Source organism: Stegodyphus dumicola, chromosome 8, assembly GCF_044657685.1.
Source record: "Stegodyphus dumicola isolate Sdum_Otavi_A_Nest chromosome 8, ASM4465768v1".
NCBI lineage: Eukaryota > Metazoa > Arthropoda > Arachnida > Araneae > Eresidae > Stegodyphus > Stegodyphus dumicola.
The window spans coordinates 87767165-88055522 of record NC_140775.1 but is presented as its reverse complement, the minus strand read 5'-3'; the positions used below and the strand labels follow the sequence as shown (position 1 = coordinate 88055522).

General features: G+C 32.5%; 3 protein-coding genes, 1 long non-coding RNA gene and 2 other non-coding genes across 12 annotated transcripts in view; 4 read left to right on the top strand and 2 right to left on the bottom strand.

Annotated features, from left to right (window-relative positions):
- Positions 1 to 86647, top strand: part of LOC118185769 (sialin-like) — a 112224-nt gene extending 25577 nt beyond the window's left edge. The window contains exons 2-10 of one of the 2 annotated variants that reach the window (XM_035355674.1): positions 14374 to 14567; positions 26979 to 27212; positions 50287 to 50470; positions 52624 to 52757; positions 63777 to 63926; positions 74267 to 74399; positions 83580 to 83735; positions 83871 to 83956; positions 86060 to 86647. In XM_035355674.1, the coding sequence (XP_035211565.1) occupies positions 14374 to 14567; positions 26979 to 27212; positions 50287 to 50470; positions 52624 to 52757; positions 63777 to 63926; positions 74267 to 74399; positions 83580 to 83735; positions 83871 to 83956; positions 86060 to 86236 (1448 nt within the window). In that variant the 3' untranslated portion in view covers positions 86237 to 86647. The remainder of the gene's footprint in view (positions 1 to 14373; positions 14568 to 26978; positions 27213 to 50286; positions 50471 to 52623; positions 52758 to 63776; positions 63927 to 74266; positions 74400 to 83579; positions 83736 to 83870; positions 83957 to 86059) is intronic. The other variant, XM_085822085.1, reaches the window with a different exon arrangement.
- Positions 86648 to 114538: 27891 nt separating this feature from the next.
- LOC118185770 (uncharacterized) lies at positions 114539 to 133155 on the bottom strand. Of its 2 annotated transcripts, none has more exons than XM_035355676.2 (3): positions 132821 to 133155; positions 119654 to 119771; positions 114539 to 116493 (listed from the first exon to the last, which is right to left on the bottom strand). In XM_035355676.2, exons 2-3 carry the CDS (start codon positions 119763 to 119765, stop codon positions 114953 to 114955), a joined length of 1653 nt encoding a protein of 550 aa, XP_035211567.1. In that variant the 5' UTR covers positions 119766 to 119771; positions 132821 to 133155; the 3' UTR covers positions 114539 to 114952. The 2 variants fall into 2 exon arrangements, with proteins under 2 accessions (XP_035211567.1, XP_085678210.1); XM_085822084.1 differs by lacking the exon at positions 132821 to 133155 and adding an exon at positions 132370 to 132487.
- An 18323-nt stretch (positions 133156 to 151478) lies between these two features.
- LOC118185771 (putative inorganic phosphate cotransporter) lies at positions 151479 to 242361 on the bottom strand. 5 transcript variants are annotated; one of them, XM_035355680.2, is made up of 10 exons: positions 242239 to 242361; positions 191915 to 192129; positions 187431 to 187661; positions 182215 to 182398; positions 177799 to 177923; positions 176692 to 176841; positions 170834 to 170966; positions 161770 to 161925; positions 155322 to 155407; positions 151479 to 153709 (listed from the first exon to the last, which is right to left on the bottom strand). In XM_035355680.2, exons 2-10 carry the CDS (start codon positions 192065 to 192067, stop codon positions 153452 to 153454), a joined length of 1476 nt encoding a protein of 491 aa, XP_035211571.1. In that variant the 5' UTR covers positions 192068 to 192129; positions 242239 to 242361; the 3' UTR covers positions 151479 to 153451. The 5 variants fall into 5 exon arrangements, with proteins under 5 accessions (XP_035211571.1, XP_035211570.1, XP_035211568.1 ...); XM_035355679.2 differs by lacking the exon at positions 242239 to 242361 and adding an exon at positions 239990 to 240119; XM_035355677.2 differs by lacking the exon at positions 242239 to 242361 and adding an exon at positions 211893 to 212318.
- A 153-nt stretch (positions 242362 to 242514) lies between these two features.
- LOC146995898 (uncharacterized) lies at positions 242515 to 257387 on the top strand. Its single transcript, XR_015042621.1, has 2 exons — positions 242515 to 242684; positions 257094 to 257387. It is a non-coding gene; the product is annotated as an uncharacterized LOC146995898 (long non-coding RNA).
- Positions 257388 to 268836: 11449 nt separating this feature from the next.
- On the top strand, positions 268837 to 268908 carry TRNAE-UUC (transfer RNA glutamic acid (anticodon UUC)). Its single transcript has one exon. It is a non-coding gene; the product is annotated as a tRNA-Glu (tRNA).
- Positions 268909 to 268911: 3 nt separating this feature from the next.
- Positions 268912 to 268983, top strand: TRNAQ-UUG (transfer RNA glutamine (anticodon UUG)). Its single transcript has one exon. It is a non-coding gene; the product is annotated as a tRNA-Gln (tRNA).
- Positions 268984 to 288358: the final 19375 nt, after the last annotated feature.

Here is a 288358-nt window from a genome sequence, read left to right as displayed (position 1 = left end):
CTAACCAAACTTTTGAGACCTTGACTGTTAAAGAGGAGTGCATATTAACTGATAAGTAGCCAAATTGAGAATTTGGATCTGAACCTATATTGATGTGAGGTTATAATACAGTCTTAGACAAAAAAAAAAAAAAAAAAAAAGACGCACCACAACGCACCGAGAAGCTATAACAATAATTAGACACAAATTGATATGCATACTGGTTTCGACGGAAAATGCAAAATTTTACATTTTGGCTGCCAATGAATGAATGGTTGTCGTAACAGCATATCTGATCTGTGCAACTGGCAGGATATTTAAGAGGAGAAATTACCATTCCAGGTCATAAATTCTTCACGAATTTCATTCCGTGTACCCTGGTAGACAGTAAGTATGTCTCGCATTCAGCTGTTCTAATGTCTGAATTTGAGAGAGGTTGTGTTGTTGGGCCCAAAGAAGCTGGTTGTCTTATCGGCGAATAGCTCGACATTTGAGCAGGAGCGATGCCACTATTAGATGATGTTGGCAGGAATGGGTGAACCATGGCCGCACACAGCGTCAAGAAGGAAGTGGTAGGCCTAGACAAACGACAGAACGTGAAGACGGAGCAATCGTCAGAGCGGCACTCACAGCCCCAGATGCATCATTAACATAGATTTTATGTGCAACTAGTGCTTCAGTGACTGCAAGGACCATTCATAGATGGCTCACAGAAAGGGGGTTGAGGTCAAGACGCTCCTTTCCCCGACTACCATTGACTCTGTACAACGTCAAGTCCGTTTGCAGTGGTGTCGGGCTCATTCGCACTGGAATGTCACTGACTGGAGTAGAATAGTCTTCAGCGATGAGTCCTGCTTTGAACGGAGCCCCGATGACAAGCGAAGGCGAGTCTGGAGACGCCGCAGACAGCGGTGTAATACCAACCTTTCTTCCAGCAGATACCAACCTGTCAACCAGGCCGACAACCAGGAGTGATGGTCTGGGGTGCCATTTCATTTCATAGTAGGACCCCTTTGGTTGTCATCTGTTGCAACCTTACAGCATAGTGGTACGGCGATGAAGTTCTAAGGCCTGTTGTGTTGCCCTTCATGTCACGCCACCCTGGGCTTACATTTCAGCAAGATAATGCCCGCCCCCATACTGCACATGTTTCTATTGCTTACCTTAACGCTTGCCGAACATTACCTTGGCCAGCAAGGTCGCCGGATCTCTTTCCTATTGAGCACTCTTGGAGCATTTTGGGCAGGGCCCTCCAACCAGCTCTGGATGTTGATGATCTAATGCACCAGTTGGACAGAATTTGGCACGATATCCCTCAGGAGGATAATTGCAAACTTTATCAATCGATGCAAAGCCGAATACCTGCTTGCATAAGGGCCAAAGGTGGACAAACGCGTTACTGACTTTTTCACTTTGTGAAGCTCTATCACTTCAATAAATCATCCAATTTTTCTCAAACTGCAATCATTTGTTTTTCTGTACATGTACACTGCTCAAAAGAAAAAAAAAAAAAAAAGGGGGACAGTGCTATATCTCCTGTTCTACTGGGCCGATTGACAAAATTCAAATTGCGTTTTTCATGTCTCGAAAGCGCGACTTAGGATATATATTAGATTTATATATAGCACTATTCTAACATAGGTATTTTGACACAAAATCGGACTTTTTCTGAAATAACATACCAATTTTTTTCCATATTTCAATTCTACGACTCAAATTATGCCAGAATACCAAGTTTTGTAAAAATCGCACGACTAGTTTTTAAAATACTAGCTTTCAAAATTTTAGCTCCTCAATGTTAATTGAATTTGGCAAATATTTATTAATATCTCTTTTTTTATTAAACTTTTTTGATTTTTTCTCTCACATTTCGAAATTTAGGTTCATTCCAAATAAAATTTATCCATTTTTTGTGTTTTATTTTTTAAATTTCTATTTTTAAATAATTTTTATAAATTTTTCGAAAAAAATTTTGAATTATAACCTATAAAATTTTTACCATCATCTTAAAGTAGGTGTATTTTTCAGCATATCTGCAAAAAATTAGACTTTTTTAATAAAAATTTTCTAAGATATACACAAAGTTACATATTTTCGAGTTTTGAAATTTGGCATCTTTTTTTTGAGCGATAATAGCGCCAAATGTGGTCTATGGATTTTTGTTACAGTGAATTGCCACAGCTATTTTTAACCTTAAATTTCAAGTAAGATTTTACGGAGAATTAATTATATGACATTTTTTCCCTCAATGAAGCGTAATAAATATTTATTAATACTGTATGAAAAGCTATTTTTTTTTAAATTATAGATTATATTATTCAAATTTTTAACTATTTTTTTAAAATTTCTCTCTATCTTCCTTTTTTTTAAAAAAAAGAGTAAATTTTTACCTTCGGCGTTTTATCGTCTGCTACTTTACTTTGTTTAAATCGAATTGTCTAAAACTGAGAATTTTCGTTTGATATTTATTTGAATTTTATGACATTAACTGCATAATTTATTTCTAAACAAACTGTTGCTTTTGAAGTGGCTGAAAGAGCGGCAGATACTATCATCCACATTTTTAAAGCACAGTATATTTTTATAGAAACATAATATTTAGAATAATCATTTTTATAAAAGTCAAATTATGATATAAACATACAGCCCTCTAGAGACTGAATTAATGGAAGTTCAATGGTTATGTAGGAATGATCTGCAGCTACTTAATGGCTGGATAAGTCAGCAGATTCTGTGGACTAGTAAGAATAATTCTATAAACGCCACCCAACATTCAGGATTCAATTAACAACGAGGATACGATGTTTATTAATGAATTTAAGAAATTTTAAAACATAAAAAACCAACTCATTTTTATCCTAAAATGTATTTTTGTGTGTAGCGTATTTTCATTATATCCTTAAAAGTCTAATTTAGAATGTAATTGTCAAGAACTGAATCCTAATCATCGGTAATATAATAATTATTACGGTTATTAATAAATCCTTCTTATAAAGTAATTGCAAATATTTCAAAAAACTTTCTGTCTGAATGCAAATATTTTTCTATGCAAAATTTTTAATTTTATATTAATCAAGATTGCACACGATATTATTTATTTGCACTTCAATTTTTACCGTCAGTTCCAGTAGAAGTTACAAATCAATATATTTAATTAAGGATTGGATTGGATTATTTGATTATGGCAAAGCACACGAGGGCTATCTGCCTAAAGGGAGGGATGCCTTCGTGGAGGACTTTCTAAGGTAAACTGGCTCGTATACACGTTATACATGGGGAAAACCACGAAAATGCTGATGCGGCCAGCCCGTTCGCGAGATTCGAACCTCGGTCCGAACTACCAAAGATCAGCGTCTTTACCGCTCGGCCGCTGGTGGGCTATTTAATTAAGGAATGACTATCTAAGTTTAGAAACAGCGTACCATAACAGCAATTCAATTATTGGTGCCGTATCTTTCATGTTACTCCCGATTGGCAAGCTACATGATTTTTAATGAGTATTCGGGTTTTGCTAGTAACTTCCCTTGGAAATCGCGCTTAAACTAGGTTAGTTGGTTATTTGAACATAGAAAGAACATGGGAGCTATTTGATTAAGATGCTCTCATAGAGAACCTTTGTAAAGAGAACCTAGAAAACTACGAAAACCAACCATGCAGCCTGGGTTAGACTTCGCAACAAACAATTAGTATTTAACAATCTTCAAATGCTAGGCATCTGGTGAGGCTCCAATTAAATCTCCAATTTAATATTTTATTTGTAAATATTTAAAATATTTTTGTATTCTAGACACAAAAAGCAGAATTTAAGTTTTGTTAACTTGTTAGTAAACTACCAAGCCATAATGCAAATGAATATTCAATTTCTTTTGCAATAATTGTATTCACTTAATATTCTTGGAATATGAGCTAAAGAAGGAACGTTCTCGGAAGATTAAAGAAGTGTTTAAATCCAGTGATATAAGGTTTGTTTTAGAAGCTCAGGATCAAAACGATTCTGCAATTGCTCTAATAGTTGACTTGTAAATGGCTGTGAATTAAGCAGATGACTTTTAATCTTACGTTTTCAGTCAGACAACGTATTCCAAATATTTTGTATTGCATGACAATGCATCTTTTCATTATTCAATAACCAATCGGAGAACTGCTTGTGCTCCGAAAATAAGTATGCGTACTCAATTGTCGTGCATGTTCTTCAAATTTGTCTTCTTATGATTTTTTCCTCCCCAAAACTAAAGGCCTCTCAAAGGAAAGTTTTTTGACATTGAAGAGACAAAAGGAGTATGACATCTACTTTTAGAGGCATGTCAAAAACAGATCTTTACAAGCCTTCTCTTCCATTACATGTTGTGCATTCAAACAAATAGTTGCATCAGCGTAAATTCTATAATCTATTTTTTGTTACACTCTTATTACTTTATTAACATACAGTGAATATATACTAAACCTTTTACTTCAGCTTCAGTAATTCGGAATTTTTGACGGAATTGTTGTCGGAACTAGGACTTAGAAGATAAGTCAAATTGAATATTTCGACAATTCAATAAATTCATGGTCGAAGTTTCAATATTTTATTTTCGGAGGGAGGGGAAATTTTTTCAGTTTTGGTCTAATATCCTAAGTATATTTGCTTTGATTCTTTATTTTTTCCATAAAAGCGAAAATCTTACGCATGGTATACATATAACGCATAGCTTAAAATTAAAATTTAATAATATACAGGGTGGTTATAATTAAAATTTTACTTTGAAACGGTCATAAAAGGAAAACTACTGGATCAAATGTTATCAAACTTTGTAACCGTGTAAAGGATGTCATGGGAATTTATTTTCTGCCAAAAAAAGTAAGTTGGAAACCTCACCACCAGGGGAAAATGGCGCTGTATGCAATATTGTTAAACAAATCACTCGCACAAGTGCGTACAATCTGGAAATCGTTTTCTTACAGATCGCTAATTAGTAATTTTTGAAGTCTGAATTCGGCACTAAAACATGAAGATACTGATTCAAAACGCTTTTAATCGATTTGGGCCAAAGAAATCTGTCATGTTATGTATCTAGTTTCATTGCATTCTCCTACTGCATTCGATTGCATAGCAGTCATTCCACACCGTTTAGTGTTGAATGGCAGCTAGTATTATAACTGAACCATTTTTCTCTGAAGAGCAGTCGACAGCTGGACCACTGTGATTGCAGCTCACTTAGAGTCAATGTTAAAATGTTCCGTGATACATGAACTGCAGTAACGTGGCATTTTAGATACTATGATTTTTATGCAGGGCTGGGCCCCACCTCACGTGTGTCGCGCAGTTACTTAAGCAACATTTTACGAATGAAAGTCTTATAAGGCCAACATTTCCCCTCTTCCCACCAGACCTCAACCTCTGTGACTCTTGGCTATGGGGTTATCACAAAAGCACTGTTTATGGTGATAATCTAAACAATTTGGCAGAAATGAAAAATGTGATACACTGACATGTCCGTAACATTCCTCCTGATATGCTAAGAGCTGCTGTCGAGAATGCAGTAACAGGATTTAACTTACTTTCGGAAAAAGCTGGACGCTACGTTGAACATGCTTTGTAACACGTTTCGGAAAATATTAAACATATTTTAAACAGATGTTTTCGTGTCTTATTTCATTTATCAATCTTGTATACAGCGCCAATTTCCCCCTGATGATGAGTTTTTGAACTCTTTTTTTATTTTCCGCGGAAAATAAATTCCCGTAACCTCCTTTACACGATTCCCAAGTTTGATAATATTTGGTACGGTAATTTTCCTTTTATGACCATTTCAAATTTGAACTTTAATTATAACCACCATGTAAATTAAACTTTAAAAATTTGACAGTTTGGTTCAAGTCCCAGCTTTAAATATATATATATATAAATATAATCTTTTATATTAATTCTCTTAAAAAGAATGTTTTAAGAAGCTAATTTTTCTCTCGCGTTATAGATTGTATAAAAAAACATGATCTTTAATATGATTTAGATTGTTTCAGCCGATATAAGAATCGGGTTACTCGGTGGTGAAGAATAAACACTGCTGGACTGTTTTATTTCTTTGTCATTTAGCAAAAAGTCTTTTAATTAAAATATTTATCCTTTGGACTTCGCTTTAAACTTTATTTATAGTTAAAATGACTAGAAAATGAAAAGCTGTCTTCAGCTGAAACGCAATTCATGTAATTGATATTTTTAAAAATTGACAAGAATGCAAAATTTATGGAAGTCTAGCAATCGAAAAGTCTTAATTTTCTTGTGTGTGCACTGAAAATAACTGTAGAAGGAAAGAAGAAAATTAGGGAGAAAAGCAAGCAAAAATTTGCAGGGAAATTTGGCTGTCAGACATACCAAGATGTTTCAAAAAGTTCGACGCTTTTGAATAAACTTTCAGGATATTTCAAAGAATTTAGGTGTTTAAAGAAAAAACATTTGGACGTGTACACCAGCAAATACCATCAATTGAGCTTGTGGTTAACAGAAAAGACAAAAACGATATCATTGCAGATTAAAGTGAAGAGCGACTGGTTTTAGACTATATGGTTGTATAAATTTAAATTACGTTATAGATTATATAACGTACCATAAATGGAGAATCCCATGATTTTCTCAGTTGAATTATTTGAATATTCAGGAGTTTATCCAGTATTGTATGTGAATGTCACCTAAAGGCGTTTTTTTTCCCTCCTGATGAAACAGCGGCCGAGTGGTAAAGTCGCTGAACACTGGTAGTTCGGTCCGAGGTTCAAATCCCGCGAACGGGCGTTTTCGTGGTTTTCCCCATGTGTAACGTGTATGCGAGCTAGTTTTCCTTAGAAAGTCCTCCACAAAGGCATCCCTCCCCTTAGGCAGAGAGCCCTAGTGTGCTTTGTCATAGTTAAATAAACCAAAACCTCTTGATAAAACCAGTCTTTTCTTTCATCTCATACCTTAAAAATGTTTAGCCTCTAAAGACTGATAAAGGCTCTGACCAAATATTGATGAAATGGATTGAATTGGATTATTAAGTTACGTCAAAGCAGGGTTATCTGCCTAAAAGGAAGAATGCCTTTGTGAAGAACTTTCAAAGGAAAACTAGTTGGCATACACGGTATACATGAGAAAATCCACGAAAACACCCATGCAACCAGCCCGTTTACCGGGATTCGAACCCCGGAGTGAACTACCAGTGTTCAGCGACTTTACCGCTCGGCCGTTTGTGGGCCTTCATGAAATGGAAGGCGATACCTTTATTTAAAATGATTGTCAGAAATATCAAGATATTTCGAAAAGTTGGATGCTTTTTAATATACTTGCGGAATGCCTAAAGAAAAAGAGCAAGAATAAAGTAGAATGCCTGAAGAAAAAGAGAAGAAAAAATAAATTTTTGGGTAAAATTTAGTATTTGTATTTTTTTTTAAATTTAAAACTTTTTAATCTTATGATATTTGATTCTTATGATTTCAAAAATAAAATATTTGACTAAAATATGAATAACATTTAAGAAACCAAATGTAGGATAAAATTGTGTAAAGCAATGGGCACAATGATAAAACTGTTTAAAGCAGTGAATGCAAGTCATCCTAAGTTAAAATGTCGGTTATACATCTCTCTTATTTATATATATCTCTTCTGAACGGAACATTAAAAGGCTTGTTAACTATGCTTTACTGTATTTGCTCTTTTAATATATGCAGTTTCCAAACGCATCGTAATCTGGGTTACAAAGTATTCCTCCGAAAGAAACGCAATTCAAATAAATAAAATCAAATTCTGGAAAATTTATTTAAAATGCTCAGTTCGAAGGAATAAATAGGAAATTTTAAAACAATTATCTGAAGAGACAATGCAACACTAACAATAAAAATAAAAGTATAAGAATTTAAAAATTAACCTAAAATAATAACTATGACAAAAATATATATAAAGAAAACTATTTGAAAAAAATAAATGCTGCACCTTTATTTACGCAGTTCAAATAGGTAAATAGAAATTTTTAAAACAGTTATTCGAAAAAAAACCATGCAACTTAAACAATTAAAATGAAATTCGAAAAAGAAAAAATTACTTAAAATAAGTTATAATTAAAAATACAATATAAAGAATATTATTTGGAAAAAAGGAACGATGGTGACTTTTTTTCCTCTCACGGGAAAGGAAACTAGGTTGCCATATATTAAGAAGTTCGCTAAGTGAACTATTCTTGGCGCAAACTGACAAAATAGTGCCAACATAAATTTGTGAATTTCTCCGTAAATTTTGCTTCAAATTTTACAAAATTTCATATTTAGGCGTAATTTGAGTCGTAGAATCGAAATATGTAAAAAAATTGGTATGTTATTTCAGAAAAAGTCCGATTTTGTGTCAAAGTACCTATGTTAGAATAGTGCTATATATAAATATAATATATATCCTAAGTCACGCTTTCGAGACATGAAGAACGCAGTTAGAATTTTGTCAATCGGCCCAGTAGATCGGGAGATATAGGACTGTCCCTTTTTTTTTTTTTTTTTTTTTGAGCAGTGTACATCATTTTTACTGATTTTCGTCCCATTCGGATAACTCCTTCTTGGTCCTTTTTTTTTTTTTTTTTTTTTTATATAATTTTTATCTAAGAGTGTATTTTAGTCATTTCAGAATAGTTTTAATATTCTTTCTCAGCAACAATAATAGTCTAAAAGGACTGCACATTTATTACATCAAAGCTTGTAAATTATCTCATAAAATAAACATACTTTTATTCCATAAGGATGTATTTTATACAAGATTACCATTTTTATGAAAGTGCAAATATGATAACAGTGTTTGAAATATCTTAATCATTGAAAATATGCTTTAGCCCACTGCTTGGTATGATAACATTTATATTTCATGACTGCAACCTTCAGATGCTTAGATTTGATACTTTTATTACCTAGATAAAATCCCACTATTAAAAAATGAGCTAACTTGTGTTCCATCCATTTGGATCTCTTAGTAAACTTGTATGTATAGTTAAACTTCAGACATGAAAACTGAAACTTTCAAGGGATTTAATGCAGGTAGAGCTACACCAGTGTACCTAGTCTATCAAAAAAGTATTTTTTCTGAACGTATCTCCTAGAAGCAGATCTGTAAGTGACTATACAAAAGTTCTAAGAAAATATGTAAATAAGTAAAACGTCCTGGGTCAAAGTATCCGCCAGAAATGCACCCTAAAAATAAGTACATGGTTTAGATCGTAGTACACATTTAAAAAAAGATTCTCATAAATACTGGTTACTTGCAAAGATTGCCTGTGTGGTATCCATGAGAGGTTTTTCTGCATATTACAATATTTTCCACATATACTCCTCTATATACAAAAATGAAAACTATACACCACTTTATACAAAAAACATTTTATCTAAGATCATAAATCAATCTATTTATACCAGCTTGTGGAGAACTCTTTATTATTATTTGTCCACTGGCCCAAGAGAGGGCGCTACCAGCTTTCTCCCTCTTCTCCACTAGGAGAAAATTCGGACTGGTTACTCTGTTCCTGGCTGCCATCGATGAAGCACGCACTCACCTCTCTTCCTCTTCGTGATGTCTTCATAGCTGCGATATGACTTTCATGATTTTTTACCCATGTTGACTTGCTACCTATAAAAATGCTTATCGTGTGAACTGTAATCAATGTGACTGTGTATCAGTGAATGTTTATTGAAATATATATCTTTTTCTAGTGTTAAATAAAAATGTTAAAAATCCTCGAGCCAAGCTATCATCGTTTTATTTGCAGCAACCCAAAAATGGCATCCATAGACGAAAGCTATAAATGGTGACCATGTTCTCACCTTTTTGCAAGGAAAGCCTACTAATAACTGTATATATATATATTAAAAGTACCTTGTGTTCCATCCATTTGGATCTCTTAGTAAACTTGTATGTATAGTTAAACTTCAGACATGAAAACTGAAACTTTCAAGGGATTTAATGCAGGTAGAGCTACACCAGTGTACCTAGTCCATCAAAAAAGTATTTTTTCTGAACGTATCTCCTAGAAGCAGATCTGTAAGTGACTATACAAAAGTTCTAAGAAAATATGTAAATAAGTAAAACGTCCTGGGTCAAAGTATCCGCCAGAAATGCACCCTAAAAATAAGTACATGGTTTAGATCGTAGTACACATTTAAAAAAAGATTCTCATAAATACTGGTTACTTGCAAAGATTGCCTGTGTGGTATCCATGAGAGGTTTTTCCGCATATTACAATATTTTCCACATATACTCCTCTATATACAAAAATGAAAACTATACACCACTTTATACAAAAAAACATTTTATCTAAGATCATAAATCAATCTATTTATACCAGCTTGTGGAGAACTCTTTATTATTATTTGTCCACTGGCCCAGGAGAGGGCGCTACCAGCTTTCTCCCTCTTCTCCACTAAGAGAAAATTCGGACTGGTTACTCTGTTCCTGGCTGCCGTCGATGAAGCACGCACTCACCTCTCTTCCTCTTCGTGATGTCTTCATAGCTGCGATATGACTTTCATGATTTTTTACCCATGTTGACTTGCTACCTATAAAAATGCTTATCGTGTGAACTGTAATCAATGTGACTGTGTATCAGTGAATGTTTATTGAAATATATATCTTTTTCTAGTGTTAAATAAAAATGTTAAAAATCCTCGAGCCAAGCTATCATCGTTTTATTTGCAGCAACCCAAAAATGGCATCCATAGACGAAAGCTATAAATGGTGACCATGTTCTCACCTTTTTGCAAGGAAAGCCTACTAATAATTGTATATATATATATTGAAAGTACCTTGGCATTTTGTATCATTTTTCATCAAGTTGCTGTAAAAAAATATGTAAACATTTATGTTTGTTATGTTTTCATTATCACTCATACAAGAAGTCTTCACCTCATGTACAGTTCAGTAAAAGCAAAATAAAATGCGTTTTTATAGGTAGCAAGTTCACGTAGGTAAAAAATCATGAAAGTCATATCATAGCTACGAAGACATCATGAAGTGGAAGAGAGGTGAGCGCATGCTTCACCGACGGCAGCCAGGAACAGAGTAACCAGTCCGAATTTTACCCTTAGTGGAGAAGAGGGAGAAAGCTGGTAACTCTCTTCGACCAGTGGACAAATATAACAATAAAGAGTTCTCCACAAGCTATATAAAATGTTTTATTTAAAATATAGCAATAAAAATTGTAAATTATAGTAAATTACATAAAATAAATAACAGAGTATGTAGAGATCATAAGTTGTATTAAAATGACAGAAAAAGTACAGAAAAATAGTAAATGATTTCTAAATTTCTTGGACAGTTTACATTGCATTTAACCATATAATCAGTTTTTTTTTAAATTTTTGAATATCTTAGTTATTTTACAATATAATTAACTATGAACTATCTTACGTATAGAAAGGTATCACTATATGCATTACAAGAACATATTGTCGATAAATAATATATTGATAGAGGATAAAAATCCGAATAAATCACATGCAGCATCTTAGTATGTTATGATGGGATAGTATGCTTTACTAAAAGAAAATACAAATATTGAAACACTTGTATAACATATGCAGATCTGTGGGAGCATTGTATAATGCACTAGAAAGAAAACTACAAGCTTGGGGGAATGAAGAACAAAGCTGAGATGTCGCATCTAATATATTTGGCGGTAGTTTTTGATATGTAAAAACAAAGGAAAAAGAGTTTTTTTTCTAACATTTTATTCATTGATACATTGATAAACTAATAACAAAAAATAAATTGGTGCTTATTGGTACTAGGAAATGTCTGATTATCTACCCAGCCTTAAAAAGAATTCGCCAGACACTGTGCTATATTGCCAAAATAGACAACCCATAATATCCACGAAATGTATTTGGCAGCCCAGGTATGAGTGCAAGTGAGCAGACAAGCAGCATTTTTTACCTTCAAAATCAATCACCGTTACTATTTTATTTTTATTTTTGCTGTTACAGTGAGTACATGTTTGTAAGGAATTCTAATGAGACTGTGGAGTTTGCTGGCTAATGCAAAGAAAAGTGTTGCATTTCTTCCGAAATATGGTGCATTGGACAACAGTTAGAGAATGCAAAAACTAACATTCCATGAAGATGTACTTCGTAAATGAGCAAAATTTGTACAATTCTATGCTTTTTTAAACAAAAATAGACCATTGTGTACATGGGAAGAACATCCTAATAAAAAAAAGGTACATGCTTTATCATGGATGTTTCTTGCATTTTTAATTTTGTTAATTGGTTGCTGTTTTACGTAATACTTAGGGTGCTGCCTTTTCTGGTAATGGATTTTGTCTTTTGCATCCTAGCAGAGCCTGCACCAGGTGGCAAAGTTTGTAAAATTTAGGGAGTAACTGGGCAGCAGATTCTAGGAATTGAAGTTATTGCACCGAGCAGTGAAAAGCCTAGCACAGGTACTGCATTCTAGCTTGTCAAAAAAGTAGTTGTAACAGCTGAGACTAAAAGGCATGACAAGTAAACATTACCATCCAAAAAGTTTAATAATGTACACAAAGCAGCACTTTCATCATCTGGTTGAATATGATAAAAACATTTTTTGCATTGTTTCAGGAAAAAATTTAGATTCCTTAAGTTTTAACAGCAGCTGATCCTGAGAAAAAATCTGATACCGTCTCCTAATAAACTTATTCAGATGATAAGGATCACAACAAATTTTAAAACTACTGCCCTTTTTAAGAACAATAGGTCTACCCAATCAATTGGCTTCGTAACCTTTTCTATGATTCTGTCTTGTTCCATTTGCAGCAGTTCTTCTTGAACTTTAGTTTTTAGTTCTGTGGGTATTTTGAACAGCAGCTATAACAGATACAGATTCCTGTTGTAGGATGATGTTATGTTTGTCAGGGAGATGGGGTATTTCTTCAAATAGATCGTTATGTTTTTAAAATTATGTGGTATATTGTTGAAAGATTAGCGTGAACACTATTTAAAGAATGTTCAATTGATTGATCAGTTTGTTGAATCAAATTTAAGTCAATATATGTTATTACGTTCAATACTCGCTGTTTACAAATATCAGTACTTCTCTGTAAATTGAGCTCTGATTCCCCATGTGACAAGGTGCATAGTCTCTTAAGCCTTGCATGATATGACCTTTTATGCTGCAATCAAAAGTGCACTCATATTTGCATTGATTGACCTGTAGTTTTATCTCCTTTACAAATGAATTAAAAGTTCTGTTCAGCTTTTTTAATTATACTATTAAACACAAAAGGCACGAGAATGATATTACGATGCAGTTTAGTGTTTGTCAAACTTTTCAAGAATATCTTTCACTGCCCTTGACTGTACTGCTGTAAGCACTGAAACTGTGAAAGTCAAAAAGTCTATATTTTGATTTGCCAACAATGGCCAGAAGTAATGCAACACATTTCTCCTCTTTGTGATGTTTCATAACCATTTCAAAAAGTAGATAACTTCAGTACCATTCTGGCCTTGCCTCTGCTGAGTCATTGCTGACAGTAAGTTAAAAAAAAAATGAGGTGTGTACTTTCAACAATAAACTTTGATTCAGTCTTAATACTTACTTACCAATTATGAAATGCCTCTAATGAAGAACATTCTAAATGTTCCTCATCTATTATTACAACATGATCACTTTCAAAATGCAAAATGATGTTTCACTTATTAAATTAGGAGTCACATAGTAAACATTTATGAGATCGGTGCAATGGTAATGAAGCTATTATACATTTCTGCTGTTTGCGAGCTTTTAAATGGAATAATTTGGCAAACTGATGCGTACAACTAGAACTTTTAAATTCACATTCTTTCCTGCGCTTTAATCATGTAATTTTGTGGCATTAGCATTTGCTACATGTCTTTTTCAGTTAAAAAATGTAGCGTATCTTTTTCTGCAATTCATACGACTCAACAGTTGATTATCCATGTCAGTAATATTTGGCCCTGGAAAAAGACCTTTTACTTGTTTCCAATTGTATCGGCTGATTTTCTGATTCGGTGTAACTCGTTCCTAAAAAGGACCATTTTATGATTTCAGAAGACACATCAGTATTTTCTGAATATATATTCAGAGTAATTACACAGGAACCCGATGTAAACAACGCTATCGACTCCTTTCTTCATATCCGAGAGAAGGAAAAGGGGTTATGAGCAAAAGTGAAGTTTGGGGTCTATAATTGGTCTATGCTTGTATTTGGCTTTGGCAGATGGGGGAGGGAATCGAAGAACATCTGAAAATATTCTGGTTATTTGAGCTTTCTCGTTAATTGAATGCCGAATAATGGAATTTTACTGTATATGTTTTCTAATTTTTTTTTCTTTATTTTTTATTGCAAGTTATGTGTTTTAAATAAAGAAATTGATCATCAAACAAATTTAATTTCTTCTCTCTCTCTCTCTTTTTTTTAGGATGTTCAGAATGTATTCCTGCAAGATATGTGTTGACAATATTAGGATTTCTTGGCTTTTGCAATGTATATGCATTGAGAGTAAACTTAAGTGTGGCATTAGTGGCCATGATAAATATGACAGCCTTAGAAGACAAAACTAAAACTGAAACTTATGAATGTGGGGGTAATTCTACAGACAATAAATATGATAAGGTATTTACTTCTTATTTACGTTCGGTAATAATTATGTGCATGTATAGGTTGTCAATTACCTCCTTTTTAATATTGTAAATTCAGAGGGGGGGAAGATTAGGAAACTTTTATGCCAAGATTTAAATGGATATAAGAGTTTAAAAATTTTTAATATTTCAAAATAATGGAAACTTTCTTTTAGTCTATAGAATAATTTGAATTAAGATTAGAAGAATGAATACTATTTAACACTTTGATGGTAAGATCCTAGTATACAGTACGGCTTCGATGCAATTTTGAAAATTGTCAAATTACTCATTTACTGCTTATCATAAATACCGTGTTTACTACTCATTATAATGTTGCCAAATCCTGTGTGTACTGTATACTAAGATTTATACATTATCTGTTTGTCAAATGTTCAAAATATGATTTTTAAGTAAATAGTGCTTTAAAGAACTTTAGTATATATGTGTATACAGGGTGTAATAGGACTGATAATCACCTCTTTAACACTCCGTCGAGCACATTTGATCTGCTAGGCACACACTGAGCCACTTTTGTTTGCCCTGCCTCCTTCAAAAGTCGTCACTCCTTCTCCTTCCAGTTAGCTTCCAATCTTCTAATACTATTGGCAGTTGTAAGGTCAGTCAGTCAATATATTCATATCCAGCTGACAGATGAAATGATCTAATAGGCTCATTGCACCCAATTGCGTTGCAATTTGTTATATAATAAAATATTTTGTGGTTATCTCAAAAATTGGTTATATTTTCAGGCTCTGACTTTTCAAGCACATAGCATCTGATAATTTCATGAATTGTAAAATATTTTAATAAATTAAAATATCGCTTATTACAAAGTTTGACAAACATATTTTCATAACAATATTATAAACATTTGTTTGATTCAGGCTTCAAAATGTTTAAAAAAAAAAAAAAAAAAAAAAAAAAATTGATTCGAGAATCCTCAAGACCTTGAAGAAATTCACTTTGTATTGGAGGCATCAGATGAAGACTATGAGGATGTGAAAGATGAAGATTTTGGTGTCAAAAGCTATATTGATTCAAAAGACGGTGTAGAGGAACGTGATGAGAGATTCAAAGACAGAACAAGAGAGAAGTAAAAAGACAAATTGTGGAAAATACTGACTTTTATTTGGTACAAAATTATACCACAACACTCGAGTAATTTTGGCTTTATTAGTGATGGTAATGTTTTGATGTCTTACATTGCAAGAAAAACCAAAAATGTCCTTCTTGTTTCATTATTGCTTGATGACCAAGCTATTGATCTTTCTACTGGGAAAAAGAGAAACCAGAAACAATCAGTTTCTACAATGAAGCGAAGTTAGGAGTAGATATTGTAGATTAAATGTGTGGTTCATATAATACGTCTCGGAATGTAAAGCGGTGGCCCATGGTAAGCTTTTTTTCAATGTTAAACATTGCCTAATCAGTTCTCAGATCACATGTATAGATAATGGGTACATAACTCTTAAAAGAAGGTTGTTCATAAAACAGCTGTCTAATGAAATTGCGTTTAGACAACTTGTTCAACAAAATCTGAAGTCTATGGGGATACCAGTATATTTACAACAACCTCAAAATTATGATGAGCCACTGATGCCTCCAAAAAGACACAAATGTGAAATATACTATTTGGAAACTCTTAAGAGAAGATTAACCTAATATGAGTGTAAAAAGTATCACACAGCAACCTGCCTCTCATATGCTGTTTTCATGTGTCCTCCATGCTATAAGAAAGGCATAGAAGGACTGATATCTTCTAGTGAATCAGATGAATGAGAGATTATACTTATGTTCTACAATTGGTGATCAAATGAAAAGGTATGAAACGACATAAATACGTAACAGTTAAATATTTGCATATTCCGCCATGGGAGAACATAGCGAGACATCTTGGGATGCGATTGGAGTCTCTGACTGGGTTTGGAGCATGCGCGGGCGCTGCATGCGCAGGAGAGAGCAGAGGCTCTTATCAAAAGAGGAGTCCAAATGATGCGGCAGTCCGTATGAGGACAGGATGTCGTTCGCATTGCAAAATTCAATGACTGAGGAGCAGGGAAGTGTTATCCGATTTCTGACAGCGGAAGGTGAGAAAGCGGCAGCTATTCATTGCCGGATGGTGACAGTTTACTGGGAGAAATGTGTCTCTGACCAGTCTGTCAGAAAATGGAGTGCCCGTTTTCGTGCAGGCCGTGAGAGTGTGGGTGATGACCCGAGACCAGACCAGGCCAGGCAAACAATGTCATCAAGAGCAATCTCATCTACAAGGTGGACGACCTAGTGAGAAGTGATCGGCGTGTTGGCGGTGAAGGTGGATGTCAGCTATGGAACCGTGTGGACAATTGTTCACGAGCGGTTGTGATATCGGAAGGTGTGTGCCGCTTGGGTTCCGAAGCAGCTCACCAAACAGCAAAAGGAACTGCGTATGGGGCTAGCACTGTAACATCTGTTTTCGTTATCAGGAAGACCCCGCTTTCATGGAGCGGATCGTCACAGATCATGAGAGCTGGTGCCATCACTACGAGCCAGAGACAAAGTGGGACAGCATGCAGTGGAAGCATGCGTCGTCACCTCCCCTAAGAAGTTCAAAGCCGTGCCGTCAGCCGTGCCGTTGCTCACTGTCTTTTTCAATGTTCAGAGTCCGCTACTTGTGGAATTCCTCGAGCACAGAAAAACCATTAACTCCGATGTGTACTGTGAGACACTCCGACGCCTATGCAGGTCTGTCAAGAACAAACGACTGGGCCTGTTCACGGAGGGTGTGGTTCTCTCCATGATAACGCATGTCCACACATCTCCAGAGTCACACACATGGAACTGACCAAGTTCAAGTGGGAGATATTGGACCATCCGCCCTACAGTCCGTACATGTCACCTTGCGATTTCCATGTGTTTGGTCCACTGAAGAAACACTTGAAGGGATGTGCTTCAACTCGGACGACGTACTCAAGGACGCTGTGAAGGACTGGGTCTCGTCACGGCCACAGGAATTCTGGGAACAAGGAATCCTGTGGCTTTTTCATCAGTGGGATCGTTGTGCTCAGTCCTATGGTGTATATTTTGAATGAAGTCTACATTTGTACCCGTGTGGTTTCGTATCTTTTTATTTGATCACCCCTTGTAGCTTTAATTAAATTTAAATCTATAATTAGTCTTGTGCAACAAATTTATAAAGGTTATTTTGCAAAATTTGTTTAATATAGTTTCCTTGTAAGACTATAAAACTGTTTCATTGTCCCTCAGTACTTTTATAACTTAAAGAAAAAAAGTTAAAAAAAAGTTAAAAAGTACTTTTATAACTTAAAGAAGTTTAATAATAATAAATATCATTTGATTTTTGTAAGAAAAAACTTTTTATGTATAAAAACATTTAGTAAATCAAGAAGTGCCTTGCAGGCTCAATGTGCCCAAACATATTCCAAAACATATTGCGCCCGACAGAGTGTTAAAGGGTGAGAGAAATGGCAAAAATAACAGTTTAATCAGGACTAGTGCTAGGTTTTTGGTACCTGTGTGCAAATAAAATAATTTATTTATTTATTTTCTTTATATATCACTTGAAGTGTAGATCAATAATTATGCTTTTATTTAAAAAAATGCTTGAGAAACAAATTATTAGTTAACTTTTTTGTGGGACTTGTTTTAAATACCTGATTCATTGCATGAGTAATTTTTATTTACTAGCCATAGATTTTCTGACCTTTATAGTGACATGTCGTCCTCCCCCCCAGAAAAATGAATTTTTGTTATTGAGTTTGGTTTTAAAAATTATCATTCTCTGGATGCATTTCAATAGTTCAGATCAAAAATATTTTAAGCTAAATTGATAACTTAAAAAAGGTTAAATTTTTAGTTAAATTACCAAGTGTTTTATGTTTTTAATCTTTTCTGTATGTATGATAAAAAGTTGTCTCTCAAAACACTTAAAGGTCAATAATGATTCACTAAAATCCTAAGTTCTTTGATAAAACACATTTATTACATTGTGAGCAGGTTGAACTCAATATGTGCATCATTAAATATTATAAAAAGGTGCTTTTTTTCCTTTATATCTCAAAAACAAAGCATAATTTACTCTTAAAAAATACTAGACTAGAACAGCAATCTTATTGTTGCAGAACCTAACTACAAAAATTATGCAGTTACAAATACAGTCAAAAGGAAATTCAGTACATATCATCCAAAGGGAAAAATAAAATGTAACAAAATAATAACTTGCTTTTGCAACTATTCAGAAGATACAGTTTTTTACATACACCCACCGAAGTTAACCAAAATACAGAAAGTTAACATATAAACATAGTTATTTAAACTTTAAAAGGTTTAAAACTATTCTAAGTGCAAGGTAACATTATTGCAATGTATAAATGCTTCACACTAATATACTAATACAATATATTGAAACGTGCATAATTACTAAGTATTGTACACAGGATACAAATTATTTCAGTACTACCAGTAATGTATTATTCACATAGAAAATTCTAAAATCTCACAATAAAATTAAAAAAAAAAAAAAAAAAAAAAATACTCAGTTCAAAGTGACAGTTTTGTAGGTGCTTTAATTATTCAGCCACTGCTGGTTGTCACAGGATTCTCTACTTTTCTTTTAGTCAATCAGGAAAGTCCTTATGTAATTCTTTGGCAGTAGTTTCTTGTTTCTCTTTTATTTCATTTTTCATTGTTTCTGGTGTGGTTCCTAGTGAGGAAAGTTCTAAAGGATATAATTTTTGAACAGCTCGGACCAATTCTTCACTTGGAGTCCTTACTATAGCATGACAAAGAATACCATCAACTCCTGTTAGTAAGTTAACCATTTGATCGAGTGGCCAAAGTAGTCCCCTTTTTATCTTCTCCAGTGAGAATTATGGCTCCTTTGTTTAGAGGAGTGAGGAGTATGATGGTACAATTTTTTGAGACAGATAATTACACGCTGCTTTTAATATAATAATTTAATTTGTATAATAGGCCATTTTGAACAATAATAAATAAAGCGTAACTGGACAAGCAACTATAACAAAAACAAATCGTTAATCATATCAATCTTCTTCGAATCTATATTAACAATAGAATAAACATTATTCTGTTTTTTGTTGCTATGAGTTACCAGACTGGCGGGGTTGAATTGTAGTAAGAAGGTTGCCACAAGGAGTAAGACTTTCTTCAGTAAGACTTCTCAGAAGATACTGTAGTTAAAGGCCTTTCATTTTAAATAAGCCTCAAAATTGCATAAAGCTGTAATCATTTCTTTGTAGCTTAAACTGGTTTTTCCTAGAGTTTTCTTTAAAATACTTTTCATCATTCCTACAAGTCTCTCCTACTAACTTTTCCACTGAGGAGCACTAGGTGGTATAAATTTCCAAGTTATGTGTTCTTCTCTTGCTTTGTGAAAAATTTTTCTCAAAATCAACCCTTTACTCGTTCCAAAACTGTGACAAAATTTATTCAAAAATCTTCAATTAATGTTTTTAATGCTTATGAAATTTTAAATAAATTCATATAATAAACACTATATTCTTCGTTAAATTTAACATTTTTTTTTAATGTAAAATTTTTTATTAACTTACTTTGTTTTACTTTACATTTGGCTTTCCTCTTACACTCAAGCTTGGCAGAAAAGCTTCAATACAGGCTTTAAGATTACATGTAAATTTTGGAGAGCGAAAAATCATGGATGGTTAAAAAACACACACTATTATCTGCAAATGGTGATGCATTTATTCAACATCAATAATATCTGTAATATTTTTTAAAAGTTTAATAATTTTTCTGGGTATGGTAAAGTTTGAAATATGGCATGCACAGTCCTACATTGCAGTCTTTACAATAACACTTCATTTCTCTCCAAATTGGTTTTCCATTGACTTTCTTCTTTGATGACCATACTTTACATTCTTTGAAAGGGTTTTCTTTTTTCCTGTAGGTGGTATAGGTTCCAAAAATGTCATTCAAATAAACAATTTGATGGCTCTTCACTCGATGGATGACCTCGTCTTGAAAAATTGGGAGATATTTGTCAATTATTTCATCAATTAAATCGTCTAAACTTTAAATGTGACTTTTTTCCCACCTACTTTTTTATAAACTTGAAAAGCATTAAAAACGGCTTGGTCTAAAAGGTGAAAGAATATTTTTTTATAATACTAACAGCTTCACTGCCAGCCTTCGTCTGGCTTTTAAATGTACCGGAAAAATGGCTGAAGGGAACACCAAACGTTAAATTTAAAAACTGCGTAGAATTTTACCCTGCAGAACAACTTCATAAAGAAAAGTTATTAGGTATAACAAAATTACAATGAAATAATCAATATCCCTTAATACAAATATTAATTATCCTAATAAATAAATTAACCAACTTCCCTTTGCAAAATCTTAAGAACTCAAATGGTATAAAGGAGGTTAAGAACTTTGTTTCCTAAAAAAATCACTCAAAACTTTTCAGTATCTTAACACCGGTGAAATGTGCAATAAATAACATAAAAGAATTTAAAAAAAAAAAAAAAATTCTGAAAAGCAAAGCATAATTAATGATATTTTATCTTATATTTGCAAGAGAAAAAATTACAATGGAATAAGCTATATCCCTTATTACAAATATTAATTATCCTAATAAAAAAATTAACCAACTTTCCGTTGAAGAAAAAAATCATGCAAAACTTTTCAATGCCTTACAAACAGTGAAATAAGCAAAAAATAACATGAAAGAAACTCAAAAAACATAAAATTCCGCGCAGAATTTTAATCAGCAGAACTTCTTTATATATATATATATATATATAAAACAATAAAAATGTATTATATATATATATATATATATATATATATATATATAATGACGATGAAATATGCCAATCTCTTAAAAAGAGTGACATAAGAAATACGATGAAAAATTGTTGCCAAACCCATATTTCTAAAAGAATGAAACTATTAAAAATAATGTGATTTCATCAAAAATCTATCAACAACAATAAGAAAGGAAAATTGTTGCCAAAATCACATTTTTAAAGATGTGAGATGTGTACTCGGAGGCTTCATTTAAAATTTTTTTTAAAAATACAAAATATTATCATTTTTCCAAAATTCTTTTCGTAAAAGCAGTCGCAAGGATAAAAGCTTAACGTGCCAAAAAATCAAAGAAAAATAAACTGTACATTTTTTAAAATGAACTTTTTTAGAAAAAATCCCGTTGAAAAGATGTTGAGCTCCCTTTGTTAAATAAATTCGTATTTAATCAATTTATTGAAACACGAAATTTATTTTAAGCTTGTAAAATAGCTAAGTGCCTATGTTTCATGACAATGTGAAAATGGAGTGTGTAGAGTAAAATCTCGCTTTCCTATAGCCATTATGTCTCAAAATGACGCGATTTCGTCACAAAACATAAAATAAAAAAAATTTCAAATTCGAATTTCGAAAAAATCGCTTCGAGGTGCACTGGCTCTTATCTAGATGCACCTATGTTCCAAATTTTGTAGCCGTGGGTCTATTAGCTTACGCGCAGCACGAACAAAAGACACACGCAGACAGACTCTTTCTTTTATTATATGTAGAGATTTTTTCACGCCGTTTCTCGCTACTTGATAGCTAGAAAGGTAATGATCTACAAGATCCACCCTCCCATTGTTTTGTTTCAGTCAGTTACTTACTTTGGTTTTGTTTTCAGTTTTTTACTTTGGGTCATTATTTCAAAGTTTCAGAATCATGAAAAGATGGTAACATTGGTATTTCCTTTTTGTCCTTCCAATTGAGAGCGAGGATTTTGCCACATCTAAATGACATAACTTCGTCAGTTTTTAATCTTTTTATTTTTCAATTCTAAAGTTAAATCTTTTTTGTTTTGTCTGTCAGTTCCAACCACATCTGTTTGATAAGTCAAAAGGATATGACATAATTTTGGTGAAGTGTAATAATTATATAAGGTGATACAGTAGCCTTGTTTCAGTAATGGCATCATCAGAGTCATAACAGCTTGTGAAGGTACCGAGAGAGATCAGAATTTAGGATGAAGCAAAGTACTTTTCCCGGTATATATAATAAATGACCATATATAACCAGAACTAGATTCACTTAGCATGTATGTTTTGATACCAGATTTTGCTTTTTTCAAGTGTATATATTGGCACCAGGATAAACGTCCTTTATATAACATCATCGTTTCATCTATGGTAATATCTCTTTCTGGAGTAATTGTTTTTTGATATAATTTATTCAGATGCTCACAGGTAGCCCGAATTTTGTAGAGTTTCAGGTTAGGATGATATTCTGGATCATAAGAATGATTGTTCACAAAGTATTTTTTTTTTTTATTTCGTAGGATCAGTTATATAACATAATCTTATGGGGGGGGGGAAGACTTTCTATTGATGTTTGCCAATACATGCTTTCTTCAGGGTTAACCTTTCAGTTTCCTTTACATTATCTAATTGCTCAGCATAACCGGCATAATTTGTTTCCATTGGCACCCTGGTAAAAGTAGCTCAGGATCGTCACTATTGTCACTATCTTCAGAATCCAATGCTTCAGAATGAAAAGCATCTGAAAAAAAGCTGCCTTCTGAATAACTTCCCGATTCTTGAAGACTTAAATCATCTCTTTCACAGGAACTACTCATTTTACAAACATTAAACTTGAAAAAGTATTCCCTTGATTTTTATTGCAAAAGCAGAGCCCGTGTGAAATACGGGCGCAACAAAATTTATTTGTATTGGTTGCTTGTATGAGAGATGGGCGAGACGAGTAAGGAATTAATGCAAAAGCACTAGTAGCTCCTTTGAAATTAGTCCCATTATCAACAAAGCAATGAAAAGCTATTAGAAATGTCTCTGTTGATGTGGACAGCATGATACAAGACACAAGTGAAAAGAGCAGTCGAAGCTTTTGAGTTATCTCTTAGAATTGTTGGGCCAGCAAAGTTTACTCTTGTTATCTGAAATGCAGCAGCATCTTTATCTGCTGGTAGTGGTGCAGTTGGAGGATTTATTACATTTTGCTTGCAAATAATGCAAGATCTTAAAGCATGTTTGATGGCTCTCCTTATGCAAAGAAACCAGTATTTCTTTCTTAAAGAACTTAAAGTGTGGGAGATACCAGCAGGTCCATTTCTCTGTGATCTAACATTAAACTTTTCACAAATGGATGTTCTCGTAGTAAAACTGCTGGCATTCTAAATTCTTTATAATCATCTCTTTTAACTACAGCAGATATTTCTAAGTACATTTGTAAGTGTAGTTCTATTATCAAGAAGTGTGTCTAAAGATTGTAATCATTTATCTTTTAACCCAATGAAGTTCTTGTTGTATTAGGTACATTATTGCTTTCTCTGCTTCACCAGTATCATATACACTGAGATTTTTTTTTTCTTTTTCTTTCTTTCTTTCTTTTTTTTTTTTTTTTTGGTTATGTCGACAGTTGTAGACGAATATCCTTATCCAACTCATAATATTTACTGCTTTTTTATAATCAGCAAGATGAGAATTTAGCAAAGTCTGACAGTCAACAAAGAGGATATGTTTTCTTCATTCATTGTCTGTTCGCTTCCACTCTACAAGCAATATCTTCAGTGACAGGCCACAATTCATCAGATAGGTAGAGCCACGAAAGACCCTCGTACCATTTCAAAGATACGAAATGTTGCGCAGAGCTCGGTTGCTATGCTCAGAAGATCTGCTGGATTCTTTGTACCAGGAACATATCTCCAGGTTTCTTTAGATGTCAAATCTAATACACTCAAAAGTCGTTAATTCGGACACCCGTAATCCGGACCTCAAAGCTAAAATCTTTCTGCGCATGCGCCGCATAGACGCATGCGCATAGGCGTTTTACTCGTGCGCGCAAGACATTTACGACTGCGCATATGCGTCTGCGCAAGTGCAGAATACGTTTTCGCGTTCTCATTTAATGTATAACGGATGGTATAAGCTAAAATTATCCAATTATCTATTTCAGTTAATGTTGATAATTGCGTTGCTCCTTAATCTTCAAATTGGATCCGGCTTATTATTTTTTGCAGACTGTAAGAGCAATTTTATAAAAGTAAGCTTGAACTTTCGATTATGTCAAATAGAATTTCCGATGCTGGAGCTCCCAAAGGATCTAGAAAACGAAAGTATGTTTCGATGTCCATCAAACAAAAAACGAATTGCTACAAGAAATGGATACAAGCATATCCTTTGTTTATCTAACCGTTCCGAAATCTGTTTATCAATTTCACGCTGCTCTGCGCGCGGGGGGGGGACGCCGCGGCGCGCAATGAACTGGAAGTTGATCTGTCAACACTATCGTTATCTTCAGGGCAGATGTTTTTATTTTATTGTGCTTATAATTCCTTACTAAATGTAGTATTTAATTTCGATGTACTCCGTCTTTGATATGATTTAAATCAAATTCCTCGTCATTATAAATATCACGAATACAAATCAAATAGTTTTCTGGTTGCAATTTTCTAATTTCGGCTATGCGTAAGGTATGCATCTGCGCGTTGAAAGAAATGTTTAATAAAGTAAACAAATAAATATTAGGCTTCTTTTTTGGTAAATTTTGATACCCTTTAGATCATAATTGCTCATTATTTTATAAATTACGGTTTCATATTTTTAATTTTATAATTTCTGCATGCCATCTTACCAGATTTAAACTGATGATCTATAATCCGGAAAAATCGATAATCCGGAATCGCCGAAGTCCCGACGAGTCCGGATTAGAGACTTTTGACTGTATTTCTTTTACTCTATTATGGATGAAAACACCCTATAAATCTTTTTGTATCCTAGTGAGCATAGTTATTAAATCGATTCAACAGTAAACTTTTTTAACTGGAAGATCTTTTAATATGCTTGACAAAAGTCATACAACGATAGTAGCACCAAGAAGCTCCGATTGTGCAGTGCTAGTTCTTTTTCCACAGAATGAAGCTCTTGCTCTAGTCTAAGTTGAATGTACACAGAATTTTCTTTTTCAACATGAAGAAAGGCTGCTGTCACATATGCAAAGATGATATCACAAAATACATGTCTTACATCACAAAATACATGTAAAGAATGCTTATCATTTACTTTCCTAAATTTGATCGATCTTGGGACTTCAACTGTAGGCAAAAAAGGCACATCTTTCATCTATTTTAAAAATTCTTTTCTTGTATCTGCGTCTACTTCCTGGTTCCAATTATGTTTACTTTCCATAAGCATTACAAAAGAAGTTAGGGAATTAAGGCTGTTAGGGAGCAAGCCCAAAAGGACTGAAGATTCTGCGAGCAGCAGCTTGAATAGTTCTTTTCGTTATTTTCTTAGTGCACAAATTCTTGAAACTGGATATATTCACTTAGGGTATCTCTCATTTTGTTCCATATTAATCCAAGAACATTTGTAGAGGTAAGAAAAAATTTTAAAGGATCTGTGTTTTCCAATCCTCTCAAATCAAAATCTCTTTCTGCCATTACTTCTAAAGCTACTTTTATAGAAGTTTGTAATTCAGGTTCATCTTTCACACTCGTAAGATAGTTGTAAATGTAGAAACTACTGAGAAGTTTCTGTACAATTTCTTTTGGATAAATGAACTTTCTTTCAATACATTGATTTAGAACTGTCTGTAAATGATGCTGAATAGCAGCTCCAAGCAGAAAAGGGTTACTTGAAATTCCAAATACAACTCAAGTGACGATAAATTTTCAATTCATTCTTGGTATTTATCCACCAAAATTCTCAAAAAATTTCAAATGATACAAATTGCAAAAGCAGATGGTGGTGAAGGATTTTCAAATATGAAAAAAGAATCAAAAGAAAAAGTCAAAGAATTGACAGTCGAGAGAAGATGAAGAGTTGTGTCAGTCATTATTCCAAGCAAAAATCATCAAGTTTCTTAAAAAATAATTGTATCATGTATTTATTAAGCAGTAATAAAAATTTATTCAATTGACATTTATTTACATTTTTCTTTTAATAACAATTATATTTAGGTTTATTTAAATTATACATACTTTCTTAATCTGAATTATACCATTATACCTAGCACAGTTTTTCCGTTTCTTCTTCCGTATAGTTAGTCATTAACACGTTATACATAGAGCAAAATCCTGTTCCGTAAAGCTAATTAACTTTATGGAACCGGATTTTGCTGTATATATTATGTGTTAAAGAGCTAACCCTCGTGTTCAGCAAGGATATACTGTATATTGTTTCAGATATCGGCTCTGTGTAGTTTATACACAGTACATTTACATTTACGTAATTGACTGATATTAATGAAAGTATTATATAATGTATGAGGATGTTTGGTTGATGTTTATGTATTGTTGAGACTTCATGATATATGTATTATAATGAGAGGTCATATTTTGTATGAACTCTGTATGAAATGAAAACAAAAACTACAACATTATTCTAAAAAATATTTATGATTATTTTTAAAGGATGGTGAATTCTTATGGTCAGAAGATACTCGAAGTAATATTTTAGGATCATTTTTCTATGGTTACCTTATAACCCAAATTCCTGGTGGTCGAATGGCCGAAGTATTTGGAGGCAAATGGCTTTTTGGTATAGGTGTTTTAAGCACCTCTGTTATGACATTGCTAACCCCTGTAGCAGCCAGGTGGGGAGTTATCCCTCTTATTATCCTCAGAGTATGTGAAGGCCTTGGTGAGGTAAATATAGTAATTTTTAAAAATAATTTTGTATCTGTATTTAAATATTAAAATAGAAATTTTGAATCAAATTAATTTATATCAACATTTTTATGTTGATATAAATTGAAGAAAAGGAAAATATGTATTTCAATGCAATATAGACACATAAACTCTTTTGATTTTTATAGACGCAGAGATTATGCACTTAAACGTACTTGTGTGAAAAAACTCCATGCATGTAAGAAAATTGCTCAATCATGATTAAACTTAAGCAAAGAAGAGAGAAAATGATTACGATTAGATAACTGTGAATGCATTTATTGAGAAAAATTAATTTAGAACTGTAATATATTAAAAGGCATAGTTATCTTTGGTAACAATGCATGAAAATATTTGATCTAGAATAGACTAATATAAACATGAATGGTGTTCTCTGTAAAATTGGTGCCAAATGTTCTGTGGAATTTGCTGCCAGGTTTTCCACATTGTGAGATAACTATAATTTACATTGACACAATTTTGTTATCGGGACTTAAAATTTTTTTGCCAAATTGTTGTTGACACCAGAGTTGCCAAAAATAATTTTAGTAACCCTAACACAAGGAAGGAAGCATAATAGTAAGTATTTATCTGAGAATATTATTTTAATTCAGATGAAAATTAATTTCATATATTACATTTTTTTTTATTTCAATCCCCCTCCCAGATAAAATAATTAAATAATAATAAAAATATAAACCCTTTAAACATAAATGAAGTTAAAAAGGAGGCATAAAATATTTTATTTCTTCCAACATCGCATGATTTTTTTTTTTTTTTTTTTTTTTTTTTTTTTTTTGTGTGTGTGTGTGTGTGTGTGTGTAAAAGTCTCCACATAAATTCAGCAAAATAGGGATTGAGGTGTTGTAGAGCAGTGTCACGATGGCATTTATTACACCATTTAGCACTGCCTCATAGCCACTCTTTTGTTTGTGTATATAATCCACTTTTGGGTCGCTCAAAATCATGTCTGTAGTTGTGTTCAAAACCTGCATCTCACAGTTCATCCAGCTTATGTGCTTGTTAATTCAGTGTAAGTAATGCTTCCTTCTGTGATATTTACCTTTATGGCAAATTCTTTGAGTGAAAAGGTTTTCATCATCTAGTTAAATAATCTTATCACATCTGCTGATTTTCAGTGTAACCTCATGTTTCACCATGATTGAGCAGTTTTCTTACATGCATAGAGTTAAATGGAAATTAAAACTGTGGCACACAACAAGTTAAAGTTGTAGCTCAATGAACAATTTAAAGCTGTGGTACACACCTCATGAATGTAGTTGTTTCAGTCTTCAGTTGTATTGTGGTTTATCAATTGCCGATCATGAGGGGTGGGGGGGGCAAGATGGTGCACAGCATATGTGCAGACAAATTTAAGGGTGGCAAAATGATTATCAAACATATTATATTTCTGTAAAAAAAGGGCAACCAATTTTATTTGCATGTGTTGGCCGATAGTCTAGGATCAGTACTGGGCTCATCTTCAGATGGAGTTTGCAAAATTAGATAAATGTCATATCTTGGTGCCTAAAATAGGTGAACATCATAGCTGTAAGAAAGGGGATTTTTGATCTTTTGAACCAATTGTGTATTTTTAATCCTATCTTCTCTAAACAGGATTCTCTCCTGTAGTATCATTTTGCTGTTGAGTTAATTATAAAATACAATTTCATCGCATGGTTACTCAAGCAAAATTTTTTATCACTTCTCGAGTGCAAAGAGTTAATACATTTAAAAATTATTCATTATTATTTAGTGTGTATTACGGTATGTTTTATGTGTCATTTACATCCCTTTCAGTCTAAATCAAATCCCATAGCGAATGAAGTTCCTGGATTAGGTTTTCATCTACATCTTTGTTATAAAACTTTACACAAAGTTTTTGAAGTATTTTTCTAATCCATGTTTTCCTAAGGTTTTTATATCGGTGATTAATTTGAAATCAAAAATAATATTTATTATACTTTTTATATCTATCTTCTATTCGTATAATAACAGTATCAGTGACAGTATTAAAAAAATAACACCTAAATGCCTCTACCAGCTTTTCTGTTACTTCATCTTCTGCTATTTCAGAATTACATTAACTTGATTTGTTTCATCAATAGACGAACATAAATTTAGTTGTTTTAGTCATTCTTTCCAAACAATGAAAGATTTAAAGTGACAAATAGAATGCTCATGATCTTGAATTACAGTTGACAGCTTTCTCTAGTTATTATAGCCTATATACAGTCAAAAGTCGTTAATTCGGACACCCATAATCCGGAATGATCTATAATCCGGACCTCAAAGCTACAAACTTTCGCGTTCACGCATGCGCACAGGCGTTTACGAGAGCGCATAAGACCCTTACAGCTGCGAATATGTTTGTGCGCATGCGCGTTTAATGTGTAATGGAGTTATACGCTAAGCTAAAGTTATCTAATTCAGTTAATGTTGCAGATTGCGTTGTTCCTTAATCTTCGAATTGGATCCGGCTTATTATTTTTTGCAGACTGTTAGAGCAATTTTATAAAAGTAAGCTTGAACTTTCGATTATGTCAAATAGAATTTCCGATATATATTTACTACAAAGCGAAAGTATGTTTTGAAATCCAAAATCTGTTTATCAATTTCACGCTGCTCTGCGGCAGAGGGGGGGGGGCAGAAACGTCATTATTAGATTATGATAGAAAGATTATGTCAAATAGAATTTCCAATATATATTTACTAATATGTAATTTGTATCTACAAAGCGAAAGTATGTTTTGAAATCCGAAATCTGTTTATTAATTTCAAGCTGCCGATTGGAAGTTGATCTGTCAGCACTATCCTTATCTTCAGAGCAGATGTTTTTATTTTATTTGTTTATAATTCCGTACTAAGTGTAGTATTTCATCTGGATATACTCCGTCTTTGATATGATTTAAATCAAGTTCCTTGTCATTATAATTCGCTTCCGATAGTGAAGAAAGTGACCCAGAGGTTATTGAAAACGAAAACATTTCGATTGACAAATTAGTCAGTATTCTCAACACAGCAATTATAGGACTTGAACAGCGGAACTTTGTAACTAAACAAGAAATTATGTCTGTTTAATAGAATTAAAGAGAAAGTATTATCACATGAAACGAAGCAACTTACATTGAAGGAAATGTTTAATAAAGTAAACGAATAAATATTAAGCTTTTTCTTTTTGTAAATTTTGATACTCTTTAGATCATAATTGTTCTTTATTTCATAAATTACGGTTTCATATTTTTAATTTTGTAATTTCTGCATGCCATCTTACCAGATTTAAACTGATGATCTATAATCCGGAAAAATCGATAATCCGGAATCGCCGAAGTCCCGACGAGTCCGGATTAACGACTTTTGACTGTATATCGTGTAGATTGTTCATTTCCTCTTCTTTTGGAAAATAGTGTACAGTGGAACCTGGAGATACGAGCACCTTTATATATGAGAAATTCGAGATATGAGGAAAGTATTAACAAAACATTTGTCTCTAAATACGAGCATTGACTCACGTAACGAGCAATAAGCTAGGCTGTTGGTATGCATGGTGCCATTTGCTTATCCTGCTCAACTTGTCGAATCCACTTGTCAGATCACTTGGTGTTCTTTGATCTACGTGTTTGTGCGCTTCTGAGTCAATTATTTATTACATTTAATGTGAAAATTATTTCACGATGCCTCCCAAGAAGATTGTTGCCTCATATAGTGCAGTAAAGAAAAATAAGGAAGTCATGGCCATTGAAATTAAGAAAGACATCATAGATAAACATAAACGTGGAGTAAGAGTGACGGAATTGGTGAAGACTTACGGCCTTTCGACATCGACTATCTCTACTATTCTGAAAAAGCAGGAAAAGAAATTAAGAAACTCGATGTAGCCAAAGGAGTTACCATTACTTCCAAGCATGGTCCAAAACTCTAGAAGATGTTGAGAAGCTCTTGTTGGTGTGGTTTAATGAGAAGCAGTTAAAAGGTCGATGTCAGAAGCTGTCATTTGTTGGAAACTTTCATAAAGGTAAGCTATGGTTATATTATTTACCAGTGTTATTTATTAGAAAAATTGATTTTTATGTTGATATTTTGGGAAGTGCGGAACGGATAAACTGGATTTCCATTATTTTCAATAGGGGAAGTTTTGTTTCTAGATATGAGAAATTCGCCATACTAGCTTAATGCTCGAACGAATTAAACTTGTATCTCGAGGTTCCACTGTACAACAAAAACAAAATACAGAGCCTTGTGTTTTTGAATAAATTAATTGCTGCGAAAAATAATACAGCTTAAATAGCAAATTATAAATAATTAAATAAAAATTACAGCTTAAATAGCTGCGAAGCCCGGTTTCACCATTTGTCATTTTTTTAAAATACACAAAACATTTTAAACTTATCAGTTACTATACTTGGCCATAATTCTGAGTACTTATACAGTCAAAAGTCGTTAATCCGAACTCGTCGGGACTTCGGCAATTCCGGATTATCGATTTTTCCGGATTATAAATCATCAGTTTAAATCTGGTAAGATGGCATGTAGAAATTAGAAAATTAAAAATATGAAACCATAATTTATGAAATAAAGAACAATTAAGATCTAAAGGGTATCAAAATTTACAAAAAGAAAAAACTTAATATTTATTTGTTTACTTTATTAAACATTTCTTTCAATGTAAGTTGTTTAAGTTTCTTCCTTTCATGTGATAATACTTTCTCTTTAATTCTATTAAACAGATTAATTTCTTGTTTAGTTACTAAGTTCTGCTGTTCAAGTCCTATAATTGCTGTGTCGAGAATACCGACTAATTTGTCAATCGAAATTTTTTCGTTATCAATAACCTCTGTGTTTGTTTTCTTCACTATCGGAAGCGAATTATATTGACGAGGAACTTGATTTAAATCATATCAAAGACGGAGTACATCGAGATGAAATACTACATTTAGTAAGGAATTATAAGCCAAATAAAATAAAAACATCTGCCCTGAAGATAAGGATAGTGCTGACAGATCAACTTCCAATTCATTGTGCGCCGCGGTGTTTCGCCCCCCCCCGGCCGCAGAGCAGCGCGAAATTGATAAACAGATTTCGGAATGGTTAGAGAAACGAAGGATATGCCTTTATCCATTTTTTGCAGCAATTCCACTTTTTGTTTAATGGACTTCAAAACATATTTTTGCTTTGTAGATCCTTTACATATTAGTAAATATAAACTGCTCAAAACAATTAAAGGATATTCTATGTTTTATATAAAATAAAGATATAAGCGAAATTTTTTTTGCCGAAAATGGAAGAAGAGAATCACAAATGCAAATTTTTCTGATTTTCAAACTGTGGAGTATGCTGATTTTGAGTTCGACGTCAAAAACGTTGCTTCAGCGGCAGCGAATGAAATTTTACTTTCAACTGAATAAAAGACAATGAAGACAAGGATGATCGGCATTCAGTGACTGCTTTGTTTCGATGAGTACGATGTCTCAGCAAAGTCATTTAACTGATTCAGAAGCTTGGAGAGTTGTTGGTAGGTTAGAAGGGGACCAAACTCAAGCCGAAGTAGCGCAAGCCGTTGGAGTGTCACAAAGTGTGATTTCCAGGATCTGGAACTGTTTTTTGGAAACTGGAAGTGCAGGCCGAAGACCAGAGCAAGGTTGTCGACGGGCAACAACGCCCAATGAAGATCATTATTTAGTGTTAACGGCTCGGAGACATCGAAATATGAATGCTACTCTTCTCCAACAACACCTTCGCTCGGCTACTGGCACCACAGTTTCAACTCAGACTGTCTGAAACCGGCTGCATGGTGTAAGTCTGTATGCTCGCCGACTGATGTTATGTGTTAGACTAACATCAAGGCATCGTCGCGACCGCAGGGAGTGGGCAACAGAGCATGTGAACTGGAGAAGAAATGAATGGAGCAATGTTCTTTTTTCTGACGAGTCCTGTTTTTCTGTTTATCCTGATAATAGGCATATTTTCATCTGGAGGGACTGTGGCAGTAGGAATAATCCTGCGTTCGTGCACAAAAGTGTCAGATTTGGAGTGTTGGTGTATGGTGGCATCTCCATTGACGGGCGCACAGACCTCTACATCATTCGAAATGGACCTCTGACTGGTCGCCGATATAGGGATGAGATCCTCAGACCTATTGTAGTCCCTTACGCTGCAGCAATCGGAGAGGACTTCATTTTAATGGACGATAACTGCAGGCCACACCGTGCTAACTTGGTGGAGGATTTCCTTTTCGAGGAAGGAATCGTACAAATGGAATGGCCAGCGTGTTCTCCAGACATGAATCCGATAGAGCACGTTTGGGACGCTCTAGGAAGACGAGTTGCTGGCCGCCAACCACCCTAACAAACTCTCCAAGAACTGGAAAGGGCTCTTTCTGATAGAGTGGGACAGAATACCCCAACTTGTGATTAATAGCCTCATTGACTCCATGCCTCAAAGGTGTTCAACGTTGCTGGCCGTCCATGGAAACCATACCCCCTACTGAAACTGATTTCCTTTGAAGAAAACACCTTTTCTTATTCTTTTTTTCTCATATGCACAAATTGTGTTTTTTTTCCTTTTGCACACAAATGCACAATAAAATGCATTTTTTTTTTTTTTCTGCCAAACATGTGTAATTTATTCTCATATAACCTACTACGTCTGTCGACCATGTATCAATCAGCTAAAACGTTTCCCAGCCACAATATCCACCTAAAACCGCATTATCCTTTAATTGTTTTGAGCAGTGTATATTGGAAATTCTATTTGACATAATCGAAAGTTCAAGCTTACTTTTATAAAATTGCTCTAACAGTCTGCAAAAAATAATAAGCCGGATCCAATTCGAAGATTAAGGAACAACGCAATCTGCAACATTAACTGAATTAGATAATTTTAGCTTAGCTTATACTGTCCGTTAAACATTAAACGCGCATGCATATTCGCAGCCGTAAAAGTCTTACGCGCACGTGTAAACGCCTATGCGCATGCGTCAACGCGACGCATGCGCAGAAAGTTTGTAGCTTTGAGGTCCGTATTATAGATCATTCTGGATTATGGGTGTCCGAATTAACGACGTTTGACTGTATTTACTTGATCATATTTGTTGTCATTTTTGTTGTTATTTTCTGATTCGATCATACTTGTGATCATATGGTTCTGCAACGGTTTCTACATTTCACAGTTTCTACATTTTCATTGTAAGGCCCTGTAGTTTGTGCGGAACTTTCTTCTGCAGTTGAAGCTTGAACTATTACTTCTGAAGTCAAAGCAATTTCATTGCCAGAATTACTTCATAGCCCCCCCCCGAAAAAAAAAAAAGATCTATTTATGACTTCTTGAAATTTAGCTTCTTTTTTCTTTCTTCTAATTTTCTTTTTTGACACCCAAAGGGATATTTCCTTGGCATGGATATATAACAATATTAAATACTATTTTATAGTATGAATTTTGAAAATGCTGTATGCAGTCAAATCTATTAGTTGAAGTAAAAAAATGTAAATATACTTACCTTTTTAGGTTAAAATAACACGCCAAATAATTATTATTAGAGAAGTCAAACAACAAGAATCAGCATAATATTTGTAAATATTGAAGGACTAATAATGATGGTTTAAGTACGGTTGGCACTTAAAAGTTTCCATTAAAGGTGAATTTGTATGGTCAAATTATCTTAAAATTTTGGAGCTGTTATGAATCTGGCAATTACTAAATATTAGCACTTAAAAACACTTAGAGAAAAACACATGGAATATGTATTATTTTCATTTCTTAATGCAAGCTATATGGTATTGAGGATTTTTTTCCTAAAAAGTCCAATTTAGGTAGGGATTCTTGGAAGTTCCCAAATCAAATAATAGAATTTAAACGCTTGTATCATCAAGAATTAGTTTGGAGATCATCAAAATTCAGAGATCTACAATAATAATATTTATGATACAATGTATTTTTCATCAAACTTACTGCAATAGGACTGTTGTCAAGTTTTCATGTAGAGTACATTATTTTACTTCATGATCATGTTGGGGCATCTTCAGTTGTGGGGCCCAGGTGCATAGCATCCGCCGCACCCCCCAGATGGCCAGCTCTGTAGTGTAGGAATGTTATTCATTGGAGAAATGCCATCAAACAGCCATTTCAGCTAGGTGATTTCTTTATCAGTGTTAATAGCTGCAACAAACTCTGCCTCTGTGGTACTTAATGATACATACTGCTGTCAATGACTTGCCCAGCTCTTTGCTCCTTTACTGTTAATTAGTTAAGGGGTCTGGTTCTGCCCACCTAGCTTTGAAGTGTCTTTATGAAATATGATTGGGTCATTCCCAGCTTTAACACAATGAAAAAAAGGGCACAAAACCCATGCACACCCTAAACCAGGACTTCCGTTGATAATCTATTCGAATTTATATGTTTCATTATTTTTCTAAAATTAATTTTGATTTGTCAATATCTCTTGAAACTAATTCAATGTTAAAATCTCTATTTTCTTCAAAATCATACCTGATGTTATTAAAAAGTCTATAGGTCTCCATAAAGTGTTTTGTATCACCTATCTCATTCCACTTGCTGCAGAGATAGAAATTATGTGATTTAAATCTCTTGGATGAAAAATTGCATGTACCCCATTAAAATTTCATTTAGATCAGTGTTATTGTAAATAAATCCTTTTTAAATTTTGACATATTGCTCATGTTCTGTATGAAAGGGTCAATGTTTCTAACATCTTTTGTGTGTAAAACATTTCATCACCTTCCTTCTTGACCCTTGCTGCTCAGTAGACTTTATTTTATTTTGAAATGTTGCTTCCTTAGCCACATAATCAGTCCTCTCATCTTCCAAGTCCATATGTGATTTCACAAAATTGAAGATAATATTATGTTTCTTGGTAAGCTTGTTGGTGTGGATAATTCAGAATGGACTGTAGCTCCTAATTAAACTAACTATAATTAACAAACTATAATATATCATTATCTTTACTCATTTGTGGAAGATACTCAGGCTTCCACAGTCATTCTCCTTTGCCACTGAAGCAATCTCTAAAAAGTAATAACATTCTTTTTGTAAACAGTAACGATAAGAGTGCCATCTGGCTTCAAAGGGCACTTCCCTGGATTGAAATTACAAAATTTCAAGAAATTATACAAACATTCTTAAAGCAAAATTAATATACTTATAAACAACATGATACTATTACTATAATTACTGCTATTACAATGCTAGAACAAAATAAAACTTTTCTTTTACATATACAAAAATATCAGTTCAGTTTTCTATTGGAAGCACGGCAATCTTTCTGTTCGCTCTTTTTAATTCTCCTGATTTTGTTTTGATTTTAACTGTTCTTACTTTATTGTCAGATCCATGATAGACTTTAATAACCCAATCTAAAATCCATTTGCAAACTGGCAGATAATCTTTCTTGACAAGTACCATAGTACCAACAGAAATATTGTCTTTCTCTACCATCCACTTGGTTCTCAGCTGCAGAGTTCCTAAATAGTAATTTGACCGTTTCTTCCAAATAATCTGAACTACTTTTGTTGTTCTCTGCCATCGGCTTAACCGATTTTTATTTGCGTCTATTACCATTGGCTCCGGAATCGCGTGTATCGATCTCCCTATTAAGAAATGACCTGGGGTTAAAACTACATAACAATCAGAATAATTGGAAATGGGTGTAAAAGGTCTCGAATTTAGTATTCCCTGTACCTGCACAATTTTAGTTTCAAATTCTTCATATGTAAAGCACAAATTTCCTATTGTTCTCTTTAAGTGATGCTTTACGGACTTAACAACAGCTTTCCATAGCCCTCCGAAATGAGGGCACTTGGGAGGAATAAAGTTCCAGTCTATTCCTTTCCACATGAAATATGAGGGCAAAGTTTTATCACAAAAATTAATTACATTGTAAAATGTCTTCAGCAGAGAATTAGCTCCTACAAAATTAGGGGCATTATCAGTGAATATTTTCGCACATTTGCCATTTCTGGCCATGCAACGCTGAAGAGTGGCAATTAAAGCACTAGACATCAAATCTGACAAAAGGTTGAGATGGATAGCTTGTGTTGTACAGCATATACATACACAAAAGTAAATTTTATTTAGCACAACCTTTCTCTGATGCTTGTAAGTTACATAAAAGGGACCACATAGATCCAAACCTGAAACACTAAATTGGGGGGGGGGATCTATTAACTCTCTCAGAAATTACCTGTAATCTGTGAAGACAAAATCTGTTTGCATTTAAAGCATGTCACACAAAGATACACTGTTTTTTTCGTGCCAAATCTCTACCACCTAATGGCCAAAATTTTAAACATACTGCATTCAATTATCCTTGCTAATATGCAGTAATCTTCTGTGCACACTAAAAAAATAAATCTTACTTAGAATTTCTTGGGAGGATTGCAGGATATTTCTGAGAAAATGGTAAAGAAGCTTTTTCAAGACGGCCACGAACATGAATTATTCCTTTAAGATCAACAGAGTAATGTAAATTTTTTGTTACCTGTCATGTCCTTTTTACAAAATAGAACCCTCTGCTCATGCTTAATAAGTGTTTCCTCAGCTATTCTTACCTTTTCTAGTTCAAGAGGGTCTACCTTTTTTAATCCATTCCTGCAATTACAAATAAATATAAAAATATAAGAAAGAACATTAATAATTTTATAATAGTTGTTACTAATACTCAAGAGTTCATCTAAAACATTAGAGTTCATGTCAATCAACATAGTTCTCTCAGAAATGTCATTAATGTCAATAGAACTTCTGCTTTTGTGCACAAAGGTTACCTTTCACTTGGTGTTAGGTGCTCAACCTCTGGAACTATTGGTTGTAAGTACTTGTAGGGAAGACAAGGCTTTGTCAAAAATTCTGCACAAGTCCACCACTTGAAATTGTTCACTGCAGAAGAGGCACTAACTCCACGCATTAGAAGATCGGCAGGATTATTCTTGGTTGACCAATAAAACCATGAATCTGGCTTAGTCAATTTCTGAATCTCGTCAACGTTATTTTGAACGAAGGACTTCCATCTTTTGCTGGATCCTTTAATCTAATACAGAGTGACTTCAGAATCATTCCAAGAAAAGATATTAGATGAACTTTTATGATCCAGAACTTTTTTAACTTCCGTTCCCAATCTTGCAGCAATCAGTGCACTCAGCAATTCCAGTCCAGGCAAGGAAACTTTTTTGACAGGTGAAACTCTGCTCTTGGAAGCCAGCAAATTCACATAAATTTTTTCTCGATTCTGTACTTTTAAATAAATGGCTGCACCATACAACTTTGGCTTACATCAGAAAAAACATAGATCTGTATATTTTCATCACATGAACCCAAAACAAATCTTGGAACACTAATGTTACTAAGTTCTGAAAGCTTGCTACACCATTGAGACCACTTGTCATTCAAATCAAAAGGAAGCTCAGCATCCCATGGTAGTTTACATAGCCATAACTTTTGTAGTAAAAGTTTTATTCTAACAATGAATGGTGTGATGGATCCAAGAGGATCATATATTTTTCCAGCTATTTTCAGGATGAAACATTTGGTACTTTTCTTTCTCCTCAAAATTTCAGTCAAACACAGAGTCTCTATACTCATTGTCCCATTGAATTCCTAATACTTTGAGTATCTTTACATTTGAGCTTAGTGGATGAATGTCAAAATTTTCTTCCCATTTTTTAACTAAATGATTATCATTCATCACCCATTTGCGTAGGTTCATCCGAGCTCCACACATAATTTGTTTGCTTTGCTTGAAGTTTTTAAAGCTTCTGATACATCATCTGCTCCTGTAACAAGATCATTAACATATATACATGTATCAAGAATTTGAAAGGTATCAGGATACACATTTCTGTACTTTTGGATATGCAGCTTTATAGTTGCCGTTAACAAAAAGGGACTGGAATTAACACTAAAGTGCACAAGCTTAAATCTATACACCTCTAGCTAATCCTTGGTATTCTACAAAGATGTATCAATATTCTTAACAACTAAAAATCTAACTGCATCTCGATCTTTCTCAGCTAACACGATCTGTGAAAATGCCTTTCCGATATCTCCTAAGATTGCAACTCTATTAAATCTAAAATATATCAGCAAGTAAAATATATTTTGATTCAAATTAATACCAGGCCACAAACAATCATTCGGGGACCAACTACCTATTTCATGTGGGCTCGCATCAAATACAGTATGCATTTTTGTCGTAATGCTTTCTTTTATATAAACTGCCTGATGTGGCATATAAAAAACTGGCTTCTTTACTGGTTTTGTAGAATCTAATACTTTTTCTATTATCCCTTGATTTAGGTACTCTTCCAAAGTTTCTCTATATTTTAAGTGTGATGCTTTATCATGCTGCATTTTCCTCATCAGGATCTTTATTCTTTTTTCTGCGACATTAAAATTGTCACCTAAATATTCCCAACATTTCTTCCAGGGTAGGCTAACAACATATAGACCACCTTTGAAACTAACAGTTCTATTGAATATCTCTAGTGCTCTATCTTTATCGTAAGCATTGGGATCATCTCTAATACCAATTGATTCCAAATCAAAAAAAACTTCTTCAACTGTGTCTCGACATTGTCATAAATTAACCCACAAATGTTTCTCATGTTGTAAATCTTCAGTGCTCCTGCTCATTAAATACTCAAAGTTTTGTAACACTAAATATGTATTTGGTACATAAATTTGCCCTGATCTTATCAAATTGAAAAATATTTCAGATCCAAGAAGTAGCTGAATTTTATCTGGTTTGTGAAAGTCTGGATCAACTAACGTAACTCCTTGTGGAATCGCAACATTGCAGACATCAGTTTGTCTAGAGGGGATCAAATGAGTAATTTTCGGAATTGCAAAAAAATATTTTCTACGACTGTACGTGTTTTCTCTATTTAAAATAACCGCACACATTTTTGATTTCACCATTGTTGAAATCCCAGATAAACATCCTACTGATATGTTTACATTTTCCTTTTCAAATGTAGCTTTTCAGCTAATTCCAATGAACAAAGATGGATCATACTTCCATTGTCAAGCAAAGTTCTGGCTGGAAGTATTTCTCCTTTATTTCTCTTAATATAAACAATCACTGTTGATAGTAGGACTCTATTAATAGCATTACAATTTTTATTTATATTAGCTGTTATAAAACACTCGTCATCCTTATTTCTGAATGGCTTCTCATGAAGGTTAAGTTTCATGGTTTTCGTAGACTGACTGGCATCTGACTTTTGATCCAATAAAGACGCGATTTTGCAACTGTTTTGATTTAGGGAATCAAAACTTTTTCTCACTCGTAACACAATAATGAATTGTGCTTTTTTCTGCATAGTTGACAAGAGGAATTGGAAGGGCAATTTCTCACTATATGATTTCCCAAACAGCAAAAACATAAGTTGTGCTTTTTGACATACTCTATCTTTTAAGTTGAATTTTTGAAATTTAGGACATTTAAATAATTTATGTTCCGCATTACACAGTTTACAAAGATATACATGTTTCTCGTTGACTCATGAAACTTGTGAAGAAACTTTTGGTTGACTTCGTTTAGGCATTACTGGAATTCTAGAAGTGTTTAATGTCCTCACATGATCCTTTAGAAATTCTAATAACTCTGCGATATTCGGTATTTTTTCTTTCTTTAAATTCCTTTCCCACCATAACTTAGTATTGTGATCAAGTTTCTGGCTGAGAATAAAGGCAAATGTAGTAGACGAAACCACATCTAACTTTTGTTCTAGAAATTCTAACAATCTCACAACATCACTTGTGACACCAAATGAGCATACACTTGTTCTCTAGGGTTTGAGTATCTTCCTTTAAGGAGAGACCATGCTAACTTATAATTATTACCTGTTATAGCTATCATTTTGGATTATTCTAAAGGCATCTCCTTTCAGTGCTGATTTCAAATACTGCAGTTTTACAGCATCTGATAAATTTGGGTTCTGATCAGTACTCACTTTAAAAATATCCTTAATGGAAAGCCAAGAATGCATTTCTCCTGAAAATGTAGGTAACGAAATCTTAGGTAAGCACACAACAGAATTTTCAGAAATTATTGTATTTTCCACTTTATTCTCTTTAACATCTTTCGACAATCTATTATTTATTTCAAATTCTATATCAGTAATACTACTAATGATTTCATCTTGCTCACTGAAGATTTTTTTGATATTTTCTTCACCATTTAAATCAATAATGGAATCAAATATATTATCAAACTCATTTTGCAAATTGTTAAATTTAATTTTTAACAATTCTGAATCACTAACACTTAAATCTGGCTCAGAAAGTTTCTTTTGCAACTTCGATAAGATAATTTTTTTAATTCTCATTTTAGTGAGAACATCTTTTAATTTCATATCCATTTTTGCTACACTTATCAATAATAACAAATTATCATACAAATTTAATTCAGAATTTACTAAATGCAACAGAGTTTCGTGAAAGAGTTTCAAGGGTTACTTACCCCTTTCTTTCAGCAACTGGCTATAGTCCACAAACACAAATTCTCCTGAAAGAAAATGGTAAAATCACTGTTTTACACCAGCTACTTAGCCGATGTCGCTCCGATTCTACAGGACCACTCAAGTGGTCCAGATAATTCAGAATGGACTGTAGCTGTTAATTAAACTAACTATAATTAGCAAACTATACTAAAATATCTTATTATCTTGATTTTACTCATTTGTGGAAGACACTCAGGCTTCACTCGTTCTTCTTCGCCACTGAAGCAATCTCTAAAAACTAATAAGATTCTTTTTGTAAACAGTAACGAAAGAAGAGAGCTTCAAAGGGATTTAACACCTGTAATGATTTTACTTGCTTTCCAAAATTAGTTAATTGGATTGTCTGGGTGGGAGAGTGCTTTCAGAACAGAAAGACTATTGGCATAAATATTTATATTATGACTAAGTTCTGTTTTCCTGGGGCTTGAGTGGCTACCAGGTGCATCGGCAAGTGGTGGATAGCCAGATGCCATGTGTTATCTGACAGGATAGCTTCGAATAATAAATAAGAAGGTGTGAACCCCTTCCTATAACCCTGGTCTATGCGATCCGACCCATGCCTAGGGTGAATGAACTGCGGTTATGGTGTCTTAACAGAGCTACTACAATGCCTGGCAACTTTTAGAGTATTCTACCATACCCAGCAACAGGCAATATTGGGTGGACCTTTTTTATCCTGCACTTTCTTTTCTAGTTTATATATGGCTGAAAATGACAATATAAGTAGAAATTCTGCTTTTGCAGGCAAAACCTATGAAGTAGACCTTTCTTCTTAAAACAAGGAAACCCAAAGGAAATCAATCGAAGGAGCAGAAATGAAGCCTTCATCGAGTGAGGTAGAAATGACCTCTACTCTAGTTTGTCAGTCAACATCTGGAGAAGAGCAGGAAGCTATTAAAAGCATGACTGCCTCTCTAGAAAATATCAAAATCAAAAAAGAGAATGTTCGGAGCACACACAAAAACTAAATAAATAAAGAAAGAAATAAAGGAATGTGCCTGAGAATAGAAAATTGCCAAAGGTACTTGGGTTGAAAACTCAAGTGGAAAGGTGAAAGAAGGCAATCTCAAAGGATGGAGCAGAATGCAGCCTCAAAGACTACCAAAAGAGACAGGCCTGAAAGTTATATCTTTAGGAAGGCTGTTACTATGGTCAAGGTGGCTGTACTCCTTGAGGGACATTCTGAAAAGCGTTTATTGAAGGATCAGGCTACTGATCTTTAACTTCTGATAATGTTGACTACTTTAGGTATTCTCAGTATTAAAGAGTTATACCTGAGCTGTATTAAGGGGCTGTTAGACTTTATTAACAAAGTGAAGGTGACCCAAATAAATGGAGCTAAGAAGCATTGGGTTTGGTGCATTTGGCATAAAATGCTATTTAGCGGAGGTGCACTGCAGGGGAAGAAAAGGAGAGGACAGTTCTATATCTCCCGTTCTACTGGGCCTATTGACGAAATTCAAATTGCGCTTTTCATGCCTCAAAAGCGCGACTTAGGATATGTATTAGATTTATATATAGCATTGTTCTAATATAGGTATTTTGACACAAAATCGGACTTCTTCTGAAATAAATTTTTTTCCGTATTTCAACTCTACGACTCTTAATTATGCCAAACTGCCAAGTTTTGTAAAAATTGCATGAGTTTAAAATATTAGCTCTAAAAATTTTAGCTCCTCAATGTTAATTCAATTTCATACGTATTTATTAATATCTCTTTTTTATTACACTTACTTGATTCTTTCTTTCGCAGTTCGAAATTTAGATTCGTTCCAAATGAAATTCACCCATTTTTTATGATTTATTTTTAAAATTTGTATTTTTTAATAATTCTTATAAATTTTCCGAAAAGAAATTTGAATGATAACCTAAAAAATTTTTAGCATCATCTTAAAGAAGATGTATTTCTAACCATACCTGCAAAAAATTGGAGCTTTTTATTCAAAATTTCTGAAGATATACTTAAATTTATATGCTTGCGTGTTTTGAAATTTGGCATATTTGTTGAAAGTGATAATAACATCTAATGTGGTGCACTTTGTTAAAATTATTTGAAAGTAGGAATGGTGTGACTGTTTTTACTCTCATACACAGTGTGAAAAGGAAAATTGGTTGTCATAAATTAAAACGTTCGCCAAATGAGTTATTCTTGGTGCAAACTGAAAATAATACGCCAAGATAATTTTTTGAATTTCTCTGTAAATTTCACACCAAATTTTACAAAATTTAATATTTAGGCATAATTTGAGTTGTAGAATCGAAATATGGAAAAAAAAATGGCATGTTATTTCAGAAAAAGTCCGATTTTGTGTTAGAATACCTATATTAGAACAATGCTATGTATAAATCTAATATATATCCTAAGTCGCGCTTTCGAGACATGAAAACCACTATTTGAATTTTGTCAATTGGCCCAGTAGAACGTGAGATAGAGAACTGCCTTCTCCCTTTTTTTTTAGCCATGTATGTGATACCTGACTTACTCAACCTAAAGAAGAAGAGAAGCTCTGTTTGGTCATTTCAGTGTATATAAGAAAACTGAATTGTACCTGTTCGATTTATATTTGTTGCAATCAATTTCAATGCTATAATGATATAATACCTAGACAAAGAATGTACTCTTCCCTCACTCCAGATCCATCTTTATAAATATCAAGCTGTCCATCTTTGGGAATATTTCTTTATCTATTGAAGTGCTTTAGGCTGGGTGTGTCACATTAATGTCATTTTTTTCAAAGACACAGTGGGTTACTATCTTTGTCTTCATATGTTTTAAAATCTATTCTTTTAATTCTTAATAAAATTTGTCTCAGTAAAATAGATAATATTCAGAGAGAGAGAGAGAGAGAGGGTCCACACCAGCCAGTATACTTGCAACTGTAATGGAAACAGAGCCAAGCCCTCTAAATAGAATCCTGTTTTGTTCATCTTACTATCACTTTCACTTGGCAGCCTCATCCATCCGTGTTGTACATGATAAAAGGATTCAAAACATGGTTGCAAATTGCTTTCTGGATGGCATTTTTAGTGGACAGTTATATTGCTACAAAGCATTTTCCTGTACTGATTCAAAATGCTTTCAGTTTTTGTGCATACATGTTTAAAATGAGGGATAAAATTCAAATATATTTTTCCATTGTGCTTAAATAAAATATACTCCTCTACTGTACTTATACTAAATTTCAATTGTTGGATCTATCTTTCTAATTGTTGGATCAGTAGCATAATCTACATCAGAGTATTAATCTAGATTTCTAGGCTGAAATCTATACATAAAGAGAATTTTAAAACTAGGTGTTACCCTTATGTACTTAAACAGACTTTTAACTATTGACCAATATCTTTGGTCAGCTTTACCGGAAAATTATGAGCAGAATGATGCAGCAAAACAATATCTTTCATAAATTGGCTCTTTTCTGAAGGTGCACATACAGGATTAGTACCACTTATTTGAAATTTCTGATATACTTTGTTAGCATAATTTTGCTGAATGTGGATATCTCCATTTTTTAACCTTTTCATTCGTAAGAAGACTTTTTAATTTTTTTTTATTCTGTTTCTTTGTGTTTTGCTTTAAATTCCTGGTACAGTTCCAATGAAAAATCATCTGTTGATTTTTGAAGTAGCAGCAAAAAGTCTATTATCAACAGGTAGTGGTAGTAGCAGTTTTTGCTATTTACTATCACTCTTAAAGAAGCAAGTGCCAGTCTTGCTCTCCTTCAGACCATGCTGCTCTAGAAATTCTTTGAATCTATTATTCCAATATGTGGGTAATTGCTTTAGTCCATAGAAGCATTTTATCAATCAATGTACTTTATCTGACTTGCAATCATAGCCTTTTGGGTGTTGTATGTAAATTTCTTCATATATTGTCCCATACAAGAATGCAAATTTAACACCAAATTGTATCCATCATCTAGTGCAGTGCTCCGCAACCTTCTTTCACCTGCGACGCACAAAAAATCTTTCTGGAATTTCGTGGCACACCAAAAGCTAATGTATATATGTATTGATTTATACACAAAATTTACAATAAATTTTTGTTTTTAATTTGAAAAATATACAATTATAAAACCATAACATATTTATTTATATGCAATCATAATAATTATCAATATGATACCTGCGCTTGCTTCAATGAACACAAAAGTTTTATATTCGGCTCAATATCTGACAACGCAACACAAAGTTCTTGGTCAAGATCTTTTAAGCATGACTGCGTATCATTTTTAATTAATAATAGAGTTGAAAAACTTTGCTCATATAAATATGTCGTAGAAAATGGAAGAAATGTTAAAATCGCTTTTTCGGAAATATGAGGATATTCTTTTTTTTAAAAAAATTAAAAAACAAAAATTCTTCAATTTGATTGGTTTATTTCAAATTAAAAAAAAACAGTTTTAGAGCTATTATTTTTAATTAAAATGGTCTGAAACCAATATATTTTGTTTAAATTTATGTTTAAAAAAAAGTTATATATTTTTGAGTTCCAAGTTATCAAGGAAGTGCCGAAAAAATTCAAATGCTGACACACTTACAATCACACACACAACCACACAACAGTGAAATATATAAAAACATTTAAAATAGACATTATTAAGGAAAAAATTGTCATTGTGTATTAAATACATGATAAAAAATTGCAAAATGTCAAATACATGTATTTGATTGCGGCACACCTATATCCTACTCATGGCACACCAGTGTGCCGTGGCACACACCGGTTGCGGAGCACTGATCTAGTGAAACACTTATACAGAATGGATTGTTTCAAAATGAGCAACCAGGCCATTAACCAGTCTCACAGTAATCAGTATATTCCTTTTGGGAAAAACCTTTTGTCACAAGACAAGCTTTGAATTTTATCAGTGCTTCCATTTGCTTGATGCATCACTTTATATACCCACTTCTTTGCAGTAGCTTTTCTTCCATCTGGTAATTTTGTCAGATGCCATATATCATTCTGTGATAAAGATTTTGATTCATCTTTCATAGCAGCGTGCTACTCATCCACATTCTGTGATTTCATTGCTTTGATAATAATTTACTGGTTCTGTGCGTTCCTCAATTTTAACATTTAACCAGACATATGGGTGGTTTTATTTCCCTTCTTATTCTATATTCTCTGTCGTTGCATCTGGATCAAACTGACTCACAGTGTTGTCTGTTGAATAAGATATTTCAGGGCATTGTTACTGAGAGATAATTATTGGCTTGATTTTTACAACTATTGCTGTTGAAACTAATTTCGGGGAAAACACAGCATCGCTGTTTCAATCATAACGATAATGTTCCAACATAAGTCAGTATGTATGCAACTGTATTAGCATTTCAGCTCATGGTAACTTGGGTAGATCTTTAGCACATGTTATTTTTCTTGCTAAATGTACAATTATTCTATTGATTTATTCAGCTAATCTGTTTTGTTGTGGTATATAGGGAGCACTATAATGAAATTCTACCCCTCCCCCCCTTTTTTTCTTCCTCAGAAGACCAGTTTGATACTCCACCATTATTAAGAACTGCTTTAATTTGCCTTTGTCATTGATTCTTGAAGAAAATACTAAATTTTTCAAATTTAGTTTCTTGAAGAAAATACTAAAATTTTCAAATTTAGTTACAACTTGCATACTTTTCTATATTTAGAATAATCATTTGAAAAACAAAATAGCAAGACTCACTCTGCATTCCTCCTCCATAGGTTCCCAAACATCAGTGTGTGTGAACTCATTGATATTTTTTGCTCATTGTTGATGGCTTTGGAATGGCATCCTGTGCTGTTTACCTAGCACACATGCTTGAAAAAATTCTTCATCAGATTTGAATTCCATTCTTTGAGAATGGAACAATCTTTTTACATGTTGCTAATTCAGATGCCCTAGCCTTTAATGGCAAATTTTAAGAGTGTTCAATTCATTTTATTGAGCTTCACAGCTGACACCATAATAGTATTATCCATTCTGTCTGTTCTTAGATAAAATTATTTTGCATAACAATTGAAATAAATTTCTGTTAAAAATTCTGACAGCAACAACATTATTTGGTGTGATAAATTCACATTTGTCCTTTAATATACTGCATTCTGAACCCCGTAATCTTAAGCTTGACTTGCAGAAAATAGGTTTCAGGAAGCATCTCAAGTGTTCTGCGTGATATTGTTCTTCCAGGTGTCGTACAGAAACATTTTTACAGCCGTACTGTTTTACTATAACTATATGCTTTCATTGTTGAATTGTTTCCAATTCAAACTTCTCTAGGTCATTCATGCTTTGCAAATGTTTTTAACCAGTCATTTGTTTGTTGCATATTATGTAGCTCTAGTATCCATGACCCTCATTACTTTCTGCAGTCAACATTCACTCATAAAAACTTCATGACTGTTAAAATTTCTGTCATACACATTAGTACTGTTTTTCTGAAGTTTGCTGTCCTTTTTCATGTATCTTCTTTTTCCACGCTTGAAATGTTTGTATTGCTTTTTCGTGTTTATCTACAATTCTCTCTGATCTTGATGCATTTTTTCCCCTGAATTAAAAACCTAACTTTTCTTAAGGCTTTGGTTACCAGCACAACCAGTTCATTTCTTCCAGAGTGGAAGGTTCTCAGCTCGGGATGGGGGTGAATGCGGTTAGTCTTTTATTTACTTGTTAAGCATTTAGCATTAGTTTATGAACATAAAAACTATTTTTATAGGTTCTGGAATTATCAATATTTTCCATTATTTTTCTTGTTAATTTATTAAGCACATTAAAAAAGAATCTAAATTTTGGTAAATGTATGCATGTTTTTTGAGTTATGGAAAGGGAAGGGGGAATGATAATCCACCAGTGGTGAAAAGAGTGTATGAGGTAAGAGAGGTGGAGAACCACTGCTGCAGAGAACTCAAATGATCTTCTCTGCTCTTCTGAAACTAAAAATTCAGTCAATGTATGCTGCTCTTCTGATTGTGCATATTAAACCACTTTTAGTGACTCAAAATCACTTGATAGTGTTTTTAAAAGTTTTCTCATAAGAATAAATTTATTGGGTTTCATAGATATATTATGCATTTGTGATAAAAGATGCTCTAATTTTGTATGTGCATGGCCTTTGATTCTGTAGGATCATGTGCAAAAAATGAGAACTGCAGTTGACATACATATTGGGCTTGCTTATTCTTCTTTTCAAAGCATCTCATGTAGTTTCAACACATTTCACTGGCTGTACTGCATATGGATACAAGATCACATATTCTTGTGTCTAGCATCTGAAAAAATATTCCATGCACCACTTTACTGCCTGTATCAAACTCAGTTAATTCACTATTGTATTGATTATGATTTTGCTGCTGAAGCATAATCAGGAACAGGGTCTGGTTTGATGGTGTTGTCAGAACACACCTTGAACACTCTTTTCTTTTTCCATAAATAAATCCTTGACCATCTACACCCACTTGACCAGTTTACAGAGCCAAGGAATTTATTTGTTGTGAACAGTTCCATAATTATTATTATTATTTTAATTCCTTGAAAAATGTCCTTTTGTAAGGAATTCTGTGACTTATTGTTAAATGTAGCATGTTAGGCTTATGCCAGTATCACCATCTGTAATTAAATATGGGACTGAGTATCATAATCTCTTAAGAAAATTCATTGCAGATATTATTAAGTAACAAGTTAAGAGGAAGGAAGGAAAGTAAGGAAAAGTATTTAATTTAAACTTAATGGACATAAGCAACACTTAATGATAAATCTTCAATAATGCAGTGTGTGAATGCATACTCATGATGTGATAACAACAACCAAACTGGTACCACAAGTAAAACAGCAAAAAAGTTGCATGAAATGATATAAATTCAGTTCACGAAAAATACATTAACTAAATGATAGAATTGAAGCTCATATTTTGAAGAACATTTTTTACTGTGAATTGCAGGAGAGATTTTTCTTAAGCTTGCATCAGCCTTAGGGACACGTAATACTATTGTGTTTAACTGCTTGTGTGCACTTGGCTTGGTTTTGTAAGCTTTAGTAGTGGGATGAGCTATCCACTGTTAATCATGTTAAGGAACATTTGCTTCTCTATTTTGCTGAAATCTGACTGGACTCTATCACAAGGAACAAAAAGTGATGCTTCTAAATCATCATGAACTTGAATGAAAAGTGAAATTCATAGGCCCCGGTGAAAACAAGTATTCACCACAAGCATTAAATTATATTGTGCATTTGGTGGGATTTACATGATATAATTCTTTATAAGTTTCTTTAGCTGTGCATCAGCATTAAACTGTCTTATTTGGTTACTGAGCTGTAGTTTTGAGAGAAAGGCCTTCATCGGTAAAATCAAGATGAACAATAGCGGCTAGCAATTTCAATGCTAAGGCATGTGAATGGTGCATATTTTATGCAGTAATAAGCTTTTGGTTATACTAAACATTATATGTTTTTAAATTGATCCAAACATTTTTAAAACGTTACTGTTATATAAATGTTAATTTCTTCACATATGGATTGTTCATGAGAATGTCTTGTAAAAGTTTTATTAAATTACGGCATCATTTTTAGGGAGTTACATTTCCTGCAATGCATTGTATGTTAGGGCGTTGGTTGCCAAAGTTAGAAAGAAGCATGTTATCTACGATTATCTACAGTGGGGCGCAGATAGGTACTGTAATTGCAATGCCTATTTCTGGACTACTCTGTGCCTCTGATTTCCTGGGAGGATGGCCATCAGTGTTTTATGTCTTTGGTCAGTGATCTTATATATATTTTTTATAGTGCTTTCTTGATTTATTTAGTTTAAGAAGTATTATTTACAATTTATATTTTATAAAAATGTATATAAAATGTAATAAGTGTTTTATGTGGTATTAGTATTTAAATATTTTTATGCATTGGCATGCTTTTAATTCTCAAAGAAAATTATTCTGTGGCTGAAATACTGTAAATACCAAATTATTCAGAGAATTTTTTTTTTAAATTTAAGAATAGTGTTTCTTTTATTAAGCTGTAGTAATTGTCATTAGACGATAAATATTCAACCATGAAATGTTATTATGTGTTTCAGATTTCACATTAACTAGTTTTTTCATGTTTAATTGAATATTGTTTTTAATTAATTAATCAATAATCCACTGATGAAGATAAATTTTCACAAGTATTAAATTGTATTTGCATCATTTCTCATGAAATTAGTTTTTTCTGTTTCATTTAGTATACTTAATATTATAAAAAGCATATGTAGTTATTTTATAGCAGCTGTTAATAACGACAGCATTACATTTGTCTCTAAGAAATAAAAATACTAAAGGCTTATTTCCATTTGAGGCTATTGATAGTAATGAGTCCTTAAAAAGTTCTTGAGACTTCTACATCCAATGAAGTTTGTTAATTCAGTGAGTAATTGCTGAAGGCTTCCATCTATGTTATTGTTTAAAAAGATGAAACACACAGTTACAAGTTATTATTCAGTGGGAAACATGAATAAACCATTAAACAAAATAAGCATATGCTTAGGGCATCAAGAAAAGAAGACATCATGGCAAGATGCTTAGTGCTTAGGAACTTGGGGAAAGGGAAGCAACATAAGAATTAACCATTGCAGGTTTTACTGTGGAATGAGTAGTGCAGCTAAATCAAGAAAGGGAGAAAGACAGCCATAAATAAGGTACACCAAAATCTCTTTAGTGCATATGGACTCTAAAAGATTTAACCTGAACTTGTTCAGTGAAATCTGGCATTTATCCTAACCATGATGTTAAGGCATTAAACACATAAAAGTTCATCATGGAGGAACCAAAGAATTAATTAGAAATTTGCCATTATTCTGGAATTTTGGTACTGACATATCGCAAATAGGCATTCAAGATATTTGTTATTTAAGAGTATCTTTAGGCTATGCATAGCACAACATTGGATGTGTTCATGTGTTAATTTTATTTTTATTAGTAATATTAATAAAACAAATTCATGTAAAAATTAAATTATTTAATGAAGTTTAAATTAGCTAAAAACAGTATCTGCATTTTAGATGCAATGAAAGTACTGTTAGAATCAGCAATGTGAGTTCTCAGTGTTTAAAGGAAAGTAAATTACAGTTATTTCCAGTGTTGATGGCAATATTCCATTTCCTTCCAGTTATCTAAAAATAACATTATGAAGATGATTTCTATTTTATTCCGCCTTATTTGGTCGTTAGTGTAGTGTCATGTTGTGAAGCATGCTAGTAGGAATACTAACAACTACATACCAGAATTGTTATTTCAAGTCCTGAAAGTGGTTGCCTAGGCAAGTTTGGAAAAGTCCTTTTAAATATCCATGAAGGAAATACTTGCACACAAATGCTGAAGGAAGTAGTTGCACACAAATGGGTGAGGGATCTAATGGATTTTGCAGTATTCCAGTCATCAGTATTGTATGGTTAAGAAAAGTATTCCATGGAGCATCATGGAAGTCTGTGCTTTATGTAGGACATGGTAAGTTACCACTCTCATGCTAGTGAACTAGCTCTAAGTAACTAAAGAGGGAGTCAAAGTGATGAGAATAGCATAATGAGAACACTGCAGATGTACTTATATCACTTAATAATGAGTGATAGATTTTCCTAGTAGAATAATGATAGCATCTCGCTCTATCTTTGGGTCATTATTGATGAATTGTTAGTTTGCTATATGCTTGTTTAAGTTTTAAAAAAATTATCTGAATTTTGAACTTATTGATCAATGTGTATAATTAAAATATTAAGAAATATTTTCCCTGAAATTTTCATGTTTATTAAGTAATGTACTGCATTTTTGAATTTTATAATTTATAAATGCACCACTGTCAAATACTCGCACTATAATTCATAATGCAAATATTTCAGAAAATATTGATGTGTGTGTATTTCCTTATTTGCCACAGGTTTTCTTGGCTGTCTTTGGTTTGTATTTTGGGCATGGCTTGTCCATGAAACTCCAGATGTACATCCTCGTATTACAAAAACAGAAATACTAATTATTCAAGCAGGGAAGACTGAGGATGATTTATGTCGTAAGGTAATAATTTAAATTTTATTGATATTCCTGAAGTATATTACTTGCACACTAGCTAATAGGAAAAACCTCAGCTTTATAATAACTATGTAATAGGGGGACTGGAAAGTAATGTCGCTTTCTTACATTAAATTCACATGAATAAATTTTTAACACGTTTTTATTTTTAATCAATAATGTAATCACCCTTGATATCAACAACCTTTTGCCATCTAGTGTGCGGATTTTCAATCTCCAGTCCGATATAAGTCAGTTGGTTTTTGAGTAAAAAATCTCAAGATGGCATTTGGGACATCATTCAAATTTCGAATTTTTTGGCATTAAGAAAATGTTCTAGGGATCGGAATAAATGGAAATCCGAGCGTACGATATTGGGCAAGTATGGTGGGTGATGCAGCACCTCCCATCCCAATTCATTCGTTTTTTCCAGTGTCCGTCTTGCACAGTACAGTCTTGCATTGTTGTGTTGCAGAATGATGCCTTTTCTATTGACAATCGCCGGATATTTTTCGATTAAAGATTGTTCACAATAAAGATCTGCATTAACAGTTTGTCCAGGTTTCAGCAATTCAAAATGAACAATTCCGCGAATACTCCACCAAATACAGAAGCGCCTTTTTGGGATGTAAATTCTTTGTAAACCCTATTAAGACTGTTTTTTGCGTTTTGGATTATCAATATAGGACAAATTTTTCATTCCCAGTAATCAAATGATCAAAAAACGGTTCTGTGTGGTGGCGTTTAAGCAATACGTTGCGTGTGATGGATCGGTTGGCTCTTCGGACAGATTATAGGGGACTCAAACACCTGCTTTGCTTATTTTCAAATTCTGCTTTAAATGTTCTTGGATGGTCGACCAAGGTTGGTTAAGAGTGTTAGACATGGATTTGCTTCCACTTCTGCCCTTAGCATGTTGTTGTCAACATGTGCAGAAACGTCATTACTTTCTGGTCCCCCTATTACAAAGGTTGTTCATGTGTTTTTTTGAACAATTTTGATTAAGGAAATAATTGAAATTAATAATTTGTAAAAATTAATTGGCAGCAGCTTTTATCCTGAGAGATAAATTATCGTCTATAGAAGTAAACAATTTTATAAGTTATTTATGTAAATGTATTTTGGATAGAAGGTTATATTTTTGTACTTTCTAAAGGTAAGTAGTCTCATTTTTCAATACAAAAGGGCTATATGAATCTTGAAGTCAAAAAGCTGAAGATACGATACATAATATCATTCATAACAAAAGAAAAATCGACAGTCACTATTTTCTGCAGGGAATAAAATACAAATATGTTCTGCAAGGAATAAAAAAACAGCATTTCAAAAATTAAATCTGTGTTTCTAGTAGAGGATCCACCTCTCAATAAGTAATGTCATCAGCATATTATATCACCTTGAATGCTTCAGGGGTAGTATTTTGGTATGAATGGATACTGTCTAATATATAGGCACTGTAATATATCCATATTGGTACTGGTATTGTTGAATATACCAGTACCATATATTCTAATACAAAGAAAATAGTAGACCTATTTTAAGAGCAACAAATTTTATTGTTGCTAGGTCTCATGATGCATTGTGAGTGCAGGTTCTGGAAAAACATTTAAATGATAAACTAAAATTGTTTTTTACAACATTCAGAATGCCTGGAAATGTTGTGAGGATGATGTACTTAAATATTCATAAAACATTAGTTTCTGTTTTATATTACTTCCTTTAAAATATTATTTTTTATTTAAAATATATATATATATTTTAGAATATTTTATCTTTCAAAATAGAAAAATTACCAAGTCCATTAAAACTGTAAACAAAGCTGCTGGAATTGAAAGTCAAACTGAGGATTTGTGTTCTGTAATATTAATATTCTACTAGAAGGCCATTGGTAATTTTTAATTATTGGTAATATTATTGGCCATTGGTAATATTTTACTAGAAGGCCATGTGAAGCAATTAAATAGCATGAAAATTACATAGAAATTCAACCTTGATTTTTTTTACATTATTATTTTTAGTTTATATGCTTACTAACTTGAACTTTGTAACTTAAAGTTGGATACATTAATAAATCAAAGACTATGCACTTCCCTTGTTAGCAGGTTCACTTTGTTTTCTTGTGTATAGCGTAAGATAAGGATAACCACATGAGGACCTTTCATCCCTTAAATTTGACTTGCCTGCAACAAGCAGTAGTTTTATTTTTGAAATGCAATTGCATTTCCAAAAAGAAGCCATTCAACAACACATTTCTTTAATTTAATAATTTAATGTTTTAATTTATATTATGTGTATAGAAATTTAATTGATTTTAAACCTGTCTGCTGTAGACAAATGCTCAAAATAACAAATGCAATGGCAAACAGTTCTATTTCTGAAAATTATAGTAATGGATTTGTTATTTTAGAGCAGGTAATGGCCATCAAAAGAGTACAAAAGATATATACAAAGCTCATTTAAAAATTATGCACTGTAATTGTTCTTTTCCCTCTCAAGTTGTACTTAATTTCAAGCAGTTTATTCTTTACAGTCGTAAGTAATCTCTTATATTAGAAGATTTGTTATTACTTTTATTGCTTTTCTTCAGTCCTGGGATACCTTGAATAATTTGTTGAATAACCTGGAATACCCTGAATAAGAAGCTTCTTTAAGAAGGAAAGACAGAAAAGCTTTGGTTCTTTCAAACTGAGGAAGTATTTGATGTCTGGTGGACTCATATCTAGATTTGATGTCAGTTGAGATAAAAATCTTACTCGATCAGTAGATCTGTCATAATTTTCCCAAATATGTACATTAACATTTAAAGTGTTCATTCCTAAGCAAGTCAAGTGTTTTTTCTGCATTCTTTCTCACAGTTTTTGCAACAATGATATTCTGCAGTCACACTTTTTCTAGCAAGAACTCTTATTTTCATAAGATTCATTGGTATATATTCTAAGCAGAGATAATTGTTTATTTCATCTATGATTGTCCATGCCGATATTTTTGGGCATTATGGGAAGGATGGATTTATTCATTGGATTATTTGTGTGTCAAAGTCACTATCCATATCTGATCAAATTATTGTTGACAATTTTTTTTACCTTTGTAATCAAATCTTTATTTCATTATAGTCACATTGAGCAGTAAGGAATCCATAGGGAAAAAGAATTTTCACCTTCCATGAAATCTTTTTTCAAAATACAATATAGTGATACTGGTAAACTATTGTACACTGAGATATTTCTTTGCATGTTGTTTGAGTATCTTCTGCCTTCTAGTCCATTACAAGTATATCATTTTGTGCATCTGTTAATATTTATGGTTTTCCTGGCTTTTGGTGATCTTATACACCTGACGTGTTCTTCATGAAAGTGGGAAGACCAGCAGAAGAGTGATTGCCTGATTACCGTAAATTTCATGCAATGCACTCCAAAATTCTACTGAAGTTTTTCACGAAAACGTTCACTTTGGAAATATGATCCTAGGCTTTGATTTCTACAGTCACCAGTACCCCTGATACTTGCAGACACCATTTTAAATGCTTATTACTTAAGTGGACATTTGCTTTTGTCTCAGATCTTCATCTAATGTAAATGTATGGAACTTGTTCTGCTATTAAGGTTACCAGAAGTTAATATAAGACATTTATATAGTATGCAAATCACATTTATCAAAATTTATTTGAAAAATTGTGGCAATGCCTTCTAATCTGGAACACATCTGATCCAAAATGAAACAAGCTTATATGAGAAGATATAGAATAAGTTGTAAAACTACATATGAAAAAAAAAAAATGAAAATACAGAATACATTTCTTGTAAGAAATTTCGACAGGAATATTGATGTGAATTTTCTTTTACATGGCCATCATCCCATTTGCGCTACCATTCAATTACATTTAACTCTTCGAACTTCATTTTTAATGTCCTAATTGGAGTTTTTGTGACAAAGTTGATACTGATAAGATGGTTCATTCCAGTTATATAACCCGTTTTGCAGTATTGCTAATTTGTGCATTATTTTTTAAGCCAGCATATGTATGTTGGCATTCTGATGTAGTGATAATGCATCTCAGAGTTTACTGAATTTTATTATTGATATGTATAGTTTTTAACGTGTATTGGAAAATATTAAAGCTAAGTCAAATCATGAATTTCCCCAAATTTGAATCTTAATCGTGGAAGATTTTGAATTTGTTTATTATCAGATCTTTTAAATCCTTCAAATATGAATAAGACGACGAAGAAAAAAGAAAGAAAACTTAAAAAACTTAAATGTTTAATAAAGTAAAATTTCAAATCTGCATATAATGAAAAACAAATAAAAAATATATTGTAAAATATATGTGCATGTGTTAAAAGATGGGAATGAAATTTAGTATATAAAGTATATAATATTAAAGTCTTGAATCTTGAGCTTCATTTTTTCAAACATATTTCAGTCCTGGTGTATATATATTAGTTTTGACAAACATATTTCAGTAATGCCTCAAATTTCATTTCACATTTCAGCAGCCATGACCAAACTATGGAGATTTTAGATATTCACATATAACCAAAACTGAAACAATCACATTTTTTTTTAACTCTTCAGCAGTTGTGAGGTCAAGCAATTATTTCTTCCCAAATAAGTCCAATATTGCTGATTTCTTTTACACAATGCGGTGTATAACTTAAATGCGAGCTGAGCTAGATGACCATGTTAATAAATGTTTCTATTGTGTGTCAGTAAAATTAATCTTTCTTTTCCGAAAGTTTTGACTTAAAAATGTTCTAACATTTTTCTTCTGAGTTCTTGGTTAGCATTCCTAATATTCAGATGATTAAAAGATGCATTTTCATGAGTGCTCATTACTGCAAACTTCTGCAGCAGTACATAATTCTTGCTATACTAGGAACAATGTTCAGAGACTACTGTGTGTTTTTTTCCATGCAAAATGGTGTGACATCCCATATTGGCTGACGAAGGAAGGAACAATTGTGTGCTCAATTTGATAATTGAGTAATTTTAAGAAGTTATCTGAATGCCTGGTATCCTAATTTTTTTTTTTTTTTTTTTTTGATTTATATCCCTGTGTCTTCCAAGTGTGAGGATTCCTGCTACAGTCAAAAGCATGCCTTGGTAATTGAATTCTGGAAGAAAACTTTGCTGAGCAGTTGAGCATGTCATGAGACACTTCAGACATGCAATTGATGCAAATGAACAAACACATTGAACAGATTTTTATAAGGTATTTCTCTCACCTTTTTAGTATGCCTTCGTGGTGTAGTGGTCAGTACGCTTTGCGTGTATTTGAGAGGTCCGTGGTTTGAGTTCTGGTGATAACATTGCTCATTTTTCATCTTTCCTGCTTTTGAAATAACCTAATGTCTCTCTACATGTTGTGATGAAATAAATTTTTGTTTTTAATCTGCAATTCTTGTTCTTCATGCACCACTTTTTCACCTGCGTGTACAAATTTGAATTACTATTTTTTATTGTAGTTTTCTTCGCTTCAAGGGCTATATAATATATATACATATATATATATATACACACTGCTCAACATTGAAAATGCAACACCAAGAAGTGGTCAGAAAGTGATGAAATTTGGAAAAAAGACAGAGACAGCAAGTAGCAATAAGTGATCTTTATTTCAAAATGATAGTCGGAATACAAAGCGAGAACGGTGTCGGCTCAGTAGGATGTAGGACCACTGTGGACTGTGATGCACGAAGAAACATGTCTAGGGATAGAGTCAATAACAGTGCAGATGGTGTCTTGAGGGATTGCTCTCCATTCCCTTTCAACCATTTGCCACAGTTCGACTTCTGAACGAGGCAGGGGCAGAGTCTGGAAACGGTGTCCAATTGCATCCCACACATGTTTGATTGGTGACAGGTCAGGAGATTATGGTGGCCAGGGAAGCATCTTTATACCTCCCTGAGCATGTTGGCAGATGGGAGCACTGTGTGGTTGGGTATTATCCTGCTGAAAAATTGCATTAGGCAGCCTCTGAAGGTAGGGGATTGCCACCGTCCGCAGTACATTATCCAAGTATCGTTGGGCCAACATAATGCCCTGAATAGGAACTAGAGGTGATCTGGAATCGTAGGCAATAGCGTCCCAAACCATCATGCCACATTGTCGTGCGGTGAGGTGTTCCACAGTTACTGCCGGATTAGATCTGTCTCCACGTCGATGACCCACGTGTATGCAGCGACTGTCACTGAATAAACAGAAGCATGACTCATCTGAGAACACGAGGTTTTGCCATTCTGTCATCCACATCGCTCCAAACCGGCACCATTCTAAACATTGCTGTCTATGCTGTGGGGTCCAATGGCAGTCTTCTTAACGGATGCCGTGAGTGCAGACCACTTTCAACCAATCGACGGAATATGGGTCTGGTCGACACAGGAACATCCATGGTATCTTGCACATGCTGCAGAATTACAGTACGAGTGACTTGCGGGACCACCACAGCTTGTCGGCGGATGCGTCAATCCACGCGTGCTGGCGTCACTCGGGCTGCGCCTGCACCCCTCCTCCTTTCCACACTACCTTGTTCCAACCATGTTCGCCATAGCCGATGCACCGTGCTCGCATCCATGTGGGTGTCAGCTGCGATTTGACGTAAGGACCAACCTGCCCTTCTAAGTCCGATCACCATACCCCTCGTAAAATCGTCTATCTGTTGGAAGTGCCTTCGTTGATGGCGGCCGGGCATTCTTTCCTATTACACGTATCCTCCAGGACAAAACCAACTTTCTTCGATAATTTGTCTGGCAGAAATAACGACACGAATATTGCCCATTCTGCACGTTCCTTCTCTTATATCTTACTTCACGTGCGTCACATTTCACATCACAATGAGAGCTGCACATTTCACATCCTTCGCATAACTCAGTGACGTGTGTCTACTCTAAAATTTGCATAAATTTTTTACCACTCCTTCTTGGTGTTTGTTGCATTTTCAATGTCGAACAGTGTATACGAAGTTTTAAAAAATACAATAACAAGGACAGACTACATAGATCTTGAATAGGGTGTCTTTAAGTACCCAGTGGTTTCATATGTCACTTTGTAAATACATCTTCTTGTCACATTGTGGATGTATGATAAACAACAGTCATGAGACCATTTATCTAATGCTGTTTATGATGAAACGTTTTATAACTGGTAATAGTAAATCGATACCGTATGTTTTTGTCGACAAACAAAGTAACTTTGCTTTTTACATTTATCAACTTAGTTAAATCCCTTTGGTATTTGGTTTTATGACTGTATGATTGTACCAATGACAAAGCGGATAAAGACTGCTAAATACTACTATTTCATTCCGAATTTGAGCCTAGGTCAGTGGGATGGCTGTATGGTTAGCTTTTCCCGTGTGTAACATGAATATGAGTTGGTGTCCTTTAGGAAGTCCTCCATGAAGGCATCTCTTTTCTTAAATAGATAGCCATTGTATGCTTTTTCATATTCAGATAACCTAACCTTTATGTGAAGCTTTTTTTTTTTTTTTAATTCAGGGATCTACTTATTCCTTATTTTTCCTGGCAGCTGTGTTACCTGATTGCCACAAACTGTTCAAATTTTATTAAGTGTGTTCATAACCTAAAAAACTTAGGGGGAGGAAACGTTTACATGATGTTCAAGTGCAAAAATGACCCAGTGGCCTTTTAAGTACCCAGTGGATTTTGCCGTGTTACTATATTACATACATACGCCTTGCATAGTAGTTTGAAAATATAACTACTAATAACCTAATAACCAAATCTTCTGTAATGATAACCATTTCTATGGCTGTAATGATACAATGACGTAAACATAATAACAGTGATATAAACAGTCACTTACATGGGTGGCAATTTGACAAACTTAACCCCTTAACTGCCGTGGGCATATATATACGCCTTGCTCAGCCGATGCATTAACTGCCCCGTATGTACATATACGCTCTTCCAAAATACTATCATTTGCTTTGTGCTGCTACCCGTAAAATTATTCGCAAAGCTTTGGAATGCAACATCACAATGACCTAGACAAAGTATGCGAAGGAGGATACTATTTCAGAGAAGTTGTGGGAAGAGATTGGAGAGAGAGATGTGTCTAAGGCAGTGAAAGTAATGACTGCGTGGTATTGGCTGGTGTTGTTTGAATAAAACATATTTTTTTTTAATTCTGTGTCCTCCATTTTCATTTACTTTTTGTAGTAGGTTAGAGGAATAAAGAAAAAGAAAGATATAACGAATGTTTCAAACCCATTTATCTTTTTTTAATTATTTTTTTATGAACTGCTCGTGCTTCATATTGTTACTGAAACTAACTGTTTTGTAGACGAGTATATGAACTAACACCTTGCAAATGAAAAATCAAGAACAAAGTAATGGCATTCAACCAGTTCTGAAGAAATGTATGTTTTTTTTTAGGCATACTGATTTCACAAGGTATAACACTGAAACCTAATATTACACTTTACTGGTCTAAAAATGACTTGATCAAAACTTCATTTTGGGAATCTTTTTTTATTATAAAAACATCATTTTTATTATACTTACATCTTTTTATTATATTTTTACTCAAAACATTAAATTTTGCGCATTCATTTTTTTCTTTTATTCTTTATTTTGTGAAAATAAACAGTTTTTAGAAAGTAAAACTTGCACTTATTTTCCCCCCTAATAACTATGTGCGCCTGTGTGAAAAACCATGGCACTGGGAAATGAATCTTGTACATTTTCCACGGCAGTTAAGGGTTAAAGAGAAAAGTCTATTGCAAAATAACTGTTTGACTGCTATGCAGCGCAAAAGCGCTGCGGTCTTTTGTCTCAAATGCGCTGCGAGTTTCAGTGTGTCCTTGTTGCTCCGTGGGTGTGAACGTATGTAGTCTGACCTCGCGTGTACTTTTTAACGTGAGTGCATTCTAAAATAACTAACTGCGTCGCGGTTTTTGAGACAAATGAACGCAGTGCTTTTGCGCTGCGTAGCAGTCAAATGATTAATAAAGAATTTTGTTTTCAACTCAGCACTTGAGAAAATGGCATCTGTATTGTTTCACTTGTGGCAATACAGATGCCATTTTCTCAAGTGGGCTCTCTGTATTGTTTCACTTGTGTTCCTCATAAATAATTAATTTTTTAACTAAAAATACTTTTGGCTGGATTTTATGCATATATTTTAAAGTTTATTTTCTTTCTTCTATGCTATTAGGACGAAAAGCCGTGTTTTAATTTATGTAAATAAAAATGGAGTAGCACTATTTTGCTATCTTTTTCCATTATTCATTTAAAAAGATATCCATCAGGAATGACTCATCGGCAGAACAGTGGTAGTTCAAGCCTGATTCATATCCTGGTGAATGAGTTGACTACATGAGAGATTTTGTGTTTTTCTCCATGTATAAGATGACTATGAACCAGTTTCCCTTGAGAAGACCTTCATAAAGGCACCTTTCCCGTAGTAGTTAGTCTTTTTGTGTTTTGCCATAATTTAAATAATCTATCCACTATAAATATTCAGATATTAATAGATGAATTTTCAGATTTTGTTTTTGCATTGTTAGAAAATGTACCACTTCACAACAATGTTGGTTTTGTATCATCATTGACAGTGAAAATGAAGCTTTTTAATACTGTCTCAAAATTAAGAACAGAAAGGATTGTATTTTCCTTGTCTGATTTAAAATCATTCTTTTCAGGTTGATTCCATATAATGTTTTCTGCATAATTTCCTCAGAAACTCTAACGTCATCTTTGTTGTTTTTGTTGTTACTAATTCCAGTTGCGGCAGGAAAGCCTACACCAAATCGAAGAGACCTGGCCGCACAAGTAAATCGCTGACATCATCCTGCTTAATCAACAGCTCTCTCAGAGAGATGCCTATACAATCCAGTAGGTGAGTGGGAGAGGCAGGGAGGGAACAGGCACACGAGGGAAGGTCCTTTACCTACCATAGAATTTCATTCATCGAAGATGCTTGCTTCTTAATCTGGCCGTGGTCGTTTGGAGAAATCTAGTTCTTTTACTGTGAAGTGACAGGCCTGGTTGCTCAATGATATACCAATGGTGAGCAGGAGAAATTTTCCACACCATGTTCATTTTATTTTTATAGTATTTCATTTGGGCTTAAATTAATGGAAGTGGGGGTAGGGAGATTACAATCTTTCCTTGCAAGATCGTAAGTTATTTCATTTCCTTACACCCCAATGTGGGACGGTATCCACTGCAGGTTACTGATTCACACTGTACAATCTCAAAAGGTTTAGATTTGATATTCTGACGGTCCTATCCGTGATCTTAGGCCAGTTTTTAAGGTACTGAGTGGAGCTTTTATTGTCTGTCAGAATCTATATAATTTCACTAATCGAACAGAGAGTATAATCAAGTGCTTTGCTGTTGGTGATAAGTTCCGATCTGAAGACGGAGCAATGTATTTCTGATATCTCCTTCAGGGGTGTTACTATTAATACCACTCCCTACTACCCTTATCTGATTTACTTCCATCTGTATATATCACAAATTCCTGGGCAGGAATATCATTTATGATTTCAAGATCCATTTGTCTGAGCAGTTTTAGGTGATAGTTGCTGTTGACAATATTAGTTGACAATTCCTCACAGATGTTAACATGATTAAATGAAGTATCTGGAGCATGACGGCTAAAAGCTATAAATGTAATAAAAGATGATGCTGTATTGTTGAAACATCTTCTTTTATTATTGGTTTGAAAAGAAAGTTGATAGATAGCTAATGGGTAGATTTTTTCCTTTATTAAATTTAAAATTAATTTTGATTAGGTTTTAGAAAAATCATATCAAATCCATACTGTTAAAATTGTCTTAAGAAGTATTTTGTAAATTTTTAATTATTTCAGTTTTAAAAAATAACTTCCCCTGTTGTATGATTTAAAAATTTTATATCTAGTTAATTTGTTATAAATAGTTTATCAATGTATGGTTTCCTTGCTACATTTGTAAGCTAGGTTTCTTAAGCTTAAACATAATGTATTGAACAGTTGGAATAATTAATTTTTGTACTGAATTACATTTGATTTCCATAGACTACTCCAATTCCATGGAAGGCACTTTTGACCTCCATTCCAGTATGGACGCTTATGATTACACATTTTGGTCAAAATTGGGGGTTTTATACATTTTTAACTGAACTTCCTACTTATTTAAGTACTATTCTGCATTTCAACATAACCAGTGTAAGTATAATTTTTCTTAGAATATTGACTGCAGACTTTTTTCTGTGCATTAAATATATCTAAATATAGTAATGAAGAATGAGTTTTTCATATAATTGAGAAGTTATGTTCTTTGTATAATTTTGAAATTTTGAAAGGTTGATTATGTTTGAAGAGATTGTTTTTCATGACTGCTTACAAAGGTGCAGTAACTTAAAAAATGTGGAAAAAAAAAACCTTTTTTTTTTTTTTTTTTTTTTTTTTTTTTAACAGAAAGGTATTTTATGGTCTTAAAGAAGAGTTGTATAATTCTGAACTTATTAAATGTAATCTCACTTTGTTATTCATGATTCTTGCTAAGTTTGCAATATTTATTTGATGCTATCCCTTGCATTAAAAGTAGTAATTTTTTTAATAACTTCTAGAATAATTTTAGTTATTAATGATGTTTTTTCATCGGTACTACATTTTTTGGGATTATTAGTATTATTTTGTGTCTTTATTTAAATACTACCTTACATCTAGTTTGAATTCCTTTGATATAAATTGACATTTTTTAAATAGAAATAAGAAGTGTACATTTTAAAATATATTTCAATATTTTATCGTTTGGCAATACGTTGAATTTTGTATTTTTATTATGTAAACCTATGTAATTATTATTTACTGATTTTTATGGTAAACAATTATGATATTAAAAAAAAGTTCTGATGCCTTGATATTTTCTTTATTAAAATTCCATGGTAATTTGAAGTTAATTCCTTGTACTGAATCGTGTATTGTTCCTAATTTTGAATATAATATTAAGTTTGTCTTGAAATTGCAGATTATTAGTGAATGCTTTGTTTTAAGAGAGTAGTAATTTTATCACACAACTGAAAAATTTTCTGGAAATGCACACACACATGTAGGATGACAGGGCGATTCAAAAGCCCTTTTAGGCCCACCAGCGGCCGAGCGGTAAAGTCGCTGAACACTGGTAGTTCGGTCCGAGGTTTGAATCCCGTGAACGGGCTGGCTGCATGGGCGTTTTCGTGGTTTTCCCCATGTGTAACGTGTATATGAGGCAGTTTCCCTTAGAAAGACCTCCACGAAGGCATCCCTCCTCTTAGGCAGATAGCCCTCGAGGCTTTGCCATAATCTCTCTCTCTCACACACACACACACAAAAGCCCTTTTAGAAACTTCAAGAAGATCAGGCATACAGAAACAAGTCATTTTTACAAGGAAACCAAAAAAATTCTTGTTGTTTTGGACAGTCAGAAAGAAAAAGTCATAGAACAAATAATAATCACCACTAATCCTCAAAGTAATCACCATCGGCATCCAGTGCCTCTTGACAACGAGTGGCTAGCTGTGTGATGCCATAGCTGTAAAACTCAGGAGTCTTAGATGCAAAGAAGTCTGTGATGGCCTTTTGGAGGTCTGGCCAGTTGTTGAAGAATATCCTACGAAGATGGTTGGTTGTCCAGGAAATGGAAAAGGTGGTAGTCTGTTGGCCAGTCGCTGGATGGTGTCCCTGGCCCCCGAACCACATGCAGTCTCGCATTATCATTGGAAGAGGAGTACACCCTTACGATTGACCAATGTCTCTTTATGCATCAGTGCCTGACACATACATTCCAAGTGCTGCGAGTACAGGCCTGCTGTGATAGTTTGGCCCACTGGCAGAAGCTCATAGTGCCCCACTTGGTGACTAGGCCACCAGATACAGAGCATGATCTTGTGTGGGTGGATAGAAGGTCTCGCAGTGTGAGGCACAGGGTTCCGTTGTGCCAAATAATGTCTTGAATACCTGGCTGTGTCATTTTTCATCGCTGATGAGTACTCTATCAAATATGGATGCACTGTGGTGCCGAGTAAGCAATGAAAAACAGGCAGAGACATGCTGCTGCTTGTTTGCATCAGACAGTGAAAAAGTACCCACTTGCTCAGCTTGTATGCCTTTCCTATGCAAATGATCACAACCGGGTAGCTAATTTTTATTTTATTGTGATTGTACACTGCTCAAAAAAAAAAAAAAAAAAAAAAAAAAAAAAAAAAAAAGAGGACAGTTTTATATCTTTTTGTTTTACTGGGCCGATTGACACAATTCAAATTGCGTTTTTCATGTTAAGTTTGACTTGGGCTATATATTAAATTTATATATAGCACTATTCTAACATGGGTATTTTGACACAAAAATCAGACTTTTTCTGAAATAACATACCAATTTTTTTACATATTTCGATTCCACTACTCAAATTATGCCAGAATGCTAAGTTTTGTAAAAATCGTACAAGTAGTTTTAAAATATTAGCTCTCAAAATTTTACCTCCTCAATGTTAATTGAATTTGGCAAATATTTATTAATATCTCCTTTTATATTAAACTTTTTTTATTTTTCTTTTCACATTTCGAAATTAAGGTTCATTCCAAATAAAATTTACCCATTTTTTATGTTTTATTTTTTAAATTTCTATTTTTAAGTAATTTTTATAAATTTTTCGAAAAAAATTTGAATTGTAACCTATAAAATTTTTACTATCATCTTAAAGTAGGTATATTTCTAAGCATACCTGCAAAAAAATTAGACCTTTTTATTCAAAATATTCTAAGCTATACACAAATTTACATATTTTCGCATTTTGAACCTTGAAGATAAGGATAGTGCTGACAGATCAACTTCCAGTTCATTGCACGCCGCGTCTTCCCCCCCCCTTGCAGAGCAGCGTGAAATTGATAAACATATTTCGGAATGGTTAGAGAATCAAAGGATATGCCTTTATCCATTTTTTGCAGCAATTCCACTTTTTGTTTGATGGTCATCGAAACATGCTTTCGCTTTGTAGAATCTTTGGCAGCTTCAGAATCGGAAATTCTTTTTGACATAATCTAAAGTTCAAGTTTACTTTTATAAAATTGCTCTAACAGTCTGCAAAAAAATAATAAGCTGGATCCAGTTAGAAGATTAAAGAACAACGCAATCTGCAACATTAACTGAAATAGATAATTAGATAATTTTAGCTTAGCTTATACCGTCCGTTGTACATTAAACGCACATGTGTAAACATAATATGTGCATGCGTAAAGGTATTATGCGCATGTGTTGATGCATGCGCAGAAAGTTTGTAGCTTTGAGGTCCATTCCATATTATAGATCATTCCGGATTATGGACGTCCGGATTAACGACTTTTGACTGTATTTCGATAATCCAATAAATTTGAGGTCGAAGTTTCAATATTTTATTTTAGGAGGGAGGGGAAATTTTTTCAGTTTTGGTCCATTATCCTAAGTATATTTACTTTGATTCTTTATTTTTTCCATAAAAGCAAAAATTTTACGCATTCTATACATCTAACGCATAGCTTCAAATTAAAATTTAATAATATACAGGATTGTTATAATTAAAGTTCCACTTTGAAATGGTCGTAAAAGGAAAACTACTGGATCAAGTGTTATCAAACTTGGTAACCGTGTAAAGGAGGTCATGGAAATTTATTTTCCGCAAAAAAAAAGAAAGTTCAAAACCTCACCACCAGGGAAAAATGGTGCTGTATGCAATATCGTTAAAAAAATATGGGTTGGAATCTAACTTAACCTTTTGTTACATGGGTTTAATATGTTGTACAGTCAAAAGTCATTAATTTGGACACCCATAATCCGGAATGATCTATAATCCGGACCTCGAAGCTAAAAACTTTCTGCGCACAGGCGTTTTACTCGTGCGCGTAAGACCTTGACTACTGCGCATATGCGTGTGCGCAAGTGCGGAATACGTTTTCGCCTGCGCATTTAATGTATAACGGACGGTGTAAGCTAAAATTATCTAATTATCTATTTCAGTTAATGTTAATGATTGCGTTGTGCCTTAATCTTCGAATTGGATCACGCTTATTATTTTTTGCAGACCTTAAGAGCAATTTTATAAAAGTAAACTTGAACTTTCGATTATGTCAAATAGAATTTCCGATGCTGGAACTTCCAAAGGATCTACAAAACGAAAGTATGTTTCGATGTCCAACAAACAAAAAGTGGAATTGCTGCAAAAAATGGATAAAGACATGAAGAATGTGACAGAGAGGTTAGTGAAAACGAAAAAATTTCAATTGACAAGTTAGTCGGTATTCTCGGCACAGCAATTAACGGGACTTGAACAGCGGAACTTTGTAACTGAACAAGAAATTGTCTTTTTATAGAATTAAAGAATTAAAGAGAAAGTATTATCACATAAAATGAAGCAACTTAAACAACTTACATTGAGAGAAATGTTTAATAAAGTAAACAAATAAATATTAAGCTTTTTTTTTTTTTTTTTTTTTTTGTAAATTTTGATACCCTTTAGATCATAATTGTTCTTTATTTCATAAATTACGGTTTCATATTTTTAATTTTAGAATTTCTGCATGCCATCTTACAATATTTAAACTGATGATCTATAATCCGGAAAAATCGATAATTCGGAATCGCCGAAGTCCCGACGAGTCCGGATTAACGACTTTTGACTGTATACCCTTAAGAAACTTTGAAGTAAGCAAATTATCATTTAAAGGCGTTAAAGTCGATAAAAGTTAAGTGCGCCATCCGTGTAAGGGAGAAATTTGTTGGGGAAAACCACGAATTAGCGATTAGAAAATGCGAGATCGCAAATCACTCGCACAAGTGCCTACAATCTGGAAATCGTTTTCTTACAGATCGCTAATTTGTAATTTTTGAAGCCTGAATTCGGCCCTAAAACATGAAGATACCGATTCAAAATGCTTTTAATCGATTTGGGCCAAAGAAATCCCTCATGTTATATACCTAGTTTCATTGCATTCTCCTACCGCATTCAATTGCATAGCGGTCATTCCACGCCGTTTGGAGTAAAATGACAGCTAGTTTCATAACTGAACCATTTTTCTCTGAATAGCAGTCGACAGCTGGACTACTGTGATTGCAGCTCGCTTAGAGTCAATGTTAAAATGTTGCATGATACATGAACTGCAGTAATGTGGCATTTTAGATACTAGGATTTTTATGCAGGGCTGGGCCCCACCTCACATGTGTCGCACAGTTATTTAGGCAACATTTCACGAATGAACGTGTTATAGGTTGACACAGACCTCAACCTCTATGACTTTTGGCTATGGGGTTATCTCAAAAGCACTGTTTATGGTGATAATCTAAACAATGTGGCAGAAATGAAAAATGTGATGCACATGTCTGTATCACTCCTCCTGACATGCTAAGAGCTGCTGTTTAGAATGCAGTAACAGGATTTAAATTAAAAGTTTGACAGTTTGGTTCAAGTCACAGTTTTAAAAATATATATAAATATAAATTTTTATATTCATTCTCTTAGAAAGAATGTTTTAAGAAGCTAATTTTTCTCTCACGTTATAGATTGTATAAAAAAACATGATTTTTAATATGATTTAGATTGTTTCAGCCAATATAAGAATCTGGTCACTCGGTGGTACAGAATAAACACTGCTGGACTGTTTTATTACTTTGTCATTTAGCAAAAAATCTTTTAATTAAAATATTTATCCTTTGGACTTTGCTCTATACTTTGTTTATAGTTAAAATATCTAGAAAATAGCAATAAAAAAATCTTAATTTTTTTGTGTGAGCACTGAAAATAACTGTAGAAGGAAAGAAGAAATTTAGGGAGAAAAGTAAGCAAAAATTTGAAGGGAAATTTGGCTGTCAGATATACCAAGATGTTTAAAAAAGTTGGACGGTTTTGAGTATACTTTCAGGATACTTTAAAGAATTTAGGTGTTCAAAGAGAAAACACTTGGACATGTACACCAGCAAATACCATCAATTCAGCTTGTATAAACAGAAAAAACAAAAACAATATCATTGCAGATTAAAGTGAAGAGTGACTGGTTTTAGACTGGTAGTTCAGTCCGAGGTTCGAATCCCATGAACTGGCTGGCTGCATAGGCGTTTTGGTGGTTTTTGCCATGTGTAACATGTATACAAACTAGTTTTCCATAGAAAGTCCTCCACGAAGGCATCCCTCCCTTTAGGCAGATAGCCCTAGTGTGCTTTGCCATAATTAAATAAACCAAAACCTCCTGATGAAACCAGCTTTTCCTTTCATCTCATCCTTCAAAATGCTACCTCTAAAGATTGATAAAGGCTCTGACTTAAATACTGCTGAGATTGAATTGGATTATTAAGTTACGGCAAAGCAGGGCTATCTGCCTAAAAGAAAGGATGCCTTAATGAAGAACTTTCTAAGGAAACCTAGCTGGCATACACGTTACACATGAGAAAATCCATGAAAAACGCCCATGCAACCAGCCCGTTTACCGGGATTCGAACCCCGGAGTGAACTACCAGTGTTCAGCGACTTTATTGCTCAGCCATTTGTGGGCCTTTATGAAATGGAAGGCGATAATTTTATTTAAAATGATTGTTAGAAATACCAAGATGTTTTGAAAAGTTGGATGCTTTGTAATATACTTGCAGAGTGCCTGAAGAAAATGAGCAAGAATAAAGCAGAATGCCTGAAGAAAAACTGATTAAAGCAGTGTATGCAAGTCATTTTAAGTTAAAATGTCGGTTATACATCTCTCTTATTTATATATCTTTTCTTAACAGAACATTGAAAGGCGTGTTAAGTGTGCTTTACTGTATTTTCTCTTTTAATATATGCAGTTTTCAAATGCATCGTAGTCTGAGTGGCAAAGTATTCTTCCAAAAGAAACCCAATTAAAAAAATAAAAACAAATTCTGGAAAATTTATATTAATAAATATATTTAAAATGCTCAGTTTGAATGAATAAATAGAAAATTTTAAAATAATTATCTGAAGAGACAATGCAACACTAGCAATTAAAATAAAAGTCTGAAAATGTAAAAATTACCTAAACTATGACTAAAAATGCAGTATAAAGAAAACTATTTGAAAAAAAAATAAACGATGCACCTTTAATTTAAACTACGCAGTTCGAATGAGTAAATAGAAATTTTTAAAACAGTTATTCGAAAGAAACTATGCAACGTAAACAATTAAAATGAAATTCGAAAGAGAAAAAATTGCTTAAAATAATTAACAATTATAATTAAAAATATAAAGCATATTATTTGAAAGAATTGATTGAGTCTTTTTTTCCTCTCACGCACTATGTAAAAATGGAAATGAAAATAGGTTGCCACATATTAAGTCTGCCAAGTGAACTAATTTTGGCGCAAACTGAATAAAAAGCACCAACATAAATTGTTGAATTTCTTCATAAATTTCACACCAAGTTTTACAAAATTTAATATTTAGGCATAATTTGAGTCGTAGAATCGAAATATGTAAAAAAATTGGTATGTTATTTCAGAAAAAGTCCGATTTTGTGTCAAAATACCTATGTTAGAATAGTGCTATATATAAATCTAATATATATCCTAAGTCGCGCTTTTGAGACATGAAGAACGCAATTTGAATTTCGTGAATCGGCCCAGTAGAACGGGAGATATAGAACTGTCCCCCCTTTTTTTTGAGCAGTGTACATATTATTTTCTGTTTAAGTTACTTCGCCACAAATGGTGGTTAAATTGTGAGCACCGAGTGATTGTATTTCTGTTTCATTTAGTTTAAAAATACAAAAGTTACTATAACCTTCTCCATTCTTTCAAGACCTAGAGAGAATCCGCTACTTCATCTTTCAGTAGGTTCTACCAGTTTATGTTCCCAAAATGGACTAGAAGACTCTACAATATAAGCAATATAAAAGCAATGCAAAGTGTTATAGAACCCCACATAGTAACCATAAAAGACCCTATATTAAAAAAAAAAAAAAAAAAAGAGGGGGGGATAAAAAAAAGGATTCGAAGGGATATCAAAAACAAGTGTTTATATCACTTGGTGAGTTAAAGAGCTGAGCTCTGTTTTTTTACATTACACTCCTCCCCCCACAACAGCTAACATCAGCGTTATGCAGAATTTGATCAACTTGAAAGTTAGAATACTAAAACTGTATTCAATTCAAAGGTAATGGGCACAAGACACCATATAGTGGCCTTTAAAATGTTCCAAGTCACTGGACAAATGTGTGACAGCTGGGGGTGAACGAGAAAGAGTTCTGGCTTGCCAATGTGTGGGCCAGGCAATGAGTGCGTTTCTTGCTGACATGTATACATGATAGTCAGTGCAAATGGGTTAATTAATTACCTGCCATATTTGTATAAGACAGAAATTGCAATGTTTGTATTTTTATAATACACTGATTAATTAACTGCCATATTGTGAATATACAATAAGACTTCAATTGCTTGAACTTCAGTTAGTCTGAATGATTGCTGCAATTAAAATTTCAAAGGTCTTTCAAGAGAAATAATATTCAAATAAATGAAATCAAATTATATATATATATATATGCTTAAAGTATACGCTGTGAATTAATAAATATAAATTTTTTAAAATAACTATTTGAGCTGTAATTCAACTATGCAAACTCAAATAATTAAAATGAAATGCTCTGTCTATACATATATCTAAAAGTAAGAACTGTGATTGAAAAATATAATATGAAGTAAAAATATATTCAAGAAAATGGAAAAAAAAAAAAAAATTTTTTTCCACTTTTGCAGAATGAAAGTTGCAAGGAAATAGGTTGCCGTTAACTGAGAAGTTTGCCTAGTGAATTATTCTTAGCACCAATGCAAATTTCCAAATTACTGATTAAGTTTCACACCAAATTTTACAAAATTTGGCTTTTAGCCATAATTTGAGTCATAGAAGTGAAATGTGGAAAAAATTGGCATATAATTTCAGGAAAGCCGATTTTGTGTCAAAATACGTATATTAAAGCAGAGCTACATATAAATCTAATAAATAACCTAAGTCACACTTTCAAAACAGGAAAAACATGGGTTGAATTTCTTCAATCAGTAGAGTAGACCAGGAGATACAGAACTGTGGTGTCCCCCCCTCCCCGACTGTGTGTGAATGAAATTTTATTTTGTTGAAATTTTTATTCATCAATAGAAGAATTTAATGTTAAACGAGCTTATTGTGAAACATTTAAGGATGAAGTGCAATCTTAATTAAAATTGGAGGGTTTTGACTTGTATCTAAAAGCTGTTTGTTTATAAACTCATGTCCAGTTGCATAACATAAACCTCTTATTCAAGTAACAAACCTGTAATGACATAAACAAGTTAAGTAATAAATAACATAAACCTTTGCATGTAAGTGACCTAATGTCAGAATTATACAAATTTGTTGCTAATCTTCAATTCTATTATTTGATAACGAATTGGAAAATTAGAAATGCAAAAAGTAAGAGTGGTGTATAATCAGTACTTCTATATTATCCCACTGACCATGAAACTGTTGCCAGGCAGTGCAATAGTACCAATTATGGATATGTAGGATGTAATTAACACACTTGTGACATGTAGGCTTTTTTTTTTTTTATGTAACCCGATCAATTCTTGCTAAGTTACTTTGTTTTTGTTGTTGTTGTGAAAAAGGATATAAATTGCTTGTTACTACTGTAGTTTTTTCCTTGTACTTTTTTTTGGGGGGGGGGAGATTCAAATTTGGAATTAATTTTCTGTAGAACAACAGGCAGTGGATCATTGTCAAAATTACAGGATCCTGTCATTAAAAAGAAAGTGTATTAATGAACACGATATGGTCAGCTGAATGTGGCTGACAGAATATTAGTACATTAGAACCTCTAATTTTGTAACTGTAACCTGTCGAAGGTTTGTACTTTCAACATTCTAGACAGAATTTCCTTTAAACTCGAAGGGCTTAGCAAAATAATAGAAATCGACAGAAGCCCATATATGAAGCTCAGAAATGAAGTGGGTTGAATACTGACTGATTGTTATATAAAGAGGTGTTTGTTCCTTCAGAATTCCGCATACTAATTAATGGGCTTTACTTCGATGGAATCTTTGCCAACTTTAATGGTTCAGTGTTAGTAAACTTTCATGGTTGATTGGATAATACATAAGTACCATATAATAAGTTTGAAGGACATGTGAGATTTAAAATTTATTTGTTCATAAATGCAGCAAAGGTTTGCTCGAGTTTAGTTGCATAACATCTTATTTAATCAGCAAAAGAAATCTAATAAATTGAATGGTAAATTTGTAATTATTTTTCAAGCAAGTTATTTGATATTTACTTATAGAAATGAATGCAAAAATTGTTCTTTTAATTCAGACATTTTCTCATCTATATTGTTTGTTTGAGTATCTTCCATAACAAACTGCAAATATATTTCTCTTATACTTACATAAATGAAACATATATGAAATAAAAGTGTGAATATAGTGAATTCATGTGAAATGAAATTTCATTAAATGATTTTGTACCTTTATACTGTTTTTAAGTTGATTTTAGAGATTGATTTCTTAATTCAATATGTTCATAATTTTAGGATGGTTTTATCTCTGCTCTTCCATATTTGTTTCAAGCTTTAGTCAGCTGGGGAATAAGTTATGTTGCTGATTTAGCCCGACAAAGACAGTACTGTAGTATAAGTGTGATTCGTAAAGTATGTAATACTGTTGGTAAGTTTTTAGCATATTTATTAATCCAACAACTAATTTTAACTTCTTTAACTCGCGAGCGCACACGCTGGATCCAATGGACCCACCCGATTAAAGAAACCTTTCTGAAAATGCCCCTATCCTTCCTAAGTGATTGTGATTAAGTGTAGTCTTCTCCAAGGCCATTCTCTTTATGTTTCTGGAGTTTTTTGCCGGAAATTTTATTCGAAGTTTTTTTTTAATTAGATCAGGTCTTTCAGACCCAGCGTGCACCTATTCGCATTGCTGTAATTTGTGATAGTACAGAAAATTGCAAACATATCACATAATTTATCCTGTAAGGAAGAAATGCTACGTTTGCAAAAATTATTTGATGTATCAACTGTTGAAGACTCCATTGAAGAAACTGATGATGAAAGTTATAATGAATTTTTTAGTTCTCATGACACTGATTCAGAAATCGAGATGCATTCTGAAAATGAAAATGAGAATGACATTTATTACTTTATTGGAAAAGACAAAAAAAAAAAAAAAAAAACCTCCAATTGTAAAAGAAAGTCTAAAGCTGATGTTAGAATTCCTGCTCATAATATTATTACTAAATTGCCTGGAAACATTGGTAAGGCAAAATATGTGTAGACTCCAAATGAATCGTGGTAACTTTTACTAAGTGAACAAATATTGCTGAAAGTCATCAGTTATACAAATATTTAAATTCCATCTATTTCTGAGAGCTTTCAAAGAGAGAGAGATGATCATAACACAACTCTAACTAAAATTCGCACTTTCATAGGTCTTTCTTATTTTTGTGACTTAAGTCATCTCATGTAAATGTGCGGGATCTGCTGGCAATAGACGGAACTGGCTTGGAAATTTTCCACAAAACTGTTTCCTACAAATGTTTTCTTTTTTTATAAAGATGTTTGCGTTTTGATGACATAGAAACTCGCGTCGTCAAGAACGAATGAGAAAAACTTGCTCCTATAAGAGAGTTTTTTGAATATTTTGTGAATAACTGCCAGAAATATTACACTGTTAGTGAGTTCATAACAATTAATGAAAAACTTGAAGCCTTCTGAGGAAGATGTTCTTTCAGGTAGTATATTCCTGATAAACCTGAATAATAATATAATAAATTCCTAATAAATTCTATATTAATATGTTTTTCTATTCCTTTAAAATTTTTTATTTCATATAGAATATTATAGAAATTGAAATTAAAATTTTAATTTTTATAGTTTATTTATAGCATAGCATATTTTTAAAGCATTTTATAGCAATTTATAGCATATTTTTTAAGTTTGATCATAAAATTTTGCCATAAATGTAACACTTTTAAATGAAGAGTAACAGTTTTTTTCTTCAAAAAAGAGGGCGCGCGCTCCCAGGTTAACGTAGAAAAATATCATTATACTCCACTTTTTTCCCTCTGAAAAATATTAAGAATCCTTAAATTATTTTTTACTTTGAATGAACCATCTGTTGTGTTGGCAGCATATACTATATAAGATATATTCAGCTTTTTAAAAGAAGCTGAATATATGTTATTAAATTTAATAATATGAAACTACTGTAATCTCTACATATAATAAAAGAAAGAGTCTGTGTGTGTGTCTTTCGTTAGCGCTGCGCGTAAAGCTAATAGACCCACGGCTACGAAATTTGGTACATAAGTGCATCTAGACGAGAGCCAATGCACCTCGAAGCGATTTTTTTCAAAATTCGAATTAGAATTTTTTTTATTTTATGTTTTGTGACAAAATCGCATCATTTTGAGACATAATGGGCTATAGGAAAGCAAGATTTTACTCTACACACTCCATTTTCACATCGTCGTGAAACGTAGGCACTTGGCTATTTTACGAACTTAAAATAAATTTCGTGTCTCAATAAATCGATTAAATACGAATTTATTTAACAAAAGGAGCATAACACCTTTTCAATGGGATTTTTTCTAAAAAAGTTTACTTTTAAAAATGTACAGTTTATTTTCTTTGATTTTCGGACATGTTAAACTTTCATTCTTATGACTGCTTTCACAAAAAGAATTTTGGAAAAATGGTAATATTTTGTATTTTTAAAGAATTTTTTAAATGAAGCTTCCAAGTACACTTCTCACATCTTTAAAAATGTGATTTTGGTAGCAATTTTCCTGTCTTATTGTTGTTGATAGATTTTTGATGAAATCGCATCATTTTGAATAGTTTTCATTCTTTTAGAAATATGAGTTTGGCAACAATTTTTCATCGTATTTCTTATGTCACTGTTTTTAAGAGATTGGCATATTTCATTGTCATGTATATATATATATATATATATATATATATAATACATTTTTATTTTTATTTATTTTTTTTTAATATATATATATATAAAGTTGTTCTGCAGAGTAAAATTCTGCGTGGAATTTTATGTTTTTTGAGTTGCTTTCATGTTATTTTTTGCTTATTTCACTGTTTGTAAGATATTGAAAAGTTTTGCATGATTTTTTTTTCTTCAACGGAAAGTTGGTTAATTTTTTTTTATTAGGATAATTAATATTTGTATTAAGGGATATAGCTTATTTCATTGTAATTTTTTTCTTTTGAAAATATAAGATAAAATATCATTAATTATACTTTGCTTTTCAGAATTTTTTGTTTTTTTTGTATTTTTTTATGTTATTTATTGCTCATTTCACTGTTTTTAAGATATTGAAAAGTTTTGAGTGATTTTTTTTAGGAAAGAAAGTTTTTAACCTCCTTTATACCATTTGAGTTGTTAAGATTTTGCAAAGGGAAGTTGGTTAATTTATTTATTAGGTTAATTAATATTTGTATTAAAGGATATTGCTTATTTCATTGTAATTTTGTTATACATAATAACTTTTTTATAAAATTGTTCTGCAGAGTAAAATTTTATGCAGTTTTTAAATTTAACGTTTGGTGTTCCCTTCAACCATTTTCCCGGTAGAAGCTGGTAGTTAGTAAATAAATGAATTAAGAGCAATCATTGACTGATGCTCTTAAGCACAGTAGGATCTGGAAATTCACGGTTTTTTTTTTTTTTTTTTCCTTTTGGAAGCTGTGAGTCGAATCCCACTATTATGAAGATGAAATTTAAGTCCGTTGTTATGACTTTGAAAGTGAAGCATGGAGTGGAAACAGCTAAGATTCCATGTAAAAAGGAAGACTTGGTAGTGCATTTGGGATTGTAAAAACTGTTCAAAACAGTCTTATCAATGGGAATCAAGTAGCTTTAGACACGTACACTGTGCCAAAAAAAGGGGGGGACAGTTATATATCTCTCGTTCTACTGGGTCGATTGACGAAATTCAACTTGCGTATTTCATGTCTCGAAAGTGCGACTTTTTTATATATAGTATTGTTCTAATATAGGTATTTTGACGCACAATTGCACTTTTTCTGAAATAACATACTATTTTTTTCCACATTTTGATTCTACGGCTCAAATTACACCAAACTACCAAGTTTTGTAAAAATTGCATGAGTAGTTTTTAAAAAATTAGCTCTCAAAATTTTAGCTTCTCATGGTTAATTGAGTTTGATATTTATTTATAATTTTATATTTATTAATCTCTCTTTTTCTGTTAAACTTATTTCATTCTTCCTTTTACATTTCAAAATTTAAGTTCATTCCAAATAAAATTCATCTGATTTTTATGATTTATTTTTAAAATTTTCATTTTAAAATAATTTTTGTAAATTTTTCAAAAAAATTTTTGAATTAAAAATCTGTAAAATTTTTGCCATCATCTTAAATTAGATGTATTTCTACGCATACGTGCAAAAAATTGTAGTTTTTTATTCAAAATTTCTGAAGATATACATGAATTTATATATTGTGTGTTTTGAAAATTGGCATATTTGTTCAAAGCGATAAAACATCAAACGATGTGACTTTTTTCAACACCTCCTAGAACTAACTCGAGGCCACGGCGCATTTTCCAGGAGGAGGTGTGACGTCAGTATCAGTAGGGATTGTATTTCATTTAACTCTCCCCACCCAGGACTGTGGTGGGTGGATTTCCGGAGTTTTGACGGTCACTTGGTCAGAAATCGTCCATAAGAACAGTCGACATTTTCTTTCTTTTTTCAGATATTTCTATATTATAAGTATTCCACTTTATTATTTGTTTTTCAAATTTTTGATATGGTTTACACATGCTGTGTACCTAACTGTAAAGGGAACTATCCAAATGGTCCAAAAGTACAGGTTTTCTCTTTTCCGAAAGAGAAAGAATTCTTAAATAAATGGATAAAGGCGATTCATACAAGCAATTTCAAGCCAAAAAAATTTTCGAAGGTAAGTTGCATTTTTTTTTTTTTTTTTTTACTTTAATGAATAAGTTTATACTTATCTGTGCTTTAAAAAGTGCTTCTGTGTTAAGTATGTTATAATTATCATAAACTAAAGCGAGTACATACATTTATAGAAAGTAAACATATTTAATCTTATTGTAAGTCTAATAGTGATTATATAAGTATGATGACTTAATCATACTATTAATTTAATTTATGGCAGATAGTACTGTTTATCATCATGCTAATCGTTCAATCTATAGCAGATGGCATTCTTTATCGTCATGCTAGTCAATTTGTAGTAAATAGCATCATTTACCAAGTTAAGTAAATTAAACAAATGTGTGACTTAAAAGTAGGATTAGATTAAATGTAGGATTAATAAAAATTCAAAATGGTAAATACATTTTGTATGTTGCAAAATGCTTGCATTTAAATATCTCGATACATTTGTCACAGGAACAGCGTATTTATTAAAATCCGAAGACCTTGAAAAATCTTGATAATATCTCTGTAACTAATATCAATTTTGTTTCTGATGTTAATGCGAAAAAATACGCTATTTAAATTTTTGTGAGTTCATGCCTGATATTCTTAAAATTCACTTAATATAACATAAATCATTAAATATGAAGTTTTACGAAATCTTGTATTTAATTCTAGTTTAGATAATTAAATCCAATTATAACAATCTTTGCATGCAAGTGTTTCATATTTTTTGTAAGTAAATAATTAAATTTATGCAACACTTTATTTGACAAAAGAATTTTCAAATAATTAGACATTATTCTTCAAAACTAGTACCTGTTTCACTTTATACAATTAATAGATAAGTATGATTTTCTTTCTATTAGTCATGAATAAACATTAACTTATGTTATTTTAGTAGAATAAACAAACCAAAATATGAATTTTTACCTGCTACAGGGAATGTATGCATTTCTATATATTTGCACGTATTAAAATTTACGAAATTCTGAGTTTCATTTATTTTTTGTCAAAGGTATTCATTATGTATTCCCTCTTCATTTACTTGTATAGTGCAATATCAATGCAACTTTTCTATGTGTATATGTTAAAGTTCATGAAATTTTTTTATTGTGTTTTGATTTTTAAATTTAATTACTTCATATATATATATATATATATGTTAAAAATCCTAAAATTGTCTTTCTTCACCCCAAATATATTATTTTAAATTGTATATTTTGTATAGCAGTATGTCAAAGCAATTTTTTTTTTTTTTGCAAAGAAATCGAATATATTGTCATACATATATACGCATGCATATACATACGTATGGAAATAAAAATGTATGGCATGATATTTCATAAAGACTACAATTTAAATTCTTCCTAAAGATAGAAATGTAGTCTTTATGAAATATTATGCCATACATTTTTATTTGATGAAATGCAGTCTGTGATAAAAAAAAAAAGCAATATTTATCGTTTATCATTAGCAATATTTGAATAATTCTGAATTGACTGCAAAGACAATTTCGATGATTTTCTTCTTTTCCTCTATTGGAACAATCCTTCTTCTTTTTAGTTGACTGATTGAAAATAAGCATATACATATTATCTAAAGTATTTATGTATAAATTGTTTCGAATTGTAATGTATAATTTAGTGCATCCTAAGGGCATTATATGTTAGTAATTTTATTCGGCAGTAATAATGCAATGATAGTTGTGTTTTTCATTTGTTGTGTTCAATATCCCAGTTTAGGATTTGTTACATTTGCCTTCCACACAATACTGCTAAATCATGTTATAAAATTTCCCTGTAAAGATCAGAGGTTAGCTATTTAGATCTATATCAGACCTCTATCAGAGATTTGATATTTGCCATTTAAAATGCAAAATAATATGCAATTCTCTCTGTGCACCTAATGTCTCAAATAATTATAAAAACTTATTTAAATCGTTGCAAGCTTAGCGTTATTTGTTTCAAACATGAGTATTTATTATCATTCGGCAACATATGTCAAAAATAAGATATATTACTTATACTTATCAAAGATGTTTATTAGTCAAGGCATAAATTGTTGTAAGTATAATTAATACGACCCTTGACCAATAAACATCTCTGGTTAATTATATTTGTTTTCAACTAATGATTTTATGTTGCTACATGATTCCAGGTAAATTAGCTTCATAATTTAAATCAGTTAGAATTTATCTCAATTTTTTAGGATCTATATCCTGCCTTCATGTCTTAAATTGTCTGTCTGTTTAATTATTGCATACAAATAAAATTCCGATTCATTAAGTGTGAAGTTTCTTTCGTTAACAAGAGTTTCTCAGCGATTAAATTTAGTAACATCAGTAATAACTTTTAATGGAATTAAAATTTCTAGTTATTCGTATCGAAAACATTCTAAAAATAAAAATCTTGGTTCTTCACATTCTAATGAAAGCAAGGTATTTTCCAGATTTATAAACGATGAGAATTAAATATAAAAATTTCAGTTTTTATATAAGCCTATCAAATGGATATTTAAGAAGGCACCCTCAAAGTTGGCGAGGACAAAAGTATCCCTACTGCAGTGACGTCACGAACTGCGCGCTGTGGCCTTGAGTTAGTTCTAGGAGGTGTTGCTTTTTTCCGCTCATGCATAATGTAAAAAAGTAGGAACAAGGTGCCCTTTTTTCCACTCTGGCATAATGGAAGGGAAAGGAAAATTGGTTGCCACATATTAAGAAGTTCGCCAAGTGAATTATTCTTGGCAAAAACTGAAAAAGTTGTGCCAAGATAAATTTTTGAATTTCTCCGTAAATTTCGCACCTAATTTTACAAAATTTAATATCTAGGCATAATTTGAGTCGTAGAATCGAAGTGGAAAAAATTGGTATGTTATTTCAGAAAAAGTTCGATTTTGTGTCAAAATACCTATGTTAGAACAATGCTATATATAAATATAATATATATCCTAAGCCGCGCTTTTGAGAAATGAAAAATGCAATTTGAATTTTGACATTTGGCCCAGAAGAACAGGAGATATAAAACTGTCTTTTTTTTCTTTTTTTCACAATGTACATTAAATGTTTTAAGCAACTGGGGGAATTCTTAAATGGGATTGTTTTTAATTCCATATCTCTTAGTATCTTTAATATATGGCAACGAATGGCCTTTCTTTTTGATTAATTCCTATGTACAGAGTTGAGTGACATTAATATGATCATCTCTTACCTTTGATACCAGCACTTAAACAACCAATGACATAAGGGATATGTCAGCAGCTGATTTGGTTGGTAAGTATGTAAAGTGTATTGTAAGCATTTGGAGAACATTTCAGGTATTGTTACCATGAATAAACAGAATAATTTAGCAGATTTACAGAAAGAAATAATTATTTGCATTCAACCCAAGGGTAGCAACATTTCAGAAACTGTATAGTTTGTGAACTGCTCATGCTGTTGTGATGAAAGTGTATCATTCATGGCAGAATGGCACTGTACAAAATAAGCAGTGTGGAAGCTGCAGAGTACTATGACCCATAGATGAAAGAAGTGAATGACAGCTACGATTGTACATTTGGGCCAACTGACATAGTAGAGTAGCTTACTGCCCAAATGAAACAGAGGGCTATCATAATAGTGTCCAGAATGACAAGTTTAGTGAATTTTCTATATACAAGGCTTTACAGCTGATGGATGGACATGCTGATGACTGTCAGTCTGCAAAGAAATTTTATATGGCAATGAATGGCCTTTCTTTTTGATTAATTCGTATGTACAGAGTTGAGTGACATTAATGTGATCATCTCTTACCTTTAATACCAGCACTTAAACAATTAGTGACATAAGGGATATGTCAGCAGCTAATTTGGTAAGTATGTAAAGTGTATTGTAAGCATTTGGGGAACATTTTAGTCATTGTTATCATGAATAAACAGAGTAATTTAACAGATTTACAGAAAGAAATGATTATTTGCATTTAAACCAAGGGTAGCAACATTTCAGACACTTATTGTTGTGTTGAAAGTATATCATTCATGACAGAATGGCACTGTACAAAATAAGCAGTGTGGAAGCTGCAGAGTACTATGACCCATAGATGAAAGAAATGAATAACAGCTACAATAGTACATTTGGGCCAACTGACATACTACAGTAGAGTAGCTTACCGTCCAGATGAAACAGAGGGCTACCATAAAATTGTGACCAGAATGACAGTTTGGTGAACCTTCTATATACGAGGCTTTGCAGCTGATGGATGGACATGCTGATGTGCAGTGACATTTTACCACTCATGGTACACTTTCGTCATGCTATTCGAATTGTGGACCTCCATTGATTGGTAAAAAGATTAATTTTCCTGATGAATCTTTTTTTTTTTTTTTTTTGCTTTATCAGAATGCCTTCTGTTGATGTGTTACATCCCAAGTCTAAACAAGTAGCTGAGTGTTCAAAAGGAACAATGCATTCAGCGCATAACAGAATAAAATCTTAAAATTCATTCTCTCAAATGGTCATTAACTCATTCGCGGAAGATGCTGAAGGACAATAAAATAGGAAATTGATTCAATCTTTTTTAATAACTAGATATTTCAAGAATTGTGTTACAAAATTGTAAAATAACATGTAATGAATTTGTATGACATATTACCTGTATATTTATTTATATATATAAACACACATTTAATAGCAAAACATTATACAAAAAGTAGTTATTGTAAATACAAAAATATGAATCTTTGCAAATATTGTTTTTTTGTTAGGCTTTAGTTTGAGCCAAAATTTAATTTAACTCAAGATGTAGTGCAGTTCTTTTTTGCTTTGTTTTATGACTGTGGAAAAATGTATGTATGTATATCATAAACCATCTTTTTTCCTATTTGTTTTAACAGTGTGGTACATTATTGCACTCTTTTACACTGCGTTTTATTTCCTTAGGATTTTTTGGACCAGCCCTTTGTCTCTTTGGAGTTATATTTGCTGCATGCGATCATGTGTGGAGTGTAGTATTTCTGACAATGGCAATGGCTTTCAATGGATGTACGTACTCAGGTTACATGGTTACACATGTCGATATGTCCCCTGAATTTGCTGGTGAGTGTTATTAAATAATAAAATTATTCATATGTTAAGTTTGTATTTTGTTATATAAGTTATTTATATGCATTATTTTTGTTTTAAATTTAATATTTTTATTCAGATTACATTTTTCTTTACATTCATGCACAGGAACCTTGATGGGAATGACAAATGCTTTTGCTACGACTGCTGGATTCCTAGCTCCAAAAGCTGTTGGTGCATTAACACAAAATAATGTAAGTTAAGCTTAATAAATGTTGTTGATTGCATTATTAACTTGGTGAATATTTCCAGTAGTGTGTGTTTATAATGTTTGCATTTAATGTTCAATGCATACATAAAACTTATGCAACATTCTGATAATGCTAATAGTTTGGAAACTAATAGCATAGGTTCAAATTGAATCAACAGCATCAGTTGGTTAAATAGAAAACTTTTTGTTTAAATGTTAAATGTTAAGAAGTTTTTATTGGGAGGGGAGAGGGGGTGCCTGTATAAAATGGAATAACATTTTTTCTGCATTTCTTAGAATAACTCTTTTCTATTGTATATTTTTACGTAATATTCAATTTAGAAACCTCATCTGGTGATCAAGCTCTTTTTTAAAAATTTCCCTCAATAGTAACGACACCAGTTATTACATTTACTATAAATTACATTATTGTATAATAAGGAAAAAACAATTGAATTCTTTACTAGATTAGTACGAAAGTATGTACAAAATATTGGAAAAATGAAAGGAGACTTTCATTTGAGCATTTTACCACTGTATAATAGTATTATTATTATTGGAATCAAGTGTCTCACTTGCATTATAATTTTTGACAAAAATCCAAGCTTTCCTGGAATTAATTATTTAAGAAAACTTGTGCATTTTATGGGATAGCATGGGTTTTGGCTTTATAAGAATAAAAAGTATATTCTGCATAAATGTGTTAAACCTTCCCATCACTAATCAGATTTGATGCAAGATCCAACTATGAATTTAACATATATGAGACTTTGAAAGCTGAGCTTGTACGAAATATGAGCTGTTTTGTAATTTGTTTTAAAAAAGGATAATACAATTATTATGACTGTTTTTTAACACAAAATGTTGCCTACATTGACTGGTAAACAGTAATAAAGGTAAATACAGTAATAAAGGTAAATAAATTTTTTCAATAAAAACAATTCTTAAAAAATTGTGAACAATCTGATAGTGATTTATTAAACAAAATTATGTTTTTCTAACTACTTTTTGATGATATGGAATGATGCTGCAGTACTTGCAGTTTAATGCAGGTTTACTTGGAAGGTGTCGAGTTATTTGGATTAAATCCAAAAAGAAGACTTGATACTTTAAATTTTCATTAGAAGTCATAAATCCAAAATTAATTTCTCCATCAGGTTGATTATCTAAATTCTAATTTCCCTACATGAACGCATATTTTTCGAAATCTCGTAAAGGAAAAATCCGTAAATCAGGATATTAAACATGAAATAAATCTCAGTGACAAATTTAGTATCAGAAATTGCAGATTTAGCTAGAACCTCACTATCTGGAGAAGTTATTTCTTTGCTTGGTGTAACACTAGCTCAAGTAGTACAGAGATATACGTGGATGCTTTCCAAGAATCAGTTGCATGTTTTTATATGTTGTTCAAATATAAGCTAGAATTTTATGCAGTACTTAAGATTCTTACAGTTCATTAAATGTTTTCCTGTATGGTAAAATGCCCCACCAGTTGTTGAGCCCTTAAGAGCACTGAATATCGAAAATTTAACCTCGATTGGATCCCAGGCAAACAAGCTGACTGCATGGCTGGTTTTCATGGTTTCCCCATGTTTAGTATGAATATGAGCCAGTTTCCTTTAGAAAGTCCTCTATGAAGGTATTCTTTTTGCTAAGCAGATATCCGTTTTGTGTTTTGCTGCATCCAAATAACCTAATGTAATTTATATGATAAAACATTGAAGCTTGTTTCCATTTTTATGATACAAAATCAAATTTTTTAGAAAAATTTTATTGTATTCCTAGTTTTAAACATGGAAAATAATGAAACTTTTGAAAAAAATTAAAAAATTTTATTGAAATAAAAGCGCATTGCCTCTCTAAAGAAGTAGCACATTGGCATTATAATTATTTTTGATGTATTAAAGTACATTTTTACCCCTTTGTTACCCCAGAAATGATCAGAAACAATTATAGAAAAATAGGATGCAAGATAACAGCAGTAATACAGTGTAAAATTTAGATATGCATGATTTATTTTATATTAAAAATATAACATGCATTTATTAAAATATATATTTGATACTTGTATACTGTAGTTGTATGTTTTCCTCTTCTTGTATAGCAAACATTGGAACAATGGAGAATTGTATTTTACATAGCAATTTCAGTATACTTTGCTACTGGTATTTTGTTTATTCTTTGTGGATCAGCAAAATTGCAAAAGTGGGGTACAACCAATTTACTATCTCAGAATGTTGAAAAGAGAGAGAAGAAAAATAGTGATGTTGATGAACCATGATTTTCCTGTTTCTAAAGTAATCTTTTATCTCATGGTGACAATTGTTATTTTTCTTGTATTTAATGCTTTTAAAACAAAATATGAATTGACTATACTTAAAAATATCTACCATAAATAAAGAAAATTTTATTGCATTCCAAATTATTTGGGATCAAATGTTAATTCACATTGTTATTAATTTATTTTTAACCAAAGTTTGTTTTTAAAACTCATTTTTATATCTATTTTAGTTCAATAATCTCTTATTCCAGTGAAATGTATTATGCTAAAAAACAGCTTAATATATTGATGTTTTTATATGTGTTATATATAATTTATATTTATATTTATGACATCCTGTTTTTGTTCCTCCCTTTTTAAGGGAACTGTGTGATAATGTTGATATAAAATAAAGTAAGTGTTTAAAATTTATGTTGCAGTCTTATAAATTTACATCAGTTAACAATTTCTTTTGAAAAAATTACATGCACTTGATCAACAACCTATTACTAAAAAATTTATTTATTATTAATAAAATATTTTGTTAAAAATGTGATTGAAAAAATATAGCAAACCTTGGTATATTTTTCAAGCAAATAATTTTTAATATTCTTTAAAAAGTTGAAGATTATTTGCATTGTATTCTACTTATTTTAGTAGGCCCGGTGGTGCAGTGGCTAGTGCGTCGCGCAGCAGCACCGCTGGTCCATGGTTTGATCCCCGGGCTGAGTGAGGTTGACTCGGCCTTGGGTGGGACGATAAAATGAGTATCAAGTTTGCTTGGGGACTAAACACCAGGGGTCCTGCGAAAAGCTGACCACTTGTTCATGCAGCCTGGGGCCCATTGTCAAGAAAGCAAGATATCAGGGCACTGCAGGCGATGGCTCTCTAAGAGCTGTTGTTGCACCACTGAATTAAGTTTATTTTTTATAGTTCTGCAGATAGCAGATTGTACTTGTATTAATAACCTTACTGTTCCATCATGTCCACCAAGTTTAAATGTTAAAAAGTTGAATACTTGAAGAAAATAACTTTATACAGTTCATTAATAAACAAATAAAGAGATAAAATGTAAAAATTAGCACAATGAAGCAAAACATTTTTAAATTCCTGATTGCAGTTCTTTTGGAATTGGGAAATTGTAGCAGTTGCTGAAAAGAAGCCTGGCTTTAATTCTGTTCCTGTCGTAGGCATTGAAAAACCTATTCTGAGCCCCAGTTCTTTCTTTTAATCTAGTACTACAACTTTTGCATAAGGCACTTTTTCATCTACTGCATTCACTGCAGTAATGATGCTTTGATGAAGCTAGACTGAATTCCAACTGCAGTCACCAAGAATGTAACGTTTTGTTTATTTTTCTTGTTTTTTATATTAAACTTCTTCATTTGTTTATTTTGAAAATTGCTTGTCCGGCAGCTAAATTTCCTTAAAATGTCTTCGCCTAGTTTGGAGACAAAAATTAATCGCCAAATTCATCACCAACTTAACGAAATATTCATTTATGTCAATGTTAAATAAACTTTTCCCTGTAACCTTATTTTTCAAGTAGAGTTTCATCTCTTTCAAGCATTTCATGTTACATTATACAAAAAGATACTACAATTTTGCATATAATTTCCCTAAAATTATTTACATATATACAAAAATTCGTAAAATAATTACTGTATAATATTCAAACAAAGGATATGTTCTTTTTTCCTAGCTAACATCAGAGTTGCTAACTCTCCCGATTTTCGACCGCTCTCCCGCCGATTTACAATATATTTCTCCCGACTTTTCTTATTCTTAATATTTCTCACGATTTTTATGGAACTTGGCTTAATACTTCGTTATATGAACAAAAAAAAAAAAAAAAAAAAAAAAAAAAAAGTGATTTTGGATGTCTGAAAGCAACTGAATTTTCTCTAGATTATATCTAAAATAAAACCTTGCGAATCAGATGAGAATTTCTGCTTTGTGAGTGACAGCATACGTATCCAGAAACGTCGTTCTCCATTTCTCCAATGGGCATCGAGCTCCACTGCGTGTCATCTGGCATATATTAGCCAATGAGCACAAAGCAAGCTCAAGGCCGTTGGCCATTATTTGGATGTTCTTTCGTTATTTCGTTCATCTTGTCCTGAGTTGTGTGTACACGTGCCTTCGGGAAATAGTTTTAGAAATTATCATCTTTTGTCATGTCTGCGAGAAAGGTGAAATACTCGTGCACGTTTCAAAAATTGTACACAGTTGACTTTCCTTCCATTATTTCGTCAAGGAAATGTAATAAATTTGCGATGTGTACCATATGTCATTGCAATTTTTCGATTTCGCATGGTGGAAGGGCAGATGTTCTCAAACATGTGCGTACACAAAAACATTTATTTAGAAAAATGTTTCCAAATAGTGAAATTGCTAAGAAATACTCAAGTGCAAGGACAAAGCAGGTGCAATTGTTAAAGAAATAGGTTTGAAAAATAAATCTTCAGTTATTGATTGCATTAAAACAGCTCCGTTCTGCCTCTCTATGGATGGAAGCAATAATACCAATTCAAAACTGTATCCAATTGTTGTTTCTTTTTTTAATCCAGAGTCTTCAGAAATTGAGTGCAGTTTACTTTCTGTCCCCACTTTAGAAGGACATTCGACAGGCTTTAATATAGCACAGCTAATTATTAAAACTTTAAAAGAAAATGCAGTCCCTCTGGATAATTGCTTAGCACTTGGTGCCGATAATGCACGAGTAATGGTAGACTTGAAGACTGGTGTTGCAGGCATCTTAAGAAAGGCAAATTCAGATTTGCAGATTATGAGGTGCACCTGTCACCTCTTAAATTTAGCAGCTGAAAAAGGGGCAGCTTCTTTACCAATAAATGTAGATGAACACATTGTTGATATTTATTATCTTCAAAGGAGTTCTAAAAGAAAGGAAAAATTGAAACAGTTCCAACAGCTGCATAATACTGAAATGAGAAAAATTTTGAAACGTGTGTACACATTGGCTGTCTTTAAAGAAATGCTTATCTAGAATCCTCGATCAATGGAACCCACTTCTTGCATTTTTTAAAGAAGAAGTAAATGCTTCGAGAGTTAAGATTAAAGGCTCTATTGAAAGTTATAAAGTACCTAAAGTAAATGGAGATGTAGTTACTACTTCCATTGCTAAAAATAGGTTTGAGAAAAATAAAGTAATTTCTGCATCATTCAGCAATTCAACTGGCAGTTCTCAAAAGAATACTGCAAAATATAAGTGTAAAGCTGATACAAATTTCTCTCAAAATAAAAAAAATTGCTCAACACACAAAACATTTTCTGATTATTGTAAGTTTATCTTGTGAATATGTTTTTTTTTTCTTAGGACCTTAACAAAGATTTTTCCTTTTTTTTACAATTCATTTTGCCATCATTCGATGTTCTTAACACAATTCTACAAAGCAGAATTCCATTAATTCATGTTTTGCAATCAATGATTTATGATCTGTTTAAAGACATTTTATCAAAGTTTGTAAAACCAGTCTGTGTTTTGTCTTGTAATTCTATATATGATGTGATTTATGGTGAAATAGAAAATCAGAAGAAAGATGAAGATTTGGTAATAGGAGCTGCAACTACAAAAGTAGTGGAAGAACTTTCAGAAGAAGACAAAAATAAGTTTTATCTTCATGTTAGAAGTTACTTCTGTCGAGTATGTGATTACACACTACATAAATTTCCAGTCAACGATGAAGTGATTTTGCATGCTAAAGTTTGTGATGTTTCTGCTCTAGCAAATGCATCTTTTTCTGTATAAGGTACTTTTTGAACAGATTTCCTGTGTTACTTCGTGTAGTCATGAAAGATGATGATATTGATGTTGCTACTGATATACTGCAGTGGCAATTTTGCAGTTTACAATTAGAAAACTTGGATGAAATTATAAAATCAGCTAGGATTGACACCCATTGGAGTTTAATTGGAAAACTGAAAGGTGCTGATGGAATTTTAAAATATAGTGAACTGTCTAGAATTATGTTGGCCATCTTGACAGTTCCTCATAGTAATGCGGAGTGTGAGAGGATTTTCAGTGTTGTTGCGAAAACGAGGACTAAATTTAGATCTAATATTAGTGATGACACATTAGGAAAACTTTTATTAGCAAAAGCAGGCCTACGTGGCAATTGCTATGAACAAAATTATGAAGTTTCTTTTTTAACGAAAGCAAAATCTGCCACTGTTCATAACATTTGTATGAAAACTGATTAAAGTGTCTTTTTTTTTTTTTTTTTTTTAAACGATGCAAGTAATAAAAATGTTTTTTATGTCTAAGGTATTTTTGTGTTGCTTGCAGTTAAGACTTAGTAACTATTTAAAGTTAATTCATTATTAAAAACTATATTTTTATCATTTAAAAAGTCTTTTTAACATGAGTGTCATAAGTTGGCAAGTATGCTAACATAAATATTCTCTGTCCACCTAAAAATGTTGTCCTTTGTCATTCACATTTGAAGTATTTAAAATATATGAATAAGTCGTATTCTATTTGCATTGAGGTGTCAATTAATAAATAAAGTGGAATAATTTGAGGTTGATCCCCCCTCCTGTAAATGCCATTCAGTGATGTTATTTTGTGAGATACTAGGGTCTTTAATTAAAAATTTATTACATTTGGTATGTCCAAAGAATTTTTAGAAATTTTATTACTTCTGTATCATGATCTAGTATTGTACAAATATGTTTTATTTTAAAATTAATGTAAATAATATTATGAGCTGGCTATGTGTCAGTACTGAAGCCTGCTAGTATTTTAACATGAATTTGTAAGGTCATGTAAATATGATCTCTGTTTTGAAAACAATTATATTATTTAATCAAATTAATTGTTAAAATAATAATAACTAAAATGTTTAAAGAACATACTTTAAATTCCTATTTAAATAGAATGATTGTGAAAAAACAGTATTTGATAATCAGTCTTTTCAAACTTGACCAGTGATGTCATAATAGCTAAAAGTTTTCTATCAGTCAAGATAAAGCTAGAAATTGTCTTTAAAAAGTGACCTCCCTGCCATTTCAAATGTCCCCTCTGCCCGTTGCTTGCACATACTTTGCTCTTTGTCTGGAGCTAACAACCGATCTGCTATGGAAACATTTTGTGCAACAGAACAGCATAAACTCAAGCTAACAAAAACTGCAACAGTGATTGTAAACTTCGTATTATCATTTAGCTTTTTTTTCATTTTTATATATATCAGAAAAATGTTTGTGAGCTACATATTGTATTACCATGCAAAATTTGAAAAACTGTGTTTAAAAGAAAGTAAAAACATGCAATACAAATGAAAATGTTTAAAGATTACCGTTTGCTATTTTTAAATTGCTCAAATGATAATCTTAATAACAACCTATGTGCTCATTGAAATTCTTGCAGAATTGAATTTTGTAATTTTAGATTTGTGGAAAATGTGTAATGGGGGAGTAACAAAAATGTTTCTAAGTAAAATTTCATGTTTCACGTATTCATTCTGCTTTCATATGATACTTTATGAGAATATCATTTTTTAGTGTGTAAAGTGATTAATTAAAAATTTAAGCACTTCTAATGCAATGTCATGAATCATTCATGATCTTTTTGTTAATATTTACATACGTCCCCCTCCCAATTTTTTTAATGTGCATTGTAGAAACTTCTGACTTAATGTACAACTTATAGCTGAATGACAAAATACATCAAGTATATTCTTGAAAGTAATAACTGATATTGTAATGCCTATTCATGTCCTTTTTAATCTGCTGTTTTTCACTTAATCCGTGCCCTTGAAAGTAATATACATTGCTTGAAAGTCCAAAATCAGAATTTGTCAGGACTTTGACAATTCTGAATTTTAGATCATCAATTTTCAATATAGGGAAACAACATTTAGAAATTATAAAATTCAAAAAACAAAATAGCTGTTTATAAAATAATGAAGTCTTTATGACTTGAACAAAATTTGCCATTAGAGCTCATTATTTACTTGTTTGTTTTATTAAACATTTCTTTCAGTGTAGGTATTTAACAGAGCTTCTAACTCTTCCAATTAAGGGAGACTCCCACCAAACCGGTTTGCAACATGTTTCTCTTGCCAAACCGCTTTGCAACATATTTCTCCCAACTTTCTCTTATTCTTAAAATTTCTCAAGATTTTTATAGCTTGGCTTAATTATTACTTGCATCAAAAAAGTGATGTTTGTTGTCTGAAAGCACTTGTTTTCTCTCTAGATACATATAAATGAAAACTGAAGTCATTTCATCAGTAAGATATGACACATTTCTGTAACACGTTTACGAAAACGTCATGCTTCAGTTCTCCACTGAGAATCAAGCGCCACTGTGAGTCATCTGGCATATATTAGCCAATGGGCACAAAGCAAGATCAAGGTTGTTATTTCATTCATTTTGCCAGTGAGCAGCGTAAGTTCCAGGTCATTCCCAGAAACAGTGATCTTTTCTCTTAGTTATGTTTCTGAAAAATGTAAAATACTCATGTACAGGGTGATTATAATTAAAGTTTAAGTTTCAAAACGCTATAAAAAAAGAACCACTGATGAAAATGATGTGAAATTTGAAAGGAATGTTATTGAAGAAGGCGGAAAGCGTATGGCAGAAGAAAAAATTTAGTTTCAAAAGTTAGCAACAGATGGCGCTGTAAGCGGCAAAATCACGACGAGAAACGAGAAGCGATTCGTAAAACAATGGCTAAGGTGGAAGTTACACATTAAAATGCATTGACAAATTAGAATTGTTGAATAATTTTATTTGCATGACTGTACATATCACATCGAAAGGGACAAATCGGTTTCAAGAGTTTTGCGGCGACATACCGCATAAGAACCATTCATCAAAGAAGTTCGGAACTGTTGCGAGACTGGCACAAAACATGTTCAATATGGTGTTGTGTGCAACAAGTTGAAAGCGACAAACAGCATGTTCCACAACGGATCGCAGTGTCTCCGGGGTGATGTTCAGAATGTGTTGCGAAATGCGTGCCTTTAATTCCGCTAAATTTGCAATTGGAGCACGGAACACAGCATCCTTCAGATATCCCCACAGCCAGAAATCACACGGAGTAAGATCTGGCGATCGGGACGGCCAGGCTGTAGGGAAATGACGGCCGATAATTCGAGCATTTCCGAAATGGCGCCTCAGCAGCTGCTTCACGGGATGTGCAATGTGCGGAGGAGCGCCATCTTGCATAAAAATGATTTCATCCACACATCCACGCTGTTGCAGAGCTGGAATCACGTGGTTGCGCAAAAGAGACGCATACCTCTGACCAGTGACGGTTGCAGTAACTGGACCGGAAGCACTCTGCTCGAAAAAATGTGGTTTTAGGATGAATGATGCCGTAAAGCCACACCATACCGTGACCTTTTCAGGATGAAGTGGTACGGGGTGCGTTGCCAGTGGATTTTCTGTTGCCCATATTCGACAATTCTGGGTATTCACGTATCCTGTCAGATGGAAATGGGCTTCATCTCTCCACAAAAATTTCCACGGCCATTCATTATCCACTTCCATGCGAGCCAGGAATTCTAACACAAACGTCTCCCAAGCTGTCAGGTCAGGCGGAAGCAACTCCTGCACATGGCCAATTTTGTACGGATAGCATTGCAGGATGTTTCGTACAATTTTCAGCACCGTGCTCGTAGGCCTGTCCAATGTTCGGGCAATTCCTCGTGCACTGCACGGTTGCACACCACCGGCCGACCCCTCCTGTAATGCTGTGGCCACTTCTTCAACTACCGTCGAATGCACTCGTTTTCTCCCTCTACCAGATTGCACATCAAACGAACCTGTCGTTTCGAATTTTTGCATCATTTTCTTTGGTCCTACGACACTCATTGGACGAACGCTTTCTTTTATACCCTTCAGTGTCCTGAATTTTTGCAGAGCTACTCTTGCACAATCATCATTCTTGTAATACAGCTTTACCAGCAGAGCGCGGTCCTGCAGTGAAACACCCATGGCGAACGTCTGAGACGCGAAATGAGGAACAGCCTGGTATCTGACGGCTTTATAACACTGAAATTTAACTAACATTTTAATTTGTCTTCTTCCGCTTGCAGCGCCATCTGTTGCTAACTTTTGAAACTAAATTTTTTCTTCTGCCATACGCTTTTCGCCTTCTTCAATAACATTCCTTTCAAATTTAGCGTCATTTTCATGAGTGGTTCTTTTTCTATAGCGTTTTGAAACTTAAACTTTAATTATAATCACCCTGTACTTTTAAAAAATCATACACATAGAACTTTTCTTCTATTATTTCTTCAAGGAACCGTAATATTGAAATGTGTACCATTTATCATTGCGATTTTTCAGTTTTGCACAGTGAAAGGGCCATATTCTTAAACATCTGCGTGCACAAGGATAACATGAGTTATATTGGAAAACAATTAAACTTTTCTGTGGAAACAAAGGACCAAAAAGTTATTAATGCAGAATGCTTGTTCTCTGCCTTTTTACCTGCTACTGAATGCAGCGTATCGTGCTACAGTTTTATTTAGAAAAGTGTTTCCCATCAGTGGGATCACTAAGAGATACTCTAGTGCAAGGACAAAAACGACTGCAATTGTAAGAAGAAACGAGTACAAGAAATAGGCAAGAAAAATAACTTCAGTTATTGATTGCATTATAACAGTTCCATTCTGTCTCTTAGCAGTTGGAAGCAATGGTACTAATGCAAAATTGTAATTTTTTCTTTCTTTTTTTTTTATTCAGTGTCTTCAGGAAATTGAGTGTAGTTTACTTTCTGTCTCCCTTTTTAGGAGATTTGACAGGCTTTAAGACATAGCAAAGCTAATTATTAAAATTTTAAAAGAAAGTGCAGTTCTTCCTGATAATTGCTTAGCACTTAGTGCCGAGCCGACAGTGTGCCAGGAATGGTAGGCTAGAAGATTGATGTTGCATATATATATATAAAATCAGATTTGCAAATTATATGAGGTGAACCTGTCACCTTTTAAATTTAGCCTCTGAGAAAGGGGTGAACTTCTTTGCCAATAAAAGTGTGGATGAACACATTGTTGACATTTATGATCTTGAAAAGATTTCTAAAAAGAAAGAAAAATTGAAACAATTCCTACAGCTGCATAATACTGTAATAAGAAAAATCTGAAATATATATGTATACGCTGGTTATCTTTAGAGAAGTGAGTTTTCAACCAATGGAACACATTTCTAACATTTTTTAAGGAAGAAGTAAATGAGTTAGTTATATCTCTAGAGTTAAGATCAAAGGCTGTACTGAAAGTTATGAAATACCTAAAGTAAATGAAGATGTAGTGACTACTTCCGCTATTAAAAATAGGTGTGAGAAAAATTCACCTGCAAGAAATTTAATTGGCAGTTCCCAAAATATAAGCATAAAACTCTCCCCCCCCCCCCCCCCGAAAAAAAAAAAATTGCTTGACAAGGCACACATTTTCCGATTAATGCAAGTTTATCTCATGAAGAACGAACAAATGATAAAACTTTTTTTTTTTTTTTTTTACATGTACACTTGCTGCCTTAAGTTTGCATACATGCTATCAATATTTTACATTTTACTTCAATCACTTATCAAATCGTAATGGAGATAATTGAGACACCGCTCAGTTAATTGTACAGCTCTTCTGATTCAATCTATGCAAAACCAAACTACAGTACCTGTACAGTAAACAAAAGAAAGAAAAGCGATTGGTTAAGAACTAATGAGTCATCACCGCCAAATGTGTGCCTATGCTTTCAAAAGAGGAGAGCTTTTAGTGCAAGATAGCTTTACCAAGCCTTTTTCTTGTGCAGTCATGACCTTTATATACAAGATTTAAAATACTACTGTGCATTGTTGTTTGAACCATGGCAGGAGGAAAAGAGATTAATGTGGTCGAGAAAAAGATTATTGTAGGTCTTTGGGAATTGGGAATTTAGTATATAGATCATTCTTCCATCCAAAGAGCGATCAAGAACTTCAAAGCAACAGGACTGTTGACATGTAGACCCAAATCTGGATGTTAGTAAAAATCCTTTCCTTATTTCAATATAATGGATATTGAACTTTGTAAGAAGAACAAAGCTAAATTTTCAGAATGAACAAAATACTTTTATTTGAATTTTAAAACAGAACCAAAAAAATAAATGCTGCAGCTCTTAACTATCAAAATTTTAAACTCTTAACTACTACAGTTAAAACTCTTACAACTATTAAAATACTCAAATCGTAAACTCTCTCAACAAAAACTATAAGAATCTTCCGAATTCTCTCCTTGTTGTCATACCGTAAAATGCAAGTTCTTGTCCTATTATTTATATTTCACGTTCTCTTTAAGTCACGATCTTTACAAGTCATGATCTTTACGAGTTATGATCTTTACAAGTCCCCCCACAAGAAGCACATTTGTCACCGTAGAGACAATGCTGCTCAGAGTTCATTGAGAGAGAAAGAGTTAACTGCTAACCTTGACAAAGCATCAGCATTCCCATGTGAACTTCCTTTGCGGTATGTCACAGTCATGTTATACCAGATTTTGTACAGATGCCTTCACTAATGTCTGTCCACTACCACTTTTTTATCAGTTTCATCTAAACATGGCTCTTTCAATGCTGGCATATCAGTCATTCCAGATAGTTTTGCATCAACAATTGACACAACTAAATTTTTACAACTCTTTTCTAAATCATTACTATAGTTTTGTTCAGAATTTGAATTTGGCAGTGATTTATTGCAGTTGGAATTTTTTTTCAGGTTTTGGTCAGAAGCTGTTTTTTTGGATTTGCTTTTAGCACTTTTCTTGTTACTTTTCCCAGGAACATTTTTGCTAACTTTATTAATTTTATTAACCTCTTCAAAAGTTTTTTCATTAGACTGAGCACTTGAAGTTTCATCTTCTTGTACCACTGAGGTTTCTTCAGTATCAGGAAGTTTTTCTTTACAAGCAGAAGTAGATAAACATCTTACACCTGACTCTGGAGAATCATTTTCCTCTCCATTCATTTTATTATCAGCTTCAAGCAATATAGGCTTATTTTCCCCAACTTCTTCATTATTTTTTATATCCGTTTGATCTTTATCTCTGTCACAATTTACAGGTGCACTGTTTTCTTTTACCTCATCCTGAATATTACTTGTGCTTTTTTGTTTTCATTATGCAGTTCAGAAATCAATGTAGCATGATCTGAGTTTAGAGCTTTGTTTTCCACAGCATCTGTTAAATCAGAAAAACTTTCCAGATTTTTTTATCCACTATCGAGATTTGAGTTTATATTAATTTCTTTTATACCAGAACATGTATCAATTGTCGAACTTTCTTTAATATCAGCTTGACGTGAATCATTCTTTGAAGTAGAATGAATTTCATTTTCATGTGCAGAAATTTGTTCACCAGTAATTCGTACTTTTTACTTAACTGACCATCAGATACAATGCAATCTACATTCCCATCATTTATTTTACTTTCCAATTCTTTTTTGATTTTATTTTCTGCACAGTTTGGAGAGTCCTTTTTAGAACTGTCAATGTCTTCAACAACTGCTGGTTTGATATGGTTATTTTTAAAGGGCACATCAATTTCTTTGTTTGCTTTACAATCTTTATCTTTTTGAATATGCGATTCAGAATTATTGATTACAACCTCACACTTATTCATTCTTTCGCCTGGGATGTCTGAGTTAGAATCTGCCAATACATCATTATTCTTTGGCAAAGATTTATTTTTTTCTGCATCAGCATTATCACATTTACTTTTACAGGATTCATCATCTGTCTCTATGCACTCTAAGGGGGATGCATCCCAATGACGATCACTGTTCCACAGTTCGATATTTCCACAGAGTGTTTCATAAGCTGAAGAACTCAATAGCAAGTCGGTAACTAGCTTTTTTGAAACAGCACACGTAATGGACACTCTACCGTGAAAATCTTCGTCAATTTTCATCTGGAAAATCTTTAGTGGAGTAATTTCGTTTTCACCAAAAGCAGAAGATATCTCTATTTTACTTTCTCCTTCGCAAGGTATGTTGTCAACCAATTTCTCACGGACTACTGAAATTTGTGCTCCCGTGTCTACGATTCCATTTAGAATAATATCTCCACATTTAACTTAACAAGTTTTAATTCATCTATGTTTCTAGACACGTCCACTGATTTTGAGACAGGAATAGAGATCTTGGCAGTTAGCACTTCTGGTTTTTCTTTTTCTGCAAGGGGTGCTTGTGTTTGTATTAAGTTGTTTTGTGCTGTTGCAGAAGCACTTCTTGGTATCCGATTTTTGGTACATAACTTAGATGTATGACCTTCTTTTCCACAATTATAGCAAGTTAGTTTGAAACTAGGCTTTTGTGGTTCGTCACTCTTACGGGATGGGTACGCTCTTGGCGTGTTTTCAGCGGACAGTGATTAATTTCTGAAAGCTCTTTCTGGAAGTGGAGAATGAGGTTGCCATTTCTTATTACTCGTAGTCCTGTCTGTTGATGGATTACCACCAGTCCGTTTTGAGATATTACGAACACTGTCATATTCGTCAAGTTTATCAGCTAATTTGGTTGGAAAAACGAACTTCGCCCAGTCGTCAAGAAGATGGTCTCTTACTTCATAGGGTACTCTTTTCTTAATTTGGTCAGTAATAATCAAGTCTTTTAACGTGGCAAAATTTGTGATTTCAAGACCATTGATCCATTCTTCAAAATAACTTGTAATTTCGTAGCAAAAATCTCTCCATGATTTTTCAGCGCTCTTTTGGTGCATCACAAATTTTTTTCTAAAGCTTTCAGGATTTAATTTAAATCTCTTCAATAAAATGGCCTTAATGTACTCATAATCTTCAAAATTTTCTTCAGATTCCCTACCAATTAATTGAATGATTTCAGATGGCATTAAAGTCAATAAACATGAAACCCAATCTTTAGGATCAATCTTTGTCCTTTTAGCTTGTCTTTCAAATAAGCATAAATAAATCACAATATCATCGTGTCTTAAATTGAATTTGGGAATAAGCTTAATTAAATCAAAATTATGATGCCCATTTTCATTTGTTGGTGGAGTTTGTGTTAGTCGAACACGAGATTCAATTTCGAGTTTCCTCAATTCAAACTCCATTTGCTCACTTTTCTGCTGTTCCTCTTCTTTTCTTTTCCTCTCTTCAACAATTGTTAAAAACACTTCTTTAGCAAATGCTTCATCATATGTATCACTTTGAATTATTTCATTTTTTATCGCCACGATTTTCATGCTTGGATTTACTTGAATTTCTAATTCAGCAGCGAAAACTAGCAAATCCTCTTTTCTTCCCACGTCCCATAAAAGCCATGTCTCGATTTTAAATAAACCTTATTCTTTGCAAATTTAATTTAAAAAAAAAAAAAAAAAAAAACTAATTTCTTGTTAATGTGTCCTTTAATTTATCCTTAACATTAGTTAAAGTATGAACTCCCTGATTGCGGTTTTCTCTTTCGTTGGGGGAAAAAAAAAAATCATTTCTATGTGTAACACTGTAGCAGCTGGCTGATGCCAAGTACTGATTTCTGATTTTATTCAGTCAATAGACTCTTAGTTTTATAAAAAGCAATTTTTTTTTTCTTTTTCTATTTAAATATAATTCACAATGAATTTAATTTTATTCGGTACGAAAATCAATCAGTGGAATCAATACTTAATGTGTTGTTCACCTACTCTGGCGAGTCAAACGAAATTACATTTGAACACTGGCGTATTCATTACTTTGACAAGTAAATAAACTAAGATTCCATGACGGAAACAATAATTACCTTTTCATAATTTTAATTAATTATTTTACGTTTACAAGGTAAATTGAGCTCTCACCTGAGTTATTTTGGTTCGTAATTGTATGCAGGGAAACCCCGATCCTGTCGACTGCGCCAGTAAAAATCCTTTCCTTATTTCAATATAATGGATATTGAACTTTGTAGGAAGAACAAAGCTAAATTTTCAGAATGAACAAAATACTTTTATTTGAATTTTAAAACAGAACCAAAAAAATAAATGCTGCAGCTCTTAACTATCAAAATTTTAAACTCTTAACTACTACAGTTAAAACTCTGACAACTATTAAAATACTCAAATCTTAAACTCTCTCAACAAAAACTATAAAAATCTTCCGAATTCTCTTCATGTTGCCACTCCGTAAAATGCAAGTTCTTGTCCTATTATTTATATTTCACGTTCTCTTTAAGTCACGATCTTTACAATGTTCATCTACATTGATGCAATGCGAGTCTCGCTTTATGGTCCGTGCAGGGGAAAAAAAAAAAAAAAAAAAAGACTATCAGCTTAAAAGATAGCACAGCCAGTCACTGAAAGTTTCAAGAAGAATGTAAGTTTAACAATAATTTGAAGAGTGCTGACCAGAACAATTTCCGTGGGAGAGTAGCTCCGAAAAAACCATTCACCTCCAGAGTAAACCGAGCAAAGATAATGGCCTTCGCTAAAGAGCACATCAATAAACAAAGTGACTTCTGGAAGTCATATGGTCAGATGAGAGTAAATTTTAAATTTTTGGGATCAAAGGAAGAAAGTACATTTGGAAAATTCCATGTCTAAATGCCTATATGTAGACTTTTGTCAGCAAGTGTAAGTATTTTTGCATGCAAGAAATAGTAACTGAACTTCCAGATATTAATTAGTTACTATTTAAAGTTAATTCATTATTAAAAATATATTTTTATTATTTAAAAAATTTTTGAGTCTAGTAGGTTGGCAAGTATGTGTTTAAGCTTCTTCTTTATTTTTATAAACATAATATCTTGTTTAGTTATAAAATTCCACTGTTAAAGTTCTGAAACTTGAACAGTGAGAAGAAGAACAGAAAGTGAATGAAATTAAATATTTAGGTGTTTTGTTGAACAGCAAATTAAACTGGAAAAAGCATATTTCCTACATTTCTAATAAATGTAATAATGTGTGGGCTGAACTGAATAGCATGTAATAGTTTTGGTATTAAATCGAATGTTAGCGCAATTATTTATAAACAAGGCATTGTGCCTTTTATTTCATATGGATATAGAGCTTCGGGATTGTCTCTAATTGCCTGCTTCGAGTTCAAAGACGAATTTTACTGCGAGTTATAAGGGGTTACCAAACTATTAGTTACAATGCTGTTTTCTCTCTTGCTGGATTTCCACCATTGGACTTGTTTATTCTGACCTTTATAGATTACAAAAATAGTCTTGCAAACTGCTCCAGTTCTCATTTTGATCGTTTATTGCCCTTGTCTGTTCTTCCACATCCTTCTGCAAGACAACCAGTACAGATTCTGCATAGTATGGACACTGATGTAAATTCATTCTCACTTGTGTTCTATATGGATGGTAGTAGGATTGATGATAAAGTTGGTTTTGCTTATGTTATTTTTGAAGATGATGTTGAAATTGAGTTCCACCAATAATGTACTGTATATATTTCTGAGTGTCTGTGTATTAATTTTGCAATTAAGTGGATAATTAGCCAGGATGGACGTGGTTCCAGTTACTTAATCTGTACGGATTCACTCTCTTCCCTGGAGTCCCTTAAAAATACTTCTTCATGTAATAATATTATTGTTAATATACAGCAGTCTATCGGAGATCTGGAGAAGGGTATTTCAGTTTTTTTTTTTACATTTGTCCATGGTCACTTCGGTAATTATGGAAACGAGAGAGCTGATTGGCTTCCTAAGAATGCAACTAAAAAGGATATTAATGTTGATGTAAATATTCCAAATTCTTATTTTAAAAAAACATTCAAAGCTAAAATGATTAAGCAGTGGAACTGTGATTATATCTCTTCTGATAAGGGATCAGTTACAAAAACATTCTTCCCAACTATTTTTGAAAGACTGAAAAATAAGGACTTGTTGTTCAATTTTAAAGTCACACAATTTTTGTCTGGGCAAGGTAAGTTTAAAGTTTATCTTGAACGGTTTAAGCTGACGTCTTCCAATTTGTGTTACTGCAACCTTAGCTTTCAGCAAAGTGTTTTCAGTGGCGTAGCGAGGGGGTGCATGGTGCCCCGGGCGCCGCTCGTAAAGGGACGCCAAATGGTCCCCAAACAAGGTTTTTCGGAAAACTTCAGTTTCTATTTTGATCGATTTCTGGAAAATATATTTAAAATTAATAACTATTGTAATATAATTAATTTATTTATTTTCTTGATTTGTCTGATAAAATGTGTAATAAAATGTTTGCAGTACATGAACCAAAACGTTCTTTCTGACCACTTTTTCTCCAAAGCAGAGATATATTTATTATTTTTTTAAACGAAATGCACGTTTATCTCCCGCTTTTTATTTTAAAACGATAACATGATTTTGTCCCGAATTTCTCAAACATATCCAGCTTTCAAAATCCGATTCCATAATCTGGAAATGACATTTTGGGAAAATCCTAACTCTTCCACTACAATGGATTGCATTTGACTTTCCTGTAAACGACTGATGGCCTTCCTGGCTACCGATTCAAGTAAGTCATCTTGCTGAGACATCGTATATTCACTGCTACGAGGCATTCAGCGCATGCCAATTGTTTTTAATCTCCTATTACAAAAGGAATACTGCAGGTTGCTCCTTACTCCTTATCTAAAACGCATAGTTTTCGACGTCACAGACTAAATTTGCTCATTCCCAACTTTGTAAACGTTTTAATTTTCCTTTATAATCTCTTCTATTTCCTTTTGTTCAAAAAGGTTTTCGATTATATGGTTATTTCATACCGAACCCACAATATCCCCTAATTGTTTTGAGTAGTGAATGTGACTGCATGACGTTACTCCGCAGTAGAATAGGAAAAGAACCTAAATCTCCACTACAGATCTATAGAGAAAATGTTTTTCCAAATCTAAGAGTCGCGCTTCAAATACTACTTACTATTTCATTATCAAATGCTAATTATGAAAGTTCATTCAGCAAATTAAAATAATTTTTCACATATTTACAATCAACGATGGGACAAGATCCCCTAATCACCTACCATTTTTAAGTGTGGAAAGAGAAAAATTTGAAAGGATCGACTTTGATGAAGTAAATGATAAATTTGCTTCATCCAAGGTAAGAAAAATGTATACATAGTAATTAATTGTATTCATGTATTATATTATTATTAATAAATATAAGTGCCCGACCAAGTCGAGGTGCACGTGATTGAAGCGAAACGAGGGCAAATTAAAATTTTTAAGTTGGCTGGTGAACCGTCTTACAATTTTAGATCTTTGGCACTCCAAGCACAAACGAGTGCAGTTGGCTATGTCCTTTTGCATGCTAGGCCATATGAAACGTTGCTGTATCAGTTTCTTCGAAGCCTTGATGCCAGGATGTGACACACGAAGTAACTGACTAAAAATGGCATGGCGAAACCCGGAGGGAACATAAGGTCAAAATCTGAAATCCTGAACATCACAATAAAGTGATTTTCCAGGTGACAGCTGCATAGACTGCAAGTTGAGATTGGTGGAAGATTTTCTTTTCAAGAGGGATTGTAGTTCTGAATCCCGGTGTTCATCCTTAAGGGCAGCAAAGTTTATTGGCGAAGGAAACGGCTAGCGCTTCAATACGAGACAAGGTGTTTGCAACAATATTCTGCGAACCCTCAATATAACGGATATCTGTTGAAAATTGCCCTATGCAGTCTAGGTGTCTCGTTAGGCGAGGAGAAGCTTTATCCGAACACTGTTGAAAAGCATAGGTTAAGGGTTTGTGATCTGTGAAGATCATGAAAACACGTCCCTCTAGCATATGTCGAAAATATTTGACAGCTTCATAAATTCCTTATAATTCGCAATCTTAAGCGCTGTATCTGGTTTGTGCTGGTGAGAGTATTTTAGAAAAATATGAAAGTGGTTTCCATAATTCTTGATCTTTCTGTTGTAAAACTGCTCCTATAAATGTTGTTGATGCGTCAACGTGTAGAAACATTAAGCTATTTTTTGGAAGCAGAAGAGATGAAAAATATGCAACGCCTTCCCCGGGAATCGAGCCGCGGACCTCTGGAGTACCGGCCCAGCGAGCAGAACCACTACACCACAAAGGCACGCTTGGAAAGCGGGAGAAATACCTTATATACTCCCCTTTTAAAGGGCGACTGGGGTTTTTAGAGAACCCAATCGCCAAATCCTGGGTGTGGAGAATCCTCATCCAACACCCCTTTTAGTTCGGGTGCCACTGTAGAGCCATGATGATATTTGGAAGCCAGAGAGATTGAAAAATTAGCAACTGCCTTCGCCAAGAATTGAACCGCGGACCTCTGCAGTACCGGCTCAGCATTCAGAACCACTACACCACGAAGGTTAGGAAAGCTGGAGAAATACCTTATAAACATAGAGTGATAATGGTTTAGATGCGGAAGGATACTGCAAATTTGTTGCCGAAATTAAATCATGTTTGCAATTTTGGAACGCTTCGCGAGATTCTGTGGGCCAGGTTATATAACACATTTATCGTTTTTCTTGCTTCTAACCAAAAAACGAATTTAGAGGTGCTTGTATGGTTTCTGCATGAGGTAAGATACGTCGATAAAAATTGAGCATAGCAAGAAATCTTTTTAAGTCCTTCACTGTAGATGGTTCGGGCATATCGCAAATATCAGTGACTCTATCTGGAAGGGGTCGAACGCCAGCAGCGGAAATTTCATGACCAAGAAAAGGTACTCCTGGGTGGCCAAAAACGCATTTGGAAGGATTAAGACTGACACCGTACCTTTGAAAACGTTCAAAAACTGTTCTCAAAGAGCACCTATCATATTTGAGAAAGCCTCATTAATATGAGTACAACTGTAAATCGTGCAATAGCTGCTTGATTTTAACTGTCTCGGATTCTTCATAAACAGAAATAAATTTTTTTTAAAGATTTGTATTTGTCCGCCGCCGGTGGATTTAAAATTATTTCACGAGCTGATTGCAGTACCTCTGATTCTAACGTGTCGATCGCTGCATAAAATTGAGTTTCGTCGGCAGTAATGCGACTCAATTTAAACTGCGCATCCAATCGAATGAACCATAACGACAGATCTCAGCGACAAAAGGCGGTGGCTTAACTGCCACTCGTGCCAATTCTGAAGCAGCATTGTTGTCAACCACTTTAGATCGATCAAATATGCACAATAATAATATGCATAGAACATGCACAATAAAAATATGATAGAAAAATAATCAATATGTATATAGTGACACAGTTTCTTGGTTCTTGAAATCAGAGAAATTGGCGGCTCAAATGCAGCAGACGATACATATATGCGCTGAAATTATGACAAAAATATGTTGACTCGCCGAAATGCGGCACAAGGCTTGAAATCACAGGTGAAATGTCTTACTTGCATCTCATCACACTGGATAACTTACTGCTGCTCAGAATTTTGACATATTAACTCCATATTCCTGCAACATTGAAGGTTGCTATTCATAATAAATACGGGTCATCAATTATGGTAGTACAATTTTTTGAGACAGATCGTTAAATAATTATGACAATTGAATAGAATAAATATTATTTTGTTTTTGGTTGCTGTGGGTTACCGGACTGGCAGAGTTGAGTTGTAGTAGGCAAGTTGCCACATCTGTTTATCTATAATGTATACAGTCAAAAGTCGTTAATTCGGACACCCATAATCCGGACCTCAATGCTAAAATCTTTCTGCGCATGCGACGGGTTGACGCATGCTCATGCGCAAGACATTTACGACTGCGCATATGTGTCTGCGTAAGTGCAGAATACGTTTTCGCGTGCACGTTTAATGTATAACGGACGGTATAAGCTAAAATTATCTAATTATCTATTTCAGTTAATGTTGATGATTGTGTTGTCCCTTAAACTTCGAATTGGATCCGGCTTATTATTTTTTGCACACTGTAAGAGCAATTTTATAAAAGTAAGCTTGAACTTTCGATTATGTCAAATAGAATTTCCGATGCTGGAGCTCCCAAAGGATCTAGAAAACGAAAGTATGATTCGATGTCCATCAAACAAAAAACGAATTGCTACAAAAAATGGATAAAGGTATATCCTTTGTTTATCTAACTGTTCCGAAATCTGTTTATCAATTTCATGCTGCTCTGCGCGGGGGGGGGGGACGTCGCGGCGTGTAATGAACTGGAAGTTGATCTGTCAGCACTATCGTTATCTTCAGGGCAGATGTTTTTATTTTATTCGGCTTATAATTCCTTACTAAATGTAGTATTTAATCTCGATGTACTCCGTCTTTGATATGATTTAAATCAAATTCCTCGACATTATAAATATCACGAATACAAATCAAATAGTTTTCTGGTTGCAATTTTCTAATGTCGGCTATGCGTAAGGTACGCATGCGCGTTGAAAGAAATGTTTAATAAAGTAAACAAATAAATATTACGCTTCTTTTTTTGTAAATTTTGATACCCTTTAGATCATAATTGCTTATTATTTTATAAACTACGGTTTCATATTTTTAATTTTATAATTTCTGCATGCCATCTTACCAGATTTAAACTGATGATCTATAATCAGGAATCGCCGAAGTCCCGACAAGTCTGGATTAAAGACTTTTGACTGTATTAAACTTTTGTTTAAAAATTGTACTTTTTAAAAATACTTAGATAAATATGTAAAATAAATAACACCTTTTTAACTAATTGTAGATCATCGTATGTCCGATTTTTCCGCCGACACAGATGCATTTCCGAATCCAAGGCTAGTGTTGTTAGGCAGTGACTATACTTAATATATTTTTGAGTATTTTATGGTAGATTTAGCATTTTATTATTATTTGCATTATTCTCTTATTACGAATATATTTTATACATTATATTACTGAAAGTTTTTTTTTTTTGTGTGTGTGGGGGGGGGGCGCCAGTTATGCTTGCTACGCCACTGAGTGTTTTCCACCTGCTTTTGATTGCCATTGCTTGATAAAGCAAGAAATCTATTGAAATGCAGATTAAAATTCATTGGCTGCCGAAATGTTATGATTTTGTATCTTCAGCTTCGGCCTACTGAGCTTTTAACATTGTAAATAATTTCTTTATACATTTTTGTGTGCGTGATTTCATTGTATTATTGAAAATTCATGTTTTTACTTACAATTTTGCCTTTTTTACTTATGATTTGTAAGTAAAAATTAAATTCTAATTTTTGAAAATTAAAACAGATTGACCCCGTTACGAACTAGCTTCCTCAGCCAACTTATCATGTAAACACCCTAGAGATGGCTAGCTGTCAAAAATTATATCTTGGTTTTTACCACTTCCCAGAATGCAGTTTTGCAAGAGGCAAGTTCAAAAGACTTGCATTTGACCTTTAAAAACAAATTTGAAAATATTTTACTTCTCATAGAATTAGAAAATATAAATAATTGTGCATGAAATGTGAAACATTAATTTAAAAAATCACAAAGTACTAGATATAATTCCTGTAGGATATTGATCATCAAATTGGGAAATTTTTATAGATATTTGATTTCAGTTATTGGTTCTCGGCTGAAATCATACTAGCTTTAGAAAATTCTTATTAATTTAAACCATTAATTATGCAGGCATGTATATATTAAGTGGTAGCACTTTTTAAGTCCAAAGAAAAAGGCAGACATAAATTTTAAAAAGGGCTCATGGGAGGGACTTACCTGTCCTATAGACAGCACAGTTTCTAAATTAAAATGCGTATCACATAGTAAAACTTCTGACATTTAAAAAATTAATACTATGACATTACTACAGGATCTTTTAATGCCTTCTGAGATATTTGTGAAAATTTTCTTTTAAATATAGATCTACTTTCTTGTAGCATCGTAGAAAATTTATTTGCGGCACCTAAAATTTCCCCTGTGTACACAGAAAAATGGAATTAAAAAGGATTTATAGGTTTATCGGAACCTTCTTTATTTATACTAGATGGCAGCACAACACAAACCAGTCCATATATTTTAGCTATGTTTAGTTTTTAACAGAAATTTTCCAGATTTTTTTAGCATATAAAAGGAATTGTTTGAAAAGAAATTTCTATGTATTTTCTTTCCTATATGCTAATCTCCTTATTCTGTATTAGTTTTAAATTTTTACCTTGAAATATTGCTTAAAATCGAACGGCAAGGTGTGCAAAGAGTGGGATCACTGAGACACTACGATCAAACCAACAAATGCATTTTGTTTCACTGCAGTTCTCTGGTGAGCTCATTCACAGCAGAAAGGTGGGTCCACATCTGTGTTTCTCTTTTTGGAGGGTAATTTTATCAGCTGTTAGGTTTTTCACTCTTTCTTTCAAAGAAGTTTTGTTAGCACTGCGTTTTGAGTTGTAGATGTTTATTTAATTTTATAGTTTACATTTTCTAATTGTAGATATAATATTAGTTTATTTTTTTTCTGATTTTTAATTATTTTGCAAATGGATCAGAGAGGGCTAACCATTTCTGAAGCACTGAAAGTGGTGTATGAATTGCTTTCAGGTAGTGAATCCAATATGGATCCCACATATATGCAAAACATGCAATGTTGGGTTGTGCTTTTTTAAAGGTGGTGTCACTTTCTTCACAAAGTCCCACAATGGGGGGGGGGAGAAAGATGAAAGTGTAAATATCATATACCCAAGTTACTTCTATTTTTCTTATATGCATGTAAGCATCATATTACCAAGAGCTTTTTTGGGAGTGGATAGAGTAGTAGGCCTTCCCTGGTAATGCTAAATCTACAACGGTATTTAGAATCTAGTGTTTTTTCCTAATTGTACGCAAAATCTTTTACTTTATTACGTGCTTCCTAGCAATGCTCGCTTCAGAACTCTTTTCGAAGCTCTATTCATTCAGTGAACCCGCACCAGGGCTGTGGAGTTGGTAGAGAAAATGACCGACTCCTGGAATTTAAAAGACAGTACAGCTTTGGCAAGATTTTCTTTGATAAAGGACAATAGATCCGATTTTATAAACTTCAGAGCTGAAAAGAGTCTTTCCACACTGACTTGAATAGGAGGAAGAGCTGTTACTGTTAGGGCTACTTCTTTTAACTTTTTAGGATAGATTTTTATAAGTTCTAAAAGAGGTGTTTTGCAAGCACAATCATATTTCTCTATTTCTTCAAAGACCGTGCAGAAATCTTGTTTGCATTTTTTTCATCTAAACGCTCTTGGTTCTTTATTTTCATTCGCTTAGCCTTTTCAGTATTATCGAAAAATATTTCTCAGAATCCAATTCATCACTGAAAGAGGATGATAGAGACTCAGTTGCAATGTCTGCAGTTTCACTGTCTTGATTTGAATACTCCTAATGTTCTGAAAAATAATTTCATTCTTAATGAAAGTTCATAGATGGCTTTCTTTGCCTTTTTAATTTGTTAATTTGGTGTTTCGGATCTACATATATTGAACCCAGAAAGATCTCACTGTCATCTTCATTGAAGAAATGATTCCTTCTGCAATAAACCCTCCATTTCAGAAGGAACAAACATCACATGTTTGTTCCTTCGGACATGAACAAACATCACATGCTTCCATTCTCGCCTCCTGTCAATTCTTCAGATTGCAGCTTTTTTTGTGGCTACATACGGTGTAGAAGTGTTTCCAATTCTGCAAGATCATTCTAGTCTTTCTGTTAGTGAAACACTAAGGTTATCTACATCTAAAAAAGTTAATGCTAACATCTTTATCATCTTCCTTATCGAGTTGCTTGATTAATAATTGCTCCTTTTCCTGCTCGCTTCCTAAGAATGGCATCAATTTTCGAAGTTCTTGCTGCTTACCTAAAGTTACCAGTGAGATTTATAACTAAATGAATCAGATTAATCACTAATGGCAAATATCACATCCATCCTCCTCCCTTATATTTATTAATATGTCAATAAAATAGAAAATAACTATTTATTAATGAATATAGACCATTAATAAAAATAAAGCAGCTTGTCATTAATTTTTTTTTTTCCAAATTCAAACTGTCCCCCAAAATTTGTCCGACTCCATAGCCCTGCCAGGCACACCCACAGAACTAAAACAAGTGATATCTTTACAAAATTTTACCTGTGTGCTCCTCTAGGGCTTAGACTGCCTACCTTTGGTCAAAATTCTAACTTTAAAAGGTAGCATGCCGAAAAGGTTAAGAGCAACCGACTCCCGTAAAATTTTTGGTACTTTTCCTGCTATCAGGACCAAATTCAGAAATGTATGCACATACATATGAGTATACATGCATGCATTTCTGAATCTAGTCCCTATAACAGAAAAGTACCAAATTTTTAGTATTTACCTGATTCTTATCTTTCCCGATTAATTTTAATTCTGCTGATAATCATTTCTTTACAAGATGCTTATTCTATATTTAATATTTCCCCTTTTTAATTACTTATTAGTGAGTATCATAATTTTAAGTTGTAATGACTATATCCCTTGTTACTAAATGTTTTTCTGTATAAATTTTCAATAAATTTATTCCAAGTTTTCTAAATATTGTTTATTACACAGTAGCTTGTGATTTATGTAATGCACATTTACATCCATAATACTTTATTTTACAGTATGAAATATTGGACATGCAATGGGGTAAATAAGGTAAATACTGAAACCAACAAATGCGTAAAAAAAATTCCCAATTGCCTGATAATCGAAATATTTCACAAAGGTTAAAATTTTTTTATAGTATAAAATTCCTTGGTTGTTTTATTTAATATGTTTAAATTTAATTTCGTATTAAAAATTTACAAACCATCCACACATATTTAAAAAACATGTTTATTTGAACAATATATGTTACCGGCAAAGCACGAAATCTGGCATTCTACAGAACACCTAGGCATTTTATAGAATGCCAAACAATGGCCAACAGCATATGAAACTATTAAATATTTCATATGTTGCCAAGACATTCCACAGAATGCCAAATGACAAACTGGCAAAGTATGATATAACATCTTAATATTATATGGGAATATGAAATACATCTTCATATACATATATAAATTTATGCCCAGGGAAAGCATATAATATCAAATAATATTTATTAAAATGATTTCAAACACAAATAATAATATGCATAAGCATGTAGATAAATTTAGTAATGTACCATTGCAAGATTTAAAGCAAAATTTATGCCTAGGGAAAGTATATAATAATTCGTGAAATATATTGGTTATAGTAATGAGTGTGACAATGGGGTAGTTTCTACTGACTTAAGAAATTCTGAAATAATTTTAAAACTATGTACAAGATTACAGTTCATTTTATGTTCTAATAACTTGCTTAGAATTTAATATGTTTCTGACCACGAAATTCCTTTCTGGTCAGTTGCTCAATCCAACTTCTGTGTACAACAAAATACCAAAATATGAAATGTCTTTGTGTGAAAAAGTGAATCAATTCAAAATGCCATTCAAGCCTATGTTACAACAAATAGGTTAATTTTTCTTCAGATATCTTGAATAATAAATTTTTAATGACATTTCCATTATTTTTTTTTTCAAAACATTTGTACTTTTGAAGAACAAGTTAAATAATAGCCTTTTCATGACCTTTTTTTCATACTTTGCCTAAAGAACATTTGTCATACATAAGTAAAGTATTTCATACTTTGCCAGTAACATTCATAAGAATCTTGGCCAAAAGAATTTTTTTTTTAAATATGGAACAGTAAGCACAATTAGGCTGTTAGTGGAAATCATTACAAAGTATGACAGAATCATGTTTTTAATATGTCAATTTTTAGTACTGTGTCGTTAAAATACACCAGTATTATGAATATTCGTATTTGATAGTTTATTCAAATATTGTTACTGTGTTTAATTAAAATTTATAGTACACATTGAATAATGGAAACATTTTATTCTTGGTAAGCATTTCATGAAATTTTCTAAAAACCAAAACGCATTGCAATGTTTTAACCTATTTTTATGGCATACATTTAGTTATTATGGTTATAATAATTTAATTCCCCTTTAAGAAACTATATATAGTATTTGTTAGAGCTATCTGTGTAGCTGCCAACTAGAAATATAAAAAAATGACATTCTCACATTATTGTAATACAGAAATTTAAAAAAAGGGACTCCAAATTGGCAAATCTGACTTACGATCACTGTATACTGCATTAGTTATGAATCTGAGAAAGAATATATTAACTTAAATAACTTTAATTTATTGTTTTAATTCATTTCCATTAATTTTATTATTCCATTTTGTAATTTTCTTAAAATTTTGTGCTGATAAAAACTTAAGATTGAAAAGAAAATTTTTACTTATCAAAATGCTTTTAAACTCAATAGAAATAATATGCATTTAAGCATGTAGATAAACTTAATAATGTATCGTTGCAAGATTTAAAGCAAAATTCATTACATATTATTTAATTCTTCATAAAGTGTTTTATCCATGTAACAAATTAAAACAGATCAGATCAAATAAAAAGTAAGCTGAAAATTACCCTGAAAAAAATACATATTATACAATTTTAAGTTTATTAAAATAGTACTATGTCATTACCCTAGATTTTTCTTAATTTGTCATCATCTTCATATTTCCTTTTAATACATTAATTCTAAAACTACACCGGAAAAAGATTTATATTCAAATAAACTTAAAAACTGGGAAATGAGGGTTGGTAGCTCTGTAGATATTAACTTGTATAACTGCAAATTTTCAAATGATACAGTCACACCAAAACTATTAATGCCGCCTTTCATAAATATAATATACAATTTATCTTACTATGCACACAAACACACATATATTTGTTTACTATTAGCATTATAAAATTACAAAAATAATCTACATAATGAAATAAAATTTTCTATTTCAGTTCAGTTATTGGTACTATTGCATTATCCACTCAACCGTGACAAGGAACACCGAGCAAAGTACCATGTTGCTGAAGTAGGCAACTTACTAAATGTGTTGTGTTCCCCTGCCCCCCCCAGCAACAACTCATAATGCAGCTGTAGAGTCTGCCTGCTTATGGAAAAGAAACTTGCATTTTACCTAGTTGTTAAGTGTAGAATTGCACATCCCATGAAGTTGTGTTTTACAAACATCTGAATAATTTTATGCTATTCAATAGGGAAAAGGCCCACCAGCGGCCGAGCGGTAAAGTCGCTGAACACTGGTAGTTCGGTCCGAGGTTCGAATCCCGCGAACGGGCTGGCTGCATGGGTGTTTTCGTGGTTTTCCCCATGTGTAACGTGTATACGAGCCAGTTTCCCTTAGAAAGTCCTCCACGAAAGGCATCCCTCCCCTTAGGCAGATAGCCCTAGTGTGCTTTGCCGTAATTAAAATACATACACACACAATAGGGAAAAGAAAGCCAAAAAGGTGGTTTTGAAGAGATTTTAAAGCAAATAGCTGAACAGTATCTACCAACTGAAAAAATGTAAATCCTGTTCAGAATGATTATTATTAAGTAATAAAAAGCATATAAAATCATGCATTTGGCTAACTTTTATTTATCTCCAATATAACATTATTATAGAAATCTTGAAGCATGGAAGTAGTTTATGAAATGTTCTTAGATGCCTGCGATAATAGCTTTTTTCGAATTCATGCAATTTGCTTTTTTTTGTAAAGTCAGGTAAATGTATACATTAAAAGCAGTGCCAAGAATTCTGCAATTCTCCTTTTCTTCTTTTTTTAATTTATAAAGTTAAAACGCTCTGTGGTCAGAAGACCGAGGGAAATGAAATTGCTTTATGCAATTCTATGTTTCTTGCATTTTCAATTTTGCTGCTGTAATTTTCAGTGTGTAATCATGTTTTAAAATGACTACTGCTTTTCACATGTCAGGTTGGCAAAAACTCAGTTCCAACAACGGGCAACTCTGCAGGAACGTTGGGCAGATTATGCAGTAGTATCAATAATACTTCTAATCAATGATAAATGGTATATATTTGTTTCAAGAATAATAATGAATCAACCTCAAACTTTTACACGAGATGTGAAAATAGTTACAGTATAAACACAGAAGAAATTCCATTATTATTTTCAATCCCAAATTTCAAATTAATATATATTCTACCACAAAAATGAAGACTGATGTTACCGATTTGGATTATGAAATTTAATTGAGAAATAAATACAACAGCTAAAAAGTATGAGAAAAGCAAAATTAAAATGCTGAAATTTTTTTTTATAAACTATTAAAGAATAATGTGTTCTTTAATCATGATAAAATGACGAAAATTGTTGAAATAATATTGTTAGCTAATTATGTATTATATCTGGAACATTAGAAAAGCTATTTTTGTTTAAATAACAGTATTTTTACTGTCCAAATATAAAAAAAAAAAAAAAAACTCATTTTTAATGAGACTTAATTTTTATAAAGCAGCTTGTTATTAGTAACATTAATAGTTACAACTCTGGTGAGTATATTTAAATGAATGAGTTGCATTTACTGTTTCAAATTTGCATGGATGATTTGTTTTAAAAAATTCTGGGCACATTCTCAAAAGAAAATTTATTACAGGATGGTAATAGGGATAACAGTGTTAGGTACTTTGTGTGCTACATACAAGAAACATAGCTGACAAACCTTGACCTTTGAAATACTTAATAAATAACTATGAATTAATATTTATTTTTAATAAATTTAAAGATTCTTGACAGTTAAATAAAGAAATTTCATATTTTTTCATTAAGTATTACAAAAATTCCTTATGAGAAAAAATATTTTAATATAAAGTTAAAAATTTTAAACTTTGCATGCAGAAACATGCAAAAAAGATTACGTACTTGCACAATAATGAGGTTATATATAAGCCATATTATAGATAAGAAAATGAATATATTTGGGATAATCCCAGAGATAAAAAGATGGGGGTTTGACAGCTATGTAGGCTATAAAAATCAGGTCTATACTTGTATAGATGATCCAGCTGGGTTTAATTTTTGCATATAATGACTGGCAGTTTTTGAGTTTTGGTTATTATAAACCCTTTTCTCTGGATCAAATTTTATACCTTCCAAGGTATTGTGGATTGTAGAGTTAACACTACAAATGCTAGATATATCTTTGATCTCATCTAAATCATCAGCAGTAAATAATGGATTAGTTGTATAGTCATCATTCCAAGGGATACTGAACAATTCTTCAGGTCCACCAGAAGAAGTTTTTGATAATACAATATTGGATTTAGTAGGAGAACATAAAAGATCATAATGTGGAAGTGCTGAACTTAATATATTATCAGTATCTACCAACATATATTCTTCCCAACCTCTCCCATCCAGAAGAGCATCAAAATCATCAGGCAGTGCCTTGATATCATATGGTGCATCAGCATGATTTTCAAAGATACTGGGAAAATTTAATTCTGGAATGTCTTCACTGCTGCTTGAACTACAACCAATATCCACAGTTTCATCAGAAAGGCTACAAGAGCTACTGTTATCAAAGGACGCTAAATTGAATTTTAGAGAATTGTACGATGTAGACTGGCCATTCATTTGTTCCTTTACACTCCCATTTTCATAAGTAGGGCTTGACTTAGAGGGGGACTTGTTTACAATCTTTTGGTCATCTGGTATACGGACTTGTGCTCTCGAATTACGATTAACTATGGATTTAACCTTGCTTGCATAGCTGTGAAGTGTAGTATTGTCCATTCTAGATTTGTTCAATTTGCTTTTTGATGATTCACCAGAATGCGGAAAATGCGAAACAAAGTTTTTATTGGTACATATTTTAACAGTTTTGGAATTAGTTCTACCATGCTGTCTTTTAATACTCCGCTTTCCTTTACCTCCATCTTTGTCTTTGCTTCGCTTACCTTCTGACTTAGGCTGCAAATGTTTTCTTCGAAAGTGAGCTTGGAGATTACCCTTTTGTGAAAAACATAAATGACATTCATCACACTGGAAAGGCTTCTTATTTTCATGCACCTGCTGAATGTGCAACATAAGAACTGATCGACGAGTGTACCCCCTGTTACATATATCACAGATAAAAGGTTTCTCACCTGTGTGACAGTTCATGTGACGTTGAAGTGAACTTTTTATATTAAAAGATTTGTGACAAATTTCGCATTCAAATGGTCGCTCATTGTTATGATGACGAATATGAGTTTTCAGATGCTCCTGCTGATAAAAATCTTTGTCACACATGTTACATTTGTAAGTCTTTTTAGTAGTATGGAACTTTAAATGCTGATTCAAATTACCTTTCTGACTAAAGCGCTTGTGACACAAATGACACTGAAATTGATGCTTTCCATGAGTCTGCATGTGTGTCTGTAAAATGTGTTTTTTTGCAAAGGATTTCCCACAAATTGGACAGACAGATGCTTTTTCTGAATGTATTCTTAAATGCTTTCGATAAAAGAGCTGATTTTTAAAAGCTTTCTTGCACAGCATGCAGACTGTAATCATGTTATCAGTTGAATACAAGCTAGAAGCTGCAAAAGATAAATTGGAATTAATTTTTTTTTTTTTTACAAATAGATGCCTTAATTACAGGTAACAGTAGCATGTAAGAAAGAAAGAGAAGAAAAAAAACACTGAATAAAATTAGCATATTTTTTGTTACAAAGGCATCAAACACTGAACTTTTCTTCCTGCAGATTTCATTTTTGGTTATCATATTCCAGCAAGCATAATTTAAAAAAAATTGAAAAAATACCATTACTTTATAAGCCATTTCAACCACCAATAATTAACTACATCTGGATATTCTTATCCAGTCAATACTTCTAGTAACATACTACAACTTTTAGAGAAATACTGTGATCTCTTTTCTTGAGAATATTCAAATATCTATAGCAAATTATTAACGTGTCACTATCATATTTTATAAGTTTTAAAATTTTCAAATTTCTTAGCATGTTTTCTAATTCTATTTTCTAAAACAGTTTATTTCTAAAATGAGTATTTCATAATCATATTTTTAAATTCACTCTTTTCAAATCTTTCATGTCATCAAATAAAGAAGTATCCACCAAGTTTTATACTTTATTATTTAAATAATACATCTCGATTTTGAATGCTACATTGCAACAGTATTTTTTCAAATGCACTTTGATAATAAATTTCCATAAAAAAGGACATGAATGCTTTTTAATGAGTAAATTAAGAAAAACTGTGGCAATACTACATAAAAAGTAAACAAATCTAATACTATACTGAAAAAGCTCATTTGTTAAAATTCACTTAATAGAATTAGTCTATTATTTAACAACTTAAGAGTGATTCTGCTTACTTATAAAGTTAAAATATTAACAAATGAATCCGGTCCCAATAACAGAAGACTACCAACAAGAAAAAAAACCTAAAAAGTCAAATATAATCTATTTATTCAAGTAATAATGTCAAATTGATGAATGCAATTCAACTTAGAGAATATTGTAACTATAAGAAATACGTTCTCAAAGTTGAATTTTAGTAAAAAATCTCAAGATGGCATTTTGAAGAATTTAAGACCTCACAGAATCTTGTGTTTGTATTGTCAAAGAAATTATCCTCCCTCCAAAAAAGGGGCTTCATTTGGCGAGATACAAAGTAATCTAAAATTCAAATAACAATCCCTGACCTAAAAATTTTCTGAGATTTCTGAGATTAACTACTGAATGGCATTATTTAAATTGAACACCCACACTATTGTAAAGGTATATTAAACAATTTAAGATTTCAATACAGAAAACTCTAAAAACTTCATCTTTTGCTTGAAATAGTAGCAGTATCATATATCCACTGGATGTATTTCATGTAAGAATTTTCTTTATAATTCCATTCAGAATGTAGTATTTCAATTTGTAATCGTCTGCACAGTTTAAATGTACATTTTTGAGCTTATAACTGCAATTAACTACAGTCTTCCATCGATTAAAGATTAAACAAATGTTTCCTAAGCTATACTAAACTCAGCATCGCAACAGATCTAATGGGCCATGGCATGCAGTGCCTTGATATCTGCTTTCTTGACCATAGGCCCTCGGGGTAACATGAGCATATGCCCTGGAGAAGTGGTCAGCTTGTCACAAAACCCCATGTTTTTAGCCCCCAAGTGAATGTGGTACTAATTTTATTGACCCACTCATGAGTCAACCTTGCCCAGTCCAGAGATCGAACCCTGAACCTGTGGTGGTGGTGTTGCTGCACAATGCACTGGACCTTATTCCTAAACTATACGATGCATAATATTATATTGCTCAGATATATTACATATTCAGAATGACTGTTTAATGAATTACAACAAAGCATACAAAAGCTACTTGTGTATAGGAAACTGTCTAATATTAGAATTATACAAAAGGAAAATAATGAAATAACCTTGCAGAAAGTCCACTGCTAATGGATGGAGATCAAAATGAGTGATCCAATTTCAGTTAAGTATAATTGTATACATTGATCTTATATTAATTTTATGTATTTCAAGTAGATTATCTTCTACAACAGAAATAACAACTATGCTGTTACATATGCTATACTCCTATTTTCATTAATTAACAATACAAATTATATGTTTTTTATCCACTAAATGAGTTAGGATTTTTTTCTCTATAGGAAACAAGGAGAAAAGTTTCAATAAAAAAATAACAGTCAACTCCAGATTAACCAGGCTTTAATAAATAAATTGATAAATAATAATAAAAAATCTGAAAAGTTTCAGATTTTAAAATATGTCCAAAGGGGCGTCTTTTTAACATTTTGTGTGTTACCTTTATTTATTAAATATCATGTTTTTTGCACTTAAACAATGTTGCAAAATAATTTTTAATGAGCATATCTTTAGAATTTCTGATATGCAGCTCCGTGTGCTGGAGATAAAATGGTTTCGCCCCTAAGTGTTACCATTGCTCACTCTTAAATTGTCGAGTTTGTTAATAAAAAATTCGTTAAAGTTTTACAAAATATGAAATTGATAATTAAAACAAATTTCAAATTCAAATTAGGGCTTCCACATGCCCATATTCTATGTAAGATTACGTTATTCAACTTTTGAGGGCTCTAGATACCATTGTTTTATCAGAATGCGAGAAATATCACATACATTTATGCAGATCCTTCATTATTTCATGATTAAACGGCCTTTGTATGAAAAATATTAGCAGAATTGAAAATGTTGTTTTTCTAATGAATGACATTAATACTGGATAATCTCTGAAACATACATTTATGTATAAGATCACATTACTGATGGCAAGAACCATTTCCCCATGATTAAAAAAAAAAAACTTATCTAATGTTGTCAAATTAATAGCTATAGAGTATATAAATAACCAACCATATAACTTAATTAGAACGTTTTCTGCAGTAAGAACAAAAAATAAATAAATAAAAAATAATTGATTAACGAGAAGCACATGAAGACTATTTGCAAACTGTCTAATAAGAATTTTCATTAGTGATACATAACTCATCAGCTGGATCTACATTATTCTAGATGCAGCTGATAGATCAGAAAAACACTTAAAAAACTCCCATTCCAAACATTTCCATTCTTAGCAACATGATGCATTACACTTATTTCACAATGTATTAGTTCCACCGCTAAGAAATAATTTTAAGACTACATAAGCTTAAATCTTGACAGATGCATATAATATAAATGTGTCTTACTTTTCTTTCGCATATGCTTTTTACTATCCCCAGGGGCTTTCATTGCTGCAGTATGATCATTGTCAATTGCCCGTGATATTCTCTCATCTACCATTTTATTTTCTAAAAACATCTTGTGCTGAAAAAAGTTCAATCACAAGTCAGCTAATACACACATAAACATGTATTTTATTAAAAATGTAATATTACACATTTTATATAATGAATACAGCTACATACTCTCAATTACTACTTTAATACACACAGATGAACTTCACTAAATTGAATAAAGGGAACAGAAAAAATTTTCATGTAGTCAAAAATTTGGCAAATTGTCCTTGAAAATCTACACTCATACAAAATGAAACTGCAATATAATGATGGACTGCGCATAGTCGCATAAAAATTGTATGGTTTGTAGAAGTGCAAGCCATGTAAATAGCTTATAAAAACAAAAGAAGTTACCTACTACAAAACTTCTTTATTCATTATCAATTTTGCATACTCCCATAGGCAGTAATACATGCTCTTTTACAGTAAAGCTAAATTCACATAGGTACGTTGACATGGAAAGCATTGAAAGATAAGTTTCCACAAATGTCAATTTATGCCAGAGTAGAAAATTTTGCTTTAAAAATTGTCATCTTCACATACTAGATGGTAATATATGTCGGCTTGTTACTTTGAACAGATGCACAGTTCTGATTATCAATATATGGCAATAGCGTCACACGTTAAAACATGACACGCCTTTTACTTCCTTGTACGAAGTAAAAAGGAAGCATTGTAATTACTAAAGTTTTCGGGTATCATATTTCAACGCAAATATCCATTTTTACTGCTATCGAATGCAATTTAACGATGTTTTTTTGTGACATTTGTACGTAAGGACAGAATAAAGAACTCTCTACCCCCCAAAAATGATAAAACTTATTTAAAATGAATTCTGAAGAGATTTTTTCATCGCGTGTGTAAGTACATATCTTGTTTAACTCAAAAACTATAATACCCTCAGAACGTTGAAATTCTGTTTACAGGACTGCTATAACATGTAGATGTACATCTCCCATTTTGATTACAATCTGCCCCACCGAAAGTACTATCCACTCTGTTACTCAGCTCAGTTTCTTTATTCTTATATGTTTGTAAATTGTGCATTTTTTGCTTTAAAAATGATTGAATTATGTTGTTCTGGTTAAGATTTTTATGCCTTTAGTTAACCTGCATGAAATAATTGTAGAAATATCAACAACTTAAAAGTTTTTTAAGAGCAGCTAAACCGAATTTTTGTTTACTATGGCAGGCATGTTTGTTTACAATTGAAAGTTAGAAGAATAGTGGATTTGTTGCCAATCCAGAGAAAAATGTATGTGTCAGTTAAAGGTCCTGCTGGCTAAGGGTTCCGTGACCAGTCTTATCCAGCTATCTGGACGGACCTTATCTCCAACAGTTATCGATGAGGTGCAGGCATCTTTCCAAATATTACTCTTAGTACATAATGCAGTCACCTGCTCAGCTGTAATCAAATGCTTATATGTATATTCCTTGTTTACGTAGTCAGTCTAGTTATTCCTGTATGAAAGAGACAAGCAATTGTTCCACGGGACGACCACAACAGCACTGACTTCCACAGACTACAGCCTGTTACATACATCTCATGATGCTGTTTATACAATAAAAGTCCAGAAATCCGCAAAGCTTGGGACCAGAGGTTGTGCAGATTTTAGGACAGAAAAGATAAATCATAATATTCAGACTAAAAGTGCAAAAGAAATAAGGCATATTAGATACATTTCATTAAATTATTATATACGTTATTGCAATAACTTATTATATGCGTTAAATTAATATTATATACATAAATTGATTATATTATTCATTGTATTATATATACACAGCATCAAGGTTTGCCGATTTCGCCTCATGCAAAGATTTCCAGTGTTAGAATCACTGTAGCTGTAAAATTTCAACAGCTTTTCTTTATTTTTCCGCATAACATACACAATCGTGTCGCTATTCCATACGATTCTGCTATAATATGCACCTATCTCCATCTTCTGCTGAATTTGCACTTTTTGCATTACAGTCAATGCAATGTGTTTATATTTTCCAACGTAGCAAGCAGTAAAATCATGAGTGCATTTCTTATCTGTAATTGTATTAAAAAAGGCTGAAATTTAAAATATTCTGAATTTATCCACAAAATATACGAACACACACAAAAAGGGGGGCAGCACTAAATAATCTCGTGAAATAACAAAGCTCAGAAAATACAACAATGTGAAACGTGAACTTGAAAGAAGAGTTGAGTGAATCGTCTGCTTTCTTACCTAGATGCAGATTAGAGGGGAAAAAACTTAATCATGATGTCAATAATTTGGTATTTCCGTTATGACTCATTATTACTCGGTAAGTATTTTTTCTTCGATATTTCGCACTCAATGTTGCGGTTTCCAGAACCTATAAACTGAATGTTTATATTTTGAGAGCGAATTTCAGGAGTTGGCGGATTTTCGGTATTTGACTTGTGCCCGCCATATGCTCAAAGGAGCGTCTTTTAATGTTTTTTGTGTTACCTTTATTTACTAAATATCATGCTCTTCACACTTAAACCATAAAAGTCAACAGCAATATCACAAAATATTTAAAAGAGCACATCTTTAGAATTTCTGATACAGTCTCGTGCAATGGAGGTAAAAATGTTCCCCCCTCCCGGTAGTGCTGCTGTTGCTCGCTTTGAAATTGTTGAGTTTCTATCAAAAACTCATAAAAGTTTTACAATGTAGTTAATAAAACAAACTCCAAATTTGGGCTTCCAGGTGCCCATACATACATTTATGCAGATTCTTCATTATTTTCTTAAAATATAATACAGGGCTCTAATATGTGGTGGCAACAATTTAAAAAGTGATTCCCTGTTTATAGTGCATCAACGCAAAATGCCAAAACAAAATTGATAGCCCTTCTGGGCAAATTGGCCCTTTGGGTTAAAAACTATTACTATGAATTTTTAGGAACAAGGCAGTGGTTTTTAACGTGACTATAAGAGAAGGAATCTGAGAAAACCAGAAAGAAAGAAGAAATTTTAGAAATTTGTTTTCTATCATTTTCCGCTTTACTACATATGAACATTCACACGCAAGTTACTACTACTTTTCTAACTTTTGAAAATTAAAACAGATTGACCCTGTTACGAACTAGCTTCCTCAGCCAACTTATCATGTAAACACCCTAGAAATGGCTAGCTGTCAAAATTTATACCTTGGTTTCTACCACTTTCCAAAGAATTCAGCTTTGCACAAGGTCATACCTATTGGCAAGTTCAAAAGACTTGCATTTGACCCAGTAAAAGCAAATTTGAAAATGTTCTACTTCTCATAAATAATTGTGCATGAAGCGTGAAACATTAATTTAAAAAACCACAAAGTACTAGATATAATTCCTGTAGGATATTGATCATCAAATTGGGAAAATTCTACTCTGCAAGATGAGAGAATTTTTTTACATTATCACAGTTTATGATGTAATAATTTGGTACTATTCCGCTTTGAGGACCGTAAAAATCGCCAAACTATTGTTGATGTCAGTGCTGCCAAAAAAAATTGCGGCAACCCTAACACAAGATATTGTGTATTTAATTATGGCAAAGCACACTAGGGCTATCTGCCTAAGAGGAGGGATGCCTTTGTGGAGGACTTTCTAAGGGAAACTGGCTCGTATACACGTTACACATGGGGAAAACCACGAAAAACAGCCATGCAGCCAGCCCGTTCGCGGGATTCAAACCTCGGACCGAACTACCAGTGTTTAGCGACTTAACCGCTCGGCCGCTGGTGCCTAACGCAAGAAAGGAAGTATGATAGTAAATAACTATCTAAAGATTATTGTTTTAATTTAGATGAAAGGTTAATTTCATATAATACTTTTTATTACTAAAATTTATATAAAAAAAATCTAAACATAACTGAATGACGCATAAGAGGAAATAATTATTTGAGATCATTATTATAATTTACATAAAAAAAAAAGCTAAATAAAACTGAATGGATTCCTACATCGCTATTTTGCAACCAAGTAATCACTAAAACATAATTTCATATCGTTGGTTATTCCAACATAATTTTCCATAATGAATAATGTCTTTTCTTTGAAAAAATTCTCGATTGAGTGCAGAATCGTCCACTTATTTATTTGGCACTTTTCACAAGGGTTAAAAACAATTGGATTTTTGTCAATTTTCTTTTATTTTTTAAGTGATATAGGCGCAGCGCCATTTTTGTGCAATTCTGGGAATTTTTTTTAAGTGAAAATAGGTCGATGTGTACATGGATTGCAGACATTTCGTCAAGGGCAATTCCCAAATTGTTAAATCAAATATCAAAAAAGGATTAAAAATTAAACTAGTATTTCAATGGCATCTTAAGAAATATAAAACTATCTAAACTTACGCAATTTGAAATCAGCGCATACGCTAGATTTGGCACGTTTGCTAGATTTGGCGCTTTTGCACATACATTTTTGCTGCAATCTTTTATGGTCCTCAAAATGGAATAGTACCAATAATTTTTATGATTAATTTACATACTGTCTAGGATTCAATATTATGTTTATTAGGATGGCGAGTTTACTGACCCTGTGCTAGGACTGAATACAAGTATATTACTTTCTTTTCATTTTTTGTTTACTCCACTTGAGTTTCATTCGACTATGTGTAGCTAAAATTTTAATTTCACCACTTCATCCTTTCCCAGGAGAAAGACTCATCAATTTCAAAATTCTCTCTGGCCTCAAAACATTACACAATTGTAGGGATTAAATGTGGCATGTTAGATCCCGTATATAACACCTCCCAAATTTCGGAGCAAGAAATTATTATTATGAATTTTTTTATTTAATGAGATTTATCAAAATATAGTTCACGGAATATAGATATTAATTCAATGAATGTATTTGCAATTTATATTCCTGTATACAACATAAAATTAGTTACTTTTAATGGTACTATTCGGTTTCGAGGGCCATAAAAAAATTACAGCGAAAATGTATGCACGAAAGCATCAAATCTAGCAAACATGCCCATTTGACAGCGTGCCAAATCTCGCGTACACGCTGATTTCAGATTGCGCAAGTTTATATAGTTCTATATTTCTTAAGCCGCTATTGAAATACTAGTTTAATTTTTAATACCTTTTTTGATATCCTATGAATTTAACCTTTTCAGGACGGGCGTCCCATATACGCATTCCCTAAGAATGTCTCTTACAGCCGGGCGTCCCATCCACGCATCAGTAAAGATCGCATTCAGAGGATGAGTGATGCGTATACGCATTTTAAGGTGGAACGTTTTTCTGAAGGCCACTAGATGGCATCCTGTGTCCATTACTTTTGAAATGAACACAGTTTTAGGTTCCTGATTTTGAGTTTGATATATTCTGCTTGACTTTGGCATTTTACTCATCAGCTGTTCGAGGGTGAGGGGGGGCGGAGGGAAAGCGTAAACAGAGGTGGGTTCTTTAAATCCCTGCGCCTACTATGTACGGTCTTTTAGGGTTACTGTGTGGAGTTTTTTTACGTTTTGCATTGCCTTCAGATATATTTCCGTTCCTTCTTTTTTTTATTTAGGAAAGCCTCACCTCCAGTCCATTATGGTGGGAAGGCGCTATTTATCAGAGGAAGAATACCCTAATATGGTTAGTGAACCATTTACTAACGCAACTGAGAGTACTGATTCATTTTCTAAAGAGTTAAAAAGTGATACTTTTTCTAAGAGTTACAAAGTGATAATTCTCTGTGCTTCGAGATTTACCACACTCGTTTCAATTTTAAATTTTGTTACTTCTTACTGTAAATAGTCTTTATTGTGTTTTTTTTATTAATTTTAAAATTTATTGATGGATTTTATCAATTAAAACTTTGGAATAATTTGAATAGCGCTTCCGAAAATTATTTTGGAAGATAAGCAATTTTTTAAGTATATTTTCATGTAAAATAAAGAAAAAAATGTTTTAAGGGCTAATTTTAACGTATATAAGAGCTCAAGTAATAACCTAAAATGATACCAAAAATTACGATGCTAGAAGCGAAACTTTTGTTTTTCTGATTTTTGTTATAAAATTAGGCTTAGCGATGCATAACCTCCGTCCTGTATGGTGACTGCCTTCGATTCTCCTCCGTCCCGCACAAGCATCTTAAACAAAGGTGCGCCGTTGCGAAAAGGTTAACAATTTGGGAATTGCCTATGATGAAAAGTCTGCGATAGAATTTTGGGTAAAGTGCAGAATCACCCACTGCTTGACGCGGTTTTAAGAACTGCACATATTCGGTATCCATGTACACATAGACTTATTTTCACTTAAAACAAAATCTCAAAATTGCACAAAAACGGCACTACGCACACCCTTGACTTTATCTATGTACACATAGACCTTTTGTCACTTAAAAAGTAAAATTGACAAAATTCCAATTCCCTTGTAAAAAGCGGCAAAGAAATAAGCGCGTGATTCTGCACTTTACCGAAAATGTTTTCAAAGAAAAGGCATCATTAATTATAGAAAATTATGTTTGAGCAACCAATGAGATGACATTATGCTTTAGCTATAACTTGGAGCGAAATATTATATGAAATTAACCTTTCATCTAAATTAAAACATCAATACTTAGATAGTTATTTACTATTATACTTCCTTTCTTGCATTAGGGTTGCGTTGCTTTTAAATTGCCACAATTACTTTTGGCAGCACTGGCATCAACAACAGTTTGGCGATTTTTTACGGCCCTCGAAACTGAATAGTACCCTTTTAATTAGTAAAGTCTGAAATAAGTGGATGAGAAGTATAACGATCCCATGTACTTCTTTCAATCATCTTTAATTCTTACAGTTTCATAACAGGGCTGTATCTGAAATGAAAAAATATATGCTTAATGAAATATTCTTCAAAAGATGACACTGATACTTTATTCAAATAAGAAAAAGATACGATTCTTAAATTGAGAAGTTACTATTATTGTTCTGTGTTGCTTAATTTACTCTCCTATGGACTTTTTCCCAAAGGATTTTCAAATGTAAACTTTTGAAGAAGGGGGAAATTCTCAATACAGATATCAAAGCAGTAAGTTGGTCGGGATTCAAGCCCAATTTGAAACACTAGAGATTATTGATTACATCAATCTGGCAACAGGTGCACTTATTGAAAATGAAAAGCAAATTCAAAACTTTGCTACAGATTCATGCAGTCTCGAGAATTTAAGATCTTTAAATTAGTCAATTCATTCAGATTTGTGACAACATTGCGAGTAAAAATTTAGGCTCGTAAGGATACCTTACTGATATTTATTACTAAGTACAAATCTCGCTGAATAATTTCAGCAAAATTCTATAAAAATAATTAGGTTCACAGTTTCCATTACTTACTTTTTGTTGATTTTACATACGTTTTCGTTTAGTAATTAACATCGGCAGATTAGAGTACACTGAAGGGTACCCCTTGTATTATCGCAAAGTTGTTCCATTTATTGCCAATTCAAGAAAGTGCGCAATGCCAAGTTTGTGGGGAAAAAAAAAAAAAAAGATTTTTGGCACAAACAATCACCGCTACACAAAGCCAAAAAATTGCAAACTCTGTCATGAGCTGCCAAAAATCGCCAATTTTTGTCAAGGGGCACCTGTCAATATATTTTTACAATAATTTATATTACGAATCAGCACAGTTTGTTTTTGGCAAGTTCATGGTAAAATGTTTATTTTTTATTTATTTATACATTACTAATTACATTCATGTTTTAAATGTTATCACTGATGATTAATCAATATGAAAGAGAATTAAGCAAATGAATGTCATGCTGGTGCCATGTTTTGGCGTATACAGTCAAAAGACGTTAATCCGGACCTCAAACCTACAAACTTTCTGTGCAGGTGTCAACTGATAAAGCATTCACGCATGCACGATTAATGTATAACGGACGGTATAAGCTAAGCTAAAATTATCTATTTCAGTTAATGTTGCAGATTGCTTTGCTTCTTAATCTTCTAATTGGATCCGGCTTGTTATTTTTTGCAGACTGTTAGAGCAATTTTATAAAAGTAAGCTTGAATTTTCGATTATGTCGAATTTTCAATGTTGGAGCTGCCAAAGGATCTACAAAGCGAAAGTATGTTTTGACGTCCATCAAACAAAAAGTGGAATTGCTCCAAAAAATGTATAAAGGCATATCCTTTGTTTCTCTAACCATTCTGACTGGAAGTTGGATGTGTCAGCACTATCCTTACCTTCAGGGCAGATGTTTTTATTTTATTTGGTTTATAATTCCTTACTAAATGTAGTATTTCATCTCGATGGACTCCGTCTTTGATATGATTTAAATCAAATTCCTCATCATTATAATTCGCTTCCGATAGTAAAGAAAGTGACACAAAGGTTATTGAAAACGAAAAAAATTTTGATTGACAAATTAGTCGGTATTCTCGACACGGCAATTATAGGACTTGAACAGCAGAACTTTGTAACTGAACCAGAAATTATGTCTGTTTATAGAATTAAAGAGAAAATATTATCACATAAAACGAAGCAACTTACATTGAAAGAAATGTTTAATAAAGTAAACAAATAAATACTAAGTTTTTTTTTTTGTAAATTTTGATACTTTTTAGATCATAACTGTTCTTTATTTCATAAGTTACGGTTTCATATTTTTAATTTTATAATTTCTGCAAGCCATCTTACCAGATTTATACTAATGATCTATAATCCGGAATCGCCGAAGTTCCGACAAGTCCGGATTAAAGACTTTTGACTGTACTGTAGTACAGCTTATCCGATGAATGTTAATTTTTTTTAGTCATTATCATGTATGTGGCGTATATGTCGGGGTGCCTTATCTATCTGAAATTACCATATATAGAATTAACCCGTGGCAGCCAAGTAAACTCAGTTTGCCACATTTAAGTTGGCAATGAATATGTTAATACAATATCAGCTATCCTAGTATATTATTAAGTTTAGGGAAAATACCTAGATAAACAATCTGGATTTACCTAAAATTCATGAAACCTCTAAAAAAAAATAAATTCTTAAAATTAAATCTTTAAAAAAATTCCCAGAAAGATGGTTATTATTCTAATTATAATTGTTGGAATGCTTCTGGAAAAGAAGAAGCATATTAGGTGCTGTTATATAGCATAACGATTTTCAAAGAATTAAAAGTTCATAAACATTCAACCGAATCTACGAGGGCTATCCAGAAAGTAGATTACGTTTTGGAATAAAAAAATAAACAAAGTATAGGAAACAAATTTTATTATATACAGATGAAAGCCACACTCAAATACTACTTTTCTACATAGTCACCATACAAATTAAGGCATTTATCGTAGCGATGTACGAGCTTGGAAATTCCTTCGTCGAAAAATTCGGCCGCCTGCGCCTTCAACCACTTCGTTACCTCTTCTTGCAGCTGTGCGTCGTCATCAAAACGCTGCATAGCCAGCCACTTCTTCATTGCTGGGAATAGGTGGAAGTCGCTCGGTGCCAGGTCGGGACTGTACGGCGGATGAGGAAACAACTCCCACTTAAAAGATTCAAGAACTTTACGAGTGACATTTGCCGTGTGGGGCCGGGCGTTGTCGTGAATTAACAAGATCTTAGAGCTCAACATTCCTCTGCGCTTGTTTTGAATTGCTCTTCTGAGTTTTTGGAGAGTTTGGCAATACCTTTGAGAGTTTATTGTAGTGCCTCTTTCCAGGAAGTCCACCAAAATTACGAGTACACCTTTTCTGTCCCAAAAAACAGTCGCCATCATCTTCCTTGCCGACATTGTTTGCATGCATTTCTTGGGTTTTTGGGGAGAACTTGTGTGCCCCCACTGCATTGATTGCAATTTCGTTTCACAGTTCACATGTTTCACCCATGTTTCGCCACCAGTAACGATGCGATCGAGTAAAGAGTCACCATCCTTATGGTAAGCGTCCAAAAAGTTCAACGCTGCAGCCATTCGCTGATTTTTGTGGTCCTCTGTCAAGATTTTTGGAATCCATCTTGCACAAAACTTGTGGTAACCAAGCTTTTCGCTGATGATTTCGTGCAACAAACTTCGCGAAATTTGTGGAAAACTCAAAGAAAGTTCCGTTATTGTGAAATTTCGATTTTCACGGACTTTAGCATCGACTTTTTCGAGAAGTTCGCGGTCACTATGCTGGGTCTCCCACTTCGATCTTCGTCGTGAACATTGGTTCGGCCATTTTGAAATCTTATGACCCACTGACGCACTCCACCTTCAGTGATAATGTTGTCCCCATACACTTCACGAAGCTGCCGATAGATTTCTATCGGTTTACAGTTTTTTGCAGTCAGAAACCTTATTACTGAGTGCACCTCGCAGCTCGCGGGATTTTCAATTAACGCAGACATTTCAAACCGTCACAGTATCTGAACGGAGCACAGCACGAACCTCTCACTAGCACGGCTAGATGCAGACTGAGCTGCGCAACGCTCTGACCCCAAGATGGCCGCGCTAGCCCCGCCCCTAGCGGACACAGACGGAAACGTAATCTACTTCCTGGATGGCCCTCGTACTTTTCAAACCCAGAATCAAGAGCAAATAATAATATAACAAACAAATGAAGCAAACTGTGAAGAATTAAAAAATAAACATGCAATATTTAGTTCTATTCTTTTATTATTAATCAATTAAGTTATTTCTTCTGCTTCACCTTAAGATATATAACAAAGATTACTACTACATTCTAAATCATGTCTTTTACATGAAATAACAATGTAAACTTTTCACAGAGTACTGCTTTTCATTCAAGGTTAAAAACCAGCTGCTATGAAACAGTAATCAATAATCTTTGAAACATGGAAATATTGTATTGTTAAAATAAATATAAAATTAAGGTGCCAAAAAATAAGGGAACTGCAATTTCTAATAAAGAAGTAAAATCCAAGTACTTATTAGTAACCTGTCTCTACATAAGTTGGGGGAAGTGCAGAATCACCCACTGCTTGGCTAGTTTTTAAGAATTGCACATACTCGGTATTCATGTACACATCGACCTAAATTCTGGAAATGAAACCTCACTCCTGGCTACCATGATAGTTTTAACTTGGTTTTAGCTTCCTGATTTTATTTAAATGAAAATAGATTGATGTGTACATGGACAAATTTAAGGCAGCACGCAATGCCTAGTTTGTGCAATTCTAGGATGTTTTTCTAAGTGAAAACAGATCGATGTGTACATGGACACAGAGTTTGTGCAATTCTTTGACTTCTTATTTGGGTTTTGTGCAGCGGCCTTCTTGAAATTGTACCTTCCTAGCGCCGATCTTAGCGTCAAAAAAGAATCACCAAGAAACAAGGGGCACCAAATTGTAAACTTTTACCGGTTCAAAATATATGACGTTAAAATCATTTCTATTGCAACTTTTTGCAAATACAATTGCTATTATTTTCATACTGTACTCTGCTCGTTAAGAACAGTAAGTAATGGGTTAGAATCACTAAAAATGTAATTTGGGAATTTTTAACTCCTAAAATCTTAAAAGCATTACACATAATATATATATATACATATTATAATACGAAGAAATATGTCTGATGAAAAATAATGATTATCATATATCTCATCATATTAAAAATTCAGCTAAAATCGTCAATTATATTCAAAACAGAAGTGTTACAGGCTACAGCTGAACACAGAAGGGATGATACTAAAAATTTAAACGCATAATATTGGTAATTTTACCGTACATAACGAATAAATCTTGAAAATAGGTTTGATCACTACACTCTGCTCGTTAAGAACAGTAAGTAATGGGTTAGAATCACTAAAAATGTAATTTGGGAATTTTTAACTCCTAAAATCTTAAAAGCATTACATATAATATATATATATACATATTATAATACGAAGAAATATGTCTGATGAAAAATAATGATTATCATATATCTCATCATATTAAAAATTCAGCTAAAATCGTCAATTATATTCAAAACAGAAGTGTTACAGGCTACAGCTGAACACAGAAGGGATGATACTAAAAATTTAAACGCATAATATTGGTAATTTTACCGTACATAACGAATAAATCTTGAAAATAGGTTTGATCACTACACTCTGCTCGTTAAGAACAGTAAGTAATGGGTTAGAATCACTAAAAATGTAATTTGGGAATTTTTAACTCCTAAAATCTTAAAAGCATTACATATAATATATATATATACATATTATAATACGAAGAAATATGTCTGATGAAAAATAATGATTATCATATATCTCATCATATTAAAAATTCAGCTAAAATCGTCAATTATATTCAAAACAGAAGTGTTACAGGCTACAGCTGAACACAGAAGGGATGATACTAAAAATTTAAACGCATAATATTGGTAATTTTACCGTACATAACGAATAAATCTTGAAAATAGGTTTGATGACTACATTTATAAATGTATTTAAAAATTCTTAAATACCAGTACATGCATATGAAATAGCAAAGTTCTTACAGTTCCGTTATTAATTTCACGTTATTGACTTTCGCTTAGTTATTACAAAACAGATTCGAAAACAATTTTATACAGTATTACGTATAACTTTACAAAAAATAAAAACGTTATTATAATATTAACACGTGGTAATGAAACAAGAAACGCATACATGAACGGTACACGATATATACACCACAAGGTAACAAATATATTCACAATTAAGCTTTCATATAGACAAAATTTTTCAAACACCAGACCTTTTACAATGCATCAAAAAATCTTCTATGCATCATTAGCAATATAATTTAACAAAAATACAACATTTTCACAAACGAATACATTATGTGTCACTAGAAGTTGAAAATTCAAAAAAGTCGCCGATACCGCCTTCTCTTACCAAACGATGAAGCCGCTTTTCGAAATTTGGCGACGTTTTACATCGCCAACATCGTAATAAACAAAGCTTTAAAAAGCAACGGCTTTTTTTAGTCAGAAATTAAATTTGGAGAAATTAAAAACAATTTTGCGTATAAGTGCTCGGTACTGAAATCATTTACAGATCTTGGGTATAAAAATGAAGTGCTGAAATTTCAAACACGCATGACATTGAAACAAAACAAAGGTATATCTATTGAATGACACACCGCCTTCCACAATGAATTTAGTGAAATGAACAATAAAAACATTTTATTCAGCTAAACTACTTACTTTCTGAAATTCGTCACCACTTTTATCCAAGTCTTCTTTATGAGATAGCACATAAAATCAACAAATCAGATGCTTACTACAAAGAATACCTTGTAGCGGTTTATTTCAAGGTAGGCTTAGTTTACGCGCTTTTTGTCTTCCATGTAAAGATATCCAATATCGGCGTTCTGGCGCATAACCATTGCACCAACATCACTGCATAATTTTTTTTTACAACTTGGTGGGTTTTTTTTAGAGTAAAATATTAGTTTCACAAAATAAATGCGAAGCAAAGAACGCGGCAAAATTACTATTACAACGCCTGTACTTATCGGGATTTACAATACTACGTATAGGTAAGTTGAGGTGATTTTCTCCTGTTTTGGAACCGAAAGTGATGCGTTTGTTTATGAATTTTTTCATGAATGTATTCATCAAAAGTACTTTCCCGCCTTTAACTGATATAAACAATGAAAGCCAGATATTATTAAAAAATATTAATATGATCGAGGAAATATTCTGTTGTTGAAAATAATAAGTATTTAAACAGTAAATGAGAAATAATGAAAATAATGTTTCACTGAAACGTTTAGCTGGTTCGAAACATGGCCATGGATGGAGACGGAATACAGGTGTGAAAAATTGTATCTTTCAAATATTTACAAACGTAAGTTATTATTTTGTTTATATTTTATTTTTATCTTTGAATAATGAGGACTGAATTTCATTTTTGACGTATTTGTAACGTGTTATACGATTGAAATCAGATGATCATACCAGTTCAAAAGAGATGATCATGAAGAATTTAAAACGCCATCAATTTTACCAGGAGAACATCCACTTGTGATGGTGCTTAGAAGATCACCGGAGAAATGGGTATGCTGGTGTCTCATACACTTTAAATTCTTTAAGAGAGAAATACTGAATTCTCTGCGGAAGGAAAGCCGTTAAACATGTATTGAGATCTTGCATTATTTGCAAGCGATTTTCAGCTAAAGGTAACAATCCTCCCACTGCGCCACCACCAGCAGATAGAGTTCAAGACGCTGCTTCATTTCAAATAACAGGAGTGGATTTTGCTGGCCCAGTGATTCTAAGAGATAACTCAAAAGCTTGGATTGCTCTTTTCCCCTGTGCGGTGTATCGTGCCGTCCATCTCGAATTAGTGACATCCATTTCAACGGAGACATTTCTACTAGCTTTTCATCGTTTTGTTGCTTACAGAGGGAAATCTTCAGTCGTATACAATGATAATGGAACTAATTTCAAAGGAGCTGTCAGTGCTTTTGCGTTAATTGATTTTGGGAAAATTTTTCTTGAAGCAAGAGAAGAACATATAACTTGGAAGTTTATACCATCTAATGCTCTTTGGTGGGAAGGTAGGTCGGAGAGACTTGTAGGAATGATAAAAAATATTTTAAAGAAAACTCTAGGAAGAGCAGTTTAATCTACGAAGAAATGATTGCAGCTTTATGCAATTGTGAGGCTATTTTAAATGAAAGGCCTACCATACCAGACCTTAAAATGAATCCAAATTCAAATAGTTTACGGAGAAGGTTACAATATATCAGCGCCGGATCTTTGATTTTTCTGATGTGGGGCAAAAGCTAAAACTGCCGCCCTCACCCATCATCCTTTAAGTGTTTCTCTAACAGGTTTTAATTTAATAAATAGAGAAATAGATAGTGTTTGAGGTAAAAACCTAAGTTTCATTTTATACTAAATTCTTAACGTGCTTTTTTTTTTTTTTTTTTGCTTATAAAGGAAAAATACGTACCAAAATTACATAATTCAAAAATCGTCCCCTCCTAGGAGAATCGCCTTTCTGTTGAGCTTAATTTCGGATTCAATCCTAATCCTAATTCGAATCCTGAGTGCTTCTAACCCTCCAGTCCTCGCCTCCATTCGTTCTTCCGCTCTAGGGGGAAGGGGCATCTCCTAAGTTTCTCACTATTCCGTATTATTGCATACTGGTTAAATTAGGTTAAGTTAGATTGTATGAATATGACAAAGACAAGAGGACTATTTGCTTAGAGAAGAGGTGCTTTCGTGGAGAAATGTTTTAAAAGAAACTGGCTCGTATTCATGTCACACATGATGAAATCCACGAAAACAAACCATGCAGCCAGCCAGTTCTCCTGGGTTTGAACCCAGGCAAGGTCGAACTACCAGTATTCATCGGCCTTAATCACTCGGCCACTGCTGAGGACATTTGTTTGATTATTTACTATGTGTTTTGCCATTAGGCATTGCATGGAAGGGAGGAATGCCCCGCGGAAACATTGTTTAAGGGAAACTGGTTCGTATCTGCTAGAGGAAGATGCTTTCATGGAGACATTCTTTGGAGGAACTGGCTCGTATTCACGTTATACATGAGGATATCCCCGAAAACAAACCATGCAGCCAGCCCGTTCGTCTGGGTTGGAACCCAGGCAAGGTCGAACTACCATTCCAGCGGTCTTAATCACTCGGCCACTGCTGAGGACATTTGGCTGATTATTTACTATGTATTTCGCCATTAGGCACTGCATGGGAAAGGAGGAATGCCCAGTGGAAAAAATTTGAAAGGGAAACTAGCTCGTATCTATATTACACAGGAGGAAAATCATGGAAATGCTCATACAGCCAGCACATTCACATATACTTGACCATTGGACCGAACTATTCCGAACTATTAGTGCTCAACAGCCTTTATTGCTCAGACACTAATGGGAAAATCGCCGAGAAATGCCAATTGCCGAAAGGAAATATTCTGAAAAGATTATACAGAATATTATTACTGAGAGTATTCGTGCTTCCTGTCTTGTTTTCCATACTTCCTATTTCGTAAGTAATTTTAATACTTTTTAATTCTTACCTGCCTTAACGCTATTAAAATATCACGGAATTAGTAACGAAAATTAAAATTTTACTTTGTAAGCCTTTTGTTCTGCAAATAAATGCATGGAATCGTCATAATTTGATCTGCGGTTTGATTAATCTCGAGACTTGATAAACGCTCCTGGCTCACCGATGATCGTAGATATTTTTTAATATGTTTTAATTTGCTGAAACTTCGATCTGAACAGGTTGAAGTGTTCGTGATTCGTCCTCAAACAGTTCATCAGTTTGCTTTTGTGCTTTGGAATTTTTTCTTTTTCAGAATAAACTCAACTGCAATTTTTTCGACTACTGTTTTAGACTCTTGTATCCAATATTCCATAGGATTATTCTCTTATTTTCTATAAATCCTCAGTTTTGGTCAGTTCTTTCGTTGACTACACAGAATGCGGAAGAGGAATTCCTTTTGAATATCTATATTTACTCGATTGAATTCTGGAAATATATTAGCTCAAATTTTCAGGTTGATAGTAAATTCAAATTTTTTGACAGCATGTACGAGATGTCCTACTTCGTGCTTTGATTCCGCATTCAGAGAAATAGCTTTAATTTCTTTTAAATATTTTATATTTCCGGTAACTTCATTAGAAGGTTTTTCACAGCCACATATTTTGTCGACCATCTCGTCTGGCTGCTTCCTTTTAAGTTGTATTTTGTACACTGTTTCATAATACACCATCGAGGTCAATCTATCGACAAAAAAGCGAAGTATTTTATGAGTAATTCCAAACAGGTTAACTGCTTCCGTGCACGAAGAAGCAGAATGCACACGACAAGATACGAGGAGCGAGCCAAACATGGCACAAATTCCTCCAGCTTATTCATTTCTATAATCCTAACTTGTATTGATTTAGAAAATGCCATCCATATTAGACCCGTTGTCGTAAGACTGACACCGACATTGTCCAATATCTAAACAATCAATTGTCAGTTAAGACACTAATTTTCTACAACGCGTTCAGAAATACATTCTCCTATCTTTCCACCAACTTCTATGAAATCAATTAAATTATCCTTTATCTTTCACACATCACCATGCACTTTTACGTATTGAATCACTTGTTTCATTTTTTTTTTCTGTATGAGACATATATGGAGTGCAATCGAGCATTATTGTGTGATATTTGGCTTTTTTAATATCGTTTAAAATGCTACTTCAGACTGTTTTGCCTTTAAGTTAATAACTTATTTGAATTATCTTTGATAAATATGATTCCTTTTCTAAGAGTTGAATTATGTTTGGCAAGCGGAGAGATTAAATTAAAAAAATTTCCTTGGCTAGGGCGAGAACACTTTGTGAACAGGCTACTTGGGATTTCATCAGACCCAAGAAAAGTACGACATTTGTTGAAAGATACAGTCCCGCATCCATGACTATACAGAATTTTTCTCCATTTTAGTTTCTCTGTATGAATGAGTCGCTCAGTGTCGTGATCATTGCCTTGGCACGATTTCATTTGTTGTACTCGAATTTTCCGCTTAATCATGCACCTCTGTGGATTCCAGACGCTTCGTGCTCAGTTAATCTTGTTAAAACGTTTTTCCAATTAATGGTGTGGTGTGGTGTATTTAATTATGGCAAAGCACACTAGGGCTATCTGCCTAAGAGGAGGGATGCCTTCGTGGAGGACTTTCTAAGGGAAACTGGCTCGTATACACGTTACACATGGGGAAAACCACGAAAACACCCATGCAGCCAGCCCGTTCGCAGGATTCTAACCTCTTTTCCAATTAATGAATCCTGCAGTATAGTGTAGCGGCAGCACCATGTTTCTGATAAATCTTGTAGGGTGTACAAAAAATTGCATTCTTGTCTTTAGAATATGTAAACCAAAATCTTCTAAGCTTTTCATTATTTACTAATGTTCTGTATCACATGTCAAATGACCGCCATCACATTCAGTGGAACTGAGGTTTACGTTTTCTGGATGTTTACCGGTTAATAATATCGATTGACTGCTTAAGAAAGATTGTTGGTGATCGTTCATCTTTTTCAATGACCAGCCAACTGCATGGATTCAACAAATCAAAAATTTTTAGTTTTTCGTCTTTCTGCTACCCGTCCCCATTTAAATGAAGATATCTTCATTTATCTTTCTATTCATTTATCTTTCTATTCTTTCATGTCCTTCAGCTATTCGTTTGATGTCGATGAAGAAGGTTGTTCTTTCAAATGCTGACTTGTAGATTGTTTGGGGATGATATATGGAGTCATGTTTGATCGTGCAAATTGCAAGAAATATTAATACCCTCCAGAATCTCAGCATAATCGGAATTGCGGCAGGGTCTTACGGTCTACTCTTCAGCAGGGCTTAATTTCTAAGATTAGAAGTGTAGGAGCCCTATGGAAGACCGTCAGCAAAGAGGAACAAGAGTAAATAACATAACTATTAAACTCATTAATAATTTTAAAATTAAATAGTTAATTACTATCATATTACTTAATAGCTATTTAATTAATGTTTATAAATTGTTATTTAATAAATAATTATTATATAATTCATTATAATTTAATTGATAGTTATTAGATAATTAATTATTATTTATTGAAATAATTAAAGATTGAAGTAATTAAATAATTAAAATTAAATAAAATGTAAAGAGATAAATTGAAATTTAATAAGCGATTTTTAATATAATTTTATTGCTAAAGTAAAATTATCGAGATAAAATTTCTAATGAAATTGTTATTCAATTACATAAAAGAAGTGCCGCAGCCTTCTTATTCAGGGCTCTGGTCCGTTAAATTGTGGTTCATTTTATAAAAAGAAGTACCGAAGCTCATCTTATTTAGGGCTCCGGTGCGCTTCGGCTAAAATTGTAATTTACCTTAAAAATTGAGAAGTACCGGAAACGGGCTCCTGCGCAATTTAAGCATTGCTCTTCAGTGGAGTTATTTTTTCATCTTAGATGAAATTTGTCTTCTCTGTTGGCCTCATCTTTGGCTCGTTTTCTATATTCCGCTTTTCTCCCCCTCGACACGCAGATGTTTTCTTTTAATCTAAATGCAATTCACTATGAATTGCCTTAATAAGAATAACTAAGAATTGACGTAATTATACTTAACAATCCTAAATAAATGGCCGCGTCTCGCTAAATATAGTGCGGGCTATTAAAAGCAAGCATATCTAAAAAAAGAAAAAAAGACTGAAAAAAGAGTACAGAAGAGACCTGAAAACTAAAAAGAAACCATAAAAATAATATATCTAGTTTTAAAATCGAAAATGCGATCCACTGTTCCGAGTCAAACCATAGGCGAGCCTAAGTTGCCGACTGGCTGCAAAAAAATCTAAATGCCTTGCAAAAAAATCTAAATGTCTTGAAGACATAATGACGGTGTCTTGTATATACTTGACGAATATTAATTTGAATTATTCCATTTGTCTAGGAAGGCCCAAGGTAAAGTTTTTGGGGTTAGCTATTAGAAAATAGTTACAATGCTTCTCCATTTCCCAGCAGACGTTGCTATGGAAACCAGGCGACTTCTTCAACAAGCTATCGTTCTATTTCTCATTTGAATACACCCAGCCCGGCCAAGAAATGATAAAGGGACTTCAAACGACTGATAGGGTCAGTCTGATTCTATAACATGACGCCTGGAGTCCTTCTATTGGCCTCTTTCTGATCTTTTATTGATAGTTGTAATCGGCTGTACGTAACTTTATTTTAACTCATGTTCCTTTAAAAGGGTTCCTAGTATTTAATTATAAATGCTCTTAAAAGAGGTTTTTAAACTTGGTCTTAAAACTATTAACATTGTACTAAAATTAGAGAGCTGTTTTAGCGAACAACATGCCAAATACGATCCAGCGTTATATTTGAATTTGCCGCCCACAAGAGTTGCCGCCCGGGGCAGGAACCCCGGCTTGCCCTCCGCTAGATCCGGGACTGCAATATATTCAAACAGTACGGGAAGCATTTAGAAAAAGATTTCGTCAAGAATATTTGGGGGCATTATGTACAAAACAAAGACATAAAAAATTCACCCCTCTAAAAGAAGGAGACGTAGTTCCAATTGGAGACAACGATAAAAGGAGACAACTTTGGCCACTTTGTTGAATAGTTAAAATACTACCAGGCGTTGATGGTATTGTTCGTCGTGCTATTGTACGGACTCAAAGTGGAGAACTGGTCCGAGCTGCCCAAAAATTATATCCTTTAGAACTTTCTTCTCTAGAAACCACACCAGAAATAATACAAAATGAAGTAAAAAATAAAAGAGAAAAGGAGAAACAAGAAACTGTTGGCAAAGTATTAATGAGGACTATCCTGATCGAGCTAAAACAAAAATAAAGAACCCTGTGACAACTAGGCAGTGGCCGAGTAATTAAAGCACCATAAAACTGTCACTTTGAACTGAATAAGTTTTTTTTTTAAATTTTTTAATATTAGCAACTATATTTATGAGTAAACTTTCTATACTTTAGTTAACTTAGGTGGAAGTATGTGAAAAATTGCATCTTTCAAATATTTACAAACATTTATTTTATTATTTTGTTTATATTTTATTTTTATCTTTGAATAATGCGTGCTGAATTTCATTTTTGAGATGTTTGTAACTGCGCGATTTTTTAGTAGTTAGGTTCTGGTCTGTTCTATTCTTTTTAATTTTAAGAGTAATATTTATGCTGTGTTTTTGAGTTATAAGAAGAGAAGGCATCTTTTTGTGGTTTGGTTTATTTAATTACGGCAAAGCACACTAGGGCTATCTGCCTAAGGAGAGGGATGCCTTCGTGGAGGACTTTCTAAGAGAAATGGCTCGTATACACGTTACACATGGGGAAAACCACGAAAACGCCCATGCAGCCAGCCCGTTCGCGGTATTCGAACCTCGGACCGAACTACCAGTGTTCAGCGACTTTACCGCTCGGGGGGCCACATCTTTTTGTGATATTTAAAGATGCACATATTGAGTTTCGATGTGCTTACTTCTAATAAATGTATTTTATTAAACAACTTGGAGTTTTAATGAATCCTTATTGACTTTGGAGTATTTTTGAGAGGCAATTACTTGACAACAGGCCTTACGCCTGACGCAGTGCTGCCGATCTTTGGTAGCCAGAGGGTGTGTAAGAATTGTCCTTTCAAGGCACCTGGACAGGAGACGAGTATCTCTTATAACTCAAAAGTAAGGGCCCCAACCAGAGGGCGTGTATTTTGTTTTCATCCAGAGCATGTTACTTCAAGAGCGATTTGGTAGTACTTCCACCCACGCCAGTTCTACACAAATCGAAAAGCGCAGCCACTTCATAAAAGAAACATTCATTGCTGAATGGGTAATAGCAATGCGCATAGTTTAGTGGAATTTACGACAAAATCACATCTTAGTTATTTTTCGATAACTTGCAACAGCGATTCTGGTTATGAATTACAAAATTCTGTAATATATTTGCAAAAATATTGTAAATAATTCAGTATGTATGCATCAAATTCATGGACAACTAATAGCATTTCATGGTCAGTGATGAACAAAGCTGTAAAAGCCGTAAGGAAAAAAACATCAAGTTCTCTATCTCTCTCTTTTTAAAATTCTATTCAGCAACTTCTTATATCGATGACTAAATGTAATATAAAATTATGAATGAAACATCTTTGTCAATCAATAGATAAACTGTTGAATGAAACGTAACCAATTTTTATCTCTTAGTCTGATCCCTAATAAAAAGAGCAGAGATTGAGTAGTGGATGGTTTCATGATATGAAGAAAATCACCATCAATGTTATTAATCGCTATGTCAATAAAATTTGCACATTGTTACCATTTGGATTACCTTGCAATACGTAAATTTCAGGTATTTGTGAATTCAGATCAAGTAGTGGTTTTAACTGTTTCAAAAATGAAGCCATATCGGTATGCAGACTAAGGAAGCGATTTGATGACGACGAGATTAATGTTTAAATGTAAAATGGATAGGTACTATTTATTATATTAATCAGAGAACTATTAAACTGGTTAAAATTTCTAAGAGAGGTACTGAATGTATTTATTATGCCAAAATGTATTTATTGGAAAATTTGAATATGATAATAAATGTACCCCAAAATGTGTTTTAAGTCAAAAGTTTGAAATTTGATAACTAAATTTAAAAATACAATTACGCTTGTTAAAATATTGTTGCGCGCGTGCGGGTTGGTAATAAACTTAATGCACAAGTCAGATGAAAAGTGAATAAAATTTATTCTTATCCCAAGAAATAAAACAGGATGCTGAAGTTTCTTCAGAGATATTCGCGCAATATCACAATATCTCACGTTATATTTTAAACTACTAAAACGCTGAACTCAAAATACTGAGAAAGCTAATCCGATCTCGTTGCGAATTCGCTACAATAAACCACAAGAACTAAGTAAACAAACTTACGAAACAATTGAACTTAGATGTTTTCCTCCAGCTTTTATAAGCTTTTTAATCATGCACTAGAATACTCTCGTATTTTCTCGATTTTTCCGAATAGCAAAAGAGTACAATTACGAGATATCTATTTATTAAAATGTTAAATGCGCGTGCTACGGTATTTTAGTTTTTCAGGCGTATCTTTCTCTTTAAATAAGTCTCGTGCTGCACTGCACGGAAATAAAACATTTTTAATTACAAATTACACTAAAAATAGCTAAATAAGTACAAAAATCGTAACAATATTCGTAATTAGGCACGTAGGTCAGGTTAAGTTTTTCAAATTGGGAAAAAGTTAACTGCTTAAGGGCAGAGATCCTTCGTTGAGGAATTTTAAAGGAAAACTGATTTTGAGTGCGTATTCAAAATAATGCCCGTAATTTTAATTTAATTTACACGTATTTAAGTAAAAAATTCTGATACATGCTAAATTATTGCAAATTTCTTTACTCGAAAAATATAGTGAATGCACATATTTGCACATTCTGAAAATTTAAAAATAGTAAATATGCAAGCGACCCGAAAGTCAGTTAACATTTAAAAATTCAATCATTCGCGGAATAGTGCAGTTAGAGAGGTAAAAATTGACAGAGGTTTGAAAAGGCATAGGGTTTTATTGAAAGAAAAAGAAAGGGGGGCAAAAGAAGGCCAACATATGGCGCTGGGCAGTAAGAGTCAGTCACGCCCTATGAGAATCATGTATGAAATGAGCTGTAGTTTAGTGAGAGAGGGAATCAATCCCTTCATGACTTTGTCACTTTTCTATCCTCGTCTTCGGGTGATGGTAACGGTGAGATGTGGATTCAGCGCATCAATTGCGATCGGACACTTTTTCTTCGAGGAAATGCGTGTTCTGCTATTCAAACTGTCAGTGTGGCGAGCGCATGGTACACTGATATGTTACAGAATCGCATCATCCCTAGTCTGGCTGATAAACACTTGTAGGAAGATATGGCTTTTATGCAGGATGGCGCTCCACCCCATATTGCTACACAAGTGAAAGATCTCTTGCATACATCAGTTGGTGAGGATCGCGTGCTGAGCCGTCACTTCCACCATGCTTGGTCTCTCAGGCCTCCAGATTTCAATCCGTGTGATTATTGGTTGTGGGACTGCCTGCAATCGCAAGACTACCGCGATCGTCTGACCTCATTAAGGATGCTGAAAGACAACACCCGACAGCAGTTTCTCACCATATATACAGATATGCTGTACAGTGCTGTTCAAACATTGTCCCTCGACTATAGATATTGTTGATGAGAGTCGGCCGACATGTTAAAAATGTGTTATAAGAAATATAATCTTTGCTAAAAATCAATTGTTATGCTAATTATTGCTTCTGTTATCATATAAAGCGCCATCTGTTGGCTGTTTTAAGCACTTTTGTTTTGCCTTCAATAAAATCCCATGACAATTTAAGCATGTGTGTCAGTTTTTACCTCCATACCTATATTATTCACTGAATTATTAAATTTTCAAAAGTTAATGGACATTTGGGTCCCCAGTATATGGGTATTCAGGTATATCTTTGTAAAAAGCACGCATTTGCCTTTAACAATATACATAAATATTTATTAAATTATTTATAAATATTGTTGCGTGCGTACGGGCTCGTAATATATTGAATGCACAAGTCTGCTAAAAAGTTAATAAAATTTATTCTTTTCAATAGAAATAAAGCAAAATGTTGAAATTTTTCCTCAGTGATATTCGGATAATATCACAATATCACGCAATATAATGAGTAACTATATTTTAAACTACTAAAACGTTAACTAGAACACAATCCAAAGCGCAGAGAAAAGCTAATGCGTTCAACGAAATTTACCGCAGATAACTAAACAACAGCTAATAAGAAACTGAATTGAGATGTTTTATTCGGCTTTTTAATCATGCATGAGAACATTCTGGTAATTTTTCGAGGTTTCTGTAAAACAAAAGAGTAGAAATATAGTTACAGATAACACACAATTGCATTTAATTAATTTAAATATAAATTACGAGATATCTATTTATTAAATGAGCGTGCTCCTTTTTTCTACATTTTTGGCGTAGCTCTCTCTCAAAAATCGTTACGCGCTGCATTGCATGGGGAATTAAAACAATTTAAATTATAATCCTACTAAAAATAGCAAACTAAATACAAAATCCGGAACACTGCCCCTTCCCAAGGACTGCACGTCCCGGGCAGTACAATCCCTAGACAGGAAGCCAAACTTACAACTAAGGCAAAAATGCAATAATAAACATTACATTACAATAACAAATAACATAAACAATAATTGCAATTAGTAACTTAAAACAAATCAAATCAATTACAAATTTAGAAACAAAAAGGGCCATGGTCTTATACTATTTACAATGATATTTACAATTATATACACTGCGTATTATGGCTATAATAAGGAGCTAACTTGTCATAATGAACGACTTTAGGTTTAGAGTGCGATGGCTTACGGATCCGATACACGACGTCGACTCTGGCGAACGCAGTTTACAAACATCAGGCACCCGAGCGGCAGCGTTATCTCGGGCTAACAATATTGACGATTTTCGATCTGGTCATGTGTCCGAGCACAGAAGAGGGAGGCTATTAGGTTGAAGAAGTTTAAATAGTTTCATAGTTTAAAATATAATTACTGTGTGATATTGTGACATTGTACCAGGGATAAATAGAAGGGCTGGGTCGCGTCGACTCCTCGCCAACGCGAGCCTCATGGGGGTTAACTGGAAGTAATCTGACGTGTCTGTTTGCACATGCTCTGATTTCGCGCGTTTAAAACTGTAGTTTCATTCAGTTGCAAGACGATTTTTTGGAGGTCGCATATCCCAAATTAATTTTAATCATACATATTTGTTTACTAATAATGCAGATATTTAATAATTTGTGTATATATATATAGTTTTAGTCAGTTTTCTTTTTAAATTCTATATTTAAAGTATCCTATATGTAATATGGCTTCTTGCGCTGTAGCAACTTGCCGTAACACCTATAGAAATACGAGAGGAAGGGATGTTGTATTTCATGCTTCCCCAAAGGACAATTTGCTTTTGTCGAAAGAATGGATACATAAATGTCGAAGACAGGATTCTATTAATGTGAAAAACGCAGGAATTTGCGGCGAACATTTTCTGTGCAGTTATTATGAAGATGACATGAGAAATCGCTTGTTTAGATCGCCGCAAAAGAAACTGTTGAAATGCAATACTGTGCCGAAAGTAAATTTATCGTGTGCAGTAAACGAAATAACACCAAGAAATCGGAGACATTTGAAAAGAAAACTAATGCAGAGTGCTTTTGAAAGACTGCACGAATTAAGTCCAAAAAAAATTATTTTGAAGCCGAGAACGAAATTGAAGCTGACTATAATAAATCAAATGTGCATGATTTTGAAATAAAATTCACAAGTGACAATGCCCTAAGTGACAATATCCCTGAATGACCTAAGTGTAAAGATAAACAAGAATGTATTGATAATTTGAAGAACAAAATAATATCCTTAGAAAATTGTAATAAAATATTGAAAAATAGAGAAAAGAAAAATTTTATAGCATGTTTGCTCAGTGACAAAGAAGGTGGCGACATCTAGAAAGAAATTTTTAACGGAAATTCAGAAATTAAAATCCCAAACAGCGAACTTTAGGAAAAAACAGCACAGATCGGAAAATTTGGAAAAACGTCTAAAGCATATTTTTACAAAGACGCAGATTAACGCATTGCTAGAAAAGAAGGAAAAAATCAGGTGGACTAGTGAAGATATCTCACGTTGCAGTGTCATAAGAGCTCTGCAGAATACGTTTCTTAGATAGAAATGCATATGTTTTTTCCCAAAGTAAAGCATCCCAAAAGGCAAAATAGTGGATTGCTTCGAATGTGGTAGCCAATAAATAATATTTCAACAACTTTTAGTTGCATTGTGACTGTACAAGTAAGCATATATAATATGTTTTGATTTGAAATATTTTTAGATGACATTTTAGAAGTTAATAGCGTAAAGCATATTTCAAATGAGAACTAATTTTGTTAAGTTATTGTTAAAGTTATTTTTATTGTATCCTGTGTTATTATTGATTCGATTTTGTGCTAGCTAAGCATTCTAGATAAAATATAATAGTATAACATTAAAGTAATTGGCATAAGAAAACCTGCCTCCTTAACCCCCACTTTTGAAAAATTAAATAATTTTTTAGGTACTGTGAGTAAAGTTGTTTTGTCTAAATTAAGATAACAATCTTACATGCATTTATTTAAATGTAATATTGATGTAAGCCTAAGTTACAAAATTATTAAAAAAATATATGTTATTATATTGAATTGGGTGAAAAATATGCCAATGTAAAATTTACAATTAGGTTGAAACTCAAACTTAGATTAGCAGAAAGTTTGAAAACTATGCCAATTTAAGGTTGTTTTTTGATTAATTTTAAATAGCTGTTATTATAGTTATCTTAGAAGCAGTAGTACAGTTCTCTTAGCTAACATGCAGATAAAGAAATGATTAGAAATAAACAGGCATTAAAAAAAAAAAAAAAAAAAAAAAAAAAAAAAAAAAAAAAACCCTGCTAATTAAAAAAAAGGAACTTTATGCTAAGAGTAGCGCATTTTATCTGTTATTTTAAAATTGAGTAAGTACTATTAAATTTTTTAATGCTCAGTGTAAAATGTATACTGAAGTAACATTGCCTCTTCTAAATTATAGCTATCTTTCACGCACAGCTCATTTTAAACGCTGGTTCTTCAGATTTAAAACGCTAATTTCTATGTTGTCAATTGTATCTCCGCGCTTAGTGTCATAATGGCTACGTCATCACTCCCCAATGCCTGTTTCAGAGGGAAAAGCTCTATGAGCCCTTCTCTTTTAAGTCCTGCATTGTACGAATATCTGTAAGGAAAAATTTCAGCTTTATGTTTTATTTCTTGTGATTAGAATAAATTTTATTAACTTTCCATCAGACTTATGCATTCAATCCATTACGAATCCGTACACACGCAACAATATTAAACTTAAAGTTTGAGCAATAATAGATTCTGGCTCTCAGCGATCGTATATTCTCAAAACAACTGCGGAAGAAATGAAGTACGGTTACAAACCAAAAGAGTATCTACAGTATGCCCTGTTCGGTGGCTCCAATACGTCAACCTACAAGCATGATGTGTTCACGATATACTTGTCAAGCTGAACGGAGGACTATAGTTGCCATTTTGAAGGACTTTGACAAGCAATTATTTGTGACACAATATTAGCTAACAAGCGAGGGCCACACTTTAAAGAACTTAGACACCATGGCATTCATCTAACAGAAGATTTAGATGGTCCGATTAAAGTTCTCATCGGAGCAGATATTGCGGGAAAGTTAATCACAGAAAACCATCTGGAACTAAAAGGTTCGTTTCCGGTTTGAAAAAAACTTGGTGTTATAGCCGACATTCGCAAAGCTTTTCTACAAATTTGTATTTCATCTTCAGATAAAGACTACAGGTTTTTACAGGTTTATACAGGTTTTTGCGGATTGGAGAAAATGGCCAACTGAAGCACTTCCAACATCGCCATGTAGTGTTTGGTGTCTCTTGTAGCCTTTTCTTGCTTGGAATTGTGATTCTATGTCTTTTGCAAAGTGACCGGAAAGATATGGAATACCCAGAGAATGTGTTAAAATTATTGATGAAAAGTTTCTATGTGGATAACTGTGCAACAAATGTGCTGAACGAATAAGAATTAAAGCTTTTCATTAAAGTTGCAACCAATGTTATAAAATGTGACTTAAGCTGCAAATGTGCAAATTTCCCGTTGCAAATGTGTTGGGGATGCAGTGGAATAAACATGCATATACGTTAGGTATCAGTGTGACTAGTTTGAGAGAGCTTTGTGTAGAAAAAGTTACAAGAAAATTATACTTTCTGCTGCTCATCGAATCTTCGATCCCATTAGTATAACTTCCCCTGTTGCATTGTTCCCGAAAATATTGTTACGGTTTTGTATTGATTTATTTAAATTTCTGTTTTTAATAGAATTGTTACTAAATTGTTTCATTTCCCCGTGCAGTGCTGTACGCGACTTATTTGAAGAGAAAGCTACGCCGGAAAAATGAGAAATACAGGAGCACGCGCGTTTGATAAATAGATATCTCGTAATTGTAGGCTTTTGCTTTTCGGGAAAAATCGAAAAATAACAGAATGTGCTGGTGCGTGATTTAAAAAGCTTATAAAAGTAGGAAAAACCTCTCAATTCAGTTAGTTGTTTTATGAGTTTGTTTAGAAAACTGCTGTTGTTAAATGTAGCTAATTCGCGGTGAAATTGGATTAGCTTTCTCTACATTTCTCTGTTTTGAATTAAGTTCTGTTGAACATTTTTAGTAGTTTAAAAGATAACTACTGGGAGATTTTGGGATATTGTACGAATATCTGAAGAACTTTAAGCATTTTGTTTAATTTGTTGCGATAATAAAAATTTTTATTCTCTTTTCATTGGACTTCTGCATTCAATTCATAACGATTTTTGGTGTCAGGATTTGGGTTTTGGGTGCCAATTGCAAGAGCGATGAAAGAGCAATTAAGGCAACGCATGGCAGCCTTTAGTGCATTTAAAGAAGTGATGAAAGATTCTGTTAGAGATAAGATGAAATTAGTTAAAGAAAGATGGAAGGGGCCGTTAACTCCGTGAAAGAAGAGACGAAATCTCGTCAGAAAAGGTGGAAGAATCAGTTAAGAAAAGAGATGAAAGCCGTTTAAGGAAAGATTAAAGCAGGTGAAGAGAAAATGAAAAGAAAAATTACCTGCATAATAGAAAATAAATTCGAGGCTATGGAAGACAGAATAGACGCTGTTGAAAAAAAAAAAAAGATCGGAAAAATTGAAGAAAAAGTTTCTTCTCTAAAAGAAGAAAGAGTTTCTTCTGTAATAAAATATATAGAAGAGAGAGTTTCTGCCGTCGAACAATAAATTGATGATAGGGTTTCAGCAGTTGCGAAAAAAAGTTGATACTTTAAAGAAGTTCGTAGCGACGGCAGGAAGCAATTCTGATGATTTCAACGTTTTTACCTATGCCTACTCATCCCTCCTGAAGCTATCTACTTATGATGGGAAGACCTCTTGGAAAGCGTATAAAACACAATTTGCAATAGTGGCTGAAGCGAACGGATGGGATTCCCAAGCTAAAGCCTGTCATCTCGCCGTTTCTTTGGGAGCAGACGCTGCGAATATTCTGCCGGAAAACCAAAGGCTCTGACCTTTTCGAAGCTCTGACCGGCGCATTGGAGCTCCGCTTTGGGGAGAAGTGTAAGACTACAGCAGATTTCAATTAAAATCCCGTCAACAGAAGCCAACGGAAACACTCCAGGAGCTCCCCACGGATGTTGAAAGGCTATCTCACCTCGCCTTTTTGGATTGCCTGACAGAAACAAGGGATATCCTGTCCCTGCAATACTTTATCGACGACATCCGGGATCCCGAAATACAGAAAGCGTTGAGAATGGTGGATGTCAAGGACGTAAAAAGCGCTCTAGTGTACGCCATAAAATTCGAGGCAGGCCAGCAAGCAACTCGTAGAGACCGCCACCCAATCAGAGCTGCTCAAGTCCAGGAGCCAGTGGATCAAGTCACTGCTCATCTAGACGATTTAACTAGACAACTGAATGTCTTGAGACGGAATACTGGTGATAAGAAATCGACCGTAAAGTGCTGGAACTGTGGTGCTGAAGGCCACATACGACGGAATTGCAGAACACTCCAGGACACGGAAAATAAAACAGATGATTTGACAAGACCAGTGAATGCCTTGAGACGGAATATTGAGGAAACGAAACCGACACTAAAGTGCTGGAACTGCGGTGTTTAAGGACACTTACGAAGGAATTGCAGAACACCTCAGAGCGCGGAAAATAAGACACACAAGTTAAACAGACAATTAAATGCCATGGGACGGAAAAGGAGTGACAAGAAACCAAAGTGCTGGAACTGCGGAACTGAGGGCCATGTGCGAAGGAACTGCAGAAACCTCCCCAGAGCACAGAAATTGCACCATTTCTCAGCAACGACACAGGAAACAAATTAATGTACATATCAAGGAACCGAGGTTGCCAGATAACGAAAAACGTTGTTTTAAAGCGCTCAAGATTTCTACAGTGAGTGGCAACGGTAACGGACTGTCCATTAATGGACATATTGATGGAGTTCCTTGCAATATGATCATTGACACAGGAGCTAATGTTACCATCATTCGGAAAGATTTAGTTCAATAGTTTAAAGACAAAATCAATTGGAAGCCATCCAGTGTTACCCTCCAGATTGCCTCTGGTGATAAAATCTCGATAGATGGGAAATTAAACGTTAACATCAGGTTTGGAAGTTCCGCCTACTATCACATGGCATACGTGGCTTATATTACAGATCCCTGCATACTCAGATGGGACTTTTTAAGGAAATACGGCGATTTTTCCTTGGACTTCAAAAACAACAAACTGCTTTCAGCATCAGAGGATATAATCATATATCATCAGAAAGGATCCTCACTTGTAAACGCCAGCTCCTTGTCCAGAAGACCCTGCTCAAAAAGCTGCCGAAATTATACTAGGACGAACGAGAAACATCCGACTACCGGCTATTCTCATTGCCAGATGCTCATCGGTCGTAACTCTCGACTTCCACGTGATGTCTTGTTTGGCAGCCCTCCGGATGTACCTTCATCGCCTGAAGAACATGTCCAAGATCTCCAGGACGGTTTGAATTGATGCAAGAGCAAGTCAACGTGGCGACGGAAAAGGTGAAGACCCGATACGACACGAGAGCTGCTGTACATCGATTCAATGAAGGAGACAAGGTGATGTTGTGGAACCCGATTGGACGAAGAGGACTCAGTTCAAAACAACAACTACCTTGGAATGGTCCATGTGTGTCGTAAAAAGATCGTTTTGTAGTGCCTTATCTAGTAATTGTTTTCATGATTCCGCAGGTTAGAGGATATTCTTTCGAAAAAACCAACAGTTATGTTTTAAGAAATGAGATAAACAATTAATCGAACTGTCCGAAGAACATCTTTTAAACATTTCGTGTGGCAAAGAGTGGTTGAGTTTCTTCGATGGGTCTATACGTATCGAATAAGGAAATGAGAAAGAAATGGGAGCTTCTAATTTTAACACTGGAACCATTAGAATAGCATTGCCGGGGAAGAAACTTAACTTGTGTTTCAACTCAGCACCCAGAACTAAAAACCGCAAGCGGTAAGTTTCCCGAAAATTTCCTAATTGCTTTTATCTAAAAAAACTTTCTCTCCTGGTTCTGTAAGTAATCTAATTATTGTATGTCTTCATGTAAAAGACATTGAATAGTACTACGTATAGTAAATATATGTCTCACAACAATTTTTCACTGAATTCATTTCAGGTTATATTGAAAAAAAAATTATTGAATAAGCAGTGAAAACTGAAATTTATTGGGTGTTGCAAAAGTATCAGAAGATTTCAACACTTGATCAAATATAAAAATTTCACATAAATCAAGACTTTTTTACACCAGGGTACTTGATTTAGAATTCAAAGTATTTGAAAAAAAATGCTATTTTATTGTACGCAATAAATAATTCACCATGTTATTTTTTCCTTTGAAGTAAGAATAATTACTAAATAATAATAATAGAAGTAAATTTACTAAAAAAGTACAATCCAGTATACACCTTAGAAGTAATATTACTGGAAAAGTACAATCCACTATACGCCTTGCACACACACACACACACACACACACACACAAAAAGACAGTTATATATCTCTCGCTTTAATGGGCCGGTTGAAGAAATTTTGCGTTTTTCATGCCTCGAAAGCATGACTTAGGATATATATTAAATTTATATATAGTATTATTCTAACATAGATATTTTGATACAAAGTCGAACTTTTCAGAAATGGCATGCTGAATTTTTTTCCATATTTCGATTCTATGACTCAAATTATTCCCAAATATTAAATTTTGTAAAATCTGGTGAGAAACTTACCTAAAAATTTACAAACTAATTTTGGTGCATTTTTTTTCAATTTGGCGAAGAATAATTCACTTGGTGAAATTCTGAATTTATAGTAACCTATTTTCCTTTCCCCTTTTTCTTTGTGCACGAGCGGAAAAAAGGTGCATCGTTCATACTTTCAATTAATTTTAACAAAGTGCGTAAAACACTTTTGGCGTTATTACCGCTTATAAAAAAAAGTGCCAAATTTCAAACCTGGCCAAGAAATAAATTCACGTAGATCTTTAAATTTTGAATAAAAACTCTAATATTGGACAGTTTGAATAAGAACTCTAATTTTTTGCAGGTGTGCCTAGAAATACATCTACTTTTAGTTGATGGTAAAAATTTGATTGGTTATAATTCAAAACGTTTTTCGAAAAATTTATAAAAATCACTAAAAAATACAAATTTTAAAAACAAATCGGCAAATAGCTGCGATTTTTATATAGACTGAACCTAAATTTCTAAATGAGAAAGAAGGAAGGAAGTCAGTTTAACAGAAAAAGAGATATTATTAAATATATACCAAATTCAATTAACATTGAGGAGCTAAAATTTTGAGAGTTAATTTTTTAAAAACTACTCGTGCGATTTTTTACAAAACTTGGCACCTGGGCATAATTTGAGTCGTAAAATCGAAATATGGCAAAAAAATCGGTATGTCATTTTAAAGTCCGATTTTGTCTCAGAATACAGATGTTAGAACAATTGCTATTCATAAACTTAATATGTATCCTAAGTCGCGCTTTCGAGACATAAAAAATGCGAGTTAGATTTCGCCAGTCGGCCCAATAAAGGGAGAGGTATAGAACTGTCTCTCTCTCTCTCTCTCTTTTTTTTTTTTTTTTTTTTTTTTTTTTTTTTTTTTTTTGGTAAGGTGTACATTAACAATAGATTACACAGCAAATATTGCCGCTTAAAATTCCGTTTTGATATTCTAGTGATCATGTATTTCATTTCACTTTCACAGTTCTTTTAGAAATTTTAAATATGTGCAATACATTTCATTTGAGCATTCTAGCAAAACAAAATTATTGGTGGTGGATTTATCTCCTCTAGCTTACCGATGGATTAAATACTGCGATGAACCTATAAAAGCTCCTTGATGACACTTGGAATTCCTTTTTTCCTCAGTACAATTTTGTTGATGGAAATAAATACGAAATGACCTTTATATTTAATGCAATACATTTGAGTGAGTTTCCTGTTAGGAATATGTATTACATTTCTGTCACGAAAAGCATCTGTTACGAATATGCATCGCTAGACGCTTTTTTTCCAACACGCTCAGTCCAGTTTATCTCTTCATCTGCTTTAAACCACTACGGTAAGCTGAGGATTTGGCTTCCCGACTTTCATAAATCCCAAAGCTAAGAACTTCTATGCAGGAAGTTTTGTATTCCGTTTAATGCTGTCAACTTGCTTATGCATTTCCGATGGTTGTGCCCACGTTGAAACATTTTCTATGGACGGTTTTTTACACTGACTTTTATTGTCACCTTGTTCAGACGCTTCGGATTCTTGAGACCGGCCCCATGGCTGTAATTCAGCAGAACAGAAAAAATCATACAGCAGTCCTGAGCAGAAATAGACCGCTGCTGCTGTAAGAAAAACTATTCCCCAATTTTTTACAGATTGCTGAAAAAAAAAAAGAAAGAAAATAAAATTAAATTGCATATTTCTAAGAACATAATTATTGACTTATTCAATCAGAATTTTTAAGTGAACTTTTTTTTATAATAGTACACTTTTTCTGCATTTATGAAAGACAAATCAAATGAATAAAAATTTTAAAGTTTTAACACGCATTCCAGTTTAATTAGCATTCATATTTCAATAAAATTATCAGAATAATTAGACTATTTAATTTTGACAAAGCTCAAGACTATTGTTTGAATAAGTTCCATCTCTATTTTGATTGACAATACAGTAAACCCTTGTTAACACGAAACCCAAGGGACCGAAAAATCAAGAGTTTGTGTTTAAAAAAAATTTGCATTGACTGGGAACTCAAATTTTATTTTTGGAATAGTTTTTCTATATATTAATCATTTAATGCGGGTCCATGCGTACTACAGCAAATTCTGTATATAATCATCGAAAACTCTACATGAGTTATTGTGCTGTAATTTGAAAAAACGTACTTACAAATATTTTGTTAAACTGCTTTATATTGCACTGTCGGTTATGGAAACGAAAATGCCTGGTAACTGTATGGCTAACTGTACTCATGGCTTCGGTCAAACTAGCGGGGGTTGTGTGCAGTAAAACGTTCTAAAGTGCTTAAGGCGTGTAACACTTACTGTCGGGTATGGCAGAAATGCTACTGCTCACCTTACTTTCTTCGGATGATATTTCCTGCACCTCAAACACAACTACTTGTGCATTAGATTCCACTGGAGTACAGGCGGCACATCATTATCTGCACTAAAAAAACTCCACAGAACTAACACCAGAGTTCGCAGCATGTTCTATACAATATTGCATTCGTCAGGCAATTCAATGCACTGACACTGAGAGTTACTTAATTTGTTATCAGTGAGGGATAAACATTTATTGGTTTTCAGTTATTATAGAGCAATTTGCAAGTGAGAAAATTAAATGTGTCTAGTAATAGTCTTTTGTTTTGGAGTATTTATCACTTATTATTCCTACTTAATAATTTCTATTAAAGCTCTAGATTCTGATTTAATCTAAATATAAAGAAATAAACATAAGAATATATATTTAAAATTATATAAAATTACAAAATTAAAAACAAAATACTGATTATAAAGTTTTATCCGGCATTCGAATACACAAATAAAAATTTTTATAGATAAGGAATTCTCATAATTTTATAATTTTTGAGGACATAATGACTTTTCATATAATTTTTCAGGACATTTAATTATTTTTAGTACTATGTCACACTGTGTTGCAATTCGACTATACTATAGAATAATATTAAAAAATATATAAAACAAATCATGCTAATGAAATGGACATTAACTATCAAATTTCATATCAACGAATATGTAAAGTTAATCACAAATTGACTAGTTTAAAAATTACATATTTAACATCGGCATATATATTTGGTCAAGCATAATTGCAAAACAAACATCGTCAAGAACGACTGGAATTCAAAGCAAATTTTTAAAAATTTTTATCTAACGTAATTCAAAACTATCTGTTATAATATTTAAATTAATTTATTTATAATCATAATCATTATTATTATTTATTAAACGTTAAAAAATACTCTTACCCCTTCGTGTGTAATGTATCCAACATAGGCAGGTGCTAAAAAACCCGCCAAATTTGCAAAACAGTTTGTTATGCCCATGAGTGTACCTAAGCGAACATAAAGAAAAATTGTATTACCATTACGTTGTTTATCAGTATGTTATTTTAATAAATCTGAATGTGAACATATCAATATTCTATTACTACTTGTATATATTAAAGTATATTAACATATCAGTGTCATAGCAGTATTCACAATACAGATTCTTAAACAGCGGACTCATCCGGGGATTTTCCTGAATAAAACATATTGCCACCTTCAATGAGGAAATTCAGTTAGCAAATGAGATATCTTAAGCATATTTCTACTTACAAAAGCATGCAGATAAGACGTCAGGTGAGAAAACAGGTTTTCACCTAAGAATTTCAATACTTAAAATTTTTGAGACTGTTAACATTGATTTTTGATTAGATTATCTAGTTCTAGGGGGAAAAAGAGAAAGAAGGAAGAGAATACATATGAGAAATTCTTATTGCTGGCATGCCGTTGGGAGTCTCGAAGAAAGAACAGGCATTTAACGAAGTTGCCAAATTCTTTTTGTTCGCAGTTCTATCCTTCTTCATTTATGACAAAATTCTAGACTTGTCGGGCAATTATTCAGAGACTCGTTACACGTACTAGTCTAGTGATTACAACATCTTCTGTTGAACAGTAACAGTAATGACTCACAGAGCAATGCTTACAGCAGTAATAGAAAAATTAATATTTGCCATTACTTTCCTAGGCGAAAGTCAAGTAAATAATTTTTTCTAACGCCAGAGGAGCGTAGTTAAAATCATAACACCGGCACACAACTTATGCTAAAGTATAAATGGCCCAATCCACTCTTCAAGAACCATTAAAACTTATTTTATAATCAAACAGTAAAGGTTTGTACAGAAAGAGGAACTCATAAACAAATCAAAACTATGTTTCTGAGCTCCATTCCTTAACAGTAAGAATGTCATGATAAGTGTTGGATTTTATTTGACATTTCCCATTGATCCTGCATACATTGAAACCGGTATTATAGCAGCAGAAAAACATTGGGGTTGAGCTGTTGCGGGTGAGACCCTGCGCTTCGATTGTAATGATTGTGGAATTTGCAGTTATTTTGCTGTCCGAGATTTTCCCAAAATCCTGAGAACTGTATAAATTTTAGAAATATAGAAAATTTAATTATTCATCGCTAAAATTAAAGACCTTATAACAAACAAATAAAACAAAAGTAAAAAAATAATTAAACAAAAAAAAAAAAAAAAAAAAAAAAAAATTACATTTTTTTTTTTTTTTTTACATTAAGTCTAAAGGGGTGTTTTTTTAATGTTAAGTGTGTTACATTTATTTACTAAATATCATGTTCTTCGAACTTAAGCCATAAAAGTTCGAAGAACATGATATTTAGTAAATCAACAGCAATATCGCAAAATAATTTTAAAATAAGAACATCTTTAGAATTTCCCATACATAGTATCGCCCGCTGGAGATAAAAATGTTTTTTTTCTTCTTTTTTTTTTCGCTCAGTGTTGCCATCTCTTGCTTTGAAATCGTTGAGTTTCTTAATCAAAAACTCATAAATGCTTTACAAAATATGCAAACGATAATAAAACAAATTTCGAATTCCAAATTAGAGCTTCCAGATATCCATATTCGGGGGAAGATTACGTTATTCAAAACTGGATGGCTCTAGGTACCGTTGTTTTATCACAACGCGAGAAACGTACATACATTTATGCAGATTGTTCCTCATTTAAATACTTTAAATATAACACAGGGCGGTAATATTTGGTGGCAACAATTTGAAAAATGAACCGACATTTATAATGAATCAACGCAAAATGGGGCAAATTGGCCCCTTTGGACTAAAAAAACTGAAAGCTCTCAGATTTTACATTACGCCCAAAGGGGCCTTTTTAAGTTTTGTGTGTTACTTTTATATAGTAAATATCATGTTCTTCGCATTTAAACCATACAATTAAATTCGACAGCAATATCGAAAAATAATTAATTTTAAAATGAGTATATCTTTACAATTTCCGATTCATAGTCCCGAGTGCTGGAGATAAAAATGCTTTTTTTTCCGTACAGTGTTGCCATTGCTTGCTTTGAAATCGTTGAGTTTGTTAATAAAAAATTCGTTAATGTATTACAAAATACGAACTCGATAATAAAACGAATTCCAAATTAGGACTTCCAGATATCCATATTCGATGGAGGATTCCGTTATTCAAAATTTGATGTATACAAGTTGTTAGGTACCGCTGTATTATATGAGTGCGAGAAACATACATACATTTATGCAGTTTATTCATTATTTAATTTCTTTAAATATAAGATGATAATACAGGGTGATAATATTTGGTGGCAAGAATTTGAAAAGTGAAACGGGCATTTAAAGTTTTCGACGCAAAATGCCAAAACGGAATTAATAGCCCTTCTAGTATTAATCTAGTATTGTATTTAAATAATCTAGTATTGCATTTAATAGTAATAATCTAGTATTGTTTTTAAGTATTTGTAATTAAAATAAATTTTGAAATAATAATGTAATAATATAAATGTGAAATAGTGATAAGATCTTTTAAAAAAAGTTTCTTTTCTTTCTTTCTTATTATTTTTTAAACATACGTATACAATTTTAGGAATTTTCCCACATTTGGTAGTAACTTAAAGCGCATTAATGAGTTTATATCCCCACTATTTCTTCTCAATTTCATAGCAAACAACCCACCTGCAGAAGTCGGTGAAATGATTTTTAATGAATGTATTGCAAAGTGTTAGAAGCTGTAACCGCCGTGGCCTTAAATTGTTGATATTGTTCTCCCTTCAAAACTGCCTAAAGAAATTTTTAATCTCGCGCAAGATTTGAAGAATATTCAGATGTTTTCTTTGACTGAATCACAATTTCTAATTGTCTGTCTGTGTCATCAGATATGTTTGTACAACATCTTGATCATTTTCATTACTGATTATGCAGAGAATAAAACTTCATTATTTCTGAAGAGTGTAATCATTATCTTCTTAGCAAATTCAAACAATGATTCTTTATTAGTAAAGACTGACAGTCAAAGAACTAATTTCCTTGAAAGATTTTTCGTAAATAAATAATCTTAAAATCACTGACTAAAAAAGTTCAAAATCAGTTTGAATAAAAATTCTCAGGAATACATCATATGAATATCTGTATTTAATTTGCAAGCTAATATTTACATAAAGATATCATTGTAGATACTATGCCAGTAGATTGTGGATACTATGTCATCACTGTGGATACTATGCCATCACTGTGGATACTATGCCATAAGATCTTTTTATCACAAAACTCATTCAGCTTGTTATGATGATGACCAAATCTAGCGGAATGCGTGAGACTGCCTTATTGTGCTGTCTTGTTTTCCCCTAAAGAGTCAGCAGATGCGAAATCTTGGAAGTGAATCTGTTTTAATTCTGAGAAATTTCTCGCCTATTTCTCACTCCTATAAACAGTATGAATATTTGCCACAGAAAAAGGTTTTCGTAAGTTCCATTCTAATTAATCCATTCTGCAACAAAACATTGTTGTTCTCAGGTTAAAAACTGAAACAATTAAGCAATGGAAAACAGCCTATTATGCTGACTGCCACGTTTTTAGAAATCCTTATATTCTGAATAACATGCTCTAACCAAAAAGAAGTTATCAAAGTATTCTTGCACTTCAAGATATGGAAAAAGAACAATTTAAAATGTTAATTATTTTATGAAGATTTCTAGGAAGTAAACATTTCTTGGGAATTGAAAGAGAATACAAATGTGCGAGATTCCAAAAAACGAAATTGTAATTCAGACTTTGTTTGGTGGACTATAGCTTAAACATCACAGTATCGCTACTATAAATAGTATTTACGAAGAGTATGGCTAATAGCATCATAATTGCCATTGTCGTAAGCCGTAAGTTTTCATACGTGTCTTCATAATTTCTAAAACTGAAGGCAGTTTGGGTCTAAGCTGCAGCTAACTAGTAAGTATTAATCTCATTAATATTTTATCCGACGAATTCAAGTTCCTACGAGGCTATTTCTTCAGAGAATTCTAAATTTCTATTTTTGAAAAAAAAATTAGGTGATTGTTGCTGCGAAGAAATGTGTTGCTTGAAGAAGTGTGAAGTAAAACATCAAAGAGTTTAAAATTTTATCACAGTAAAATTAAAACATCAAAAGTTTTCTAGTATCTGTGTTAAGCGCAGAATATCTCCTAATTGTAATTTGAATATCAAGTTACTGTTACTTCGGAACTCACTGATCTTGGAGAGCATTTCTCAAACTATGGTTCGTTTCTATTCTCAAACTAGTTCGTTCGTTTTTCTATTCTCAAACTGGACACCCAAATGATTCTCAAAGCTTGCCCTAGTGGACCTCTCAGATTTCAGTTCTGTTACCCGTAAACAAAATTATAGAAGATTTTATATCATTTCTTACTGGTTACATGTGACTAAGTGCACAAGCATACCTTTCAGAAGTAGTAACTAAATCTCGGTCTACAAGGTAATTCTTTGATTGCTCTAATTGCTCATAAGAAAATGAAGGGGTTTCAGAGGAAACTTGGTTTGTAAACTTGGTTGAGCAAAATAAAGAAATTTTTCGCCATATCTAACCTTAAATAGTTTTAGCATAAAATGATATCATTATTTAAAAAGAACTATGTAATGACATGTATTCACAACTCGAAACGCCGAGGTCACAATTTGAACTTATTTTACAAATGGTTATGATTTATTCATATTCATAATTTGTTCCTTTAATTGCGATATTGAATTCATGATTCTTTAATTGCTATACTAAAAATAACAAATTGCTATTGAATGAAAGAACAGTTCATTGAACACATGAATGACACCTGATTTAAAATAAAATTACAAGCAGAAAGTGTGGTTAATTTCTTTCACTGATAATTATCATTATTAGTGAAAATAGAATATAAAAAACTATACAGTGGTGCTCTAAAAAGCATAATTTAATTTGCTTTTACATAATTATGTGAGAAGGGGATTTCGTGCACTCATTCAAATCAAAACAATGTACCGAAATCGATTTGGCGTATGTGACGATTTCAGATTCAAGCTTACAAGCGTACATCCAAGCATAGAACGAATATGCAAGAATCAGCAGGTTCATCTAGCTCATTAATGTGAGAACCAGTATTTATTCAATTGCCAGTTAGTAAGATTATTAAAACTCTAATCGCCATGATTACAAAATAACTTGATGAAACATGATTTGATAACTTATTACCAATTCAAAATGAAAGCAATTTTAATAAACTCTGTTTTAAAAATATACATGTAGTGGTAATAAAATTACAAGCAGAAAGTGTGGTTAATTTCTTTCACTAATAATTATCATTATTAGTGAAAATAGAATATAAAAAACTATACAGTGGTGCTCTAAAAAGCATAATTTAATTTGCTTTTACATAATTATGTGAGAAGGGGATTTCGTGCACTCATTCAAATCAAAACAATGTACCGAAATCGATTTGGCGTATGTGACGATTTCAGATTCAAGCTTACAAGCGTACATCCAAGCATAGAACGAATATGCAAGAATCAGCAGGTTCATCTATCTCATTAATGTGAGAACCAGTATTTATTCAATTGCCAGTTAGTAAGATTATTAAAACTCTAATCGCCATGATTACAAAATAACTTGATGAAACATGATTTGATAACTTATTACCAATTCAAAATGAAAGCAATTTTAATAAACTCTGTTTTAAAAATATACATGTAGTGGTAGGAAAAAATGCTAAAAAATTGCTTTTCGAAGGCAACAAGAGTAAGGTAGTCCGCAGCATAATACATAAATGTGCTCCCCAATTGAAAAAAGTTAAGAACGCTGATCTAAGACAATTCGGATGTACTCAGTTGGACTGAGGTCAACAGTTTAACTTTCTGATCTGAATTAATCCTTTATTTTTGTAAATTATGTTTGTAAACATGAAAGGAATTAATGAAACTATTAGAATGGTACTTCAAAAATACTCTGACGAGAACCATGAAATCCTTGAGCTGATTTAAGTTTCTTGATACTGCAGAAAAGACTATAAATAGGTTTCATTGTGGAATACTTTTTATGCCAATAAAATCGTTCCCCCAAAAAAGTTAATGAAGGTACTGTTTTCTATTGAATTCTATTCATATAAAGTGCAGGTAGTTAACGATCAGTTAGAGTTCCATGTTTGAAATATTTATAAAAAATGAATAAATGCGAAATTTTAAGGGACGTTTTCATTTATTTCTATGGTTCTCTTAAAATTGATGATGACAATGAAAAATAAATACCATATTTAGATTTAGCATTCTTAAGTTTTTAATAAACATCCATAAATATCACGGGAATGGAGTTCTAAATACTGATAATCATTGAAATTAATATGTTTTTTAGATAATACATACCTGCAAATTCTGGGCTCATGTCAACATGAGTTACATTGAAGCCAGAAAACATGAATCCATTCAGTCCGAGCGATACTGTTAACAAAACTACTATTATGACAGGATTACAACCTACGAAAGCCACTGCAAGCACGCATACTCCAGGACCAAAGAAAGCTGGAACAGAAAATGAAAATAAGGCAAAGTTTTCATTAAGTTAGGCTTATCACTGAAATACACAGTAAGAAACGAAACGGAACAAGTATTATAATAACTGAACAACAAAATGCTATGGTTGGTATATCTCGATGGTTTTTAAAATTTCATTGCGGGATGGATATATCTGAGCTTACATTTAGGATGTAACAGCCCATTAAACGTCCAAAATCTGCATTTTTTCATCTTCTAATATATTATCGGCACCACAACAAAATTAGGAATTTGCAAAATCCCTGGTTTCACTCTAAAGCGATACGTTTTGTTTCGAGAAAAATTTAAGTTGGAAGTTTTATACAATAGATCTCATACATTTATTTCATTAAATGTGCACTTCTTTCTTTATGAAATAAATGATAACAATTTTACACTGCACTTATTTAAGATTTTATATTATATTATTTTGCTTCTTTCTTTAAGAAATAAACAATAATATTCTTACTCTTCACTTTATTTAAGAAAATATTGTTTTCACGCATTATTTTTTTGCTTCACGCATTATTTTTCGCATTATTTATTGATATTTTTTTGCTTCAGCACTACCAGATTTTTTATTTACTTTAAGACATGATGTTTAACAAACACTTTATTATAGTAACAGAAAAAACTGCCTAGTTATTTTATTACGTTAACTGAAAAGGCAATGAAATATTTTACTTATGTTTACCATAATTTAAATAAAATGCTTTAACATAATTCTTTAATTGCTTCACATATTCCAAATTCATTAAGTAAGCGAAGATAAGAAAGAGAATGAAATTAAAATAAGTTCAAATTACGGCAGAAGAAATTTCTGTTTGAAATTCTGTAAATAAATAGAATATCTCCACAAAACGTTTTACGGTATAATGCCATTTAAAAAAAATTAAGAGGATTAAATTTAAAGGTATGCTTAATACATTTTTAATTAAATTTAAAATATAATTAATTAATCGATAAAGTTTTAAAAATGTCAAAATTAGTATTTTGAAAATGGGTTTTCAGCAGCAATAATAATTCTTATTATAATGTAATGGGAAGATGCCTTATTGCTGCAGTATTGCTTATTGCTGTAATGGGAAGATGCATTATTGCTGAGTTTCTAATGCAGTCTTCCCATTATAATACAAAACAATTTTAGCATTGTCTTAAGTCTTATTTTAAAAACTCCAAATTTATATTTAGAAAATTCCTGTGTTTTTAGCCAGCTATATGAAACCTGTCTATCTGTCCATAATTCTTTCTGAAACGTTCTAGCTACAATTTGGAATCTACGTATGCCTCTTCCCCATTTTCTCATTTCCAAAGATGAGGGAAATGATTTAGTATTGACAATTAAGTATTGAGAGTTTCAGAATAAGTGTAATTGGAAGAAGCAAAATTTTATACTATTCAAGAGATACTATTATATCCATGATTTTATTTCTAATGCAAATACACACACACACACATATGTATATAAAGGAATAAATACAAAGTAAAAAACAGTTCAAAACATAATCCTGTTGCGCTCTGAAAGCAGCAACAAGCAGAGGTAATAATGCAAAATAAATTCAGAAGTACATTTAAAATCCATCCCATATTCAGGTCGGAACAATGCATATGCAGAAAACAAAAAAGCAGAGGCAAACTGCATGATATATGCGGGAAAAAATGCCATAACTAAAAATAAAAAGGAAAATAGAAATTTACATCCTTCGCTACGTCGTCATCGCGGGGAAGGTTCAAACAAAGTAGTAAATTCATCAGCCTGTTTCTGAACCAAGAAAGGCACAGATTAATGTTTAATACTTAAAATAAATTCAGAAAATTAATCATAGGAATCTGGGTCTTTATGAATCCAATCCATACAAGCCATAGTAAGTACTGCAAAAAATTTCAAAATTATAGCAACAAATGATTAAAAAAGAAGGTTAAAAAATTTTTAAAAAATTAATTTTGGCAGACCGAGATCCCAAAACAATGTAAATACAAGCAATTCAACCCACGAAAAATTATAGTAATATATGGAACTTTGAAACCATACAGAGTGGAGTAAAAAAAAGTTTTCACCAAAAGCATATGACTGGTCGAACTTTCTGTACCGCCATTACAGGCTGAATAGGGCTTAGTGAATCTATTTAATTAAAGATACATTGAGATCTAAAACAAGGTCTAAAGAAGGTCCATTAAGCAGTAGAACTACTACCATACTACCTGAAATAACTTTTATTATAATAGGAATAAAGAATAAACAACTAAAATATTAACTTAAAGTCTAGGAGCTGGTGAGATTTACCAGCTACACCACAAAAGCACATTATTATATACTCTGTAAAATATAGCACATGTTACTTACATGCATAAAAATATGTTACTTACATATACAAAGAAATAAAATAACAGAATATCATAAACATCCTAAGTTTCCTTAAAACAGACAGGGAAATTTTAAACACAATCAATATATAAATTTATTTCATTTAAAGATACATATTTTATGAAATTTGACAATTTCAGTTTAGTCACTGTATTTTTACTTAGATCCTTTAGAGTATCAAGTTTAGCAATATATGGAATAAATTTTAGATTAATATTTTTCATAGAAGAGCATCTAAACAACAGGTGCTCAATATCGACATTAATCGCGCCACAGGCACAATTTTTTTTTATCGGAAACCTATTATAATAAAAGAGAAAGTGTCCATGATTAGTTAAGGCTTGGGTTTAGATACTTGTCACTTAAGCATTTTCTCTCATTAATAGTTGAGATTAAATTACATGTGAATCTTCCTTTAGAATCTGGGTCGTTCCACTTTGCTTGCCATAGAGTCAAACTTTTTCTTTTCAACAAGGATTTCAAACTGTCAAAAGAAGTCTTTACTTCAAAATCAATAATTTGATTTTTGGTGGTAGCCTTTGCCAATCTATCTGCTAACTCGTTACCAATGGTATGACTCTTCGTCCAAAAGAGTTTAATATCTCTGAAAGCGCTAAGAAAAATGAGCACGTCTTTTATCTGTTTAACTAGATCGTTACTTTGACAAACATCCCTAATTGAAACAATTGCGCTTTCGCAGGCACTAGAGATTTCGACAAGATCTATCGCAGAATTAGAAATAAGCCAATATAAGGCCTCTCGCAGGACCACTAACTCTGCCTGATAGTCAGAAAGTCTATATTTCCTTTGTAAGCTTAGTTTCTCATCTGAGAACACACAAAAGGCTGCCCCCACATGACCATTTAATTTAGATATATCTGTAAAAACCATGTAGCCTGTCATATTGAGGAGGCCTTTATGCCAATTAAACCATTTCAACAAAGCTGGATGAATGTCAAAACTTTTTTCAAAGTCAAAATCTCTAGCTGAGAGAATCTCACCGAAACAATCGACAGTTTTATTACCAGCTTTTAATTTAAAGATAGCATATTCTTTTTCCGATAAAATATCGATCGGAGGACATCCAGCCAAAATCTGAAGAGCTACTGTGGACACAGTTCTAAAACGCTTAGTAATCCCCAATAAAGCGATTCTTTGAATTTGCAAAATTTTTTTAAGCATTCAGACCGTTCCGGTCCACCATGCGCCACATGCATACAATATCTTTCTCTCAATAGCTCTTTTATATAAACTCTTAAGAACTTTACCTTGGAGATTCATTTTACTAAGTCTATTAAGAATATGGGTGCATTCGATTTTTATTTGATCTAGGTGAGATATAAAAGTGAGCTTTTTATCGATCGTAATGCCCAAATATTTGATTATCTTAGAAACTCTAATTGGTTGTCCATACAGTTTGCACCTAGGATGTATTGATCTTAGTCTTGGAAATACCCAAAAGAAAGCATTTCTTTGGATCAAATTTGAGTTTAACATAGAAAGACCACTTCTCCAATTCTTGAGTGGCGAAACTTAACGCTTTATCAATAGTATGGCGACCACGTCCCGTGGCCAATAACACAAAATCGTCAGCATAAGCTTGTATTTTGTGGTAAATTTATTTTTAAAACTATATTAGCAATAATATTCCACAAAAGTGGACCAGATATTGAGCCTTGGGGACAACTCCTTTGGTATAAGTATAGCATGAAAATCTTAAACAAGTAAAAACGCTTAGAAATCTAAATGAATCGAGTGCAAAAAACAAAATACGTAAACAGAAGCAATCAAACATATAAAAAATAACAAATAACAAGTTAGTCTAAAATTACAAAATAAAAATAAAAACAGAAGTTAGTTTCTAAAATCTGTAACATTAGAGCAACAAAAGTTTTGAAATAAAAAAATATAAATTCGACATGAAAGGAGATAAATAAAAAAAAAAAAAATTAGAAAAAACACTTCTAATGTAATTTTAAATATGGTGTAGTAAAAATGAATAATTCGTAAACGGAAAAATCAAAAGAGAATAAAATCAAAAGAGATCTTCGAATGTTATCTGCCAAGAAGTTAAGTTCGAGTGAAGTTTTGGTTGGCTTCATTTTAATGAATGGAAAAAGTTGTAGTGCTTGTAGTTATAGTGCCAAATGATTTTTTTTAATTCAGCAATCAAAACAGTTGTATTGCTTAGTGTACATAACTTTTTTGAAAAAGTTAAAATAAATTTTGAAGAATAAATAAATAAACTCGAAGAAGTAAATGTAGCGATATAAAGATTTATATTAATTAATCTTGATCGTTGTATTAAAAATGTGATCAACATAGGGCAGTGTCTAGTAAACTGTGAGCAAAGTTTTGTGAAATCTTAGAGAATGCAAATGATGAATTTAACAAAAATGTCACAAATTTCAGGAAATATAAAAGAGAAAAGAGGCAAAAGACGAGAAATGTCAAATGTTACAGAATACAGAACTCATTGAAAAAGGCTTTCATGAGACTTGGAAGTTGAACTGGGTGTATTGTTAAATAAATAGATAGATAATTATTAGAGAGTCTAATCTAAATTAAAACTAATATAAGAATTTTGACAAGACTGACTAATTCAACTGAGTTAAGAATATCCGAATTATACCGCCATAATAGTTTAGGTGTAAACTAGCACATGAGAAACTGCAGTTCAGTGGTGAAAAAGATTTTCAGATTGACAACTGAAGTTTAGCTAGCTCTTTTGTGAGGAAATTATGTGATTAATAAACTGTTTTAACAAATAATATTTTATTCTTTTTATTTGATTAATGATAGCCTTAATTTTTCTGAAACTATCGGAATTCCAATTGATTAGTTTAATTGCTTTGAAACTGAAATGTTATCATTCATCAAGTAATCTATTATTGTTGAGATTGTATATTCGTAAGTCAGGATAATCTGCTTCAGTGTCATCTTTATTAGTTTTATTAAGTTTCAGGCATTTACGAGGCGTATTCGGAAACTAAGTACCGTTTTGAAAAAAAAAAAAAAAAAAAAGTAAAACAATTTTTTCGAATCCAATTTTATTTTTACATGAAAATACATGTCTTAAACTATTTTTCAACATAGTTTCCGCCAATGATCAAACACTTGTCATAGTGGGTGACCAGTTTTTGTATACCATCGTCAAAGAAACTTCCCGCCAATTTCGATAACCACGACTCCACAGCATTTTTCGTGTCATCGTCAGATCCAAAGTGCTTGCCACCAAGCTCGCGCTTCATGTGCAGGAACAAGAGATAGTCGGACGGCGCCAAGTCCGGGCTGTACGGCGGGTGATCGAACTACTCCCAATGAAACTGTCGAATTAACGATTGAGTGAGACCAGCAGTATGGGGCCGAGCATTGTCATGGAGCAACACAATTCCTTTACTGAGCATTCCTCTTCGTTTGTTTTGAATGGCACGCCTTAGTTTTGTTAAAGTCTCACAATATCGTGCCGCATTAATGGTTTCACCTCTGGGAAGAAATTCAGTAAGCAAAACGCCTTTCCTATCCCAGAAGACAGTGCACATGATTTTTTGTGATGACATTGTCACTTTGAACTTTTGTTTTTTCGGATAATGAGTGTGTCTCCACTCCATCGATTGTTGTTTCGATTCTGGTGTGAAATGACACACCTAAGTTTCATCACCTGTCACAATTTGGTTTAAAAAGTTTTCTCCCTCATCACTGTACCGCATGAGAAATGTCAGTGCACTACCAAGTCGCTTTGTTTTGTGAACATCAGTGAGCATTTTTGGAACCCATCGGGAACACAGTTTGCGATAACTCAAGCGACAAAACAGTACGTGAGACACAATTTCGAACAAAACAGTACGTGAAATTTGTGGAAATGCCTCTGAAAGAGTTGTCATTGTGAAGCGTCTGTTCTCATGAATTGCTTCATCAACTTTCCTTACCAAATCCTCGGTGACAACAGAAGGCCGACCACTCCGAGCCTCGGCGTGGACATTTGTTCGACCTGCATTAAACATTCTTACCCACTTTCTCACCATTTCATCACTTATCGCGTATTCACCGTAAACTTCTGTCACTTGACGATAAATTTCGGCCGGTTTAACATTCCTCGCGTTCAAAAATTTAATCACGGCACGAATCTCACAGTCAGCGGGAGAACTAATTGTCTTAAACATTTTGAATGCGCACAGCAAACTGAAAACACAACATAGAGCAACCAAAATGGCGACAATTGAGAGTCAGTGAACAAGAAAGACTAGTGCGCATGCGCGGGACGCCTACCACAGCGCTGCGACGGCGCTAGAATGAAACGGTACTTAGTTTCCGAATACGCTATGTAGGATACACATTATTTTTCAGTTCCTTTGTAATAATTAATGGAAATGATATATCTGTAGGTAAATTAAAAAGTTCATGTTTATGGTAACTGTTAATAAAACTATATTCCTTAAGAGTAATATGTTGTAGATGGCAGTTGAATAGTTGGTACCCATAGGAATACCGTTAATTTGTAGGAAAACTCGACCTCACCCGACTGGAAGGCGTCGTACACCATCAGAACGTATGTCCACAGGTCCCCTAACGGACGCTTTAAAGCACGGAAAAACTTCTCTTTGTTTTTGTAATGAATCACTCTCCGAGATTCTTTTATTTTGGTGAAGAGATCATAGTCATATGGACTCACATTGGGCCAGTAGGCCAGTGTTCCAGTAATTACCGTCGCCACTGAGTCAAGAAGTTCATGTCGAATATTATGTCGAATCACATCATCTTCAATGGTAACGGGCGGTGTCATAATGAGAGCGCTCTCAAGGATAACCTGCGACGTTGGCGTTGGGAAGCACTAGAACACCCACCATGTTTTCCCGATTTTAGCCCGTGTGTGACTATGAGCCTTTCGCCAAATTGAAAGAATCACTGCTACGGAACCATTAAAACAGTAGAGAGAAGATTATCCGCCCAAAGAGCTAGTTGCCGAGTATTAGCAGGAGCGGACGTGGTGATGGTTTACGATGCTATACAGTAATTTGGCAGAAAGGGCTAGACATGGCAGAAAATTATATTGAGGACTGAAGGTGTTTGTACGCTAATAAAGTCTTCAGAACTACTAACCAATTGCCAACCTTTATATTACATACTACAGAAAAAACATGTAGATGGTCATTGATAGCGTAAGAGTTGACCAATGAAACACGATTTTATAGTTTGCGTAATTGATAAAAAGTAACTCAGTATTTTCAAAAAAGATTTTTTTTCGCGTAATTGAATGTGTTATTTTTGCACGAAGCAGTGCTGATTATTTATTCAATGTTAATAACTTTCGTGAAAAGGAGAAACCATATTTTAATATTCTTGGAAATATATTTTTCAAAGTATTTTATCCATAACATAAGTAGGATTTTTGATTTTCAGTACTGTAAAGCATGAATTCTGTCTGTGTAAAAAATTAGACTTCCTTTCCCAAGCATTATTGGATTGATTTCTATGTGAATGAACTGTTTTAAGTAATAAATGCAGAGAACAACAAAAAGTGCTTACCCGAATCTCAGGCTCCGCTGAATGTTCCTGAAAATTACAGTAAATACTCAGTCACTTTGATGTTGTCTTTCTTTATATTTATTGCCTTAATTACCCCTACTACTGCTTGTACTATTTTTATTGTAGTTTGTATTTACTTACAATTTAGTTTAATTGATAAATGTAACCCTTTACAACTTGTTAATTACGATATAAAATTAAAGATATCAAGTTTTCAAATTTTTAAAGCTTTGGTAGAAAACTGATTACAAATTCTTCAAATATTGCAACTTCTGAAACGTGTTTATTAATCCAGCTATAGCCGTTTCAGAATAATCTTGGCAGAGTTAACTCCCAGTTAAATTAAAGAGATTGCGTACGATTATAAAATAACTTTTGCCGCCCAGTACTGACTATTTTAAATGTATATTTTTGTTCGATTTTTCTTTAGAAGTTTTTGATTTTAGGCAGGCATAGAAGGGAAAGTATCTAATTTCTTAGCTTTGCATGGGAAGTTCCAGTGATACTCTTGCTATTATCGTAATTCTGTACTACTTTTTAACTTTTACTACTCTACTAAGTGTTTGAGAGCGCTGAATCTACCCGACTTTCATTCCAGGCAAAAGGGCTCGCTTTATAGTTGATTTTCTCAGTTTTGACCATGTCTAACGGGAATATGAGTCAATTTACCTTAGAAAAAATTCCACGAAGGCGTCCCTTTCTTTAGATAGACGCCTTCGATGCTTTTCAGTGTTAAAATAGCCTAATCTTTTCCCCAGTGATTACACTGACTACACCATTTAAAAGCTTTACCAAAGATCAGCTTTATAGCATCATTGGAGCTTTCTTTCAAGCGTGAATCATGAATTCAAAAAGAATGAATCTAGTGAAAATTCAATAACAACAATTCTCAAGGCAGAAAGGAATCTCATGCAATTTTCAGATCGTGTTCAATCTACATTTATGTAATTTGTGATCTTATCTGCACTTTATCTTTAAAAATTTTACATTTGATAAAATACTTACCAATAGAATTAATTATTTTCCTTATCGTAGTGATAGTAAAGCGATTGGTGGCACGAAGTTTATCTGCTGATATGCTGGCTAGCATTGCACAAACTGCTTGCATAAGATAAGGAAGAGCAGAAAGAGTTCCATTCTAAAAAAATTAATAAAAAAACACTAAGCTTTAAAAAATTCATGAATGAATTAATTGCATTTAAAGCATTTTTTAATGTGTCAAAAAATTACCATTTTTGTAAAAAAAAAAAAAAAAAAAAAAAAAAAAAAAAAAAAAAAAATCTTATCTGTTTTCTAAATAAATGATGGTGCACAGATTCCGTATCGTTAAATGTAGTAAATGTTAAAATTTAACATACGTAATGCAAAATCACAAATGCGATTGGGCGGATAGCTTTTCACAGCTTTGGTGAAATGGATATGTTCATTTCAGAACACTTTCTCGCAGCTTATGAAGATATCTAAACATTAAAGTGATCTTCAGTGAAGATAAAATACATACAGTAGGTAAGTAAAAGTCTCCGTACAATAGTAAAATCTTTAATTTGCTTATATTTTTGTAAAGAACTTATCTAAATTCTTTGCAAAATTGATTGTATCTATTCAAGTATTTACTTGATGACACTGTTACTGTAGTTATACATTTTTACTAATATTTTCTCATATGACGTCAGCCAGTCTCTTCAACTATATTATTCTAACTATTATATAGGTTCGTTCGTTAGTTCAAAAGAAATGCAAGTTATCATTTAAGTCTGCACTAGAAATGCTATCCAATATACGCAAGTGATGAGTTCTTTTAATACATACTACGTATTATGCGCAGCTTGGAGGAATTTAAGAATGCTTTGTTAAACTGCATTCATAAAGCATTATTATTTAATATTGTTATGTGTAGATTACTTCAAGTGCAAGATTTTAACATTTTTATTAATACTACATTTACTTTAATGCATGAGTAGTTTTACCTAAGTAATTACGTAGGTAACTTATATAAGCTATTACGTGTATAATTTCTTTTTTGTTTACTTATGATAGGAAGCAGGCCAAAAAACTTTACCATATATGTTATATGCGCATGATTTCTACAAGCAATTTAACTACTCCATAGCTACCAAAAAAAAGAGAAAAAAAAATAAATAAAGTTTTAAAAAATCTGAAAGGTTGCAGATTTTAACGGTCACCCAAAAGGATTTGTTAAGGTTTTTCGCGCTCTCACTGAGCTCGTAGTCTGCCAGTCTACAGTTGCATTTCCTTCTACTAACCCATTTTTTTTCGTATGTTTAGTTTTATTATTAAGCATAGTTTTCGCACTTACGCCACATAAAATTCAAGAGAAAAATGTTAAAAGCAGAATATTTTCGAATTCCTGTTGCAGTAACACAGATTTTTATATTTTTTCAGTGTTTTCTCGGTTCATCTTATCAATGTTCAGTTTTCTTAGAAAGATTGCTTACAAGTTTTTTTAATCTTTTTATTGTTAATTTTTTGTGTGCTAATTTTGTTTATTAAATATCGCGTTCTTCACACTTATGCCACATAAAATTTAGATGAACAACGTCACAAAATATTTTAAAACAGCGTATCTTTAGAATTCCCGATAGAGAGTTAAGAGGTTGCCATTCATATTTTTATATCCGTTATATTCTTTTTTTTTTTAAAGCAGTCACTCGTGCTGCCAGCAGCCCGAAATAGTTATCTCAAGAAAATGTTAATAACAATTTCAGTGTAATTTCTAGTGCAATTTCGCAAAAGTGTTGAATATTTCTAATAAGACATCTCATGGTTTTAATATATCTTTATTAGTTCAAAAGGGGCTTTGTCCCTGAAGGACTACTGTTTCCGTTTTGCGATTTTGCGTCGGAACCCTATAAACGGCGTATCACTTTTCAGATCGTTGCCACCACATACTATAGCCCTGTATTATATTTGAAGAAATTAAATAATGAAGAATTTGCATAAATGTATGTATGTTTCTCGCACTGTGATAAAACAGCGGTACCTAGAGCCATCCACTTTTGAATGACGTAATCCTACTGCTAATATGGGCATCTGAAAGTCCAAATTTGAAATTTGTTTTATTTTTCATATGTTTAACGGATTTTTGATTAACAAATTCAACGATTTAAAAGCGTGCAATGGCTACACTCTAAGGGAGGGGGATTTATATCTTTAGCGAGCGGAACTGTGTATAGGAAATTCTAAAGATACGCTGATTTTAAAATTATTTTGCGACATTGCTGTTGAACTGAATTTTATGGTTTAAGTGCAAAGAACATAATATTTAATAAATCAAGGTAATACACAAAAAGTCAAAAAAACTCCCCTTTGGAAGAAATTTAAAATCTGAAACCTTTCAGATTTTTTTTGTATTACATAATTTTTATTATTGTATTTTTACATTAAAAAGCAGAAAAAATTTCTTAAGAACTGTGTTTATTGCTTTTTAATTGCTCAATGTATTACTCAATAACCTTCCAGATTAAATTTGAAATTATCTTAAGAATGGCAACGCGCTGCTGCGTGGAAAATAATATTTTATGTCCGACTGCAGTAACACATTGCTTTCATAAAACCGATCATGTTGATTAAAATTGAGGGATAAATATCTTATATTTTTCCAAACGATAACAATCTCGCGAGGGAGGCGCTGGAGATAAAATTTTTTTTTTATTTCGAACAGTGTTGTCCCTACTCGCTTTCATATTGTTGAATGGTTATTCAAAAGTTGATCAAAGTTTTACAAAATATGAAATAAATAACAAAACAAATTCGACATTCAAACTTCGGGCTTCCAGGTAAAATAATACGGGGAAATATTGGCGGCAACAATTCGAAAAGTGAATCAGCCATCTAAAATCAACAGACATTTATAGCCATACACCTCAAAATACTGTTCTGAGACTAATAGCCGCTTTTGGACTAAAAAATGTTGCAAAGAAGAAATTATGCAAGGAAATTTTTAGAACTGTATCAGTAAGAATTTATGCGTTTAAAATCAATATTTAAAATTCCTGAAATAATACGCAAGTTAGTCAGCTAGTTATGAAACTGTGGTTTATCGATCGAAAAATAAGAAAACGGTTTGGAAAGGAATGTGTGTTGTTTCTTGTATTATAAAATGATAAAATGAACTGAAATGTTTCTCAAATAGAAAATATTCTAGAAGATTTCAGAAATTAGATTGTTCGTACAGAAAGGCTTTCTGAAAAATATTTGAAAAAGCACACATCTTGACTAGAACGATACAGAATTTTATCAAGGCAAAGAATATAGTATCGCAAGGAAGAAATATTTTGTTAATTAAAGAAGTGGAAAGTTTTGAGTTTACAAGAAAGCAGGTGAATAAGACTTCGACTTTATGGGAATTAATGGCTAATCGAAATTTAACCTCAGTATTACCTGACGGGAGAATTATTCTTTGCACCGGTGTTGTCAAAACATTTATTCTGAGCTACGAAATACATCAAGAAAAACGTTGCGGTGTGGTTCTAGATTATCTCTGCAGGAACAAAAAAATCAAAACTTAAGTTAAAAGCAAAATGGATCAGCACACATAATTGAACATAGCGGTTTCCAAAGCTTTCTATATCGTAATTTTCAGTGCAATCGAAATTTTTTTTTAAGCTATGTGTTTCAACAGTAAGGTTTATGTTTCAATTATACAAGAGCATTGCTGTGTTTATTGATTTAAATATGACAGCATTTGTTGAAAAAATGCAATTGTAAATACACTGCTGGCCACCATAATTGCAACACCAGGAAAGACAAGAGATATCACAACAAAATTTATTTAGTAGATAACATGTTCACCAAGTATCAGATTATTAAATTTATAGTTCCTTCCATAATCAGTAGCCAGAGTAGCCGCCATTGTTGGAAATCACCGCTGCCACACGCCTCGGCATTGATTCAAAGAGACTTTGGATATGTTCTCGGGGTACAACAGACCAAGCAGCTTCCACAAGTTGCCAAAGATTGATCTGGTGTAGTAGCTTGGGATGTAATCTAGGTCAATCGTTCAGCAACCATGGACCACATGTTTTCTATCGGCGAAAGATCCGGGGAGCGAGCCGGCCAGGGAAGCAATTCAATCTGGCGATTGACAAAGAACTCTTGGACAATGCGTGCCACGTGTGGTCGCATTATCCTGTTGAAATATGGCTGTGGGCAAGCCCTGAAGGTAAAAAAGGACAACTGGCTCCAACACTTCGGAGATGTAGCTCTGGCTGTTTAAAGTACCGGTACTAGAGGAGTGCGAAAGTGATATCCAATACCGTCCCATACCATAATACCCGGTGCAGGCCCAGTGTGGCGGTGCATATTGCAACTGTTCAGCATCCACGGAGTCTCCAGACTCAAATCCGACCATCGTGATGTTGTAGACTCGTGACTCGTCAGTAAAGACAATTTCATTCCATTCTACAGTTCACATCCTTCTTTCATCGCACCATTAGCGGCGGAGACGTCTGCGGTTCTGCGTCAAGAGTAGACGAAGCAATGGACGTCTTGCGGACAGACCACTCTGCTGTAAACGGCGTCGCAAGGTACGCGCAGACACTGGATAATGCATTACAGACTGAATGGGATGTGCTGTGGTTCGTGATGTGACTGAGCGATCCGTCACTGCCATGCGCACAATCTTCTTGTCATCACGTGAAGTGGTGCACTGAGGTAGATGCGATCGAACACGTCGGTCCGTCGTATCCTCCTGCATCCAACGGTCACATATTCGCATTACAGTTGTCTGGTTTCGTCCAACACGACTATCGATTTCCTTGAAAAATAATCCACACTCTCGGTAGGCCACTATCCTTCCTCTGTCGAACTCGGATACTTGATCAAACGATGATCGCTGTTTACTACCAGGCATAATTGATCGTTTTTTTTGAAAAAAAAAAAAAAAAAATTGCCTAACTTGAAATCATCGAAAACTCCAAGCCTTAAATAGCGATTTTAAGTGGCGCCACAGGCGCGCGTAATGTGCGTCTGCGCTGAAATTCTAATCATTTGCATATCTCACCTCCGCTAATGCATGTTGTAAATTTCATGTTATTTGCATGCTTCCTTAAGGGTATTGCATTTACGGTGGACAACAGTGTATAAGTGAATTTTCTGAAGGAGAAAAGAAATGTTTAGGAAATTTTCTCCTTTTTCCAAAACTTGTTCTTCGACCATAGTTCCGCCTTTGTCAATGTGCCCAATTTTATCGCATTGTTTTATTAGATTTTAGCAAATAATACCTAATTAAAAAAATAAAAAGTTTGTTTCGCTCATCCACTTTGACAACACAGCTGCCTTATGCTATTGTAGGTAGGTGGAGTGAAAAGATGATTTGCACAAAATTCTTTTAGCTGAAATTATTGCCATGCAAAGCTTGAAATTTCTCGATTATTTAAATTAAAAATGGTATATAATTCAGCTTATATCTCTCAAACTTACTTTTGTTCTTGCGTATTATCCTGTTATCCGGCCAAGTAGCGCGATTTAGCACCAATAATGGATAACCACTTACTTTAGTGTGTGTGTGATTATGGCAAAGCCTCGAGGGCTATCTGCCTAAGGGGAGGGATGCCTTCGTGGAGGACTTTCTAAGGGAAACTGGCTCGTATACACGTTACACATGGGGAAAACCACGAAAACGCCCATGCAGCCAGCCCGTTCGCGGGATTCGAACCTCGGACCGAACTACCAGTGTTCAGCGACTTTACCGCTCGGCCGCTGGTTGGCCCCACTTACTTTAGAATTCTACAGTAACGATTAGCAACCGTTGCCTAAATTTCCGCTAACGCTTGACGGCATAATACGTAAGTACTCATACCTTAGGTCATAAATACACAAAAATGTTTGCATAATGAAATTACCTTTTTCAAGTCAAAATGGAGAATATTGGAAAGATAAGTGGGCATTTCAGTAAGCAAGGTATAAAATCCCCAATTTTGTCCAAAATGAGTAAGAACGAGAGCCCATACTGGTACTGATGTTAGTATTGATTTCCAAGGAATAGTAGTATTCTGAAAGTTGCAAATAATGAGGTCAGTTTGAAATTAACCTAAAATACACTGAAAATAAAATATTCATTATTTAACAGGCAAACTGTCTATTAATGATACAGAAAGAAATTTATAGTAGACAAAGATCATATAAATACGCCGACGTTTTATAATTTGAAAAGTAAAAGGAAAGCTCCTTCCTTTTTTGTACAAAATTTTGGGTATGCTGTTAAAAGTAACGGTACTTAACGCATTTTCCCGTCGACCACGAAACTTAGCGTTCATTTACCATGATTGTTGGTTGAGCCCCGCTATACTTGCCAACATCATTCCGGTAAAACTTTGAAGGAACTTATTCTTCTTTTATTAAGTTAGGTAAACAAAGAACACTTAATATTTAGTTATATAATCCACAGATACAAATTTTTGGTACCGTATATATGAAACTTAAATATGAGCTCAGGATCTGAGGCTGAAACAAACAAATTCATTAAAATTCGAGGCAGTTATTCCGACAGTTAAAAAACCTTTAAATATTAGGATGCATTATATTCAGTGCTAACTTTCTTCAAAATGATTAAATATGCTATTAACAGATTTTAAAAAATATTATACTAAAACTATAAAAAATTTTAAACATTTTTTTGTGTAATCGACTAAAGGGACTGACATTTCGTAATTTCTTGGATCAGGTTTATAAATTTGTTGTCACACATATTCAGCACTTACTACAAAATTAAAAGATTATAGCATAAACAGAAAACTGAAAACATAATCATCGAATATCATGAGCTACATTTTGACTATAATAATAATAAGAATAAAAATAAAAATAAAAATAAAAATAATACTAATACTAATAAGAAAAATAACAATAAAGACTTTTTTTCTTACTAGTTGTAGACACTTGTTATTAAGAGAAGGTTTTCGAACTGAATCCTATTATGAGAGAAGAGAATTTGAGAAATCTTCACTTACCCGAGACATTTTGTCTTGGCCTTGGTGTATATAATTGAGCTCTTCTTTGGAAATTCGAGGATGTTCGTCAGGTGACTCAAAAACGAGAGTTATCCAGAAGAAGAACCAAACTATTCCCACTAAGCCTAGTCGAACAAAGTAAAAACTAAACTTCAAATTTTATTTCTTAAATAATAAACATAGATGCATTCAACAATTCTTCTTTATTTATAGAAGGGATACTTTGCCTAAATTTTCTCGTACTCAGATCCTAGAAGATTTTCAAACCTCAAACCTTTCGAATCCTTCATAGAAGCATAGTACTGAGAATAAAATTTATTAATTATTTAACGGTTTTAATCAAAACAAGATTTGAGATGTTTAATTAAAAACAAGATTTCAACAGTACATTTTTTTAAAATGCGCCTATACTCTACATTTATTGTGACGACACATATGAAGTTTAATAAATGAAAAACGTAATTAATGAAACAAACGAATTAAATGAATTTTGAAGCTAATTTTTCTTCAACGTAACAAAGGGTATTTGTGAAGTTTTGTTAAAATAAGCTACTTTATACTAAGTTAAGGTCAAATATTTTATTTTCACAAATTAACTGTAATATGTAGATCTTTCGCACAACATATTACTCCTAATTCAGGACGGACTGTCTATTGCAAGGTGCATTGCTCAATCTCATATAACGTTTAATCTGCAGCGCGTATAATATCTTCACGTCGCCTAAACCATTATTTTATAAATAGTATGTAACTATTTCTGTGAATTATTATTTTATTACAAGCATATATTCTATTAAAAGTTCCTATAATATCTGGCACAGTATGTGGTCCTATGAAATTGATGTAAATAATCCTGTAATTTATGCAGTGAAGCTTTTAAGCTTATGATATACTAAGCATGCTTACTTATTTATGGCAACACAGAATTGCAATGTAGTATTTCCTTCAAGGGCCTTCTACGGCCATGTAACTCAACAACATTTGTTTTTAAATTATGTCGTTTGTCCAGCCCTCTCGGGCCTTGGCCGTGGTGCATATATAGTAGATTTTTACGTAATAACAGCTTAAGCATAATAGCAGAGCTGTTGTCCTCATGGGAGTAAAGAATGCACAGAATACTATGATATAAGCTTAGAATGTATTTTACTCGAGTGCGTGTCTATGAAGAATGCAATGAATACTGCTACATTTCTTTAATAAGCATTTATCCCGAAGATTTAACTTTTTATTTTCTCGATATGCGTACTGGTTGGTAATTATCACCAAATAAGAAACCTTTTTTGATATTATTGTAAGTGAGCATAAAGGAGCCTTAAAACTACCGTCACCCGGCGCGGTCAATAGATTCATCCATTTGCAATGCTAATTTGGTACCAGTGATGCATCTGAAAAGTGTCTCTTTCACGTTATCAGTTACATCGCTGATTCATTGAATAATTTGTCAAATAAGGATAATATTTGACAAATGCGAATGATGTGAGTAGAACACAAAATAAATAAAGCACAAAATACTGTCAGCGTATTTTCTTAATTTGTCGATGCTAATTTTGCGACCGCTTGATATAAATATTGAAATTATGTACATTTTTTAAAACCAAGTTAACATTCCGTTTTAGGAAGAAGGGGGCAGTTCTTGACACGCTTCAATCATTTGAGCCACCAAATTCAATACTAGGTCTGTTCCCTTGTATAGACATTAGGCATTTTTTTGGAAGTAGGCAAGATGAAAAATTAGCAACGCCTTCCCCGGGAATCGAACCACAGACCTCTGGAATACCGGCCCAGCATGCAGAACCACTACACTACGAAGGCACGCTAGGAAGGCAGGAGAAATATCTTTTATACCACCTTTTGAAGGACGACTGGGGTTTTTGGGGACCCAATCGCCAAATCCTGGGTGAGGAGAATCATCATCTAATACCATTTTAGTTCGGGCGCTACTATAGAGACATTAGGTACTTTTTTTGAAGCAGGCAAGATGAAATATTAGCAACGCCTTCGGCGGGAATCGAACCACGGACCTCTGGAATACCGGCCCAGCATGCAGAACCACTGCACCGCACGAAGGCACGCTAGGAAGGCGGGAGAAATAACTTATACCTATTAATCCAATTTCTTAAAAAATATCTTTTGATTTTTTCTTTTGTTTTTGCTTAACAAACATTTTATCAGATCCTCAGATTTGCTCTTTTTCCACAAAAAAATTCACAAAGAATCCGGTTTCACAAAAGTATATAGTTGAGGAAGGCAGCAACAGTGTGTTAACATGCATTTGGAAAAATGCATACATCCATGTAATATTGATGCTCCAAATGTTCAGCTTCTGATCTTTAATTTTCTGTTTATCCTTCTATCAATAGAATAATTTTATTTTTTTCAGCGCAAGTACAGCATTATTGTACAGATAAAGTATCAGTGATAAGTTACATTTGTTACCGTCAATCACTAAAAAATTCAATTATGACTGAATGAAACTAATTTGCCATAATGTAATGTGTTGTTCGTAGATGTTTGATTTTTTTTCCTGTTGGAATTTTTCGTTTCATAGAAATTTCACAGAACTATTATTTAAGGACTACAGACACTCATATCAAATTATTTTAAAATCTCTGCTACCAGGGTCAGAGATTAAATGAAAATGTACACTAGGTATTATAAAGATAGTTGAATGTATGGCTTCAGTTCCATGAAATACGTTCTTGTAAGAACTGTATCCTGAGGACCCACAGAATCAACATTTCGTAATTAAAGAATGTTTTTTCATTTTTCTTGGCTAATTCTGAATAATAATACAATGTTCAACAATCTGATGAAAAAATTAAAATGTCCTGTTTCTGCGTTAAATATTCATTATCAACGTGCGGGGAAAAGTGCTTGACCTTAACCGAAAACTAAGCTACAAATATTTCGCTTTTCTTTGCTTTCACTATTTATGAAGAACGTTTTAAAACTGTAAATTTTAGCACAGCAATTCAAACGTTTTATTACTCTTTATAAAATGCTAAACATATTAAAACATGCATCCCGTACTTGACAATGAGAAGTTGTCAAAATAAAAATTATGAATGAAATCATATACGATACTGCGAAAGCTTTGACTTAAAACTTATTGCGTAACAGTCGCACAACTGGGCCATTTCTGCTATTTAAGGCGTGAGGAAGAGAAACTTGTTATGGGATCCAAAGCATTTTTTTTCCATATATTTCGTGTTAAAACAATCAAATTTCGCCTCGTCTAGTAAGCGACGTGTTGTGTGCTAAAGGAGATGTGAAACTAGGCAAATTTCCGTTTAGCACGCAGTTTAGTTTGTTTTTCATTTTAATTCAGTTTTTTGTTTCCAACTCTATAATTTCATAAATTTTTATTTATTTTGTTTCACTGGAACAGCTAATCCAAGCGAATTGGAAGATGATCCCTAAGGGCAGAGCGCACACTAGGAACCTCAATTATTGCAGTTTAGAGATCTTCTTATCATTCGACTAACTAAACTGCAGAAAAGGAGCCCAAACACCGCCGTTCTAAACATCGCAGAATAGAAGGAAAGGATAATCTCACAATAAAACTGCTCAGTATTTAACATTATTCTAAAAATTATGACAGGAAAAACAACAAATAGTTACAACACATGCCGGATATGCATTTTCAATTTTGAAAAGTTCCAAATTTGGGCTACATATTGTGGTATGTAATAACTTAATAACTCAAATAGTAAATAGATAAAATTTTGAGTTTTAATTTGTTTCATAAAATAGCGAACAACAATATATGAAACAGATATAAAAATATTTGCATCCTTGTTATAAGTTTTATTTGTCAAACGTCACATTTTATCAATATCCGAACTGTAAAATACTTTCCATAGGACGAGCCAGTTTCCCTTAGAAAGTCCTCCACGAAGGCATCCCTCCCCTTAGGCAGATAGCCCTCGAGGCTTTGCCATAATCACAGACACACGTAATGTAATTTACTTTCCCAAGTAATTTGCTTCCAATATTACAGGTTGTAGACTAATATAAGGTAGTAGGTTTTAGATTGGAAAAAAAAAGAAATGCTTATAGTACACGAGTTATAAAACACTGCTTAACTTACTATTAAAAACTAATGTTAGCTTCCTGATTTTCATTTAGTACATCACTTTATTCTACTAAACTACATTCAATATCTGTATTTGTTTCTTTACTATAGGTGACAACTATAGGCGAAACTTAACTTTTATGCTCCATTTTAACTGTATTTCTAATGAAGATTTGCACATTCTAATAGAATGCATTAAAAAAGAAACAAGCTTAAGCGCGTTTCATAAATTAACCAAAATATTCTGATTGTTACATCAGGAAGTTTCCTTTCTACATGCACACAAGTAAATTTTAAATAAATAAATAAATAAATAAATAAATAAAAAAATGGTGACGTACCGAAAACATAAAAAACGGAAGGCCATCCACCAAGGAAATCGGAAGCACTCAAAATTCCAGAAACAGAAAGCGCAACAACGGTACCAAGAGGACTCCCACTATAGATGAGAGTAGCAATTCTACTTCTTTCCAGTTTTGGCACCCATCGACCTATTAGTGCATTCATGGCTGGAAAAGTCACACCCTATATATAAAATACAATAAAGAGATATATATAAAATCATTTCCTATATATAAAATACAATAAAGATAATTTATTTCCTAAACAGTATTGATTAATTGATTATATTATCTCCTAAGTTTAATTAAAGTAGAATTATTTTAAAAGTGTGCATCCATACTGGTAAGTTATATTTTGAAAGATTTTTGAAGTAATTTGAAAGCAAAATGTTAATAATGTTTTAACGGGGACTGGAGTTAAATCATCACGAAGAATAATATTACAATTGTAAAAGTAAAAATTAAAACATGTAATTATTGTCATTGATCGGAAATTAGTTGACTTTTCAAGGGGAACAAACCAACTCCCGTTCAATGATCAATAATTGATAAAAATACGTCAATATGAAAGTGTTTCGTCTTTACTCGAGTTATAAGTTAAAGCCAAACCGGCAATTCTAGTCAGGCCAAATATTTCCGCGAATAGTTGTTACTCAAAGAACTTATTCTCATGAAGCATTTTAGTCAATTCAATTTGGAGTAAAGATCAATTACTGTAGAGAAATCCTGTAAAACTCGAGTAATCGTCCCCGATATACATCTTTATGTATTTGAGTACTGTATTATTTGTAGAAATTAAACATTGGAAATTGTCATTATGAAATCGTAATCAAAGTAAAGTTGAAATAAACATAGAAGATTATAAAAAAGATAAATAATGCAAACTTTGTAAAAACAAATCAAAGAGAACATAAAAATAATATAAAAATAATATAAAAATAAAATAGAAAATAATATAAATAAGATCAGTGAATGTACATGAAGATATAAAGGCCAGAAAGGTATTAAGTAACTTACATTCTTTCTAGTGGGGGAGTTGGCAATGTGTTCTCTTCGTGTCTGACTCAGAAGTGTAGGGTGTCCGAAAATTCTTAGCGGCAGTAGGGGCTTTGAATTATATCAGTCGGTAAGACTTGGGTGAAGAAATTTATTTGTATTCGCACTAAATGGATTTAAGTAAATACAATAAAGAGATATATATAAAATCATTTCCTATATATAAAATACAACAGATGATAGGTGATATATAACTGATTGTTGAAATAAAAATATATTCTTTAAAAAGGTAGAATGTAAGTTAATGAGACCTCGGAATAACCTGATAACTGGTATGTGTGAAACGTTACGAAAAGGGAAGAATATATTTCAGATTTTCCTTTTCGTTAGATGAATATGTTTCACTAGGTTTCTTTCATCATCTTATATATATGCGGCTTAGTGTTTGTCGCCGATAGTTTATTGGTTGCTTGCGTAACTGTAAATTGTTTTATTCCCCGTGCAGTGCAGCGCGTGACGACTATTATGAGAAAGCTAAGCCGGAAAAATTAAAAATACAAGAGCACGTGCATTTAACATTTAATAAATAAATTTAACATCTATATATAATAGAATTCGGAAATATGCAACCGGCAAAAACCGGAAACGATGAAAAAACAAATAAAATGAAATAAATAAATATCTTTATTATATGCGGTTTCAGTGTCTGTTTGTCGCCGATAGTTTCTTGGTTGCTTTCATAACTGTATTAGCCGATGGGGTGAAGTTGCCACGGCACAGGGTTGCCGTTTCAATTGAGATGTAGACAATTTCCTGTAAAACTTGCCTTTGCTATGACCATCCATAAGTCTCAGGGCCAAACGCTTAAGCGTGTTGGCATTTTTTTACCTGAGCCTGCATTTTGACACGTTCAGCTTTATATTGCCCGTTCAAGAGTTCGTGAAAGAACGGACGTAAAATTAAAAATAATTGATGGTCCTCTGCAAGGCAAGCTTAAAAATGATGGAAAGATCTACACAAGAGATTATGTGTACAAAGAGATCTTTGACATGTGAATTAACATTTTATTATTTAAATCCCCTTTATTTATTGAGCTAGCGGTGGGCTCTTAAGAAATGTACCGCCAATGGTTTCCTTCATTGCACTTTATGCAATTAAGCAAGTAGAAGGGTGAAACCTCGTGTGGCAGTAAGCAAAGAGGCGTCCTCGCCAGCTGCTGTGGGTAATTCAGTTTGAATAAGCAGACACCTTTGCACAAATCATTTTAATTACAATTTATAATACCTAGAACAACGGTCATTTCGTATGATCGCCGGGCTTTCTAGTGTAATATAATGGTCTACGTTAAAAATTCAAGAGAGAGAGACTATCACATGATCCACTTAAGACAAAACAATGCAATTTTGAAAATTATTATTGAATATTTTAAAATTAATACGTCAAGAATAAAATAGCTTTAAAATAATTACTGAACTTTTCATTCTGAATTCTTGTTAGTTTTTACTCTTTAGAAAGCTATCTAATATGCATAAATAAAGTTTATTTTTACAGTTTATGTGATACGTTTATCAACAGTAAACCTTACAGTGTATTTTGTTGCGAAGATTTAATTAAAAATAATTTTTTAATTTTTTAAAATTTTTCACAAAAAGTTATTTTTTATGGATGGCTTTAATTATACTACTAACTACTTATAATAAATGGATTTCAATGGTACGTAGATACCCAAACTTGATTCGAGTAAGTGCCAGTGCCGCATATAATAAATTTCGAATGCTTCAGAATTGGAAAAAAAATGAAGGAATATATTGCATACATATTCTTACGGCAACTACAATATTTATCATTGTTAAGTTTTACGTAGTTATGCCACGCTTAGTTTCTGAGCTCATAATTGGAATTAATTCAATTTACTTACAATAAAGGCGACAGTGACTGTCAACATTTTTTACGATTACCTTTCATCTTCTCAATTACTTTTCCCAAAATGTAACAGTTTATCCTTATATAATATATAGGGTATGATTTTACATATATCTCTTTATTGTATTTTATATACAGGGTGTGACTTTTCCAGCCATGAATGCACTAAAATTCTTTAATTTTATCTTTAGGGTGAAATGTCCTTAAGGAAGTTAGTTATGGATCAAAATCTGACAAAGTCTGAATTTATTTGCAACATATATTTCTGAATTCTTCGGTAAAAGTTGTAAGTGAATACTTTTAGTTAAACAGGGTCATTATTTGGCTAATTGTATAAAGCGACTAACATTTTATCAATTGTTAGATTAAGCACGCTTTAGGATCGTTTTTATTACTTTGTTATAAAATAAATTATGATGAAAAGACTCAAATCATTATGGATTTACTAATTCAGAATGACAAAAATCAACGTTATCAACGTTCAAACAACAAAAATCAACGTTATATTTTCAAAATTTTCACAGGACTAGTTTCGATGGTTTTACCGAACCACCATCCTCAGCTGCAAAACCGCAAATGAACCAAGATAGGAAATAGTGATTAGATAAATCTATTAGATAATAGTCTTCATTATGGATTTGTGAGAAAATACATTAGGGGAACACGCCTTCAGTATTAAATTAGAAGATGATATGGCGGAAATAGTCAAAAAGCAAAATTATATTTGAGCACATATATGTATGTGATAAAGTATCTCTAGTAGTATAACTCAGCTCAATCCTAGAATACGCTGCACAAATCAAGACGTTGTTTACTCGTCTTAGGCTTAGACAAGACTTTTTATGACGTAATATTGACGGCCTCTTTCTAGAAACAAGTTATGCTATAGTTTCATATTTGAAGAAAATTTAATTTTATTTTAGCTGAATTGAAATGTTAAATTTATAATGTTACTGCGTGATTACAAATCTACTTTATTGTGTGTTGTGTGCTATTGTTAACATTTAACACAACGAGTTAGCTCTCAGAAATTCATTATAAAGGTGTACCAAACGACTGAAAATATTGAATAAAATTTATAACCGCAACTTCTTATTTCTCATTTTTTTCGTTTTGATATGTTGATAATGCTTTCCGACTGACGATAAATATAAATAGTTTGACGACCTTTAAGTCGAGTCGCGAAAATCGTAAACGTGCATTCGATAATAACTTTGCGTTATTAAAATGATAATGCAAAAATTACTTATCGAATGCAATTACAATAGCAAACACTATGTGTAAAAATAATTACATAGTGTTTGCTATTGTAAGTGCACTTGATTTTATATTTTCTACTTGAAATATTCCATGTTATTATAAATTTGTGGTTTTTACTTTCGTATCTTATTTTCGTTATTCTGAGAAATTAGATATTTGCCAGTTATTGATGTATGGAATACTGATATGCGCAAAGACAGTACAATATCATTTAGGAATGTAAGAAAAGGTGAAATGAAAGCTATGTATGATGATCATTTGCTGTAAAAAATTATTTTCTTTTTTCATTAATACATTCATTTCTTAAATCTTTTTATATTATAAGGACTATTACCTACTTAATAATATATAAGGAACTTTGCACAGCAATAAAATCATTTGTGAAAGCAGTAGGATTAAAGGGTTCTACGATATATATTTAAATTTAAAAAAAATGTTTTTACAAAGCTTAAAAGTCTTTGAAAATATTCAGTATGAATATCTGAAGTACAAATATTGAGACTTATTATTTATCGTTTTAATGAATTGTAGGACGAATTATTTTACTAAATTAAAATTAATTAAAATTGAAATTGAAATTAAAATTCCTCACTAACCCGTAAAATAAATTCGCAAACTCAGTATCCTTAACAAAAGGAACTATAAATGTGTTTAACATAACTCAAAGCATATAAGAGATTTTAAGCCTGAAGGAATTAGAATAACTCGTTACTTTCTTAGTCAGTTTTCCGTACGATATATAATACATATAATTCAAAATTTATTTCAGAATAACTATTTTATGATAGACAATCTGTATATCATGATTCAGCAGCTACAACGAGGTTTAACTTTGGAATACTCAGTTTACAAAATTAATTTTGTGGATGTTAAAACAGATTTTGTGTATTAAATGTAAGTTGGATTATATGGGCTTATACATTTCAATAAGCCATTTTATTATCGAAGGAAAATTTCTCAAGAAATCGATAATGTTTGAAATTTTCTCATACAACGTAATAAAGTGTTGATTTCAACAAATAACAGATTTTTCTCACCTCTCCTAATCCTTCTATGATTCGAGTGACCACTAGAGCCCAGACGCTCAACCGGGCGGCAACAGGTGTCAATAACGTGAAAACTGCAGTGATGAGAACTCCAACCCCGAACAACCACTTTGCACCATACTTTTCCGCTATAATACCACCTGGTATCTGGGTTGCAACATATCCATAGAAGAAAGATCCTAAGATTAAACCTTGAGTATTAGAATCCCAGTCAAATTCACCCTGCAGTTGAAAGAAGAAAGTAAGAAAATATAAATAAAAAAATTAAAAAAAAATTTGCAAAATTTTTATTTGATATAGTAATATGTATAACTGCGACAAATCTAAATTCACTGTGGAAGACTTAAGCCATACTTAAGCGAAGAAGACATACTTATTTCTTTCATTGAAGACCATCCAAATTTTATTAAAGGATAAGCACTTATAAAATCCATGTTTCGAATGAGATTTTGAAACAACAGCTTTTGCCAAGTGCTCGATTAGCCAACAACTTAGTTTCATCTTTTTTGGCTTTATACTTTTAGTATAATACTGTGATCTGAAGGCGAATACCATTATGAACAATATATGTAAAGAGCTGTTACTCTTTTAGAATACTTCCAAGTTCCTAGATTTCAACCTTGTTAGATTTCATAGCAAAATGTCCGTCTTAAATAAGACTGGAATTTGCGTTATAAAGGTTTATAGTTTATGTGTAATAATAACATCATATTTCATACTAACAATGTGACGATTTTCTCTCAGCAAAATTCTCAAGAATATATAAATTGAATTTAAACCCTGCTATGCAGACTGTAATGCTTTTTTTGTCTACAAATGAAGGGCATTTTTTAGTAATTGCATAATAAAAGACAGAGATTTTGTCATTTACAACTATGACATAATTAAGAAGGTTGTAGAAACATTAGGTATTTTTTGAAAGTAGGCAAGATCAAAAATGAGCAAACGCCTTTGCCGGGAATCGAACCACAGACCTCTGGAATACCGGCTCAGCGTGCAGAACCACTACACTACGAAGGCACACTAGGAAGGCGGGAGAAATACCTTATACACTCCCCCTCTTAAAAGGCGACTGGGATTTTTAAGGGACCCAAACGCAAACTCCTGGGTGAGGAGAATCATTATTTAAAACCTTTTTAGTTCAGGCGCCATTGTAGAGACATTAGGTATTTTTTTAAAGCAGGCAAGATGAAAAATGAGCAAAAGTCTTCGCCGGGAGTTGAACCACGTACCTCTTGAATACCGGCCCAGCGTGCAGAGCCACTACACCAAGAAGGCACGCTAGGAAGGTGGGAGAAATACCTTATAAGGTGTTACATTTATTAAGAAATATCAGGCTTTTAATGGAAGAATATTTTTTATTTAAGGTATGGGTATTAAGATAGTATTTAGAAATTCAACAATGTAAAATAAGAATAAAAAGAAGAAAAAATTAACATTATTTTTGAAAATAATGTTAACTATATATAGAGATAGATAGATTGAAATGTAATATTGCAATTTTGGCGGAAGAAAAAAAAAATTCACTTTTAGTCATGACTGAAAAAAACTGCTCCGTAGATGAACGGGAACTGCGGCGTAGTGGAATGGCCTGGCTGAAATTTTGGGAGAAGCGCGACACAGCTTGATAGTTAAAGATAATTTTTTTTAGATGACGAATTTCTTAGCCCATATCTTCATAGTTGGTAGAAAACTAGGGGTGCTAAACGGGCCCCACAGTTTTAGAAATGCCATTACTTCTTAAATCATGAAGAATAGCTAGCAGAGGCTAAACGACACGTTGTCAGCAGTATGCGCAGGTTACAGAATTAATTTCCATATATAACGCGTTTTCAAATTTAAAAGAAATTAATTTAAATCTAATTTAAAGTATAATTTGAAGTTACGTTATTTTACATATACCAAAATATTCAATTTTCATTTGCACTTATTATCACGCTAAGTAGTGAAATAATATAGTTGGAAAAGGTATAACTTAATTAAAAATTTTCTACTGATACAATTTTCTAGCATTTAAAAATTACTCTTCTTTATCACACATCATTTATTTTTCGTTTTTATCCTAGATGATTTCTGCTTAGAGAGAAAAATTAGATTTTACATAAAATACACTTCGAAGAAAACTTTTAATGTTGCATTATGATTTTTTTTTCAATAAATAAAAAAGTGAAAAAGATAGCTTTTGAAAATATGAATATGAGCCGAAATGGAAGAAAAAAGACTTATATAAAGGTATCGACGGAAAAACTACGCTTTGTTACATACACTCTTAGACGAAAAAAAGAAAAGAAAAAAAAAAAAAAAAAAATAGACGACGCACTACTACGCACCGATAAGATATAAAGTAAATTGGACACAAGTTGATATGCATAAAGTTTCGACGGAAAATGCCAAATTTTACAGTTTGTCTGCCAATGAATGAACGGTTGTCGCTACAGCGCATCTGATCTGCGCAACTGGCTTGATATTTAAGAGGAGAAATTACGATTTCAGGTCATAAATTCTTCATGAATTTCATTCCGTGTACTCTGGTAGACAGTAACTATGCCTCGCATACAGCCGCGCGAACGATATGCGCAGATATCAGAATTTGAGAGAGGTCGTGTAGTGGGCCCAAAGAAGCCGGTTGTCTTATCGGCGAATAGCTCGGCATTTGAGCAGGAGCGATGCCACTATTAGACGATGTTGGCAGGAATGGGTGAACCATGGCCGCACACAGCGTCAAGAAGGAAGCGGAAGCGGTAGTCGTAGAGAAACGACAGAATGTGAAGACCGAGCAATCGTCAGAGCGGCACTCACAGCCCCAGATGCATCATTATCATCGATTGTACGTGCAGCTAGTGCTTCAGTGACCACAAGGACCATTCATAGATGGCTCACAGAAATGGAGCTGTGGTCACGGCGCCCCTTGCGCCGACTACCATTGACCTCTGTACAATGTCAAGCCAGTTTACAGTGGTGTCGGGCTCATTCGCGTTGGAATGTCACTGACTGGAGTAGAATAGTCTTCAGTGACGAGTCCCGCTTTGAAATGAGCCCCGATGACCAGCGAAGGCGAGTCTGAAGACGACAGCGGTGTGATATCAACCTGACTGTCTTCCGCAGACAGGCCGACAACCAAAAGTGATGGTCTGGGGTGCCATTTCATTTCATAGTAGGACCCCTTTGGTTGTCATCCGTCGCAACCTTACAGCACAGCGGTACGTCGACAGAGTTCTAAGGCCCGTTGTGTTGCCCTTCATGTCACGCCACCCTGGGCTTACATTTAAGCAAGATAATGCCACATTGCACATTTTTCTACTGCTTGCCTTAGTGCTTGCCGAACATTACCTTGGCCAGCAAGGTGGCCAGATCTCTCTCCTATTGAGCACGTTTGGAGCGGCCCTCCAACCAGCTCGGGATGTTGACGATCTAACGCGCCAGTTGGACAGAGTTTGGCACGATAGCCCTCAGGAGGACATCTGCAACCTCTATCAATCAATGCCAAGCCGAATAACTGCTTGCATAAGGGCCAGAGGTAAACAAACGCGTTACTGACTTTTTCAGTTTGAGAAGCTCTATCACTTCAATAAATCATCCAATTTTTCTCAAACTGTAATCATTTGTTTTTCTGTATATGTACACCACTTCTACCGATTTTCGTCTCATTGGGATAACTCTTTCCTGGTGCATCGTTTATTTATTTATTTATTTATTTATTTTTTGTCTAAGAGTGTAATATACTAGTCTTTATCCTGTGTTAAACGGTTATAAGATTAAAATCCTTAAGAATGGAAATCAACAATATGGAAGCTTTCGAAATCTTGCTACAACTAGAAAGCCCCCGACTCTATAACGAATCAAATAAGTTAACGAGCGAAACTCGTTGCAATATGAACCGCATGAGAACTATGAATAGCATGGAAAATTTAAAAGTAGAGGATAAATCCAATCTTTTTAATAATGTTTAAACAGATCATGATGCACATTTGGAGATTTGGCGATAAGATTAAAGGAAATTAAATGAATAAAGATTAAAGAAAATTAAATGAATAAAGATTAAAAGAAGATGGATAAGTTATTTTATTTTACAACATAACTCAAACTTTGCGTGGCAATAAGCAGTAAAGGTAACAAAATAAACCAACTCATAAAATTAATCAAAAACATCATTGTACACAATAAAAATACTGTTAAACATTGTTAAACATTAATAATAATGATGCTTAAAACGTAATAATAAATTGAGCAAAATTTAATGTTAAAGAATGCACTTCCACTTGATGTAAAAAAAATAAGTATTGAAAAAAAAAAAAAAAAAAAAAAAAAAAAAGCAAAAATTTCACAGATGCCCTAATATTACAATATTTTGCTTTGAACTCTCTATTTATGCTATCTGTTTTGTTTCATCTTAACAACAGTAAAATATTTAACTATTTGACTTTACAAATTATTGTTAAAAAAAAGCTGACTAAAATGTTTTTTAAGAGTATTACCTTCCGGGGGAGATCTTGTGCAGAAGTATTCGTATAACTGAACGGTTTCACCAACTCCCTACAAGCAATAACCGTTCCTTCGCTCTCGAGTTCCGATGGAAGATGAGGCTTTCGGACCATGGCGACCAACGCCACACTAAGGTTAACGCGCATTGCGTATACATTGAATATTCCGATGAATCCCAACAGTGCTAGAGCATATCGGGCAGGAAAACCTTAAACAGAAAGGAAATGATTTAGACGCTAAAATTTGTAATGTTTTCGGAAGTAAAGAATTGGAAGTGTCACAAATAAATTGTGTTTCGGCTGATTAGTCTATATTTGCGAATCATAAACTATGGTATAAAACAATCAGGAGCTAAGTAAATCTAAATTCGAAGAGAATTTTCACTAAGGGTTATTACAAAAGATATAATTTTTTCTTTCGAATATTTGTAACTGTGCAAGGTCACACCTGAAAGGTAGACAAGAAACTGTTAATAACTTATTACATTAAATTATTTGTCGATCGGACTAAAACAAGCGTTAATTATGAGCATAAAAATGTAGAATCTGTTGTAATCTGCAGCATTAAAATTTAGTGTTGGAACCAAAGATGTCCCCCAGCTTATAAAAATCTTCGGAAGTAAGACTCTACTAAGTATTTCAGATATGAAGCTATAAATCGTCTTCGCAAACCATCCCCACAGGAAGAATCCATGTTATGTGAGTGTATGCTCCGTGTAGGCCGTTTAAACAGCACACTGTGAGATAGAAACGTCTCGGAAATGAATAGTGAGTACAGAATGTGGCAGGATATTACTTTATGAGTTCTCTTTTTGATGAAGAACTATCTCTTTCAAAATATTAATTGATATGTATATGTACTTTACCGGTTTAATTCTGAATAATTTACAATGCAAATGAATGATTTCAGTTTTAAGGCACTTTTGTTACTATGTCTTTTATTCACTATATGACTGGAATTATGACTATTTGAATTTTCCAAATAATTGCAAATTACTTACATTGACTTTTAACTTCAAAATTCTTACATAAGCTATTGCTAATTTACGTAAGAATGCTGCAGTAGTCTACTGGTAAATGCTGAGTGACCAAACAGTGACTCAAGATCAATATGTTGACAAACACTTCTCTAGATATCTCATTAAACACAACATAAACTGAAGAATACAGCTATGCGTCTGTATTAAGCATATTTCACGCGTTACATAGGGCAGCAATAATACTGAGAACAGAAAAAGGGAAAGATCTGTGGGGCAGTCTCGATTTAAGCTATGAAAATTCGCGAAACGTTTTAAAGCTGTGATTTGAAAGTTTACATCAATATTTCAAACACAGTATACATGAAAAACGAAATAACAGCGCAAACTGCGAGTATGTAGATAAATAAAAATTATATTATAAACAAATAAAATTCGGAAAGCTATTTTACATCGTTATTTTAAATCAAGGAAAGTATTTTTATACAGGATGGTTATAATTAAATTTACCCTATTCTGACTTATGCAGAGCCCGTTCTAGAGAGAGCGGGAAAACTCGTTTTGCCTATTCGTCAGTGTGGCATACCAGATGGGAGGGTAGTGCAGAACTGAACACATTCTTCAATGGATATCAAGGAGATGCAAGTTTGGATGAATAGTGATTTGAGTAAACTGTCACCTAAACCTAACTTTGAACAGAAATATCAGTTAGTGCACATTGCTCATTGCTCCATGCTTTACCTTAACGCCTGTATGTTTTTTAATATTCGTTAAATATATATATTTCGAGACATATAAGTTGAATAGGAGACCAAAGGATATAAAATGATTAGTTAAATTTTAAAAAAAAACTTTAAAAATTATTTGATTAGATAAATTTTAGCCAATTATACTGAAACAAGTTTTCAAACATACTTAAAGAAACAAATCTCGGGGAAAATTAGAATGCATGCACACTTCCCGAACCACAACAGCAATAACCAGTTGAGAATTATTAATTGAAAAGAATTTGATAGTTTTGTAATGATAAAATCAAAATATTTTCGCATTAAGAAGGCACTTACATTGACAATCCCACATTTAGAGGGCAAAGCACAAAACTTGGCTAATCTCAAACTTCTCTTCAGTGGTTCTTCTTTAGAAGTGAGGAGGTTTTGTTTCTTTATATCATTTATACACGTAACATATTAACATAATCACAAATAATGAGAAAAAGAGATGAAGCTGATTCACACAAGCATAAATTCGTTGGATGTTGAGTCATGAAACCTATTATACAATTGAAAAACGCCATATCAGTATTAGAAACATTCTCTAGAAGAAAGCAATTAAGAGCAGCTACGTTACTGTTGTTAGAGCGTTATTTCAATTTACGCTTGATAACGTTACCCCGAGAGTAAAGCAGGGACAGGGACAGGGAAAAGTGGACGGAGCACCAGAACTTCGTCAGTGACTTTTACAGGTGTTGCTTCGCCGCACTACTGTACCCCGCTGGGCTTTTAGTTGGCCCGCATCGGATGCTAGCCTACCAAGACATTTACATAGTAATTTTACATTAATATTAGACTTACGTATTGAATATACAATTACAAAGACATAGTATACAATTATTGCAAAGAAATTAACCTATTAACAAAAGTTGGATTATGGCAGATTGAAATAACATAATTACTTCGAACATACATACAAACTTTCATTGTACATTGTACTTCATACAAACAATATATTTACATTAGTATATCTAGTTACATCGAATTAAAATAAACATCATTTTAAGGAGCTAATTGAAGGATTTTTGCAGTAATTCTTTGCTTTTTTTTTTTTTTTTTTTTTTTTTTTTTCAGTATGGGGCACACAAGAATTAAATTGTAATATGATACGCTGCGGCGCTCATTGTTAAGATACGGTATGGTTCCTCGAATAAAAATGAATAGAAGAAATTTCGAAGATTTATCAGAATTATCGAAGAAAGTACAAAGAGTGGTTACATATTTCTAGAATGATTCTGATAGAAAAAATCTAAAAGTCCCAAAAGAATAATTTAACAACAGCTTATTATTCTTAATCTAAATTGCCATTTACTCTAGTTAAATATTGTGTACTTTAAATTTGTGTACTTTATTTAAAATAATATATTAATAAATATTAAAAATAATAATAAAAATTAAATATTGTGTACTTTATTTAAAAATGAAACTTACAAACAAACTTTTAATCAAAGCCTATGTTTTCTCTCTTAGTGATAAATATCTTTATTTTGTAATAACATTTCTATATTCAAAGTAAACACTATTATACATAATAAATGGAAAAAACGCTGTCAGACAGCTCTTTATTAGCTCTTTGAAAACATTGCAAAGCAAGGTCTCTGGTTTCGAAAGAAATTCTTCGTATCCAAGAACACCTACTTGCAGCATAATTACAGTCACTTTGAGTTCTAATCAACGACTTCATATAACGACTTCATATACATCTCGTTGGTTCTAATAGTAATCAATCCTATCAGTGGCTGAGTGGTAAGACAGCTGATCACTCGTAGTTCAAATCCTAGCAGACTGGCTGCAAACGAAATTCTTTAGAGTTTTATACGTTTATATCATAAATAAAGACCGGTTTGCCTTAGAGAAACCTCCACGAATATCATAGATTTTATGACAATCAATTAAACAAAATAATAAAACATTAACAGGAAATTTGAAAGATTTCAGATTTTAATGGTCGCCCAAAGGGGTTTTTAAAGCTTTTTTACACTCTCGCTGAGCTCGTAGTCTACCAGTCTGCTGTTACACTCACTCCTAGCATATTTTTTTGTCTTTTTAGTTTTATTACTAAGCCTAATTTTCTTCTCACTTACGCCATATACAATTCAACAGCCAAATTACAAAAAATTTAAAAGCATCTTAGTAGTATACGTTTAGCATTCAATGCAGCATTAAGAGTTGGCACATATTTTTCTGTTTTTTTTTTTTTTTTTTTTTTCAATCTTTTCTCAGTTCATCTTACCAATGTTCAGTGTTATTACTAAAATGGCTTTACAAAATTTTTGTCTTTTTATTATTAACGTTTGTGTGTTTGAAGCAGAAAACAATTAGTGTACGTTACTTTTCGTTTCTTACTTTTCGTACGTTAATTACTTCTCTAGTAATAATCATTATGACACGTTAAATTAGTAATCTTTGTTATAATATAGAATATAATTTTGAATGTTACTTTTTAAATGAGTTAAAATTATTGCAAAAATTAATATAGATATTACATTTTGTGCTTAGACCAATTTACAATGGAAATTTTTTGCTGGATCAATTACCACCCTGGCAGACGAAATCTCACTACGCCACAAAAGTGTTACATATATACATGTCGTCTACATATTAAAAGAGTAATTATCTGCATATGAAAGACGTGAAGTTCATATTATACGATGTGGAAACAAACTCTGGTTGAATTTCATGAAAAAGAAGTGGGAGGTGAATGCTAGCAGTTGCTTGTGTTACAGTAATATCTCTAGCGCAACATTTTCATCCATTCAGATGAAGAAGTCTATTCGATTGTGGTAAATTTCTATACTGCCAGAGCATAGCCTTTTATGAACGAGGTACATATTGCAACTTACAGTACACTGCCTAAGTATGAGACTCAACTAACTATACATCTCTTTCGACACTTCGCGTTCCTTCTGACAACCTGTTGCTTAGCCTCTGCTAACTATTCTTCCCTTTGTAAGATGTAATTGTCTATCTAAAATTATGTTTACCACCAATTAAGAGAATATGTGGTAAGAACTTCGTAATCCAAAATAAATGATGTTTAACTGCCAAGCTGGGAGTGCTTCTTCCAAAATTCCATCCGGTCATCCACTACACCGCAATTTCCAGTCATCTAAGCAGCAGATTTCTCGGCCATGATTAAGAAGTGAATTGATGCCTTCTCTAATCAAGCAATCATATATAATAAGGTATCTACAGTAAAATTAATTATTCATTATATATATATATATATATATAATTATAGACCAAAAGTGATACATTTAGAACTAAATCCACATAATTATAGACCAAAAGTAAGACATTTAGAACTAAACCTACAAAGACCTGAAAGAAATTAAATTCAAAAGCAATGAAGTAAAGAATTCACTATCAATATGTAAATAGTCAACTAATAGTCATCAAAACAGAAGAATTATAGATATGGGAAATACAAAAATATATAGAGAGAGGAATGCAATCAAAATCTGATTCAATGTTATCAAGAGGAGGTAGATCAGGTTTAATTGAACTTCTCCTCCCTTGGAAAAACACTGCGTTTCTATTCATCGAATATTAAGTTCGAGGTCATTGGGAAAAGGGAATCCTAAATATCCCATCTGAGGAAAGATATATACATACATATATATAGATACAGATATAAGTTTGGTACTGCCGATTGCAATAAAAATGCCAGGTGTAGAACTATATGTTAGAGTAGTCCCATATTCAAAATTTCAACGTTCAAACGTAGATCTATTGCTAATCGTTTTTTAATTATGAGAGATACATATATAACTAGAGACGTCACAAAAAATTCCTTTTTAAGCCATTTTAAATCCATTTTACAATACGTTTTGGAAAAACGAATCCATTATTTTATTCGTACGTACAGCCTTCAAGCAAAACAATCGCCCAAAAAGATTCGGGAAAGGTGAAAATGGATACTTCCTTTGAAATACGATAAAAGAAACTTTTTGAGATTATAATACTTCCTTTACTTAGTACAAGGAAGTAAAATGAAAAACCTTATTTTTTCAAGACCTACCTGTAAAATGATTTTACTAGATTTTTAGAGCGAGACTTGGAATAAAGATTCCTCATGAGTAAAATCTATTTCAGAAGGACACCAAATCCGCGAACTCAAAATAATAAGCACGTTACATCATTGAAGAGGCTCGTCATCGTCGAACAGGTTGCTCTTAGGTGTTTAGTAATTGCTTGGCAATTGCGCATTTACATAATCTGGACATTAATTCTATGAGTGTTACATCATATGTGTGAAGCTAATCTAGATATTGTGCCCCTCCCGCCCTAAAAAATTTCTATTTATGGTATTACTCTTCGAATAAGATGAAAAATATTCTTCTCCCCCTTGGAAAAGAAATCTACGAGCTGATTCTGCGGAAAAACGGTTCAAGAACAATTCCCAACCTCTAAAAGGACTACATTTTTCTTCGTTTAGTTTCGCCAGATTAAAATATTTTGTTTTTATTAATTTTTTCCAGTAAGATTAACGTATCACAGTAAACATAAATATACACAAAAGCGATAACGCTATCAGTATATAAACGAAAGTGTGCCAGATAAAATTGAAGGAGAAAAAAAAGCTTACCTCTGTTCTCTGTGTAGGTGTACATTTATACTTAAGATTATACTGCACAATGATTGCCGCATGATAATCTAAAAATATTTTATTTTATTCTATAGTCACATTTCACTGTGGAATTCCAACGCATGCATATTTTCGTTTAGGATTGAATTAATAAACACATTTAGAATAATGGAAATAATACACAAAGTGTATCTCTTTATTTGAAATAATTCTAACTTCATTCGTTTTTATAATTTTTGTCAAAACCTAAAATTTTTTACTTATCCCAGTTATCCCATCATAAAATTTGTTACTTATAAGAGTTTATTTGTAATAATTCTCAAAGTGAGTGCAAGTTTTGATATTATCCCGTAAGCTTCTTTAAACTAATTATATACCTGCTACTGCTATGTGTAATATCCTTCATAGAAGACTATAGAGTAAATAGGATACTGATGTTTTGGGGTCATCGAAATCAAATTTTTTAATTTCATTCAGCACACTTCACCTTTCTACAGCCTCTCTGGGGGGCGAGGAGTCGATGAAATTTTAAAGGAAGTCAGTGATGATCAAGGGGTCGAAAGCGGAATATGCCCGGGAAACTGACCGGTATAATAAAACTCCCATTGGTTACAAAAAATAATAATATAAAATTGATAATTAATTTTTTATACGTAATGGAGTAAAAAAAGAAATCATATAAAACTAAATATAAAAAAATTACAAAGGCTATTCAATTTTTTTTAAATCATCAATAGGTTTTTAAACAGATAAATATTTTTACTCAGAAAATGAATATAAAAATGTAAAACGCAGGAACACAAGCACAGTAAAAAAAAAAACGAAGAACTCAAAACTTTCTCAGAAGTTATACTGCTATACACAGGGAATTTGCAAAATTAAAAAAGATTGTAACGTTCTCCTCCAAGATATCGAAATTTTCAATATTTCAGCATGGCTCATAGAACCACTGAACATTTGAATTTTATCTAAGAAGAATTGACAGTATTAAAGTAGGATATTGGATTACAAGTCATATTCAAGGTGCCACGCGTGTACGTACTAAATTAGATCCTACAATGAACCTGGCGAATTCTCTCACAGGCGTGAATAAATTACCAGCACAGAAGAAGGGTGAACAATAACCCTTTATTAATTCAAACTAATTTAACAGAAAGGCAAGGACTTCGTAAGTTACAAAAACACTGTTCACTTGCTGGGGGAACTAAAACGTAGAATATAATACAAGTCAAATCTGAAATAAATAGTGCAAGAGCGTACTTAATTTTATGCCTAAGAAGTGGGCTCTACAGGAATCTAACCGGCGTGAGATCTGATAAGGCCAAGAGGCTTACTAGCGCAACCGCGAAGTAACAACGAAACGTGCGCTTGAACAGCGAAACACGCTCTGAATAAACTGAGATATTCACACGTTTAAATTGCACTTCACTTAACTTTAAATTTACATCCTGGCGAGAGAATGTTTTGACAATTTCACTCACGCGTGTGTCGAATTTGCGCAGTACTTATGGGGGCCCCACAACATTTTTGTAAATATTATGGGATCCTGGAGGTCGCGAAAAAATCTCAGTGATAAAAACGGGTCGCCACTGAAAAAAGTTCAAGAAACTCCATTCTAGGGAAACTCCATTCTACTCATTTTGAGGATTTAGATTTGATTTGCTGGCGGCCTGTTCATATGCGCCACGTCTCCAAATATGTCGATCTGGATTGTGCTTGCTAGGGCGATTTTCTGCAAAATATGTATTGAAGTTAGATTTTAATAAATAAGTTTGTCTTTATTTGCAATTTAATCATAAAAATAAAAACAAAAACAAACCATTTTGCAATACGTTTTATTGCTTTAAATATTCGTAACTCTATGCTTTAGAATATATTTTGTTTTATAGAGGTTTCTCGCCTTTTTGTTTCAATATTGATCAATCTCGTCATCGTAAAAATGTCAGCAGGAGTAGTGTCTGCTTGTCGTATTTACAAAAACATTATTTAGGTGATATTTAGATCACTTGCATGAGAAATCCTATTCAATTATTCGTGCAACAGATATCATATTCTTGCCAAAATTCCTGATGACACATAAATGCAGAGTATTACATTTTACTTGTAATTGTTAATCGAATGCCTTAGATCAGTGGTCTCAAATGATGATTCTGCCTTATAGCTTCATTGTCAAATGGATGAAAAGTGGGAATTAAGTTCAGTTGTATACCTATATTAGATATGAATATTTATGCTATGATGTTATATTGTATGAAAAATTTATTTATATTTACTCCGTTAGTTTAATCAGTATGGGCAAAGCAAGTAAGAGCTAGTGCCTCGAAGGGAAGGAGACCTTGGACAACTCTCTAAGGGATTTTCTAGGTAGTATTCTATGGAATTTTATTCTTGCTCATTGTGGTGAAGTAGGAAGTACGTCCGACTAGCATCGAAAAGTCCGAAATTCGAATCTCGGAGAATGTATCGCCGATTTTTCACGTTTCGCGGCTCTAGAAAATCAAAATATCTCTACAGCGATCCCCAATATGTAACGGGCGATAATTCCTTACCACCTGGATTTCGTAACTGACTCCTTTCCTTCCCAGTCATCTTTTAAATGGAGAAGGATGTAAGAAAGTTTTTCCTTCCTCATCGCTTCCTTTTATTTGGAAATACACCCGGTTAGTATCGGAAGGTGTAGAGCTCCAATCCCAGCCAAGGCATCGCTGATTTTTAGTGTTTCCTGCTCCGGTAAATTCCCATTTACTTTTACAGCATTCCTATGACTTATATTTAAACGCAAGAGTTGGATTTCGACATTTTATCCAGACTAATTGTTAGTTGCTTGTATAGATCATCTGCAAAATCTAGAAATTTTCAGCACAAATAATAATGGTAGTTCTATTGTCTGTGATAGCAGCTGGGTAAAAGGCAAAGGAACCAGCCTGTCTTTCTAACGTTTTTAGAGAGAAAGGAGAACAATCGAAATCGCTCAACTATTTTAAGAGACGACAGGTGCTTACTTTTGCATTTCTCATGTCATCATCTGCAGTAAGTCGTACTCACACAAGGACGCGATAGAGTTAAAGATCTATACCTAATTCCATCGATAAAAACGAAAACATCTGCTGGAAAATCTGACGAATGTGTGCATCCTAATAGCGGTGTAAAAGTGACAGATGTAAAGAAATAAATCTCTTCAACCGTTCTGAATTTAGAAGGATTGTAAATGTAGAAATCTGAAACCGATCGTAGATTCAAAGCGTTAAGAATATTGCGAGAAAGATGGCAGATTTAGGAAACAGTCGTTTAAGAATGAACAGTAACAAAACTATCACAAGCTCCTTTCAAATAAGCAATATCTACTCCCCGTAATAATAATAATTCTGTTAGAAATATTTTTTCTTTTTAATCGAAATTGCATTCAATCAGTCCGCAAGAGGATGGCTATTAAAAATTGTCCACGAGTTTTAAAGACAGACTTCGAAAATAATTTGATATAAGGTTATAAATTAATATTAACTGAAAAAAAAAATATCGAAACTTTTAAAATTATAATAATTTTAACTCAAATGCTTCCATTAAGGATGTTCAATAAAGATTTAATTCCAAGAGTTCAGAATTTTGTAATAAAACTATATTCCTTAAAATAATAACACTTTGCAACTAAACATTTCAAATACCCCCCCCCCAAAAAAAAACTTTTCTTGAAAATATAAATGTAAGATAAAAGTATGCAAATAAAAAATTATATTTTAAATTAGAAATAACCTCGTAATTCTTCATTTTAATTTCTGTAAATCCCCTTTTTACTTCCTTGTACGAAGTAAAAAGGAAGTATTGTAATCGCGAAAAAGTGTCAGGCAGCATATTTCAACCGAAATATCCATTTTGACCGCTATCGAATGCAATTTAACGATGTTTTTGCGTGATATCTGTACGTAAGGGCAGAATAAAAGACTCGTTTCTTCCAAAAGAATTATAAAACTGCTTTAAAATTAATTCTGAAGAGAATTTTTCGTGGCGTCTGTAACTTATATTTAAATGCAACGTGCGTACGTACGTACGTATCTCGCATAACTCAAAAACGAGTAGCCTCAGAACGTTGAAATTTTGTATATAGAACTGCTATAACATGTAGATGTGCACCTCGTATTTTGGTTGCTATCGGCCGCACCAAACGTATATAAATATATTTATATATATATCCACTCTGTTACCCGGCTCAGTGATCTCAGTTTCTTTACTGTTATATGTTTGTAAATTGTACATTTTTTGCTTTAAAAATGATTGAATTATGTTGATTTTATCTTCCGGTTAAGGTTTTTATGCCTTTAGTAAATCTGTATGCAATATTTTTAAAATTATCAAGAATTTTAAAGTTGTTTAAATGCCGCTAAGCCTTTTTTATGGCGGCCATTGATTGTTTACATTTGAAACAGCAGACTAGTGGATTTGTTGCCAATCTAGAGAAACTTCGCAACAAGAAAGATAACGCCTTCATTTATTATTGCCAATTAAATCATGCTCAATCCTTTCTGGAATTTTTTCGAGGAAATAAGTGTTTAAGATTTACTTCGTAATTTTTAATATAGATATTTTGAGTTTTTATGTATTTTTGCCTTCTCGCGAATGGAGAACTGAATTAATTGAATGACAAATACTCAAGCGTCTGTGAAAAACTGTTTCTTTTTTGTTTTATTTGCTTAATTTCTTTTATACATCATTCTAGCTTTATTATAGTATTTGAATAGAACATGTGGAAACGATTAGATAATTCTATTCTTTAAATGATATAAATTTTGTGCAATATGAGTTATAATATGAACGAAATATAATTCTGTTAAGTGAATCTAGCGCCAGAGTGTCGCTATGGTAAACAAATACTAGAGTGAATTTTAAAGAATGCATTTATTCTATTGTGGTTTATGGCGCTGTCGGCGAAGTAGATTTAATTCAATCCAATAAGTTTAAATGAAATGCAAGAAAAATGCGTATAATTTAATATTCCGTACAAGGAAGTCATGTGGTGTACATATCAGATTTTTTTATAAAAATATTAATTGTTTTTATTAATTTAAATAGACTGCGTCTCTTCAAAATTAGAATTAATCCGTTTCATGCTTATTTATTTAAAATCGCAATGAGGATAGCTCGCATCTAATCACAGATCGAAATACATTATGAATCTTTCACGCTTTTTTTTTTCTTTTGGATATGCACTTACTTTGTCCTTTTTCCTACTTCGCCTTGCTGCTGCTAACAAGCATTGTTTCATGGTCCGGTTCGTCCATTGTCCAAAGAGGTGGTAAGCTGTGCAAAATTCTGGGGTGCATATCACTCCTATAAAGATGTGTGAATGAGACTGTGCATCGAGAATTAAGTGTCCAGAAATAAATCATGTCTTGCTGTCTTAGCCATGTCTGCAAATTTTTCTTCTCCGTTATACATCTTGCTAAGTTAACACAAGGAGTCATCATTTCAACGGCGTAGTAAAACAACAGTATATATATATATATATATATATCTTGATTACATATCGTAATCGTCCTGAGGAGCAGACTTGAAAGTATAAACAACGGAAAAAATTATTTTGAAGATTTAATAAGAAATATGTATACGTCCTAAAAATTTATACCTTTATTAACGCCGGAGGAGATATTGATCTCAATACTTACTTTTGCGTTGTGTTACCAAATAATGTCTTTAATAATACTGCTTTTCTTAATAGTGACTTTTGTGTCCGTATTACTTTTCGAATAAATTGATACTGCCAACAAATGTATTACGTTTAAATAAATAATACAGAGAATATTAAGAAAATGTATGGTAACACTAAGCACCCTATTAGAAATTCTAAACATATTCTGTTTTAAGAAATTTTGTCATTTTACTGTTGAATTTTATGAGACGTAAGGGCGAAGAAAGTCAGGTTTAATAAATAAGGGTAAAAAGGGAGAAAATTGTGTAGGTCATCTTGTAAGAAAACTAAGCATTCATATAAGAAACTGGCAAAAAAAAAAAAAAAAAAAAAAATTAGGTTATTAACAAACTTAAGAGATACCATGACGTCCGTTGAGCTATACATGAGAACATATAGTTGTTAATTTCCATTGTATGGTATTTCTTAAAAAAATCGTGCATCTACAAGAAAAGAGGTAGCTTATTTAAGTAAATAAAAAATAATATCATTGTTTAGCTTTGCCTAAAAATATTTATTTTGTATTTTGCTTTGCGGAAACATTTTATTTGCCTCATTGTACAAGCTCTATTGAAATTCAATATTTACGCAAATGTGTAATTTTCTTATTTGCGTTCCAGTTAATACATGGGTTACAGAAAAAGGAACAATTCCTTTTTACGGATTCCTAGGATTCCAGGATTGGCATTGTAAACATTAATGGTAATGTGGTACCACAGTGTAAGTCTCCAGTATATACGGAGCTTCATTTCATTTTAATATATGCAATTTCATGAAATTCAATATTAACATTATGACAAACTTCTAGAGGTAAATTTTCTTCTTCGCGTTTCGAATTCGATTGATTGTTCCGGAATTTCTTTGAAGTATTGCAATGTTATCAGCAATGTTAGAACTTTCTGGGCGAGCACTCGCTGACAAAGAGATCAATAGACTCTAGCCTCACTCTTGAGTCATATCAGGTCCTTAGATGACACTACATCAAAGATCACTGGGCAAAAAGTTTTAAGTATTATAATTTTATATCTTATGATATATTTTCAAGCTGCATTTATTATGCCATGTATTCAGTACATTCTATTGGCAATGTTTTCAATGAACATTAATGATTTTTAAGATATATTATTACAATTATGCATAAATATTCTTGCTGTTAGAATAAACAATAGTTTGTATTGAAATGATTTTTGAAACTACGGATATCAGCAGCAAATAAGGTACGAACGAGAATCAAGACTGACATAAATATTTTCACATTAAAACACTTTTAACAAGTTTGCAAGCAATTAGATGCTGTTAAATGTGTCTAATTGCTTGCTAACTCATAAAAAGTGTTTTAAAGACATCATTTAGAAAACAAATATTAAAAAAGGCATATTTTATCATTTAAAAAAGACATCATTTAGAAGAATGTCAGTGGCTGCAAGTAGTGATTAATAAACTGAAAGCTGTTCAATCATAGTCAAACGTAGACTGAAATGCTAAAAAATAACGCATACCATTGATAGGGAGCGATTTCTTAAAATTGAAAATGTTAAGCACCGAGCAAGGTCGGTGTCTGTCTTCCAAGAGTTAATACTGTGCCCGAAAATTGTTATCTATGTCTGTTTTCGAAATAAAGTTGCTATGCAAGTGCATGGAAACTCACATCTGACTTCGCAGCAATCAATGTTGCAAAAACAAGTGAAATAATATAACTTAATAATAGAGTGGATATATATATAAGAATAAAGAAAGAGCTTCTTGAGCCGAATAATAGAGTGGATATATATATATATATATATATATATATATATATATATAGATATATATATAAGAATAAAGAAAGAGCTTCTTGAGCCGAATAATAGAGTGGATATATATATATATATATATATAAGAGTAAACGAAAAGCCGATTCGGCTCAAGAAGCTCTTTCTTTATTCTTATATGTTTGTAAATTGTGCATTTTTTGCTTTAAAAATGATTGAATTATATTGCCCTTATCTTCCGGTTTTTAGTTAACCTGCATGTTATAGTTGTAGAATTATTAACAATTTAAAAGTTGTTTAATTGCGGCTAAGCCTAATTTTTTTACCATAGCAGCCATATTTTTTACATTTGAAATTTAGTAGAATAGTAAATTTGTTTCCAACTCTACAGAAACTAAGTTTCGGAACAACAAAGTAACGTCTTCTTTAATTATTGAGAATTAAATTATGTTTAATCCAGTCTGGAATGATCATTTAAATTATTAAATTATCTCACATATTGACTCAGCATAGCGCCCACAACAAATTCAGTTTCTACGCCTTTCAGTGTCTTTTTGCCGAGTGAGACCTGAATTTTGTGCACCGAAACATCTGCCTTCTTGCCCTCTGGTCGAACTGCTTGTTTTTACGTAGAAGCTCTAGTTTTAATTCTAAAAAAAATTTAACAGTTTTAGCTGTATTTGGTGTTTTATCTTTTTCTATATTTTAAAATTTTTAATGTAGATATTTTGAGTTTTTATGAATATTTGCCTTATCGCTAAGTGAGAACTGAGTTAATTAAAGGAGAAATACATTTCTAAGGAAATTCGATTAAATAAGTTTAAATGAAAGGAAAAAGGAAGCGTATAATTCACTACTCCGTATAAGGAATTCATGTGGTGTACACACCAGATTTTTTAAGTAAAGCAGGAAGTCGGTAGCTTCATATTAAAGTAAGCAAAGGAAAACATTTTTGACTTGACCTTTTGATTTTGACTTGACATTATGCAGTCAATTTCCAAATGCATAAGCACATTTTCCTCATGAATTTGCAAAGTATCCTTTTGTTCCATCAAATCTTTCGCCTATTATTTGTTTCAAAAACTTTCTGCTTTCTCTTTAGTTTTCGATATGAGATAACAGAATGACATTCAAAGAGATTATGGATTATAGAATCATATATTATCATAAATAATTGAATGTGTTATAGATTATAGAATATATTATCATAGATTAGAGAATGACATTCAAAGTTTAATCATTAATAATGACCAATAAGAAATTATAACTATTAAATTCGCTAACATATGACATAAAAACTATTCATCTTTCTTGTAGAAAAACTGATTCAATTTCGATTGATTGATTATACAATAAATAAGTATAAAAATGTTGTCCAATGTGAGAGCTAAAACTATAAATACTTTTAAATTATTACGACTTTTAAAATAAAATATTTTTTAAAAGGAATTTCGGTAAGTACGCCTCAGTACATATTAAAAAATTAATTGACTACATAAAATTCAAAGAAAACAAAGCATTAAATATTAGAAATGTCTTTTTTAATATTTAATGGGTCTTCGTGTTTCTTTTTTAATATTCAGTGTGTTTTTCAGTTCATACTGGGGGGGGGATTGACTTCATAAAATTCAAAGAAAACAAACCATTAAACATTAAAAAATCCTTTTAAAATACAAGTTCCCCCTTTTGTGCAAATTGATAAGGCTGAGTTATCTGCTAATCATGTAGATAAAGGAAGGATATAAAAGGAAGATTATTTGGAAGACTCGACAAAATGTTATTCCTGTGGATATTTTCGGAAGAACAGTATAACTGCATAGATATATTTTATTTCAATAACAGTATGTTTTTCGAGTTTATCGGGACATTGTGGTTAGACGTTATGATAAATGCTCACGTGGTCATAACATGATGACAATATTTTTGAACTCTAGCAAACCTTCCATTGTGCAACGCGAATTCTTTGAATTTGACTTAATAATGTAAATAATTTTTATATAAAATATTTTAGGTGCTATTAAAGCACAAATTGTTTTATTCAGAAAGAAAAAGAATTTAGTGGTCCAAGGTAATTTTAGAAAGCTGAATTATACAATGAACTTAAAAAAATTGCGTACATCTTTTATTCTAAGAATTTTTAAAAGTGAATCTTATGCAATGTTATATAGAATACTCAGTTATTCGGTTCAGTACTGTAAAAACAAAATTTTCTCCATTTATTTAAAATCATAATGAAACCAATTTGTTTATTTACCGAATAAATTACATTATTTTTTTTGTGAGCATTAAATTTCCAGTATTTTTTCTTATTTTGATATATTAAATTGAAGAATACGGCATGATCGAAAACTGAAGCAGGGATAGCTGTAAAACAACTTTTCGAGAAGCCATATGAAATACCTATATTCTATATACATAAAATAAGAAATCGATAATGTTTCTCATTTATTAAGATATATTTTGCGTTTCTTTTACTCTAAATATTTCGACATTATTTAAAATTTAATAATAAACTGGACCTTATTTTGCTGACCAGTGCCACCCAATGCAAGAGATTTACAAAAACCGTTTTATCCCCAAAATGGCTGTCTTTAAATTTATAAATATAATCAATACAGAGAAACCTCTTTAAACCCTTTTATGAGTATTCCCTTAAAATTCATTCCATTTAATATAACACCATTTTTACAAATTCCTAAGTATCTAAAACACTTCACAATTCGTTTTTCCTTGTTCAAACTATTTTTACTACCGCTTTTCATACCATGTTGAGTTTACGTTTTGCTGTATTCAGTTTTCATTTTTATAATCTTAATTTATCTATAAGATAGTACCACAACCTAAATTTCTCTCGCTGTTGCTCATATGCATTCTTTACGGTAGCTGATAACGTAGACGAAAATGAAATTTATGCAGCTATTTCTACAGAAAATGAAAAACTGAAACACTAGCTCAAGTTTTAGAAGCAAAGAATTTTTAAAAAAGAGTAAAATAGCGAAATGAACGCAAAGGATTAGGAAAAATATTAGCGGAAATGAAAACAAATTTCTATGTGTAGATATATCGAGGCGTACAATAATTTTATCTCTAAACGAAACAACACTGAAGGATTATAATAAACTGAGGAAAATAAGTTTTTATTACTAGCTTGCTATGTAATTGAGTCGAATCAGTTCCTGTTTTAAAAGAATTAAAAAGCAAGTTAAATAATTCTCTCTTTCTCTGTTAATGAAAAAATATTATAGGTTAAAATATTTCTTAGAATGGGTTTTAGAAATTTCTTTGTAAAGCTATTAGGTTTTATGGAGCAAGAAATGCGACAGATCGATTATGGCTCTGATCAATTTGGACCACGGATCTTCCCATTGTTAGCCAGCTATGCTACCAGTGACACCGTAACAGCACGAGTAGGACAAGAGCATAATTCCACATATTCTTCCCTCCTTAAAGGACAACTAAGAGAAAGATAAGAGAGAGAAACGAGACTAAGACGGCTAAATCCAGTTGGTGACAAATTAAATATGCACCGCATATTAATCATGCGGCACTGTAGAGCTGTTAGGTTTTCGTAGCGAGAAACGTGACAAATCATTGCTCCTTCACCAGGATTCCATCCTCGGATTTTCATATCCTAACCGGACATACTACCAATTACATCCCGAAAGTACGTAAAGGGAAACCTTATAAGTCCTATATATATGACCTTCGTTTTCATTTTGCTTCAAACGAAATGTACTGTTGAAGATTTGATAGTATTAACAATCGTTTTAAATATAATTACAATTGCGCATCTGTAACAAACTTACATTCACAATCTAGGGAACAATGGTTATTATGATTCTGAATTACAAATAGATAATTGGATTTATTTATGCCTTAAAGTTTTCATTTTATTGATATGGAGCTGCGGATCTTTAATCATGACATTTTTCTTTATTTTTTTATCATAATAAAAGTCATACAAACATATTTATAAAAATAGAAATTCTGTGTCGCTTTAAAATATCTTTCAAAATTTTATTACCAAGTTTAAAGAATTTTATAAATGTGTGACGAATTAGAAGTGTTCACTGCATATTATAACATAGCTTCTTTAATATTCTGATCATTTTAATAGAAAATAAAAAAAATTCAAACTGTTATAATTACACCAAACGCCTGCCTTCTGCTTGGCATTAGGTTTAACAGAAACTCTACCGATTTTGAGAGCGAATGGGTACAGGCCTTTTTTTGTCTGAAGCGAAACAAAATCTGCAGAGCAGGGAAGAGCCACGACTGTATTTGTGACTGCTTTGTTTTTAACCCAAAAACAAAGAGCTCTGACTATATTTGTACCAAAAACAGAGTCACGACTGAATTTAATGCCATAAACTAAGTCTTTATTTATACATCGCTTGGGTAAATAGACTGGGATATGGTGAAAATGAGATAAATACATTGCAGTATCTCTAGATTTTAAATAAATGAGGTATTTGTATTATTATTTAACTATACATTTTTGCGTTTTAAATTTGGGTTTGTCTCCATTTCGGAAAGAAACAACTTGTAGCAAGTAAAACTAAATTTTGCTCTTAGTTTTGGTTTTACTTACTTATCAAGTACAAAGTTGTTCTTATCACAGAAGTCTTTAAATAAAATAATGCAACTGTCCTTTTAACGTTTGTTGTAGATCAAAAGCACTGCATTGATTTATTTGGAAGATAGATTTTTTTGTTTTTTACCTATAATACATAACTAAAAAACGTTTTTAGACCTATATATTAAAATCAGGCTGAACGCCTAGATAAGAAGACAGCAAGACAATTTTATTTAGAGAATATGACCCCCACCGAAAAAAAAAAAAAAAAAAAACGTGCTACTAAAAGAAACACATAAATCTAATTCTCACATATTCTTTCATTAATTTATTGATTTGTATTAAACAGCCAGAAAGCTTACTTTTTTATAAAGAACTGCCAAGGAGTTTTGTTGCGCTTTTAGTTTAATAAGTATTTCAATTTCTATGGTTTTTATGCCAAAAATTTCAAAGAATGTCATGAGTGTTTAAAATCAGTTATATATAATTATTGTAGAATAACAGAATACAATTTTTTCTAAAACAAATTAATTTAAGCATTTTTTCTGACAAATTAGCAGCTGAAATAAATGGTTTACTATGCCAAATATGAAAAATAATTACGCTTTTAATTTTAGTAACTTTTCTAAAAATACTTATATTCGAAAATAATAGACAAAAATATCCTTATATGTAAGTGCACACAAACGTTTGTAAAGTCTCAATTAATAGATTGTAATGTATCATAAAATATAATAATTGGTTTCTAATTTTACTAAGATTTTAGGTACATATTGGTTTCCTATCAAAAACAATGTTCAGTTTGATGCGCATTTTAAATTTTTCTTAATTATTTATAATTTTTTTTATTAATTTTTAATTAATTAAAGGAAACAGAACAAAAAAGCTTAGTCAAATATTTATTTTGAACTATAGAGTAATTGAAGTATAAATTAAGATATTTCAATTAAAATATAAACAAATTTCTGCAAATGAAAAAGTTCTCTTTTATTTTATTTTTTTTTTTCGTTGTAAATTAAAGGACCCGCATTTGTTCACTCAGAAGCTAGAATTTTATCTTTTTTTGAAAAATAAAATTTTATTCTTTATAGAGGTGTTTTAATGCTTTCTTATGAAAATTAGGTTAAACGCACAATTAAAAAAAACTATAAACTTCCTTTCCGATAATTTCGATAGTAAATGTAAATAAAACAAAAATGGCATAGAAAAAGTGTTTAGTAGTTATAAAGAATATTTTCGAAGCCAGATTCTTTTTAAGCTATTATTTTTTTTATTAGCCGAATTTCTTAAATTTCCTTTTTAACTTTGTGAATCCAAGATTTATTAATCGAATTCTTTAAAAGAAATTTTCAAAAGCCGATAAATATAAATAATACTTTGAAAAACAATTAAAACTTAAAAAAAAATATTAAACAATATTTATAATGGTTATAAATATAGGAAATGTCAATCCGCTACATTTTTGTTCTTGCCAAATATATCTATTGAAAAAATTACTCCGCCGTTTGTTTCAAAATATATAAAGTCATATAATATAAGGAATACAAGATGTAGATATCCTGGAGAAGTTACATTTTACAAAATATATCATATGAATTTTGTTTTAATAAGAAAACATGAGTTTACATACCACAGGTACATCGTGTCTCATTTGTACCCAAAATAGGAGACTTTTCATTTAATTCTGCATCCAGACTTTGATATTTCGGCTTCATTGTCATTTTACTTGCAGGAAGACAAATATATCAACCGATGCTTTCTTATCGCAGGTGAACAGATACTATGTTCCCGAATGTGATCACAAAATACATCTACTCTTATTTTTATAATCACCGTCACTCAATAATACGGGTTGAATGGAAGCGTGCAAGTATGAGATGACGACAGATCGCCCAGCGGGAAAAGAGAAATAAAATGAAACCACTCGTTACATCAGTGAATGTGAAATTATGATATGCGAAGCGGTGCTTTTATCGATAGACAATGTTTTCTAACTCTCTACCGTGAAGTTAGAAACTGATAAAATCATCGTGTGAAAGTCCCGCTTCGTGGACCTTAGATTTTCGAATCGAACTGTCGTTTATTCGTTAGAGTCTAGAGTACTACTCATGATTATACTTGTATATGTCTGTTGCTATGTCATCAAAGGTGTTTGTTCAGCGGACGCGTACCGTTTGCGTATTAATCCCTCCCATGCATTTTACATAACTATTGCTGATCGTAATTAGCGTCAAACAAATTCTTTGCATATGTAGTAGAAGCCCAGTCATTCTAATTGAACTGGACGAAACTATACTGAACAATTCTTTCTTTCTTTCTTTCTTTTTTTTTTTTTTTTTCATTATAACTATGGGAACTATTTTAGGTAAATAAAAGTAGAAACAATTACGAAGAACTCTGACATACAAAAAATGAGGTTTAGTGAGGCTATTCATACATTTACATAATTAAAATAATGAGTTTTTTATTCTAATTTTGTTTTAATTGTAACATAGCATCAGTTGCACTCTAATATGTTAAGTCACGGTAATTTTCACATAAAGAAATAAGTAAATAAATAAATCTGACAGAGTTAAGATTTTAACGTTAGCCCGAAAGGGTTCTTTTAAAGTTTAATATGGTTGATCAGCAGTTATTATCAATAAAGATGACCCAAACAGAACAGTGAAATATTTTATAGGATATTATATAAATATTCATTTAGAACAACATGGGAAAGTTATATATCTTCTGTATATTTAAAAAATGAAAAAATATATAACGAAACTCTATAAAGATATTTAATGCTTTTAATTAGGTATATCATGAATTAAATGCATTTTTTATTTATTCAATATAACTGCGCTTTGAAATCGTCTAGTTTTTAAATCAAAAATTATTTGAAATATTACAAAATCTGAAATCGATAATAAAACAAATTTCAAATTCGAATTAGGGCTTCCACATGCCCATATTTTATGGAAGATTACGCTATTCAAATTGTGATAGCGCTAGGTACCGTGGTTTTATCATAATGCGAGAAATATACATACATCTATGCAGATTCTTCATTATTTAATTTCTTTAAATATAAGACAGGGCGATAATATATGGTGGCAACGATTTGAAAAGTGATAGAGCCTTTTAAAGTTTTTAACGCAAAATGCCGAAACAAAATTAATAGTCCTTCAGGGTTGCCACTATTAGAAAAACGCATTTCAACGAATGTGTATTTAATTTAGAAAAACTTCAAATTATATGTAAAATGAAATTAAAAGAAAAAGCTCGAAATATCCTATACCTAAGTAACCATGAATTCCTAGTTTTAGTTTGCTTGCCTAATCAAATATCGCAAAGCATGAAAATTCTGTCAGTGGAAGGAGTGCCTTAATCTCTTAATAAAAATTTGCTCACATTGATATTTACACAGGAAGAAAAACCATTGGTCTATAAAGCCAGCTAGTTCTTCGGAATCGAGAAGGTTACTATCGGGTGGTCTGTTACACTTCGCCGTTGACGAACCTTTCCGCTTCAGAGAAATACTTTCGGGACAGGCTATCGATAAATTTTCTCACATAGCGGCAAAAGTTAGCACCTATGTTACTTTTTCTGAATCTGGAAATAATTTTGTTTCTGTTAGCTTTTAGTACAAACTGGAACTTAATTAACTCAATTCATCAATGAAAGCAAATACCTGAAGTCATTTTCTGAACAGAGAGTTTCCCTATTTTGGATGCAGTGTTACTGAAATCACTTATTTTTTTAAAAAGTGATTATCTTTAACAAAGCAAAAGAATGGAAAAGTTTGTTAAAAAATCGTTCAACACTAATTTTAGGACGTACTGCTTTACTGATGTTTTGCTACTGCTTTGAGCAATCCGAGTTTCTGTTAACTGAAGTTTTATGTTCGGTTAAGAAGAATTTTCTATACAATAGATACAATAAATTAATACTTTTAATTAAACTCATTGGGATTAGGAAGGATTTTGATAAATGATATTTATACTTAGGAAATGACGATACCCACTAAAATATTTATTCTAGAGCATTAAAACAGAAATTTACTGCGAAAACAATTTTAATGAGTTCGAACAATTTTTTTCCAGCTAATTGATTTTTGGAAAATAGAGGCTTCACCGCAAATACTTTTTTGTCAAAACTTTTGAAAACTGCATGCTTTATTTACGCTTCATTAGTTGCGAATAAACATGGAGAAGGAAAACTGTTTTTTCCGCATAAAAAAAAAAAATAATAAAAAAAAAAAACATTAAAAATATATTCTTACACTGAACTTACGGAACAGAAATTGGTCAAATATTTGTAATTAACAAAGATTAATTAATATTTGTAATAGAACGAAGATATTAACAGAATTTTTATGACCAGAAGATAGTACTTTCGCCTTTATAATCTGGAGTTGAACCAGTAATTCATGTAACATGCATTTAATATATAATTATTTTTAGTTATATTGCCTTAGCAACACCACAATTTAATTCTTGGAAACTATAATCATTATACATAGCACAGATTTTTAATTCTTTTCCTGTTGTCCAGTGCGCGCGTTAATAAGACTGCTGACCACTGGTAGCTATAAAAAATGTTTTGAAATAGGCACGATTAGAGTGAGAAGTTAATTGTGGCCACAAATGTAAGTTGAAATAAAAATGAATATTTTATCTGCTTCGGCTGCCCAATTTGCTTTTTGTTATGGATCACCCGGGCTCAAAATCCTGACGAACGCTGTAAAGATTTCCTTTTACCTGTATAGATTTCCAGAATTTTTCTAACTCTATGTGCATCATAAATACAAACCAGAGTGTTTTTAGGAAATTGGCCCATTAGAGGCTGAATGGAAGAACCGCTGAACATCGGTTGTTCGACTGGGAATCAAATGCCGGAGAATGGACTTGGCTACAAGGGAGTTTTCGTGGCTTTTCTCATGTGTAACGTAATTAGGAACCGGTTTTCCCTCAAATGTTCTCCGTAAGGCAATTAATTAGATAGCTTAATTATAATTTTTGTCAGAAAAAATTAATTATAATAAGAAACGTCTTCTCATCAAGTTACGTTTGTATTTCTTAAAATAAAGCCTAAAATGTAAAGGGTTTTTATTTTCCAGTGAAGAGGTTTGTATATATTTATGTAAGATAAGTAATACGAAAGGAAACTACTGGTTTTAATTTTGCAATAGCTCCTTCCTTCTTCGTTTTAGTATGGTCATTTCCCCTTTCCGTCCTTTACGTAATGATCATAACGTAGCTAAGTCGGAATTTAAACACGAAATTTGTAGAACCGAAACCTTTCTCTTAATAAGCTTCTATTTTGGATAACTGCGCGCTTACTTTCTGTCTCCACATGGGCATATCTAAACTGCTGCTTGCTGTTTCTCTTTTCTCTTCTTACCGCAAAAGCTATAAAAAATGTAAATGTTTTGAAATAGGCACGATTAGAGTGAGAAGTTAATTGTGGCCACAGATGTAAGTTGAAATAAAAATGAATATTTTATCTGCTTCGGCTGCCCAATTTGCTATTTGTTAGGGATCAGCATTTATACAATCAATATTCTTATAACATTATCTATCTATATGCTCACATACAAATCACCGAGGCATTTATTTTACACCTATTGTCTTTTGTACTATTTTCAGTCTTGCATCTTTTATTTTTTGTATGTACAGTATTTTTTATTTTTTGCCCGTTTTATATTTCCTAGTTTATTTGCTTCCTTGCACAATTTATTAGTTAGAATACATAAAAATATATATAGAAGAGAAAAACACTAATGTAAAAATATTTTAGAGCAAACTGACCAGTCATTTTGCTCCTGAAGAAAAAGGATATGGAAGTCTAAACCATTACCATTCTATTTGAGTCTACGCCAATCTAAATTGCATTCTGCGGGAGATAGTCAACTCACCAAGATGCGTTAGAAATAATGCCAGTCATGATAAACTTAAAATAATCCAGTTAAGGACATACTATTATCATTTGTCCAAAAGATTTCACAATAGCTAGAGGCTAACTACTAATCCTGTGATAAAAATTTGCAGTTATGAATTTACTAGTGCAAATAATGTTAAAAGGCAATGATCATCTTAAACTCATTTTAATTATTTATTGTTTTGCAGTTAAGTACGAATTTCGTGATTGTTATTATGTGATTTTCGTTGTGTTATGCTTATATACTGTTTTTCTGTGGCACCATGATTCCGCACTGTTCTTCCGATAGGACAACTTACCAGCTCGACAGCTTTCTTCCCTAAATTTTTGGCACATGTAGTGGTACTTTGTTTTTAATCCCTACATCACTTATATTTTAAGTTATTTTTGGCAATTATTTCGAACCTTTTAAGTGTATTCGGTTTGGGATAGGGCAAACACCTAGGTGCCCAGGCACCCAGGTACTTAACAGAATCTATATCACAATGTAAATTTAAAATTATTTTTCACTTATTTTTACCATAAAATGGTTTCTGTTAAGAGCACGTGTACATAGTGTTTCTTATTTTATGTAAGTATTCGATTGTTTCCATTGAAGATACACTATCAGTGTAACCCAGATATTTTTAGAATGTGAATTTAGTTCTGCATTATAGTGGGGGAGATTTATATATAAAATGTGCCATTATTTACTTTTCGTATGCACTGAGAAGTTAAATAGCTCGTTATTTACGTTTTCAAAAGTTTTTGGAATTGCAAACATATCGCGAATTTTATAGAAACATTAAAATGTCTAACAATTCTTAAGTAACTTCAGTATGGGGTTTATGGAATCTGAACTAATACATTTATTTTTAGAATTTTTGTTTCTAAAGGAGATTTACGCCATTTATCTCCTGAAATACATTTAATCTTTTTATAAGAATTAAGAATAGAGATAGAATTCAGCTTTTAGATTTGAAATAGTGTGCGTCTGTTATATCATTCAACAAAAAAGTCATAATATTCCATCATATCATATCTATTCATTTTTTGCTGTTTGTTAGAAAATGAATGACGTGTACAGCTACTGTCAACGAGAAGGCTAATGAGGTAAATATCGTAATTTAAGTGGGTAGTATATGATACATCCATTTATATTGGTTATTGAGCAACTGACATGATAGCACACTTTCATATAAAGTTTTGAAATGGTATAAATTTTAACTAAGCAAACCTCGTTTTTTCTTTTACTTTAGTAATCAAAATTTGTCTTATAACCTATCATTCTAAATGCAAACTACTAAAACCGTGAAACTACTTTATTTAGATGAAAAATACACTTGTACTAATCCTAGTGTTCTAGAGAAGATTATTATCTGTCTATTTATTCTCTCTTCCTGAGGTTTCAGCTGTCAGCTGCGTGTAAATAGTGTTCATATTACAGTGCTCATTATTTATCCGTTAATCGCAAAGTTTCGTGGCATTCATAATATCAGATTTCAGGCTCTTATCCCCTTACTTAATCCACTACCCTTCATCTGGTGGGATATCAAAAAGTACTCTAAATATTCTTTCATCTAACAGCAGTTATAAAATGTCATGTCAAACTTATTTAAGATAGCTAGTCAATGTATTTTTCCACTATGAAAATTTAGTCTTTAATAACAAAGCACTTGCACCTGTGAAGACTAAAGCTGTAATTTCAGCTAATGTAGACTGAAGAACTGAAAAAATATGAAGTGTTCCCTTCTGTAGGTATACTGAAATAAGCCTTACTAACGTATTTTGTTAAGAAGGAAAAATGAATTCTGGAAAGCTTTACAAACTAGCTCTTAGCTATAGATGAATAGAATATGAATGTGTTTGAAAAAAAAAATGCAGCTGTAAGACAGCCAGTATAAGACAAAAGTGTTTCTCTTATAGCAAGTTAAAAGAAAATGATAACTGTTACATATAAATAAGGACATAGGAAGTTACAAATAAAATTTAATTAGATTCCCTGGTAAAGAAAAAAACTCTTTTCCGTTTAAGCTATAATATTGTTAATCAGTAGATAAAGTTTCTTAACACTTTAATTGATAAATATAATCAGAGATGTGAGTACAAAGAAGTGATTCTGTCATTTGACTTCTGCAATATTCAGGTTTTCCTGAAAGTTATATTGCTTCATCTTAGCTTTAAAATAAAGTGATGAAACGTGATCAAATAACGTGCTTATAAAGTAAGAGTTGCATCAACTCGAGGCAAGACAGTCACGCTTTCATCATCGTTCATTTACTTTGATTTCACTAAATGCTGTTTCACTGACTTGTTTTGAAGCAAATAGAGAATTTCCTGTTATCTTTGTGTTCAGGGCGAAGTAGATAACTTTTCTCGTGGAATAACAGAATTGATGCTCCGGTATTTTAAGATTCATTAGGATAATACAAATAAAAAAATTAATTAAAAAGTTTATAATTTTAGAACGTATGGTATTTAAGTCTATGTAGGCCGCATACGTGTAAATCCTCATCTTGTTTCTGAAGCCGATATGTTTTAAAAGTATTAAAATGAAAAATTCTTCCGAGGAATGAAAGTAGAATCGGGCGGGGACTACAGAAACATGGAAGTACCACAAATTCTAAACAGAGAAATAAAATGATGGTTAATGCATATTGTTGAGTGTCTGCTCTATGAAAGCTAGAGTGACAGTGAATTGCGTAGTAAATTTTAGGTTGAAATAAGTGCATTATGCACAAGATATTGTAAATTGAGTAGAAGGGAAAGATTTTACTGTAGATGTAAAACAAGTACTATGGTGAAATTCAAACAAAAGCCGTTCTCAAGAAAACATCAGGTAATAGGCAGTTTCGCGACAAAACAACAATATACCCCTAGCTAGGAGCAAATCTGCTGAGAAATATCAGTAAATCAGTTTGAAACTCCAAAGATTGCACAAAATACGAAAATTCTCAAAATGGAATTTAAGGAAAATTATGCTGAGCAAAGATATGAGCTTTCTGGCATGACATGAGCTCGTGATTAAGCGTTGAACACCTACTAAGTGGGGACATATTTAATACCTGCCGAGGGAAATTGCTGACATGTTGAAAACATATCCTCATTTTAGAATAAGTTTCACTTAGGATCTAAGGACAATGGACAATGCTGAAAAACTCCTTTTCCTTCCAAGTGACGCTACTTGTGGTGTATCGAGAAATGAATCGTAATCGAACTTAGAACTGACGTGGGCGAAGCGATTGTGGACGTGGATAGACTATAAGTGCCGGTCGTTGGAGTTGTGCGTGTCTATTTGTAAGCTTTTATGTACAGTGTGATGCGTCTTGTATACAATAAAGTGTCATGTGAATTAATACAGTGTCGTGTGTAATAAATACTTACTAAAACTACTCTCAATCAAAATATATGAAACTGGCTCTGGTTAGAATACCGGAAATAGAAAAGCAGTATGATAGCTCAGTGCTATATATCTCCACTGTTGGAAATAGGTTACCATTTTATATCATTTTTAAGCATAAAGCCCTGCAAGAAGGAAAAATACTAACTATAATACTGTTATAAACTTAATACCAAGTCAGAATTGCAGATGAACTATGTATGGATTATTTGAAGTCATTGCTTTTAGGTATTCAGGTGCACTGCTACGTCTGCGTTTCTTGTTGGTTGTCGACAGCTTCCGAGGTCTTGTGATCAAAAGCGAAAAAAAAAAAAAAAAAAAAAAAAAAAAAAAAAAAAAAAATCTGAAATGTTTCAGATTTTAAATTACGTCCAAAGGGGCGTTTTTTAACATTTTGTGTGTTACCTTTCTTTATTAAATATCATGTTCCTCGCACTTAAACCATAAGATACAGTGCAACAGCAATATCGCAAAATAGTTTTAAAACGAGCATATCTTTAGAATTTCCGATACAGAGACTCACGCGCTGGAGATAAAAATGTTTTTTCTGCACAACGTTGCCATTGCTCGCTTTGAAATCCTTGAGTTTGTTAATCAAAAATTCGTCAAAGTTTTAAAAAATAGGAAATCGATCATAAAACAAATTTCAAATTTCAAATTTGGTCTTCCACATGCTCATATTCGTTGGAGGATTACGTTATTCAAAATTCGATGACTCTATGTACCGTTGTTTTATCACAATACGAGAAATATACATACATTTATGCAGATTTTTCATTACTTAATTTCTTCAATTATAATGCAGGACTCTAACATTTTGTGGCAACAGTTTGAAAAGTGAACCGACATTTATGAGTCCGACGCAAAATGCCAAAACGAAACTAATAGTCCTTCGGGATTCAAATCCCTTTGGACTAAAAAAAGGAAGGAAGAGAAAGAAGATACAATTGTGATGCCAAAAAAGATGACTGGAACGCTGTAATAACTTGATGGAGTCATCAATCATCTTTTCAAGGCTCACTTACGACGTCTCTACCGCGGCTGAAGAGTGCTAAGGAGGTGCCGTTGCCTTAATGGTTAAGAAAATCATCCCTGCCTGAGTGTGTGTCCATCTGAATTGTGCCTTTATGGAAAGTAATACATGAAAAACGGTATTTAAAAGTTTTAAAATCCTGTACATTTCCAACAAGACAGATTGATCAGAAGACGACGCAACGTATCTGGCATCATATGAAAGCGAAGATTCAAGTGGCACTTTTAATAACATTAAAACTTCAAGTGAAGAACAATAATATATGTAAATTTCAAATGAAGACAATGATTACAATTTTCATGGTCGTACGTTATACAAAAGCTAATAATGATAATCAGGTGATCATCCACCCATACGGTGACCTACCTGCTATGAACAATGATCAAAATCAAATGAACGAATAATATTATTATATTGGAGCCCACGAAATAAGCAATAGATATAAAAATAAATAAACACAAAGCAATTATGCGCACTTACTTTTTATTACATTACCAGATCATTAAATTAAATTATACAACATTATCAGAAGAATCCATTGCTATAATCCTGAAAAGGACCTATCTTATCCCTCAATGATCGTCATTGTATTTTAAACAAATTAAAAAAGCAGTCCAAGAGATTCTGTTTGGCATCTGCCAATAGAAGCAATCCTATTTCACATTTGCCAGCAGTCCTCATTTTACTACTATTAAACAGAACTAAAACAATACTGATAGCTATTTCTATTTATATTCACACAAATACTGTTCTGATGTCTCTCAGCATGAACAGAAATATGTCTCTATTGTTGACAGATCGCCACCACAATTCAGCAAGATCACAGAGTATCATCATGGATGTTGTTCCTCTTATATTCCATACAACTTTTTATTTAAGATTATTAAGATTCTATTGACATTTTGTTACTTCAGTATTCTCATCATTATCAGTATCAACAAAATTTGTCTGATAACTTACCATCAGGTGGATGTATCACTTGATTCATACTCATAACCAACGGAAATACAGGTTACGCTACCTTTGTTGATGGTACGGCTCTTGAGAATATATGCTGTAAGAATACCCTTTTTTTGTTTATTTCTAAAATTTCACTGTAAATAAAAATGATATTCAAATGAATGCAAAATATGTCGAAATATTCTAATGTTCCTTTGTTTACCTAAATTATTTTAGATAAATTGCTTAAATTTTTAATAAAGAGGTGAGTTTTCTAACTAGGTCCGTATCTAACTCCATTCTTAAAGCGTTGAGTCTCTATTTGAGACTGCGAATGAGCCAGTTTCACGCAGTCAACGCTAGCGGAGGCAGAATGGTATCGAATGCAACGCATTGAAAATCGCTGTCGGTACACTATTGTTGCAATTTTCGTTCGTTTCCATTTGCTTGGTCGTGCATTACATCCATGTCTGCCAATTCTTTATACGTATAATCGGCCGTGGCATTCACGAAGTCATTTTGGAGGACGTTATTGCTGTAATAATCTGGAGCATTGAAGATGCTATATTTTTAAGGAATAATGTTTGCTTCGCACTGAAACTGAATAAGCCATTCAAATATAACAGACGATGCTAAAAATTTCACTTGATATTTACATACAATAAATTCTTGTCGGTGGTGTTTTGGAGATGTGCTATTTCCCCGGCAGAACAGAAATGATGTTAGAACTAAAGACGTGTATTTGTTAAACGTGTTTCAAAGTTATTCTTTTTTTTAAACTCTGAGCAGAATGCGGGCCTAAGTTCCATTGTAAATGTTGTTTGCCGTGATAGGCATTATAACCCATCTTATTTTGTTGAAACAACTTAAAAACACTTTACTTACTGGATGTTTATGATGAATTTTCCTCATTAAATGATTGAAATGCATGACTAGGCATAGTCATAGGATTTTCAAAACTATTTTTAAATCCAAATAATATAAGTTTCATAATTTAGAAATTTAAATTAGAAAGTTATTTGAGTAAGCTTTTCGTATCTCAATTTTAGATGTGATAGTAACCATATATTTTCTCTATGAAAATATATTTATCTGAAAATTTAAATTTTTGATAAAATGATTCTTAACTATTGAATTTCTTAGTCTCATTAAAATCTGTAGATATCTTTAAAGCAAATTGTTCGTATTCATCAGCATTATTTCCTCTCATCTGCCTTAAAGAAAGATAAAATCTGTCTGTCAGCTGTGCACTATGTACTCAGGCTAGTTATATAATTTTATGTCTAAGTCTTTCATTTAGAATGAAATAGATGGGAAGTCTGGCCTTATACCTTTCTCTTTTTCAAAGCAGATTTCATAGCAACTCTTGAATTTTACTTTTTAGAACATTTTATAAGTGATTCAAAATTTACGCAGTGGATTGCTTTGTGACATTCCCTTTTAACTTTGTGTTGCGGCATTTTTCATTTTATCATCTGAATAGCATCTCTTTTCGGTCAATTAATAAGTAGAAATCTTATGGAATTAAGTCCGAACAGCATGCAAAATATGAAAATATCCTAGTGCTATCTCATGTATTTCAGACTGCTGAAATAGCAACAATTTTATCGGGAACTGTTATGGAAAATAAACCATTGTATTTTCTTTCTCACGGATCCACAAATAGGTTTCTAGTGCGTTTGCATAGTAATTACTGTTCACTATTTATCCATGTCAAAGATTTTCAGCAGTATCCGCATGTCATAACAAAGTTTTATTACTGCTTTTGTTAAATTTAATTTAAAATTGAATTGAACCTCTACTGGGTTTTTACATAAATGTTTTCCTCATCCGCCGAGACATAACATTCTAAATGCTTTCATTTATTTTGTCCAAATGCTACAACACATGGTTTTCCAACAGCAGGTTTAGACACTTCATTATAATGGCTTTCATAAAATTACATTAGGGTTCCCATCTGATATCAGGGAAAAGAACAAAAGACAACCTTAAAATTTTTCAATCAGCGCTGGTAGCGTTCTTGATTGAAAAATGTTGCTTACATTTTCCCCTTGCAGCATTCAACTCCATGCAGTTAACCAGTGACTGCAATGATTTATGAATTAATGTCGTGATTTTCTGACATACTTCTCTATCCAGAGAATATAACTCCTTGATTGCGCTTGCTCTTGATGTCTGCCTTAGTACAGAACGTGTTAATGTTATTTCCAAAATGGACCCGTGCACTACATATCGTATTTACAGGAAATTATGGATTTTCTATACGATTCCAAAAGTAAAAGTACTATATTTCAGTTTTCAACAGAGCTGTTCTCCAACAATGTTAACAAGGTAAGCCAAACAAAAAGTAGGATTGGGCTGATCAGTTTTTAGCAAATGAAGAAACTTGCATATTCCTCTCAAAGTTGCTCCATTATCTTGCCCTTTATTTCAAATGAATTTTGAGATTCCCCTTTTTTTCAGATTTATAATAAATTTTACATGATAAACAAAGGTAAAATCGAGAGAATTTTTTTCAAGATTTTTATTTTGTTTTCATTAAACATGTACCCAATACTAATTCAGAAGTCAAACAACAAAAATCAGCATTATATTTACAACAATTTTATTTTTTGTTGTTTGACTTCTGAATTAGAATTTATTCGGCGTGTTATTGTGTCTTAATGTACCCAATAGTTTGAACTACTTGTTCTTGCTGAGAAACAGGAATATGCAATGAGAAATAAGGAGAAAATATGTTTTTTCTTTAATCTCTGGAAAATGTTTCAGTTTCGAACCATGTTCTGTATGTGTGTAAAATGACTTCGTCCTATCTCGTATAGATATTCCGTAAATAAATAAGGAAGAGAGCCTTCGAACAAAAGGTTTGGAGAAAAAAATGTTTTATTAGATTTATATTTAATTATTTTTTTTAAAATTTTACTAATATAAATAGGTTTCCAAAAACAAAATCACACATTCTAATTGCACAGTAGTTCGATTTTACTCAAGGTGTTAAATTAAATTTTCCAAAATATTTGACCTAAAATAAATTGTTTAATTTATTTAAATGACCTCGAAAACATTCAACCTGTTTCTTGGTTTCCATTCTAGTTTTGTGCTCTTCGCACTTTATTTATCACATTTTCTTGGGCTCTTGCACCTTGCATTTTTACATTGCACTTTTGCGTAAAACATTTACGTATTTTAAAACATATTGTTGATTTTAAAAATACGTGTAGTAATTTTGGTTTATATTTTTCTCATATTGATTTTGCGTGATTTCTTTTTTACTGTATGATACAGTTTTATACCAATATATAATTAATTATCAATATTTTAAATATATTTTTATAATTTAATGGGATCTTAATTATACCGATGAATTGCCAGTGCAGATTCGATTATCGACTTCCCATTAACCTCTCGATCATCATTCATCCCTTTTAAAATTACATCAACCCCCGGGAGTCAATCCCGTTCTGATGTATACATCACCTGTAGTACTACCGATGCAATGGTATTTTTTTAAATCAATGCGAAACATAGTTGGTAATAAATAAAAAAACAGAATAATAAATAAATCGTTACAACCAAAAATTTTTTAATTATTTATTGTGATTAAATTCAAATACAGTGAATACTTTTTATCCGAACTGACCAGAACTAAGCCATTTCAATAAAACCTTTTTTTCACACCATGGTAATTTTTTGTACTAGTTAAAGCCAGAAATAAATGCTGTATTATCGTTAAGCAGTTATAGACTAGATCAGTGCTCCGCAACCGGTGTGCCGCGGCACACTGGTGTGCCATGAGTAGGATATAGGTGTGCCATGAGTAGGATATAGGTGTGCCGCAATCAAATACATGTATTTGACATTTTGCAATTTTTTATCATGTATTTAAGACACAATGACAATTTTTTTTCCTTAATAATGTCTATTTTAAATGTTTTTATATATTTCACTGTTGTGTGTGTGATTGTAAGTGTGTGAGCATTTGAATTTTTTCGGCACTTCGTTGATAACTCGGAACTCTTTGGTGTGCCACAAAATTCCAGAAACATTTTTTGTGCGTCGCAGGTGAGAAAAGGTTGCGGAGCACTGGACTAGATAACTCAAAATTTTATGGTTCTAGGTACCATCATTTTTTCACAGTGCGCGAAACATGCATACGTTCATGTAGATTATTAATTATTTAACTTCTTTAAATATAATACAAGGAGATAATATTTGGTGATAACAATTTGAAAAGTGATAAGACTAATATTCTATTCTAACTAACATCTGGGCTGAAGAAAGCTGTTTTTTTTTGTTTGTTTGTTTATTTCTTTAAGCAAAACAAAGTGTACAACATAATTTCTAAACTAAAATTTAAACTAAACCCAAAACTGTTATTATTATTTTTATTATTTGTTCTTGTTGTCGCAATATAATTAAATGCACAATTACGCAGAAAATAAATGAAGAATTACGCTAAGTAATTAATCTCCATTAAATATTTATAGACTACATTGTACAGATTATTAGCTATTTCAGTTTAAGATAGGTCAGTTAGGTTAGATTCGGTTAGGTCATTTGAATATGGCAAAGCCACGAGGGCTAGGAGCCTAAGAAAAGAAATATCTTCCTGCAAGACATTCTGGGGAAACCTCGTTGGTATTCGTGTCACATATGGGGAAAGCTACGAAAACCAACTATTGAACCAGCCCGTTCGCCTGGGTTCGAATCCAAAGCCAGTCAAATTACCAGTATTCATCGGTTCCAGCCATTCGGTTTAGATATTTTGGATAAAAATACACGAAAAATTATCTTGCTGTCGCTAGTATTATAACTACGAATCTGCCGATTCGCCACTAGAAAAGCTAATCACTTGACTTCTAGAGCACGCATGGAAAATTCGATAATTTCTAATAACTCATTTTATTGAATATTTTCGGGCACATTCATGTAAATTAGCCTTATAGCTTTTTTTAAAAGTATGCACTGTATATTTTTTTATTCATTGTATTATATTTTTACTGTATTAAATATACATTTATTTTATATGTGGCTTATTCCGAATTGAATATGGAATGAATTTAAACGTATTTTCCTATTTTATTTTATTTATTCATTTATTTTTCCATTATCAACACCACTTGTAGTTACTATCAGCCCGGCAATTAAATGAGGTTTTGAACTGTTTTTTACTTTGAATAAGAAATGAAAAATTAAATAAAAATAAAATATTTACCTGTCGGCCAAGGAAATTTTATGCATTTCAGTTTCGATGTAATCTCAATTAAGAGCACAGTAGTCATTTAACAGTTCGCTTATGACAGAATTTAGGACAGTATTTTATGACAGCGTTTATGACAGTAATTTAAGAATAATGCACACTTTATCCTAGCTTTATTTTGCTTAAAAAAATAACCATAAAAGCAAAAGTTCTGCAGTTTAATTTTCGAATTAATTTATTGGTGACATATAACACTGCATTAATATCCATGGCGTTCCAAAATAATTGCAAGAGAATATTTTTCTTGAAATTGATTGCAGTCTGCTTTCAGTTTAAAAAATGAATCAAATTAAGTAGGTTTTATTTCAAATACGGGAGATATACAGTAAGTCACTTTCTATTTACCTAAATATATTTTAAAAGAATGAACTAAGTTTATAAAGAAAAAGAATTGTGTAACATGCAAAACCAATTCCGGCAAATGAAAACTACATGACTAAAGTAAATACTACACTGAACAGTTTTTCCTGAAGAGAAGAATGGCTCAACAGTAGAATTCAGGAATTTTAAAATTTAATTTAACTAGACTTAAAATTGCACATTTTTGCATTTCTACAAATGAGAATTTGAAATTCTTATTTTTGCACTATTTTCTTAATGGGAAAAGGCATTTCTTAGAAACCTGAATTCGAAAACTTATTAAGCGTAACTATACCAATATTTCTTCCGGTCTCCAAATACTCTAATAGAGTTATTTTTATTATCCGTGGATAGATTTTTCTTTTGAACAATTTGGCTATGGAAAATATTTAAACGTAAAAATTTTTTTTCGGCGAGTGTCATAAAAATTTACTTAAAAAGATGACAAGCGATCAAAATTTCCCTAATCTGAAAGTCTTCGCGATTTGATCTATACCTTAAATTGAGCCACATGGCTTAAATTACTCAGTCGATATTTCATTGGTTTGGTTTATTTAATTATGACAAAGCACTCAAGGGCTCTTTGCTTAAACGGAGGGATGTCTTCATGAGGATTTTCTAAGGGAAATTGGCTCCGTTTCCATTACACATGGGGAAAATCACGAAAACACCATGCAGCCAGAGCTAGTGCATTCGTCGTATTCAAACCTCGAACAGAGCTACCAGCGTTCAGCGACTTTACTACTCGGTCGCTGGCGGACAGGTTTTTAACTCTTCGGTGGTTGCGAGATTAAGCAATTCTCTCTTCCCAAATGCACATGATATTTGACAGTCTTAAATTTGGAATGCGAGCTATATTCGTTTGCCCCCACTGTGGTACGTAACTAGAATGCGTGCTAAACACGTTGATGATCATCAAAATGTTTAACAAAGATTTAAGAAATCTCTGTATTAGAAACTCTACTCCTAAATTTTGCTTTTTTTGCTTTGCAAGTTAATAATCCGCATATGAGAAAATCTAGAGCTATTTTTTTAAAGTTAATTTGTTTATCAGAAACTGCAACTAAAGTTTGCTTTTTTGAACAAATTAATCTCTATATCAGAAGCTCAACAACTAAATTTTGACTTTTTACACAATTTACATATCAGAAACTCTACAATTAAATTTTGCTTTTTCGTATAGGTTAATCTGTATATCAAAAACTGTACGATTAAAGTTTGCTTTGTTGGACAAGCTAATCTGCATATCAGAAATTCTAACTAAATTTTGCTTTTTTCAGCTAATTAATTATAAACAAATATAACATTGAAAATGAATTTCTTAATTTCTTAATCGAATTATCTTCCGATCAACTTAAATCTGAACTACTTCCTGCGCAAAACTCTGGAGCAGGGCAAAGAATAATTGAATCGGATAGATTGCCAAAGTGAATGTCGCAATGATCATCTGTTTGATCCTCTGTCTGATCATCACATTCCAACGATGGTATTTCTCTCTCTTGCTATAAAACATTCCAAATGACTCGCCAAAATAAAGATTATTGGCCACTTAGACAAACTTTTGCAACACCATACATAAGAAATATAGGCCTGTGTTTCTAATTCGGAACTCATAAATTTTCCTGTTTAAATACTGAGAAGCATTTTGTTTTACTTTATCAATTATTGTGAGCCTTTACTATAACGTTTACTTTTTTTAGTCCTCACCACAAAGCAAATTAGTTTTGTGTAGTTAAATTGAGGATTTTGAAGGTTTAAATCAGGGCTTCTGGCACCCACGTTTTGATGTTACTTGCTCACCACAGTTCTGCTTAAAGTTTTATTCAGGCTTTAGCATCTTGCTAACTAATGCTTTAAAATATGTACCGGTAAATTCTGAGCTAACTTAATTAGTCTCTTTTATGTGTAGACTCCCACTACGTTACTTATACTGAACTTTTATTGCTCTAACATGTTAATTTAAATACCCCCCCCCCCCCAGGTAGCCGAAGTTCGTTCGGTAGGGTGTTCAGTTTAAGACTGAATAAAAAATTTATTTTAACCTTCTTAGAATTCGTTATTTTCTTAAGACTAAGTGATAACTCGCAGCAGTCTAGTAAGGTCTGCAGGACTTGAATGCAAACTTCCAGTTACAGTAAAACCTTACATTCTCCTTCAATAGAATAATGTACACATTAGCGCTTGTACTGACATTTTAGGCCATGCATTTTGAGCTTTTCATTCTATTTTCATAGTAAACTTTAAAAAAAAAAATCTGAAAGCTTAAGATTTTACATTACGTCCAAATTGGCGTTTTTTAACGTTTTGTGTGTTATTTTTATTTATTAAATATCGTGTTCTTCGCACTTAAACCATAAAATTCAGTTCAACAGAAGTATCGCAAAATAATTTTAAAATGAGCATAACTTTAGAATTTCCGATACACCTCGCGCTTTGGAGATAATTTTTCCCCCCGTAGTGTTGCCATTCAACGCTTTGAAATCATTTTCTTAATCAAAAATTCTTTAATGTCTGACAAAATATGAAATAGATAAGAAAATAAATTCCAAACTAGCGCTTCCAGATACACATATTCGCTGGAGGATTACATTATTCAAAATTTGATGACTCTAGGTACCATTATTTTATCACAATGAGAGAAACAAATACATTTATGTGGATTATTCATTATTTAATTTCTTTAAATATAGTACAGGCTGTAATATTTGGGGGCAACAGTTTAAAAAGTGAATCAACTCGACGCAAAATGCTAAAACGAAATTAATAGCCCTTCTGGACTAACGCCCTGTGGGCTAAAAATTCTCTTAGAATATTCTGAAAATTTTTCTTTTTTTACTGGAATCTTTGACGTTTTCAGTTTTACAAGTTTATAAAGTTTTCTGATTACTCTTTCAATATCACTTTTCTAACTGAGGTAATTAATAAATAAACGCAGATTTGAAATCTATGTTCTCGATAGATTTCATAATTTAATCATTTTGCTTACATTATACTCAGATCATTTGTTTCCATTTCAAAATATGTACGAACACTTAAGAATGCCTCAGTGACAAACAGTTAAGACTGGAAGTGAATAATTCAGTGTAATTTTTTTGATTCAGGTTCCGGCTAATATTACACAGAGTTTTAGTGCATTAAGATTTAAAATTTTGGTGAGCATTGAGATTTAAAATTTTGGGCTTTCAGAATAAGTATATCCTTTTCAAGCCTGTTTGATGATGACACTGAAGCGAAATCTTTCTTGATTTTGCTTGGCAAAAGTCGTTGTACTTAATGCAGACAAACCGCGAAGTTGGACACATTCCAATTTCGCAGAAGTTCAAGAGCAAAGCAAAAATAGCTAACGTCAACAAGTGAAATCTTTACAAGTTTAGTATGTTAAGGTGCTCTGACCTCGTTAAAGTGAACAGCAGTTTTTCTCAAAATTTTTTTTTGTCCTTATACCATTGCTAGACTATCATCCCCTTTCCCTCGTTTCTAAACCTCGAAAAACACATATAAAAAGTCAACTCGGCGGCCCAAACAGCACTTAGAGAGCCATGGCCGGCAATGCCCTGATATCTGCTTTCTCCACCGTTGGCTTCGGGCTGCTTGCGCATCTTGCTTGGACAAGAAAAACACGTTTATTTAAAGTTAGATTATTTTTAATATGCTTTATAAACTAAACAAGAAAAATTATAAAAAAATAACAAAGTAATATAAGTACACAAACTATAAATAACATAGGAATATAAGTACCAAAATTTATATAAAAATAGTTTTTACATTCATAAAATAAATTAACATGGTAAACAAAATGTTGGCCGCATTCCTCCCTGAAACTATGGAATTTCCCTTTGGGAATTCTTCGATGGATGAGAATCTCTGTTCTGCAGACTAAGCATTAACGATATTGTTACTTCTCTTTTTAATCAGAAAGAAAAGAATACACTTATAAATTTAAAGTATTTATTTATTTATGTATTAGTTTCCTTAACCTCTTAAACCCTTTTTTAACCCCTCAGAGCACAAACACGACTGTGACTCCTGCAACCTTAAAATTTGCGCTTCAAAATATACGCGAATTATTGTCCCTGGAAAATCAGCTAAATATTTTTATAAACTTGTCAAGACTTCGAAAGCTAAAAATATTCAGATTTTCATTTTCAAAGCAAGAAATATTCAGAGTTGAGCTGTCTCCAAATAAAAAATTGATTATTTTGGAAAATAAATTGTGTGACTATTTAACTATATAATTAACATTATCTAAAAATTTCATTTAAACTAATTACTTTATTTGTCATCAGTTTATGTTTTATAACTTTATTAATTCCTATAATTATGTATTACTTTATTCTTTACAATAACTTAAACTGATATTTCAGGTAAACTGAGAAAACGAAATCAACCTCAATAATCTGCGCAATCTCCAAAAATTATAACTAATGATATCCAGGTATGATGTTAAGAACTGCCAACTTTTTACTTCCTTGTACGAAGTAAAAAGGAAGTATTGTAATTGCGAAAAATTCCGGTATCATATTTCAATGAAAATATCCATTTTGACCGCTGTCGAATGCAATTTAACGATGCATTCACGTGACATCTGTACGTAAGGACAGAATAAAGGACTCCTCCCAAAAATCAAATTATAAAACTGATTTGAAATGAAATCATCTGAAGAGAATTTTGCGTGGCGTCTGTACGTACGTACCACGTATGTACGTATGGATTCATCTCACATAACTCAAAAATGAGTTGTCTCAGAACGTTGAAGTTTTGTGTATAGGACTGCTGTAACATGTAAATGTGCACCTCGTATTTTGGTTGCAATCGGCCGCACCAAAAGCATATAAATATATATATATAACCACTCTGTTACTCGCCTCAGTGATCTCAGGTTCTTTATTCTTATATGTTTGTAAATTGTACATTTTTTGCTTTAAAAATAATTGAATTATGTTGTTCGTATCTTCTGGTTAAGGGTTTTATGAATTTAATAAATCTGCATGCAATACTTATAGAATTATCAACAATTTAAAAGTTGTTTAAGTGCAGCTAAGCCTAATTCTTTTTACCATGACGGCTATATTTGTTTACGTTTGAAACTTAACAGAATAGTGGATTTATTGCCAATCTAGAGGAACTAAGCTTTGCAACAATAAAGAGAACGTCTTCTTTCATTATTGCGAATTAAGTCATGCTTAATCCATTCTGGAATTTATTCGAGCAAATAAGTGTTTAAGATTTACTTCGTAATTTTTAATATAGATATTTTGAGTTATGTATTTTTGCCTTGTCGCGAAGTGAGAACTAAATTAATTGAATGAGAGATATAGAATCATCTTTGAAAAACTGTTCCTTTTTTTCTTGTTAGTCCAAAAGGGCAATTTGCACTGGAGGACTATTATTTTCGTTTTTGCATTTTGGGTTGGTTCACTATAAATGTCCGATTCACTTTTAAAATTGTTACCACCAAATATTATCGCCCTGCATTATATTTAAAGAAATTAAATAATGAAGAATCTGCATAAATGTATGTATGTTTCTCGCATTGTGATAAAACAACGGTACCTATAGCCATCCAATTTTGAATAACGTACGTTTCCACCCAAATATGGGCATCTGGAAGCCCAAATTTGGAATTTGGAATTTGTTTTGTTATCTGTTTCATATTTTGTAAAATTTTAACGAATTTTTTATTAACAAAATTGATGATTTAAAAGCGAGCAATGGCACCGCTCTACGGGAGGGCAAACCTTTTTATCTCCAGCGTGCGGAACTGTGTATTGGAAATTTAAAAAATATGCTCATTTTAAAATTATTTTGCGATATTGCTGTTGAGCTGAATTTTATGGTTTAAGTGCGAAGAACATGATATGTATTTAATAAATAAAGGTAACACACAAAATGTTAAAAAACTCCCCTTTGGACATAGTTCAAAATCTGAAACCTTTTTTTTTTTTTTTTTTTGTTGTTTAATTTCTTTTATACATCGTTTTAGATTTATTATATTATTTGAATAGAACACGTGACAACTATTAGGTAATTCTTTAGATAATATACATTTTGTGCATTCTGAGTTGCAAAATGTTATTGCTCAAAGTACTATATTGCATTCTATGCTCAACTCACATTGTTTATTTGTGAATTTCAACTTGTAAGACATTATGCACGCTCTTTCTCCGCATGCAACTTAATTGTTTTCACGAAACCTTGCCTTTCCCATGGCTTTCGGGTGGGTGCGTTTGCGCCTTGATTTATTTACATATGCAGTTGGCCTAAGGCATATGCAAAACGAACTGATTAAAATCCTAATGTGATTGTGTACCAGTATACAGATACTATTAGGATTAGTTTTAAAATAAATAAGGAGACGTAAGTAGAATTGATGACGTCGCACTTCGCGCGATAAACCAGTAGTCATCTGTTTTCTATATATTCTAAAATGAATGAAATGTAACGCTGTTAAGTAAACCTAGCGCCAGAGTGTCCCTATGATAAACAAGTATAGTGAATTTTAAAGAGTGCATTTATTCTGTTGTGATTTATAAGCTACCGACGTAGTAGATTTAATTCAATTCAATAAGTTTAAATGAAATGCAAGAAAAAATGCTTATAATTTAATATTCCGTACAAGGATGTCATGCAGTACTCAGATGTACGCGTCAGAGTTTTTCTCTTTAGTTTTATTCCTCTATCAAAAAATAATTTCTCTTTAAAAAATGCTCTTTACAGGGACTATATAAATTGAAATTTTATTTTTCTATCAAAGAGTGACATGCGACCAGACAAAGCTGTGCCTACATGTTTTTTCACCCGAGGCAAAAAAAGTAAATTCGCGACCCTGAATATAATGAAAATTGGAAGAAAAAAAACATATATATGCGAGTTCGGGAACTACATCTTTGACTGATGCAAAAAGTTACCACTTTGTTGTCTAGTAAGCCATCTTTTAATTGCAAAAAGAGGGACAATTACGCCAAATTCAGTCATTAAAGCAGCTCAGATTTAGTTCATGTCTTTTGAAATATCTTTTCGGGAGCATCTACTTCCTATCAACTTAGCAGTTTCTCTATGGTTAATATGCATATCTGCAGATTGGCTCTGATAGGCGTATTATCTCATTTAAGTGCAGCGGTTGTCTGCCGGGTTGCGTGGAAATCTAGAAGAAGCGCTGGATAACAGGTGCAGTGTTGCCACTCCGCCCATATATATGTGTATGTGTGTGTGTGCGTGTGTATGTATATGTATGTACGTATACACAGAGACAATACAAATTAACTGTATCTGTACACTTTTATATTCATTAAGGTAATTGTCTCGAATCGTAGTACCATATCGCAGTATCCATACAATTTTTATTTACAGCAATAAACACGTTTCCTACCCGAGGTATTAATGATTTTTCTGTTTTAATGTTACTTTCATTTGTTTCCGATTTTTCAAGCCTCAGTCTTTTCAAAACTGTTATTTCCTAAAATTTGTTACCCAAAAAAAAAAAAAAAAAAAAAAAAAAAAAAAAAAAAAAAAGTATCTTTTAAAAATATATTGTATATATCATATAATTATTTTAGCTTGTTTAATGTAGTTAATAGAACAAATTAATTAATAGCATAATATAACTAATAGAACAAAAGCATGTTTTTATATCAATGAGTTGAATTAGAAATAACAAGAACTTGAAGTTTCTGTAACAAATTCAAAGTTGTGAACTTTTTTATTATTAAATTATATTTTAATTATTAAATTATTATTTTATTATTTGAAACTGCTCATTGATTTAAACTGATTGAGCAACTTATTTGATACTACTAATATACTAAACAATGCATTGTATTGTTTCATTGTAAACAATAGAACAACTAAAAAGAAAAAGAGAGATATGTCACGTCTTAACTCATGTTTACATTCCAGTCATGACAAAGAGTGAGACAGACTAATGTCCGGATTCGTTTAATTTGCTAGCAGTGTATATAACTAATTCAGAAATAATCAAACGCTGTACAATGTCGGAGTAGATTAAATACGGATGCAACAAAACAAATCTTCGAACTTACTCTTCTCATTCAGTGGGAAATTTTACACGAGAAATGATGAAAGACTAATGGAACACTTTCATTTCCAAACATTCTTGCTAGTCTGCCTATGTTGATGGACTATGTAAAGCTTCCTGTGGCAAAAAGCAATAAGAGTTACAGTTCAGATTTAAAAGGAGACAGTGTAGGATTATATATGTCGGGAGCATCATGTTTTTTAAGCTAGTTTAAGCAACTAATTATAATAAACTTAGGGCGTTAAAACTAACAAATCATTTTAATGTAGGGTACTCAGTACTATCGTGAAACTTCAGCACTTACAAGAGTAAATTAATAACTCGTCTCTTAATTAATCTGGATTGTTTACAACTGAAAATTCTTTCGATACGACTTTATGTCTTCCAGAGTTAAAACTTAACTGTCATAATATCTTTATAAAAACGCATTCATAAACTTTTAATTGATTTAACGCTCCAACTTGTTGTTCACTTGAGATCTCACTTGCCCCACCTTGTCCCAACTAGGCGTTAGTGGTATTGTCATGTACTTCTAAAAGATTGTTTTTAATTATGAAATATTTTAAAAAAAAACTACTTAAGAGACAATACATCTGAAATTGAGTTCAAATGGACGGGCTGAATGGATGGATGGCTCGAAATGGATTTTCTGACGCAAAACCTTACAGACTGTAAGCGTCGAACACGTGTCAGATACTTTACACACCAAGCAGAAGTTATCGACAAACAAAACTTTAAAACAATATCCCACATATAAACTCAAAAGGTATTATAAAAGGATGACCGCTGAAATAAACTCATAAAACAGAGATAAGAGTTTAAATGAACTCTGTTTGTTATACTTATATAAAAGTATACCTGTCAGTGAAGAAATCTTAAATATTTTGCAAAATCAAAAACAGAGAATAAATATAATACTTTAAAAACTACAGAAAAACTTTATAGAAATTTTCATTTCATTATACATACTCGCACTTTTTAAAGAAGTTTTTAAATTGTGACAGATTTTTCAGTAATTAAATGCATTAACACCTTATCAGTTTTTCAATGATGTTCAATTCCATCGATTCTGGTACGTAGGAATCCTTGTCTCATAGCATCTCTCTTATTTTCTTAAATGCTCTTAACTTTTGAAATTTTTATAACTTGACAAAACTTGTATCACTCCTTGAGCAGTTTTAAATACGACATAAATAAGATTGAAATAGCCTATACTTTAGTTTTACCAAGTGGGAATTTTAAACTAAAGAAATTGCATCTTTGATGGTAATGATGATATGCACCTCCCCAAATAAATTTCTGGGTACGTCACTGGACAACACTGTATCCTCTTTGAATACTGTCTTTTTAAAAAGCGGTTCCTTTTAATCCTTTTCCCTCCAAGGTAATAAACGAAAAATATATAAAAATTTTGGTCTCGAGATAGCAGCGTCGTCGAAACAAATGAAAGGGAGCTCCAGTCGTTCAAAGATACCATTCTTTCTTGGACAGGTATAGAACCCGCACCTCGCACCAAATAACCACACTTTGGGAAAAAGAGAATAATTGGGAGTTTAAGAAACCACCGGACAGAATTCCAAAAAATTCTTTCTCCCACCCTTTCTTTTTATTTAATATAAATCCCTCTAAAGTTTATTCAGAAATGAATTTAAAGTGGTTTGAAGTTGTCAAAAGATGTCTAGGTTTAAAAAATTGAAAGTTATCGACTGCAAGATAAAGACTACGACGAAATTTGCTCTTTATCATAATTATGACGTAATTTCAAGAAAGTCTTCATAACGTTGCACAACAATCTTATCATCATAACTTAAGCATCTGCATCGGTGTCAAAAGGAGAAAAAGTACTATAAAGATAAGTCTTTGAACCTGCATTGCATAATACTCACGTGATTTAATAACTTCTTTTTTATACTTAAAATTCCCGAGATCGAAAAACGTTGGCCTTCAGTTGACGCAGAAATGCAGTAGAGCAGAATGTTAAATTTCGATGACATGTTGTTTTAAAGATTAAGCTTTGGTTGCAGAAGGATTTTAAAATAGTTATAATACACGGAAAAAAAAAAAAAAAAAAAAAAAAAAAAAAAAAAAACTTTGTTAAGGATCACTTTTCATGTTTTCATTATGGATTTGAAAACGTTAATTGGTGAATTTCAGAATTTGTGAAATTCGATGCAACCACAGAAAAGTTCAAAATAATTTTAAAAAGAAAGGATTAATGGTATCTTTGAGCACACCAGCCAGTTTAAGAATTTGAAACTCGTCTTTAAGAGAAGTGTCGGGATTAGATTTAATTTTTTTTAATTTATGCGAAGGACAAGATGAAAAATCATATAGAGGAAGAACGAAGAAACAAATTAATAAAACCAGTGCTTTAAATCGCTTTGAAACATGATGTCAAAAGTCTAATCCTGCAGCATAAGCAAGTACAGCTTAAGTCCCAAATGTACGTCAGCAAGTGATACACACCCTGAAAAAAATACCTCGAAAAACATAAATGCCGTCATCTCAGTGATAACTCTGTAAAAGCACGGAAGAAGCGTTTATGGCCCCTCTTCGAACTTCGATAAAATAGAGGGCACAAATTCATAACAGTACATAAAAGACTTGGTTGATGCCCCGAATTCATAACAGCAAAAATTATAACGTTTCAGCAGATATAAATCGAAAGTCAGGATTTCAATACATTTGCAATGGCCAAAACGGGTAAGACACCATTAAGCTCAGCTACTTACAAATTAATAACGAAACTGCTTTCGTACTGCCAGGGGATAAAATTCAGTTTAGAGCACTATACAGAGAAAATATAAAATCCCGAAAGCTAACGTAACGTAGTAGGATGGAATTTTCTGTCAAAATTCTGCATCTTCTCACACTACTGAAAGCAAGATTAAATTCTATGTGGATCAAAAACCTCAATTCATAAAGCTTCACCAGCTGCTGCCAAAACTGTTCTAATGCTGCACCATGTTATTAATTCCTGTAGATGTAACTGAAAAAGAAACTAAACAAGGGAAAAGTTACTGTAAAAGATTTTGGAAAAGCTATTGGACATGATGGTATGTTAAGTTCCCAAACAAATAATATCATTTGTTTTAAAATCATGGTCCGAACGGAGACTTTGAAAAAGGTAGTCCTATTGAGAAACATCACTCTTTTATAAGTTTATGGAATTAAAATCCTATGAAGCATAAAAAGAATGTTCCCTAAAACTATTATATTATAAATATTATAGCATTTCTAAAAAAGAACATTTTAGCATTCATACGGAATTTCTTTTCTTTCCTAAAATTTAAATTTTGAAACAATTTTCAGTATCTTTGATTAGAAACTTAATTTTCAACCAAATCAATCTCAGTTTTTATATTATGCATAAAAGCATGATTCAGCTGTCAAAAAATTAACATTAGGTATCCCAGGTTCCACTGTGTACACTGCTTATTATTTCATAGCCAGGTAAAATTACGTCTATTATTAATTAACCATTTATAATTTTTAAATAACTTAAATAAATTACAAGAAACAATAAATACTTAGTTCTTTTTATCTTGCATCAATAATAAATGATTTATTTTCAGTTGAATATAATTAGTTATACGGTTAGTGTAATAAAAATACACTATATGTTTTACGGAAATGAAACGAATGATGAAAATGATGTGATGAAAATAAAAACGATGAACATGAAGCATGGATGTTTCTTATTGTTTAGGTTTTTATAACTTTTTAAAATTGAGATAATTAATTTTTTAATTTAGATGATTTGTTTAATTTAGATTTAATTAGATTTTTAATTTAATTTTTAAAATATAAATTTAGGTGATTTAATAAATTGCAGTTAAATTTCATATGAATGCCATAAAAGGAAACACCAGATTCTCTATTTATTTAAATAAAAACACAGTAATAAGTCACAAAAAGCCCATACACAAAGAAAACGAAAATAAAAAGCCCTTCCCAAAACAGAATGTGTATCGAAAAATGTGAAATAAATTACCTGCATTAAGAAACTCTATAACTTGTCCAAGAAATACTCGAAAAGCTTGATTCTAATAATGAGAAATTAAAAGCTTTTTAAAGGCAAAGAAATTTTTTTTCTCCTAATTCCAGCTTTTCCAAAAATTTTATTAAATACATTTAACATTATCCCTGAAGATTACGTGAACTGAATATTTTCTGTATTTCCCTCAAGACTAAAAACAGCCTTATTTACGTTTACTATGCGTAACTACAACAATATTCGTAACAAGTGAAACTTGAAAGATTGAGTCGCTTTGCCAATAGCAGCATTAAAACTGCACTAGTGTTCAAATTTTACCTGGTAGTAAGAGGGATTAATAATTCTTTAATTTTTTTTATTTACTGATTATGGTTAAAAATATAGCAGATCTTCATAAATGAAATAAAACTGAACTATGACTCTGTTTGCAAACTTTACATGAGATAATTTCCATTTCAGACCTTAAACCTGCTGAATTTCAGACCTTAAACTTTTATTATGTTCATTTCATTATTTTACTTATTGTGCGATATTTAACAATATATTAATATGCAGATACTATAGCAAACTACTGAATGAGTATAAGTAATTTTAACTTCTATTCATTAACATAATTTTTAAAAAATTTGGAGTTCTGTAGCATTCTGATTTTGAAAATTCAGAATACGCTTTAAGATATTATACTTAAATTGCTAATATTGACAAAAATCACCAACTTTATGTGATAAAAGTGACCTTATACAAAACTATAATTCTATGGCTTGTTTCCTTATAACACGAAGAATGATGCGAGTATATTTACCTTTGCGTTCCATGCACCCATCTAGCAATTCTAACTTATTCTACCTCTAACCTACAATGAAACAAGCACATAATTTAGTTGATAAGCATGAAATTATAAAACTGAATTCTAGATTATCGTAGTTGCTTGCATCTGACAGAAGTTCATATTCCAGGGTTGCACGTTCTTTGTTTCATGCACAAGGATATATCTAGTATGGCTGCAATATAAATTATGTCTGTGTGCATTGCAGCGCTATCACAGCAACAACAGAATAAAAAATGTCAGTAGGTTATTATCTACTGTTCTGCTGCAGTTATTTAATTTGAAAGAATCAAGACGAACAATATTACACAGATTAATTAACTGCATCTACCAAACACAGAGGGCTATCATTCTTTTGTTTTTAAAAATGAAAGCGACGGATATCCGGGTATTGATGAAATGTAGCTTCATAACTTTGAACAAACTATCCATCAGATGAGTTTGAAATGTGAACACCTAGTACTGAATTGTTTTCTAAAAGCAAGCATCAATACCTCCTTATCAAACAAGAAGTATCGCCAACATTAGAAAAAGAATGCTTACCTTATTTTTTTTATCATCAAGTTCCAATACGACTAGACTTTATAACACAATGAGTAAGGAACACCAAAGAACAAAACACTGCGGTGAGAAAGAATGATAGACTTCAAACCTTGAAGACTGCTGTCAAGTGTCTGGGAAAAGTTAAAAAAAAAAAAGTGAATTTCTTTTGCAGATTACAATTTCACTTTCCTTCCAAGTTACACACGTACTAAATGTGCAAGTGCACAAGATGCCCTATCGCCTCCAGCTTACAGTAAAGACTGTGTATTTAGTGTAAATTACCTTGCATGTTTAATCTCCTAAAACAGGATTTGAGAGGACGCTGCTTCATAACTAAATGTTGTAAATCTGTGAGATCAAAGACGTTTTGTCTCGTAAATAATCAGCACTTGAGAAGACGGCAATCTGTAACAGTGAAAACGCAGAAGCGTTTTATAACAAGCGGATGCCGTCGTAAAAATTGGATTAGTTAACCAAGCATAGATTGATTTGTTTGGCAGTCTTATTCACTCTTTGATCACTTCCCCTTCAGACTGCTTGTGTCATAACGAAATGTTAGCCTTATTGCTCATAGTGATTTTTTTTTTTTTTTTTTTTTTTTTTTTTTTTCAGACTACCAGACAGGGTAATCTCTTAGGATAAGAACACTTACTTTAGGTTAAATTTGACTGGGAACTTTAAATTAGTTTGGCAAGTTCATTGGTTTCTTAGACTGAATGAACTAAACGATCAATTACATCATTCAAAATGCATTTTTCTCTCTTTTAGATATCGCCACAATCACAAGTAAATAAACTTCTGTTTCTAGAAAAATACGTTTAAATGTTCGTCACATTCTAGGAGAGAAAAATCATACCATAACTTCCGTACAATAATTCTAATTGGATATTCATATTTCCATTTCATATGGCATAAATCACAAAAAAGATAATGTAGAACATGTCTTTAAGTAAAAACAGCAAAAACACAGAGATTTTTGTTTTGACGTGAAACTCACGATAATTTTGTTTCTATAGGCAACATCAATTTTGAACTTTACCCGGTTTTTATTTTTTTTTTAATTGCAATTTTTAATGAAAAATTTAAAGCTTCTTGCGGACAGAATCATTAGACTTCAAGATCATTAGACATTAAGTTTGAAATCTTGACAAAGAGTTCTTGACGTCTTGAAATGAGCCCGAAGCCTTCCGACTGTTACTTGAATGTGCTTACCACTACACTATAAGAACATATGATAGAAATGAATTGAATTCCTTACATTTCTCTCACTCAAAAACAATTGGAGAAAGGCAGGCGAGACCCAGTCGGCCGAATCAAGATGGTGAAGAATTACTATCAGCCGCATTTTAATTCGGGCACCATAGTCGTTAATTAAATTTTACTAAATATGAAATAGTGAAAAACTAGTTATATCTTCATTAGTATTTTATAATTAATGGAGATATAACTAGTTCTAGAAAAACTATAAAAAGAAAGCTTACTACTTAGTTTGAAAAACATTTGAATTATTAATTCTAAAACTTTAACGCAAATAGTTTTCCAAACTTCGAAATCTATGCTTGAAAATGCGTAAACCTTTAACTAAGATACAAATTTCAATTTCAGCATTTAAAAAAGTGAAAATAATTTCTCAATTTTTTTTAAAATTTTAATATCAAAGTCTAAAAATAAAATTAACATACCTCGAACAAATCTTAGAAAACTAAGATTTTCATTCACATTATATGCACTGGTAATGCAATCTTACAAGATTCTCCAGCGTTATATTTAAAAATAGTAAAGAAAGAGGAAGCATCACTATGAATACATAAAATATTGTATCAGATTAGTAACTTCTGTTCGCGAACGCTTACAAATTACTCGTGGCGCCATCTGTTGATAAATTATTAAACTCTTAAAGTTAGGAGCTCTTTTAATAAAAGCACCTTAAAGGGTACCTTTAAAGGCAGTGGCGTAGCTATGGTGGGGCAAGGGGGACATCTGTCCCCGGGCGCAGCATCAAGGGGCGCCAAAATGATGCTTCGAAATTGTTTAATGAAATGTTTTCCACTCTTGGCACACAGAAAGGGGCGAAAATTCTTCAGTTGTCCCCGGGCGCTGAAAGTTCTAGCTACGCCCCTGTTTAAAGGTAAGTTTTATAGAGCACTTTAACTGTCTATCTGTTTACCTGTATTTACCTGTTTACATACATAAATACAGGAATAAAGTGAAAAATCTTCAGAACAAGGCTCTTAGAATTCTTAGAAAATCTCATGAATTGTGTAATTCAACAGGAATTTAAAAATTAACTTCCGTCAATAGCAATATTTCATATTTACTTTCAAATTTTATGAAAAATGTGATAACCTGTTGTTAAGGAGGTTATCGAAGAGGTGACAGTTAATCATAAATATCATAAATATATGCAGCTTCTACCAATAAAGTTCTTTGTTCAAAATATTTCAATAATTGGTGAAGCAATTAGTAATTTTATGAATAGAGTAGAAAAAATAAAATAAGAAGAGTAGAAAAAAATGTTAAAATCAACTCAACGTTGTCAACAGAAAGTGTTGCGTGCGATATTTGCAGAAGAAATTTCATTTTATTATCTCATTGATTTTCAAAGAGTAAAACATCGTCAAGACAAAGAGACATGACATCTTCGAAAAGTAACACTGCATTCCTTGTTAAAATGAAGACTGACACATTTATTGCATATATAGTTTTCAACATATTCTTGCAAAATGCTCTGACGTTTCACTTATGGAATATTATGCTTTTTGTCTCTTCAAAAGAGCTCTTGCTAAGCGCAAACCTACCGTGATTGATGGTAAGAAGTGGAAAAGGAATGAAATGTATACCTCTGGAAAATTTTAACAAAAAGCTCTTTTTACCGTGGAAGTCGCGATACAAACTTATAGTCAAGAAAAAAGGCTAACAGATTGAACATTTTAAAAAAAATTCTCTTTACATTTGAAAGAATAATTAAACGGCTCAAAATCATTCTAAAAATTTGTGAACACGCTATGTAGTTACCAAAAAAATATTTATTTTTATATTTTTATTTTATGTTTAATACCTGTGGTCGGGGAAAAGTATCGACGATAAAAAGAATCTGAGTGAAATTAATTAATGAGCTTTGGTATAGAGCATAATATTTCGAATTTGTCTTATAAAAAATAAGGCAAGTTTTATAAATCTCCCATCTGAATTTATAATGCTGAAAAGCTGTTTTTAAAGTATTAATAATAAGAAGTATAATTTCATTTCTGATGAAAATAGTTGCACTTCTGATTCAGTTAATACTCAACCATTAATCAAAGCAACTTTTATATTTTAATGTTTAATATTGTGCAAAGCAATCAAATTAGTTCTTAAGTAGTTCTTTAGTTATCTCTTAATGTAACGTTTCCGTAGACGATTTTATTCAAGTCAGAGTAAATGTATATGAAAATTTAATTTCTTTTATAGCTTTCATAGCACTATTTTGCCTGAAGGTCATCAGGAAGATATTACATGTATAAAGGACAACTGAGATGGGTCTTTCTTCTTTAAAAAGCAAATTTTGGAAAAAAAAAAAAAAAAAAAAAAAAAATGTTGTTTGAAGAAAATTTTGTAAGATTATTGAGGAAAAGGAAATCTCTCTACCTGACTGCCAACAATGACGCTTTCATGTACAGAAAATAATTGAAAAATATTATGGGTGTGGATTTTTTGAAAGCAAGAGAAAAGGCAGAAATTCTGAATGCATCTGTTAAATAGAAAACAAGGAAGAAAGTCAGGTTTAAAAAAATTAAATATCATGAAATCTACTGCAGTGATATCTATCTAATCATTTTCACGAAATGATTGATGTATGCACGAACGCATTATGACTTCTTCAGGCAATGTGCCATCAGTCACCAATCATCCACCCATCTGCTCAAACCGCACGAAATGCAATCCGAAATACAAGAGAGTAGATGAGAATAACCCTTCATAAATTTGCGAAAATGAAGCAAGTCTTTAGAGTTTCTGAGACCAAAATCGGGTGGAATGAAGCTAGCTTTTAGTTATAGTGATAATTATAACTATTTGGAGATCGATTTAAAAAACAAATGCTAGAAAGGATTGTGAAGATCTTTTAATTTTGTTTGTAAATGTCGAAATCCTGAGTGCATATTTTATAACTTTATAAAGAAATTATAAAGATTAAAAAGAGTCTAAAGAAATATAAAATGTTTCGAAGCCGAATTTTCTTGAAAAATGTATTGTGCTCTTTAAGGCAATCAAACCGGGTCTTCAAAGTACCGGACATAGAGGCTGACTACTACAACACAAGATCGTATGAGAAGAATGGATTTAACTCTTACATATACCGTCCTCATCTAAAAATAGAATTTAACCAACCCAAGCTGATGCTGAGTTAACATCCATTGAATTAAGTTTTGAGATTAGGCAGCATTATAGAGATGCTATTTTTTTTTGGGGGGGGACGGGGAGGATTTGTGAAAACTTTTATTGTAATCTCATCAGAAATTCTACTCGAGTCTTCAGAATGACGGACTGTTAGACCAATAATTCGATTATAAGAGTACGTGGGAATAAGACTTTTAACTCTTTACTTAAAATGCATCCAGGACAAAAAATGATCATTAGTCGATTAATTTAAGTCAGTGATAAATTACCATCCATCTCTCTTATTCTTTTAGTTTAGGTTCCATTATTAAAATACTAAGAAAGATTTCAGAGCTAAGGCTTGTTGAAATCCAGCTATGTCCTTACTGGGAATCGACCTCTTTTTTTCATGCCCTAGACTCATAGGTTAACCATTAAACTGCACCAAAAAATGGGTAAAAGTTTTTAAATTCATCATTAGAATTATATGATTATTTCTGCCTCCTTGTACAGAGCATTTCTGTATTTCTGCGTTTTTACATGAAGATTAGAGGAGCCGACTCTCGTGTCATCACGCCCGGGTTTCGAATCCTGGCTAAAGCATCAATGCTTGTGAATGCATTATGTCTTTATGATAGGGACCACTTAAAATCTGTCGACCCAAAATTTCTCTGGAGAGCTTGATGGTAAACAGGGAGGAAGTACGCGACCTATGGATTCCATTCTCTAGGATGCTCTCGATCAAAATTAGCTCGAAGTTAGACAAAATTGTTCTTTTACCTATAAAGAGTCCCATGCCTTGGCCAATGACAAGCGATGTCAACAGACAGTTTCTTTCTTTTGGCCATGATGAATTTATGGAGCTAATATATGATTCAAATAAGCAAGAATACAACAATAATAACACATAATTATTTCTAATTCGTTATCATAGTTTAATGCCTGAAAAAGCAAGTAATGCTGACAAGGTAAATTATTCCAGTCACGTATGATGGAGATTTCTCCTGCAACAATTTAAACTAACAGAACAGTTACAAATAAATTTTTGATAAAACATTATGAATAAACAGCTATTCAGACATTTTCAATATTTCTTCTTCCCTGTACGAAAGTAAAGAAAGTATTGTAATCGTGAAAAATTTCGGGTATTATATTTCAACGGATATATTCCTTTTGACTGCCCGAATTCATTCGGACGATTTTTTTTGGGGGGGGGATCATCTGTACATATGCACAGAATAAAGGACTCGTTTTCCAAAACGGATTATAAAATAGATTCGAAAAATACTTTTTTCTCCTGATGTCTGTATGTTAAATATGTATGTATATATCTCGCATAACTCAAAATTGATTAACAGTAGAACGTTGAAATTTTGTATTTGGGACTGTTTAACATCAAGTTGCACACCTCCCTCAATCTTTTGTCTTATTCATATACTCTCAATTACAGAAATGTTTCAAAAGACGAAAATATTCATATTTTGGCATTATCAAATTTAAACTATTATTTTCGCTATATAGCGAAGTATAAGTTTTAATGCGGTCTTCAAGTTACGTATATTTTGGGAAAGTTTTACATTCGTTATGAAAAAAATAAAATTATAAGAAGTTTGACTCCCGTAAGACAAAAACTGACCGGCATGTTTAAATTTAAAATTTGGAATTTTGGATGTCATTTTAAGCTTCCTTGAGGGATCGGTTAATTAAATTAAAATAATTTGAGGAAATAAGATCAAATGAAGTGCAGCCAAAACGTGCACAATTTTATAGGCTGTACATGACACCGATGGTACGTCACAATGACGAGAGTGTAAGGAATACAGACAAAGAAGTAAAATTGTTCGCAGGCGCTTTATAAGCATTTTAGTGCAATAACGGAATAGTTATGACACAAAGGACGCATTTGGATGATTTTTTACGTGGTAGAATTATCGGCCGTCTGGAATGTGGCGTACCCAACTAGAAGTATCAGACGCACTTGGAATTGCCCAGAGTGTCATCTTCAGGCTTTTTCCAACGATTCCAAGATGATGGTAATGTGAGTAGACGTTACAGCACAGGTCGCCCCAGAGTTACAACGCCGAATGAGGACCGGTATTTGGCAGTTACTGCCAAAAGAAACAGGCGGAGCACAGCCTCAGACCTGTCTCGTCAGCTCTCTTTAGCCACTGGTATGACAATTTCAAGGCAGACCGTGTACAGACGCTTCGGGCAGATTGGTCTATATGCTCGTAGACCTGTCAGATGCGTTCCACTTACTGCAACTCACTGTCGCCTGCGGTTAGCCTGGAGTAGAGAGCATGCATTGTGGACACCGCAACAGTGGGCTTGTGGGATGTTTCATATGGAGAGCTCCAGGTACCCGTTACCACCAAGAAAACATCATTGAACGACACCGTTACAGTGGTGCAGGAGTGCTCGTTTGGGTGGAATTATTCTGGGTTCCAGAACTGACCTGCATGTTCAAATTGGAACCATGACAAGCCAAATCTATCGGAACGTCATTCTGGAACAACATGTACGTTTGTTTCGGGGTGCCATGGGTGCACAATTTGTGTTTATGGATGACAACGCCCGTCCTCACCGTGCAAACATCGTAAGCGAATGCTTTCAATCGGAGGATATCACCCGTATGGACTGGCCAGCACTCTCACCGGACTTGAATCCAGTAGAGCACGTGTGGGACATTCTTGGCCGACGAGTTGCAGCCCGTCAACCTCTTCCTACATGTCTACCTGAACTTCAGAGAGCATTGCTTTTTGAGTGGTGTAATATCCCCCAAGATCAGATCGATAATTTGATACTCAGCATGCCTAGGCGTTGTACGGACTGTATTGCATCGTCTGGGAGACATACAATGTATTAACAATCATACCAACGATGTAATATTGTTTTTTTTTTGTAAATAGGTTTTTTTTTTTTTTTTTTTTTTTTTTTTTTTTTTGTTATTTGCTCCAGGGAGACAAAATCGGTAATTTTTTTAATAATATCAAACATATAGCATCTTGTTTTGCTCTTTACTTTTTGTTTAATAAATAAGCTTTACAAAAAAGTCAAATTTGTTTTGCTTCTAACTCTTCTTTCGCCTGATTTTGCATTATCATTAATTTATAATTTATCATTAATTTATGATTTATCATTAATTTATGATTTATCATTAACTGGTTATAAAACCTTATGGTCCTTAAAGATATTTCTTATTTCATAAGTAATCATATTTCTTATTTCTTATTTCATAAGTAATAATTTCTTATTTCATAAGTAATTTCATCTTTAAGGACCATAAGGTTATGACACAAATAACTGGTTATTTATTAATATTTATGATTTATCATTAATTTATGATTTTGCATTATTATTAAGTGTAGTATAACTACCTATGGAATATCTCTACTCCAACTGCGACGTTCTAAAAATTACTTTTAGAAAGTGCTACTTGAGTTTACGTAACAGGTACTTGTTATAAATATATTTGTAAGATATATTAATTTGACACTTATGAAATAAGAAATATCTTTAAGGACCAGATGTGCAAATATCATTTCTTTTGCTTTGATATCTATATTATTAGTAAGTGTAACACTTGAATGCCAATTTTAGCATTAGCCCTTATTCGCTAAAATTAAAATTTTGTTGCACATTAATTTCAAATAAATGTTCAATCACTTCGACAAACAAAATAGTTGTTTGCTTCTATAACAGCAAATAATTTTTAATCTTGAAATCTCTAAATTCGAGATTCGAGTGGCCTTTGCAGTTCTGACTTTTAAAATATAAATTTTTAAGAAACAAATGCATGTTTAATTTAGATATATATTTTATGTATACTTACTTCAGTTTAGCCCTTGCCTCATACACTTAACTGCAGCACATTTGAGAAGTCACACGATAATATGAAATGAAGTCTATGTTTATTGAGGAATAATGTAAATGAAAATTTCTTCTTATCTGAATATTATTCAAATAAACAATTTAATACATGTGTTTGATTTAATTTATTTTTCCACTTATATACTTTAAATTTAATTTGCAGATGTTAACATAAGATTATATGTACATTCTGCAAACTCTAAAAAGGGACACTTTTATGTCTCCCGTTCTATAGGGCCGATTAACGAAATTTAACTTGCGGTTCTCATGTCTCGAAAATGCGACTTAGGATATATGTTAGATTTATACACAGCATTTTTCTAACATAGGTACTTTGACACAAAATTGGAATTTTTCTGAAATGACATATATATTTTTTCCTTATTTTGATTCTATGACTCCAATTATGCCAAAGTGTCAAGTTTTGTAAAAATTACACCAGTAGTTGTTAAAAAACTAGTTCTCAAATTTGAACTTCTCAATGTTAATTGAATTTGGTACATATTTATTAATCTCTCTTTTTTTTTTTTTAATTAAACTTGTTTCCTTCTTTCACATTTCGAAATATAGGTTCAGTCTATGTAAAATTCGCAGATATTTTCTGATTTTGCTTTTTAAATTTGTAATGTTTAGTAATATTTATAAACTTCCCGAAAACATTCTTGAATTATATCCTGTAAAATGTTTCACCATCAACTTAAAGTAGATGTATTTTTAATGATACCTGCAAAAAGTTAGAGTATTTTATCCAGAATCCCTAAGACATACAGGAATTTACATAGTGATTTATTTTGAAATTTGGCATCTTTGTTTTTAGCAGTAATAACGCGAAATGTGGTTTACGGATCTAAAAATAATAACTATGATTTAAAAGAAAGGAAAGTAGGCTACCATAAATTAAGAATTTTGCCAAGTGAATTATTTTTGGCGCATACTGAAAAAAGTGAACCAAATTTTTGGATTTCTCGGTAAGTTTCTCAACAAATTTTATAAAATTTAGTATTTAAGCATAATCTGAGTCGTAGAATCCAAATATGAAAAAACAAAATAGGTGTGTCCTTTCGGAAAAAGTCTGATTTTATGTCAAAATACCTGTGTTAGAAAAACAATGCATAAATCTAGTATATATCTTAAGTCACGCTTTCGAGACGTGAAAAACGTTAAGTTAAATTTCGTCAATAGGCCCATTAGTACGAGAGACTTTAAACTGTTCCTTTCTCTTTTTTGTGCAGAGTGGACTTCGAGCAGAGAAACTGTAATGAAAGAAATATACAGAACTCACTTGTTGAATACTGAAATGGAAAATACTTTCGAGGTAGTTTGGCATTTCTGTTGTGCAAGGATAATAAATCCCAACAAATATCCAGTATTGGCAAATGTCAACGCTATTATTGGAATCGATGTCAAGATGTCTTTCCATGGTGCCTGCAAATTCTGGAAAGTAAAAGAAATTTTAAATCTGAAAAATAAAACTCCTGTATGAAAAATTATTTTTATTCACGCTAAACGTTTCTAATGGCATGACTTTACTATGCGGTTATTCAGGAATATCATGGGAAAAAATTTAATTTTGCTATGAGTCAGATTTTAAATTAAAAAATCACCATTGACGTAACTGTCAGCTACAATGAGTTTCCTAAAGTCTTTCACATATATTTAAGAGGATTTAGGTATGAATCGCACCAAATGACTATCTTGATATCTATATAATGAGTATTTTGATATCTATATAAACTTGGTCGATCTTACTCTTCCTGTTATTTAGGCACTACGCGAGAACTCTAAAGAAAGATTATTATCATCCATAAATAAGGAAACAGAAATTCTCAGCTTCAAGAATGTCACATACACGGCTCAAAGTTGGACCTGAACTTGTTGAACAGTTAATATTATCCTTTATAAAGTAAAAAAAAAATTGTACAAATATCTGTTCTATACATTCTCAAATTTACGAAGGAACCGTTTGTCCATTAGAAAGAGAACCAACTTAATAAGTCAAGTAACTAATTTCTGTTAACGGCAATGTCTTCATGAAACGACACGAGTCGAATCGTAGGTGAACCTGAATGAACTTTGAAATAGTGTGACATTACAGCTGAGTTTTATTACCAAGTTTAATTTTCCTCTTCCCTATGTGTCTCATTAGCATCAGTGACTAGCTCGTTCCAGAAAATTTATGCACATTTGAATGGGAAACGGTTTAAATAAAGTTAGGAAAAGAATTCATAACGAGATTTTTTGTTTAGATCAATTTTCGGTAAACGCCTAGTACACTTACTTGTCTTTTAGCTAAGCCGCTGCTCGAGAAGAACGTTGGTTGCTAAGTGAAGATATATGGCTAGGTTTTAGTTGACATCCATAGCTTAGAGCCTCGCCTAGAAAGTATTTTGATTTGTAACTAGACTGTTAACGGACTATTTCTTTCACTGCCAAGTCAAGACTACTGGCAATCTTATTTTGTAACATTTTACTTTGTCCCTTTCAAGTGGTGAGGTAAAATAAAATAAGATAATCGTGTTTGGCAGAGATAGTTAGATAATTTGGTTTTAGTTATGAGTTAAGCTAGTACAAATAACTCACCAAATAATTTTTTCACAACATTTGAGTAATAGAAGATGAACTAGTTAAGAAGTAGAGTTTAATTCCTTGTAAAGTGTCAGAATACGAAGGGCAATATTTGCGGTTAAAACTGACATTCTTTTCAGGTATTTCTAGATAACATAACTGTTATGGGTAATCCGACGCGCAGACAAAAAAAATGTTCTTTAGTCTTTACACATGGAATGTTATCTTCTCACAGCAGTAATCGATTTTTTTTTTCATAATTTATAACAGAATGATTGAGGTAATCTTGTATGCATTCCTTTTGGCCGCAACATAAGATTATTATTGTGCTCCTTCTCTTAAAGAAACAGCCAGATAATATATTTAAAATAAGTTACAGCGTCAAGCAACTTGGCAGCATTCTTTGATATTGAACCTTTAAATATACTACTACTACACAGACTTAAACATGGTGCTCCTTCAATCTTTAAACTTGTACCCTTGATTGATTCTATTGAATATCCTTGATTGATTCTATTGAATATCCTTGATTTTAAGGAATACGGTAAGCAATTTCGCCAATGCTTCTGCAGTAAACAATTTACGAAAGATAACTTTGTGGAGATTTATTTCATTTAATTAGCAGTTATTTTATGCTAAAGTAGTTTTCCCATCGCTTTTGCTTTCAGATCCCATTTTCCTGCCAGATTGTAAATGATCTAGCACGCATGTATTCAAATGAGGTAAAAAGAAGTTATTATTTAACGTAAGGTTTTGGAAGGTGAAACGAGAACGTGTTCTGCCTGCCTGAAGACCACGTAGATATCTTGATTTCTCTAGCAATTAGATTTATGTGGCGTTGAGCGCGTCTTGCCATTAGCTTGTTTACGCCGACTTTTAAGTCAGACAGTCTGCACGGTAACTGATCTGTGGAGCGATTAAACTAAATTTAACTTAATTTAATTTTAAGATAGCCATTACCTTTTGTGTTAAGCCAACTGTGCTGACTTTCATAAGCACGAGTTGATACCATTTGTAAACTTTATTTGAGTTAATAAATGGTTCTTTACACCCTTTTCCTGACTTTGTCATACTCCAAGACTTGAGGATAATTTTCTAAACAGTCTTCTAACGTCTAGCTCAGTTTAGGATAGCAAACCCTTACGTAATAACTTATTTAGCATCTTTTCTTCTTACTAAAGTAAAGCACAGTTGATAAGGGATTAATAATATAATTTTTGGCGAAGCACAGTATAAATTATAGTTTAGAAATCAATAATAAAAATTTGTTAATTCTGCTTTTGGACGTTAATTTTATGTTCTGAAATGTGAAATTTAGAAATTCTCTTAGTTTGACGAACAAGAATGTAGGTTTAATTAATTAATCACGAGTTCATCTAAAATTCAGGTTTTCTGATGGTCTTTTAAAAATAAAAATGCTAGCTTCCTAGTAAAAGTGACAATAATATAAAGCAAGAAGTTAAAAGCTGGTTAAACTGGTGCAGTTTTTTAATTTACAGGAAAAACGAAATGGTAAGTGAATCACTAATTTTGATGAATGCGTAATTTAATAATATTTTTGAGACTCAATCAACAAGTATTAAAAATGTAATTCAAATTTGGGATTATGATCAATCAGTTTGATTCATCAAACAGTAAAATAAATGTTTTCAGTTTCCTTAAATATTTATTTTTGGGATTTATCTTTTCAAAATTTCAAAAACACAGATGTATTCAAACAGATTTTTGCCATATACTTTAATGAAAGTAGGTCATTTATAAAGATGAAAGAAAAATTCTTTAATTTTCATCAGTATTAAAAGGATAGAAACTTCTGCGATCAGCAGCAGCTCTTCATAATCAAATCCTGATTCCTGATTGCGAAGAGCACACATTAAATAATAGCTGATAATTTTGAAGAACAAAATAACTGGAAAAAGGTTTAAGAGGAAAGAAAAAGTGGTTTCTCTATGAAGCGCTATTACTGTCAAAGAATGCTAGTATAAGACGACTGAAATTTTGTTCCTATGTTTAAACATAAGTAAATTTTCAAATGTGTTGAAATAAGGATTTATTGAGATCTGCTTTATGTATATTAATAACTTCGCGTAAGTGACAAAAATGCATAGCCTTTACTGTTCTTGAATGTCTCAAATAAAATATTTATCTATTGATAGTAATACACTGCTGTTAAAAATTAAAGTAAATAATAAAATATCACACTATTAGATTTAACATCTATAATTAAAATGTAAAATTTACATGTATTTTAAAAGTACAGCTTACTTCCAAATGAGCAAAAGATATTTGCAAAAAGAACATTTCCACATTAGAAACAGAAAATCTTGGAAAGATGGCAGATTCTGACTTGGGAACTGCGAATTTCGACTATTGTATGGAATGTGAATTGGTCACATTATGAAACACAATGAGTACACGAATCTAACTAAACCATGAGACAGTCTTAAGCACAATGGGTTTTGTTGAAGAGAGTTGATGGAGCGATAAAATTTAACATTCATTTTAGCGTCAAATACAATGCAGCAAAAGCAATACAGAAATCATTATCAAAGAGCTTACAGATGATAGCAGCTAGCGCGTCGCGCAGTTGCATCACAGGTCTGGGTTTGATCTCCGGGCTGAGTACAGTTGACTCAGCCTTTCGGGATGTAAGTGGGTCGATAAATGAGTACCAAGTTCGCTTGGGAACTAAACACCGGGAGTCCTGCGACAAGATGACCACTTGTCCAGGGTATGTGCTGATGCACTCCAGGATCCAAAGGTCAAGAAAGCAGAAAAAGGAAAAAAGGCACTGCAGGCCGTGGCTCACTAGAGCTATTGCTCCACTTAGTTTACAGATGATTCTTAAATGACATAGATAGGGCATTTGGAAATTACATCCAGAGTCAATAGTTGTTTACTGTATGTAGTTAACTGTATTACTACTATTGCTTATTAGCGGTACTTAGGCATATTACTACAACTTGCTTCGTGTGTTCCCCCTTTTGGCAAGAGATTTAAGGATACCCTAATAAATTACATTTCGTGGGCTTTGTGAAAATATATTGCGTATAAGGGGACCAGTTGTTTGTGCCTCTCTGCAGCATTTTGGATCTTAACGCACTTTAACTAGCTCCATAAATATAGCGACTGGAACTTAAATCAGCGGGATTAAGTACTTTTAACTGACTAGCTAGCCATATTTAATTTTCAGAATGACGGTTTCTTCTATGAAGAGAATATGGGATCTGCTTTGGTGAATTGGTACAGAACGGAGTTTGCTTGTGTGGGCAGGTGCAGAAACAAGGAATTGCAGCATTTTTTCTAGCATAATCTAATAATAATCTAATAAGAGACCATAATCTAATATCGAAATGGAATTCTTCAGCCAAGTGCCTTTGATTTGCGGTTGTATTTGATACAGATGTCTAATTTAAGGGTAATGCTCGTACACACAGAGAAAATCAAACTGAAAGATCATTGAGGAAAGAAAAAATTCATTGCATGCAATCATTAGATTACCAGATCCGAGTACCTGAAAACATGTATAGTACATATTAGAAAAGTATAGCATAGAAAATTTAAATTAAAACTGAAATTTGTGTTTAGGTATGAAAATGAACACTTCAATAAGCTCTACTTTTACAAGAAATTAATTTTCACAAAGATTATATGCACGATTTCTTTAAAAGCGTTCTTTACAAGGGCTAGATCTCCCTTGGTTAGATATGTCTTCCGTGGTTTGTCATAACAAATCCTTTGATCGTTGTTAAACACGTGGCAATAATTGTATGTCACAGTTCATAATACGTTGACGGTGAGATAAATCAAAATTATGCATTCAAATTGCTTTGTAAACGTGGGGATCTCGTCGGTTTCTGAGCTTTAAACTCCCTTTAACTAAAAATGTGATTACTACCACAAAACATTGTCAATGCTGTCATTAAAAGTATGGAACGTTGTAAAGTCATATTTCATCTCGCAGATATCCTATATTCTTTCAATGTAAATATTAGCATTGAATATTTCAGTGCCATCAAAGTGTAAAGGGATGATTTATAAAAGTCATGATTTCAACATTTTCTCATGCAGTCTTCCTATTTTAGCCGCTGGCATATTATATCTGCATAAATTTATGCTTCAAATTACATACAGATCCATAAGATAGTTTTTAGCCACAGTTAACGTAATCTATATATGTTAAATTGGGCTGTAGAGTTCAATAACTGACATGATCGAAAATGATTCGGATTTACTGTAATGATAAGCGGAAAAATTATAACGATGCAAAACAGTGAAATATGTAATATGAAATAATAGTACTTCTTACTACTTGAGCAATTTCCTTCGCATGTTCTTGAAAATAATGTAATTCCCGTTGAGAAATATGTGGATGTTCGAAGGGCGTATCACTCATCAAATATACCCAAGCCCCCATGAACCATATGCAGCAGATGACACCTATCACGGAAGAAATATTCTAAATATCTGAATAAGTAAGGCTCATTAAAAATTATTTTCAAACAAAATTAAACCTCAACGTGGAAGAACTAATTATGCAATCTGATATATTTTCTAAGAATAAATTTATCCCTATAAAAATATAAACAAATAAAAGTTTGATAGAATTCTAAAGATATGTTATTTTAAATGGTTTTGTAATTTTGCTGTTGAATTGAATGTTATATGACGCAAGTGCGAAGACCGTGGTATTTAATAAATAACGTTTACATGTAAAAAGATAATATTACAAATACATAAAAAAGATATCTATTTAGACATTTTACTTTGAAAACTGAATATTGATATGATGAATTGACGAAGACTAAAAAAATATAAAGATGTATGCAACACTTAACACTGCATCGGATATTCTAAATACATGCTGCTGTGCAGTTTTTAAATTTTTGAAATTTTCTTGTTAAACTGCACATTGCGTAATCACAAAGAAAACGATGTTTAATAATAAATTTAAAAAGACAAAATAAATGGGTTAGCAGCAGTGAGTGCAAGAGCAGACTGGTAGACTGCGAGCTCAGCAAAAGCATAAAAACCTTAGCAAGCCCTCGCGGGCGACCGTTAACATCTGAAACCTTTCGATTTTTTTAAATTTAAATTTATTTATTTATCTATTTATTTATCAAATTTTCTTAATATGAAACGATTGCATGTACCTAATTTCATATTCTCCTTGATTATCTAATTTAATACAAAATGCTTTGAATTAAAAATGTAAATAAACATTTTGTGAATAAATAGGGCTCTATTTTCCATTCTTCCTTAAAGGCTTTTAAATTTTTTAGGTTATCTTATAGTTAGTTCACTTCCAATTACTACATTTTGCAAAACATATATTTAGAAACATTTTATTTTAAAGAGGAGGAAGAATGTTATATCAGATTTAAGTAGAAAATAAGACAGAGCAAAGTTGTTTCGCATGTTCTGTTCTATATGAAAATTTTTTGTTCTTGAATATATAAGATATGACTGTATTATTTGGATTACGGAAAGGACATGAACGTTTGCTGCTTAAAGGAAGAGATGTCTTCGTAGTACACGTTTTAAGAACAAATGCATCATTTTCTCGCTGAACATGGGGAATACCTTAAAAGCATTCACGTAGTCAGCCCGCTAGCCAGAATTCTAGCCCAGGTCTAAATACAGCGATTTTACCTCAAGGCTGCTGATGACTGAGAGTGAGAAAATACATATTAAGAAATATAAATTACTCTTTCCAATTTTGTAACTTTGCTAATTTTTCTTGCAGTGCTGAATCATACAGTAAATAAAAATTCTGACCAGGTACATAAAAGCTCGTTGGCCATCCACCAAGTGCAGCGTTGTTGCATAAGCAGCGTATAACTGGTGTAGTTATGAAATTGACGAAAGGACCTCCAGCCATCATAAAAGAAGACAACCTGCTTCGCTCCCCTAATGGGGACCAACGGCTTATAATGGCATTTAAAGATGGTTTCGAAACGCCCTGTTTGTAAAGAAAGTTCTAAATTTTAATCTTATGTAATTGAATGATGCTTGAAAATTGACATATTTATTGGCTGTTTGAAGGTGTACAGTTTCATTGTAGAAATTAATATTCTTTCCAATAATTGCAACAAAGGAACTATATATATAATATATATTAATATGATATACTTCGTACTTCGTGCTTTACAATAACACCGACAACTTGCGGTGGAACTTAAAGCTTTGATACACAAATAAATTCAAGTCTAAAAAGGGTAGTGCTAGGCTAGCACTTTAAGTTGCGGATAACTAGGTTGATTAGATAACCTAGCAGGCATGATAATTATTCAAATGGCCAAAAGACGTATCAGCAACTCCGAGTAACAGTAAGGTCAGAAACGAAACGTGCGCTGGCTAGCGAAAACACGCTCTGAATAAACTCTAAGATTCACCCATTTAAATACTCACTTCCCTTAACTTTAAATTTACATTCTGGCGAGAAAATGCGAGGGGAAGTTGAGGAGTTCAGGAAAAATAACAACAATTTTAGAATTTAACAATTTTAGAATTTGAATAATTGGTTATTTGAACTAAGGGAAACCCTACAAATTACCTTTAAATGTAATAGGTCCCTACTCAGTTCTGACTCCCTTTTTTTCTCAGATCTGTCTACTAAATTTTTTTCAGACGCAGCAAATTCATAATTTTCTGTTTACAACTATGACAGTGTTTTGAAAGCGTAAGCCCATTTTTTTGCAGATTTCCCTGCATAGGTTTAATTACCTTAACAGAACTCAAAATTAAATCTCAAGGGTCAAGCTACATAAAAATGAAATTATAATGGTTGAAATCATTCCACAGTTACTATTAGAATTTATTTTGCAGCTTATTTACAATACTTGTGAACCTGCATGTGAATTTAATTATTAATACTTAGTGAACATTCCAGTTTAATTGCTATAATACTTGGTATTACTGCTAAATTTAAGACAGAAAAATACTTTCTATACCCTTTCTAATATCCTAAACTTAAAAAAAAAAAAAAAAAAAAAAAAAAAAAAAAAAAAAATTAACAGCAACATCGATTAAGTAACTGAGTTTCATAATAAAAGAACACAGTTTTGCTCAATTTATTCAAACTGATTTTACCCCTTGAAAAAGAAAGACTTGTGTTACAATCTTTCGAAATATATAATACTTTTATAATCAACCAAGAGCAAATGCAGTTGAATTTTTTATATATGTAAAGCTGGCATGTTCTTTCAAACTGTATTATTTCAATCATACTTGTTTCTAACATCTGCAATATAAAATTTAAAAAAAAAATAGTAATGCCGTTTTCCAAAGTTTAATAAATCTACCCTTGCCTTTTTCCTCTGCCTTAATTTCTCTGCTGACTAGCCATTGCCAAGAATTTTCTGCGTTTAGTGGCTGCCAACTGTGACTTAATTGAGAAAGAAATTATTTAGAAATATTATGTTAAATTTAATAATATTATTGTTATTAAAGCAACACAGTATTTTCAGAAAATTTAATCCAATGCTATGTAATGTTTATTTATCTGAGCTAGACCAAGCAGGATTCGTATTACAGTCAAGACGCCAACACGAGATCTTGCTGAGCAAAGATTGTCGACAGTAGTACACATCCGCCAAAGAACCGTTTGCAGCTCAGTTTTTCTGCTAAGATAACCACCTGAAATTTGAGTAACGACATATCCATAATAAAAAGTACCTAAAATATAGCCTTGAGTTTTAGAGTCCCAGTCGAAAGTCTCTCCCTGCAGTGAAAAAACAAATTTGTCTCAAAACTTCATTCTCAAAAAAAGTATCTCAAAGTTGGTAAAATTCAATATTCACTTAAAACTAATTTTAATAAAAATAGTAAATTATACTTTGTTATTTTTGCATTGTGACGGTGGAGATAAAGTATTTATATTAACGTTTAAACATTCAGCAGCTGGGGCAAAATACGCCAACACCTCATCAAATTGTTCCGATAACAGCATCAGAGCACATTAATAACTGATTCAAAATAATGACACCTGATTCAAGCTGCGATAAATATTCTCAAGTTTCATTAACAGTCAGATTTTGAGTTTAACCCTGTCCCATATTTCTTCACCAATTTCGCTAAGACCACAAAGTTATGCCAATTTAAATGCAAAAGTTATAGTTTAAAAGTAGGAGTAAAGTAGTTTAAAAGTAGGATTGGAATGTTCGCTGTATCGCCACCTTCTCGCAAATGGAAAGCTCGCATTTTCCCTAGCAAATTTTCACAAAACATGTGATGTATTTAAGCGCCATATATTTTTGTGCAAATAAGGAAAAGGAAGATTCGCCTCAGTATTAAGTCAAGAGACACGTCAATATTTACAATGGAAGGTTCTAAATCACACGCATGCGCAGTTTCGTTTCGTAATCATGACTATCAGTTCAGAATTCTGCAAATAAAGCAAACATCGGGAAACATCGACGGTTCAAGTCGGTCACGACATTTTCGAACTTTACGATTTGATTTGGGACCAGGAATCAAGGCTATTAACAGAACAACGGCACATTATCAGCTTTTGCTAAATATACTACTTTCCAAAACTTTTGATATTTCATGATAGAATTTTTTTATGTGCAAATGTTGCCAAAAAGCTAAACAAAATGAAAATTAATTTAGAATTAAAGAAAAAAATTAAATGTTTTTATAAAATAAGCTTTTGTTTAAAACTCATAAAATAATTAATGAACTAAAAGGAGGACATGAAGTTTAATGAGAGCAAAATATGAAATAACTAGCTTTACAAAATTCATTTACAGTTTTAAATCTTGAGTAATAAAAGCAAAGGGCACTTATAAATAAATAACAAATTTAGGAAGATAATGGATTATACTTTTGACAATACAATTAAATTAGTAGACTTTGTTATTTAGGCGCCTACGATTTTGCAATTCGTGATATAAAACTATTAGTGGATTTTGTAAAGAAAATTAGTCAATCTCTTTTCCCATTAAAATATAGGATAAGTGATGTTTCTCCATTTAGTTCATTAGTATTTTATAATGGCTTAAATAAAAGCTCCTTTCATTAAAACTTTTTATTTTAAAATTTTTTTAAATCTCAATGACCCATTATGGGCCAAAGTATTCAATTGAAAAAATGTTTTTCAACAATGACTCATCACTCCTTTACTTCCAACTATTCTGTTAAGTGAAATTGTAAAAAAAATAGTTAGATTTTTCTAACAAATTAGAAATCATGCTAAAAATCTCACATATACTTCCTTTAACAGATTATTTACCGCTCCATACGATGGAGCAAACAATAAAATTCTGAGAGTTTTAGTTTGCTCATTTCACAAAGATATGTGCGAAAAAAAATCACATTAATCAAAAATCAAATTCTGAGACATTCACTTCATCACATTGTATTTTCGTCTACAATGAGTATGCGTGCAAGCTTTGATGTCCATGGCTACTCAAGAAATAGTTAAAAAATTAATGACAAAGTTTTGATCACAGTCCCAAATAAGATGAACTAGTAAAATGAATAAGAGGAGCTGATAAAAACGCGATTAGCTTACAAAGCTTAGAAAGTCGCTTAACTAATATTTTTTCTATAATTCTAGTTTTAAGAGATGGCAAAGTTATTTTTATAGGTTCTAAATCTTTAACTACTTAACAGTTTTCCTCGAGCTCCGTTCCGCTGCCGTGAATGAGGACTTCCCTGATATGCCGTACAATGCTTGGTCTACACCAATCCTCTGATTTCTCCGGATTTTTCACTTTTTTTTACTTTACAGTATTTTTAATAAATGTCTCTATTAGTCCAGAATAGATTGAATTATAAAACTAGTTCAAGGGCAGGTTTTACTGTTTTTCATTTTGGCTTTGTGTGCTGTTCGAAAAGGAATAATGGCCGAAAACGTGTCAGAAAAGAAATCAGATATTTCTGTCCCGATTGTGAACCTGGATTCTGATTATCTCCATGATTTAAAATGTATCATACCAAAGCTAAATTTTGAAAAGAAATAAAAATGTAAATATTTAAAAAATGCATGTTTTTTCCCTAACACTTATCTCCTGTAAAGTGATCTTCTTAGTTTAACAAATTTGTCAGAAAAAAGCCAACTTTTAGTAAAAATACCTTATTTTCGCCGTAATTAAAATTTTTCTTAAATTAATAAATACAATACATGAAACAGTTTTGACTGATGCTTTGTATTTATGTAATCGATTTTAATACAAAACTGTTTATATAAATATGCTTACTTTTGGTCACAATATGACAGAAAAATGAAACTGGTAAGGGATTAAAGCTGATACATTTTTAGATGTTGTAATTTTAAAGAACTGAATATTATGTTGCACAAAAAAAAAAAAAAAAAAAAAAAAAAAAAAAAAAAGTCACTAAGTAAACCACCTTTTAAAATCAAAAGTAAGTGTAAACACTATAGATTTCATTGCAACTACTTTTAAACGCTCATCAGTTTACAACTGGTTTTCTTAGTTTTTAAATTTTTTTAAGTCAAAAATGCATATAAACTTACGAAAGGGAAAAATTTAAATGACACTGTAGATTTCATTGCAAATACTTTTAAACGCACATCAGTCTATAATTATGTTTTTTTCTATTAATGAAAAGGATTGCAAATACAAAGTCTATTTATAAAAGGAGGAGGAATAACATTTATTAGATGACAAAAAACTTCTCTAATAATTCCAGTATCTATATTTGCAACTAATCATTTGCATCTGGGGGAGTGACGTAAGGAGAAAAAAATCCTTGAACGATGTTTCAAAGCAATGAACAAGGAAAAGAAAAGATAATTTTCCTCCTCTGCTTCTTACTGCAGCATACGTTTTCTTAATGCTGAAAATAATCTAGTTAATATTTTTTTTATCATCTTTGTTTCAGAAGTGGGTGAAGTATTTGTTTTGTGATCTGTGAAAGCTTCACTCTATCTACCTGATACATTTTTAGATGGTGAAATTTTAAAATAATTGAGGTCAAATAGCAGAAAAAAAATTGAGCGATTTTCGATAGAAATCGATCCCCAAAAAATAAGAAATTATACTAAAACCTTCCTACAAATATCATTAAAATGATTCTTTTCCTTACTCTATACGATGGCGAAAAAAATAAAATTTTGAGATCCTTATAGTTTATTCTTTAAACGAAGATAGGTGCAAAAAATCGTTTTAACATTACATTTAAAAAACTCCAAATCAAATTTTGGAAAACTCGCTTTACCTCATTGTAGTTTCATACACAAGCAGTGCGTGTGTAAAATTTGTGCCCTATAACTTATCAGGAAGTAGTTTAAAAATCGATGACGGAAACCTTAGCGACAAACGCAAGAGCGATCTAAATAAAACCTTATAAAAACTACATCAAATGATAATCTAAATGGAAATAAATTTTCATTGCGGTTCCTTCTTGCTTCTTTCTTGAAAATTGAAAGTACCAAGCAAGTTTAGAGGCAGGAAATTTTGTAACAATATTACGTGTATAATATTAAATGTAACCTACGTATTGAAAAGAATAAAGATATTTGCTCGTGATTGCTGATCATTTCTGAATATGGGTAGAAAAAATTCTCCTCAAAAGAACTTCCACTAAATTGTTGGTGACTCATTTTTAAATAAATGTGCTAGTGGAATCTTAGTTGGTATTAAAAAGAAATTGACGTCTAAATTCAATTTTATCAGTGACTTATTCTCATATATTGGTGCTGGGTGGTCAAAATCGACGTCTTGAAACAAAAAACCCATTTCACTATTTATGCTTGTTATAACCCACCGAACAATAATAAATTAAGTTTCTAGGGTCTTTCCTTCCTTAATAAAACTATCCTCTGTGGAGATTTTAATGCTCATAGCTCCCGCTGGAATTATAACGATTCTAACCATCCGGGAGGATAATGGAGGACCTAATTAACCAAACTGGAACTAATCTACCAGAACACGGATATTCCTTCTTATATTCATTATAATGGAAATGGTACAAATCCCGATCTGAATTTAGCCACCGTTGATTTAGCTGGGGATGCAAGAAGAGAAGCCATTTATGATCCTGGTTCTGGACATCGTTATGATCACGACCAGTTTTGAATTACAGTCCTCTTACCCTTTAGTAAATAAAGTGAAAAGTAGGTGGAATTTTAAGAAGGCGAAGTGGGGAAATTCTTTGCTGTGAACTTGAGACTTTTTTTTCCCAGCCACCTAACTTTTTAAACCCTAAGACGAGCATCGACAAGGCATTCCCTTATTTTTCTGAATTGATTTTGACAACCGCAAAGAAGTGGATATCTAGAGGTAACCAACTAAGGTTCAAAGCTTTCTTTAAGCTTGTGAAAAAGGGGTTACGGTTCTCCAGAAGCTAAAAACGAGTGCAAGCCTCCATTCTATTAAGCTTCTGACATCGCTAACAAAAGACTTTTAGAGATTTTGCCACTTGGGCCTGTGAGGGCAAGCCTTGGAGTGTTCTCTCAACAAACCCAGATTTGTTCCTGATCACCCGCGAACAGTTGCGGTTGCATCGTTTAGACTATTGACGGGACATTGTCTACAAATAATTTATTTCGCATTAGACTGGCTGATTCGCCGTTGTGGGTTTTATGTAATAGTGGACGGCCAATGACGGCGGAACATTTGGACGAGTGTGAAGCACTGACAAATTTTTCTTGTGGATTTCAGCGCTATTGGTAAACAAGGAGTTTAATGGCCTGACGGCCAATGTAACTGGCATTTGACAAATAAAAATAAAAATTGTGTATTTAAATATTCAGCTTCAGTTAAAATAATATCTGATAACTGAAAGCAGTACGTAAATTAAATTTTCGAGGAAAGATGTAGTTGCCTTAAAACATTTTAAAATGGTTTCTTATCGACCACAGTCGAATAGTGCAGAGCGGGTGAACAGAAACAAAGTTAAAATTATCCCCATCTAAGTAAGAAATTACCATCAACGTTAGGATGACTGTGTCAATGAATTAGCATTTCCTTTAGAAGACCAGATATGATACAACTGGGAAAGACATATGATTATCAACACACGGCAGCTTGAGAAATACACTGCTGACCGTTAAAATTGCAACACCAGGAAGGAATGATTTGAAAAACGTCAAAATTACATGAAATAAAGAAGAGTTTAGGATATGCAAATGATTAATATTTTAGAGCATTTAGATGACGCAGGAGGGAGAAACGACATCTAGAACACTGCATAAAAGAAAAGTTGTGTAGTGGATTTCTTATTCGGAAAGCGCATTGTAAGGTCGGAGTTTGCTCAGAATACAACGACATCACGGACCATTAGTCAGGAAATGAGCATGTTTGCAACACGCCCAGTATTCGCTCGTATGGTGCGTCGTCGTTTGCAGCAGCGTGGACCGTTAGCACGGCGACTATTACTTCGGCTTCCATTGACAATGCAGCATAGAGACAGATGGCGACTCTGGTGCGCCGAACGACAAAGCTGGATACAGGAGTGTTATAATGTCATCTTTTCAGGCGAGTCCTGTTTCTGCGTGCAGTATTCTGATTGCCGTATACGTGTCTGGAGGTTCCGAGGAGGCCACATGTCGCCTGCTAGCATTTAGTATCAGCATAGCGGCCCTGCACCTGGTGTGATGGTTTGGACAGCCATTGGATACATGACACGCACATCTCTAATTCGGATCGACGGTAATTTGGACGCAGATCGGTACATTTCTGAGGTCTTACATTCAGTGGTTGTGCCCTATTTTCGAGGCCTGCCAAACGCCATCTTCCAATAAGATAATGCAAGACCACATGTTGCACGTCGTGTTCTGATCTTCCTCGGCACACTGGGTATTCGATTGCTCTGGCCTGCACGGCCACAGATCTGTCACCCATTGAAAACATCCGGTCATGGGTTGCTGAGAGACTCGCCGCCACCCCTCTCCAGCTAATAGGGTTGATGAAGTTTGACATAAACTTGAAGAAGCATGGAATGAGTTGCCCTTTTCTGTCATCCAAGCCCAGTTCGACTTCATACCTAACCGGGCAAGGACCGTTTTAGCTGCCAGGTGTGGCAGCTGTTTCTACTAATTTCGCCCCCCAAATTGCTTACAAATTGAATCATTCTGTCTTCATGTCATACTATTTACGTACATAAATATCTTTTTTGCATTTGCTTTCCTTCATGGTTGCAATTTTAATGGCCAGCAGTGTACTTCTTTTTGACTAGCGTCGGTTACATTCAACATCTACCAGATGCGTTACTTTGACACAATTAGTAAGTAGATTGGTACATTTCTGACATCTTACGTACAGTGGTTGTGCCCTATCTTCGAGGCCTGCCAAACGCCATCTTCTAAAACGATAATGCAAGACCACATGTTGCACGTTGTTTTCTGACCTTCCTCTATACATAGGATATTCGATTGCTGCCCTGGCCTGGACGGTTTCTTGATCTGTCCCCATTGAAAAGATTTGATCATGGGTTGCTGAGAGATTGGCTCGACACTTCTCTCCAGCTAATAACGTTGACGAAATGTGGCATAGACTTGAAGCAGCATGAAATGAGTTGCCCTTTTCTGTCATCCAAGCCCAGTTCGACTCCATGCCTAACCTGGTAAAGTCCGTTTTAGCTTCCAGAGGTGGCAAATGCTTCTACTCATTTCGCACCCTTGTAAACCCCCAAACTGCTTAAAATTTAATCATTTTGTTTTCATGCCATACTGTTTACGTACAATAAATATCTTTTTTGTATTTGCTTTCCTTCATGCTGTTGCAAGTTTAATGACCAACTGTGTAAATCAGGCAGCGACATCTAAAATTTTTTAAAAATATTAATAACTTAATAACCAAACAGCATTGTTATCTGTTTTTTAATAACATTATGCTTCACGATGATTGCAGAGTTCAGCTAACTGGGCTGCGAAGCGTTGAGTGTGATGACGAGGAGATAAGCCTAAATTTTGAATTCTAGAAAAAAGAATCAAGTAAGTTTAATAAAAATAGGTATATTAATATATAAATATATCAAGACTGAGGAGCCAATTTTCAAAAAGTACTTTTTAAGTAATGATAGAAGTACCGACGCTTCTTATGCTTTGATCAGTAAAATTTTCCAAAAAATATCGATTAACAATTTTAAACATATAAAAACAAATCGTCGGAGCCTAATTCTTGTGGAGTGCGGCTGAGTTTAAATCCTGCCGCTGTTGACTGTAAAAAATCCCGCCTGATCTACGACAAATCAAGATGTAGACTGATAAGTCTAGAGAAATAGCATTAGGTAGAACTTTCAATAAATAAATATGTTATTTAAAATAGTTGTAATAAAGTTTATTTTAAGTTAAAACATGAATTATGAAGCAGAAAATTCGTTCGAAAAATTTGTAAACAGGCTTTCCAAATACAGTCTATGAACACAATGCTTAGAATGAGATACATTTCGCAAGAGAAGAAGAGGAAAAATGTGGTCACGTGGTTTAATAACAACATCCGCTTGTGCTGTGTTTACAATGGGTCGATAGCACATATTCCGCTGAAATTAATTGATTTTTCGAATATAGAAATTTATGGCTATTGCGAGAAATTAAAAAATACGTTTGGAAATGATTTCTCTTTCCTTGATGTCAACAAGAAGGGTCTTTTGTTATTCAAGAAAAAACGTGGGAACAATATTTGTAGTAACAAAGTAATGCCGGATAAACAAAGTAATGCCGGATAGCACGGTACTTATAACAAGCTGCGTTAAGGCCGAAATGAAGAAATCAATTAATTATGAAACATCTGTACAAATTTCTGCAGAAAACAAGGTAAGATTTATAATTAATGCTTACCAGTATTAATAAAGTTTTATTAAGAAAATTAAGTGTATATCAGTTAATTGAAAACTATTCCCGAGACTTTGAATAATGTTTTCCAAACCTTGAAATGTAAGCACATTCTAGTTCATGAATAGTTGTTCTAAATTACTGAAATAGCCGAATTCGTGAAAGATCTGTTTATCTGCAAGAACATAAATACAAAGCCAATTTTCTCTTATTAATATTAATTAGTGTCATAGAATATTTTATGCAGCTAAAATTTTATTAATTTCACCAGGATATGTTTTAATATTTCAGCTGTTGTAATCGATTTTTAATGGCTACACATAAATATCGGAATGTTAACTTTTTTAATACCTTCCATTGTAGATATTAAGATACCAACAGCTGTAATATTAGAAGCATCAGTAATACTGAAACATTTTAATATAAAAGGACGCTTTTATAAGAATTTATAATTAATTCTAAATTTTAATGGGAGATTGCTGAGATTTTAGTTTAAATATTAAATTAGCATGTATATTTAGTCCTTGAAAACCACTGGTTGTGTCAGTCCATAGTTTGAGATAACATGTGCCTTAGGTATATGCATTAGAATTACACTAGTCTATTTCCTATGGCAGATATTTTCAATAAATACACTTGAAAATCTTTTTGAGCTACATGATTTTAAAATAAAAAAAGTTGCACATAAATTATGTAACTTACAAGATTAAAAACAAATTTATTTTTTGAATATTTAAAATGTGTACAGATAGTACTTTATTATTATTTATTATTATAAAATGAAGACAAATTTATTATGAAAAATTATTAGTTTCACAGCTAGTACTGCAGTTAACTTAATTGCACAAATCTCTATATTTTCTTTTTATCATTTATATTATAGTATAGAAAATGTGTTAATTTGTAGTATATACTATCAATAGGATAATAGTCAGTTGCTAAAAATTAAATTTTAAGTTGTATAAAATTATATATTAATCTAGAACTGCGTAGAACATTGGCATCGTTATACCAACTATTTATAGTTACTCTTCTGCTTGTTAAGCTGATAAAATTATGACTTCAAAATATTTATAGTAACTTTCTTTTCAGTGTAGAAGAGAAATCTATGTAAACATGATTTTATGTATTCATTTTTGATTTTTTATAAATGAATTAATTATCAGATCACGGAAAGAATTCATAAATAAATATTAACAATCAAAACATGGTAAAGCAGCGAACAAAAGAGTACCGTGAACATAACAATAACATATAAGAGTTACCAAAATTATACTAACCAAATGAATGAACAGTTAATTAATGGATGAAATAATAAAAGATTTTAATGCAAATTAAATGCAAACTTCATAAATAATTAAAAATAAACAAAGTTTCCGAATTTTCAACACATCTACCACAGCACAAGCTTAGTAGAACTGCTTGGAAACACTAGCAGTTCTTATATCACGTGACCTCCGACTTCACCAGAATGTATCTCATTACGTGTGGGTAAGAAACAGATGATATAAATAAATAATAAAGATTTGAAAAAAAAAAAAAAAAAAGTTACTTTCAAGGTATGCGTTTTCGTAAATAATTTTGCATACATTTATCACCTTTATCATAAATTTATTATAAAATACCAGAGAATGTGTAATCAAACACAGGTGGAAATTTTCTCTTACTGTACAGTCAAAACGTATTTTCATGTTTACTCAGCAGTAGCACGGCAAAGATGAATTTAGTTAAAACAACATTGTGTTCCCATGTGGTCTAGTGGCCAGGATTCCTGGCTTTCACCCAGGCGGCCCGGGTTCGATTCCCGGCATGGGAAGTGGGTTCCATGGTGTAATGGTTAGCACTCTGGACTTTGAATCCAGCGATCCGAGTTCAAATCTCGGTGGAACCTTGGTTTTTTTCCCATAAGTATGCATTTTATTTCAGTTATTAGTATTTAATTTTTCTTGAATGTCATTATGTATAAAACTAAGTTTCCACATTTTAATTTAAATCAGTAACTGAATGACTAATGAGAATTACATGAATGTAAACACACTTAATATAATATAGAAAAATAAAACACGTAAAGAAATGAAAAAAAATGAATGAATTTACCTTGCGATAAGAAACGATTCATTAATATACCAAGAAGTGAGAAGATGTGCGACATTATCGTAAGAAATGTTTTCCGTTTTGCAATAAAATTTCATGTAGACAGAATTTTTTCCGAAATATTACGTATGCTCGATGTCATATGTATTCTGAAGCCTGATGCGCAAGGAATTTATATTCGGAGAAAAACTAACCTGAAGTTTTTAGGAAAAGTGAAGCGATGGATTCATTCTCGAGTATCATAAACTTCTTTATGCTGAACATTGTTTTGTTTTACAAACTCATCACGCCTCAATTCGATTTTTAATGCTATTCTACAATATATATGCACATACATTATTGGTATAAATTCGACAACTCGCATTTGTTTATCATTTCACAATTTTCAGTGAAGAAATTATATTATTATGTTACACAAATTTTAGAACAGGCGTAAGAACAGTAAAAGCATTAATCTTTGATGAGCTGTGTAACTACTGTCCAAGCATACGTGGCTGGAAGACAAAAACGCATTTATTCCATATGCTATTCCTCTTCCTAGTTTTTACACTTTGCTTCCATTCCGATATAAGAAAAACGTAATATTCGATAGATGATAATTATCGGTAAACTTTATTACTAAAACAATTAAAAATGAAAAAAATGTAAAAGAATTTCCTTTCTCTAACCAAAATGCAATTTAACAAAAAATTGGAAGAAAAAAAAAAAAAAGAAAAAAGAAAAGAAAAAAGAAAAACTAAGCAAAACGTCAGTTATTGGGGACTTTTGAATAATACTGACAACACGTTTTATCGTCCAGCAGTAACCCTGCTATAATATTTCATTGATTATCGTCTTTATAATTGTGGTCAAATATTTATTTTACCAAAGCCGTCAACCTCATTCTTTACCTGAAGATTAACTAAGGTAAATGCTATTAAATAAGTTATCTTGCAAAGTAATTTTAAGTTACCGAATTTTTTTTTAAATACTTGTTTTAAAATAACGTAACGCGTGTGCATTGTGACTGCCACAATTAAGAATTTTATTATTAAATTAACCAATCGCATAAGACTTTGGTGACATTTGAATCCTAAATGATTAAAATTGCTAATTTTGGCGACAATCCAGTTTGAGTGAAAATTAATTTTTTGTTTATGAAAATCCATAGCAAAAGTTTACAATTGGGTGCCCTTGTTTCTTGGCGATTCTTTTTTGACGCCAAGATCGGAGCCAGAAAGACACAATTTCAAGATGGCCGCTACACAAAACCAAAATAAAAAGTCAAAGAATTGCACAAACTCTGTGTCCATGTACACATCAATCTGTTTTCACTTAAAAAAAATCCCAGAATTTCACAAACTAGGTATTGCACATTGCCTTAAAATTTGTCCATGTACACATCAATCTATTTTCATTTAAAAAAAAAAAAACAATCAGTAAGCTAAAACAAAGTTAAAACTATGATGGTAACCAGAAATGAGGTTTCATCGCCAAAATTTAAAAAAAAAAAAAAAAAAAAAAAAAAAAAAAAAAATTATCGCTAATCGAAAGGGCACCCAATTCTACACGAGCTACGAAAACCACGAGCCAAATCCATGAAGCAGTATAAGAAATCTAACTTATATTAATACTTACTTAATTTGTAAGATTCTCCTCTTTCCTCCCTTCCACGTACCCTTCCTGAAACTATCCTGCTTATGTCTTCATTATTACTCATAGTATTTAATAGATGAAGAATTATGCATAACTTTTTTGGTACTATTCCGTTTTGAGGACCGTAAAAAAATCCCCAAACAATTGTTGATGCCAGTGCTGCCAAAAATAATTGCGGCAACCCTAACGCAAGAAAGGAAGTATAATAGTATATAACTATTTAAGATTGATGTTTCAAATTAGATGAAAGGTTAATTTCATATAATATTTTTTATTATTGTAATTTATATAAAAAAGGCTAAACATAACTGAATGGAAGCATATGAGTAAATAACTATTTCAGATCATTATTATAATTTATATAAAAAAAATCTGATGTGTACACCACATGACTTCCTTGTACGGAATATTAAATTATACGCATTTTTTCTTGCATTTTATTTAAACTTATTAGACTGAATTAAACATACTTCGCCAACAGCGCATAAACCACAAAAGAATAAATGCATTCTTTAAAATTCACTTTGTTTACCATAGCGACAATCTGGCGCTAGGTTTACTTAACAGTATTATATTTCGTTCATACTATAACTCTGAATGCACAAAATTTATATCATTTAAAGAATTATCTAATTGTTGCCACATGTTCTATTCAAATACTATAATAAAGCTAGAACTATGTATAAAAGAAATTAAGCAAACAAAACAAAAAAGAAACAGTTTTTCACAGACGATTGAGTATTTCTCATTCAATTAATTCAGTTCTCACATCGCGACAAGGCAAAAATACATAAAAACTCAAAATATCTGTATTAAAAGTTACGAAGTTAATCTTAAACGCTTATTTTCTCGAAAAAATTCAAGAAAGGATTAAGCATGATTTAATTGGCAATAATAAATGAATGCGTTATCTTTGTTGTTGCTACGCTAAGTTTCTCTAGATTGGCAAGAAATCCACTAGTCTCCTGTTTCAAATGTAAACATCAATGGCCGCCATCAAATTAGGCTTAGCGGCACTTAAACAATTTTAAAATTACTAATTCAGAAGTCAAACAACAAAAATCAGCGTTAATTTACAAAATTTTCACAGGACTAGTTTCGATGGTTTTACCGAACCATCATCTTCAGCTGCAAAACCGCAAATGAACAAGATAGGAAATAATGTTTAGATAAGATAAGAAAGCCCGGACAAGAATAAGCAAGTGGCGCCATCTGTTGGCGAAACCAGAACTAAAACATAATTTCTCTAAAAGCCGAAGGCAAATTTGGATTGGAATTAGGATCGTTAACTAGAACAGAAAGATTTTTATGAATGTGAAATGCCTCTAGAAAATCCAGTTCTCCAATGGAAGATGTTTTTTGAATAATTTTGGCAGCAGAAAAATTGAAAGTGTGATTTTCGGACCAACAATGTTGAGCAACAGAAGACTTCTGTGTTTCCTTTTTTCTAACATATGCCTCATGTTCTTTGACGCGAAATTTTAAGGCTCTCTTAGTTTGGCCAATGTACATTAAACCGCACTGGCAAGGAATCCTATAAATACCCCAGGAATTCATATCCGGAATGGGGTCCTTGAGTATAGAAGTTGGAATTTTATTGATGGGAGAGTAAACAACCCGAAAGTTAAATTTCTGCAAAATATGTGCAACTTTATAGCTAATTGAAATTAGCAACTTTATAGCTAATTGAAATCAATTAGCTATAAAGTTGCACATATTTTGCAGAAATTTAACTTTCGGGTTGTTTACTCTCCCATCAATAAAATTCCAACTTCTATACTCAAGGACCCCATTCCGGATATGAATTCCTGGGGTATTTATAGGATTCCTTGCCAGTGCGGTTTAATGTACATTGGCCAAACTAAGAGAGCCTTAAAATTTCGCGTCAAAGAACATGAGGCATATGTTAGAAAAAAGGAAACACAGAAGTCTTCTGTTGCTCAACATTGTTGGTCCGAAAATCACACTTTCAATTTTTCTGCTGCCAAAATTATTCAAAAAACATCTTCCATTGGAGAACTGGATTTTCTAGAGGCATTTCACATTCATAAAAATCTTTCTGTTCTAGTTAACGATCCTAATTCCAATCCAAATTTGCCTTCGGCTTTTAGAGAAATTATGTTTTAGTTCTGGTTTCGCCAACAGATGGCGCCACTTGCTTATTCTTGTCCGGGCTTTCTTATCTTATCTAAACATTATTTCCTATCTTGTTCATTTGCGGTTTTGCAGCTGAAGATGATGGTTCGGTAAAACCATCGAAACTAGTCCTGTGAAAATTTTGTAAATTAACGCTGATTTTTGTTGTTTGACTTCTGAATTAGTATTTATTCGGCGTGTTATTGTGTCTTAATTTTAAAATTGTTGATAATTGTAAAAATATTGCATACAGATTTACTAAAGGCATAAAACCCTTAACCGGAAGATAAAAACAACATAATTCAATCATTTTTAGAGCAAAAAATGTACAATTTACAAACGTATAGGAGTAAAGAAACTGAGATCACTGAGCCGGGTAACAGAGTGGATATATTTATAAATATATTTATATACGTTTGGCGCGGCCGATTGAAACCAAAATACGAGGTGCACATCTACATGTTATAGTAGTCTTATATACAAAATTTCAACGTTCTGAGGCTACTCGTTTTTGAGTTATGCGAGATACGTACGTACGCAGGTACGTACATACGTTCGTACAGACGCCACGAAAAATTCTCTTCAGAATTCAATTTAAAGCAGTTTTTTTAGTTTTTTTGGAGGAAAAGAGTCTTTTATTCTGTCCTTACGTACACATATCACGCAAAAACAGCGTTAAATTGCATTCGAAAGCGGTCAAAGGGGATATTTTCGTTGAAATATGCTGCCTGAAGCTTTTCGCGATTACAATACTTCCTTTTTACTTCGTACAAGGAAGTAAAAAGGCTAAACATAACTTAGTGGATGGCTGCATCGCTATTTCGCTACTGAGTTATCCCTAAAGCATAATTTCATCTCGTTGGTTCAAACATAATTTTCTATAATGAATGATGCCTTTTCTTTGAAAAATTCTATTGCAGACTTTTCGTCATGGGCAATTTCCAAATTCTTAAATCCATAGGATATCAAAAACGATTTAAAAATTAAACTAGTATTTCAATGGTGTCTTAAAAAATATAGAACTATCTAAACTTACGAAATCTGAAATCAGCGCGTACGCTAGATTTGGCACGCTGTTTAAATGAGCGCGTTTGCTAGATTTGGTGCTTTTGCGCATCCATTTTCCCTGCAATTTTTTTATGGTCCTTAAAACGGAATAGTACCAATTATTTCTATCATCATTAAAATTTCTTTGAGAGAAATACAACAGCTGATGCGTAGTTTTGCTAAAATGTCAAATGTAGAAAAATCATGCAATGTGATATACATGATTTTATCTTGTTATGATATTGATGCAAGAAAATATTTTTTTAAATATTAATTATGTTCTAATTTTTAAAATAAATCCTTAACTAACAATTTCAGAAATTCCGTTTGACAGCCCCTACTGTAAACTAATATTTGCGACTTCAAGGGTATTTAATATATTATTTCGATTTCCATGCTAACCAATTAACAAATACCAGAAAAACAAGTAACTGTAAAAGTTAAAATCAATCAATTTTAAAATATTGAAAATAACGAAGATAATAAAATCTGGCACTAAATTGGACTTTTGATTCGCACTCATAGCCTGCGACCATAACTAGACTATTTACTGGATTAGTGTAGTTAATAAAATTTCGATTAATGTTTCATTAATCACAGATATAAATAAAATATGTGCACACTTTTAAAAATATTGTAGATAGAGTGGTACATAATTCACCAATATACATTACAGAAAATAGTAGATGAATTGCAACCGCAAGCTAAAAAAGTACTTTATATTAAACTATAAAGTACTATAAAGTACTTTATATTATTTAGATTATAAGGTATTAGCTTCCTTCTTCCTGCATGGATTCGAGGTGTAACTGGAAGAACACTCGACACGAATTCGGGAGATCCGGAATTCGAAACCCGGCGAAAGCAGTGCACATTTTTTACGTCTTCAGCACTCAAAAAACTTGATGGCTCTGAAAATGGCGCCCGAACTAAAAGATCGTGGACGATAATTCGTCACCACTAGGATTCGATGATTGGATCCCCTCATCCTCAGTCGTCCTTTAAAAGTTGGAGTATATAAGGTATTTTCTTCCTCCTTTCTGCATACCTTCGTGGTGTAACTGGAAGCACACTCGACGCTTATTCGGGCGGTCAAGTCGGGAGTTAGAAACCCGGCGAGGGCACTACACATTCTTCACGTCTCCAAAAAAGGCCTAATGATTCTGCAACATTTACAAGGAAGAGTTCAGTTTTCTTTTCATACTTATGAAAGACTTATCTGTAACACAAATCTTGTTTCCTATTTAAATGAGGTGCAGGGCAAACCCTCGCATTTAAAGCGATGATGTTACCCTGGTTTTAAAAGTTAACTTATCGATGGAATGCCTTTAACATTAAAAACGTTTGAAAATGTAGATGGTACACCACAGCGCGGCCACAAGAACAGCTTGAATAAAGTTTTTTGAACATAACAAAGCATGCGATAGCCAAATATCTAAGGAAGGGATGCTTTCGTGAAGGACTTTATAAGAGAAACCGGTTCGTATTCATGTTTACACGTAGGGAAAACCAGGAAAATGAACCAAGCAGCGAACCCGTCCACCTGCGTTTGAACTCAGATCGAACTATCAGCATTCAGCGGTTTTAACCACTCTTCCAGTGGTGATGTGTAACACCATTCTCTTAAATATCTATACACCACAAAATTTTGACATTAATTGTTTTGGAAAAAATCTCTAAGTTGGTCTACTTGGTATTCAGTCACTATCATTGGAGAGGAATTACTATTATTAATTTTCTAACAAGTACTTAATGGCACTCATTTGATAATGAGACTTTCTCCTGACGATAATCGAGCCCACCAGCGGCCGAGCGGTAAAGACGCTGAACACTGGTAGTTCGGTCCGAGGTTCGAATCCCGCAAACGGGCTGGCTGCATGGGCGTTTTCGTGGTTTTCCCCATGTGTAACGTGTATACGAGCCAGTTTCCCTTGGAAAGTCCTCCACGAAGGCATCCCTCCCTTTAGGCAGATAGCCCTCGTGTGCTTTGCCGTAATTAAATAATCCAATCCAATCCTGATAATAATCCTACTTGCCTGATTTTTTTGAATCACTTTAGATATTTGAAATTGCTTACTTGGAATTATAAATGCACAACTACTGCTCTTTACTTTTTAATTTCCATTAATTTAAAAAAAAATAAACCATATAAGATTTTATTTCGTGGCAAAAGTTATTCATAAAAAATTCATGAAATTTGCGCAAATTGTAAAATTTTGACATATATTTTAATGAGCTAGATTATTATTTGTAAACGTCCGCTGCCGTTTTGGGAGTAGACCTTCTCTGTCAGTCGCCTCACGAATACATCGGTTTTTTTTTTTTTTTTTTTTTTTTTTTTTTTGTCGACAAAAGATGTATTGTGCAAACGCTAGGACATTGTTTTTGCAGATCTTTGGTAAAATGTTCACCTCTTTCAGCACAGCTAATTTTCTCACTATTCATTTGCATTTACCAATCGCTAATTTACACATTGTCATTCATCTTCGTCACTTTCATCACTGCAACTTTTTATGTTTTCTTTACCTACGGATCGAATAACTTTTTTTTTTTTTTTTTTTTTTCAAAATCTGAAAGTTTAAATCACTGTTTTCTACATTTGTGCACTCCTAAACGTCAATTCAAGCGATGTCTTCGCATTGTTTTATCCTTTGAAATATGGAATAGAATTCCATGTTAGTTGGCGCCTGGCTGCTTTTGCTTTCATGTTTTCTCTTTCTTCCTAAAATTTTATCAAAACATCGAAGGATTGTGTCTTCTTTCACAAAATTCAAGGTTTTTAAACACACACGCAAGGAAACAACTCTTTATTTGGATGAAATAAACCATTTTCAGTAAACAATAAGTTTCTTTTAGCAGGTTTAATTTCTTTAAACATTGTTTCACACGTAGAAAAAATTCGGATCTCAACATTTTGTAAAAAAGCAAAATTTAAAAATCTATTCTTTCTTCAAAGCAATCATATTTTATCATTACCAATGCTATAATTGAAAATAAAAGTAAGACTCGATTCTTCCTTTTCTGTATTCTTTCTTGAATTCTTTAATCACACATGACAAATTAGGTAAACCGTTAAAAGAACCATTACTGATGAGAAGGGTCAAAAGATAAATCACTAGTAAATAAATTTGCGAATATTACAAATTTCCGTTGTATCATTCCTAATGTTACTACATTTTTCCAGTGACGTATTTAAAATGATTTATGGCGCAGTTAACAAAGACCTCTTATTGATAGAGGCGTTGTTAGTAGAATTTCTTCTTAATAGTTTTTTAGAATTTCAAGGGACATGAAAATTCTAGGGATTTCAAAACATCTTTTAGAAAGAATTAATGGATCATTTTACGATATTATTAAATTTTTTCATTGATTTGTAATAACAAAAAAAAAAAAGGTTATTTAAGGAAAGCACATGTAAAGTATCTGCCTAAGCTCCATAACAGGGTGTCCGCCGATAACATCGCGGCAAAAACATCGCGGACGAAAACGTCGCGAAGAAAACAACGCAAGGCGAAAACGTCGTGCTACAAAACATCGTGGGAGAAAACATCGCAAAGAGAAAACATCGTGATGCAAAACATCGACGTTGAAAATAAAGCGGTTCAAAAACTTCGCAATTTAAAAATATCGTCGTCGAAAATATAGTGATAAAAAATAAAGTATCTACAAATCATCGCATGACGATAGCATCGCAGACATGCTTTTTTCAGGCTTTAGTAACTGAAAATGGATATTCCCATAATGATTTGTGAGCGCAAGATGGAAAGAAGGATAATTTTTACTTTCACATTTTTTTTATTAACTGATAAATTTTTGCTGAGAAAATAAGAAGGAAACTTAAGCATAGAAAATTATTGCAACTTATAGCACTTAATAGAATTTTAAACTGACATGGTTAATTAACAAAGGCCATGAATAAATAATTTCTATAAAGTTTTTACTGGTAAATTTTCATAGAAAGTATAATCTATAAGTTGCATTTAATTTTCTATTCTTAAGTTTCCTTCTTACATTTTCAGCAATATTTTATTAGTTAATAAAAAATGTGAAAGTAAAAATTATCCTTCTTTACATCTTGCGCTCACAAATCATTATGGGAATATTCATTTACAGTTATTAAAGCCTGCAAAAAAGCATGTCTGCGATATTATCGTCATGCGATGATTTGTAGATACTTTATCTTTTACCACGATATTTTCGACGACGATGTTTTTAAACTGCGAAGATTTTGAACCGCTTTATTTTCGACGAAGATGCTTTGTACCACGATGTTTTAGAACTGCGATGTTTTCTCTTTGCGATGTTTTCTCCCACGATGTTTTGTAGCACGATGTTTTCGCCTTGTGTTGTTTTCTCCGTGACGTTTTCGTCGGCGATGTTTTTGACTGTAACCCCATAACAGGTATGGCCAGAAATTCCATATGAAATCTGAGAGTTTCTTATCTCCTCTCTTCCAATACCATTCTCTCATAAGTGTGATATTAATATCGCAGAAAATTAGATATTAAGTGCACTTACGCAAGAGAAAGACACTGCTATCACAAACATCTGTGCTTTACCGTGAATTCGAGTCTAGACTCAAAAGCGTGGAAATTCGGCAGTCAATCTAACTGCTATGGCATACACGGAGGCCAACAGGAAAGAAAATACTAATTTCATGTGCTGCCTATTTTTAAAATATGAAAATAAGAATAAAAATATGAATTTTTGCATTATTATAAGTAATGTGAAAATATATAACATACTTAACCCTTTAACTGTCAAGTTATTTTGATGATTTGGGTACACAAATTGTCAAATTTTTTTATTGCAAAAACCAAATGTTTAGTACAAAATAAAATATACTCAAGTAGTTAAAAATTGATATTTTGACGTACATGGGTAAAATTTTTAAAGTTTTGTAGCCACTGCATATTTGCTTTGAGGCGGCTGCCACTCAACGGCAGTTGCAAAGTTCGCTTCTAGTGGAGCATTATTTTCTAAAAATGAAAAAAATTAATTATTTTCTAAAACATAAATAAATACAAGTGAATACCTATTAGTAGTTCAGTAATTCAGTCTTGTGTGGTACAACTGGAAACACTTTTCCAAGCACAAACCAACTCCACAATCACTACACCAGAATCGTGATTCCTTCCTTATCTTTTCCCCATTTTTATCCTTCTCGAACAACACACTTTGCACTGTCTTGTAAGCTCACGTTTCGCAGGAGTAAGAGGAAAATGGGATATAAAATGTCGTTCAGTAAGACGGGCAGGGTTATCTATTGTAGGTGGTTTGCCAACATTTTTTTGTTCAGAAGCTGCATCATCATATTTATGTAAAAGCTCTTCTACAACCTGGATTCGAAATTCTAAAAATGTAATACGTTTCCCAACTACATTTTTATAGAGCAAATATGAGTTCCAGAGTACCTTGTCTAGTAAATGTAAAAATATCTTTTTTATAATATTTTTTCTGACGTTTTCGGATTGCTGAATGAAAGGATATTTCCTGATCACAGCGATCTACACCACCCATAGTTAGACCGTAATTAGAAACAATCTTCGGCTTGAGTATATCTCCATTTTTTATTTTTGAGGCCAACCATGGAAGTATCATGAATACTTCGGTTGAAGAATCTAAATCATCTATATAACGTTTCAAAGAACTGGAGGCTATTTTACAACAAAAAGACCCCATGCACTTTAAACCAAATAACCTCTAACCTTTGAAATCTTCAGTAAAGTGCTGTCATCTATTGAACTGAGCGCACATTAACTTTTCTCGAGATACAGACGGGTTTTACAAAGAGATGAAGCCGAAATAAACGTCTCCCGATATATATTCGGGTATAACAATACGATGCACTCAAAAAAAAAAAAAAAATTTCCCCGAGTAATACTCGGGCGTGACATTTTCGAACACCAGTGCTGTACCCGAGATTATCTCGGGCATGACAGTTAAAAGGTTAATATCCCCTCTGAAATTTTATTAAATTTTTTCAGTGTGATTATTATACCTTTCTCTATATATGTCAGGCGAACTGCGGCTTATTGTCTGATTAAATGCGGCTCTCATTATAATACGCAAGAACAGTTTTATTGACAATCTAATGAGGATTTTCAAAATTATTCCATAAACACAGCGTTTTCAACAATCAGTAATTAAAAAAATAATTTCATTAAACGTATCATAGTTTTAAAAATATAAGAAAATCGAAATGTGTGAAATGACTAAAATGTGAGAAGTATAGACTTCTGAAAACTGCATTGTACTTTCACAGCATATCGTTTGTTCTGCCCACTTGATTCATTCGGAATAAACGCTTTAGAAAGTGTGCTTATTTTACTCAGTTGGAGTGTTAGAAGTATACATGAAATATTTAGGGACGTTTGAAGATATTATGTTTGTTACTTGATATGCAACAAAGTACTGTTTCTTTTTGTGCGAGAAAGAAAATAGGAAGTCCAAAAATAATGACTCAAATGACATAATTTCGCTCTAAAAAATTATGTGTGCTGAAAATCATTGGCAAACATCAAGCAATGTTCATCTGCAAATCAATTCATCATCGTTGATGCTGATATTCGTGAAAGTGCTGATGAAAGATGAGAAAGCATTTGCTTATTTGAAATTCAATTTTCAAATTCCAGTACGCTAATTCCCAATAATGAATGATACCAAAGTAAAAAGAGTAGTTTTTCAACTGTTTTTGTTGATTTATATGTATGAGCGATAATGCAAGATTCGGGCTTATAGAAGATTCGAGTTTACCAGAAAGCAAATTAGTTTAATGTATAAATATGCTTAGTAGCTTATAATGTATAAATACGTTTCTAGTTGATAAGAATTAGAAATCAGAAATTGATTCTTTTTTGTTATTCGTATATGTTTCATTAATTAGTGTTCTTATGTAAATTTAGCAGTGACTGTATAAGGTATTTCACCCACTTCCGTAGCGTGCCTTAGTGGTGTAACGGTAGCACACTGGGCCGGTATTCTAGAGGTCCGTGGTTCGATTCCCGGCGAAGGCGGTTGCATATTTTTCATCTTTTCGGCTTCCAATTAACCTAATGACTCTAAAACTGTAGTCAGATATAATGACTCTACATAATTCCAAGCACATATCAGTATTTTCTCTCCTATACAGTGTTTCCAGCTCTACAGCATAATTTTGCACTAATGTAGAGCTGCAATAGTTCATGTTTCCACCGTGTTTCTCAGAGAATATCTCCAAAGACTCATGTAAAAATTCACAAGCGTTCATATGTCTGAAGAGGTTCTAAGTACTTCCAACAGCGTTTGACGGTATAGATTATCCGTCATTCTGCTTTAGATTTTCTGTTGCTGCAATTTAGATTATCGGGATAAATTTATGTTAGATATGATTTCTTCATGACATGCGAGTGATGAAATTTCTTCTTACCTAGTCAGAGATGAGCCAAGATTAAGGTTAGGCTTGTTACTGTTGCACTCTGCATTTGATTCAGTGTGAATATATGTTTGGTTACTTGTAAAATAGCGAAGTTTTATTTCTGTTAAATGTTTAGTTTGTGCAAGCGTGAAGACAAAGTATTAATGAACATTTTTGGGGTTTTAACTTGGCTGCGACCATTCCAGCTAAAATGCCATACAAGGTGAAACCCCGTTCGTCAATCTTCGGTGATTACTTAGAGGTGAATTGGTACTAAAAGTTACATGCGTAACCACAGAATGGAACACAACGTGCATATAACAGCATTGTTAGCTGGAGAATAACTTTCTCCTGAAAACTGGCAGTTATCAATAAGATATTAATTTGATAGCAGAATTCTAAAATACGAAGCTTCCAAAGCTCATTTATGGGAAAGAATGAAACAGTTATATAGCTAAAGAATCTAAAGAACAGAAAGGGGCTGTTTGGATTGAAGACCTTTTTTTACCTTTATGTCAATAAATGACAACCTTGTCTATTTTGAAATTTGTGCAAAATGTTTTATCAAGCCATACAGGCTACCCAGATTTGTAGGTTTTCCTTCCATATTAAGTAATCTGTTAATAATGTTATGCATGGTAAAGATTATTATTATTAATTAATTGCATCTTGTTATATTTAATTTCTGTTTTGTTTCGTGTAGTTCTTCTATCACATCATTGGAAAAAAAAACTATGCTTGTATGTTTACATATAAAATATTTAGTCATAAAAATTATCCTGCTTCATGCAAGAGAAAATGTGAGTAATGGAAGCCTACGCGGCAGCTAATAAAATATAGAGATCATGAAATGCATTCTGAGTACGAACGCGGGTTGGATCATTCTTGAATTAATAATGCTGGGAAGAAATTCCATCTTCAGGGAACGGATCCAAGCTACACGCGATGCTGCCTGATAGTGAGTACTGTCGAAAAATGTTTTACCCTCGTTGCAAGCAAACGCTAATGCCTACGGAAAAGAAAACAAATGAAAAATGGTTTTATCTCATCATTTGCCTTTTTTATGAAATTTTTATGCCTCTATATTAAATAGAGTAGTTCAGGATCACGATGGGTATTTAAGCAAGCTTCTTGTCTCTAGAGCAATTTCATCAGGTAGCAGCTTCATACTGATGATATTTTCTCATTTGTTTTGCATCACTTCTTGCGACCCTATCTCATGCTCGTAGAGGTAAGTAAATTCTAATATATGTTTTCAAGAATCCCCTTTTTTTTTTTTTTTTTTTTTTTTTTTTGTGAAAATAAGAAAGGAATTTTCAGATTTTTATCCTGAAACAGATAGATTATAAAAAATATAATTTTTAATACTTCTTAAAACCATTTTTGCATTGAGTAATTTATCGATTATATTAGATGTAGAGAATAAAAGTTATTTATTAACAAAACGAAAATTAACTGAACTAGGTTTAAAGGCAGTTAAACTCCAATTGAAATGGCTTAGCCGTTTCAGGAATAAGGTTGAATGTCTATAAATTCATTTTTAATTTTTTACTTTAAGTTGGAAATGAGTTTAAATTTAGTCATCTCAAAAAATGACAGCACAGATATGTAAAATAAAATAATTGTAATAAAATTTTGAGATCAAATCTTTTCAAAAAAATAAAATTTCTTCTTATATATATATAGAGAGAGAGAGACAGAGACAGAGAGATTAATTATTTTAAGAAACTGACGTATTTCATTATCTTTCAAGGAAAAAATTTTATTTCTTTTGAAGTTTAAAATATAGCTGAAAATTTTCAGTTTATTTCAATGTCGTTCAAATTTTATAACACGTTTTTCAGAAAAAAAAAAAATAGTTCTTCGATTGTTGTTGCGTATTTCTAACTAAAGTTGTATGTTTCTTTAAAATTTTTTTTACTGTTAACAGACAATTAAATATAATTAAATTCATGAGAATAAAACGTATGCAAATATAAATAATTTAGTTTGATTTTTGAAACAGTTTATATGTAGTTTGATAGAAATACATTCTAGCCACTGAGCACAAAGCGCTTAGACGAATAATTACACTGATATCATGATTTTTGTATTTCGCTTTTGAGGCATAAAAGTCATTTTCTTTAATACAGAAAAGGTTTACCTAGACCATGGTTCTTCAAATTTTTTAAAATTTTTATCGCATGAATAATAATTAAAAATATATGTACCGTCATGTACCATTTTGCATTTATTCTGATTAGTCACTGAAATGTTTTGTGTAAAAATTGTGCCTAAATATAATGTATCATTAGTGCTACATGTACCATAGTTTCAGAAATCTGAGCTAGACGATATATCCTTTGAAGGGCAGAAAGAGAAATATCTCTTTGAATGTTTACATTTAACTTTCGTCTTCTCACAAAGGTTTGAAAGCAATCAGTCACAGGTCTTTCATATTCAGGAGCATAAAAATTCTACAAAGAAGAGAGAAGCGATTACCATATTTATACCTTATTTATTAGCTTGTTTTAATATATACACGGTCATCACGCTTTCCTTTTTTACAGAATTGTTTTTACTCCTAAAGAAGACAGACCTGTGTCTCATCGTCCTCAAAATTGATAAAGTTTTATTTAAAATCTCAGCCTAAATAAGCTTGTTGTGTTTTCTAATTTTAAGTCTTACCTCAGTGTGTTTTCTCCTCTTATTTGATTCTCTCTATTAGTCATACAAATTTAAAACTTATATCAGAACATTATACAATGAGTTTCTTTTCGACGTGCAAAGTAAAATCACTGAAAAAATTTCCTTTTGGGACTATCCTGCGGAGATCTACACTTCTAACTCTTCATGCTTTTATTGTTTTTTTAGAAATTGGTCTTAATAGTTGTAATTGAATTACATTAAGTTTTATACTTTCTTTTCTTTCCCTATTATTTTTTTGGTTCTGTTGGAATACTTGCTTCTAATAATGTCCTCAAAACGTTCAATACTTCTGTCTTGGAATAGATCGGGGGCATTAATCGATTAAGGCATACAATAATTTTTCCGATTTTACAAAAAGCTGACATCATTTTTTGCATAATACGTAATAGTTTGATGAAAGATTTCAAATTATTTTTAATGTGCGGTTTAAAAAAACGCACCATATACACTTCCTTGGAAAATGATTCGTTTAAGAATATTGCTGTATTTGTTTATGGCGGAATATTGCTCTGTTCGTTTACGGGGATTTATGGGCTTACTAATAATTTTCTTGTAAATTTTTATAACCTTTACTCTGATATGTACAAGAGTGAATGATAATACGCAGTATCAACGCTAGGATTAGTATCAAATTTTAAATAGGATTCATCATCTAGGATCAGATTCCGATCACATTTGGATAGAATGAAAGGTTTATAAATTTTAAGGCGATGTTATTTTAATTCATTGATATTTTTGGTATTTGGAGAAGTCATTCTTATATAAGGCCAAAATTTCTCTTTTCTTTCAATTAATAAATGATTTTAACAGCCTCAGTATTTACGTGTTTTGATGAGTAAAAATGCCGGTTCTTGATGAAATTCTGTTTGATAGGTTTGAAATTATCGGTCAATATCTAGTTGCATGTGCTCCTTTAAAGCACGGTAAATCGCTATTTCTGATATTTATCTATTTTTGTAACGTTTAAACACAACTTGGCTTTTAGGATCTCAATTATAAGAACTATTTTTTATGTTCTTAACAGCTTTCGTTAAATAAAATGCCATTTTATAAATCATTTTAAACTTATTGTAATTAATATCGTTCTGAGGAAAATTAATTGTTGTTACCGTGGACTAAAAAAATTTGCAGATTTATTTTCTTTAGCTCATATTTAAACGATATAGTGATTTTTTTCCTGTCCGAGATGCTCTTAATGTATGGTTTTGTTTAAATAACCGTTCATTTTTAGATCCAGTCAGTCATATCTTTTCTACGAGTATTTTTCCACTATCCTTTACCAGAATGCGAATTAAGATAAACTTAAACACAGCATGGAACTAATATTTATTGAATTTGCATAAGCAAAAGTGAGTTTAATTTAGTCAACGGTCAATAATACCCGGCTTCAGTCTTCCTTATAAGCTATTCTTTACAAACGAAGAGTTTATGTTGAACCTGCGTGAAATATCCTCTTAAAAGCTGAAGGTTTCTAAGGCATTTAACTTGCATAAGTTAGCTTAGTCTTTTCCGTCTAGAAGTGGATGACTTCGATGAAATTTAAGTTTCTGTACAATTTGTAAATAGAACAAAAAATGCTTTATTTGAATTTTATTTATGTGCGAGATCTGAAATTTCAGTATAGATATTGATTTGATTTTGATAATAATAATTTCCCTGAACAAAATAAAATTTGACAGTGAAGTTAGGAGATTATAAATGTCCAGATACATTATATTTTTAAATCTGCATAAATATGTTAAGTAAAATAATATAATTATGATTGTAGTTGACGGGATACATACTGTAAATCTAATTAACATTAACATCCACTATTATAATTTGATTATTTTTGCAAAATTTTATACGAAACGATAACGATTATATTCTTTTTGACACACTAGATAAACTTATTAATTGTGCCTAACTTAGGACGTCTAGTTATTTCCTATGAAAAACAAAAACCCTTCCTATCAGGAATTTACTCTTTTGCTTAGTAAAATTTACATTTATTTGAACATTAAAATTATCACATGATTAATTGTTAGTGTATATAAATTAGTGTCTTGACGAAATTTGAAGTAATAATAGCGAAAAGTAAGCTGCACTGTTGTTTTTGCCTAGTTTCTAAAATAAATATTTTCTAATATATTTCGGTTAAAATTTAAGTAAAAGAAGCTTGGCTTTTGTATTTAACATATCTGGTTAATAAGTTTTGATATTATTTGGTGTCATGTGTGACGAGTGCTGGTTCCCGAAAATGTTGGCAACAATTAATTATCATTAGGTAGTTAAATGTTACCAAAAGTTTTGCTTTTTAGTGTAAAACCATTTTAAAATTTTAATTTCATTTTTTTGACAAAATGTGTAAAATATTAGGTATACACAGCAAGTAATTAAATTAATCTGACGTTTAACATAACATTTAAAACTTTCCTTTGCTTTAAATTTTTTGTCAATTATATATTTATGTGTTTGAAAATATGTATTGCGGTAGTTTCTTAATACTTGTAGTGATACTATTTCCTGAAGAGAATGCTTACTAATGTACCAAATATGCATAGTGTCCAGAACTTAAGGATGAATTACATTTCTCCTATACAGAGAAAACTAAATTCTTTCGAAGACCAAAACCATTGTCTCATTACTGCATCGTCAGATTTTAGTCTACACATACTATTGGATATACTATTTTTAGTGCTTTCTGTATAACATCATTGTAATATGAATCTTTCAACATACACTTTTAATATCGCCAACGCCGAGTTTGCAGGATATCCCTGTATCTGCAACAAAAGCAATTTGCAAGCTGGCTGATTGTTTACATTTAGCTATTACCATTATATATTGGTCCTCGGGTACAAGATCTCCAGAAGCGTGTGTCGAACACATATCAGTAGCATGAGTTGTTGCTCAAGCCTTGGAGGCAACACTTTGTGCTGTTCCAAATTCAACTGCTACGCTGATGATTATAAAACCTCTTTTACATGTATGTGAAATCTTCAAGGTGATACATCGAAAATTTTATACTTGTTGATTTATTTTTTCGTATTCAGAATTCTTACGACTTAAATTTAATATTCAGAAATTTATATATTCATCATATTTATAATCATTCAGAATACAGCAAACTGTTTCGCTGGATTCTGTGTGATAACTTTGCGTAATGACGTTTATCCTAAAGTTCTGGATGTATGTTTGTGATCATTTAGATTTGAACCTTAATTTTAGCACTACAGCCCATGAAGTTATTGAATCATTACGTTTATATTAACTTTAAGCTTTTCTTTTGAATGCAGTTGATACCTACAACTAGTGGAAGTTCTATTTTATAATGTCGGCTTTGGAAAAAAAAGTACGAGAGGAATTGCTTTGAGAAAACGTGCATCTCTGAAAAGATACATAAGTAAGGTCTTTAAAGAGTCATATGTTACTGCTGTGTCAAGCATCTTATGCACTGCTGATAATCGACGAAAGGCTTTCAGGATAATAGTCCTTCTAGTCTGTCTGACAGGTTTCCTTTACCAGTGTGTTACATTTCTTGGATACGCGTTGCAATATCCGACGATTGTGGATGTCGAGATACAGAAGCCGGAGTTTTTAGAAGTACCAGCTTACACATTCTGCAATGCCAATGCGTAAGTACTATATAATGTCAGAAAATTTGATAGTTACCAAATTATTTGAAATATATATCATAAAACTAATTTTTAATAAAAAATATACCTGTTTACATACAATATCGCTTCTTCAAAAGATCTCAGTTTCCAAATTTTGAATCTGTATGGTCTGGTTGGTACAAGACCGATTGAAAGATTTCAAAAATCCTTCATATTTTGTTAATGGGATTCATTTAAAAATTTTATTTTATACTGCCTGTTTTTAATATTACATAATCTAATATGATAAATTACGTAATATTCATTCGAAACAAAAATTACCATTTGTTTTAAAAAATCAGCAGTCATTTCTTTTCGAAGACAAAAGTGTGCATACTTATGTTATACATTTTGTAAATTTACAGTTTTCAAAATGACTTTTACTTAGGAAAATATTTCTAATTTCTAATATATTTCTAATTTATTTACTTAGGAAAACTAAGTAAATAAATTAGAAATATAATGAAAAATCATATTGCAACATTTGTGATATTTTAATAAAGTGCATAATAATTCAATAGACAAACTTAAATTTCTAGTATAATTTCATTTAATTCAAAATTACAGCACACTTCCCAATGCAGAATTATGTCCAAAAGAGGAGCTAATTTTAATTTGCAATATTTTGAGCA

Coding starts and splice junctions, on each gene's coding strand:
- LOC118185770 (XM_035355676.2), bottom strand. CDS start 119,765: ATGTTTTTAGAAAATAAAATGGTAGATGAGAGAATATCACGGGCAATT. Junction 116,494..119,653: donor AAAGCATATGCGAAAGAAAA/GTAAGACACATT, acceptor TATCTTTTGCAG/CTTCTAGCTTGTATTCAACT.
- LOC118185771 (XM_035355677.2), bottom strand. CDS start 211,983: ATGACAATGAAGCCGAAATATCAAAGTCTGGATGCAGAATTAAATGAA. Junction 187,662..191,914: donor CACAAGATCTCCCCCGGAAG/GTAATACTCTTA, acceptor TTTCAACTGCAG/GGTGAATTTGACTGGGATTC. Junction 153,710..155,321: donor GATACATTACACACGAAGGG/GTAAGAGTATTT, acceptor TTTTTTTTTCAG/CAATCTGTAAAAAATTGGGG.